The following is a 236,391-nucleotide window of genomic DNA, read 5'->3' as shown; positions in this document are numbered from 1 at the left end:
ACGTTAAACTCACTTTGCCACACACCATGCATGCACATACAGTACCTTCTATTGCTGTTTATTGCGACCGCAGGTCACAGATTACTATGAAAACCTGAAAAACATGTCAGTCGATCCGTCAGTGACTACGTCACGCCACCATATATGACCGACAGTCCGCCACGCCTCGTCAACTCTACATCTGACCTCAAACCCTAGATCTCCATATATGGAGCTGACCTGTTCTCACATTCCATATGTTGATCCCTCCCCACCCGTCCTTCCTCTTCAATGTCTCCCTTTTGACTGATACCTGTCCATTCAAACTCTAGACGGGCCTGCCCCAAATTTATTAGAGCAGTCACGCCCGGCAGCCAGTGAAAACTAGGTCTGAAAATTAAGGCCCGGGCCCCATCTTGGCCCTCATCAAACCCTGTACACTCACGACACTGCCCCCGCTGCCACCCTTAGATCTCCATATATGGAGCTGCTCAGCTGACCTGTTGAAATGAAATGAAATGAAATGAAATGAAATGAAATGAAATCTATATTTACCCAGGGTATCTGGGCTAAGCTCAAGAACTTGTTTCCAGCCAGGCCCTGCTCATAGAACACATTTCATCGTAGTGGTTGATGCCTTGTTCAAGGGCATTTCAGCGGTGGTAATTTTAACGTGTCGGACGGCTGGTTCGAACTGGGAACCTTCCGGTATCTAGACCGCGCCGCTATCCGTTCGGCCACCGCTGCTGTTGACATTCCATTATGTTGATCTGACCTCATCAAACCCTGTACACTCCCAGACACGCACCATGCCCCCATGCCAAAGCGCCAGCGCTCGCCCCACAGTCTGCCGTCACCCAGGCAGATGCGTGCACGCCCTTTAGGGCGAGGTCACTTCTCGCCCTCAGGTCCTCTTACTGGTATACCATAATGCTGGAGTGAACATAATAGATGAAACTTGGAAATTGAGCAGCTTCAGTTTGACAGTAGAACATGTTTAAAGTATTGTCTCTTCCCTAAAGGTAAAAGTATGAAGTATGTTTATTTTGGAACACTATGGATTGAGTAAATCCCACTCGGGTATGGTTGACCTGTAAACACTTACAGTAAAACCCTGTCAACATGTAAAAAACCTTGGGTGTGATTTTAGATGACGAGCTTAAGTTCCAGAAGCACATTATTTCCATCTCTAAGACTGCCTTTTGTCATCTAAGGAACATCTCTAAGGTTAGATGTTTCCTGTCTCAATCAGACTGACACAGTCACACCCGTTTTGAAATGAGGGGCGCTCTAATCATTGTACATCATCATCAAGAATGGTGGCCAAGGGTTCCCAAGGGTTAGCGCGCCTCAAAAATTGGTTCATGCTTTTATTTCTAGCAGATTAGATTAGTGTAACGGACTCTGCTGGATTTACAAAGCAGGTGTTCCATAAACTCCAGCTTGTTCAGAATGCTGCTGCCAGTTTTAACCAGAACCAAGAAATTTGAACATAATATCCTGTTTTATCCTCTCTTCACTGGCTCCCTGTGAAAATTGATTTTAAAGTGCTTCTCATTGTTTTTGAGGGACCTCCTATATTCAGCTATTAGTGTAGATTTTTGTCTTACACAAACATTCAATTCCCATTGACAATGAATGGAGAATCTACATCATATGTGGACGAGCAAATCGGCTATTTTGGTCCCACACAAAGATTAAATTCCCATTGACAATGAATGGAGAATGTCTGAGCAAATCGACATGTTACGTCATGATGATGTACGATGATAAAAGCGCCCCTCACTTCACATGGGTGTGATTTTTGAGGGGCGCTAGCCCCTCCTATATACAGCTTTTGTCCCCACAAAATGTCTGCAAAACACAAACATTAAATGCCATTGACAATGAAGGGAAAATGTATGTCATCTTGACCCCACACGTCTCATATTTGCCATCGACAATGAAAGGAGAAATTAGGTCCGCCAAATATGACGTAAACTTGTGGCAACAGGCATTCTGATTGGCCAGTATGAGATGATGCATGATGATGTACGATAAGAGCGCCCCTCACTTTACACGGGTGTGATTTTTAAATCTATCAATGGCTTAGGTCCTTCTTATGTTTCTCCTCACTATAAAATGGATAAACTCTAAATCAGGTTATGGTGCTTTTAGGGCAGATTCACACTATAGTCCCGGGTGTGCACTCAGGACCAGATATTGTGGTAGTGTGATTCTGTGAATGCTGCGTACCATTCCCGGGACCACATGGAGGTAGTCTCAGGGTTGATTGAAATGTACAAGTAAGCGAATCGCTGCAATATGAAAGCATTGAATACTGTTGAATGAAGTGTACTCAGATGTGGAAGAATCAAGGTCAATGTGAATCATGGCCAGCGGGAACCAGGCAATCGTATTCGGGAAGAGTTTGAATCAAACAGACTCAGTGCCAATCTGCCCTTAGTCATTATGGTCCTACTCTGTGGAATTCTCTACCAATTGATATAAGGTTTGCTACCACATTGTCTTTGTTTAAAAGCAAACTAATATAAAAACCTACCTATTTTCATTAGCTTTCAGCTAGATTCTGAAACATGTAGTTATTTTTATTTTAAATATATATTTTCGTATATTAACATGTAATTAATCATTTTAATTTTTGTATAATCGATTTTTGTATTTTCTTATATACATGTATTGTATTTCATTGAAGCACATTGCGAGTCCTCACTTGTGTGAAATGTGCTATATAAATAAACTTGACTTGGTTGTGCATCATGTGGTAACTGCTACAAGTACAGGAATTTCAATGTGTGTGTAGTGTAGCATATCTGTGCAATCATCTGCATGGTGGCAGTCTGGAAGACTAGGAGGTACACAACTGTACGGTCCATTGTCACTTACTGGTAGGGGATATGTAAACATAATCCATGATGCATACGAACAGCAATGTATATTACCTAGTTAGTACCTACCAATTTTTTGGTGTTAATGATTGTTGAAAAGGTGTCATATCCCATGATAGGTGGGCCACGAGGTGACATGACAGTAAAATAAAATATTTAAAATAGGGCAATATAACTATATTTCACCAAATACCTCTATGGATAGTGACAATATCGTATTGGTGTTTTATGGAATTAAAACTGTAGTGTAGATGACAAAACCCAACCAGGAACATGCAATAATGTGTTACATTGAATTAAATATCTTAACTGAAAAATAAAGCAGGTTTTCTGTCGTTATTTATTTGTGTACAATCTGTACATATATAAAACATATATAAAACAATATAGGATACAACATCAGTGACAACACAGAACTGTGTGTGGGAGGAATTAGGAATAACTCAATTGGAGAGAAAATGGGGTAAAAAAAAGGCTTCTCTTTCTCTCTCCCCCCAATATAATCATAGCATTTCCAGTGGAGGCAGCCTGATGCCTGTGTCCGCTCGGTAGGCAGCTCTAATTTTGTTGACCGCACAAGATGGAATGACGACATTTCTTCCCACGTAACCCCAACACCATGTCACGAAGGACCGGTATGCGGTTTGCCGGTAACGTCTAAACAGAATCAATGACATTAAAATTAAATACAAAAATGCACATAGTGAATAAAAGCAAATAAACAATACAAGACAATAATGGAGATCTTGAATTCGGACAGAACATTGCATTTTGATTACGTCATAAAAGTGAAAGGGTTTGACTATTAAGAGGAAATTGACAACAAAATACTTTTTATACTCACTCCTCGTCTGGTAAATTGTGATTAAAGTGACCGCAGTCAGCGCAGTGCTCCACCATTTCAGCCAACTGTGCCTGCTGAACCCATGGGCTGAGGCACACTCCACCAAAGCCAGGGTGTAGCGTTATGCACGTAGGCTCTGTCTCTGCCTCTGCACATATCTCCATAACCTGCATAGAGAGAGAAATAAATAATCTGCAACGATGCTGAATGTTCAGCACATATCCCATTTTACATCGTTCTGCCTTCTGGGTTGATTGTTTTAGCTTGGCAATAGTATTATTTCCCATCTTTATCTGTATATTCATGGATGGACTGTAGGAGGGGACATTATGGTGTAGTTGTGGGTTTGTTAGGGACACAAACCTAAGTCTAAACAATGAATTGTATCAACAATAATGTATATGTATGCTGTTGACAGACTGACAGTCATCCTGCTGCAATACTACTAACCTTGTCAACGTCCTTACAGCACAGCCTCTGTTTGGGATCATCCATGTCCTGGCAGTGGCCACAGGTACACCTGAATGATAAGCAGAAGCAATCATATTATTTTGTGTGAATGAATACTGTCAATCCCACTAACGGATCTGTAAGAGCCATTTGTTGTATTAATTGATGATGCCGTCACAGTAGGGCATGGGCGTGCCGCGTGGTAATGGTTGCCATGGTTACCCGGGCAGCGGTGGCCGAACGGTTTGCGGAGCGGTCTTGTTATCGGAAGGTCGCCAGTTCGAATCCCCGGACCGGCACGTTAAAATTACCACCGCTGAAGTGCCCTTGAGCAAGGCATTGAACCCCTACCATGAAATGTTCTATGAGCAGGGTCTGGCTGTAAACAAGCATCTCGAGCTTAGTCCATTCACCCTGGGTAAACAAAGAACTTTGCTTTGCTTTGGGTATTTATATTCTACTCAATACAATGCTGAATTGCTGATATACTAGCTAAATAATAAATAATGTTATTATGGAATGTTACAATACCAGCTAGGCCGTGGGTGAAGTGGCGCTGCTGCTGCAGCTTCATCTCCGCCACCGTCGTTGTCTGCAGGGGGCAGTGCCAGAGGCTCGAACATGTACGGCCTGGCGCCGAGGACGTATTCCTGATGTTCTGCTTCTTCTCCGTCTGTCTCTGCGTCTTCCTCCTCCTCGTCAGAGTCCAACTCTGCGCTGGACGATGGTGGCGAGTAGGACGATGGTGGCGAGTAGTCATCCACTGCGCCTGCTGCTGCAGCTTCAGCTTCGCCACCGTCGTTCTGTGCAGCAAGGGGTCGGTGCAGAGGCTCGAACATGTACGGCCTGGAGCCGAGGACGTATTCATGTTCTCCTTCTTCTCCGTCTCCATCCATGTTTGTTTGTTTTGTTTGAAAAGCCTGCCTGACCCGCCTTCTTCTTCTTTTATTTGGGTTTATTGGCGGTTGGTTGTGCATTACCGCCACCTACTGGTTTCTACTAGAATCTAGCAGCTAGATTCTCCCTTAGTTGTCTTCTTTCTAATTCATGTGCCTGTGCCCTACAGTTCACCATAACATACTCGTTTAGTAACTTGTCCACCCAGTGAACCCATCCCTATAGTCCATTCATTCTGAGTCACCATGAATTCCTCCCTCAGCAAACTATCCAAATCTTCCCCAGTGACATCCTCAACATTAAAAAAATATTTTTGCTGCTTCCAGCACCATATTGATTCTCTCTGACTTTTTATTTGATTACCATCACTATGAAAGCTAGGAATCTTGTCTTGTCCATAAAGTTCTCATTTTTGCACACATTCCCCTTTCCCCCTGCTCCCTTCGTTCGGCCCCACTCTCTTTGTGTCCCTCCACTTTCTTTACAGCTTCTGCATATGACATTCCCCCATTCTGTTCTTATCCTGTGTACCTTGGTCTCCTTGATTGTCCTGACCTAGGGCACTGGGCTGAGCCTGCATGATGCTCTCCTCAGACTCCTCCACAATGAATACACTTGGCTTGCTCTACTTCCTTGCAGTCTTCATTACAGTTATCTTTCCCACACACTTTATTTCAGTGTCTCTCTCTCTCTCTAGCACAAGTATTGAAAATAAACATTAGATTTGTGTTTTGGGAGACAGCATACAAACAGCTCCCATAAACAATAGCATGTTTCAAATATACCTAGTAATTGTTCTTAGGGCCCATTTCATACACTTGAAATTCACCCCCAGTATGCCAGAATGAAGGTGTTCTGTAACGTGAAGCAGTCGTTTCTACACTAGACCAGTGTAGAAACCCCCACCCCATCCCATATAATGTGTAGCAATATTAGAGCCTATACCCTGCCATAGAGCGTCGCAGTCCCGCCTCCTACCCTGGACCAGGAACTGAAACCCAATGCATTATTCTCATAGACATTTCTTAAAGTATTTATTTAAAGACGGTTACGCCGCGGACAAAGCCAACTCGAGTCGTGACAACTCATGACAACACAAACAATATTTTGGACCAAACAAATAATTACAAAGAAGAAAAACAACAAAAAAGTGTTGTAACCTGCCGTTTTTTTCTTCCTTCTAATTATTTGTTTGGTCCAAAATATTGTTTGTGTTGTCATGAGTTGTCACGACTCGAGTTGGCTTTGTCCGCGGCGTAACCGTCTTTAAATAAATACTTTAAGAAATGTCTATGAGAATAATGCATTAGATTTCATTTCCTGGTCCAGGGTAGGAGGCGGGACTGCGACGCTCTATAGGCTACATGCACCTAATTCCATTAAAATAGCAATATCTATTTCTGTTTTTTTTTCTTTCTTCAAAGATAGATGAAAATGTACTGTGTAGCTAATATTAGAGGCTATATCCCCCAATGTTACAGCGGAACATGCACAAATGTGCTCTGTGCATTAATTATGAAATTACTATCTGATTTTTCTAAACGAGCGTCGTGTTATTTTCATTCCATTAATTAATATTCTTCTCTGTTACGGTGTGTGTGTGTGTGTTGACTGGGAAGAAGAGCGGGGAGGCGGAGGGGTGCGCTGCCCGGGATAGTGTAGAAACAACTGCTTCGCTTCTGTAACATCATATAATTTAACCATCTGAAAATATGGTTATCCAGTTATAGAAATGCATAGTTCAAGTCACAAAAAAGCCATTGCCATTTTAACGACACTGTCTTACACAAACATTACATTCCCATTGACAATGAATGGAGAATTTACGTCATATGTAGACGAGCAAATCGGCTATTTTTGTCCTACACAAAGTAAAATGAAATTGCCATTGACAATGAATGGATGATGTACAATGATAAGAGCGCCCTTCACACGGGTGTGATTTTTATGATTGTAAAACCTGTAATTCATGATGAGCACAAATTTTGCCTCTCACATCCATGCAGAGCCATTGGAAAATATTGGATTTTGTGGTATATTGTAGACTGAAAATGTCATTTTTGAGCGGTGCCTCCACTCCATTATGGAGCTATGTCCGTCCGTATGTCTGTCTCTGTATGTCCGAGCACAGAAAGCTGCAACACCCAAAGTGGCCAGTACAGTACAGCACGGAGTAAAGTGGCACAGAGTACACTACAGTACGAGCCTTGGGCCGTTCCTGGAGCTCTGGATGTTCCAGGGACCCCCACACGGACCCCCCGGGGACCCCCACATGGTAACTGTCATTCCTCGACCGTTTCGGACACGGGGCGGCTCGCCGGAACGGGCCCGGCACCCTGGGCGCGTTCCTGGGGGTCTGGATGTTCCGGGGACCCCCGCACAGTACACTACAATACAGTAGAATAACAGTAACTATAACAATAAATGTATAGTTGCACTGCTCAGTTCACACAAATGTGATTTTTCATTGATACCCATGTACTTTTAGTCACGGCTCTTGAAAAATGGCTCCTGCTATTTTCAGTCTGTTTCCGAAGCTCTGGAAAGAAGTAGCAAGCAAATAAAGAGGATGTCTCTTTGTCATGATTTTTTTTTGAGTGGTGCAAACCACTCCAACAACTGGCTTTGTACCCGCGTACCCGTGTTTGTTTGTTCGTACCAAAAAAATAAGCATGGTTACTATGGTCGCTGACATTACGTCAGACCACAGCTGATCAGGCTATATAAGACCTTGCACCACTCAGTTCACACAGGTGTGATTTTTGAATACCCATCTGATTTGAAGAGCAGTTGACATCTTCCTGTTCTCAACTTTTATGAGGTGGAATTACAGACTCTGTAGCATTCGAAGATTGTGAAAAAGATTGTCTGGCTTGAGAGACTAAATGCACTTTTGAAATCACATAAAGGCGTTGATATAATTACACACCACTGTGTTTTTTGAGTGGTGCAAACCACTCCAACAACTGGCTTTGTACCCGTGTACCCGTGTTTGTTCGTACCAAAAAAACGAGCATGGTTGCTATGGTTAGTATGTGACGTCACTGACGTAGTTGCACCACTCAGTTCACACGGGTGTGATTTTTAGTGAATAGTAGGTTTAGAACCACTAAAGTCTCGAAAAGCTTTACACATCCTGGTCAAGTAGCGTCATCAGCAGGTGATTGTACATCAGCCATTTTACTCTCTCTATCTTTGAAGAAGCTCCTCTGCCCTTCGATGGCCTTTTGTAGAAGGGCTAGGTTCACACCGTCAACGCAGTTCAGCACACGAGCACGGACCATCACACCACCCCCTGTTGCCAAATGAAGGGAAACAAATTCAGAAGAGGTATTGGGGATGCTAGGTTGGCACAACAACATACTGTATGCCAGAGTAAAATCCATATTTCTGTATGTTAGGTGCCCTAATAATTTAATAAAGTTGAATAGTGCACATCCATCAAAAGGTGCAACCAACAGTGTCATATCTTGCAAAAATTGTTCAGTGTTTAATCTTCGGTTGTCACAGAAATGAAGTAAATAAAGTATTTCAGATTCTGGTACACATGTGTCTTAGTTAACCATGTCATACTACCTCCATCATTTACATCTTAACATCACAAGTTATGAACTGAAACTGGGCATTACCTTCATGATGTTCAATTTCACCCAACACAATGTACTGGGCACCAATTATGGGGACAAAGGGCTCCACAGATGAGGTTTGGATCAGTACTTGGTGATGTATTGAAGAATGCTGGGCTGACAGCGTAGCTGTAGACTCTTCAGGTTGGTAACACTTCAATCTGTAGTGTTGAACAAGAATTTAACATGAGTGATGATCATAGTTCTGAAATGTAATCTATAATAAAATAATGTGTTAATAACAGTGTGATCACAACTTTGTGAAACACTGTACTTCTTTCATCCCACCCTGGAATGTGCAATGTGCAGAAAAACACACATTATAAAGACAAACGTGATCTTAGCAATAACAAGTTGGCCAATATGAATCATATCAGTAGTTAGCATTAATTCACCTGCCAAATGTTCTCACTGACTGGCCTTCCTGTAAATCAGAGTTTATTTCCCAGGGGAAATTAAACAATGCAGCTGCTGGGAGCATCTTAAGGTGTTCAAAGAAGAAACCAAGACAAAAAATAAATGTTAAACAACAGATTAACAGAAGAGAAGTTATTGGATTTTGCTCATGGAGAACAACACCAGTGGAGCGGATTGTGCTACCCGGCTTCGAATCGTCACGTACAAATCACGTGACATGTTACGCCACCACGCCCGCCCCATTCCTGTGTTGTGTGGAGATTTGTTCCCCTGGCGAAATGTGTTCCATTAAGAATATGCGCAGAACCTTTTCATACATTTCAATCATTGTGGTTAATATTGTAATTTGTAGCCGGAGCCTAGGATTACATTACTTTTGTTATGTCCATTACAGACGTAGACAAGGAATATAAATGCAGACAAAACGACAACACTTAATTTAATAATGCTACATAATATATTTTTGCAAATATTATATACAGAAGGAATAATACAAAACGACGACATGCAAATACAAGGGAACATCAATAATGCGTTTGTATTTTATATATATTTATTTTACATTATAGAGCTGAATAATAAGCATGGGGTGGCACATCTCGATGGGGGAACAGAAAATGTCGACACAAACGCACCAAAGGAAGTTGACATAAATATCATCTCCGGTGGGTCACTCACTGCTGCTAAAAGAGGTCACACAACAGTCAATGTTTGTTTAGTGAGGTTTATAATGAATCCTGACATTTTTAGAGAGCGGCAAGGAGCCACGTTTGATGTCGAGAAACTCACACACATTGTGGACGGTTGTCCAGAAAAGACCCGCAGGAGGCGAGAAATCGGTGAGTTTGGGTTGACCATTTACCATCTATCTACGCCTGCCAGTGCCTGTGTAGCCCCTGGTCGCTAACGCTCTGGCTACTGACTGTGGTCCTGACCTGCTGCATTTGTTTCTACAACTAGTGCAAGCTGCTAGGTCGGGGGGTTTCAACGTTTTCATGCTACATATTGTATACAATGTATACAATGTAATTAATGTATTGTATACATTGTATGTATTGTGTACAATTGTATTTTTTTGCAGATTAAACCTTTTCATAGAGTTGATGGATGGCTTAGACTTGTCTGACAGCATCATTCATCATATTAATGTGTATTTAACCACTTAAACTACGATTATACAATGCTGCTGCTAAAGGAGCCCTGAGGGCTTCTATTGTGGTCCTGCAGGCTGTAATGTACACACAGGGGCGGCCTTAGGAATCTGGAGGCCCGTTTCAAGACCAAATATGAGGCCCCCCCATATACAGTATACCTATAACATAATTATTTTGTTGGTACAGGCGTATTGATGATACAAATAGTTTTTACTGTTCAATATCGCACACAGCCATTACTCTCGACAATTACGCAGCAACAACACCTCCTCATCCTGTCGTCCCTTCACAATAGTGGTGATAGGGTAGCTGATAGTCTTAAGACTTTTGGTTAACCCATCCATCCATCCATCCATCTTCAACCGCCTATCCGTAGTCGGGTCGCGGGGGCAACAGCTCCACCAGAGTGCTCCAGACTTCCCTCTTCAGAGCAACATTTGTGACTTCCTCCTGGGGGATTCCGAGACGTTCCAAGGCCAGTGAGTCGATGTGTTTCCTCCAACTGCGCCTTGGTCTGCCCCGGGGTCTCCTCCCAGTGGGACGTGCGTTGAGGACCTCCCTAGGGAGACGCCCGAGAGGCATCCTAACCAGATGCCCGAACCACCGAAGCTGGCTCCTTTCCAGGCGAAGGAGCAGCGGTTCTACTCCGAGTCTCTCTCGTGTGACTGAACTTCTCACCCTATCTCTAAGGGAGATGCCAGCCACCCGTCGAAGAAAACTCATTTCGGCCGCTTGTATTCGCAACCTTATTCTTTCGGTCATGACCCACTCCATGCCTTACAGCTCAGAGCTGCAGTGTATAAAAAGGAGTTTGTTCCCAGAATCCCATACAGCTACCAATTTTAGCAAAGTTGCGAATATGCCTGTGTACCATGAAGAGTTTGCATAATCAAAATTGCATTGGACTAGAGAGCACCTGCGAATATTTCCAGAGCATTTCTATTTAAAAATGTGCACTTTCTTTTTTTTTCAATTTACGTTTTATTGAATTTTAATCAAACATACATGAACGACTGACAATTGACAAGACATACAACCGAAAACAAAACAAGACAAAAATGTGCACTTTCTAATGGATATGATCATGAGCTAAATAATCTAAATATAGATATTTAAATGATATATTAAGAAACGGGTAATACTGCCTGAGCTTCCTTTTTAAGGATTGTCCTGTTTGCAGGGGGTGCATACTTAGTTTAGACTAGTCATTGGTTAGACATGGGTTAAGGTTAGGTTTAGGTGTGCTGCCCTGTGGGAGGTTAGGGTTAGGGTGAGGGTTTGAGATAGGTTGTAGTTGTAGGACTATTGACTGGTCTAACCAATGACTAGTCTAAACCAAATACTGTCTAAACTAAGTACTGCACCTGTTTGCAGGGTTAAAACGTTACAAAAAGTATAATATCAAACCCAACAAGTTTATACAGGCAGAAAAGTTAACCTGTATGGCTTGGCTGCATCAATTAAAACAATCACAGACTCACGTGTTATGCAATAATGGAGGAATGACAGATGAAATGTGTAAGCCGTATGTAATTCATTATGCAAATTAAAAAGTATTGGCTACTAGTCAGTCACTAAAGTTATTCTCCTCAAAGTATGCATTTTGAATTGACTTCACTCTCCCTATAGAGTCCCTGGTGCTCAACGACCCAGATTTCCAGCAGGAGGACCCAAACTTCCTGTCCCGCAGCGAGCGCTATGACAGGGCGGTTAAAAAGAGTGCTCAGATGATCGTGAAGCTCAGGGAGTATGGCATCGCAGATCCCGAAGAGATCTACTTCTACAAGAGGTACATTTCAAAATTCATCAGGGATTAAACGTACAGCCGAAATAAGCAACCTATTTTTAAATATCGAAAATGGGGAGCAGCAAAGTTACAGCATCAGCAGCATTGTTCAGCAATCAGCATGCCTTCCAGAGGGAAAACGTTCCTTTATATCATGTCATTAATATAATCTCCCATTTTGTCATTGATTATTTGTTCTTTCTTTATTATAATAAATGGAAAATGGAAAATTTTGCATAGCATTTATCTAGCATCCTTCTCAAATGCGCTTTAAAGTGTGCATTAAATTCACCCATTCACACCTTCTCTTCGGGAGCAGTTAGGGGTTTTGCGTCTTGCTCAAGGACACTTGGATATTGAACATAATTATAATATGCTGATAATTGACACAAAACTAAAAAGAAAATCCCTTTTAGGCTTATACTAGCTTTGACATTGCTCATCAGGACACTGTTGTAGGCTAACTGCTCCGGTGGTTGGCAACCTTTCACTTCTGAGCTTAAAGATTGCCCTGTTCCTCCTGGACAAAGCGCCTAGTAATTTTCCATGTACTGCTGTGGGAGTTACTCTATTGATTAACTATAGTTTAATTACTGCAGTGCTAAATAATGAGGACATAAGAAGCCTTCACCACTTGGGAGTGAGAGTCATCAGTCAGATTTTTTTTTTTTGGGGAAAGTGAATCATGTAAATAATACCGCAACTGAGTTATCCGTGTTTGTTCATAAATTAAGCTAGGCTTGTGTTGAGGCTCTTCATCATTAATGTGCTTGGCACCCTGCCATATTGTGTAAGTTTATTTTACAGCGGCTTGTTTTTCCCTCTGTAGAGCAAAGATCATGAGATTACAAATGGGTCAGAGGTGATTCAGGGACTGAGCGTTTCTTCGTTCTGTTAACGACTGCATGCTTAGTAAATTATGTCATTATTACAACAATATATCTCTTTCTTACATGTAACTGCTCAAAATGTGACAACTCAATAATTCACTCTGACTGTACTTAATTAATATTTCTGTAACACTCTATACTACAACAGTAGTGGATGGAGTGTTATAAAGTGTTATAGCTTATTACGCTGGTCATTTTTACTGGCTTCATCTTATGTAACTACATCAGGTCCCAGTCATAATGAATGAGCACATAATCACATACATAAGATTCATCAGTAAATTGTGCACCATTAAAGGACAGTTGAAGCACCATGCACTCAAATGATCAAATAGAAACAACTACTGTCAGAAAAGTCTGTGCTCCAGCAACAACGACGAGGAGAGATTCAACCTTAACCACTTAACCCTAGTACCCATACTTTGTTGTATGTCAAAAAGGGAAAATGGCAGATCTGTGTGAGCTTGTACATCTGCTATTTCTGCTGTATTCGCCTAGTTTCAGCCTAGGTTTGCTTATTATTTGCAAAATGCTTGCCTATAATATATTATGACTTACCCACTAGTGATGCTAGATTCATGTGGTTAAATGTCGACACTGCTGTTCATATAAAAATATACTACAATCCTTCATGACATTACGGGCTGACCATCAATGGATATTCCAAATGGAAACAAATCAAAGACGGAGTCCTAAGTTCAGTATCTCATGTTTCCTTCACCCAGTGTGTTTAGGGGCCACCATCAGGAGGCACTGGGTCTTCACTTCGTCATGTTTCTTCCAACGCTGTATAGTCAGTGTGACCCCCAACAGTTCAAGAAATGGGTCCCTCTGGCCGAGTCTTTCCAGGCCCTGGGCACCTATGCCCAAACTGAGCTTGGACATGGTCAGTTCTGGATTTAGCCTTTACAGCGTTAATCACTGCTTTGTTGTCCTGCAGACAACACAATAAAATGCCAAGCTTCGCCAAAATGATGCACAATTTTCAAGCAGAGAAAAGTAGGACTTTATGAAGAAATTATGACCTGGTACAGACAACACATTGTGCCAATTTCTTGTAGGAATTTGACAGATCAATTATTTAAATGAAAATCACAAAGGTTGCTTTGTTTTTAATTACACGTGTAGATTAATGCGAGTTGTTCAGTTGAATTGCTAATATTGTTGCTTTAGTGATTTGCAGTAGCACAGTAGATCATTATAACACTGTATTCAGTCATAATCTGTCTTTTTCCTTCCAAAATGTTATATACATTTTTATTTTCCATCAAAACTCCTGTTTGTTTGTAACTAATAAATCATGAAGCTTGTATGCATCTTGATAGTTGGTCCTATACAATTCATTTGGTTATTAGTGGCATTAGAAAAATTATTAGCTCGATAACCACAGCATTCATTCCAGTTAAGTCATCAATGTGTGTAGGTACGGGGTTGTGCTGTTGACCAAATTGGTGAGGCTCTCGGATGCCTGGATAACGTATTACTTAGTCCTCTTGCACTTCAGGGCACGTAGAGCCAACCAAAGCCACCAGGTCTCTCCATCTGGGTCTGTTGTGGACAAGGTGTTGAGCTTGTGCCAAAGTCACGTTACATGCTCTAAGGTCCTGGGCTATTACATCCAGCCAGCGGGTGCGGGGGGCGCCTCTAGGTCGTCTCCAGCCGGCTTGCTGGGGATTGAAGTCCAGGATGGTGCGTGTTGGATGTTCCCCCGGCAGGCGAATGACGTGGCCATACCAGTGCACTCGCTGCATTGCTGCGAGACGGGATGCTGGTTGGGTTAGCTCTCTTAAAGTTTGGTTTGTAACATGCTGGCTCCACGTGATGCCTTCAATCCTCCTGAGGGCTCTGGAGTCAAAGCCGTCAAGCCTGGCTGCAAGAGTGTTATTCAGCCGTACAGGAGCACAGAGATGACGGAGGCATTGTAGACCCTTAGCTTTGTCTCCCTTGATAACTAGAATGCATCAATTGAAACAAGGCTTTTTACACTGCCGTCACCAAAGTGACAGCATGCAGTATTTTAGCTATATGACGTACCCTAGTGCCTTTGAAGAGATTGAGTTGCAGCTCCTGAATATCCTATTGTTATCTGAGAGGCAGATAAATCTGTGATGTGTAAGAATATATAGACCAAGCAAGCTTTGTTTGCTTTTGTTTCATGCTTTTGACTCATGTGCTCACGCATATCTATTTTTTTGGCCTGTGTCCTTGGCTTGAGATGTTGTTTGGATGCCTATGATCTCACAATGGGGGTTTCTGTATCTGTATGTAAATTCTGGGCTACTGCTGGATCAAGATACCTGGAATTCCCGCAACCAGCTGTCTGATGGATTTTATATTATAACATTCAAAGCTCCAATGTTGTTTTGGAGTAAATGGCTGGTCCAGGGTAGCTGATGCTTTTCAGTAATTTATTTCATAGTTATTTATGAATGAACATATTTTGTTAATTTTCATAAATCAGTCAAAAATGAAAATTTGTGATCAAGTTTATGAATGATCGAATGCAAATATTTTGTGTTTCAAATAGGCACTTTTTAAATCAATTCGCACAATATGCTCACAGGTTTTGTTTTCTCTGTCATTCTTTCTTCCCCCTTCTCTCCCCTTAATTTGTTCCAAATTATTTCCAATTTCATTCTACATAATTAATTTGGGATTCATTGGGTCATATCTTCTCCATTGTGCGCCCTTTTCTTTTGTGGGTCTCCATGAAAAATCCATCTCTTATGTCTTATTACCTCCGATATTTTTTATTCTTATTTCCTCCTCTTTTTGCCATTGCCCCATGATTCCTTGGTTTAGTTGCGTGTGCCGTGATAGACCATCTCCCCTGGAACTCCATTTGGGGATGTTCCTGCCCACACTGCTTAACCAGGCCACCCCAGAGCAGATGGACCATTTCTTCATGTCTGCCTGGAATCTGGAAATCATCGGCACCTACGCACAGACTGAGATGGGCCATGGTAAAATCAACAGACCTAAGACAGACTGCATCTCTGAAATTGTTGGTTTGGACCAGAAATGGGTCATTGTGCTTGGCCTTTACGTGTGATGAGATATTTGTTTGTTTTCATGAGGCTGTCACTAGTTGACCCCATAATCAATTTACCCTCTTACATGAATAACGAATGAATACCTCTTTCAAGCTTGATACAAATGTATTGTACAGTATACCTCCAGTCCAAGGACCCCTTACGAGAGAGAGGTGGAGAGAGAGGGAGCGCCCCCCACTATCTATTGTGTGAAACTGTGCTGCGTAAATGTATTTCAGAAAGCCTCCCATGCAACTCGCGGGGCCGGAGAGCCTTCTTCAAAGCTAGCTGACCATATTTAGCCGATTGTCTCATCAACGTCTGTTGATGGTTGAGATATTTGAGAGCGTTGCAGTATTCCACATTGTTTAGTAAGTAGTACCTATGGGCTGCCTCCAAGTGATGCTGATGCTTTGATGGCTTCATAGATTCCTTTGACAGTACAGCACTACAGTATGTTAAAATCGTCTCACACAATTTGGCGACCGCCCCGTAGTTACTCCAAGGACACCTGACCTTAGTGGTCCTGGACCCCTTGTTGAAGAGCCAGAGCCTGGTGTATACAACTCTAAAATCATGATTTTATTTTCTTCACTGAAGTTAATAAATTCCCATTACAAATTCTACGAAAAAGTGCATGATTCGTGAAACTGCCTTTCATGCCGTCTGTTAGTCCCATTGAAAACAAATCAGCTTACAAGCCTAAGGAATCCTCCTAGTATAGATTTATATTTATTAAAGTTTGCATAGTACAGTTCTTATTGTGTCCGAATCTGCCTCTGGTTGCTGTATCAGTGGGTGCTGTCAGAATAGAAGGAAATCTAGAACTTGTGCCCCCCTTCAGCCCTGTGGTAAAATAAAAGGAATTGTGGAGTTAGGGTGCGTCTGTGTGAAGAAAGTGTTATTATATACACACTATGGTACAGTTTATGTTGGTTTTGTACAGAAAACATAGCTTCTTTTTTTTTTAGCCCTTTTGGCCTAATTTTTGTTTGAGTGCAAATGAGAAATATTGACTCAAATCAAATATTACATTGTGTAATTTAACATTCATTCAAGATGTTTATAGAAATCTGTCAAATTCCTACAAAGGGTTAGTGCTTAGCATCATTTATTTTACTATTGTATTGAGAAAATAAAGTGCTAGAGAATTGTCCATCATTTTTGACATTTTGAAATGAATATACAAAATCACAACTCGCCATTCAACAGTTACAAATTCCTTTGTAGTATGCATAGAATAGTATAATATAGTATTTACTAACCGTATATTCCTATGACCTTGTGATTTGTAGTTTGTGTAATGGGTGCTTTGATCTCAATACAGATTTGTGTTCCTCCATAACAATATTATAACTTCGCCTTCTATGTTGTATATTGTATCTGGCTTTGTATGTGTGCGTGCGTGCGCTTGAATGTGTGTATTTTGTGGGCCTTGTTTGTCCTAGGCACACACCTCAGAGGGTTGGAGACCACTGCCACGTATGACCCTGCCACACAGGAGTTTGTCTTGAACAGCCCCACTGTTACCTCCATCAAATGGTGGCCTGGGGGTCGTAAGTACCTGCATTCTGCAATGTTTCTTAACCCATTATGAGCTGAGGTTGATTGAACAAATGCCTTCTAAATCAGTATAGTATAGAATAATATATTCTCAAACCTTTTTGTGCCAAGGACCCCCAGAAGGATATACATTTGTCCACGTACTCCCCTATCTGTGCCAGGGACCCCCCAGAAAATGATTCAATATTTTTCAAACACTACAGCTACATTTTAAAATATGTATTTATTTGTATTATATATGTTATAGCTTTTTCTTTTTCCCCCTGCAAATGTATAACACTTTATTATTATTATTATTATCATCATCATCATCATAGGCATCCGTCCATCAGTGATGACGATGGATTGTGCCTGAGTGGTCAGGTTTTAATGATCTTGTTACCACCCTACCACCCTTCATTCTCTCTCTCTGTTTCGCTCCAGTTGGAAAGACATCCAACCATGCCATAGTCCTGGCCCAGCTTTACACTCAAGGCAATCACCGTGGTCTACATGCTTTCATTGTACCACTCCGCAGTATGAACACCCACGAACCACTGCCAGGTAACTCGTGCTCTATTTCTCTCGATCTTTGTGTGTTCATGCTTGTTATGTGATTGTTTGTATTTACATTACAGTATACCAACCAACCATACTTATTTATGTAATTGAGAAAATGTTCCCTGACCTTCTAGTCATGTTAAGAAGCTCAGTTACCACAGTCATTAATACTTCACTTGATCAAGCGGATTTCTTTTTTTTTTTTTACGTCCGTATAGCCCGTACAGGACAAGCTTCAGACACGCCTCCTCCTTTATATTTATTATTTATTAATATGAATTCATATTTATTTCTGTCTCTTTGTTTCTCCCTCTCTCTGCCTGTCTATGTCCTTTTGACTCTCGTCTCAGGAATTGTGATTGGCGACATCGGCCCAAAGTTTGGCTTTGATGACGTTGATAATGGCTATCTGAAAATGGAGAATGTGCGAATTCCACGTGATAACATGCTCATGAAATACGCAAAGGTAAACTTCTGCCACTGACTGACTAATAACATAAGGACATGGTTTTACTAAAACCTGTTAACGGTATATCAATTATGATTTGCAGTTAGTAATAAATACAACTTTAAAAGTTGCCACCTCCCCAGCTCAACGACACCAATAGTGAATCACAGTGCCCAAAGCTTGATGCCCAGAAACATCCCGAACAAAGTAAAACTATGCAATACAGAGGGAAGGGTCTCTGCAGACACTGCCACACACTAAGGGATGATTGTTCTTTTTTGTAGAAGTATATGGCCTCTATCTTCCACCTGGTGCAAGACGGCAATTATCATTGCTATTTTCCAACCGACGCAGTTGGAATTTTCATGCCCGATGACCACATTGTCTTAATATATACCATATGATCTTGCACACATCGGTGTGCGAGAGTCTTAAAATTGTGTGTCAATCTTAAAATTAGATCCTACCGGTCATATATTAGTTGTAATGTATTTGATTCATTTGATAAAAGTTGAACTACGATGCACATCTATTGAAATATTGTGTGTGTGTGTGTGTGTGTGTGTGTGTGTGTGTGTGTGTGTGTGTGTGTGTGTGTGTGTGTGTGTGTGTGTGTGTGTGTGTGTGTGTGTGTGTGTGTGTGTGTGTGTGTGTGTGTGTGTGTGTGTGTGTGTGTGTGTGTGTGTGTGTGTGTGTGTGTGTGTGTGTGTGTGTGTGTGTGTGTGTGTGTGTGTCTTCCTTCCTTCCTTCCTCTTGGTTGGAGCAACAGTTCAAAAAGCATTGACTTTTAGTCTGATTTACTGTTTGTTGTTTTTTGTCCACAAGGTGGCACCAGACGGCAGCTATGAAAAGCCTCCCAGTGCCAAGCTGACCTATGGCACCATGGTCTTTATCCGCTCCATGATCGTAGGCGAGTCCTCCCGTGCCCTCTCCAAATCATGCACCATCGCCATCCGCTACAGTTCAGTCCGACATCAGTCTGAGATCCGCCCTGGGTGAGCAATTACACAGAAACACACACACACACACACACTTGGACAGGCAATTATACAGGACCCACATAGCACATTATCTACTCAACCTTGTGCCAGTTGAAACAAGTTGAATACAGTTTCTTTGTCTACACAGAGTTTGCAAGCAAAACATACACAACACAGTGACGAAACGAAGCCAACAGTGGCCAGGCCTCTAACATTACAAGGACTAAATACTGATACAATTATAGCTTCTGCTTCATAATTGAGGTCTTTCGAAGCAGAGTGATTGTGATATAACTAACAGTGCATATATTGTTGTTATATCCATGCCCAATGTTGAACCTACTACTGGTTATTGTGTGTACAGTATTTCACTTGATGTTGCCCAATAAGAGCAGAATGTGGAAAAATCAGCTGGGACACTGCGGTCTGAGCATCGAGGCTTCTGCAGCGGCAGGGCATCATTTTTTGAGGGGCCATAATATCAAACTGAGACTATTTGTCATTTTCAGAATTAATACCATCAATTATGTGAAATAAGGTACAAAGGGTATAATACATCTTTTCAAGTTATTGGAACCCAATCAGACATCTTGAAATTACTTTATACAATTTTATTTGTCATATTTCTTTATCAAGCGAGTTGTTCCATCAATTCTGTTCAAAAAAACAATAGTTGGGAATGTAGTTATTTCCCAATTTCATACTTTTTCAATCTACAAATAATAAACTGAGATAGACTGAACAAACATTACTTTATGAAGTCATTGGAGACAAACCCAAAATGTGGTGAGCTACTTGAAGTCACAAAACTCTGCAGAACCTCCAGAATATGATGCAAGCCAAATTCCAGGATAGAGAGTCTGGGTGAATGTGGTCTGGACTCTGGATAGAGGGTCTGGGTGAATGTGGTCTGGACTCTGTGGAGGAGAGTCATGGTGTAGAACAGCTGCTGTAGAAGGACCGAATACCTGCACTGTACACTCCTACTCTGGAGGATTCAGGCCCTGCTATTCTAGTGTCAATATTTCTGTGTCTGATAACATAACCTTCTTTGGAACACCATAAAGACCAAGATTTGTCCTTGTTCCTTGTACCCTGTTCTGCCTATATCTTTATGTGAGAGTGCTATATGAACAATGTTTCCACTCAACTCCACTCTACCTCCCAGTAATAACAGCCTCCACTCAGGCCCTCTTTACTCAGAACCTGACACCTTTCAGTGATAGTCAGATATTGAATTGCGGTGTTTGGATTCAGTGTGATTATACATGAACATCGTAAGAACTCAGCTCTAGTCTTGGGCTCTGGTGGTGTTGACAGTATAACATCCACTATATTCACTGTCTCTGGAATGTTTGTCCATTCCCCTTTAAGAATGTCCTCCATTTTGTCCTTCACCTGTATTACAACTTTAGTCACGTATTCGAAGTATTACAACTTTAGTCACGTATTTGAAGTAGCGCAGAGGACGGACAATGCTGCTGACTGGGTGTGTAGATACACCCTTGAGAGGGTGGCGTAACTGTAGAAAATGAATGTCATCTTCTGATTGTGTGAGCTGCTCCAACTGAGCATGTCTTCTCCTCAGTTCAGTAAACTCTTGTTCTACACACTTCCTTAGTTCATCAGCCCGACTCACTTCATGTTTCTGCTTGTTTCTGATCAGATCCTTCACCTCAGATTGTCTTCTTTTAATGGAAGTGAAGAGCTCAGTAAACATTCTGTCACTGTCCTCTTCAGCAGAATGATTAACCCTTAGCCCGCCATGAAACGTAGCCTACGTTAATTGTCGGGAAGTGACAAAATACGTAGGCTACGTTAATTCAGTTGTATAAAATGTTTTGATCCGATCTAGTGGAAAGGCTACTCACATTAGCTTCGGATGGCTATCTGTTGTTAGCCATAAGACTGGATCGCGCAAATTTTGGCCACAAGGAGGCGGGCCACGCTCATATATTCTGGACTACTGGCAGGATATCCACTCCACCTTGGAGACCATTCTGTGTTTTAAGATACCTCAGACTTGTTCCTTTTTATTGCTGGGAAATATCCCTGAAGAGTTTCTAATGCATGATAAATATTTAATCAAGATCCTCTTAGCAACAAGTAAGAAAGCGATCACACGGTGGTACCAACAGGACCCACCAACGAAAGAACATTGGATGGACATTACTGAGGAACTGTATGTTATGGAAAAACTAACATTCATACTTAGACTACAAGAGGATAAGTTCTATAAAAAGTGGGAAAAGTGGGATCTCTTCTCTCAGCCTAGCGATAAGAAGATTTCAATGACTGTATCTTGTAATATGAAAAATGCAGCTTTGTCTTTTTTCTTTTTTTTTTTGTCTTTTTTTCGTTTTGTCTTTTTAGTTTTGTTGTCTTTTCATCAATAAAACATAAGTGAAAAAAAAAGGATTGCGTGTGCACACACGCTTTCAGTCGCTTTAGACTCCAAATCCCCCTCCCAGGTGGCATTTCTGGTCAAAACAACGCTTATTGCACAGAGCCTAGTGGTCTCAGTAATGGCACCGCCGCCGGCTTGTACTTCTCATCAGCTAGTGAAACAACCGATCTGACAACACACACCATTCAATCAACATCCGGTTCCGGTCGCGGTGTTTTGGATCACTTTTGTAATAAAGTACCTTGATTGTCTCCACCAGGCCGAAGGCATGGGGAGAGAATATGTTTTGCACTCCGTCCGTGTGTGTGTGTGTGTGTGTGTCCGTCCGTCCGTCCGTCCGTCCGTCCGTCCGTCCTTCCGTCCGTCCGTTACCAGCTAATCTCCGGCACTGTTAACCCGGTCGATGCCAAACTTTGCACATACACTCCCTGGATGCCAACGATGAACCTCTGCCCCGCATTTTCCAGAACGGCCTGTTATAGCGCCACCATGAGGCAGCTTTTCACATTTTTTACCTAAAACTGCACCGATCTGCGTGAAACGTTGCATGCACACTCCCTAGAGGCCAAGGACAAACCTTTGACCTGCATTTTCCGCATCTGCCTTTTATAGCGCCACCAGGAGGCCGACTTTTGTAAAACACATTTTTTGATATTACTCCTCCAGATTCTGTGCCCAGAAGGGCACTTTTTCTAGTTTTATATCTACCCTCTCCTAATTTTTATACTTTTTTGAGTGCTCAGTCAGATCGCCACCTTTTCTTTTCTTCAACATTTGGCACTGGTGGCAGAGGTTATTGTGGCTCATCTTCAGGTGTCTGTCTAGGAAGTCCTGAGATGTGAAGGCGTAGACACACTTGGGACATTTGAACTCCTCACAGTGGTGGCATCTTTGTTGAGTTTTACTGGCTTTCTCTCGCTTGTGCGTCTCCTGGTGGAGTCCTGTGTTCTTCAGTCTATTCACCACTTCTGCTAACATGATGTTTTTCTTCAGAATGGGCCTCGGGCTGAAAGTCTGACGGCACTGTGGACAGCTGTAGAGTCCGTTCTGATCCTCCTCATCCCAGTAGCAGTTGATACAGTCCATACAGTAGCTGTGTCCACAGTTAATAGCCACTGGATCCTTCAGTAGATCCAGGCAGATGGAACAGCAGAACCAATCCTCGTCCAGTTGAACTTCTTGTTGTGCCATTTTTACAGCTAGCTGACACTGTAATGCAGAGATATCTGGGTTGTAAGGTTAAAATATCGATCTACATTTTATATAGGGCTTGGATGGATGCTTGTCACGATGACAATGCCATGCAGTCGGATGGATGCTTGTCACGATGACTATGCCAGTTGACTATATCCATATATGGAGTTCTACATTAGCATAATACCAGCTCTGGTAGAATACAAGCATATGAACAAACACTATTTCTGAATGATTGAGACTCAGACCATTGTAAAATAATCGCTTCTGGAAAATAAAAGAAGCCATATAATTCATTATTGTCTGCTTTTCGATGTGTACACTGTCATTTAATAGAGGTATCTAAAGGGGCCAAGAGAGAAACGGTACGTTTCTTTCTTGAACGTGCCAAGTATTGCAGGACTGTCCATCGTTTCCTTTCTGGCAAATAATGTTTGTTAATGAGCTGGTTCAGCCGGCTCCATTCACTGCCATGTATTCCATCAAACATCGGGTGGGAGGTGAGCGTCATGGCGCATCCCCAGCATCTGCACCCCACTGCAGCATGTACCGTAAAGAACGTAATAAGGGGGAAACACAATAAATCTTAAGATTGCTGAGTTTGGAGAATTAGAGAATTATTCCTTACCGGCAAGGCAAACATTTTGTGTTTTTCTGAGACCAAACTAGATAAATCCATCAGGGACGCTGAGATTGAAATTGAGAACTATTCAGTAGTCAGAAATGATAGAAACCGTAATGGGGGTGGTGTTTGCATGTATATCCACAAAGATACTGAATTCATTACCCGTACTGACTTACAGCATGTTGAAATTGAAACTGTGTGGGTTGAATTAATTTTCAAAAATGCGAAATCACCTCGGACAAATCCAGAATCTCCAAGAAAGGTGTTATTGTATGCGGGCTTAGTGATCATTTCATGATATTCTGTACCCGCAAAAAACAAAAACCAAAGTCTGGCTGCCACAAAGCAGTCATATCAAGGGACCTCAAAACCTACTCTAGTGAGGCCTTTAACCAAGAATTGGAGAGTCTGGATTGGTCCGATGAGCTTAACAGCACACTTGTCGAAGAAGCTTGGCTTGGCTTCAAAACCAAATTTACATCAGTACTGAACTACATGGCTCCTCTGAGAACCATCAGGGTCAAAACCCGCTCGGAGCCATGGATGAATTCGGACATAATGACTGCAACGAATGCCAGAGACAAAAAATGCTCTGAATTTCTAAAATGCAAGTCAAAGCTTGCCAAGCGCTTCAACAGGGGTCTCCAAGCTCAGCTGGACAACCTAAAAACCCAACGAAACAGGCTAAGAAATAATGTTACTGCCATGATCAAATCCGCCAAAAGTAACTTCATTAATAATAAAGCTGAGGAAAACAAAAACAATCCTCGAGAGCTCTGGAAGCTACTCAACAACCAATTAGGCTATAGTCAGAAACTGAAAACCAGGTTTTCAAACATAAACATTAAAGCGAACAACACTCATCACTGACAAGCTTGATGTGGCCAACTACTTGAACATCTTCTTTACAAACATATCAACAACGCTGGTTAACAATCTGCCCTCCCACTCTGGGCTCTTTGGTGTAGAGCACATTAAAACCTTCTACAGAAACCTAGGTGTTTGTAAAGACGATTTTAAATTAGTTATGGTAACAACTGATGAGGTACTTAAGAAACTGAGTGCCCTCCAACCCCACAAGGCCACTGGCCATGACAATATTCCCTCCAAGTTTCTCAGAGACTCAGCCATCTCTATAGCTCCAATCATCACCCACGTAGTAAACCTCTCCATCAAACAGGGACAGGTCCCCCTAGATTTCAAACTGGCCAAAGTAACCCCCCTGCACAAGAAAGGGAGTAAATTAGACCCCGGCAACTACCGCCCTATTTCTATTCTAAGCTCCATCTCGAAAGTGATGGAAAAAATAGTCTATGAACAGGTTGAAAAGTATCTTGCCACTAATAAATTATTGTACGAGTTCCAATCTGGCTTCAGAACATCCCACTCCACTGACACATGCCTTCTCTATTTGAGCGACCACATCAAACAAGAGGTGGACGCTGGCAAATACTGCGGCATGGTCATGCTGGACCTCCAAAAGGCTTTTGACACAGTGAACCACTCCATACTGGTTAACAAGCTAAAAGCAATTGGTTTCGATAGCACATCAGTGAGCTGGATGCAATCCTACCTGGAGGGGAGAGCACAGATGGTGGAAGTGAACGGAACACTGTCCCCCCCCCTCCCAGTGAGCTGTGGCGTTCCACAAGGAAGCATACTAGGGCCTCTACTGTTCCTAATATATGTTAACGACATGACTTCAGCTTGTGACTGCAACTTGTTCCTGTTCGCAGATGACTCGGCACTGCTGGTCTCGGACAGGGACAAACTGCAGGTTGAAAATGCCCTCAGCTCTGAACTCGGTAGAATCTGCACCTGGCTCGCTGATAACAAACTATCTTTACACCTGGGAAAAACTGAATCCATTCTCTTTGGATCTAATAGTAATCTCAGCAAGGCAAATGGCTTCTTGGTTAGAGTGGGTGACAATGTTATCACACGTAAAGATGAAATTACCTACCTAGGTTCCATCCTGGAGGCTAATCTTTCCGGTGATAAAATGGCCACCAACGTAATCAAAAAAGTCAACCAAAGAACAAGATTCCTTTACAGGATCTCCTCACTGGTCGACAAAAACACCTTGAAGACCTTAACAGGAGCCCTTGTACAAGGCTTCTTTGACTATGCATGCACCTCCTGGTACCACAGCACCTCAAAGGCCCTTAAAACTAGGCTCCAGACCTCCCAAAACAAACTGGTCAGGCTCCTACTTGGCCTCACCCCCCGAACCCACCTCACCCCTGCCCACTTTGACAGACTGGCATGGCTTAGGGTCGGCGACAGAGTACAGCATCTTGCAATGGGTCTGGTCCACAAGATTCGATACTCCACCAAGATACCCATGTACCTGTGTAGATACTTCCTTAATGTTAACGAAGTCCACACCCACAACACCAGAGGGAGTGCAACGAATCATGTTCAACCCAGATTCGGCACAAACAAGGGACTAAATTCTTTTCGCTCCTATGCCACCAAAATGTGGAACGCCCTACCAACAGTCATTAAGACATGCGAATCCCTTGACTCCTTCAAAACCGCTCTCAAAGGGCACCTACGGATGGCTGCAATTCGAAACTGGCCCCCGTAAAATCTGAATCCCCCCCCACCGCCCCCCCTTTTTCCCCTCACTGTATATGTTTCTTTTCCCTTTTTACCTCCATTATGATGAATTCCTGTACTGTTCTTTGTCTATATAGAAGTGTCTATTTGTACGTCTCTAAATGTTTTGATGAATTGAACATGGTGGACCCTGTTGTAAACAAGTGTAATGCTTAATTGGGTCGTCCACTCACAGTTAACAGCCTTTGTATTGAGTTTGTGCTTGAAATGTACTGTAATTCTGCAAACTGTTAATACAATTTTCAATCAATCAATCAATGGAACTAACTATAGCTTTGGATCTAACTAGATGGATGAGTTTGGAACTAACTAGATAATGTTTGATGTCAGATGATTGCATTTTATGACAGAAATTAAACCGACACTATTTTGAAATGCTTCAGGGTGTTTTGTTGCCACATTTCCGCCCAAACATTGAAGTTAATACCCTGACTGGATTACAAAATGGAAAGCTGTGACCTTCCTTCCAAGGCTACCCTGGGTCCAAATTTGTTTTCCATTTTCACTTTGTAGCTTTTTAATTTGGTTATTTTATTTTACTTACTCTTGTTTACAAGAGGTAATCCTTTAGTGAATAAACAATTACACTGATTAAGGAGATTGCAATTTTAAAAGATGAACAGTAATTTCAAATGGTTTTCTCCTTCAAACTCACTACATAGAAAATGACAATTTGAATCATCACCGTTACATTTCATGTTCACATGAAGATGAGCAAGTGCAGAAGTCTGGTACCCACAAATCTGCCTGTGTCAATTTAGTAAATTAGTGTTTGTTTTTGGTTTTATTGGAATAATCAGACCTGCCCTTTCTTGTTCTGTAGAGAGCCAGAGCCCCAGATCTTGGATTACCAAACGCAGCAGTACAAACTGTTCCCTCTGCTGGCCATGGCCTATGCCTTCCATTTTGTCGGCCAGTACATGACCCAGACCTACCACCGTATCACTGGAGACATCAGCCAGGGAGACTTCAGTGAACTTCCGGAGGTACTAACGATACAATCACGTACATGCACCTGCACTTCACAAACCAGATGACTAATCGCTTGTTATTTGTACAAATATAATTGTGCAAACCTGCTGATTGCACACACTTTGTCACGTCCTGCTTCTGTGGCACAAGTTCTCTCACAGTAGCCACGAACACATTTAACCTCTTGCCATCTCTTGTTCAGCTCCATGCCCTGTCTGCGGGACTGAAGGCCTTCACCACATGGGCGGCCAACGCAGGAATCGAAGTGTGCCGTATGTCTTGCGGGGGCCACGGCTACTCTTGCAGCAGCGCCCTGCCTGACATCTACGTCAACTTCACCCCCACCTGCACCTACGAGGGGGAGAACACAGTCATGATGCTGCAGACTGCCAGGTAGGTGTGTCCCACATATGTTCATGCATACCTGGGTGTGACGACATTTAACTTGAATCCTATCATTATATTGTGAGGAGCACTTGGGACACTACTTGTCTTCACAGTAGAACAACATTCACATTAAATACGATCGAAGTTCCCCATTTGATTATGTAAAAAAATGTAAAAAAGAAAATAATAAAAAATCAAAAGGTCCTGTGTCTGTCAAGTCTGTAAGCAAGCATACAGACACAACCACAGCCCATGGCCATACACACTTTATGAGAGTATGGTAATTTATATAGAATCTTTATCCAAGGGGCTTTACATAGATGTGCATTACATTCACCCATTCACCGATGGCGGAAGAAACCATGCAAGGCACCAAGTTGCTCATAGGGAGCAATTAAGGGTTCAGCGTCTTGCTCAAGGACAAGGACACTTCGACACTAACTCTGGGCGAGCCCGGAATCGAACTGGGAACCTACTTAACGACAGTATGATATATTCAACTGAAAATCATGTTGATATGTTTTTCAGCTGAAAATATGTCACTTTTTGACACAGTGTGCATAAAGACTCTCCCTGTCTCTCTTTGTGCCTTTTGTGCCCTACCACTGTGTTTCTTTGTACACACAGGTACCTGCTGAAAAGTTACAAACAGGCGCGGGCTGGCCATCAGCTGAGTGGCATCGTGTCCTACCTCAATGATGCAGATTTGCGTATGGTCCAGCCCCAGCCTGTCTCAGCCAGACCCACTGTGGTCAATATCAATGACCTCGCCAGCTTGGTGGAGATCTACAAACTACGCGCTGCCAAGTAAGACAGCAGGCTACTCTGATTCTTGCTATTCTGATCTCATGTCAGCCAATGTGTATCCCTGAATGTGCTGCTAACTGACATGGTTGTTTTTATGTTCATTCAATGTCCTACTCGCGTGTGTGTGTGTGTGTGTGTGTGGTGTGTGTGTAGGCTGGTGGAACTGGCAGCTAAGAACATCCAACAAGACCTGCATCACAGGAAGAGCCAGGCGGATGCCTGGAACAACAGCGCCATTGACCTGGTCAGAGCATCAGATGTAAGTACTGTGTGCGTGTGCGCACACATGTGTGTTTGTGTATTTGCGCAGTGTTTGGCTTGAGATGTCCTTGGCCAATAAATTCGGGCTAAATGTAACTTGAAATATTTAACACAAATTAAATTCTCTCTGCACCTATGTTTTTTGCAAAACAATAGTTAAAAATAGTTATGCACGAACCTGAGGAGGATAACTATGTAGTACACTGAGATCACTGTGAACCTGTGAATCAAGTGCTTTCGTCTGGGGGGCGATTCGGGACTGCCTTATCTTATTTCTCTTCCTCCTCACTAGGCACATTGTCACTATGTGGTGGTGAAGATTTTTTCAGCCAAGCTGACAGAGATCGGAGACACCGCGGTACACTCAGTGCTGTCAACCCTGGCTCTGCTCTATGCGCTCCAGGGCATTGTACAGAACTCTGGAGACTTCTTACTGGTAAGGAAAACAGTCAGCCAAGCCAATACAATACCAATACATACACGTTGAGTATTTAGTGTACTCTACATCATAGTGTACCGGTATGCTAGTATTGTACAAAACTGTGTAGACTGTCTCCATATAAAATCTCTGATTGAATCACTTGTGTCAAGGTGGGATACTTGAAACGGAACCTTTTAGACGGGCTAACAGTACTAGATGTTTCTAAGATATGGCTCCGTTTTAGCCACATTTTGCTACATCAAGGATCGGGGCGAAGATACTGTACAATTGTTTGACTCTGCAAGACACTCCAATGATTTATTTATCTGCATTTTCCTCATACTGTAAATGCTATCATCTTCACAACGGCACAACCACTTATGTAAAAGTAATAAGTGGTCCAGCTGTGTACCAGACTGGGCCTGAATGCCCCTGTTGTATGCCAGCTTGGAAAATGGGGGCTTTGTGTGAGAGATACTATATATTCATGATCATCACATTCATTTGTACAACATTGTGGAGGTCTTCCTGTAAGTCATATGAGATATTCTGCTCTGCAGCAAATTTCAAGAATTCTCTTTTTGTATTCAGGGTTTTAGATTTAATTTTGGTTTGACTTTCAGTAGAAAAGTAAAAAAATAATAATAATTAGTAAGTAATTTGTATCGATCTAAATCTAAATAATGAAGTATAGCAAGACTACAATTGGCACATTTGCTGTGTTTTGTGTCACTTGCCATAAAGAAATGGTTATTGAAACACAAGTACCTGAAGCCTCTGCAGTCCAAATTGTGATGCTAGTTTGTACCTATCCTGGTTATATAACGGTTACGGACACTACTTTTGTGTTTAATTGCATCACTTCAATAATATTGTTGATGTTGATGTTGCTAGCTAGATATCATCTACTGAAGGCTGAACTATTACATCAATTAGGAGACAACATGTCGAAAAACCATATTGGCTGCCATAGTTAACCAAATCGGTGCCCCAGCAATGCTTATAGTTTTCAGCTCTTTCTCTACATCTTTCTTTTTTTCCTACCCCCTAGGCTGATCTTCTGAGTGTGCCACAGATGCTGCAGGTCTCGCTTCGTCTAAAGGAGCTACTGTCACAGTTGAGGCCCAATGCTGTGGCGCTCGTAGATGCCTTCGACTACCGCGACGAGCTGCTTAACTCATCCCTGGGAAGATATGATGGAAATGTCTATGAGCACATGTTCGAGTGGGCCCGTAAATCTCCCCTCAACCGCACAGAGGTCAGTTCTACCTGGGTCACATACTGTCTGCACCCACACTGCATGCAATGCCTCCACTGATATTTTGACAAATTGGTACCACCTAAGGTGACTGTAAAAAAAACATTTTTGTATTCCTACATGTCTCTAGTTTATATTTTGGTATGATACATCCTACCAGCTACCAATTCAGTAGCTTAATGCCAGTTTACTTACTTATCCCCATTACGCTGGCTGGCGCATAGGGCAGCAACAAAGTTTCTCCACTTGCATCTGTCTTTGGCCATCTTCTCTATGGTCCCCCAGCTCTGATGTTGTTGCTGGAGCTCCTTCTCGATCGTTCTACGCCATGTCATTTTAGGCCTGCCTTTCTTTCTCTTTCCTTCTGGGGTCCAGTGTAATGCCAGTTTATCGCCAGTTATATATGACCGTACCATTAACAACCTATATACGGCAAAATGTTCCAAATTTCATTATGCTTTAAGTAGCATGTGACGTGTCAAACTAGGGGGGTTTTCATGATTCTGAATCCATTCCAAGCTTTAGTTTCGCACGAAAAACACTCCTTGGGCTAAAAACGGCCATAGCCGTCATCACAAATGTGATGAGGTCATCACATTTGGGCACATTTGGGCAAGTGGCCGAATTTAGGCCAAAGTGTTTTTCGTGCAAAACTAATGCTTGGAATGGATTCAGAATCATGGCTTTTCAGAGTAAAATCTGCCTCATCTGCTTGGCACTCTAGCGCCTTTATTATGTATACACAAACTCTCAATTAAAACCGGGATGTGCCTCGGACGTGTATACACGTCTTTAGGTCCTTTTTAACACTTTCTCCCCCACTTTTTTCCCCTCTCCAGGTTCACGAGTCCTTCCACAAGTACCTGAAGCCTCTGCAGGCCAAATTGTGAGTTGACCTTTGACCCTGGACCTCTGACTGTAACAGGGTCAAGGTCATTGCTAACAATAACTAATCCAGTGTGGGAACCCTAGGATGGCTGCCACCGGCCATCAGCTGCTGCTTACCAATCAGAAGGGGCTATTCGGTCTTCCATTTTCCTGTCACTTGCCTCTCCAAATGGAAGATACCCCATAGCACTTACAGAGGCTCAGCTTCCTTTCCTTATGCCTCTTTCATAAAACAAACTAAAAGAAAGAAAATACTTTTATTAGAGACAATATGCCAGTTTTTGGTTTGCAGACTTTTGTCAGACAAATGCCTATTCTCCGACAACGTCTGAGAACCAAAACAGTGTGTATTTTTGTATAGAAAGTATAGAAAATGTACAGGAACCTCTTCGTTCATTTTGTCTGCATTCAGGTCTCTCCTATTCACATCATTTATTTTATAGCTGTGTGAAGAACATGGTGTCCTAAAGCTTCTTTCGGAATCGGTATATGGGCATTATGTTGGGAAGTGTAAATTTGAAAGGCACAAATGAATGTGGATAACTTCCTGAGATACAAGCTTTGGCAGGAACTGGAAAGAAAATGTATTTTTTGGGGTTGAAGAATTGATATAAGAAATGCGCTATTTAAGCTGATCTATTCTCACACATGGTAACAGTTAAAGGGGCATGAAACACAAATTACACGTTTTAGTTCATTGATATATATCGCAACATTCCTGGTCATATTTTTACAAATGTCATGGCTACATGTAAGTATGCAACAAACATGCCCAGATGTGCCCCTTTGGGTAAAAATGACTCATCTTTTGTATGAAGAAACATCGTCAGTATCTAAAACGTTCATGTCTGCTATATAGCTCAACAAAGAAGATGTGGCATTATTTGAGTCTAACTTTGCATGGACATTCAGCCCCGCTTATTGTCAATCATTTTGAGAATTGAGACTTGGAATCTATGTTATCAGTTATGCAGGTGTTAATAGTCCTCTCGCCCTCTCCAATGCTGCTCTCTCAGTTCAGTTTCAGTTCATTGCATTTTTAAACCAGTGTGTGGGTAGAGAAGACTGGGGATTTCATCATCCTTAAAACCCTGAAAAGTATTAAGTACAATGAGGCAATCATTGCATCAATGTGCTTCCCAATAAGACCAGCTTTGATTGGCAGTGTCTGTGTCCTAACTACATTTCAACCTGATGGGGACCCATGTTATCTCTGCCTTTCCTCCCTCTCTTCAATATCAGCTCAACTTAATGTGATGGGATTTATTTTTATTTTTATGCAGATGGGATTTATTTTATTTTTATGCAGATGCAATAAGAGATCCTTGGGAGCATTTGCCTATATTTTATAAGAAATTGAGTTGGAGGATGTGATTTCTCCTCATCGTGTATTGTGCTTGTCACTTGTCACATATTCAAGAATATGTACTGTATGTTTACTCTCTTGCATTTGAGTATAACCTACCTGGGTGAAACACAGACCGCTTTTTGAATGTTACAGATAATGGTTGCAAGATGAAGTGAGATGTCAAATGTGTTTATACAAAAATAAACATCTGTGAACCAGTTTAGGATTTCTGGTATGTGGTGGTAAGGCAAGTGCTTAATATATCCACTCGTGTACAGTTTGCACGGAAAACCCTCCCTGCTATGTGGGGCTTAATTATAACAGAGAATAGTCACACACGAGACAACACTTTAAATTATAGCACATTTCTATAAACACCAATACTGTGTAATTCTACTTTTCTCTTTATTTGCATATTTTCCACTTTCCACAAATTGTTTGTAACAATTGGATTATAATAATGAGACAAGTGAGCTGTAATTTAAAGTCCTAGTACTGTGGACTATAAACTTGATTTATGTGCCTGAGGAAGATGTCCTCGATTAATGTGACTAACAGAATGCATTTCACTTTTCTTTGTAGTTTTTTGTTCTGTTGATTTCTGTTTCTGTATGAAATGTATGACTATCATCATCCCATCCAAGTATTTGATGTTTTAGCTTTTTGTGATATTTTTCTTGAATGATAATGTATTGAAACAAATCGGATGTAAAGTATTGATTTTAATGGTTGGAAAATAATTTGTCATGTTGATCTTATTAATAAAGGGTTTGAATTTATCAGTTTTCTGTTCTGTATTTAATATTTAACCACTAGATGGCCAGCTGCAATAAGCAATAGTGTGAACTGTGGGAGTCAGACTAGTCACTAGACAACTGCCTCCAGGCAATACATGTGTATTGAACAAAAATACTATACATTTAAATGATTTGCTATAAATATTGCATTCATATATAATTACAATATTTACTTTGATCATCACGACAGTTTGGTCTGGAAAATAAGTTGTATTTTTAGTCAAAAGTTATGCGTCCAAGGACTGAGTATGCTACATGTGTGATGTGACTCACATCACACATGTAGCATACTCAGTCCTTTCATGTGAGTAGAATTGGATCATAAGAGATCATGTAGTGATCAAGACGTATTTAGAACAACATCACACTTGATTTTCATTGACAGGACCACAAGTATCTCTCCTCGGCCTCGACGGGGCTCGACCCCTCCCTTCTCCCTCTGGCGGTCAGTTCAAAATAGCCGATCTACAAGCTCACCGCGGGTCGCATCCACGACCCTCTGTGAGCTTGCAGATCGACTATTTTCGGCGCGCGACACCGTCGTACGAAGGAGCATAAAACATGGGCTTTATTCTCCGCCCACTTGTCCAGGGAGCTACAATTAAAGATATTGGAGAAGAACGAAAAGGGAAGTACCGTACCGTTCGTCAACAACACGTTGGTGCACAGCTTACATTCATATGAGGAAATAACTGATATTTATCTCGGAGGTGAGTGGAATCACTTTTTCTTTGATTGTATTGTATTTTTGCATTTGAAACTCAGTTATATTGCGGGCAATTGCGCGATCTTTCTTTCGACCAAAAATAAAGTATTCGTGTTTTAAATTGTTAAAAAGAACGTGTGAAAGGGCAAAGGCAACTCATGCTGAAATGCTGTGTAACATTTTAGTGTTGGAGTTTAGTAACTAACTAAACATGCGACAATTCGTCTGGACTGGAGTAGTCTGGACACGTTCCCACTGAAGCCAGCCGTTCAAAGCATGCTTCATCTGTTGTTCTTGTGGGTCGTGGTAGTTCTGTTCGTGGTTGGAAAACAATTGTGTTTCCATGTCCATGATGTTTTAAAAAGGCATACTATTTAATAAAGTTGATCACAATAAAAGCCCTTGGGCCAACAAACGTGTCCAATGGGTTCAACAACCTCCATTTTTCAAAAGAATGTGGGAGGGAAGGGAATTGGCATATTGTCAGGCGGTCTGTTTTGTGTTTCATTGGAATTGAATTGGTTATGGAAATTTACATTAACTGTGAGACTGTTCAGTTAACAGGGCTTTACTGTCTGTCACTGAACTGACAGACACATCATCAAAGGGTGAAGCTCTTGTTTTTTATTTTCTTATTTCTCTTTCACATGTGTACATACAGAAGACTAAGTATGCTGCTTTAGTCATTTACTAGCCAGTCATTTACAGCAGTGAAAGTAAATAATGCAGACGTTCAGTTGAGTGAAAATGTAGGTCAAGAATGTCAACTAGGCCTACTATGAGTCTGACAGATCGAGGCTGTTTCTCCACGTTTTCTCTTGCTGCTTGCACATCATCTGAATTTATTTTGGGCGGCTAAAAAAACTTTTAACAAGTCCCCCGTCTCAGTTAAGTTACCATATTAATGAATAGTCAGAAAGAGTACACATACGTATACATGCATGCATGCATACACATACATACACATGTATCTGTGTATTAGTGAATGAATAAGGGAAATCATTCCTTTTCATTGCATAATCTTAAAAGACAAAATGAAAATAATTAAACCATCATCTAGTCTATCTATTTATTTCACCATCAATATTACATCTCCAGCACTACCTCGAAATCAGTGGCAACTGGCAACAGTACTTTGCTACTTTCAAGAGGAAAATCACAACATATTGTGTCCTCAGTTAATTAAACAAACAACGTGTTAGTGATTAATGGATAAGGAGGAAATACTACAAAGCCCTTTTATGTTATTTATATCCGGCAAGTATACCACACAATTCGAATATGCAATGCAAATAGTATGCATAATTTATGCTATACTGCTTTTTTCCAGTGCTGATCCACACAGCACCTGCATGGCCTCTTTACGGTTGAACAGCCCTGTGTCTGTTGCACGACAAATACACCTGCCACCAAGCTATGTCAACTGCTATTAGGTGCAAATTAGAACATTTACATTCTGCCCTTACAAAAAAAGAAAAACATGAGTTGAGGTGAAGGGTCATAGCATGGGCCATGTTCAGCTGGAATCACACAAGTTAACCGTGTGTCTCTATTTTTGGCATCTGATTATACTGTAGGTAGGTGAACATACAATATAGCCGATCTGCAAGCTCACAGGCTGTGATGCGTCACTTACTTGTAAGCTTATGGATCAGCAATATGTATTTGTTTTTGGTCAATTGTAATTCCCCTACATATACCCTTTTACTGTATACTTGTTGGTTGATGGGAAAAGTGTCACAAGTGAAAATTATGTATTTATTTACAGCTGTATTTTTTCAACCATGAGCTCCAGACATGTTCTACTCACTTTTTAGACTATCCTGTCTGAGTGATGCATCAGTTCTTAGCTGTCTTTGTTTAGCACAGATATTCCCTCTGTGTCATTTGCTACTTGCTCATGAGGAGAAAGCACATTGGTCAACTGTATTGTTTTTAAATGTGCTCTATAAATAAAGTTGGATTGGTGTGGTGTGGGAAGCGAATAATTCTATCCCATCCCTCCTGGGGCTTTACTCCCATGATTTTATCTGTGTTCCTCAGTTGTTTTGCTGGGTGCCTGGGACACACCCAGAAAAAAATGGTGCTTCTCCTCTAGCAAGAAACCCACCTCAATCCCAAGACTATAATGGCAGGCCAGACTATTGTGATTCCTTCCTGCAATGACATGCCAAACCACATTCCAGACTGCCTGATGCATCATCTGAGAGGGACTTAATGGAAATGCAAAGCCTCCTAAAATTTAAAGGGAGTTTTTGTGGTGGATACTACTAAGACTGACTGTACTGAGTACTGACTATTAATACAGTGTGTGGTCTGTGTGGTGATGTCTACTACAATGTTCATTGCTTTATATTAATTTTCAGGGCTTTTAAAGGAAGTGCTTAGCTTGTTGTGTGATGATAGGCGATCACATGTATCTTTGCTCTGGCTACATGTATGTGTAGAGAGTATTGCTATGCTAGTCTATTTTTTTCCGAGTTCAAATCGGGATACACAGTTTGGCAAATTGACAGGGATTGCAGTACCAAACTTTAAGACCCTTGCTAGCTGTGCTGGCTAAATTCTACAGACGCACACACACACACGCACGTGCACGGTGGGCAAACTGAAGTGTATAAATGGCTTATATCTGGGCAGCAGTCTTTAATTTCCTCACTAATTCTGCATAATTATATGCATGCATGTGCATCTATATGTACTGTAAAAACAACTACATTTAGTCATGTCTCAGATAAATTGACAGGGATAGTTTTGCAATGGGAGCTGGCTTGCCTTGTTCTGCGGAGGTATTTGCTGGTATGCGGGTTTGGGCATGCAGGCTCTTGGAAAAGTTTTCAGCTGTCACTGAAATAATTCAATTCACACTTTTGTTTTTGTTTGAAACCAAGGACTCTTGTGCAAACTATCACAAGAGTTAATGTCAGAGTGCTGTCTCTGCACAGGTTGAATAACCGGTTTATAGTGGCCTTCATTTCACATGAGGGGGTGGTGATTGATGACTATTTTCTTTTCTTTTTTTCCCACAATCTGTTACCCCCATAACTCTGATAATGTATGAATGCAACCAAATGGGTCCATTTGGTTCCATTCGTACACTCAGAGTTACAGACCTGTAAAGGTCCATTTGGAACCCCCTCAAGTAACCCTGAGGGTCCCTGGACCCAACTTTGAGAATCAAAGGTGTAGAAATTTAGAAAATGGCTTTGGTATCGTCGTCACAATCACCAAATATCATGAGATATTGTGGTTAGGTGCACTGCTTATAACAAAGAGACGGTTTCAGTTGACAAAGTCACATGGACACACACACACACACACACACACACACACACACACACACACAAAACATGCTTGTGAATGAATCACTCGCTTGTCTACTCATTAGTAGCAGTCGATTGATTCAGTTCCTGCTGACATGTCTACTCACTCATGCACACAGCTTGAACTCTTCTGATCAAATAAGTCATGTCATCTTTCTTTTGAAATTCTGTTTATGTGACACGTCACTGTCAGTGGAAACCATGTACTGTATGTCCAAAACCGTTTCTCACTACTTTTGTGCAACACTGTTGTAACAAGAAGTAGAAGTATGGAGATACAAGGTTTCTGCCCGACGGCAACAATATGTGATCGCCATCGAACGGCCTTGATAGGGGGGGGGGGGGAGCTCTGTGTAGCTACCTAAACCTGACCGATTTCTGTTTTGTTTTTTTTGTCTTTATTAATTTGTTAAAAGGATCTGTCCAGCATGGTAGGAGATCGGAAGAGGAGGTGATGAGGCAATCAGCTGAAAGCCACTTCCCCATTTGGCCACAGAGTTTCAGAACGACGACCGCTAACTAATAGTGGCATCAGGCAGCTCTTTCTACTGTGGATGCATACAGTAAGATGACTCTTCCCCCTTTCTGCCTTCTTTAATCCTCTAAACGTCTAGGTGAAGAGGATTGTGCCCGTGATTAAGTTATTTGCAATCACTGACATCACCCTGAAGAAACTGACTCACTGATGCATTGAGAAGCATGTGTTTTTAATGAACATTTTTGTAAATCACACTTCATCACCCAATGGTGTCTTGCAAAGCTAGTAAATAGAAGCTGGCAACGCAATGCATCGCTGTGAGCTTGTAGATTTGCTATTTTAACTTTTTTTTAATGTTTATTTTATGTCCAAAATAGGCATCCATTATTTCATTTTCTTTATTAAATTATAATATATCTTTTTTAATAATCGGATGAAATCGATTTGTACAATAACTCTTGCACCCCTATGTTGAACCACAAACCTGCTATTTAGATCATTATTGCTTCCATTTTACATCTACCAAGACCTGTGATTAATTGGAACTAAAAAGGTTGATGAAGACCTAGGAAGACCTTAAAACTAAGATTGACCACATTATAAATTTGACACTTGTGTACAGGATAACATTCAGTTGCTCATTCACTGTACCACTTTACAAAGTCAAAGTGTGCTGAAATGAGGCTGAAACTGCTGACTTCAATTGAAGAATCACAGGGAATATTGCAAGGAAGAGTAGAAGATACAGTACATTCCTGCCAAGTAGGTTAAGCTCAGGATTGTATGACATGTGTAGCCATGTAGATATTATGGCCGGGGGAACATTCCATGACAGCTGTAGCTGTGACACCAAAAAGACATGAATGTTACGTCCGGCAGGGAATTGCTGTGTAAAGTAATATGCAAGCTCAGTCTTTCTATCTCTTTATGTGGTATGGACTACACACACACACACACACACACACACACACACACACACACACACACACACACATAATACACATATACATACATATGGACACACACACGGAGAACCAAATGAGCTTTGCGCTGCATTTAGCTTGGCAAGGTGCCAACTAGTTTAGCCATATTTGAGAATGAGAAGTATAGGCAGGGCCCAGGGGAGGTCGACTCCTACAGGTTGGCCTGTTCAGCAGGGAGAAGAACTAGATCAGATCGTCTTTCTTTTCAATGTACTTAATCATTCAGTGCAGTTCACAAACGTCTTCGTTCAAATGATGCGCTCAGTGCCTGCGTTCTGGGTAATTAAAAAAACAGACTTCCCACTGTGCCCAGCTCGCACATTTGTGACAATGAGGCATTCATCATGCAGGACATTAGATTACTGTGAGAACATCATGTCAATGTCTTGAGATGTTCTTGGCTAAAGATACATTAGCGTTGATGCTAAGTCCTTTCGTTGCCAGTTGGTACAATACATAAGTATACTGTAGTGTTAGGGATAGGGAGCGCTCGGCTGTGTTAGCTTGGACCGCGTGTGAGGCGGTGTTGACCTGTCAGGGCTCTCGAAAACAAGCGCTCCCTTACATCCCACCTCCTATGGATGCAATAGTATTGTCCATCATGCACATTCAGAAATGAATACATATACAGTACAAGTAATAGGCTGTAGCAAAATGGCTTCCTTCTCATCTGGATGAGGTAGGTTTTACGGCTGTCTGCTTTCAAATAAGTCACAAACCATTTAGTCCTAAAACACAAACAGTTCTGTGGAATATTTGATGAAAATGTAGGAAGGAAAATGGCTAAACACAGTGCTTATGAAACCTCATGACAGTGAGCAGCTGCTGGGGAAGTACACGGTGGAGTTTCTCAACCATGTACGATAAACCATTTAAAATACACCCAGATCTGCATCACTCTGCAGCATACCAGGGCTAATATCTTGTGGTATATAATGTAGCTAAAAACGACTTTACCATGCCCCTCTTTTTGGATTATGCTGGTGGTCCACCGGCTATTCACTATGAATGTTGCCAGAACTTGTTATCTTATCTGTGTTAATTAACTACCAGAGCATTACACTGCTGACTGAGCATGTCTTTGGGCTCCTTAAATTACCGATTCAGTTCAAACGTGCAAGCTTTACATACACAGCTTTTCCACAGCACCATGAAATGGCAATTGTTAACCGCTAATAACGTTAACTATTGCATTTTCTTTTTCACACCGTTTGATGCAAAAACGGTTTAAAAGGTGCCTGATTTATACTGAAGGCCAGACCGCACCAATGCAACCAGGGGCTGTGTTGACTCCAGTGTGAAGTTTTCACTGTCGGTGATTATTTGGCTGGAACAATGTGTTTTATCAAGTCCAGAGTCAGAACAGCCATCTGTTAGGATATTTTAGAGCACTTTGTGCTTCCATATGTTGACAAGCTTTATGGAGATGCTGATTTTCTTTTCCAGCAGGACTTAAACTACTAGTAATTGGTGTTCTGACCATGGCATTACTGTGTGCTTAACTGACCAGCCAACTGGCCTGACCTGAACCCCACAGAGACTCTAATTGTATTGTCAAGAGGAAGGCGGGTCAAGGCAAGGCACTAGACTAAATTATACAAATTAACTTACGGCTGTTATCAAATAAAACCTGGGCTACCACCTCAACAGTGCCACAGGCTGATCACCTCCATTTGGAACTCTTTTGGCCTAATAAATGAGTTCAAAGCTGCAATACGTATGTGGTCTGCTTTTTCAGACCACTTCATGTATCAGGCAAACAGGGAAGCACACATGGGCACGCACGCACTTGCTTATGGCAGTCCATCGTTGTCGATGATGACTTCATATCTCCTGGGGTGGAAAGGGGTTCAGTGCTTGGTGCGCTCATGCCACCTCATATGGCTGTTTAGACCAATTGCGGATCTGCACACTTTTCCACATGTGGGGCAGGTGTGTGTTGAACCTGGTTGGTCAGTCCTTGCAGCGTGCTCATGCCGCTGCCTGCGCTTCTTTGCGCATCTCAGGGATGTCTTCACCTCCAGGTGGGAGACACCTCCAGGTGTCTCGATCTGCTGCTATCCCTTCCAGGTTGGAGGGTGGAATGTTGCAGTCCTATGGTCCTTATAGCGCTTTCGTGGTCCTGCAGACCTCTGGCCGGATCGAAGTTGGCCGTAGAGGATCTGTCGGGGTAGCTGGACTGCAGGCATACGGACCACATGACCTAGCCAGTGGAGCTGTCTGCGTGCCAGAATCACCTCTATGCTGGAAGAGTTGGTGTGTTTGTAAAACCCTTCATAGGTCATGTGGTGCTCTCATGTGATGCCCAAGATCCTTCACAGACAGTGGATGTAAAAGGCCTCCAGGGATCCTATGTGCCGTCTGTATGGTGTCCAGGCTTCAGAGCCATACAGTAGTGTGGACACACATACTGCCTGGTATACTGCTGCCTTGGTTGAGGCCTTCAGGTTCTTGTTGGTGAAGACCTGTGACCATAGGCGACCAAATGCGGCAGAGGCAAGGTTGATGCGGGCTTGGATGTCTGCATCCACATTACAGCTGTGTGAGAGGATGCTGCCGAGGTACTTGACGTGTGGTACCGTTTCCAGAGAGGTGTTAATGTCAATGTAGAAGACCAGTGTGGGTGTGTGCAGAGCTTGGTTGGTTGACTATTTGTCTTCTTGACACACACACACACACACACACACACACACACACACACACACACACACACACACACAGTATCCTCCTCTCAGGGGAAGAGGAAAAACCAAGGTGACACACTCTCATAGGAACACACCAATAACAAGCGGTGGAGGTAGTTCGTAACAGAAACATGCCAACTCCCACAACCTTGTCTAATACGGTAGTCTCACAGACAAGGTGTGGCGTTGGTGTGGTCTCTATTATTGGAGTAAAGAGAGAAAGACAATCAGCTGCACATAGCAGAAAGCTAGACTGCTTTCCATGTCACATGATGAGATAACAATGAATGATGTCATTCTGGGCACATCTCTTCCATGCTCTGACACACATTTGACTCACTGGCATCATGTGTAACTGCACAAACAGGACTCGGGAGTTAACTTTTGATTGTATCTGTAGTTAACACATTTAGGACTAGCCAGACTCTAAAATTGCCTTCTAAATACTGAACTATGTTTTCTGAAAAATTTCAAATATTAATTCAAAAATTACAAAAATGTTATGCTGCTAATATACTGTACATGGCAACAAGGGGTAAAACACCAAACAGGGTTCCCGGCTTCCCGCCCTGGGTTAACATTACAGCATTCATATCTGGCACAGCTATTTTGGCCATGCCATTATTGGCAAACATTTTCAAAGATTTACCAGAATTTTCAACAACAAAAAGATCTTCAAATGTTAAAAAATAGCTCATGTACAGTACAAGCCGTAGCGCAAGCTTGTAGATCAGCTACTTCTTTGGCTATTCATTTTTCAACGAAGTAAGTAAATTAAGTGCAACTGGTGATTCATTATTTTAATTCGCTCCTAAACGTACAATAAGCATTTCTTTAAATATTTGTATTTACTGTTTCCAGTTAAACAAATCTACGCTTGCCATTGCAGATTGACGGGCACACAGTTCAATTCTATCCTTACTGAGGCTTGTTTTGTTTTTATATCATCTCTACATATTGTAATGGATCCTTCGTTAATTATTAGGACAGGAATGTGTATTTAAGCTAACTAGTAACATGCCCTTAGGTCACCAAAGCACAGACAGATAATGTAAGTAAACCTTTTGAGTGGTGCAACCACTCCCTTACGGAGCTATGTGGGTGGCTGGGTGGTTGCCTGGGTCTGCTCGCCGGAACCGGTGCCGGCACCCTGGCCGTGGGTCTGGAGTCTCCGGGGACCCCCACACAGAGTTGCACCACTCACTTCACACGGGTGTGATTTTTTTTTTTTAGATATCTTTTGGGCTTTTTGGTAAATGGTAAATGGTGCATTTATATAGCGCCTTTATCCAAGGCGCTTTACATAGATTGTGCATTACATTCACCCATTCACACACACATTCATACACCGATGGCGGCGGAAGCCATGCAAGGTACCAACCAGCACATCGGGAGCAATTTTGGGTTCAGTGTCTTGCCCAAGGACACTTCGACATGTAGACAGGAGGAGCCGGGATTCGAACCGCTGACCCACGGATCATTGGACGACCTGCTCTACCTCCTGAGCCACAGTGGCTTTTTCCACCTTTATTGATAGTTGAAAGTATACCGACAGGAAATGGGGAGAGAGATGGGGGGGAAGACACGCGGCAAAGGCCGTCGGGATCGGGAGTCGAACCCGCGGCACGCCGTCCGGCTGCCTCAGCAGCCTAGGTGCCCAGACGGTTGAGCTAACCGTCCGGGCCTAAGTAAACTTTTTTTAACCAGGCAACTAACTCCATTATTAAAATAACCCATTATTAATTATGGCTTCCTCAGAAGCTGGATGCAGTGCCTATAATCTTCAATAGTTTGTTATCCTTGTATGGGGAGGTGGAAAGCACAAGAACTGTGGCTGATACACAGGCTACAGCCACAGTTCCTGAAACAACTCCTCACCCACTCATTGGGTTGGCAATTTGGCATCAACAATGCAGTATGCTTTGTTGTTGCCAGAGAAATCTGAAACTAAAACTAAAATGTAATGTAATATCCTGGCTCCAGGCTGTGACATCTTAATGTAATGGCAAACTCTTAGCCTGATTACTGCCGTAATCAGGCTAAATTGTATACTGATTCAGACTGAGTGGTGTAAGACCTACTTTTTCTAACACACACACACATACACACACGCACAACTGATGAGGATTGTCTATACAAAATGTACCCCCCATCCCCCCTGCACTTTTATTTTTCACTTGGAAAATAAGCTCAAAGAACAGCCCCAGGCAGACAATTTTATGGATATTTCAAAACGATTCTTATGTAGTCTGTCTAAAAGAAACATATTTTCCCCTGCTAACGGCTTCATACAGGCCGCTACAACAGACTGGCTTGTATGTTATGTTCCTCTTGGGAGAATAATCTCCAATCCATTTCTATTGGTTTCCCTGTGTGAAAAACCTCCCGACAGTCTCTCCACATGGATAGAGTGCGGTCAGCAACAATCAACCTGCCCATCGGACACTGTCCATTAGCTGAATTCCTGCCTATTTCATTATCTGAGTGTGTGTGTGTGTGTGTGTGTGTGTGTGTGTGTGTGTGTGTGTGCAGTTGCAGTACTCCCATGGGCCCAAATCAGAGCCTCCACCCCCTTTCTACTATTCCACAGACCCTGCACAACCAAGATTGCCCCTAGCTGCTTTCCTTCAACAGGGCACACTTAACCAGTATGCAAAAGGCTATTGGCTTATTTAAAAGTGTATTTCTGCTAATTCCCTGCTACTGGATACATCCCTGCTACTGGATTGATTGATTGAAAATTGTTTGTGGAATGAGTTCAGTTCAACGAAAGTACAGGTCAATACAAATTCTGCTCAGAGGATAAAACCAGAAAATGCACCAAGTCTTGTTTACATGACGAGGTCCTCCATTTTAAATTCACCAGAACATTTAAAGACCAACAAATATACACTTCCATGCAAAAAATAAATAAATCATATACACAGTTAGAAAAATAGGGAACATGTGTACAGTATGGGCCAGTTTTGAATTGCAGCCGACCCCATAAGTGCTCTTTGAGAGCGGTTTTGAAGGAGTCTAGGGATTCACATTTCTTGTTGGTAGGGCGTTCCACATTTTAGCGGGATGGAATTTAACCCCCTGTAAAGAAATAACTGTTGCTTTGCCATTGGGTGAACACAGTTGAGAGTCATGTGAACCGTGAGTGAGCCCAAGGCTAGCAACCGTTTGGCTCTGTAGTGGAAACTGGGCTATTCTTCGAGCCGGTGTCAGATTTCCCTGTTGCTTCCATTCCTGCCGCTAACACCCAAGGCCTTCCATTGATTTATACAGCCACAATTCCAGAACAACGCCAAGGCTTCAAGATCATTGTGATAATAGGTGTGGTGTGCATGCATGGGACAAAACTGAAACTACACTAGTGGAGCTTTCGGTTTCTGTGGAAACACTGAATATATTTTTGGAAAGTATTGAAGTATTGTTGCTGTTGACTTTGATTGGTAAAGTGGAAGGCAACGTTGCCCTGCTGTTCAACTTCTGTTTGTCCTTAATTAAGAAGACGGGTAATTCATTGAATTTTGTCAATTAGATCAGCTGGCCTGAAAATCTGACTGTGGTTAAGTCTCGATCATTCAGCATTTGTTGTACGCCCCTCACCAATAACGGTGGCAACAGAGAATAGCGCTTTTATCCAAAGCGCTTTACATTGTGCATTACATTCACCCATTCATAGAATTTCACACACGCATTCATACACAGATGGCGGAGGAAACCATACAAGGCACAAACCTGCACATCGGAATCAATTAGGGGTTCAGAGTCTTGCTCAAGTACACTTTGACACTAAGAGCCCGGGATCGAACTGGAAACCTTGCGGTTCCCAACCGGCTGCTCTACTGGAGTGTATGCTTCAGCATTCTGTTGCATGTGGTTCATTTAAGGTGGTTTGCTGTTTGCTGTGTACACAGTCTTTGTTGAGTTGTGACACACGTGCTTGCCACAGGGATCGACCCACGTAGACATACTTGTAATGTGATCCTCCCCTTTGGTTTAGGGATGTTAGTTGATCTGCAATACCACATTGTATTGATTTGATGTAGTTGAAGAACTACAGTATTTTGATATTTTGTCATTTGGTATTGTTTCAGTGAACTGATGTAGTTTACTTGTGTTTATAACGAAGTATGCTGCTGTTTAAAATATTGGCCACTGTTTTGGCCCTGCTTGTATAAATGCTATTGTCATGATGTATAAGAAGACCCCTTGCTTACATGTTTACACAAATAGTGAATTGTTGCCTTTTTTCTTTTTGTCTGAGGCAAAGATCAATGTTGTCTGAGGAAGTCTAGATATCAACATTCAACATGCGTCTAAATTTGTCTATTTCTTAGTTTTCTTTTATTGCTAGTGCCCATTATAGAAATCTGAAAGAGTCACTTAACTAATTAGATTTGCCTGGAAGACAGCCAAAAAGTGCTGCTGTTTATTTTACAGTGCCTGTTTTGTATGGACGGGATGAGCCTTTGCTTGTAGGAAAAAAGGGAGGGTCTGCTCCTGGGAGCTTGCTATTAGCAGGAAATGCACATAAACATTGCCCATGAGCATGGTTGGTGACTTCTGTATGCTTTCCATGTTGCCTCTCACTCTTGTTCCAAAATACCTGTGGGATTTGTTTTTGGTTTAATTGGGGTGGGGCGGTCATTGCAAGGCCTGCACAAAGCTGTTTTTCATTTCATTTTCAGCCTTTTGTTTTTACCTTGATGCTGATGGAGAGAACAAAACTTTATTAAAAAATCTTATCCTTGAGAGAGTGACATCACTCTTTCTCCTTTTATATTTTACTACTCGATTTAAACTACACCTCTTTAGTTTGTTTGTTTTTTAACTCCAAATTGTGCTTGTTATATTTCATACTTTTGTTTTTGCATTTTCAGAACTCTGACAAGATGTCCTCACCGGGAGCCGAGGAGCCTCCGTCCCCCGGCAGCAGTCAGGGAGACACCCGACTGCAAAGCAAGAAGCCTCCCAGCCTGGTCATAGATATCCCTCCTACTGAGGACCAGCGGGACACAGCTGACCATGTCCCTGCTAAACAGGTAGCCTGGCTTGGCCTTGATTTGTCACAGCTCGCTTCCTCTGTACATCAGTGGTTTTCAACCTTTTTCATATCAAGGCCCATTATTTATTATGCATTTGAGCCACGGATCAGCATTTGATGAGATTTTGCGTCTCAGACCCAAAACTAAACAATTTATTTTTGGATAAGATGTTGTCCACAATTCTGTGCTGTATTGATGTGGTACCATAACGGCCAAGCTACACCAGGCTTTTCACGCACAAAACGTGCGCGTTTAACCCTGCTTGTGCGTTTAATTTAGGTCCAGTCCTATTTAAAAAAACGCACGCGCGGGCCGCGCGTTTAGGGTAAACGCGCGAGAAAAGCCTGGTGTAGCTTGGCCGTAAGAGAGTGTGAGCCTCTGCTATATTTTATTCAATGGCCGAGTCCTTTTTGAAGAGTTTACACCCTGCTAATTTTAACGGAGAATACCGGTAATAATCTCCCTTTAAAAAATAGTGTGCAGTTGGGGGATGTCTTGTCATTGCAGGTGTTTAAAATTAGTAATTTAGCACAGCCTGATTACACTATTATGAGTCATTCTGGTTCACCAAAATCAATGAGTGCGTTTGTCATTAGTAAAAAATCACACCCGTGTGAACTGAGTGGTGCAACTCCTCTCTCTCTCTCTCTCTATCTCTCTCTCTCTCTCTCTCTCTCTCTCTCTCTCTCTCTCTCTCTCTGTGTGTAATTAGCAGGCAACAGTGCAACACTATCTCGCTTTCTCTGTTTCTGGCACAACAGCGCCACTTTTGCCCCTACTGCTACTCATAGTCAGAGGACGGACAGACATTGCTGTTCCTTGGAGTGGTTGCACCACTCAAGAAAGAAATTACCACTTGGTATCTGGCTACTACAGACAACCTTGCCTTTCCTGTCTAAACTGATTAATTCAGGTGCTATGACTACAGCCCCATCACTGTGTGAAAAAGATAAGAAAGAAATCTTGCGGTTGAATGAAAATGTGGAAGTTCAATAGTATTTTGAACCCAGACCAAATAGGAAGTCCCTTAGAGAAAAACTGTCTAAAGACGACACTTTTTAAAAGCAAAAGAATAAGGAACTGAAATATAGCTTAAAAAAACGCCTTGTAAATAAATACTGCATAGAAACTACTCATTACAGGAATTACCATGGTGGGTACCTTTACTTGAAACTAAATCTTAAAGTCTTAAACCACTTACTTACTGTTACTTACTAGCTATAATATATTTTTATGTGATTGAGCACTAGTTACTCTGAACAGTTGAAGACTATGAAGAGACTAAGCTCTGTGTCCTGTCCCTAATTATGCAGCGTAGAATTTGGGGCAGCTGCCTAGCGTTTATGGGCACAGGGCCATACGTTTCCCCATTATGAACCCCATGTTTCCAGACTACAAACCATGAGCTGCAAAGTTATGTTTGAAGTCAATATATTTTAACACAAACTGTTAACTGCAGTTAGTTTCTCATATAAATAAATAGTATAGTATGTAGAGTCCTAGTTATGTAGCACTGTCGGAGTAGAAGACAAAAGAACAATGTCCCCAAATTTACTGTTGAGGTTCCTTCACAATGTATGCATGCATGACTCGGCATGCTAAACTCAGCACACAGAAAAATGTTAATTTAACCCCGTGAGACAATGTGAATGGTCCATTTTTAGGCTCTCAATATGCAGTTACCAGGGAGCATGTATACAGGTGTTTACTCAAAGTGCAGTATTCAAATAGAATAGTCTATGCAAAATGTTACTGTAGGTAATGGTATATCTGTTCTTCTACTGAAGTTAACTTGAAGTGCAGGAACTACATTAGCAACAGTTACTTTGATGACAGATGATCTGTTATGGCATCTTGTAACCTCATTTTTATTTCTATAACATGGAGTTCAGTGTACTAACAAAGCAACAATTTTAGTGTCACCTCTTTCTTTTCCATCAAATCTATTATTTTTTTGTTTGTAATCTTTTTTTTGATCAAAGTTTCTTTATTAATTTTTCAAGTCACATATGAGTCAAAAATAGCATACAAAAATTGTTGATTTTATTTACCCCTCCCTCCCCCCAGAGTTCCCGCTCTGAAAGAGCCACAACCCCGGTATCTTGTACCATTAACAATGAAATGAAAGGCACATACAAATGTACATATACATATTCAAAAATAGAAGAAATTAATCAAATATTAGACAAATCTATCATTTTAAAGGAGGTGCAAACATTAATATTGGCACATTATATTTCTATATACTGTAGCCCATGCTGGCCTCTTCATATTATCTTGCATTTCGTCTGGCTCTGCCTGCTATTATGAATGCACATTTTGGCAGCATGAGATCCTTGCTAAAGAACACACAGATCAAACCACACCAAAGCAGGAACCAGAGCTTTTGGGGTGGCTTTCAGTATTGCCACCAGACCAGACGGTCCTCTTTTCTGCCAGAATGCTTGGTATAGTTGGTATAATGCTCCAAGGAATCATAACATATCTTTCACATATACGGTCTTCTAGAATTTGGTCTATGCACAATAGTTTATTTTAAGAGCACGAAAATGTCTTTCTAGCAGTACCTGCTAGTTGTGGTTACTCTTTTGGTCTTTTTATGTGGATGTGTAAGCCACATTTCCTTCCAACATTCCTACTAGTAAAAGCCATCACAATAAATGAAAGGATCGAGTGGGTCTGAACTTATTTGTATCAAATACCCCATACTAGGATTGTAGGTCTTTACAGTTTATGTACAATATCAAAAAGTGGCGACTATATGAATGGAAGCAGGTGGTGCTTTGCAGCAGCTTTACATGTTGATCAGTTTATATATATCTCAACTCATCAACATGTAAAGCTGCTATAAAGTAGGTTAAAAATATAAATATGAGGGTTTAAGCGGTTATAATAAATTCAATCCTATATGAATGCAATATACTGCCCCCCTGTGGGCCAAGTTTAAAAAGGTGAACATACAGTATGCATATGTTGCCTACAATTCACTGTAGGCGGAATGACTTGAGCACAAGACTAGGTGTAATGACGGCTTGGATCTCAGGCTCCATGTGGCTAGTCTATGACATTGGTTATCTATGCTGTATCTACGGAGTATGATCCCATATTTGGATAAGCTTGGATACAGCTGCCTGATCCAGGGGCAATCGCATCCATTATAAAATGAAAGTTAACACAATATATGCCAGGTTTGAGATTTCTCGTATATAGAGCTTAAACCCGCTTTAGAGGCTCAGATTGAGGTGATATGGGGTGAGGGGCGATGTTAGGAGTTCAATAAAAAAATATCGCGACGTCCCCGTTAGCATATTAGTGCTTCTGACGCTAGGAAAGGTTGTTGACTGTGGCACGAAAATGGTGCTTTCTTGGCCTACTGGTAATGTGCACAACACCTTTGGTTCTGATCATTGACACATTTGTAGAGGTCTTGTTTCCTAGAGAGCCATGCTGTAAAAACCTTGGTGTGTTTACAAGTGACCTATTTTGTAACACAGAAGCCAATACTCTTTAGGGTTAGGCTTTATTGAGGGTTTTTCTGTGGGTGGAATGGTTCCCAGATTGCCATTATGGTGCTACTGGCACCAAAAACCTGTGTTTTAGTGCTATGGCATACCAAGTTACGCCTGTAGAGGCATTGGCATAGCAGCCTTTTATGCATGTCTTTCTTTTGTTTGTGTCATGTCTTTTTTTTAATTGGTCTATGAGTCCATAATTAAGTTGATGAATCCAACGCCATGTATTAGCCGTGAGTCATGGTCCTTGTACATAACTCGTGGTTAACCTATTTTGGGCGGGAACCCCTTTTGGTGTTTTAAAGCATTATGTTATACTTTAGCTATTAAAAAATAGCAGATCTACAAGCTCATAGCGCGGCACTCGGTGCCGCGCTACGAGCTTGTAGGTCTGCTATTTTTGAGAATTCGTGAAAATGTGGCGCAAATCTTTGAACATATTCTTTCAGAGTGAACGTTTTTAACTCAAATCTTTGCTTCTGGGGGGGTCCCTGGAACAACATATTTTCAGATGGGAGTCGGCCGCCAATTTCATATATTTTTGGGGGTTCTTGACATGAAAATGTTTGAGAACCACTGACCTAGAAACATGGGGTTTTTCAGAAAACTGTCATGATTTAGAAGACATTTTGTATAATCGGTCTCGGTCGAAATGGGTTAAGTGGCAGCATGGTCACTGGATTGTTTTAGCCATTTGTCCCCCTTTACTGTAGAGTGCAATTCCTTGTAAAGCCCAAACATATGGCTCAGTTATGGTTCCTTTAGTGCTCCAGTGACTCACAAAATGACAAGACAATTATCCCTGCCAACTGGCAGTTACTTCTGGGCAGGATAATGGAGTCATGGCACCTCGCATAACGAAATGAGACAACTCGGTAACAATTCTGTAGCCTGCGGGTTGCACGCAACGTAACTTTGTGAATAAAGCATTCAGCAATAACTGACAGCACAAACTATCAATGGGAGAAGTTTGCAATTAAATAACAATAGTGTGATGTTGGCCGTGGCTCAGCGGTCCAGGCACCTTTGGCTGGTAATCCAGTCTGGCAGTTCGACTCCCGATCCCGACGGCCTTTACTGCATGTCACCCCCCCAACTCTTTCCCCATTAAAAAATAGTGGGATGTTCACTTCAGAAAGTGGATAGAGACAGAATAGGAGAGATGTAATGCGGCACGATTTGATCAGATGTTGATATGTTTTGAGATAGGCTGGGGGTCTTAACCACTGAAGGGTAACCGGTTGCACTCAGAGATAGGCTGGGGGTCTTAACCACTGAATGGTAACCGGTTGCACTCAGAGATAGGCTGGGGGTCTTAACCACTGAAGGGTAACCGGTTGCACTCAGAGATAGGCTGGGGGTCTTAACCACTGAAGGGTAACCGGTTGCACTCAGAGATAGGCTGGGGGTCTTAACCACTGAAGGGTAACCGGTTCCACTCAGAGATAGGCTGGGGGTCTTAACCACTGAAGGGTAACCGGTTCCACTCAGAGATAGGCTGGGGGTCTTAACCACTGAAGGGTAACCGGTTGCACTCAGAGATAGGCTGGGGGTCTTAACCACTGAATGGTAACCGGTTGCACTCAGAGATAGGCTGGGGGTCTTAACCACTGAATGGTAACCGGTTGCACTCAGAGATAGGCTGGGGGTCTTAACCACTGAATGGTAACCGGTTGCACTCAGAGATAGGCTGGGGGTCTTAACCACTGAATGGTAACCGGTTCCACTCAGAGATAGGCTGGGGGTCTTAACCACTGAAGGGTAACCGGTTGCACTCAGAGATAGGCTGGGGGTCTTAACCACTGAAGGGTAACCGGTTGCACTCAGAGATAGGCTGGGGGTCTTAACCACTGAATGGTAACCGGTTGCACAGGCTGGGGGTCTTAACCACTGAATGGTAACCGGTTGCACAGGCTGGGGGTCTTAACCACTGAATGGTAACCGGTTGCACAGGCTGGGGGTCTTAACCACTGAATGGTAACCGGTTGCACAGGCTGGGGGTCTTAACCACTGAATGGTAACCGGTTGCACTCAGAGATAGGCTGGGGGTCTTAACCACTGAATGGTAACCGGTTGCACTCAGAGATAGGCTGGGGGTCTTAACCACTGAATGGTAACCGGTTGCACTCAGAGATAGGCTGGGGGTCTTAACCACTGAATGGTAACCGGTTGCACTCAGAGATAGGCTGGGGGTCTTAACCACTGAATGGTAACCGGTTGCACTCAGAGATAGGCTGGGGGTCTTAACCACTGAATGGTAACCGGTTGCACTCAGAGATAGGCTGGGGGTCTTAACCACTGAATGGTAACCGGTTGCACTCAGAGATAGGCTGGGGGTCTTAACCACTGAATGGTAACCGGTTGCACTCAGAGATAGGCTGGGGGTCTTAACCACTGAAGGGTAACCGGAATGACAAATCAACTCACACTACAGATTGATATCCATGCTTTATAGGGATGTGCCGATGAGACACTTTGGCCGATATCGATAATCCGTTATAATTAATTGCTGTTATGGCTGATAACCGATATTACCGATGTCGATATGATCTCATTCTGTATTGAAAATTTTTAAAAAATCGACGCGTAACTTCTAATAGATTGTTCTATAATCGACAATAGTCGGAGATTAACTACATAAACCCTATTTTATCCGTTATTGTACAACGTTGTGTAACAAGAACAGCAGAGCCGGAAACTTTCATGTTTTTTCAAAATCGTCATTTTTAAAATTAAACTTGATAAACATTTTGTTTCTCTTAATGGATTAAGTCGATTAGTTCAATTAACTGTTGCACCACAACCTGAAATGTTTGTAATTTTACAGTCATTTCTGAAACTCGTCTGCCAACAGTCACTCCGTCCATCTCTGAAGAAGAGTGTGACCCTTCAGGAGGACAGTCCCATGTTGGAGGGTGGCGATGGAGCCGACGGTACAGGCCAGGCAGCCGGGAACAGGAGGGCAGGCTTCAAGAGACAGACTTCACTCTCACAGAGCATCCGCAAGTATGTTCACTGTTGGAGGGTGTAGTAGTAGTGTGTGTACTCTGTACTGTGAGCAGGGTGCTTATGAAGATCTAGAAAAGTATGGAAGTTTTGCTCTTATTATACTTATTAATAGTTGACAATGTGCAAAAGTATCTTAAAAAAATGTATTGATTCTTATCAAAACCAGATTGTCAAGATTGTCCACATGTCAGTCTAGTGTTTGTTATGATAACTGCCTAGATGTCATTTAGAGAAACTGAACTTACATTTAGTAAGATAACATACATTTATTTCAAAATAAAATTATTTGTATGTAAATGGAGAACATGACACAATGTTGAAAGTAATAGCTGAAAACCTCCAAAGGTGGCGCCACCGATCCATTGAACTAAATGGACAGGGACAGGGCAGTCGCTCCTTCTAAATAGCCAATAAATCACAATTGAATGTAATTTCGACACATTTAATTATTATTATTATTATTATTTTTACAAAATATAGCGGAAATAGTTGATCTACAACATCACAAAGTGACGTGTTGTAAGCTTGTATAGCTTGCTATGTTCGAAAATGTATGGAAATGTTTCAACGAACATGGAAACGATTAAATATTGTGATTATCTCAAATAAACTCTGGCTTTCCTTTCGCTACAGGAATACAGCCCAGTGGTTTGGTGTTGGGGAGGACTGTGAGACCAAACAGCAAGTGTGGCAGCGGAAGAGCCTGCGCCACTGTAGCCAGCGCTATGGCAAGCTCAAGGCCCAATACAGAGAGCCTGAGACCAGCATCGACCAGGGCCTGGACTCACCAGCAGCACACAAGATGCCAAAGGTAAACCACACACACACACACACACACACACACACACACACACACACACACACACACACATCAGCAATGTTTATACAGTATGTTCATTCAAGAAATGCTACCCAAACAAGTGGTATTAGATGCATGCGTTTTTCCCAAGACATAACTTTTATCCCAGTGAACTGGTTCCTTGCACAGAGTGACTACTATTAATTATCGGGTAGAACTGGGAACAACTGAGCCAGGTCCGAGTTACAGTGTAACAGTGGGGTTTGATCAAACTCCACACTTGTTTCACAAGCAGCAGTGTAATTCTTGGTTCACAAGTCTGAGGGAGAAACGAAAGGTGTAAATTACTAAGGAGGGTGATAGAATAGAAGGGAGGCTGACACGAGCTCTGCTTGGCATGAACAATGTAGATGTCATAATAGTGCAGGAGCATCTGCGCCACAGCTGAATGTCACTTCCTGTACTCCTCAACACGCATGTCTTCTTATTTTCCAGCTTTCCTTCATCTTCTGCTAACTTAACTCTTTTATTCTGCTCCCTTTCTCTGCATGCTTTTGTCACTGTCAGCTATTGTGTATTCTGGAGGGCTGGTGGTAAGACACAACAGCTAACATGGTATGGCTCCAAAGATCACTCCCTGATATTTTCATTATTTTGTCGTATGATCTTCATCAGACTGAGAAGTGTTGTTATTGATCTACGCTCCCAACACACTTGCTCAAACGTGACGAGGTGTGTGTACCTCATTCTGTCTTAGGCATATCATATACCATACGCACTCACTTATCAGATACACACTCATGCACCCACATAAGTAAGTAGTAGAGTGCATCTCTCTAGATGTGTCTGTCACCTCCTCAGCTGTCATGTATCTATAAGAAGTGTGAAGTTGTGCGTTTTTCTCTTCTCTGTTCTACCCATGTCTTGCCGTGACATTGTAGCGGGGCAACCGTGTTTGGCCACGATCAATGTTTAGCGATTAGGAAAGTTGGTACTTTATAATTGTTAATAATCATATCATCTGAAATGGGTCCTCCTCCTCCTGATCTCCCGTTCTCTTGCAGATTGTGGACCCTCTGGCCCGGGGTCGGGCCTTCCGCTACCCAGATGAGACAGAGGGCGCCCCCCCTCGGACCCCACACGCGACCCAAGGGGGTCCAGTCACCCCGGCTGTCGGCTCAATGTCCTCCTACACCAGCCAGCGTTCTGGTTACAACCGCTTCCCCAAACGCAAGCGGGAGTCCGTCGCTCGCATGAGCATCCGAGCTGCCAACAACCTGCTAAGGGTAGATTTGGGTGTTTGTGGGTGGGGACTATTATGTTTGTATTTGTGTTATTTAGCTATATTTTACTGTTTCTGTGTAATGTATCTATATTTGTAATAGGGATGCAAGATTACCGATTAATTGCATGGTCAACTTCACCAAGTTAACCGTGCGAAAGCCGATATTGCAGCTACTGATATGATGACTGATTCATTGTGCATACCAATTTTTGGACTGACACCGGACAATGTACCATTACTTCTATGTTACGTTTCTGTGCGTTGCAGGGGCGTAACAGCCTAGCGGGCCCCCAGACAGGTCGTAGTCAACCGAGGAGGAGCTTTGTCCGGCCCAGCTGGATGGATGAAGACACTGTGGACTCAGCGGACACCTCAGAGTCAATCTTCTTCAGCAAGGTCAGTCCTCTTTGTATGTCCTCCTATAAGGTTTCAATGTTCTATTTCTGATAGGAGAGGTGTGAAAACCCTTGTCAACAGTTGGCATAGGTAATGATGAGTAAATGCCACTGTCTGTATTCTGGTTTCTCTGAGTCTCTCCCGCTGCACTTTTCATGTGACTTAATCACATTTATCTCAGCCCCCATAACACATAATATAGCCTGCCAGCGTTCTTCTGTTAAAGCTGATTAGAGCATTGTAACATGAGAGGGAAGAAAATGACTTATTGGAAATGATGGGAGAGGAATACGACGAAATGGAGCCGAGTTTAGCGAGTGAATGAGAGTGAAAAGAGAGACTGCAGAGGAAGAATGGCCAGGAAAAAGTGCTACAATATGTGGTATTGTGGCTGACTTTTGGGTGGTGCAAATGGAGGTGTTTGTGTTACGGACAAGGTGACCCCCTCCCCTGCGTTTTGAGGGGCGCCAGCCCCTCCTATACACAGGTTTAGGGTTTGTCTTTAGTTCAATGTTTGTTTTGTAAACGCCATTGACAATGAAGGGAAAATTTACGTCATGTGCCTCATTACGTCATATTGTCTCTTTATTGTTAATGGTGTTTAATCTTTGTGTTGGCACCGTTTGTTTTACATCACCATTACATCACCTAATCAACATGAGTTAGATTTTAATATATTAGCGCCCCTCACTTCACACGGGTGTGATTTTTAAAATTTCTATACCTGTAGATGAAAGGTAAAATAAATCTATTCTCTGTAATAACGTCCTCTCTCTCTTCTCCTCCACCTACATGTACATCTCTATCCCTCCATCTTTCCCAGATGGATGTCCATGAGGAGTACTCTATGGCTGACGATGTGTTCGAGTCTCCTCCCATGTCTGCTTCTTTCGCCCCCAGCGAGCATCCTGACCAAAACTTGAGCTTGTGAGTGAAGAAAAAAACAAAACAATGGGTGAAGTTCAAGAAATTCAACTTCGATTATAATTTTTAATTTTTAAATCGATTAGCTTGATTTACAGGTGCACCCCCACTATGCACATGGTGCTGTTGCAGGGTAAATTGTGAACTCTATAAATCAAAGAGAAATCCACAGCATGCTACTCTATGATTCTTGTCAAAGTGAACAATGTTTTGACCACTATTTCATCATGCACAGTCTTCATCAGGTGTGTTAATTAAATTGACCCATCGTTACATTACCCCTCTACCCCCCACACAATGTAGGGGGGTAGAAAAACGTTTTTCTACCCCCAGTGATCAATAAACATAATGCCGGGGAGGAAATATAGTGCACCAAAAAGAGACATGTTTTGTCTTGATTGTTAATTGCTTTAAAATCACTATTTCAAAAGGTTTTCCGACCGTGTGACAGGTCTCTGTAGCCAGGGATTCCTGCAGACCTGTTTTGGCTAACATCTGGCCTCCCCCTAGGCAAAGCTTTTTTCCTGCAGGAAACACGGTGTAGCTTTAGATCGTGCATTTTTGACCCATGAATTTGACCCTACATTCTCTTGCTGTCTTTTTGTCACATCCGTGCCATTCGCTTTCCTTCATGCCACCTCTCTTCCTCCCTCCACATCACCCACGACCACCACTTCACAACGACCACCAGAAAGGACGTATCTCGAACGCCGAGGACGCCAGCGGTCGTAAGGAGTGCCGTGCTTGAGAAGGGCCACCCTCGTCGAGGCCGTCGCATTGCCTCCCAGGTGAAGCACTTTGCCTTTGACAAGCAAAAACGTCAGTATGGGATGGGCGTGGTGGGCAAGTGGCTGAACCGCAACTATCGACGCAGTCTCAGCAGCAACGTCCAAAAGCAGCTAGATGACTTCCACAGTCACAGGTTGGAAATGTGTATGTGTGTGGGTGCGTGTGTGTTTGTGTGCTAGCTGTATCAAGGGACGTTCACACTGGACATAACTATAAAGATAACTATATCTATCGTTGATCATTGTATTTTTTAATAGTTGGTGTGAACTTTGCCGTCCACTTGGTTTAGAACTATTTTTAAAACTATATTTGTATCAGTGTGAATGGCCCTTAAAGTATAACTTTATACAGTAAGTGACAATATATATTGTATGTTGTTGGCATTAGCTAGAAAAACATCTGTATTTTTACCTTAATATGGCCATAATTGACATGACAAAGATGTAATTGTAAGTGTAGTTGAACCCCACTGTGCTTTAACCCACCAGGCCCTACTTTACCTATTGGATCACCTTTGTCCACGTTGTAATCACCCTGCTGGCGTGCTGTACATATGGCTTTGCCCCAGTTGGGTTTGCACAGCATTCTACTACTGATCTGGTGAGTCATCAATGAGACTCTCAAGGTTCATTTTTACCGTGTTGCTTGGCAAAAACGTCTAGTGGCGCATAACACGCATTGCTGTGGGCAAGGGAATTCAACCGTAGTAGTCCAGTACTAGTCACCCTCTGCTGTTCCACAAACAAGATCTGGAGTGAATATTTTTGTTATTTTATTCTTTATTTGCATACTCATGTAAACTGTTGAGAAACAATGTGTAAAATCAGCCATTATGACAACCATCAAGCTCTGCCAAAATATATTTGATATCTTATGATATTTTGTCAACTTTGAGATTACTAAGATATGACTATAACTAAATTAAATTGTATATAAAAGACTGACTAAACTAAATCAAAACGTGCTGTCAAAATATACACTGTTAGATATTTTGCTAATCATACATATTTGGTTGCCTGTGTCTCTCTGTTGACCTCTAGGTACTGAAGAACAAAGGCATCTATGAAAGTGTCAAATTTATCCAACAGCAAAACTTCTGGATTGGCCCTAGTTCTGTGAGTACTATATCGTTCAGCTTGATTGTATCATTTGCTTGCATTAATCTTCCATGTTTAATTATTTGCCTCTTCACAAATGCAATCTTTCTCAAAAATGCATACAGTTGAGATATCTAATGATAGAGATGACAATCCATTAATTACTGCATAGAGAAGACTCTGGATCCTCTAATTCGGTGGTTCCCAAAGTTTTGAGCTCAAGACCCAACAGAGAAATTAGACATTTGCCCGGGAGTCCGGGACCCAAACTAGTAATCTACAAGATCACAATGCGTCGCTTCGTGCCACGCTGTGAGCTTGTAGATCGGCTAATTTCAGTACTTGTGCTCTAATACAAACATAGCTATTTGAACACTACTAGTGCATGTCTCTATGTCCTACAGCATGATACAAGATCAGATGATGCTTGAAATGTGTGTGCTTCATTATTATGAGAGAAGCAACCTCGTGGTCTTTTGCAGACTTGATTAGTTAACCGACTTGCTCAGCAATTCCAGACACTTTCTTGGCTCCTCCATGTAATTTGCTAACTACATTTTTGTGAGGCTGGCTGTGTTGTTTTTGTGTGTAAACCACTGGGTCCTGCATAATAAGGTGGGAGGGTGGGCCATGCATGGACCACGTGGTTTACGCCCAGCCAATCAAATTGTCTGGGAGCTTATCATAATAATGCTTCTGTGATCACGCCAAAAGGCGCTATCTCCAATAGCGAGTTACTGAAGTCAAGTATTGATTAAAAGAACTACATTTTTGTGTGGCTGGCTGCGTTGTTTTTGTGTGTAGGCACACGGAAAAAACTGTCTAGATTTTCTGGTAAAAGTCTAAAAGAAAGATACACCGTCTGCTCACATAGTAATAGTAATCACATGGTAATACTTTTCTATATATGTCATGCAATAAATATGTATGGGGGAAAAAAGGGAGATCCGGGCAGAGGAAACAGCCTTTATTATACCAACATGGTTCGACCACACATGGTTCTTCATCAGGACTAGAAACTGGATCTCCCAATTTTTATCTGATGACTTATCCTGTTTGATCCAGGGGCACCTTTTACTATTTTTTTTTCACTGACTTGTGCATCTCCGGTGAGCACCTGGTTGTCTCATTCTCTCTAAATATGTATGGGTTTTTGTAGCGTGGCTGTGGCTTTACCTTGAGGATTGCTTATACCCCCCCACCACCCTCTTTCAGGACGACTTGATCCACCTGGGCGCTAAGTTCTCTCCGTGCATCCGCCGAGACCGCCAGGTTGTCGAGCTGATCTCCAGGGCCAAGGACCTGGAGAGAGAGTCGGGCTGCTGTGTTCAGAACGACAACTCTGGTTGTGTGCAGACCCTCAGGTCTGGCTGCTCGGTAGGTTGTTTTTACATCCAGTATTCTGAGTGAAGGCTTATATTTTCAAACTAAACAGATGATTTGTCCAGTGGTTACAGAGAACATTCCTAAGTAGAAACTTCCCAGGTCTAGTCCAACATCAGCTCAATGACGCAATGTAACATTAAGGATTTAAAACTGTGGCACTGTTTTTCTGTATGTAAATAATGGACAACAAATTGCAACAGGGTATTGAAAGTGGAAAATGTTGTGTTCCTTCCACCCGCTACTGTACGTCCTACCGGGGAAACTATCAGGTGGCACTACTCATGCCATTGAAGGAGCATGAGCTCAGTTTGGGGCTCTCCCCAGGTTGGCAGGGGGAGAGTAGCGCCCAGGATTACAGCTTAGGCAATTGGCACCAAGTGAAAAAATGGGTTGCAAAATCGTGGGGTAATAATCCTATTCATAGCCAAACAATCGTGCACTTACGCTCACCCTCAGATTCTAAATAACAGTATTCAACATACACACAGATTTATACACTTGCGTGATTTGTACATAAATCTGCTTAATATTTGCACTCTCAATGTCTGCCATGCATTTAACATTTGTATTAATTGCATTTTTGTCAGAAACTATGTTTTCGTTCCTGTTTGCCCGTCCGTGTGTCTGTGAGCAACAAAACGCAGAGGAAGAACCTCTGCTTCTAATCTTTCAAATCGGCCTCATGGTGGTGCTTCAACAGGGCCCTTCATGTTATGGCTTATAACTCTTGAACCACTGGCTACGTCTTTACTGGCAGCCAGGGTATACTCCTTGTCTAATGATATGTATTGGATATTGCTATGGACATCTTATAGATCTGTATTGGATATTGCTATGGACATCTTATTTCCACTTGGACTGATGAAACGAATAACGATAGAAATATCTTTTGTGTTAAATGCTAAAATAACAGCTTGTGTGCAGGAGTCGCTGGCCACCTTTATGAAGTGGAAGAATGAGACATTGGACATTGTCAGGTCCTCTGGCGCTGTCTGTCATCAGGACCCAAGGTACCGGCTCTAGTTCAGTGCTGTACCATTACATCACCAATGTAAAACCATTACATTCTGTAGTAGTCACTAGATGTTACCACTGCAAATGAATGCCTGTTGAACTGATTGTGTCAGGCAAAAAAGCATGTTAACGTACATCATTGGATGTGGCGTATTTTAGTATGATACTACTTAACCAAAGTACATTGATGTTTTAATGTCAAATACTGACTGAGTCATGAAGCTGCTTAACTTTGCAATGTTTTATACAAACATCGATTTATGATGTCTCTCAATTTTATTCCCTCACAACCCATGCTGGGACCAGAGTGTGTGAAGAGCCCGCCTCGGCACCGCCTCACAGTTGGCCTGATGACATCACCAAGTGGCCGGTGAGAGACCGCTACACTTTGCATAATTGATGTCAGCTGTGCCGTGGTTCATTTAAAAAAAAACTTTTCCTTAATAGTTATCACATTAAGTGAACTCTCTTATGCACAGATAAGTTATGACTGTGTTGGAAGATTAGCACTATGCACAAACATCTAATGCAACTGCAATGCTCTGTATAATGCATGGCTGTACTCAGCCTTTAGACAACAGACCCACACAACAGCAAGAGTTTCAGGTTGAGACCTAAAAGAGAGACTGGAGGCGCGTTCGGAAATACCGCACCGGAGCACACTCGCCTATTAGTTTGCATTGCTCAGTGCGCTATTTCCGAACGCGCCCTAGATGTTTGCCCGTGAACCAAACTAGCCAATCTACAAGCGCACAACGCGTCGCTTCGCTCCATGTTGCGTGTTTGTAGATCAGCTATTTTCACTACTTCTAAATGATGTATTTGTTTGTTTTAAAAATCATGAAATTATTGTTTTATTAAAAAAACCGTTTTAAATATATATATATATATGAGTTTTATCGATCTATGACTATGTGAACTGCAACCTTAAAGATTTTGAACATTGAAAGCTATTGAAACATTGATGGAGTCGAGCTGCTTTCGCTCATGGATGGTATCGCTCTGTCCCCCCAGCTGTGTACGCACCCCGAGAAGGCCAACCATACTGGCTTCAGCCACATGGACTGTAACATCATGGGCAGACCCTGCTGCATAGGAACCAAGGGCAGGTGAGAGACGGGGTGGGGATCAGGGTTGATTTTGACAGCAAAATGTTGATTTTATTTTTAGTCAGTCTTTTGAATAAAACTTAATTTACTTTTGGTCATATTTTTGTCATAAAAAATGTAGTTTGGTGGGCCTCGATGCCACCGTAATGTGACAGATTTTACATGTGGTTGCATGCTGAAAAGCAGATTTTCAGAGTGCAACCAAACATAAAATGACTTGACTTTTAGTCCATTAGGCCTAGAACATTTTAATCTAGTTTGTATTTGTTGAAGAAATTGTCAATATATTTGGTTATAGACATAAATAGTTTTAATTTAGTTTGTGACGAACAGCGTCATAGTTTTAGTAGACGAAATCGACACTGCTGGGGACAGAAAACGGCTGTCAATGCACATGGTTGTGTATCACCTTCAGTGTGTTGTACTGAACTGCTCACCTTCTTGCAGGTGTGAGATCACTACCAGAGAATACTGCACCTTTATGCATGGTTACTTCCACGAGGAGGCCACACTCTGCTCACAGGTGTGTGTGTGTGTGTGTGTGTGTGTGTGTGTGTGTGTGTGTGTGTGTGTGTGTGTGTGTGTGTGTGTGTGTGTGTGTGTGTGTGTGTGTGTGTGTGTGTGTGTGTGTGTGTGTGTGTGTGTGTGTGTGTGTGTGTGCGTGTGCGTGTGCGTGTGCGTGGCATGTGAAATTGGGGACATTTTTATATTTTAAGTTAGGTTAACTTAACACTTTTTTTTTTGCTGGGGAATATTTCCGAATAATAACAACGGCCGCTGTCAAAAAATGGATTTTAGCGCTCACGCTTTTTAAAAAGGACCTAATGATGTGTCCACACGTCCTGGGCCTCCTACGGGTGTAATTATGAAGATGTGTGGACACGTCCTAGGCATCATAAGTGTTAAAGGTGAAGCTTAGGCATATGTGTGAGGGGAGGCCGGGAGGGGTAAGGTAAAAATGGTTTTGGATAGATTGGTTATGGTAAGGGGATATGGAAATGATGTGTATATCAGTCAATGCAATGTCTCCAAAAGTCTGCAAAACCAACATGTGTGTTTGTGTGTTCATGTACAGTATGCGTGTCTCATATGGTCTACTCCAGTGGTTCCCAAACGTTTTAGCCCGTGACCCAAAAGAGAAGTTTGCCTGGAACCCAAACTAGTGAAAATAGCAGATCTACAAGATCACAATGTGCCACGTTGTGAGCTTGTAGATCGCCTATTTTCACTACTCCTTAAGCATTTAGCTTTTTTTAAATAATTATGACAAAATGTAGGAAACCAAAAATACAGGGACCCATAATAATGTGTCTGCGACCCACATATGGGTCCCGACCCACAGTTTGGGAACCAGTGGTGTACTCTACTGTATGTGTGTGTGGTTTTGATCGGGTCATTTGTCCTTGTCCAGATACACTGTCTGGATGACGTGTGTGGCTTGTTACCATTCCTGAACCCGGACGTCCCTGATCAGTTCTATCGCCTATGGCTCTCACTTTTCCTCCACGCAGGGTAAGGAAGGACACAGCGACGTATACAATACTGGGACACAATGGACATCATTTGAGTGTGCATACATAAAATGTTTTCTAATTTCTGTCTGTGCATGTACATACAGTATGGTGCACAGTATGTACAGTATTGTGGAGGTACTGTAGTATTGGTGCACTGCACACAACTACTGTATGCCATCCTCTAGTCTAGATGATGTCTTTAGTTTATCTGTGTACTGTATGAGTGTGTACCTGTCTTCAGCACAGCTAACTTGTCCCTGATTTGATGTCTCTGCATTTGCAGCTGCAGTTTTGTAATATCCCAAAAGTTTGCCAAGTCAATGTGTGCGTGTGTGTGCAGGCTGTTTCACTGCCTGGTGTCAGTGGTGTTCCAGATGACTATACTGAGGGACCTTGAAAAGCTGGCTGGGTGGGCCCGTATCTCCATCATATACGTCCTTAGTGGCATAACTGGGAACCTGGCCTCAGCACTGTTCCTGCCCTATAGAGCTGAGGTACGTGAAGCACGCATAACCACACAGTAAAGTCGATGGAGTCCATTTAACTTTGAGTCACAAATGGATAAATTAAGGATTTTACTGTGCGCTAGATTTCTCAAATTCTGCCAGAACCTGACATTTTCGGGTAGGGCCGAGCCTAAAATGTATGCTGATTGTTCAGCAGAGAACAGGCGCATATAACTGTCTGTCTGTCTGCACCTCAACATTGAAGCCTAACCAATGGACCAAGGATAATCTGTGATGTTACAAAATCGCTTCTGTATGTAACCTACTAGCGGCCTGGTTGTACCGTGAAATACGGTAATTCTGTGTCAGAGCTGCGTTAGCTCTGTGTTGGAGAGGCTTGTGAAAGTTTAGAGCTGCGATGTTAATTTAAAAGACAGCACACCGTTTCACAAATTTGTAATCTATCTATAAATGCACCAAGTCTCTGTATGTACGCATGTGTGTAATCCACGTAACTCGGGTCAGATTCGACACACGCGTTCCACACCCCCACATGGAGTGCAGTGCCCGGTGTCGAGTCGGTCGGACCCACGGTTGTCCAGAACCCGGGTTCTGGGACAGGACCCCTGCCCAGGGTCCATATATGGAGCTGGCCTATTCTGACATCACAACACTCCATATTTGGACATGCCTGACACAGAACTCCATATATAGGAATATAAAGGGACACAGAGAGACAGATCTAGAAATCTCCATATATGGGCATTTCTCACATGACGCAGATGCATGTAGAATAGAATATCATAATTAAGCACTAAATGCTTATTTGTACTGCTTGCATGTGAGCATAAAGTGTGATTCATAAACGGCCACTGTCATCAATGCCATTATTTATGCACTCTCCCTCACAGCTTTTTCTGAAATTGCAGAATTTTCTAATGTTTTCCAACACGCATAACCCCACACACACACCTACTGTACTGTACTGTACTGTACAAAGACACACACTCTTCTGGCCATCGAGCTGCCCTGCGGTGCTTGTTGAGATTGTTAGGAGTGAGAGTTTGGCAGAGAATTACTGTATGAGGCATATGAGATATTGTGCCGTGTTTGTTCACCTTTGTCAAAAACATACATTACATGTATGTAATCGACTAAACATTTTCTGTGTGCAGTATAGAAAGAACAAGGACTGTTCAAGGATGCTAAAAACAAAACAAAATGTCTTCACCAAAACATTTCCTTTCCAAGAATGGAAAGGAAATGTTTTATTTTTTCAAATCCGATGAAGCCACCCACATCCCAATCTGTTTACAGTAAATCCAGTGATTTATATCTAAAATCACTTACTGGATGGAGTTAGCTGATGCTGAGGATTATAGCCCTGACTGGCCCTTACCAGTCTGGAAAGCCCCCCCCCCTCCCACACACACACACACACACTCCTTTTGTATTTATTGTCTCCACCAGGCCGAAGGCATGGGGGGAGAGTACAAGGCCGAAGGCATGGGGGGAGAGTATGTTTTGCACTCCGTCCGTCCGTGTGTCCTTCCGTCCGTCCTTCCGTCCTTCCATCCGTCCGTTATCAGCTAATCTCCGGTACCGTTGGCCCGATCCATGCCAAACTGTGCACACACACTCCATGGATGCCAACGATGAACCTCTGCCCCACATATTCCTCAACGGCCTGTTATAGCGCCACCATGAGGCCGATTTAGGCAAAACACATTTCTGTAGATTACCCGTACACATTTTATCCATACACAATTCGGTATACACTATCTACATAGTCATGTGATCAACAAGGATTTGCACCATTTCCCATCTTCCATCCTGATTGGCTAATATTGGCTTCCAAAGCTCACATGACATGTTTCGAACAAAATGCCACAAATCACAAAAACAGTGTGCAATTTCCGTGAAATTATACACGCACATTTCCACTAGGCCGAGGACGACATGCCACTTATACTTATGGGAGTAAGTATAAGTGGCAGTATAGGGAGTGCGCATACTTATGTATGCGCACTCCCTAGAGGCCATGGAAAAACATTTTCCCTGCATCCCTCCACATCTGCCAGTTATAGCGCCACCATGAGGCCGATTTCTGCTAAACACATTGCTTATGTTAGTCGCACAGATTTCATCCAAATCTCACGCAAATCGGTACACACGATCTCTGTAGTCATGTGATCAAGACGAGTCTGTTGGATTTCTCAGATTCTACACTGATTGGCTAACATTGCCTTCCAAAGTTTTCAGGAGTGGCCTGTTTCGTTCAAAATGCTGCACATGTCCTGCTCATCCAGAATTCTATCCTCAGAGATGCTATGAGTGATCTGGCTCTGCATTTCCTCAACAAAATGAAGAAAATTGTTGCAAAAAACAAACAAACAAAAAAACATGTTTATATTACTCCTAAACATTTTGCCAAACATCACACACAGTCCTATCCTCCTGGTGGAGACCTGTGCCCAGAAGGGCACTTTTTCTAGTTATACTATATATAGGCCTGTTATATATACTATAACAGGCCGTTGAGGAATATTTGGGGCAGAGTTTCGTCGTTGGCATCCAGGGAGTGTGTGTGCACAGTTTGGCATGGATCGGGCCAATGGTGCCAGAGATTAGCTGATAACGGACGGACGGAAGGACGGACGGAAGGACACACACACGGACGGAGTGCAAAACATACTCTCTCCCCATGCCTTCGGCCTGGTGGAGACAATAATGGAGAAAATATATCATAAATGAATACTGAAACCAGATATAATCATTAAGGAAAGTTCTTGCATGTACTGTGTACTATTATATGTAAACTCTTAATTTCCATTTTCCAGCCTGCAGTTGCAAAAAAAAAACATTTATTTTTTTTTTTTAATAATTTGTGGAGCCCCCAAAATAATTTGGCGACCCCCCCCCCAGAAGGGGTCGCGACCCACGGGTTGAGAACCCCTGGTCTAAATGAAACTATACATGTCCGTATTTACTTCTATCTCCTCCATAAGTTGTCCTCAAGAACTCCTGACACTATAATGTAGTGTCAGGAGTTCTTGAGGACCACAATATTATTGTTCTGTGACACATGATGGCTCTACTCTCATCTGTCACTGTGCCAGGTCACGTCTTGTGACACGAGAGCCAGAAATCCTACCCACCTGCCTTAGCACTGACAGGTTCTCACAGTTTCACATATACCAAGATTAACCAGGGGAAATGCAAGCTACTTAAAGAGGCCTTTTAAGTTCATTATCCATTACTGCGGGAGATAAGAAAGCCCCTATGGGTTTGGTAAAGAGCAACAAAAGTCAACTGTATTTGAAATATTTTTAGTGAATCATTAAAGGACAACTTTAGTTTTTTTCGACCAAGGTTCATGTTTTAGGTTGTTATTAGAGAAAGTAAAAGATGAGTGTTATATTATTTTTTTTCATTTGCTGCTTTCTTTCGTTTTAGGGATTTTAGCTGTTTTTGACGGGGGCGGGGGCAATCGAACATGGGGCTAAATATGTATTTTTTTTTACACAGTTTTATAGAGATTTATTTTTTTATTATTTACAATAGTCCTACTAGACCCCAAGAAATTACATCTGGCCACAAGAGATCACGGGATCTACTGAATGTGTCAAACTGACATATTGAGCCTATTACACACAGTGTGGCTTCTCCCCAGTAGGCTTCCTTTATATTTAGTAGATCCTGTGATCTTTTGTGGCCAGATGTAATTTAAGGACTATAGTAAATGATAAAAATAGAAATCGCTTTAACATTTTGTAAAGAAAAATACATATTTAGCCCCATGCTCGAATGCCCCCCTGTCAAAAACGGCTAAAATCCCTAAAACAAAATAAAGCAGCAAATGAAAAAAAATGAACACTCATCTTTTACTTTCTCTAATGACAACCTAAAACACGAACCTTGGTTGAAAAAAACTTGTCCTTTAAAGCAGTAGATTTTAAACGTTGTGGAAATTAATTTAATTTCTCTTCCCAGTGATCTCATGAGAGAAGTTCAGAGTTTGCACTTCAAATACCTTTGTGCTGAGTTCACTTTCATCGAGTCATCTAAAAAGATCCCTGCTCTCTTGACATTCATTTTTTCAGTGTGACTGTACTGTTCGTACAGTGGGCATTTTTGCAGCACTACTTAATGCTTCTCTTTCTTAACCCTGTAAGACCCATCGATGCTTCTCGGTAACATTTTTATTTTAATTAATCACTTAATTCTTTTTTTTTTTTTTTATTCTTTTTTCACCTAAACATCATCATTGATGTTCATTGTTTAGTCTTGCAATGCCATTGGTCATGATATTTGCATATAAATACCCCCCACAGAGGCACAAATTTACACCACTTCAAAATCTCTGGACTCAGTGCAATTTCTAATCAAAATTGACCTATGACCTTTAATCTTTAACCCTGATAAAAGTAACTAAAATGCATGTAATACATATATTTGTGTGATCATTAGAATGTCTAGAACATGTATCATGTATTATTGTGAAAGATATCCACCGAATGTAAATTATTAATTTATTATTATTTTAATAATTATTATAAATTTGCATAAAATGTTCATTAAACTTTTTTTTTTTTTTTTTAAACATATTTTTTTAACATAAGTCCTAGTAGTACAAAGTAGTAGTAAGGTTGAAATCTATTTTTTGCAAGTAGAAATGTATCCGGGTCTTACATTAAACAGATATTTCACTTTCAAATAAACTAAAACATTTAAAAATATATAAAGGCCTGGACGGGACGGCTGGCGTAGACGTCCGGGCACCTAGGATGCTAGGATGCTAATGAAAGTGACCAGGGTACGAATCCAGATCGCGATGACCTGACCTGCATGTCACTCCCCATCTCTCTCTCCCCATTTCCTGCCCCCCAAAAAAAGAAAAAAGAGTAATGGAAAAATGATGGCCCCTCACGCATTAGAGTTTATTTAATTTGAAAGTGAAATATCCCTTTAAGCTTTCCATTCTTTATGTCTTCTTGGGAACAGCGTGTGTGATTATGTGCACGTGAGTAGACAGCAGATAACGTACTGTAACCTGGTAGTTGAAACACCTGGTTTTATGTGGCTGATTCCCACAAGATTATACCCATTACCCACAGCGGTTGGGTATGTCCTTTAAGATGATGCAACATTGGATCATGAAATTAGCAAGGCCGTCAATTGATTCTTATAAGTTAAAGTTTTTTTTTTTTAAGCTTGGGTTCATAATTTCTTGTGACGTGTTTAGCCGGAGAATGCTCATGCTTTATTCCTGGTAATAATAGAAATAGCTTCTTTGGGATAAATCAAGCACCATGCACGGTTAACTGCCCTCTGTGGCTCAGGAGGTAGAGCAGGTCGTCCAATGATCCATGGGTCGGCGGTTCGAATCCCGGCTCCTCCTGTCTACATGTCGAAGTGTCCTTGGGCAAGACACTGAACCCCAAATTGCTCCCGATGTGTTGGTTGGTACCTTGCATGGCTTCCGCCGCAATCGGTGTATGAATGTGTGTGTGAATAGGTGAATGTAATGCACTATGTAAAGCGCCTTGGATAAAGGCGCTATATAAATGTACCATTTACCTCTGCGTTGACATAAGAACCACTAAATTGCGGACTAGAGCTTTAAGTGCAAGCAATGGGAGTCACTTGATCAGAACTAACATTGGTGTCAGTCTGTCATGTCCCCTCTGTGTGGCAGACAGTATAGCATCCTGACAGATTAGCCATCTGCCTCATGCCTCGTAAAGTCTCACAATTGGGCTCTGCTCTGACGTCGGCTAATCTGCACAAATGTGACCCGAGGTTGGTGGTACAAATGGAGAACTTGAGCAAAGAGCAAATGAATAAATTAAAGGGGGGGCATGCTTTATTTCATGTAATTGCTGCAACCTTTGACATCAACTGCCCAAGGAAACAAATGAAAGGTCATTGCACAATTGAAATTGCCATGCCATTGTGAGCATTATCAGACACCACACAGCACATAGAGCAGTATCTTTAGGTGCGCTGTACTGGCTGTAAGTTCCAAATTACCACAGGGCCTTTAAGTTCCACAAACTTGTTGGGATGAGAAGAACTAGATTTATGAGACTTCACATTTGCAGTTTACCTGGATATGCATGAAGTTACCAGCTGCTTCTTTTGTTTTCACCTGACCATGAGGAGTAATACATGTAGAGGAACATGCTAATACGACAGTTCTACTTCTATTGAACAAGTGCTTCTAAAAACTTGTGGTTGTGCTTTTCTCTACTGACCCTCCATAAAAGTGTGTGTGTGTGTATGTATATGTATATGTGTATATATATATATATATATATATATATATATATATATATATATATATATATATATATATATATATGTGTATAATGTATATTATACATATACATATATACGTATAATACATACATGTATTTTTTCCAGCCAGACCATGAACCTAATGTTAATCCGATTTAGTGGGTATAGATGGAGCCATTGCCCCTAGCTCAAATCAATCCAGTTGTTTTGGCTACACATTATTGTGTAGTTAAGCCTGATGTATACCTAATTTGCTCACTTTGTCACACATCGGAAATGGCCAAACTACAAGTTCACAACGTATCTGTGACATGTTGTAGATCTGCTATTTTAGGTGCGCAACTCCAGCATGCCGCCAAGTATAAATCAGAGTATAAATCAGAGCTTTGTTTCTGACTTGTCTCCCTCTTTCCTCCCACATTTGTCTTCTCTTCTCCCTCCAGGTGGGTCCGGCAGGGTCCCAGTTCGGCCTCCTCGCATGCCTGTTTGTAGAGCTTTTCCAAAGTTGGCAGATACTGGCAAGGCCATGGAGGGCTTTTCTGAAGCTAGTGGGCATTGTCCTCTTCCTCTTCCTGTGTGGCCTGCTGCCTTGGATTGACAACATCGCCCACATCTTTGGCTTCCTCAGTGGCCTCCTGCTCTCCTTCTCCTTCCTGCCCTACATCAGCTTCGGGACTTTTGACAAGTACCGGAAACGCATAATCATTGCCATATCTCTGGTCGTCTATCTTGGGTTGTTCGCCTCGCTCATAGTTTGGTTTTACATCCACCCAATCAACTGGCACTGGCTGGAGCACCTTACCTGCCTACCACTAACCAGCACGTTCTGTGAAAAGTATGATATAGACCACAATATTGACCATGTGGATAATTAGCGGTTACCAACACAACTCACCTGGAGCCTAGCTTATGGTAATGCTCCTGTATACTGTAGCTCTCAGTTGGTACGCCAGTCCTGTCTCAATGGGCCCTTAAGAAGGTGGACATGTGGCTAAATAATAAGACAAACTCTGCCCCATTTTTGAACATCAAAGGAACTGGAGAGAATCCATGTGAATATGAATTGTGCTGTCCCTGTGTCGGACCAGGCCACTGATACTTTAACTCAACCCAACCATTTTAATCCTCAGTCTAGGCTGGCACTAACTAGCTCACTAATTTGCTGATGGGCTAGGAAGAGGTGCTCTGGGAAGAAGAAAGTGTCTGCAAGGGTGCAAAGGAACATACATTCAAAGTGTGCACATCTGGACTGTTGTCAACTCCATAGAAGATTCTAATACTATCAAATGCAAGCATCATGGACATGGCTCTGGTGGGTTGGCTCGTGAGGATGATATACCCATTTAAAAATGTGACGAGAGACAGGTCTGACTTGGTTCTTTATTTGTTTTGGCAACACTGGATGTATTTATCGCTACACAAAAAAGAAAAATGTAATTATATTCTGCAACATTTCAATATTTTAATGGTGCATATTTACGTTTGTTTTTATAATCAGTTTTTGTACTTTTTGTTTCATGTCAATATTTTTCAGATGGGAGGAAAATGCTGAAAGTACATGTGTTCAAGTATTAGCTGTGGAATAGGGATGAGGAGATGGCAATAGAGTGAAATATCAACACAAACATATTGGTAATTAGTTTCCAGCACCACTAGTTGCCTTACAATAACTATACCTATGTAGTACATGTAAATAATACACAAGATCAGCTCATATGGAACATACAGTACATATTACTTAAATGAGAAAAAGAGGTTGCGCATCAGCTAAACCCAAAATCCAGTATACATCAAAGAATTGGAATTTAAAGAATTCCAAAAAGGTAGCAAATCCAAAAATTTGAAGTACATATTACTAATTTGTCCAACTGCTTCACAGCCTGCTTATGTGCATGTTGTTATATAACAGACACAATGTTTTAACTGCGCTGCCTCAATAAGACTCGTTCAATCACTACGTTTATATTAATTTGTTACCACTGTTGTGCCTAAACCACTTTGTAGAATTGAAATTACATCATTATTTCAGTAATAGTTGAAGGGGCATTTTATTTTGGTCACTTTAAGTATTTGATCATTTTGTACTGTATGTTTGGGCTTAGTGGAAGTGAATAATGTGTATGTAATAACTGTGCCTTGGTGAATGATTGTGGATTCACAAATCTTACATATTGCCTGAGCCTTAAATCAAAATATACATATATAAGATAAGACTGTCCTTTTATCCATTTACACTTGCTATCTTTGCCAAAATGGGTGCACTAGACTAGAGCATATTAACAACTTCCAACCTGGCATCCCTATTTCGAGCTTTTTTTAATAGATCTAGAAGAAGCTCAAGCTTGTAGATCGAACACTTCATTCTGTAGCCAAATTACTCTGGGCATTCACCATTCTATCCCGCCCACTCTTTCGCTATTGCCTGCATGTTGAAAGTTCAGCGGCAGAAGGGGTCAAAGTTGAATTTGGCTGAACTTTGAGGGGATCGGCAGACGGTGGAAACGTAGCGGAAACCCTATCCACGTCCTGTGTGAAGAGCCTCTGAGTGTTTAAGGAGCGTCAATGCCATCCCACTCATCCCTGAGAAATGTTCAAGATTGAATAACTTGAGGAAAAGCCAGTGACATAAGATTTCATATTACCATAACTTGGTACAGTCCACAACCAAATTAAGATGGAGGTTTGTGAAAATCTTGCTCTTGTCTACACACACACAACTACCATACCTTGTCAACTGTTTGTTGGGTTTGCCTTTAATTTTGCTGCATGTTACTGAGTCGAAACAAGGGTCATTGGCCTTTATTCTGGTGGGTCCTCACTTTGTAGAATATTTCATATTAAGACATAGTCCCAGGATGAGCAATTATAATTTGTCACAGGCTGAACAGGATATTTTGTGTTTTTGTACTGTAGCCTGACACTCGGTCTGAACATATTATTTGTAATGGGCGTGCGTGGCTAGCGATTCAGGGGCTTGTGACAAAGTCTTGCTTGACAAAATCAGTATATATCAGTTGAAAATCTTTTTTTTCTTCCCACTACACTCTGTCACCCAAACATAAATTAAACATTACAGCCCAGGGTTGTACTGATGTAGTAGTCAGTCTTAACAGAGAAAACATGTTTTCAAGTGTCATTGGCCCCCTCCAACACGAGAGTCTCGAGACGTTTTGTGTTTTGGAGGGAGCCACTTCCTCACCAGTGAACTGGTGTAAAAGACTAGAGCAAATCCAATTTGTTAAACATAGTCTAGCGTTTTAAAATGCTGTGTATTTTCATGCTATGAAATCACATCTGTCCAAAGTTTTTAAGAATCCGTCCGTTAAGGTGGAGCAAATGTTAACACTGACCTCTTTAGGAATGTACAGTACAGTGCCTTTTGAAATGTGTGCATTTGAATGATTTGAACCACAATAATATGCCTGTGAGAGTAATACTTATATGTTTGCATTAGGACCAAATACAAATGTATTTTCTATTTATTGGAATAAACAAAAAGAAGGGAATGTTCGATTCATTTCAGGCCATGGGCAAGGCACTGGTCTGTTGCTTTGGTTTTATACAATCTGCCTGAATGTTTATTTGTTAAAGCATGATCTGCTTGAAATGTTTATTTGTTAAAACAATCAAATTAAAAGTGCCAGTCTAATGATAACATGTGGGTCTGTGTGGTGTGTGCATGCACACGTTAAGTCAATTTCACATGGGTCATCTTGCTTGCCAAGTGATGTGAGGAACAGTAGTTGTTCCAGTAGTTCAGCTCTTTATGTACATATTTAACCATGAATTGGATTGATTGTGGTGCTAATGAAACAACTTAGAAGCAGACATAATTTAATGTCATTTGTTAACAAAAAGATTGTCTTGATTCAAGGCTTATTGGGGAAGAGGTTGTATAGAAAATAACTATAAAACCAGACTGGAGTTTGTAGTTGTGTTAAGAATTTCAGAAATGTTATATATATTTTTTAATACAAAACATTGATCAAAGTTAATTTCTACAGTAGGTTATCTGTATTCAGTGTACATTTATTTACATTACTTCGACAGATCATCTGGTTTGCTGATGTTTTCCCCTCACTGCTTTCTGAACATGTTTACAATTCTTTCTCAGGCCTTTGGCAGCAGTAAACAGAGACTTTAGTAAATCCCAAGACGTTTACCGTCAGCCCCTAATGAAAATAGACATGCTGGCTGGCTAAATCCTAATTCTATGCTGTACAACAACAGACATGCAGGTTAACTTTACAAGTAGACTCGTGACACACGTGCGCTGACACACTGCCTAGATTTCCTGTATCGCATGTAATTTAATTCCACAGTCATTGGGTGTTTCACTATGCATGCATACTTGTATTCAAGATGATCTCAGCACTAAATAGCAGTCTCATAAATAATTATCATCATTAATAATAATAAACTTTATTTTATTTAATCAGGCAAGACAATTGAGTGCATGCTCTGGATGCCCTCAGTACAACATGATCACAACGTAAAAAAGAAACAAACACAATTTTACATAAGGTGAAATATAGTGAGCAATAAAAAACAATGCTAATACACAGGGCCTACACAAAACTGGTACAGTAGACAGTACCTATGTGACACATCCTCTTTGTCCAATTTCAGAGTCCTGGATTTTCTTCCATTTGTCTAAGGCATAAAAGATGAAAACTGTCTTTTCCTTGTCCACTGTTCATTCGTGGAGTTTTAAGTGTAATGTTTGTCTGAGTGTGTTAGATATCCTGTGGTTTGTGGATTTAAAAGCGAAGATAAATACAACAGAAGCTTGCCACACAGGGCCTCAAATAACAATGTTCTCTATTGGCGAGCGAAGGCCAGCCGCCCAGCCCAACAAGATATCGTAGGCTATCTTATGAATAATGGGCATATATGAAATCCTGTAGGCCTATAGTTCTAACTTGTATAATATACAGTATATATAGCTTACTCTTGTACATGCTGGAAATGTGCAACACCCACATTGATAAAGAAGACAATATAAATAATATATGACATTCTAGATTTGATTTTTCTTTCCTTTTTATTATAAAAAAATCACACCCGTGTGAACTGAGTGGTGTAAGGTCTGTCTGACGTAATGAAATCATGTCTGACGTAATGAAATCACACCCGGGTGTGATTTCATTACCTGGCTTTGTTTGTGCAGAAAAAATGAGCATGGTTGCTATGTTCACCCTGTTCACCCGGTTGTGATTTCATTACGTCATTACAACAGGGTGAACATAGCAACCATGCTCATTTTTTCTGCACAAAAAAGCCAGTTGTAGGAGTGGTTTACACCACTCAAAAAATGTTGCAAACAAAAAGGAATTGTAACATTCAGCAAACATTGTCACCACATTGTGACTCCTAAAAACGTATGAATAATTATACGTTTTAGTATTTAGAAAAATGTCCAGCATTCATATAAAATAAAATGAAAAAACAAATAAAAACATTGACTGCATAATACAGTAATACTGTTAACAGTTATGATGTAAAAGTATGATAATTGCATTTTATCTGACAAATCTAAAAGTTTGATGTCTATAAGAATCATCTGCAAGCAGCATACAGGTGGAACACACCTTGCTGAATGATATATGATGTTCAGAGTTAAGACAAGCAACAAGCCACATACGTATGTCTCTATTGGGGCCCCACTTGAAAAGCTCCTTGCATGTTCTCACGTCCTCAACAATGCCCCTGATGAGATTAATCCACATTGTGTTCACCAGAATTCAATAACCACTGCTACGGCGCAAGAAGGCGTGACCTCTAACAGGGTAGCACATCTCGATGAAGGTCAGGGGCCCCACTGTAATGTCACTGGGGCCCTGCACTTTGAAGCCCGACTTCTGATAGAAGGGCACCAGGAAGTCTTCACACATGAGCACTGCGCGACGTACATAGGGCAAACAGCGGAGGTACTGGAGATATCGCCACATCAGGATGGAACCTTTTCCCTGCTGACGAAAGGTCTGGTGGACCGCTAATACATGGATGTGAACTGTGGTGCCGTGAGGCTTATGGAGGGTTAGAGCGTCCTGAAAAGAAGGGATATATGGTCACTGTTTGGCTTTAATTGTAAACATTTATGGTTCAACATAAATTGTATACTTTTATTCAACTTTAATTCTTCTATTTTATGTTGTGACATGAAGACAAGTCTTACTTATTTTTTAATTTGCCACTGAATAATGAATGACAAAAATTGTTCAGAAGGGTCCAGATTTCCTGGGACATACTTTTATGTATGATACACCATTCTAAACTGTATTTGAACTAACGAGTAGCCTATATGGTGAAAGAGGTGCAGGGTGCACACACTGCACAGTAAAACTATCATTCTTGTTTAGATGGCAACAATGAGTGAATACTCTGAACCATAGGCTTATTGAACATGTATCCATCTATAATGTCTATCAGCACTTATTGTGATTCCCTAGCATGCCAATGCGGCCAATATGTGGAGGATGATTTCAACTGAAAATGTCACATAAGTTGTGTTTTCCCATTCCTTCTTACCTCAGCAAGTCTCTCCTGGTCCCACAGTGAGCCAATAATGAAAGCCACCAGGCGTCCCTCCTCGAACCAGCCCAGTGACAGCTCTGGGCACAGGGTGAGGAAATGCCGCACCTCGTCCAGGTGGAGGGGACACTCGCCGGACACCGCGATGAAAGCTGTCAGAGAAGAGAACAGATGGCAGGATTAGCCGACTACTAAAGGCAACAATATTAGCGTATGCAAGACAAGTTTGACATGAAAATGTCCAACTACTGACTACATTTGTAATATCAGAATTAATGGAACGGCTAATCAAAACAAAGAATTCAGCCGTGCTTTTCTCCCAGAGCGCACCAGACTCGGTGGTTTTAGTAGGGGAGCCTATCACTTTCCGTGATTTTGGAATGTTAATTTTTGGAGACAGGTATATCTTGATTCTTGGGGTTACCAGAATGCCAAAAAAACATGTCTCCAATTTTTTATGTCAGGTTTAGCATGTTTAATTAGCATAATTAGCTAATAAATTGTCAAAAACGGAAATGGCAATAACTTTGCTTCTAGGTAACTTATAAAGGTGATCTAAGAGTCTAAGTCCATGTTTGTGATGTCCAGAAATGCATCTGTTACCATTGTGAAGTCATACAAGCTTTCCTAATTAGCATAATTCCCATAAATTATGCAAAAACTAGGTGAACATCAGCAAATTGCTGCATGTTTTACTTTTAGTCAACTTTGAAAGCTTCTCACAGACTCCATGTGTATGTTTACAACTCCAGGAATAATTATCATCCTATGAATAAATCATGCAACCTTTTGTCTATGTAATAATTATGTAATAATCACACCAAAACCAGAAATAGCTATATTTCGTTGCTTTAAGTTAATTAATAAATGTGATCTTACAGACAGTAAGTCTGTTTGCATGTCTAGAAAATATTCTCTTTCCATAACTAGGATATGCAACCTTTCCATTATTAGCTTTATATATATATATATATATATATATATATATATATATATATATATATATATATATATATATATATATATATATATATCCCTCATAAAATAAAGAACAATATGAGAAATGGTCACAGAATTATCACATGATTTTTATTCTAATATTTACAGAAAGTTTTGAAAACACATTTAATTGAAGGGTCTTCGTCATCGTCAATCCCCAACAGATGTGCCTTGTTTACATTACCACACACCTCTAATCATCGGCCCTACACATGCACATCTCAGAGCAGTTCAAATTTTGAGATCGACAAGAACAATGTGATATGCACTGTGATTTCTTGCAGACACATTTTATCAGTTGGGTAATGGTGGCTGGGCCGTGGGTATCCCGTGTTGTGACTGGCACCAGTTGATCTCCCTCAGCCTCCCATCCATTTTTAGTTTCTGGTGGCATCTGTGGGTTAGGTACGTGGTCCTGATCCCATACCATTGCCTGATAATATGCATGGGTAATGGCTTGATTTAATGCTGCTTGTGTAGGTGGCAGCTTCTCGGCTTCTAATTGTTTCTTTGTGAATAACCTCCACCTGAGCTCATCAACATGCTTCAATCAAATGCTTCAATCTTTTTTGACAGTTGTACCCTTCCAGCTAAGAGTGTAACTGTCATAGATGGAATGGCATTGGTACAGGCAATGGGAAAGCCACCATGGATCAAGACATGTTCCCAGTAAGCTGACCACTCCATAGCCACACTGGACAGGAAGACCAAAGAACAGTGAGATCCATGTAGTATTTGACCGACGCCAGGGTGGAAAGCCCCGGGCCCCTACCACTTATCATGTGGAAGACAACACACCGATAGGGAAGTGTCAGAAAAACAGTTCTTGTCAGGTATCAGCACCAAAGATGAGCTGACTGTCTTATCTTGCTAAGAAAGCCCTCCAACACTTCCAGGTGAAACCCAATGTTTTTATAATCACGTCAAGGCAGGCTGTCCACTCAAACTCTATCGATGTAAAACATCTCCACAGCGTACAGGAAGAGGCTGACACAAGGATAATCCTGCACAGCCTGGATGCTGTCCGAAGAGGGGCAACACAGCTCTACATTGAGTCCTCTGACACTGATGTCTTTGTTCTTACAATACGACGGTACCATCAGCTGTGCAAGGACATCTATTTCATCACCGGTGTGGGGAACAAAAAACGTATCATCGCTGGAGCCAGTAGTGCAGGCACTGGGTAAAACGAGGACTTCAGCCTTACCAGGGTTCCATGCCGTCTCTGGAGCTGATCAGACAGCTCCAGGGAATTTAACCTGTTGGCCAGGTCTAAACAGGTGTCCTGTGGAGGTGGTATCTGCAGTTGCTACTGTATATACTATGAGCTACAAAAAGGCTCAGTTCTGACGCAGCACGTACCTAACCCACAGATGCCACCAGCAACTGAATATGGATGGGAGGCTGAGGGAGCTCAACTGGTGCCAGTCACAACACGGGATACCCACGGGCCGGCCACCATTACCCAACTGATCAAATGTGTCTGCAAGAAATCACAGTGCATATCACATTGTTCTTGTCGATCTAAAATTTGAACTGCTCTGAGATGTGCATGTGTGGGGCAGATGATTAGAGGTGTGTGGTAAGCAAGGCACATCTGTTTGGGATTGACGATGACGACGAAGATGGAGACCCTTCAATTTTCAAAACTTTCTGTAAATATTAGAATAAACAATCTGATAATTCTGTGACCATTTCCCATATTGTTCTTTCTTGCGACTGCAGGTCGCCTTTAGGAAATTATGGACGGGCCTGCCCCAAAGTTATTAGTTCTCAACAGGCCCGAAAATTAAATTAGATCTCTATATGGAGCTGACCTGTTCTGACATTCCATATGTTGATCTGACCTCATCAAACCCTGTACACTCAAGACACGCTCCATATATGGCCAGTTCAGAATACATTCCATATGTTGATCTGACCCCCCATGCCAAAGCACCAGCACTCGCCCAGCAGTCTGTCATGACCCAGGCAGATATGTTGATCTGACCCCCAATTCCAAAGCACCAGCACTCGCCCAGCCCTTTAGTGCGAGGTCGCTTCTAATATTTTCTAGACATGCAAACAGACTTACACTGTCTGTAAGATCATGTGTATTAATTAACTTAAAGCAAAGAAATACAGCTATTTCTGGTTTTGGTGTGATTATTACATAATTATTACATAGACAAAAGGTTGCATGATTTATTCATAGGATGATAATTATTCCTGGAGTTGTAAACATACACTTGAAGTCTGTGAGAAGCTTTCAAAGTTGACTAAAAGTAAAACATGCAGCAATTTGCTGATGTTCACCTCGTTTTTGCATAATGTATGGCAATTATGCTAATTAGGAAAGGTTGTATGACTTCACAATGGTAACAGATGAATATCTGGACATCACAAACATGGACTCAGACTCTTAGATCACCTTTATAAGTTACCTAGAAGCAAAGTTATTGCCATTTCCGTTTTTGACAATTTATTAGCTAATTATGCTAATTAAACATGCTAAACCTGACATAAAAAATTGGAGACATGTTTTTTTGGCATTCTGGTAACCCCAAGAATCAAGATATACCTGTCTCCAAAAATTAACATTCCAAAATCACGGGCATCAAAATTTGATTGATAGGCTCCCCTACTATTTCTTGGGACGTAGTTTTGTGTGTCGTAGTGGCTGGCTACATCTGTCATTAAAAAAATATTATTTTTCCAGTTATCTTAGTTTTAAGGGTAACTGTTGTATAATTGCAATATTACACTCGACTCGAGGGTGTTCTTTATCGTCATTATTTGAATGCACTTCTGCGAAGAGTCAAGACTGCGATGCCTTTTTGGAACTTTCCCCCCGGCACCGCAGGCGTGCATCAATGAGATAAACCTCCCGTGTAATATTGCTTAATTTCAACATGTGACTTTTAAAATGAGTAGGCCTATGCTAAATGACTGGTTAAACGTTACGTTACGTACCCTCTCTCTCAATCTCAAATACACTGATGGCATCCTCCGGACTGAGACAACGAAATTCGCTGGCCGGGAGCGTGTGGCGTCGCCCCCGGGGAACTGGAAACCGCATCTTGGGAGGTTTGTTGAATGGCACGGCGCTTACCACTGACATGATGTCCCACTCCCTGGCTGGCGCAACTGGCTGCCCTTTCCTTCCCAAAGATTTATAAGTGTGTTTTTATTCAATAAATAGACTATTTCCTCAAAAGCTTTGTGGCTTTCTGGTTTTCTTTCTTGAGGGAATTAAATTGTTTTCTCTTGTCCAAGTCCGTTTCTCTATAGCCTAGGTCCGGTGCGTCATGCGTGCGTAAAAAAGGTTGTGCGTTTGAATGAGCTTGTGCGCCTGGATGGAGTATAGGCCTATTTATATTCTCAGCAACTTCAGACGCACAGCAGACTCGATTTTAGACATCATGCGTTATGAAATAACTTGGGTTATAGCCAGGCCATAGCTCATATACATAGTTAAGGAAAGTAAAAAAAAATCCATCCGTCTGTCAGTATAAATATTCAAATGTTTATAGACATGACTATTTTCTAGGGGTGGGACGATATGGGTTCCTCACGATACGATATTAGGCCCTCGATAACGATAATATCACGATATTCGATATTTGCGATATATCGATATATTGTATGAAATTTCATCAACGATATATCACGATATCTGCAACTACAAAATACTTGGAACTGAAAAAATGCAGCATTTTGTATTCCCACAAAGCTGTTTGGAGACTTTGGACAAATCACCATCCAGTAATTCGGTACTTCTGGTTGCTGTGGAATCTGAGTGGGATTTGCCTTATTTTAGCTGTAATTTCCTCCTTTTCTAAACATGTTGTTCATCACTTCATTATGATTTTTTTTTTCTTTTCGATATCGATATTTTAATAATCAATATCGATTATTTATCGCGGGAGGACATATCGATATATATCGCCATATCGATATTTCAGCACACCCCTACTATTTTCTACCGAAATGTTATCCTATTTCTCACGGTCGGAGACTTAGTTCAGTAATCCAAGATTCGTGATAGCATTCTGACATTTCTTTTCAAGGAAACCTTCCAGTCTTCACCAAAGACCACGTTTCTCCAGGCATTCATTATGCTATTTTTCCGTATCACTAAGAGGATTACATGGGTGACCGCCGGTCACCATGGGCAAGTTTGTTATTGATCAGTTGTTGATTTAACTGTGGTCGCATGCTTTTTAAAATAGTCCTATAGGCCTATACCTACCGGCTATACGTATACCTATGTAGTATGTAACAATCCAGTGATTTAAGAGTTCAGGCAACATGGATTGTTGAAGCTGAAAGATAATATTGCCTATGTTAATTAGTATATGTTAAAGAGAAAGAATTCAAGGAACATCCGCACACTTTTGTTTTAGGGGACCGAGCATAGTAATACTTACTTTAGTTTATTAGCAAAAGCTTAAAATAAAGTAAGTCTACTATGTAGCTCTAAAAACAACTGTGCGGATGAGGATGTTCCTTCTTTCTCTTTGATGTTTGCCTTGATGCCTTGACATCCAGCACCATGGCCTATACAGGCAAAAGATGTGCACACAATCTTCTATGAATAAGTAGTACGGTATATGTTTCAATTCCATTCTCCATATTCAGACCGCAGCCATCTTGCCAGCAAGGTGATACATAGGTGACACTTCCCATAGAGAGCCCATTCATCCAAACAGAAAAGTCCTCTCTAATTATATTAAACAAAATCACCAACATTGCAGCTGTAGGGAAAGCTTGAATTATCCTCTTTCAATCTGTAAAGTTTTTGTTTAATAAAAGTCCACCGTAGACAATTTCTTGACAGGAAGTAGCTCATAAAATCTACTGTGGATTTTTATGAAACAAACACTTTACAGATTGAAAGAGGATAATTCAAGTTTTCCCTACAGCTGCAATGATCACCTTGCTGGCAAGATGGCTGCGGTCTGAATATGGAGAATAGAGGTGTGTCAGCATTTGGAGTATCAATAGTCATTCAACAGCTTTGCTTTATTTGGTGAAAATGTAGCTACGTTTAAAATAATACAGAAACTGAGTGACCGATCTGAAAGACGTGAAAGTGTACATTACATTACAGTCACTCAGTGATATCGCTGTGTTTTGTACACAGCATTCTGTGTATCCACACAATACTCAAACACTGACACCTAGCGGCCGAATAGGGCTACATCTGGTTCTGGTCTGGGGGTTACGCTATGGTTGCGCCATTAAGGGGTCAGAAAACAGCGCCGGTCACGTGGCTCATGTAACTCAAAATAGTGACAATGCGCATAGACTCCAGTGCATTCCGTACACTTCCGGTTCAGGGCTAAAATTGTCACTATTCGCCAATGGGTGTGTGTGTGTGTAGTAGTAGAAGACTTGGCCCGATGAAGTGAACGGAGATGACGCAACTGTCCTTCAGTGGCTCTGGGTGGTTGATGATGCAGCGCGCGCAGCCTCGCACTGCGCTTGTTACGTACCGAGACGACGTAAACACGTGCACTTCCCCTGGTTACAGGTTTCTTTTCTCTGTGTGAGTGTGTGTTTTTTTAAACTCCTAACCATCCCTCTCGCCCTCCCGCATCATTCCCTGACAACAGCAGCGATATGGCGGAGCCCGTAGCAGCGGATGCGACGGCAACAGCATCCACCCCGACCTCAGCCCTTTCTCCCGCGGGTAGCCCGGGGTCCGAACCCCAGTCCATGGCGTTCTCTCCCACGGCGGGCGGCTCTCAGCGGCTCCTTTTCTCCCACGACCTGGTCTCGGGGCGGCATCGCGGGTCCGTCCGGTTCGGCCTTGTGCGAATGATCCACGGCGAGGAAGAATTTAACTCGGACTCGGACGACGATGGCGGAGGGAGAGGAGGTGGAGGTGGTGGTGGCGGAGGAGGTGGCGGCCGCGGAGACTCTCCGTATCCGTTCTCGGACACAGAGAGCGGCGCGGACCAGAGTCAGCCTCTGGGAAGGGGGTTCGTGCGCGTCCAGTGGTACCCTGACGGAGGGAAGCAAGACATCAAAGAGACAAAGGTACCACTACCCCCCCACACCACACAGGATGCACGGTGGTCTTATGTTGTGTTCAGAGCTGCACTGTCAACGTCGGAGCACTGTCAGGTGTATTGTGGAGGGATTAGCTAACTTGCTTAGCTTGTCAGCAGTAAGGTGAACTCATTTATCTCCCTGCAAACACGGCTGGTTTGTTAGCGAGGCGAGCTAACTAGCAAACAAGCAAGCACGCTTACAAGCTAACAGTGTAGCGTTTAGCTCCATCCCTCACACTCAGCTGGAGCAAAGCAGGGCTGTTCCACTTCCACCTGATTGCACCCAGCAGCTAGCTGTCATCAATGACTGCTCTCTGCCATCATGACTTTACGCTGTTCTTTAGAGATTCCAAATATCCATTTACACATGTTTGCAGCTAACATTAAGTAAGTGAGTATTTGCTCAAGGGTGTGACTGTCCAAACATCATCAAGCCCCGGAGATAGTGACAGTCCCCAAGAAGTAGCTAATGTTGACACATGTAAAATTATTTCATTGGCCTTTATTTTCACTAGTTAAAATAATAAATTATCACCTGACTGGTAATTCAGGCCAGAGGTAAGTATGGATGTTGATCTTTGTTGTTGTTTACCAATCTAGAAAACAACAAACTAGTAGTTTCCCAGCTGCATCAAACTCAATCCTATGTCCATGCCATGCATAATGAGAATGTCCAAGTGTTGTGGGTACGTAATTCAAAGTTGTGTTTGTCAGCATGCCATTAGTTTTGGATACACAAAGATTCATATAATATTTCTTCACCCCATTTTGTATTTGTTCTTGTGAAGGTCTCATAACATCGCTAATGCTGAATATGGATGATTGTCCTTGTAAAAGAATAGAATTTTCCCTACAGTATGATGTATGAAGAGTTCTCTAGGTCTAGGACTTCATTGAAAAGCTCACTGGGTTTCATGGAGGATAGGCCTAGAACAATGCCTGGGAAGAAGCTTATGTTGGGACCTTGCTTTGTTCTATTTGATAAATGAGTAAAGTTCTAGCCATGAGTGCCGCTGAGGTCAGAACAATGGCTGAATGACATGTCATTTCAACATTTACAACAATGTTTATACCAGAATAGTGGTTATGCTGTGTCACTACTAGCTCCCAAGCCTGCCATGATGTAGTGTTAAGAATGTAGCTCTAATTTTGTATATACCTGCACAGTGTTTTTCCTGGCTCAGATGAATAGATGAGTGACTAGTACTATACGGCTAGTAATTCATTTTCAACTAGAAAAGAGATTTCCTACTCAGGGCTGTGTCAATCGTGCCTTGCAGCCATCAGAACAAGAGGAAGCTGCAGGAGAAATAGTCACCTGCTTCGAATGTTATCAACTGATAATCCACAGTATGTTCTTATCTGGACCATGCAATGCAGCCAGTATGGACATTTCTACATACTGCAGGCCGACTGTTGGCGACTAGGAAACGCATAAGTGAAATTACTGCCGCCAAAGTGAAAACATTGTGAAACTGACTTACATGGCCGGTTTTAAAGGGAATTATGTGGCCGGTTAAGACTGAGGTTAGAGTTAGGGTTAGATTTAGCCGTTACGGTTAGTATTAGTAATAGTCGGACAATGCGACCAACGCCATGTCGGACTCGGACAATGGCTGACAATGTCAGTATGTAGAAATGTCCATACTGGCTGCATTGAATGGTGTGGATAACGGCTGATGACGGAGATTAAATCATCTGATAACATTGTTTGTACTACAGAGACTGTTCACATTGTGGCCCCTAGGAAGAAGTGAAAGCAATTTTGGAAGGGTGCTGAATAGATGTTTCCACACCTGAGCGAAAAACGGCCGACAGCCGCGGACAGAAGAAGCTGTGTTTTATGTCATTTCCGAGTTTTTAGACGGCTGGTGGATGGAAAAGAAGCTCCACCTCCGCGGCTGACTGCCGTGGGGGTGGAGCTTAATTTCCATCCACCAGAAGCTGCGGACAGCCGAAAACGTCCGCGGCTCATTGGTAGATCTGGCTACAGCTTATAAAGGCCCCAGCCTCAACCCTCAACATGTGATTCCAATTTGGCCCACCCATGAATATGAGTTATGCAGGTATAAGTAGCTTTGCCAAGTCAATAGGGCCCGTTTCTGTAGCGTGAGGCAGCTTGATGTACAAGTACACCCCCTGGATGGACATGATGCTAGTATGTCACAGGGACTTACCCCCAATCCATCCCTTGATGCTTTTTGTATCTTTGGTATGACCTGGCCGGGGATCGAACCCTGAGCTCCCAGACTCCCAGATGGCGGACACTCTTAACAAGGCCACTGAGCTGGTCAATTAGCCCTTCACTAAGTCCCTCCCCAACCCATCCTGGTCCAATAGGCACGTTAGCAATGGTTTCTAAGGCCAAATTCAAATACCCCAAATCTCTGCCACTCGCTCACTCACACTCGGTCACTCCAGCATGGTGGGGTTACGTTGAAATTGGTTACCTGCTGAAATATGTGAAAATCAAGTAGAGAATCATATAATGTCAGTGTCCGAATGTAAATCATTGCAGTTTGTTTATTAGCAGAGTTTAACCTAGCAGTATTTAGTCCATGTATTTAAAGACTGACATATAAGTTGTGTGAAATACCACAAGATGGTCACATATTTCGGCAGGTCACCAATTTCACCATAACACCGCCATGCTGGAGTGACCGAGTGTGAGTGAGCGAGTGGCCGAGATTTGGGGTATTGGAATTTGGCTTAAGAGAGGATACAAGCTTTCCTTTTCACCCATTGAGTTGCATGTTAAATGACAGGATTTCTCCATATAAATAATCGATCATTTCAGTAGCAAGAGCTTCAAAATGTCTTCTAAATCTAGTCAACCAGGCCTGCAGTAGGCTATGCACTAGACTAGACAAATGTGCATGACATTATTTCAATAAACTAGAAATGCCATTCACATACCCTGAAGAAGGCATTTTTTTTGCGAAATGTTGGTAAATCTAATAAAACGTTTTTGCATCGTGACTACGAGCTGTGCGACCTCTCTGGGTGGCTCAGTCGTGTAACTTTCATGACTGACGTTAAGCTGTGTATGTGTTCAACAACACAACCATGCAAAATAATGAGGTGACGAAGGCTTGCCATCCTTAGCAACGGTTGCTAAACTATTTGGATTGGCATTGGACAATCGCTTTTGGGGTGGGGTTTAGCGAAGGGTTAATTGCAGGCATGGAGTTGGTATCAAAACCCTGTTTGATGGTCCTTGTCATTTGTGCCTTATTTTAGGCGGGAAATTTACATTTCGACAACTGACTTTTGTAGTATGGGTTGTGTGTGACACAACTATGGGTGTTGTAGTAGGATATCGCCTTTGGCTCTCTGTTAGAGGCCCCTTGATGTGATAAAAATTTAGGGCAAATCGGACCGGCGTTCTGACACACAGACTCGCATGCACGAAAACATAATCTCCAACTAGTATTCCGGCCTGGCAGAGTTAATGATTATGAAACGTGAGCGACCACTTGCGAGCAAGTATGGAGGTGCGGTCTGGCTGCATGATTAAATGTAATAAAAAATAACTCATCACACTGCTTTCATGTGTTGACAAATTTTATTTACTTACTTACACAATGTATTTATGTGCTGATGCAGCTAAATTAAAAAGTTAAGCGCACCAGTACAACCAATTTGTCTGGAGCCCTCAGCACTGTCCTCTTCTGACTCTTGTTGGGTTAGAAATAACCCAACATCAAAACATTTTAGGAACAACTCACTATCTTTTCTGCTCCCTATAGCTGATAACCCCTTATTTCTACCATCCCAACTGGTTGCGTATTGGGTATACGCACAATTGGTGACTTATATATAGGTGTAACTTTTGCCTCATTTGCTCAACTGCAGGAAAAATATAGACTCCCTAGGAGTAACTTTTTTAGGTTTCTACAAGTTAGGAACTACATCCGTAACTTTTCTCCCACTTTTGAGAGAGCTACACCTTCATCCCTAGATAAGTTCCTTCTTAATAATATAGAACCAGACGTGAGGGTGTCACATCTTTATTAATCATTTTAAGTGGCAAACCTACCTACTACATCAGCTATTAAGTTGGCATGGGAACATTTGCTGGGGACTTCAGTATGGGTGGGAGGGTTTTCTATAAAAGAAAAATGTAATTTATATCACAATGTTTAATCTACAACAATTTATAATCTGTGCTCAATAAAAACAATAAAATAAAAAATTTGACAAAAAATAAATAACCCAACATGTCAATATTAAGACAACCAAGTTCAGTCCTGTTGAACTGTCACTTTCAATGTCTCACAGTCTGGCACTTGGCACGAGACGTTTTCAAATGTACTAGTAGCTAAATCTGGTGATTTGCTTTCTTTTTTTCCCAGTGGATACTGGATAGCTTGGTTGCATCAAGACCAGCCTGCCCTTGGGTAGATTCAAAGGTTGACTCAAGGACAACTTTAGTTTTTTTTCAACCAAGGTTCATGTTTTAGGTTGTTATTTACACAATTGTATAGCGATTTTGTTTTTTATTATTCACTATAGTCCTACTAGACCCCAGGAAATTACATCTAGCCACAAAATATCAGGATCTACTGAATGTGAAGGAGGTGACAAACTGACATGTTGAGCCATACAACACAGTATGGCATCCCCCTAGTACCCCCCTTCACATTCAGTAGATCCTGTGATCTTTTGTGGCTAGATGTAATTTCCTGGGGTCTAGTAGGACTATAGTAAATAATAAAAAACAATCACTATAAAATTGTGTAAAAAAAAAAGGGAAGAAAACACATGGTTAGCCCCATGTTCAAATGCCCCCACCCCCCCTGTCAAAAATAGCTAAAAACGTTGAAACGAAAAAGCAGCAAATGGAAAAAAAATGAACGCTCATATTTTACTTTCTCTAATAACCTAAAACATGAACCTTGGTTGAAAAAAAACTAACGCTGTCCTTACAAATCGGAGTATGTGATAGACAACTCTCTTATTCGGAATGTGTGTGCCCTGCACTCGAGAGGGGTGAAGTGTCTTGCTCAGCGACACTTGGACATATTACTGGTCATGCCAGAAAGTGACCTTCTGATTCCCGGAATACTTTCTTACAGTTTCTATCCACTAACCACCCCTCAAAGAGTGAAGAGTCATGAAGACCTGATACGTTTAGAAAGAAAGTGGATGTTCTTGAAGGGTATAAGGACTCAAGGAGCCAGTGGAACTTGTAGATATGTGGGAAAACAAATTAATAAGGCAGGGCAGCAGTTTGGTGACAGATGGTTATGTTAATGTGTGACTTTTTGTCCTTGATACATTAAACGGTAAGGTGCCTCTTTCTTTCTTTCTTGTTAGAAAACATTAAGGGCCTCTAGTAGTGGTCGGTTCTTTGAAATACTTCTGGCTGCATTTTTGTCCCTTAATTAATAAAATATCGGGATCGGCCCCCCCTGCACACGCAGATTAGACACACGCCAACATGCGCTCCTCCCGTGCTTGCGGTTTAAGGGGTTAGGTTAGGGTTTGAGGTAGGTTGTCGGACCAATAATATGTCTAAACTAAAGTCTGTACCCGTTTTGGCCAAGTGGAGTTTCTTGCAGGTGAAATTAATACTTTCAGCGAAGATCTTTGTCAATTGAAGCCTAATTTTGATACTGACGCTTAACGCCATTGCCGACGGCCTTCGGCAATTGCACTTTTATAGCGCGTTCGATTGCTCGAGCCAAAATGCACGTTAGCCGGTTAGCTAGCTGGGTTGTTAGCACAGCACTGGATCGCCTATCTTAGATCGTCGTCGCCATAATAATCCATTCTATCCATTTCTTTCAATCGCCTGTATCTCCTATTCCTTGTTCCAGATGGCATTTTGGTCAAAACAGCGTTTCTTTGACGGCACAGACCTGACGATCTGGAGCTCTGCAGAGCTCCGGTCTGGATTCACATTGTAAACAAGGCCGGCCCAGCTCCGTGTAAATTCCTAATTTAGGACTACTGCTAGTGAAGCGGAAATGGCGGCTTTTCAAAATAAGAGCTCAAATTAAAAAAATGCTGGCGTGAATTAGATCCTAATTTTTCAATAAATTAGCACTGAAAGGGTTAATATAATGGCCTGCAGTGTCTGTGTAGCCACCTGCCTGTCAATATTCCACCACCACCCCTCCCCCAGTGGTCTCGGTCCTTCCTGGCTTTGTTACTGGTCAAGCCTGTCGTCCACTGGTGATATATGGGACATTGGAAGAATCCATCTCAGGCAGTAGGGGTTTGGTTGAGGGAGAGAGTGATTGTGGTGCTGGGTTGCTCCCCTCCATCAGCTAAGCCGAGCTCATGTCTCATTCATATAACTAAAGTGTGCTAGAGTATCACTGCACTGCTCAAAGGAATGAGGAATGTACTTTCTTCTGAGCAGAGCAATATTGGCAGTGCTTCTCTTAGGATGTACCACCTGGCTGGCCTACAGTATGTGAAACACGGTGAAAGATCTCTATTGGTTTCACTGTAGAGTTTGCATTGGGTTGAGTTTTAGTAGCCTTGCAATTGCAAAGCCAGAAGCACACAATTACACTTGCATTGTGGTCTAGCAAGGCTATGGTTGTGGGCATCATATTGGGCATAGAACGGTGGCAGTTGGATTAATTCTATAGCATCATCTACTGACCACTTCAAATGCTGTCATTTGTTAAAATACAATAATATTGTCTATCCCCTAGTTTTAGGGTTGTATTCTAAAAAAAACTTTTTGAACGTTTTGGAAGACATCTCATGGACAGTTTGGAGGACACCAGCATAATTGTCAAATCACAAGATCAAGCTTGTTGCATTAGCCTATATGATGATAATATGATTGTTCATAATTCTACTATAATGGATAATGTCTTGTCTATTATTTGGTCAGAATGAGCCAACTGAACGAATGTCTCTTTTGTTTAGAAAACTTGGGTACATTTTGCCTATAATGACCTGCCCAAAATAGAGACTCGGTTTAAACTTAAAAGTAATAATCAATGACTTCGGAAGTTTAAAACTGTTGTGAAAACTGAAAACAGGACTGACTGAAGTCAAATCATGTAAACACCTCAAAAAATTTAAACTTAACTTCAGTCGATTATTTCTCTCCTTCAATAATACCAATAGAGGGTATGCACATGCTTAAAGTGAATGGAACATCGAGTGGCAAATCGAGTGGCAAAGCAACATGCAAAGTGAGTTTAACATTGTTTAACGTTGTTTAATGCAATCAGATAGGACTTTTCTCTTTGGATGTCTGGGCTGTCAAGGCCAGAAAGTAGTTATTTGCCACTCAGTAGGCATTCCTGCATAACTTCCGGGTTTGATGATGATGTCACGCGCATACCCTCTATTGGTATTGTACTTTATATCGTTATCGTTGATTAGTCACCTTTACAACAATTTGTGAGGATCGAGAAATCGTGGAATGTGTGGGTAGCGCCCCCCACAATTTGTCAAAATCCCCATATGCCCCTTTTGTTGGTATTCACACTCATTTTGAGTGACCTGAGCATGGGTCCTGCAACTTTAAATTTGTGTATGCTCCAAGCAGCAATACTGCCCCCATCATGGATGGCCACGTTTGTCCCTTCAGGATAAGGCAATAGGGCAAGTGGAAGCTGTTGTTCCGTTAACGCAGAGTGGCAGCATTATTAGGTGTCAGCCCTGGTACCTTTTTCCAAACATTCGGACAAAGTTCTGGGAGACTGGTGAAGTCAAAGACGGACTGCAAAGTGGCCGTCCCAGGAAGACGACACCCCAATGAGTCAATTTTCTCAGTATCCTCATATCTCACCCTTGCTTTGCCGACTGAGGAACCTTAGGCTTTCTTCCAGAGCAAAACGGTAATACAGTTGCAGGACCCATGCTCAGGTGCCAGTCACGTGGCTTGTTTGTAACTGCGAACCATGCGCTCAACCGGGTGTATTTGTCACCATGTGTTCATGTGTTGTGTATCCTGCTGTCCTATGTGCTGCTCAGGGAAGCTAAATGCAGGTGTGCTAAGTAGGCAGGCAGACGGGAGTGTAATCTGGGACAGGAGGTTGTTGCCAAGGCCCGCCCAGCAGCAGTGCTCTGGAACACAGAGCCTGAGTTAGGCAGTTTAGTGGGTGCCAGCCGGTCCAGAGTAGACTCTTAGCCCAGGTACATATGCTGAATACATGATCGTGTATGTGAGTGCAAGGACAATATACAAATGCACACATATACACCCCACCCCCCTGTGTTTTGATGCCCTGTACATTAGGGTAGACTAGACGGACACAGGCGAGCGAGCATTCACACTCTGGTATCATCAACCTATTCAGAACCTTGTCTCGTCTGGCTGAAGAGACATTGTGGCCTCAGAGGTCTGTGAGGTGCTGTGGTGACTCAGCAGGTGAGATGATATAAAGCTAACAGACAAGATGTACGCGCACGCACGCGCACGCGCACATGCACAGTTTTTTGTTGTCATTTAATACCGTGCTGTCAGAGCAAGGGATCAGACGGAACATCCTAAAAGGTGTAAAGTGGAATTAGTTACAGTATGACACTTATGCCCTTTTCCCACTCTTCTCATCCTCCTCCTCACACAACCTTTGCCCCCCCTTTCCTTCTTTCCTTAATCTCACTCCTCACCTCCACTCTACCGTTTCTTCCTCCTGTCTTTGTTTCTTCTTCTCAATTCTCATTCTTATCTTCCCTTTGCCTTTATTGTTTATAATTTATATCTCTATATATTCTCCATTCCATCCCATCCTCCAGCTGTCGTTCTTAACCCTGTCTCTCTCTTTGACACTAGCCTCAGTTTTCCTCTTCAAAACTAATGGTCTCCCCATTTTTTTATCTTCCAAACCCTCCATGCCCTCCTGTCACTCTAAGCCTCCTCTCCTATGAAAATCTCCTCTCCCTCACATCCGTTTTCTCTTTTCTTCCTGCGTGGCTCTCTCTCCCTACTTCACCCCCATCCTCTCTCTCTCTCTCTCTCTCTCTCTCTCTCTCTCTCTCTCTCTCTCTCGCTTAGGCCTGTGATGGAAAATGTTGAGCAGCAGTGATGTAATGTGGTGCTGTTTTGATGGCTGTCCATGCACGCACGTGCACAGACGCGTGCACTGCACCACACCCAGCTCCTGCCCCTCAGATAATGGATCTCATCTGATCCTCTTTCCATCTCCCTATAGAACACACAGAGACATACATTCTGACCCCCCCACTCTCTCACATACACGCATGTGCGTGCGCGCACGCACACAGGAGAGGACAGCCTCCATACTAAACAGCAGTGTGAATGCTTCTCTTCCATACCTTCCCCTCATTGCCCCCATAGTTCTCATATTGTGTCTACCATCTTTTCGCCTCTCTTCCCTTTGCATATTGACCCTGACGCTCAGTAGTGGAGACCGGCGTGCCCCCCCCCCCCCCCCACACCACCCATCCCTGTATCTGCTGTGCTTGCTGCGTTACTGTCTATTTCTGGCACTTGCCATGGCTGTTGCTGTCTCTTCCTCTCTCTCTCTGGTTCTGTTTTGGTCTCCCACTTGTGCTCGCTGTGTCTTCATTTTCCCCCTCTGTCACCTACCCACCCATCTCCCTGTTCTCTGTTCACCAGCTGAACATTGTCTCATCTCCATCCTTTTTCTGTCGCCCCCTCATTGACCCTCCTGTCCTCCTCACCTTTAGGGGTGTAACAATTAATCAAAGAAATCATTTTAATTGATTATGAAAAAATATAAATCTACAAGCTCTGTGAATCTGCAAGCTCAGCCCTCACCTGTCCTTAGACTTTTCATTCTACTTGAGCACCCACTCCCAGGCTGCTTTTGTTCTCCTCTTCCTCATGTTGCCAGGCTTCCCCCATCCCTCTCTCTCACTCTCCCACACGGTAAAATATTTGTATTTTTACTGTGCTGTTCAATCTTCTCTCTCTCTCTCTCTCTGTTATTATTAATAGGGCCTGTGTGATATTAGTGTTATGTTGTCTCTCTCTGGGTAAGAAGCTGTTGCCTCCTTAATAGAGATATGGGTGATGGCTGTGTATCACAATCAATAGCTTTCAGTCAGACGCCACTTTCCTGCAGTAACTACTAGGAGTCTGGCAGTGACGGCATAGTGGTGTGTTGAGGAACATAACATAACATAGTGGTGTGGTGAGGAACAGTGACGGCATAGTGGTGTGGTGAGGAAGGTGTGTGTTAAATCATACAGTAACCTGTCTTGTGACTTCCTCTAGTCGAGTGAGTGTAAGTCAGACATCTCTCGTTGTACTCTTCATGTTGCTAATGGAGCTGGAGCTTCTATTAGAACAGCGCGGGCGTGGTCCTCGCCTGCAGTCCCGCTGTAGCCTCACCCCCTCTTTGTCACTATGTCTGTCTCCCTGTCCCTCTTTCTCTCGCTGTCTTTCACCGCCACCCAGTTGCACGGCACCTGTATAATGGCGTGTGTTAATTAGGCCAGGAAGTAGAAGCAAAATGCTTGTCCGTCGATTCCCGTAACCACTTTGGCAGCTTCAGCCTTATCGGCCTTGATGAAGAGAAAGCCAAGATTGGCTCCTGTCTTGGGCCAAGCCACAACAAGCACACGCAGCCCTCTTTTCTGTCTCCTTCCTCTTTGTCTCTCTCTCCCTAACATTACTGCACAGTGCACACATGAGGTAGAGCTACAGTCGCTTGCATAAAGCCTAGTTGTGTGTGTGTGTGTGTGTGTGTGTGTGTGTGTGTGTGTGTGTGTGTGTGTGTGTGTGTGTGTGTGTGTGTGTGTGTGTGTGTGTGCGTGTGCGTGTGCGCGTGTGTGCGTGCGTGCGCCTACGAGTGGTGGATGGTGTATTGAGCAAGAGAGAAACTCCCAGACAGAAGGATGCATGTTGTTGTGGAAAGAGAGAGAAAAAAAAGATAGCCCAGGAAACATGGAGAAACCCTCCCCCTCTCCATTGTGGCTAGCGAACAAGAGACAGGTCATTTCCACGCTCAATGCTGCTGACTTGCTCTCATTGTGTTATTTTGGTAGCAGCTTGAACTCTGAACAAAACATGGTTTCCACTGAGTTCCTGAGCCCTCTGCCATCATAATGTTGAGTTCCTGAGCCCTCTGCCATCATAATGTTGAGTTCCTGAGCTCTGCCATCATAATGTTGAGTTTCTGAGCTCTGCCATCATAATGTTGAGCTCCTGAGCCCTCTGCCATCATAATGTTGAGTTCCTGAGCCCTCTGCCATCTTAATGTTGAGTTCCTGAGCCCTGTCATCATAATGTTGAGTGCAAAAAACAAACGTGCACACAAACCCCTGCCTATATTTGTGCCACATGTCATGTGTAGGCTAGTTGTTGATGTTTTCCCTAGTTAACCTCCCTAGGTACAGTAAGTTAACCTTATTAAATGATGTCAATTTAATCAGGAATTGTATCATTTTCCACATTGGAGACTATAACACAAATCTGTCATGTTTTCAATGGTCCGTTTTCATGAACATTATTATTCCTCATTTGATGAGGATTTGATTGCTGTGTACCACGCAATGTCGAGTCACACCTGACTTGCGCGCACTACTTGCACCAGCTTGGTGACCTGACAAAAATCCATAATGCTTTAGAGTGCACAAAAACACACCAGGATGTTCATAGATAAGCTTCAGAAACATTAATCACACACGCACAACAAACAAAAAACACGTAGAAATCTCGACCTTACATATAACGTACTATTTGATATTGCACATAACGCATTCTGATAAACACAAGACATTCAAGCATTTCGCTCTAAGCCGGAATTTGCAAGCAGCAAAACGGGCATATAGATTTCTTGTCAAATGAAACCCACTCTGTTTCTTGTGCACATCACCACTTGCATGCATACATTAGTGAGTGCTTCTGGGCAACCGTTCTCCTGGATGATTTGCATTCAGTGTGCATGTTGTGCTGTTGCTTGACTTGTGTTGTGGGGTGAGACAGACCCACACAGATGCACACATAAACACTGCTGCTACCTTGTTCAGGCAACAGATGACTGATCTTTTGGAAATGCTTGCTTCAACAAGAGTCGAGACTAAAGCCCCGCTAGCATCCCCTAGAGGCCATGCTTTTTATTACACCCAACCGCCACCATCCTTTTGAAGGATTAACACATTGTAGACAACACATGGCTTAAGATTCTTGAAGGTGCTGTGTAGTGTGCGCAAACTGCAAAGGTCTTCTAGGTTATAAACATCTTATAAGCATTTATCTGCATGCACAAGCTGTGAAGTGACCCCTGCCAGTGTCCTTGGCATTGTTCATCACACAGACAGGCAGTGTCTGTAAAAGTTCTAAAGTGACCTTGTCTTACTTTATTATTTTGTTCATTTGGGAGGGAGAGAGCATATTTATGAACACGGTAAGAAAACTACTATACACATTACAGTATAGTTGAGAGTGAAAATACATGAAAGTTTGCAAGAATCTGTTGTTGTGTCCCTAGTCTCGCGTTACCAGACTGTTGCCTCCGCAATTTCCAAATGCTTCCATCATACAGTCTGGAGCAACGGAAGAGCTATGAGTAAAATATAAAGCGGAAGTGGAGCCTCCTCCCCATTTCCGTTTCGTTTTTACAGTCGCGCACATCTATCCTAATAATATAAATAGAAATCATCTAAGAATATATAGCTTGCTGCTTAGCAGAAAAGGAAATAAAAAAATAAAATGTAAAGATAATATATATATATATATATTTTTTTTTTTTTCGTGAACGGAAATGGCAGCTTCCTTACTCTGAATTTATATTATTCAACATTCATGCTGCATCTGACCCCAGACAGTTGGTGTGGCAAAGTGTTGGTTGCCATCCTTGGAGTCCCGTTACTATAGTGTGGCTAATCGAATGGGAAAGGATTAATCTACAGTATACTGCTCTGTACAGGTTGTCTCTATGGAACTGTATTACCATCCTGAATTCAGTGTCAGAAGATGATTAGTGGGATACTTTGGCTGCCTAGTTGGCTATATATTTGTAGTATTCAACCTTTATTTATTTAACAGATCATTTAGTAATGGACTAATTATTTGTAGAGTGATGCATTGTATGATGAATGCTACTCATTATGATCAGCTCATGCTGCGGTGCAGTGTAGCTTTTGTCAGAGACCTACTTGGAGACATACAGTACTAATGCAATAACTGCCTTTTACAGTGTGGCAAATTGTTATTGATTCAAAACCTGTGACTCTGAAAATTGTGAGGGCATGGGTTGGGCCTACTACGGGGGGGGTGGGGGGGGGGGTGGGTGTGTGGGTGTGGGGGTGTGTGTGGGTGTGTGTGCTCTGAATAAATGGCTCTATATTAGGACCCTGTGTCGCTGTATGTATCAGGAGGGAACTAGTTGTTCCAGCAGTAGAGACAGCCTGGATTAGACAGGCTACTGTTTAATAGATTACAAGGGAACATGGCGGCCCATCGATTGCCTCCACTCCTCTCCCAAGAATTCATCAGAGTAGGGTTACAGCACCAGACAAAACAGGATCACTTGCCAGACTTGCGTGTGTGTGTGTGTGTGATGCGCTAGACCTCTTGGAGATGGAATGCTGAGGTGGAGCGCAACACCTACCATCAGCTCCCAGTACTTACCGCACGACATCAAGCCCTGCTCCTCATACGCTGAGTTAGCGTTGCCCGTGATCGAACCCATGACCTTGCAGTCGAATGGCGAGTGCTCTACCGACTGAGCTACCCGGACAAGACTGGAGTCCGGTAGACTCATAAATATAGGCTTTGTCCTGTTGTCCATCCGTCCTGTTGTCCATCCGTCCTGTTGTCCATCCGTCTATCAATCTATACATCCATCCATACATCCATGATGCTCCATTTATCCATCCACCCCTTTCTCTAGCGTTACAGTTTTGATAGTTTACTTTGGATTCATTGTTTACAGTGAATCATGTGTTTGGTGGCTAGACAGGATTTGACTCCCTGCGATGTTTACTTTCACACTGCTATATCACCGTGGTCGTTTCTGTTATGTACCTCACGCTGCAGGATTCTCACACTCATGGTCCACGTGCTGGCTCAGCTTGATGTACAAGACACACGCCTGTTGGCTGGTGTAGCCGTCTGGGCACCCAGCCTGACAGTGTGTTGTGGGTTCGAGTCCAGATCACAATGACCTTTGATGCGTGTCACCTCCCCAGCCCCAATTCCTGTCAAACTACTGTAATCTATCAAAGGCAAAAAGCAAAGAAGAAGATACAAGCATATGTCTACAGTATATAGGCAGGCCCAGAACAGAGGGAACTCTTTGATGTTTTGTTATGGTGTCTGATAGGGCTGTCACAATTGCACATTTAAGTTGACTAGTGTTAGGCCATAGCCAAATTAGGCCATAGCCACTTGACCTCATCACATTTGGGAAAGAGGCTATGGCCGTTTTTAGCCCAAGGAGTGTTTTCCGTGCAAAACTAATGGTTGAATGGATTAGAATCATGAATTATTTTGGGTCAAATCTTCTGGCCTATAGCGTGTCCCAGGACCCACCGATGCTCATTTGAATGAATGAGTCCCAGGGAAATGATGCGTCCTAACCCATTGTTGTTTGACTCGCCCCTATTTATTCATGTATGTTGACAAAATAATGACAATGTATCTGGTTAGTCTTTTTGGAATTAACTACATCTCTGAAACAGGACGCAGAACTAAAAACATCACTGCCTTTTGCTGATGCCTGTCATTAGGGTTGGGATTCGTTAGGATTTTAACGGTTCCGGATCCTTCCCGGATCCATCTTAACGGTTCCGGTTCCTAACGGTTCCCTTAACGGATCCTAATATTTTTTCCCCCTTTTTTCTGACATAGATTATGCTTATATTATAACTAACCTAACCAAGTACATAATAAACACAAATACTTCAATTATTGAAAATGCACTTTACAATTATTAGGTGGCACTATTATTTAAACTTCACCACCACCAGCTAGACACCACAACAATATCATTGTTGCAATTTGTACTGTATATTGCAATTTGTACTGTATATTAAATATAGCCTACAGTACACATTGCAATAAAGATATGGTTGTGGTGACAAATGTCTTTAATGTTCAGATTAATTTAATATGAAGGACCCCTTACCCTAATGGAAACAAGCCATAGTGCTTTCTTGGATTATTTAATCCTTTTAGCAGACCTTGTATTGAACTGTAGGCTACGTTAGTAATCAATCTATGGAGGTATATATGCACCTAAACGCTGGGCTCTCAACAGCCACGTGATTAATTTAGAGCCAAACTAGAAAAAGTGCCCTTCTGGGCACAGGTCTCCACCAGGAGGATAGGACTGTGTGAGATGTTTGGCAAAATGTTTAGGATTAATATAAACATGTTTTTGAGGCATTTTGTTCCAAAAATGTGTTTTGCAAAAATCAACCTGTTGGTGGCGCTATAACAGGCCAATGTGAAAAGGGTGGGATATATTCCTCAGCCTAGTAAGAAAATGTGTGAAAGATTTCACGTAAATTGCATGCTGCGTTCATGATTTGAGGCTTTTGTTCAAAACGGGGCAATCTTGCAAACTGTGAAAGCCAATTATAGCCAATTAGGATGGAATATGAAATATCGGACAGATCCGACTTGAGCACATGACCATAGAGATACTGTGTAACGATTTGTGAGATTTTTGGACAGAATCTGGAGGAGTAATATCAAAAAATATGTTTCACAAAAGTCGGCCTCCTGGTGGCGCTATAAAAGGCAGATGCAGAAAATGCAGGTCAAAGGTTTGTCCTTGGCCTCTAGGGAGTGTGCATGCAACGTATCACGCAGATCGGTGCAGTTTTAGGTAAAACATTTGAAAAGCTGCCTCATGGTGGCGCTATAACAGGCCGTTCTGGACAATGTGGGGCAGAGCTTCATCGTTGGCATCCAGGGAGTGTGTGTGCAAAGTTTGGCATTGATCGGGCCAACAGTGCCGGAGATTAGCTGGTAACGGACGGACGGACGGACGGACGGACGGACGGACGGACGGAAGGAAGGACACACACACACACGGACGGAGTGCAAAACATACTCTCTCCCCATGCCTTCGGCCTGGTGGAGACAACAAAAGCAGTTGAGTTGCTTATAAGTGCAGACAAATTGATTTGGCTCTATACTATAGTTAACGTGATTCATAAAATATCAGACAGAAAGACGTCGAGTCATTGGCGTTCTAAATTAACACCATTAACAACAGTTGTACAATACGCCTAATGAAAAGCTCTGTAGACGACAGTAGTTTTTATTTTCTATTACGTTACTAGCCTGGGGAAAGTGAACGAGCCTTATCATCCTCGTCCCCCGCCGGCTGTGGTTGAGCTGCGGGGAGTGCAGGCACGGCTTTCCGCATGGCTCACAAACGCGATGTGTCTAGATTATTCTCGTGAGTTGTGGACTCGTGTAGGCATATTGCTTTTGAGATGTTTCCTCAATGTGGACGTGGTGCAAAACTGCAACTGGTACAAGTTGCAACAACCTTTGCAGCCAGGGAACTATAGCATCGCATTTATTGCACTTGCGTGCTCAGCCTCAGTATTAGTAATTTCCCTCTGTTAACTCTTTGAGAGTTTCAAGGATTTCTATATAGTTTGTAGACTTCTCTATGGCAGAATGGCGTTTTTGAATGATTTATTGAAAATTCTCTGTTGTGAATGTGTGACAACGAAAGACCTTCAGAGAAAGCTTGACTTGTCTGCTTCCAGGAAAGAAATGAACTGAGTTGATAAAATATTTAGTTCTTGTGTTGGAAGCCATTTAAAAGAGCCTGCATTTACACTGTTTTCCGTTTCTAGGACAACCAAAAAAAGTTATGCCCGGTTGAAGTTTTATTTTCTAAATAACTTTTTTTCTGCTGGGCGTACATAGCCATGCAATATCTCATTTTAAAGGGTGAGTTGTCTAGTTCAATTAAAATAAAATAAAAAGTTTCTCACATGTACCACTGTAGATATTTTGCCATCTATAAATAGCATGGTCAGTCATGATCAATCTGACCTATCCAGCTAAAAGTCCCCATAGCTCTGAAATTGGAACATCATATAAACTCAATTCTTTTTTGGGGTAAAATTAGACATTCTAACGCACATTTTGATATATACCATGTTTACATAGTCTTACCAGTACCTTGTCTATTCATGCATGTATCTCAAAAACCTGTTATGAAGAAACACAGTTTTGATAAAAAACACATCCAAGGACATTGTTTTGATATGACTTGGTGCCCATGATATGTATCAAAATATAGACTTGAATGTATACTGTATTATAAAAAAGAAATTGAGTTATTACCATCTACCGTTACAGAGTAAATCACAGTTGAAACTTGCTTAGTCATATACAATAAACCTCACAATAGTGAACAAAATAGTCATGACAGGTCTAACTCATTGTAAAAGCGTCTTTTATTTTTTACGACTACTAACATAATAAAATGATAAATATTACAGAAAATAAATAGGCCTACATACAAAACAGTTACTCCTCCCCTAGCTCTGATCCATAGCTCTAAATGCGCATTTAGAGCTATGGATCAGAGCTACTCCTCCCAAATGTCCCCAAACCCAGTCCTTGACGGTGTGTGTGTGTGTGAGTTAACCTGACTCCGCCAGATGGGGCAGCAGAGAGTACACTGTGTTCCCCCCTCCTGCTCCCATCTGGGAACTCTCAGGCAGACTTGATGCCCGGCCACAAAACGGCCTGGCCAATCAGCAGCAGCTTCTAGCAACTTCTAGCAGCAGCTTCTAGCTTCTAGCTGCTGCTGATTGGCCAGGCCGTTTTGTGGCCGGGCATCAAGTCTGCCTGAGAGTTCCCAGATGGGAGCAGGAGGGGGGAACCCAGTGTACTCTCTGCTGCCCCATCTGGCGGAGTCAGGTTATGTGTGAGTAGGCTAAATAAAAAAAACACCCAAAAACTGCCCCCCCCTGAAATGAATGAATGAATGAATGAATCCGGTTCAGTGTCGGAGAACGCCATCGCAGTCTTGACTCTTCATCCTCCTCCTCCTCCTCATCTGATGCCAGTTCTAAATATATAAAAAGAAATAAACATTTTAGCTGTAGTCAGTGCACGCTACTATTAGATGGCGTTTTACCCGGCTGCTGGCGATCAAATGATTTTATTGTGCAGTGTCTTTGTGGGCCGAGTCGTGGCATGAAAAATACAAATAGATGCTTGTATAAGTAGTATCACGATAAAATAATATGGCGATGTTAGAATGAAACACCAATGAGTGATCGCTGGTAATGTAGCTAGCTGCCCAGGGTATATCCAGCACCATTGCGTCGCAATCATCCAGCAACATTGGTACTGGCTATTGCCCGGGCTTGTGGCCCGGCCAATAGCCAGTACCATTTGTGCAGCGTTTGTTAGCAACTACTACTAGCCAACAGCCAGTGGAATGTGGTGACGCGATGGTGCTGGATATACGCTGGGCAGCTACATTACGCACGATCACTCATTGGTGGTGTCGTTCTAACGTCGCCATATTATTTTATCGTGATACTAATTATACAAACATCTATTTGTATGCCACGATGCCACGATTCGGCCCACAAAGACACAGTACAATACATTCATTTGATCAGATGTTTTTGTTAGCTACGTCGATCACCTATAGTACCGACCCTTGTTATATATTCTCCGACTATGCCTGTCACGATGACTAAACCAGTTAGATCTATCCATATATGGTTCTACCACATCTATCTGATATCAGCACTAGGTCGGCTCGGGCCAAATATAGGGATCGTCTTACTAGACATGTCATATTAGGGCATTTTCGAATACAATAAAATTACCTTTTAGCGAAGGCATCAGCCTTGGTGGTAACTCCGGTGGGGAGAAGAAAAAACATTGCACACGTGTAATCCGCGAGGGTGGATGTTGCAGCCCGGCCAACGGTCTGGGACTGGAGAATGCCACTGGACACGGATGGATAATTTTTCAGATTGTTTTTTTTGCGGCGACTGCAAACCTGGCTGAAAAACTCTTCCTCCAGTTCCCACCTCGGAGGAGTCAACCAACCCCCCTGTTCACTGGGGGCTGGGCGTCAGTTTCCAATAGGAAAGCATACACGTGTGTCACGTGACACGGGAATTCTGGGAAATGTAGTTGATATTTATGCTCGATACTCTATACAGAGGTGCGGACCGAATTAATTTATTGGTATTAATAAAAAAAGAGAACTACGGAAAATCACGTACAAGTCAGACAGACCTAATGCAAAACTCCACGTGTTTTCCAGTAGTAATCTGTCTAAGGGTTAACCACACTGGCTCCGCGGCGGTGACCGCCGACCGGTCACTGAATGCACAGAACAGTGGGCGTATCCTCCCCGACCCCACTCACTCACTCACTCATGTAGGTTGGGTGACGTCACCCCAGTAACTTGGCTCTGCTTGCATGCATGCACAGACACAGCGGAGCTAAATGACGACTGATGAGATCCGTTTGGGGAACCGTTAATAAAAAAACGATGGAACCGGCTCTGGATCCGCAATGTCGGAACCGGGTCTGAAATGGACCCGGTTCCGAATCCCAACCCTACCTGTCATTCATCTCTGGAGTCTTACACATACCTTTCTGTCCAGTTCAAATCTCTCCTGAAGACTTCCCCTGCACCCCTTAACTTTATTCCCTTTCTCCTGTTGATCCCAACAAATTAACAATTGATAAATACTAAACGCTGAATGGAATCTAATCACAAGCATTAACAATGAATAGTCACAAATATGTGATAAGGTTGGTGTTTTAAGAGCCAATATCAACCACCCACAGGTCATTATCACCCACCCACTCAGTAATACCCCACCCCAACCCCACCCCAATGATTGTCTGTATCTGATTTTGCAACTGTTTTTTAACCTTTGTCATTTCTTTTTACAGCTGAATCTAGAAGATCGATCCATAGTCATTAGAGACATTGTGCGACGAATGAATTCCAATGTAAGTGGGTCCTCATTGTCTCTCTCTCCTCTCACTCCTCTTTTATCCCTGTCACATGCTCAGTCTTGCCTCGCTCGGTTTCATCACGCTGTTCTTTTAGTTAGTTTAATTGCGTCAGGCATGACTGGAATATCATTACTGACCGACGCATACAGGCATCAAAGGAGCGTTAGCTGATGAAGACTGGAGTTACAGTGTTAAAATAAAATGTGTGTAATTCACATGGCATGCCGCTAATATTAAAATATTGGTACACCACCGAAAACAAGAGCTGAACATTTGCAATAATAAAGAAGTTGATGCTAGGTTTGAATAGAATGACAGCCGCATGACCCACGTCATAGGTGCTCAAAATAAGTAACTTGGGACATTTGAAGTCAAGTTTCATGTTGTGAGATTTGTCCTCTACATTTAAATTTGACTTACTATTAGGAGTATATCTCTTTGATACAGTGCATCGCTTAGCTTGCCTTCTTGTTGTCTGCTTGGTTTCCAGGACAACCAATGTGGTATTGTGACCAACATCGACATAGAGTGTGCAGTGAAACTGGTGGGGACCAACTGTGTGCTGTACCCAGTCAACAGCAAAGACCTCCAGCACATCTGGGTAAGAATGGATATGTGTGGAATTATGGTAGCCTACGATGAAGATCTGTACAAATTTCGAATGTACACGATTGAATTAATCAGCATGGCATGCTATTCATTTCAACAAACTATAGGTAATTACTAATTTCAAACCTTTTTCTTAAAACGTTTTATTTTTATTTAGTTAAATGTTTGGGAGAATTCGGCCCAAGGAGAGTTCTGGGCAATGGCAATAAAATAACATGCTCTAATATCAATAGAACTATTTGTAGTAGACATAAGAAGATGTGTTATTTAGTTTTTTGTATGTGAATAAAAACTCATCCCACTGTTGTGCTGTGTTCCTCAGTCTTTTATGTATGGCGACTATATAGCCTATGACTTCTGGCTGGGGAAAGTATACGACCTGACTAATCACATCATCCTCAAGCTGTCTAATGGAGCCAGGTAATCAGTGCGAGTATGTGCAAGTGGAGTATGTATGGTGGTGGTGGCATGCGTTATCATGAGCGAACGTCTTTGTTTGCGTCAGCATTGTCTTTCAAGAACAAGCGCATGAGAATGCTGGGTCTGTGGCTGTATATGGATCTGATGCATGGCTTGCGGTGTGCATGGGATGTGCACACAGACACACATGTGCCAGAAGCAGCATGTGTCAACCATACGCTCTCTCTCCTCCCTCCAGGTGCTCCATGAGTGTGGAGGACGGTGCCAAGCTGTACGATGTCTGTCCTCATGTCAGCGACTCGGTGCGTAGCCACAAGCTCTCATCTGTCCTCATGTAGGGCTGGCACGGTTACAAATTTGAGTTGACAATTAATTGTCACACAAATAATTGCAATTCATGATTGAATTGTGTTTTTTTGCATTGAACATTGGAATGTTACAATTTGAATTTCTGTTTGCCTTTTAGTCTTTGTAATCACAAATTGCACAGGGCAGATATGACAAATAACAAATATGCAAAGAAATCACTGACTCATTTAATATTTTTTATGTTTTTCTTTCCAAACAAATATACAAAATAGCAGAAATAGTTGATCTGCAAGCTTGTAGATCTGCTATTTTTGAAAAACGATTGACGATTATGCAAAACGACATAATTGTGATTAGGTGATTATGTAATAATTGTGACAGGCCTATCCTCATGTCAGAGACGTGTGTGCGTAGCCACACACACTCATCTGTCATATCCGCTGCAGGAGCTCGTACATCACCTCACCCCTCCCTCCTTGCTAAACAGCTGAGCTGTGTTCCACGGTCAGCTCAATTTCATAAAGGCTAAAGAACTGACACAAAGAGATGACATGGAATTGCCCAAATACAGTGTTTGTAAGACAGGAAATAGGGTTTCCTTAGTTTGGTTTGTTTTGTACATTCAGTAGTGCAAGAAGATTGCATTAATTTGTAAAAAATATAAAATTCAGTTACTGAACATTGATTCAATGCCTGAGCCTATTGACATGTATTATTGGTTCTTGTGTTGTTACCCAGGGTCTGTTCTTCGACGAGGCCTATGGTTTCTACCCAGGTCAGGTCCTAATTGGTCCTGCAAAAGTCTTCTCCAATGTGCTGTGGCTGTCGGGAGTCAAACCTGTCCTCAGCAAGAAGTGCAAGTTCAGGGTGGTGGTCGAGGAGGTAAAGCTGGTCACTAAATTTGTTCACTTTTCCGTCAGGAAATGAAGTAAACCTTTATCTGCTCAATGCACGACATTCAGTGTTCCTAGATAACTCTGCATCTTTGTTCTTGAATGCTGTGCTCCTCTTGACAGGTCAAGGTGGTTGAGCTGAAGGTGACGTGGATTACCAAAAGCTACTCCCCCAAAGGTTCAGACAGTGTCTATCCCCCTTCCTCCACCATAACACAGGAAAACCTCTCCAGGTTGGACTTAACCATTATTCTATTCATTCACATGCATAAATAATACATTATAGCTAGTAGCCATTATATTCATAGATATACATATGCCTGTTATATTCAGGTTGGGCGATGGGACGAATATATCGGCAAACGCCAAATATCTTTATTAGGCGATTTTCTCAGATTTTTTTAATTTATTTCGCAAATTTGAATACTCAGCCTTATTGAAAATCCAACTCTTAAAATGTAACCCAATTAACCTGTACAGCGGAGTAAAGTGTTGTACAAAATATGAATTAATTTTGTCCAGCAAACTCGCAGCAACAGCTGTGTGTGCATGGTGGGGCGGCTATTATAGGGAGTGGAAACCCCCTCCCTTTGGAATGGTTTGCCCCAGCAGCATTGGGGAAGCATTGGTTATGTTTACGTCAATCCAATGCACACTGCTGTCTCATGTATTATTATACACACAAACATGGTGTCAGAAGACTAGACCCCAACGTAGATTAAGTGGAAGAGTACCGTGCTTCACTGCAGGACCCGTGTACATATTGCTTTTATAGTGTGAATATATCATCAATCTGCGATTTGGGGGCAGACCATGGCTGAAATTTTGGCATATCGCCCAACCTTAATACATGTACATTTTGATATCTCCCACTGGGAGGAGACCCCGGGGCAGACCAAGGACCAGATGCGGGGAGGGAGGGGGGTTTCTATCTCCACACTGGCTTTGGAACGCCTCGGGATTCCCCAGGAGTAAATTGTAATGTTGCTCTGAAAAGGGAAGTCTGGAAGTCTCTGTTGGAACTATAGATTGATGGGTGGATAAATGCTTTATTTTGTACCTTAACTGTTTAATTCCTTAAACGTAGCATTATTTCAATAGTTGTGAATTGAGCTTGAGACACATCTAACCTCAACAAATATGGTTGAACACGATCTCACTAACGTTAAGTGCATGTTGTTGTTGTCTGCAGGGTGAGGAGACTAGGGTACTATGACCATACCCAGAGGCAGCTGGGAGAGAGGGCGCTCTATGTCTTCCCCGCTAAGGGAGATGCCACACGCATCACCTGCGAAGGACCTGAAGGTGCTCCTATCTTGCCTGAAGACCCAGTGGCCAGGAAGGTGTGTGTGTGTTTGTAGCAATAAGCGTGTTTGTGGTAAAGCAGGTTTGATTTATTTGTGTCATTGTGTCAACTCTAATTTGGTAGTGGATGAAATTGTGAAATTAAGGCCCTTGCTACACGAGGACGTCGCGGGCTGTTCCCCGCCTAAGTTTGTGAACGATATAAAACTTTACTGCGTCTACATTGCGGTTATGTTAATTATGTACGATGTCTACACGAGACCGGTAAACTGCTTCGTTTTCAATAGAAAGTTGTAGTACACATGGCCGGCCTGTAGATGGCCACCCAAAAAGTCTGTCTCACTCACACTCTCCAACAGACATCCTCAGCCACGCTCCAAAAGTGCAAAAGTGGCAGCACCTGTCACTCATTAGTAGGCTAATCACTCTGTGAAGAGTGCATATGTTTCTCCACAACGGACGTTTTCGCTTCTAAACCCTTGCTTTTCCCTGTGTGTCACTCGGCAATAAGGTGAAACTAGAACACGCAGCACCCCTCTCTCTCTCTCTCTCCCCCTCTCTCGTGCGCACTGCTGCTGTGACTGTGAGACTGACACAGACGCGGTCAATAATATATAGCATAAATAATAGGCCAAATATAACACTTTCCCTCTATCTGTGATCAGCTCCTCACACACATAACTCTTCTCTCGTGCATGCACGCCTGCTCAATCTCAGCAACTGTTTGCGTAAATATGTATACATTTTTCCCGATCGGGGGTGTTTTCTGTTCTCCAAAAATAGCTCCTCTACAAGCTCATGCATGCGGGCTGCAGATCGGCTATTTTTGGATAAGAGATTTATAGACATTATGTGCAAATATAAAATAGCTGTGATACTTATATGTAAGTGGTTATGGTGAAATAAACCATTAACACTGGTTAGTTTGGAGGGGGTGAGGGGACTATGACATCACCGTTTCAGCAAATTAGGCGGCATTTGCTATACACACGGAGACGTGAAAGTCGCGTCTCCAAACTTTCCCACTCTGGAAGGTAGTTTCAAAATTAGCCGTTTAAGTCCCCCAAAACGCCGTCTCCGTGTGACAAAAAGGGCAGATCGGCTAATTACTTGCCCGAGAAACACCGAAATCGTCCTCATCTGGATGGCCCCTAAATTGTGTGGTTTGTTTTCAACAAGCATTTTTTGCTCCAACCATTCGCCGTGTCTCATGCAGAAGCAAACGGACGATTGCAATGCTACAGGAATATTGGTGGCAGAATCATCGATGGTTGTTTGCATGACGCCTGCTATTTCACAGACTGTAAACACCGGCCTTTTTGAGTTAGTTGATTGTGGGTGCGTCTGTTCCTCCTGCAGTTGAAAAGAATGTTCAAGAAGGATTCAGGGAAAAAGACTGAGAATGCTGACCCACAAAGTGCCAATCAACACTCTGCAGAGAAACCAGAGGGTAGGCACGCACGCGCACGCACACACACACACACACACACACACACACACACACACACACACACACACACACACACACACACACACACACACACACCTACAGTCTACACATTGCCTTAACAGAAGACAATTAGACATTTCGGCCTAAGGGTGGCACCAGTAGCTGAGAACTTGATAGCTCTGTGAAAAGAAGTCTTACTCATAGGATTATTAAAGTTCCGGTGATAAATGAGGCCAAGCTCATTGCAGTGGGAAGTGAGTAATTGGAAATGATGCTGAAGTGCAGCAACATGAGCACTTGAACAACTTTTAATACCTGAGCAAAATAAGGAATTCATTTGTATCTCTCAAGATAAAAAAAGAAATGCTTAAACATTGAGAGCTGGGAGAGAAAGTTAATCTTTATTTATTATTTCCTTGAGGGAGCCTGTAAGCTAAATGCTTATTTATACCCTGTGGCGTGCATGAATGTGTCACGTGTCCAAAATTGCAGATCTACAAGTTCACAATGGGTCACAAGGCTTTATGATTTGTAGATTAGCTATCTTTGGCCAGGCTTAACAGTTCATTCAGCAGTTCCTGTGTACCTTGTGTTTTCTGCTTTGATGTGAAACACTTTATACAGTATATGAGGGAAAAGCTAACTGTTTTTTGTATTATTATTATTTGACCAACCCATTCCCAAAGTAATCTGTTCTATAGAGAATCTACAAGCTCATAGCTTGTAGGTCTGCTATTTTTGAAAAATCGAAGAACGACTGACATAGAAACATATCTTTTTCAGAAAACTGTCAGGATGTAGAAGACATTATTTAGAATCTGATCTCAGGTCAAAATGGGTTAAGCCTAACACACACTCCGCTTCTCTCTCTTTCCTATTGTTACCCCTACCTCCAGCGGCTCACAAATCGGTGCAGACAGAGTCCTCCTATCCCAACAACAACAACGGTCCAGTGGAATCCATCGTTCAAAACCCCAAAGATTCTCAAAACCCTGCTGATGGCTGGACCGAGTCCGGGGAGCAGGATGCCGATGACGAAGCTGCAGAAGACACAGACGACACAAGGTCTCTTTGAAGTTTTATAGGCTTTTCTGTTATGTCATCTGTCAAGGAGATGTTTTTGCCTCTTCTTTCCTGTCTGCTGGCAGACTTTCTAGCAGTTGTGAATGGATTTGGACAAGACCTTGGCGAGGCAAAAAACGATTAACTTTTCATCCAATCAGTGAAGGGGGCCTGTGTCCGTGGGTATGGCCAAGTAATTTTGGTCTCGATTGTGACCTTCCCATCAGAATCCACACATCTGCCTATCCATGTTATTTTGTTCACAGGCTGAATTTGTACGTGATGACATAATTTGATGGCACAGTGTGTCAGAATGGAGAACACCTGATCTAATTTTGCACAAGGAATCAATGTACTGTATCTAAACATGTTTATTTAATTGATTGTAGAGATATGACTGATTATTACATTTTGACTTGACCTTAACCTTTTTAACTTAAAGTTAAAGTTAATATCTCTTCAAGCGAAGCCTACTGATTATTTGCTCCCAAGTTTCATGACAATTTGGCCATTCATTCTCAAGTTATTTCTCTAACAGAAAAACAAACAATGGATTAAAACATAACTCAATTTGGAAGAATTTTGACATGTTGTAACTGTGCTTCTAACCCCACCCTTAGCTCCTTGACCTCCTCGGCCAGCTCCACGGCCTCCTCTCAGAGTGGCGGTCTGGGAACTAACCGTAAGAAGAGCATCCCGCTATCCATCCGCAACCTGAAGAGAAAGCACAAGAAGAAGAGGACTAAATTCTCTCGCGAGTTCAAGCCCGGAGACAGGTTGGTAAAGGTTCATGTGGAATGGTCTGTTTGTGTCAGACTCGTCCTTTTCTATTATTTTCTTTATCTTCTATCTCAGTGGTTCAATCTCAACCTGTGGGTTGAGGAGCAGGGGTTGAGGGGGTGGGAGAAAGCAAAAATATAGAGGTAAGATGGAATCTATCTTACCTCTATCTTTTACTTTCTCTCCATCTTTCACTCTGTCCTTGGTGTATAAAAGGACAGTCTGTGAGGTGTTGATTCTGTACTGCATTCTGAACCTGGTGACCTCCACACACAGACAGCCTTTTAGTGCTGACCTCCTAATGGTGTAACATCCTCAACCTTTGGCTAGAGAGGCACACACACACACACACACACACACACACACACACACACACACACACACACTCTCTCAACACGCCTTCCATTTTTGATTCTTACCCTCTGACCTGTGCACATGCACAGTACACCCAGATCCATCCATCTTTGTCCATTGCTTTCTGTCTGGATTGCAGACACTCCATCCCTTCTCTTCTTAGTCTGTGTAAATAGTCAGACCTTCGCATGAGCACACCGCTCCTTCCAACTGTAATGCATTTCAGCGTTTCCAAAGATTTTACTCGTAAAAAATTGAATAATGGTGATGCAGGCATCATTTTATTTGGCTCAAATATATTTATTTCATTTGATCGGCTTGGTCTCTGACTTGAATCTAAATTTAGGGGGAAATCATGTCACTGTCAACCATGTAAACACTATAATTAACACCCTCTCTGATGTATTTACTCTGAAGATGGTGTTGCTTGCACATAAACATGCCCACAGGGAGCATAATTATAGTTGCCGTTTACGCCATGTGATTTGTGGGAACTGCCCACTCTAGTTGAGAAGATTTCAAAACACAATAATGTTCCCCAAATCATCATATTTCCAATAATATATCCACCCATCATAACTCTATAATTATTTTCATTAACTAGCAAGGGTGTGCATGTGCGTGTTGTGTTCCTTCAGGGTGGCAGTGGAGGTGGTGTCCACCAAGACGTCAGCAGATGTGATGTGGAAGGATGGTCGGGTGGAGAAGGGAATCCGATCAAACACCCTCATCCCCATCCAGCACCTGGACAGTCATGAGTTCTGTCCCGGGGACTTTGTCGTTGACAAGCGACGTAAGATTAAACCCTATTTTCAAAATGTTGAAGAATTTAACTTTTTTGCAAGTGCATAAATAACAGCAAGTTTTACTTTTCTCATTGATTATAAACGTGTTCATTTCAGTCATCGTATTGGGGTATTGTATAAAATAATGTCTAATGAGATTGAATTCATTGTATCATTGTTTACTTAGAATCTTGGTTCATGGATTGTTTGAGTGTACATACAGTAACTGTTTGTGTTGTGCAAGACATCGTATATCCCATGCCAGTCCCTGAGGATTGTGAAGTGATGGCTTATCTAGGCCACCTATCTTCAGCCACCTACTGCCAGTGCCTACAGTATCTAGGCCATTTCCTGAACATATACCAAGTTTATGCATGTGTGAAATGGACAGGAAGTGTGGGGATTTACTTTCAAGCCGTATGTCCTTTAGTAAATGTATGTTGTTTGCCTCTTCATAGATGATATTTAGACATTATTTTCTTTTTTTGTGGCTTTCGTCTTTTTTTTTATATTTGAGCGGTGCCTCCGCTCCATTACGGAGCTATGTCTGTCCGTACACTACAGTACAAGCCCTGGGCCGTTCCTGGGGATCTGGATGTTCCGGGGACCCCCCTGGGACCCCCACATGGTAACTCTGTCATTTCTCGACCGCTTCCTGACGTGCGTCAGCTTGCCGGAAACGGAACGGCCCTCTGGGTGAAATGTCTTAGTCCACCCTGGTACTTTGGAGAAGAGCGTCTGCTAAAGGCCTGCATTCATTACAATTGTAAATTGTGTGTTCCAGCTCAAGCCTCCCAAGACCCAGCAGTGTATGGTGTGATCCAGTCTGGTGATCACAAGGGCAGGACGTGTGCTGTGAAGTGGATCAAACTCAACTCCTCCAGTGACGACGTGGAGGTCAGTCGTGTGTGTTTGTGTGTGTGTGTGTGTTCTGTCCACCTGTCCTAACGGTTGTGTAATGAGAGAGAGAGAGAGAGCCAGCTTGTATGGATGTACCTACGCGCATGTCGGGGAGGTTAGTGAGTGCAAGCAAAAAATTATGGTTACCATAGCAACATGGCTCTTATTTGCCATTAGGGGAAACATTGTCGTTATGCTTCGATACCTGGCTATTGTATGTTGTTCAAGGTTATAGATGTTCTACTGATATTGCATGCACCAGTCATCACACTAGGTAATCTATCCTAAAGGCAAATGTTAAATTCATGGACAAAAAATGTATTATGGGCCTGGGCCATGGCTCAGTGGTCCAGGCACCTTGGCTGGCAATCCAGTCTGGCAGTGTGCCGCGGGTTCGACTCCCGATCCCGACGGCCTTTACTGCATGTCTTCCCCCCCATCTTTCGCCCCATTTCCTGTCAGCCTACTGTCTGTCCCTCCATAAAATATATAAAATAAAGGCGAAAGCCACAAAAAAATATGTCTGTGTGTGGAGGTCACCAGGTTCAGAATGCAGTACAGAATCAACACCTTATTTTCTGACTTTTTCTATTTTTAATCCCAGGTCATAGGCGAGGAGGAGGATGTGAGTGTTTACGACATCGCGGACCACCCAGACTTCCACTTCCGTACCACGGACATTGTCATCAGAATATGGAACTCTGAGAACGGACAGAACGGACAGACCAACGACTGTGAAAATGAGGTGAAATGTCAAATAGGGTCGTCGAATAAATAATCGAACCTTGAACAATCACAGACTTTATTATTATTAGACTTATCAAACACATTCAATGTATTGTTTGGTTTTGTTTGTGCCAGACATCGGTAGGCCAGGTCTCCAGGGTGGACGTGAGCAGCAAAGTGGAGGTCGTGTGGGCTGACAACTCCATGACCATCGTCCTACCACAGGTAACCATGGGATCCATTTCAAATTGATGAAGGAAGATAGTGCACGCACAACCGTGGCCCAGGTGCAAGACAAGCAGAAATATCAACAGAGTCCGCAGTACACTGGTGATGCTGAAAAGGCTCCTCTGAAGTTGTATTGCTCGTCAACGTTTCGATCTTCATCAGAACATACATATCATACATATTCATGAGCTTTTTCGGCATCACCAGTGTGCAGACTCTGTTCTAGTTTTATCTATTTTAAATTTAACTTCACTTACAGACTGTGGACTGTCTGAGCAAATTGCATGTCAAATAATATTAATAAGACCTGAGGCTATAGGGCATAGCAGTGGGTGTGGACTTCTGGTTCCACTGAAAAATCCCACAAATGTGAATGTGTCAATAACATGTTCTGTTCAATATTGGTATGTGTACTATGTTTAAAATCATCATCATTGCCGTCTCCCCCTGTCCATGCACACAGCACCTATACAACGTGGAGTCAGAGATCGAGGAAACAGACTATGACTCAGTGGAGGAGACCAGCAGCGGTCTGTCTACCGAGGAGTGGGAGGACGAAAGTGATAGCTGGGAGACGGACAACGGTCTCACCACGGAAGACGACAGTCGTGTCAACAAAAACATAGACGGCTCCGCTACGGCAACCCCAGCCCCCACACCCACGGGCACTTCAGATTACATCATCCCACCGGAGGAGGGCAGCAAATTGTTTCCCACCACCCCGGGAGAAGAAGGAGAAGGATCCGCGGTTGGTGGTTGCGTCTGCCCGGAGAACACCCCGGCCCTGGGAGGGCCTTCCGATGGGGCCGAGAAGACCGGCAAGGAGGGCATGGCACGTGGCATCAGGGAGCTGAAGGAGGCGTTGAAAATCCTGGAGAGTCTGAAGAATATGACGGTGGAACAACTGTGGACCGGCGGTTCACCCACCTCCCCCACCTCCATCGAACCTGCATCATCCGCCGCCAACGTAGCGAGCCCGGCGACACCCGCCGCGCCTGAGAAACCCACCAAGGAGAAGCGCTTCCTGGACGACATGAAGAAGCTCCAGGAGAACCTGAGGAAGACGCTGGACAACGTGGCCATCGTAGAGGAGGACAAGATGGAGGCCGTGGTGGGGAGTCCAGGCAGTAGTGCGGCAGCAGGAGCAGAGGTTTGTGATTTTCTTGAAGAAAATCACGAAACGTCATCCAATGTGGGTCTTAAGGGAAGGAGAACAGAGTTTTGTCCCCTGGGGATTATGTCTGTCCACCATTGATGTTCTGTCATGTTTAGTTGGAGAAAATCCGGTCGTTTAATATGCAAAATCGATTTGGACCCCGGGCGTTTAAAAGGAACATGGTGGCTATTTGCAGCAGGCTTTTATTTATTTGGTAGACTGATCTATTTAAGGTAGAGCTACTATTTGGAAATATACGGTAAGTAATTAGGGATGGGAATTATCAATTAATGCATTTATTGACTTATTGATAGTTTTGATAAGCTTATCGATCGATTAACCGGTTAGTTTATAAGCTGCGTTTGTTTGTTTTTTAAATCTGAGAATCTTAATTTCCCTCAATGTCTAACATAAAGATCTACACTTTGCTGATATACAGAAAGAATACAAAAGGCATATTATATTCCTTAATTAAATAGTTATTTGACCATTTGCGATACAGGGCCAGGCAATGGCATCTTTGTATGAGAAATTGAATTAAATCAAAAGTGCACTTAAATCAAAAGTGCACTGTCTTGTCTGTCACATCACATGCAAAAGCAGAGACATTTCGATTAATTCGATTAGTTATTAACTGTTATGTTTAATTGACTAATTTCTTAACGCCGATTAATCAATTAGCTATTAACATCCCTAGTAAGTATTGTAAGAATACATGATTTTATCCTAAACGGTTGGTAATGCTCTCCATACTCTTCTGCTATGTACCCTTTTCACAGCACTGAGCAGACATAAACGGTAATAATTTTGACCTTAAGCTGTGATGACTCTTCTGATGCATCAAAATGTCTGCCGTGAAAAGGGTCTGTAGAGAAATGTTGACAGTTGTCGGACCACACGTTTACAGCACTAGTGGCATACATGGCCGTTATTGTGAGCATGCAGAGTTGCGGACATATCGCATTATTTACATTATCGTAGAATCTATCACCATGCTGTTGTAGTGATGTTTAGTAATTCTATAGGTCACGTGAGCTACCGATACAGATGTCACTACGCCGGCTAACAACTGTGGCTCTGACAAAAGTTAAAAGATCGTTACAATTTCCGATTTAAAATGTAATTATTATCTGGATTATCTGAAACTATATATAAACTGCCATAGGAAGTAAGCATATGAATAAATGACCAATAATACCAGATTTGATATCTTCACTACGCCTTTGTAAAGCTTAGATAGCGAACACTACCAAAAGGTAATTTGTTGACCAATTACAGTATAATGTTCTCACTATCGGTCATGCCAACTCTTTTAGGCAGAGCGAGCTGGGGAAGAGCAACCCCAGCCGGACCCCCAGACACCAGTGGGTGGTCCCGAGTGGCCCAGTGAGACACCAGTACTGTGCCAGGGGAGCGGGGGGAAACCTGGAGTCACTTTCACCAGTGCAAGGGGAGAGGTGTTCTCTGTGCTGGACTGGTCACCAGGTAAGAGAATCACACTTGTGTGAAGTGAGGGGTGCCCAGGCATGTTGATGTTGCGAAAAATGTATTACAAGATGTTTATTTATTATATCGGCGAGATGATGTCTTATGTTGTCATTTACTGCCCTAAAACATTAAAGTCTACAGACTTGGCTGTCAACAAATTGCATCATAACAACCCTAAACAAACATTAAAGTCCATAGACTTGGCTGCAACATGACGCAATTTCTTAAAGATATTGGAAATTGGAAATGCTCCGGTAAAGTAAAATGACCTCAAAATTGTACGGAGTACAGTACGTACTACGTACCTAAGTAAATGTACTTAGTTATTTTCCACCACTGCTTTTTATTCAAGTCCTTGCATCATGACCTCTTACTGACCACTGCTGTGACTAAATGTGACTGGTCACAACAACACGGGCTGATCTGATCTACGCCAGCCTCCTGCAAAGTGAAACGGAAAGCCTTGGTTATGCTGACGAGAGCCACAGAAGTGGTTGGCACATCACAACAATGACATCAATCTGCCATTACTGCTTCAACAGAAATCTCATCTGCGTCTGTTTTCATTCGTTTATTTGTAATTAGAGATTCTGTCTGGCAATTTGTCTCCGTTTAAAGTGACCCTGTGATGGCATCTGTCTCTGAAGGCACATTTCTGTTCTTTTGGAAGCAGCTCCCAATATGTTTCCTCATATCTTATGAATCATCACATCAACACATTCCTATTCCATAACTGTATCTCTCAGACTGTCTTCCAGCCTTAAGCCTAATTTACAGTATGCTTCAGCGACAAAGTCGTGCGATGTGGCTTCTGAACTGAACCATACCACTAGACATGAATGCATTGCATTGCATAAACCGCTAATAAATGTCAACTTTGACGAGTGTCCTCACAAACGTATTGTCAACTGACACTTATTTTCAGAACTATAGCAAAGCATAAATCAGGCTTGCGCGCACAAACACACACACACACACACTCTCTCTCTCTCTCTCTCACACGCACAAACAGTATATGTAAATTACCATATATTTCTATTGCTGTTCCATAAACATGATCTCTTGTATTGTTTTTCCACAGACACGCACACTTTTAAGAAGATGGAGTTCCAGCCAGCGGAGGCTAAGAAGTTCTTCAGCACAGTGAGGAAAGAGATGGCTCTGTTGGCTACCTCTCTGCCTGACGGCATCATGGTCAAAACCTTTGAAGATCGCATGGTATGATGGCCATCAACAAATGAACACACGAGCAAAAAGTATTGTCGGCATAAGAGTTTCCCAAAAGCACATTTCTCTACAATACTAAATACAAATACAAAGCCTCTCTCCTCCCATCTGTCGCTCCTGGTTCTATTCTTCGATCCTTGAACCTCAATTTAAATAAATCATTCTCCTACAATAACTTAGAACTTCTACGTCTATATATTATATTATGTTTTTGTGATCATACATAATGTCCATACAATAAAGAACTTCTATGTCTAACAAGCTCATAAAAATACTAACATTTAATTCCCCGTCTTCTCTGTACAGGATATATTCTCTGCTCTGATCAAAGGTCCAACCCGCACACCATACGAGGACGGCTTGTTCCTGTTTGACATCCAGCTGCCCAACATCTACCCTGCTGTACCGCCTCTCTTCCGCTACCTGTCCCAGTGCAGCGGGCGCCTCAACCCCAACCTCTACGACAACGGCAAGGTCTGCGTCAGTCTCCTGGGCACCTGGATTGGCAAGGTGAGTTTGGTTTTGCCTGTTGTTGCAACTCACTTAAAGCCTCACTCACTTGTGCATTTTGAGAACAAAGTGCAATTCTTTTCTCCTCCTGAAATTGCATTTGGCTAAATGTGACATACCATTATCCACCACTATCCTACAGTATACTGTATGACAATTAGCCCTTCGCTAAGTCCCTCCCCAATCTGTCCTTGTCCAATAGGCACGTTAGCAGCGAAGAGACGGTCAAGCTGTCCTTTGAGATGCATGTTAAATGACGGGATTTCTCCATATAAATAATCATTTCAGAAGCAAAACCTTCAAAATGTCTTCTAAATCTATTCAACCAGGCCTGCAGTAGGCTATGCATTGGGCAAATGTGCATGACATTATTTAAATAAACTAGAAATATGAGGAAATCAACTTTTAACAACCGCCGGAGTTTTCATGTTGCATCAGTTGGGTGTGTCAGTTGTGTACCTTTCCTGACGTTAAGCCGTGTAAATGTTCAACAACACAGCCATGCAAAATAACATTGACAGTTGACACTATGAGGCGGCGAAAGCTTGACCTGCATAGCAACAGTTGCTAAACTATTTGGATTGACATTGGACAATAGTTTTTTTGGGGTGGGATTTAGCAAAGGGCTAATTGTCCTGGAGATTCAAGCTGTTTCGCTAGAATCACCAGGACAACCTATTTACCTATTTATATGGTGATGTGATCCACAGGGTAATGAAAGATGGACCAGCAAGTCTAGCCTTCTGCAGGTTCTTATCTCCATACAAGGTGAGTCAAAAAGGTCAAAGATCATAACTAAAACAAAGTCAACATTTCTTTTCCCATGTTATTTTTGACCTGGAGGAAATTCTGCTTTGTCGTTTGTTTTGTTTTTTCATCATTATTGTACAAATTAATGTAGATCAACTAAACTTTCGATGGTACCATGCTTTATAGAAATTGTAGTAATTCTAATATATAATTTTCCCACAGGCCTGATCCTCGTCAACGAGCCCTACTACAACGAGGCGGGCTTCGACAGCGACCGAGGGCTGCAGGAAGGCTACGAGAACAGCCGCTGCTATAACGAGATGGCCCTGATCAAGATGGTCCAGTCCATGACCCAACTCCTGCAGTCCCCCATCGAGGTCTTCAGCCAGGAGATCCAGGAGCACTTCTCCACAAGTGGCTGGCGGCTCGTCCACCGCCTAGACGCCTGGTTGGAGCTTCACGAGGCTTCAGAGAGGGGATCTGCGCCCCTGCCCTCCTCTAAGTCTCAGTCCTCCAGAGACAGACCCCCATCGGTGGAATCCCTGGATGAACAGGTGACCCTTGGCTCCGAGTCATCGGTGCAGGCCATAGCTGAAAGCAGCCCTAATAAACCCCGGGTTAATGATGTGATTGGAAGCTGTATTTTGGAGGAGGAGCTGGAGGACTCGGGTTTGAGCCCTTCCACCACTGCGGTCTCTGGTCAAGAGCTGAGCCAGAACTCTGACTGCGATGGGGCGGCGGCCAACACCTCCTCCGGAGCCGAGACCGGCAGCGTCTCTACAGCTGGCCCGGCGGCACGCGGTGTGGTGGTGTCGGACCCTGGTTCGGCGGGAGCAGGAAGCCAGCAGCCGGCGGTGCGACCAAAGAAGCGGAGAAAGAGTTACCGGAGTTTCCTTCCCGAGCGCAGTGGCTACCCGGACATTGGTTTCCCCCTCTTCCCGCTCTCCAAGGGCTTCATGAAGAGCGTCCAAAGTGTGCTGACACAGTACCGCGCCGCACTGGTCGCTGCCGGCATCACTGAGCACACAGAGGACAAGTAAGTGCCTCCCCCTCCCCCCCACAGCAACGGTTTACCCACTTCACCCTTTGTAACCTTTCTGCTCTTTTCATCTGACTTCCTACTCTTAAACGCATTATCCTCCTCAATCCACTGAGGTCTTGATACTCTACTCTACTGGGTCCTGCCATCTCTCTCTGGTCCATTGCACCGCTCATCAGAGATGTACTGTGTGCCCAGTACTGCCTGAGCCTCTGCTAATTTCTCCGCCCCATATCTATGCTCAGATCCTTTTTACCCTCCCCATTTCGTTCCCCTAGTGCTTTTTTAGCTACTACCCAACCTCGGATCCCCCTTTTTACCTGCCTCGGCACAAATCAACACCACGGGGCAGGAGAACAGCATAGCACTTTACATCAGAAGAACAGTGAACAGTGTTTTGCTGTGGATATGTGACCTGGTTACGTGTCTCTCCTTCAATGTTGCTACAGAAGCCAGATGTACTTGTGGGAATAGTGGATTGGATATTGGACACGTATCGAGAGCCGACACATTAGAGGGCATGGATGCGTTAAGCATGTGGACACTTGCCCCTGGAAGTGGAACTGGAGTCTTGTTTGGAAGTTGTGTTTTGACTTTGGGGTGTAGAGAAAAACGCAGAACACAACAGACCATTTAAACTAAACGGTGCCATTGACTCCTCAATCCCTTATCTTGCCTCCAGCGGTCGACCACAAGATGGGTGTTGATGGCAACACATATCTGTCTGCTTTGTCAATCAGACCGCAAAAAAGAAATCCAACGCAGACTTTGTTATGACTTTGCGTGGTACGCACACAGATGCACACGTAGACATGCACACGCAAATGGGCATCCTACACACACTGCTGTTCTGATGGCTGTATCGCCCTGCACTACAGTATACTAATGGACAATCTGGTCTGGCAGAGGCCATAGAAACTGTAGGTCGGGAAGATTTGTTTTCCTCTTTCCTTTTCCTTTTTTCAAGTAGATGTTACTAGTTGTACGATCTCCACTCTTTTCTCTCTCGCTCTATTTCTCTCTCCCTTTCTCTTTTTACACACGCACGCACGCATACGCACACACATGCGCACGCCACATACTCATACAAATATCTGAATGTTTAAAACTGCCTCCCATGACTGCTACATCACTTTGTGGTCCACACCCCGTGCCCCTAACCCATATACACCCCCCCCTCCTCCTCCATCCACTTGGCCGGTTGCACGCACTGAACCACGCAGCGATCATTGAGTGACAAAGTTTACATAATCATCACCTCTGGAGGTCAGGGTGGGTCGTGATGAAGCTCTTAATCAAACAAGACTAGAACAGGAGCAGAGGGCTCCACTGTCGGCCCCTCTCCTCGTGTCCACAGTACTCCTTGTAGACCCGTTTAGAACCTCTCCCTCTGCTGTATAGCTCCGAGATGAGGTCCTACGTAGGGTGCCGGGCAGAACGGCGACCGGTGGCCAATATTGTTGATTCTTTACCAAAAAAAAGAATCAACAGTATTGGCCACCGTTCGCCGGAGTCGCATTCTGCCGGCACCCTACACAGTGAAACCTCATCTTGGAGCTCTGCAGCGGAGGGAGAGGTCCGATTGGAGCTATGGCTCCATGCTGCTTAAGGTCGGCTCTAGAAACCTACACAAGGCTGCACCGCTTCTGTAGGCTAACATTTCCTCTTGACTCAATTAAGATCACGATACGCGATGCGGGCAAGTTCACGTTTGTGCAAGTTTAGGATAGGATGGCCACTAGGTTTCACCAGTGATCCTCCAGAGCTGTCCCCCTATCCTCCACTAGGTTGTCCCCCATTCTTGAGTTCCGCCATCGTTAACGGAAGTGGACCCACATCACTGCAAATGACACGATTTCAAAAACTAAAAAAAACAAAAAAAAAACAGATACAGCATCCATTCCGTAATCTCATCTTGACATGTTGCCTTACTTGAATTGTTCTTGTTAACTGATCTCAGACCATCATATAAAGAGCTGCTTGCGCCATGCTTTAGACATTTCTTACACATACACACATACAGTACACACACGCTACGCTCGGCTATACTACACCCTATTCCAGTGTTTTCTCCAAGCAGAGTTCTTTTTTTTTTAGTACAGAACTTTGATCTGTTTTTACTTCCCATGACGATTCTTGAGTCTGTCTGTAAAGAGACTCTGATAATGTAACTGAACCCAGATCTGTATTGAAGATAAACCTCTGTCCCACACCCCTCCAAGATAACTGGAAAAGTCTTACAGTACACTTAAGTCATATTGTATTCAGCCCTTCCATGCACGTGCAGTTAATTAAATAATTCACTATAGAAGTTTGATGCTGAAGTTGTTTTGATGTGTTTCCAGGTGTTCCGTTTATTACGGCTGCATTTTGTTTGCCCTGACTGAAGCACACTAATAACTGTCTAGCCCCCCCGAATGGGAACTGCTAAAGCCACAGAATAAGTTTAGTTACCCATTTTGAACCCTAATTCCCTTGTTGGGGGACCAGTGTGAATTTGTTTTGAATTCATTTTCCAGCTATAACAAAATTTGCCTTTGCAGAAACGCCTCTAAAAAGACAACCTTTTTTTAGAATCAACAAGTTAAAAGATGTTACACAGCACTCATGTTCAGATGTTCCTAGCCTATAACCTTTTATTACTTACGCCATAAAGTAGTGTTTTTGGTTGCATTTTCTCGTGAAAGGCTACTTTTTCCAAGTTGGCGAGCTGTTCTCTGCTTGCGTGTTGCGCGATGTTTCTGTCCTGCAAAGTACTGTGAATCAACTTGCTGCGACCTAATTTAAAACTTATGGATTTGATAGTGCTTCCTGGGTAATCATAATAATATGTTAACATCCATAAGTAACAGCCTAGCCAGAACATAATACTGCTGTTTTGCCACTTATTGTGATTATAATATGAAATACAGGTCAGTCAGACCCCCTTGTGCTTGCTTTATCTGTGAAATAAAAGGAGAGTTGTCTCTCTAGCATTTTACTTGAACAAAGATCCTTAAGAGTGTTTTGAATGAGATAGTACATTGTGCCATTGTGAGGGAGTGAGAGCCAAAACTAAAGTTGTGATGTGAAGAAAGAACATATTAATGAGGGTGCATTGATTTTGTCTGTTACATTGTTCCGCTCACCCTCCCAACTATGTCTATTTTTTAAACTTCCATTGCAATACCATTCATTGCAGTCAGTCTTCCATGACTGCCCCTCTTCCTGATTTTCTTTTGTTGTGTGCTCGTCATGGGCTGCTCTAACTACTGCATGTAGCCTTATTTTGTTGCGTCCTTGTCACTTCCTGATGTTTGTCACTCACCCAGTGCTCGATCCATGAAGGAGGAGTGTATTCTCTCTTGAGCCCAAATTTGTACTTTACAGTATGAATGTGCTGCTTGACGGTTTTATTTTCAGCAAGCGACACAGCCGTACAAAGTATAATTTAGCCATTACAGTCAGGGGCCTAAAACATGGTCACTGCTTGGTCTAATCGATTAGAGTTGGTGACCACCGCAACATGATTGCCATGTGCCACACATAAATCTTTAAACCCTCTTTCTTAACAAAGACAGAAAATGTAAACCTGATTAGCTCTCGGAAACAACATGCAGAGGGAGATCAAGCACATGAAGCTATGTACAATTTTCTGTGTGTGTATATTATTCAGATCTAACCATTATTATTGTTATTGCAAGATTTATTTTATAGCCAAAGCATGTAACATGTTGCTTTAAGACAAGACACAAGACTTGACTGTATGATGTCTACATTTCCACAGTGGCCTGTTATTGATATATTAAAAAAAGTAACTGATGAAGTTGATTTGTAGCCTGATTCCCTCTGTACAGAAGTCATGACTATATAAATATATAAATACATATATATTTAACTGAAACCTGAGTCATAAGTAGTCATGTGAATGCTTGGGGCATAAATGTATAAAAATGAGTGTGTGTAATATTGTACCCTTTCTTTTCCTTTTCTTTTTTTACAGTTTACTTTTGTTGCATTCAGACTGTATAAATTGATGCATTAAACTTTGCAAGCAGTATGATAATACCACTGTGGCTTTTATTTGTCCATTTAGATGATTGCTATGAGCTGTGTAGATAACTACACGTTGCAGACAATACAGTAGATGGATGGATGCCTCCACATTACTAATGTCACAAATAATAAGTGAAGTAAAAGTGGAAATACATTGTAAAAAAAAAAAAAAAAAGTATTAATATTCAGAATCAGAACGTTATTGTCACATCACAGGTATACAGGTGTAAAACTGTTTTACTTAAGTAGAAATGCCACAATGTATGCTAGTTAAAATTGGAGATACTCAAAATTGCACTTAAGTACAGTTACTTTCCACCACAGTACTTGAGTAAACGTTCTTAAGTTTCCACCACTGCAAATATCCAAGCACTGAGGCGAGTCTGGTGTCATTGTATTCACATTGTGGAAGTCAAGGAACCACAATTGAAAGCGGACAGACTCACAATACGTTTTCTGAAAAACGTATGTTTCTGCATCAGCAGTGCTCAAACTCTTTCCATGTCAATGACCCCCAAAATTAAATGTATGCACCCCCGCCCCTACTTCCAATATTTTGTTCCAGGGCCCCAGAGAAGCAAAGATTGAGTCATTTCCATACATTTTCACGATTTATCAAAAATAGATCTACAAGCTTGCAGTGTGACAGTGATGCGCTGTAGCCAAAGTATAAAATAATGGTTAGTGGTTACAATCTAAAATGGTTAGATGCTTTGTGAGTGGGTTCTATGGTACTGCAGCTAATTCGATATACTGTATACAGTATGTGCAAATGGACAGGATTATTAATTTGACATTTTCTCATGTCTGTGTTGAGCAAGTAAATTGGCGTTGGGCTCACTGTACGTGTATAAATAATGTACCATTAGTTTGACCAAAAGAAGACGAAGACTGTCACATTATCCATTTTCATTTTATTGGTCAATAGAAAACACTCCAGTAGATTGCTTAATTTGATTACTTTTTCCCCCATCATAAAAATGTCATTTGTAAAGTGGAAAAAAATAGAAATCTATATAATTTTCAAGTACATAAAATCAGTCTTTCAGTCAAGATAACCCCACACACCCACACAAACATTTAGACACGTGATATTTCAGAAGCAGCAGTAAAAGACATCAATATCAAGTATATCTTTGGGGGCTGAGTGTGTGACTGGAATTGACATTCTTGTAATGTACCGTCACGTACTAACAGCACGGTTTATAGCGTAATTGACACTGTAGTACAATGTTTCCAAGCTAACTGCATCTCATTAGCAAGCGACACTGTTGTGCCAAAGGAGTAGACCTATACATTAAAGCCCCATTCATACTTTGACATAATGACGAAGCATAAATTGAAGTCATCTAAAATGATGTTGGGCTGAATAATAACTGGGACACTCTTGCTTGTCCTTATTCTATTTTCAATCTCAGAGGCTTCTAGGTGGAAATTAGATTCAGGCCTGAAGGGGTCGATGTCCTTCACCAAGTAGACAGCAGAGTTCTACCCAACCTTTGGTTAACAAGTTAATGACAATGTGGTGAAGTGACACTTGAAGCATAAGTTAGGCCTTTGGGAGAGAAAAAAAAAGTATAGGGAATAGCTGTGGTGGCCATCATTCCGAACCACATAATGTACATCGATGGGAAACATTAATGGGGTCTGGAACGATGGAAACAGAAAATGACCACCACTGCTATGCCCCATTGAATCTCTATTAAGAATTTTAGTATTTCTCATTCCTCACATTGTGCCAGTTTAATTATATTGAATCAAAGCAGCATTATGAAATGAAACAACCCACTTCTACTCTCACAGGCATCAACAAGTTAACATTTTAAAATTCAGCTAAAGAGAGCTGCCTTTCTAGCCTGAATTTTCATTTTGTTTCGCTCCATATTGTTAATGGGCGTGGCTAACGATTCAGTGGCTGGAGCCAGGCTACTTTCTTTCAGGCCCATGGAAAGTGAATATATCTATTCCTATTTTAAACACTGGGAGGCAGCACAATCAAGGCACAGCAAATAGTATAGAGGAACACTACATACATCACCAACCAACAACAAGCAAAATAGAAGCTGTATACAGTTCATGGCCATGGGATCAGTCCCAGTGAAATCCTGTGCTTGATTTCAAAAGTATAATCCATCTGAGTTATGTTTCAAACGATTTTCAGTCAAAATGTCATCCCACATCTGATGGAAACTGAAATGCCTTAACGTCAGTATCAAATACGTGTTCAGTTAAAGAGGCCAAGTTAATACAATGCTTGTTATACGTATCCATCTGTCAGCCAATTAGAAAATTACACATATGAATTTCCTAAATTGTATTGGCAAGAAATCAACATATTAATAGTTATTTTATATTAAATGTCATTAACGTACATGGTGCATACACACATGGCCTACACACTACACGTCATTCTTTCTTCGTGAACACCCAGCATCAACTATCACTGAAGGATTCGTTCATACTGTATTTCATCTATTCTGCTAGCAAGGACATCACGTCATCACCCCTAGTTACACCCTTAGTGTCAGCCTTCAGGTGGAATAAATGTCACACACACAGCTGTTTTCGCAGGACCACATGGTTAATGAAATGGTGCAACCAAACAATCACTCACAGTCCGAGGTGAAGCAAGGAGGGCACCTGGTTAAGGAACACAATGCCACCTACCTCATGTAACATTTAACAAGTCAATACCACAACCTAGAATCTATGCTACTCGTCATCCCTTCCTTCTCTCCACTCTCCCATCCCTATTGTCAATAAGATCTTTCTACTACTCTAGCCTCCATCTGTGTCTACTGCCCGCCTCCCCTTTTCCAGCAATACCCCTGAATCAATGTGTTGTTTAATCAACAGTGTGAATCAAACCCAAACTTCTGTATTTTAAGGCAGAATAATCATCCTTCAAAAGCGTTCACTTGGGCCTGGTCATATCTGGACGTACAGTACAACGGAACAGAAGAGCAGAGTGGTTCGTCAAGTGGATGAGACAAATAACGTCAGGGTTCGAACAGGAAATGAGAATGTTTTGTGCAAGTGAACGCAAGCCTATGTCCAAGAGGCAGACAAAGTCTGGCACAGTGAGGGCTAGTCATCACTTTGTCTGTGTGACTTCATGCTCACGGTGGTAAGAACACCTAGGTGATGATCGTCAATAAATCTCCCATGGGGAATGGCTATGCTTGTATGCGTGTGTGTAGAGCGAGAGACAGAAAAAGAGAGAGGTGACTGTTTGTATAAACAGTATGAAAGAGTCTCGCAGTGCTCTCCAGCGCATTGCAGCACTTAAAGAGGAAGACACATGTATGAAAAGGGGGGGGGGGGGGGGGGTCGAAGGAGGAAGGGTATGGGGCTGTATGGAGGAAGGTTGGGAGGGATATGGCTTATCGAGGCACCATGAGACATCAATCATCCAACCTGAACAGCACAAGCAGCTTTTCCTTTGGAGGACAAAGCAGACCGGGCCACACTGATGTATGGAACCACTGTTAAATCGTATTTGTTTTGGTTGGTTTTACACATTAGCGACATTACTGCTGCTGCTCCACCCCTGACTCCCCAGAGGAAATGCTTGGAAAGGCCTACTCTACATCATCAATCCAGATCGAGTATGGGTGGATAGTAGGAGGCTGTTCCAAACTAAAGCACTTAGTTAAGTAATTAATTTACCTGTGCCTGATAAATAAAAGTTAAGTAAATAGTTTACTTATGCCCGATAATAAAAAACATAATAATGTACTTTTTCGATCTATAAAATTGGTTGATGAAGTAATATTGTCATCCAAGCCTTATTGTTGAAGACCACCTGCATTCACTCCATTGCATAACAAGGTGCATCAGTCCATTACTCTACGGTTGAGCTTTTGAACTACAGTATTGACACATGGCTGTAAGCCACACTTGGGGCTTGATTTCACAATGAACGCTCACGAAGCCTATTAAGTTCTGTTCAAACGAGGGCAAAGAGAATGTCATGATAATGTCGCTGCTAGCTCCTGGCTATTGTATTGTGCTTGCGTGACACTGTAGTGCAGAGTCATCATCAAGGCATGAATCTGAAAATGGTCGCTAGTGCATAACAGCACCTATTGTACTGTATTTCAATATTCGTAAACAATAGCTACTTGCAGCAATTCTGGGATAGTGGAGATGACGCTCTATTCGTCGCTCCATTCATTATTGACTTATGTTTAAAGGAGAACTGTGGACATCAAACCAGTTTAAAGGTTAGACTTTACTGCATTTGCATATGGTTAGGGATACATGAGGATATGGAATGAATGTCAATGCAATATCCCCAACCATTTGCAAAACCAACATGTGTGCCAGTGTAAAACGAGCCCAAAGTAAACAGAGTGGCAATTCTCACCGTGTTGCAGCATGAACAACTAAAACAATATACAGGTATACGTCCATTGCTGGAAATGTAAGCTTCTTAATTTGGAATTTACATTTTAATATACCTTTACAAAGGAGTAGATTATCATATCTGATAAACGTGTGCCTCATCATAAGAGAAGAGCAGAGATGGAACCACAAATAAAATAGGTCTTGAATAACCTTGTTGAACCCTTAGTGGTAATTTAATTTCCATTCAGGGCCATCCAGTGATCAATCTCGCCATGCCCCTGTGTACCTGCGCTTGCACTGGCCCGTATTCCACCACCTCCCCATCCACCGTTATAACCCCTTTGGTTGAGTGCGGCTCCAGCCGTAGTGCCCGCACTCTGACATAAGTCAGATGCTGGCAGTTATTTGTCAAATGATTGCCCTTCTCCATGGCCAGGAACAGTCTCAGCAGCGCCGTGCGAGATATTCCCGCTCTGACATAGAAGAGGTGGATGACGCCTTCGTCCGGCGTGGAGCCGGGCGCCGCCATCAGGTCCTCTGCCAGGTGGGACTGGGACATGGCCAGCATGAGGACGAAGTTCTCCTCCTGCACCACCACCCAGTCGCTGGGCACTGGCTGGTCTAGGGGCGACAGCAGGGAGTCGGGAGGACCGGTGAGGGCCTTGTTGGCGTTGCGAGACGGCGTGCCATCTGTCCTCCTCACTTTGAGGGAGTTGTTGGAGTTGCACGAGTTGTGGAACGTGTGGAGGGGAGAGTCCTGGGAGGGCTGGCAACCGAGGGAGGCCGGGCAGAAAGATGAAGGCTTATTTGGTATTGTGTGCTTGCCCAAAAGTCCCCCTTCCTTGTCCTCCTCCTTGTGGGCAGCAGGTAGGTATGCTAGCCTGCCCTGGTAGACGCGGAGCGAGGCCAACCTCACCAGGGTGCCGACGGTGAAGCGGGCGGATCCGACGTGACGGTACTTCTCGCTCTCCACGTCCACGTCTGCCACAAAGCCCCAGGCCAGCGACAGGAAGGAGAAGACGCGCAGGCTGGAAGACAGGTGGACGGACGCCAGGTCCATGGGGGACACCAGGCCCTTGCAGAGGAGGAAGCCGCAGCTCACCAACAGCTCCTCGCCGAACACCTGCACAGCTCTGGAGAACCGGGGGAGGGAAGGGAGAGCATTAGTGGGACGAGAAGAGTCCGAAAACACCATAGAGTGGGATAGAGGGCGGACTGCCCCGCCCCCTGCTATTCATTTCAATGGAAGTTGCTCAGTGGCGTTTTGAAGCACCCGGAAGAACGCTCTACTTACGCATTTTTTCTATTTGGACACCAAAATTTGGTGTCCAAAATGGGGAAGTGCTCAATGTTAAACGCCAGCTCCTCGTGCTAAATGCACGGGCCCGCCTGCAGTCCCAGCTCTGGCCCTGGGACCCTGGCTCAGCGCTTCAACGCGTCGTGTACACACAAACCCTAACCGCAAGCGCGGTGCAACGCATGTCGGACCAACGCATTGTCGGAAGCGACGGGTGATCTCCGCATGTCGGACCTTTGGTGTGTCGGATCTGCGTGTGCCTCCCCTTTTATACTGTAGAGCAAGATCAAACTGATCAGTAGCTCCTCTGCAGGGGAGTGCATGGGGAGGGAAGAGTAGACATCTGAGGTATTACCATCATCATTGGCTGGAGTGCGTGCGTGCGTGCCAATTACTGGGAGTAGTATTGTCAGATATGGGATCTGGGAATTGAGCCGACATTGAGGAATGGGGGAGACCAACTAACGTTGACCAGTAAAGGGTCTCAAATGAACTGGGAGGTGATAGCAGGGAATCATGAGGGACAGATAAGCTCAAGGGCCAACAGACAACAAAGACAGCATCAGCTGTAAGACTGGGAGGCAGGGGTAAAAGGTCTCTCTCTCTCACACACACACACACACACACACACACACACACACACACACACACACACACACACACACACACACACACACACACACACACACACACACACACACACACACACACACACACACACACACACACACACACACACACACACACACACACACACACACACACACACACACACACAAACACACAAAGCTGGGTGCCTCAATGGAATTGACTGCCTCTCATGGCTAGAATCCCATCCATATTCATCAGCCTGATCATATTCACTGGTCTAGCTGTTCAAATAATACAATTATTCTTCTCATGTTTCTTTCTGATCGGTGTGTGAAAGTGAAGCAGGGCGCTGCTGAAAAAGAGCTCTCATGCTCAACCGGGTATAAAATGAAAGATAATTGAAAACTATTTTGTGGTAAAACACATAATCGTCATAAATTACATTAATAATTCCACAAATTGAATCATTAATGACATAAAGAGTCATTCGATTTATTGCGAAATCCTGCGTCTCAGTCTGCCGTCACCCAGGCCAATGCGTGTACGAGACCTCGCCCTTTAGGTCGAGGTCGCTTTCCGCCCTCAGGGCGTCTTACTGGTACTGTATATTGAAATGCAATTGAATGAAACATCCTACCTGGTCCATTTGTTCAAGAAAGAAATAATGGTTGGTCAAAAGAATTCTACTCGTATTCAGTCAAATATAACACCTTCAAAGTTCAAAATTATCTCTCTTACAACCCTGTGTAGCCTTTTATCAAGCACATGGTTTTGTAATGGCCAGTGCTCATCTCTGATTAAGATTGCTTTACCCATCTTCAATACTCGAGTGTTGTTCATGTACTGCATCAGGATAGTGATCATCATTATAGCAGCGACTATAAATCACCAGGAGAGGGAGACTCTCAGGGGAGGCATATTTCCAACCTGTCCAGCTCACATAGCCTGTGACATCTAAATCAGCTCATACTGTACTAGCGACCACTGGACCCATCATTCAGCCATGCATAATACTAAGGACACGTTCCATGCAGCCGTGTCCAGGAACTCACTGAGTCTTTATTCTTCTGCAGTACATAACAATACCACCAGACACACTTCTTCTAGCTGCCACTCATTGGATCCACATGCGGCTCTCACAGCCTCGGTGAACCCCTACATTCAGCTGAGGTATGATAACAGATACATTGTAGCTGCACCAACCACTGCGTGTAGTAGATATTCTGGATACTGCTGGCTGCTCCGTGGGAGGGTGTGACACATAGGGGGTGTGGGAGGGTGAGACACATGGGGGGTGAAATAGGTAGAGAGACAGATAGAGGGGGAGAAAGACAAAGATGGGGTGAGAGGAGAGACAGAATGAGAGAGAGAGAGAGAAGGGGGGGGGGGGGGAGAGAGAGAGAGGAGTGGAGGGGAGAGAGAGGGGGGGAGAACAATGTAGAGTCTGGTCTCTTCTTGTCATTGTTGCTGTTAGACGAACATTAGACAATGTGTGGCTGATGGGTCATTTCTGTTCCAGCATTGAATGATGTTCTGTGGAAACCACCAGCAGTGGGGGGTGAATTCTTTAATAATAATAATAATAAATCACACCCAGTGTGAAGTGAGCAGTGCCTTTGAGTTAATTTCAATAATGTCTGTAGTTCATTAGGGTTTGAAGTTGGTCGGTCCCATATGCACATGCCACATGGCCATATATGGGCAATTCCCGTGCTGAGATGGTCAAATGTTGGACCAGCTAGCACTGCTCAAAATCATGCATCTATATCGTCTGTCGGGCAGAAACCTCTGCTCTCCATATTTTACACTTTGTGTTTTGTTGCAGATGAATGCCCTAATTGATCAGTCGCAGTACAGCGTCACAGAAAAGCATCAAAAGTAGCATATCTGCAAGCTCGAAATGCGAAATTATTCATGTAAGTTCGATAATATTTGAATGACCAAAAAAAAGCCATTAATGGAAAAATCTATGAACAATCTAAATCTGAGAATAGACAATGACATGTATGGATGCCTGTATGGTCCTTTAAACGTAAAGGTTAAGCGCAAGGGCAAATGTATATGTTTGACAGGTATGTCAGGGCTGCACCCATAGACAGATACAACAACACAGCTGCTACACAAAATTCACTGTGTGAGGCGTATTTAGTACATAGCAAATCAGCAGTCATAATATAAATAACAGAAACCACAGTATTGTACTGTATGACAGCCAACGAATTGTATATTAATTATACCAGAGAAGGCACTCCTGTGATTTGGGGACAGTTTTGTGGCTACGTATATTTTTATTTGCATCAGAATGGGTATCGCTGAACTACACATACCCTAGGCTAGGCAGGGTATGGTGGTGCTTTGTATACAACAGCAGCCTAACATAGTGTGTATTGTCTGAAACGTATTCTTCAAAGTAAGTGTACATAACAATACGTAATGAGAATAAATACATGACCTTTTCTGTACCGTAATGGTTTATTTAAATTAAGTTTTTCCACATCACAAAAGCCTCAAGCATTTCCCTGAAGCATGCAGGTTATTTTGCTTCTAGTATGCCAATCTATTTGGCTCATTCACCTACGCAGTAATAGGTGATCACAGTTTTAACTTAATCTTAATGGCGTACTCCATTTGTGCGTGTGTGCAATGTGTGTAACCCACCCAGAGTAGTGATGTATGGAGGCAGCCAAGGCATTGCCTGAGCCCCCAGGCAGGATGCCCAGTGGAGTGCGAATGGCTTCTTCCCAGTCTGCTCTCTCCAGTAGGCCATTTATTACCTGCCAGACACAGACGAGACAGCTTGAATCAAGTAGATTCTAATGGAGAAGGACCATTAGGTCATTACCTGCACTGCAGCCTGTCAGTCAATCTGATCTAATAACCAAACATGTAGGTACAGAACATCACAAGCCATTCATGTCTATATTACACTAGACCAGGTACCTATACTCTATATGTACAGTATATTTCTATGTCTTTGTATGTCATCACTGTCCGGCAGAAACGTACTTGTTCCATAATTTACATTCTGTTCTCATAACTTATATCAAATAAATGTTTTAGCAATGGAATAATCGGTTTAGAGATGTATCATGCAAATAAAGTAAATATTTTACGCGTGCGTGCGTGCGTGCGTGCGTGCGTGCGTGCGTGCGTGCGTTTACCTCAAACAGTAGTCCATCTCCAGACATGATGACCAGGGCGTCCCACTGTGACAGGTCTGCCTCCCTGGCCAGCTCTCTGGCATGATTTTGCCGCTCTGTAAAACAACAGATTCCACCTTTAGAGGCACCGTCACTGTGTGTGTGTGTGTGTGTGTGTGTGTGTGTGTGTGTGTGTGTGTGTGTGTGTGTGTGTGTGTGTGTGTGTGTGTGTGTGTGTGTGTGTGTGTGTGTGTGTGTGTGTGTGTGTGTGTCACTTGACTATACTATAAAAGCACATTTGTTTACTAGGGGAAATACATTGTTCCGTTTTCATACACTTTGTATGAAAACGGAACAATACATTTCCCCTAGTAAACAAATATCAGTGTAAATAAGAAAACAAGTTAATGAATGAAAATCAATCCGAGAGAGAAACATTGTGCACGCACGGGTCCACACATCCACTACACCGTTTGTATCCCAGTAAGCCAAACTCAAAACTATCATTTCCCAAAGCCTCCTCATCGTTGAGTCCCTGTATCAGTTATCAAGTGGCTGAGAAAGCTGATATTGGGTCTTAAATTAAGTGTCTATCACAGTGCCAATTAGATCAGGAGCGCTGAATTACCCAGGAGCACTCCATCAAATTAAACTAGGGCCGTCTAATCTGATGAGGTGTCACCTTCATGACAGGGCCAGACATCTCTTAGTGGGGATGCTACATGGCAGTATTTCCGAGCCAGTAAAAAGTAGAATGTACAAATAGTTAAGAAATTGAATTCATAGTATTAGTAGTTCATAGTTAAAATAATTATTATTCTTTTTTCTTTCTTTTTGTTCACTGTTTCTTCATTCTATAAATAGATGGCACCCATTCTTACAGAATAAAACTACCCAACTTATCACTTGTTACAACTTGAGGTATAGGTTCCTAAGACTTCCATCATACATTAACTCGTCCACTGTCTAAATGTATCATCAATGATGCATTGTGTTCCAACATCGTTGGAACATTCAGTTTACATTCTGCCACAGCCTTCATTCTCAACTGTGGATTACAGCTGGTCTTTTAGTGAAAAGAACCCATCTAACCAGTGAAGTGATGCCCCCACAGTGAGCAGTGTGCTGTCCCATTTCCAACAGGCAGTATGCAGCCAAATCCTCACTGTCCATAATTCATTCTCCTGTCACTGTATGAGTTCTGTGTGGTTTACAAGGCTTGAGCTGCGCCTTAGAAGACTGTCCTTTGTCTTATTCTGCGATAGTCAGGGAAAAGGTTACGTGCAGTCATGCACCAATGGAGGATTCACACACAGGGGACAAAAAAAAGGAGTTCAGACTGGAGTGTGGTTTTAAATGCTTCTATTTTCTACATTACAAAGCTATACAGACAAAAGTGCACAGAGTGTAAAAGTGCACTCTTGTTCTGTGTGTCTGTCTTGCTGTCTGTTGTGTTCTGGAACGCTTAATAAGTCCCCGGTGCCAGGATATCCATCCATCCATGCACCTCTGAGACATTTGTCTCACTGTTTCTCATACAGTATATTCTTCAAGGTGAAAGGTCATGAGCAGTCTTGTGAACAGTAAAAGAAAAATGAGCCAGTCGAGTGCAGTGGACCATAAACCACAATGTGCCATTGCTTCTTTTCCACACTGAATAGCAATCACATCTCTCTCTCTCGCTCCCCGTCTCTCAGCTAATGCTACCACGTACTCTCCTTTCAAAACAATAGAACTGAAAGGGAGCGGCACAAAATATAGAGAAGGGTGGAGTACTGATCGATTCATATGACATTGCCTGGGGCAGCTATAGCTTGAGCAGAGAGGCAGTCTGGAAATCAGAAGGTCACCGGTTCGCCTCCTGGAACAGAACTTCCCCCATGGGATTAACAAAGGTCTACCCCCCCACACCTGTGGGTTGGTCCACTGAGCCACTACCTGTGCAGTGCAGCCTCTCATGTAGACACCACGCTCAGTCCCAGCAATTTAAACATACCGTGCCTTGTTTTCCCATTGACTTCCATATCGCATCTCTAAGTAGACTGACAAGCTGCCGCGCCAAAACCATTACACAACTGTCCACAAACGGTAGCAGCAATACCTCTTTTGATTAGACGCAGAGAAACACAGAGATGTTCCTGCTGCGCACAGGCAAATACAGTTCAAATACAGCACGCACGCATGCACAAACGCACAGTATCTGATTACCAGGCTTTCTCTTCTTACATTACATTTCATTCCCTTCTCTTCCTTGCGCAGGCAAGAGAGAAATCAATTCCTCCTTATCAGTGCAGTCACATCACATCCCCCCACACAGTATCCATGCAGGAGTTGTAAACTAGATGGACTGAAGGCCTGCAATCAGCAAGCAAAGAGGGGGAAGCAGGGCTGTCACCATCACAAATTTAAGTTGACGATTAATTGTCACACAAATAATTGCGATTAATGATATAATTGTATTTTCCTATGAACATTGGAACATTACAATTTGCTTTTTTGCATCTCACAAATTGCACAGGACAGATATGACAAATAACTGAGACATTTCATATTTTTTTGTTTTCTTTCCAAAGAATGTACAAAATAGCGAAAATAGTTGATCTACAAGCTTACAACAAAAACATAACTGTTATTTTTTAAAATGTTTGGCCCTTTTTTCAACATGAAAACGATTATGCAAAAATAATTGCGATTAGGCGTTTATGTAATTATTGTGACAGGCCTGCTGGGAGGGGGACAGCACTAAACACACATTGATTATTATTGTGTTCTCTCATGGCGTCTACTGTTGATGGGACACAGCACAGGTGGTGGGATCACAGTGGGGGTCAACAGGAAAGGACACACACACACACACACACACACACACACACACACACACACACACACACACCCCCTTGACCAACATCCCGTTGAGTTTATGCCTGTTCCATCTTGCATACGTAATGACTTGCATATCTTCTGCATGCAAGTAATGTGGCTAATGCAAATGTGTGTGCAACATACCGGTACATTTACAAATAGAACATATAAACCTTGGAACATATCGTTGTGTGGTGCTGCCTTGGTGTCATCTTGTCCTCAAGTTCAAAGTTCATGCTTGCTTCATACAGATGACTAATTCAAATGAATTAAAAATGTGCTGTAACGTTCACAACTTAGTAATGGCATTGATTATGACACCTCAACCAAATGTGCTCCTATACTGCTGCTGATTCACTATACCTCTTAGTGAAAGAAAGAAAGACAGACGGACGGACGGACAGACAGAAAAAAGAAAGAAACCCAATTTAGAGAATGTGTAAGTAAGTAGTAAGAATCCGTCTTTTTACAGTCAATGGAACTGTCAACAGTCAAGGAAAGAGCCTTCAGGTACTTTATGTATTACATGGGCAACAATTAATGTATACGTTTCAGCACACAGCCTTCGCTGTAACTACACATTGTAGTTACATTATATATTGCTTTTGAAAGAAATGGTGCGTTCTTGGAACTCATGTAACTGATTATAGAATATACAGTATATACAGAAGACATTAAAAAAGGCTACAATACATTGATGTTACTGCCACACAGGAGAAACAGCTCTCCGAAATGTAGAGGCAATTAAATGGTAAATGGTGCATTTATATAGTGCCATTATTCACGGTGCAAATTTTATTTAATTGTGCATACATTCACCCATTCACACACCAATGGCAGAGGAAATCATTCAAGGCACCAACCTGCTCATCAGGAGCAATTAGAGCCAAATTCCAATACCCAAAATCTCGGCCGCTCGTTCACTCACACTCGGTCACTCCAGCATGGCGGTGTTAGTGAACATGGCGGTGGAGTGATCGAGTGTGAGTGAACGAGTGGCCAAGATTTTGGGTATTGGAATTTGGATTAGGGAGTCTTGCTAAAGGACACAAAATCAGGGGGAGCCGGGATCAAACTGTGAACCTTCCGGTTCCCAAGAGGCCCGCTCTACCTCCAGAGCCACTGCCGCCCAATAATGAATGCGAGTGGAAGTTCATGTATTCCATGCATGTTGTGTTATGTTGGTAAAACCACAAGAGAGATTTATATCACAACATCTCAATATAAAGTAATAGTAATCCCTTGCGAATATCTGTCTTTTTTCATAAGTAATTCTAATTTGTACAAAGCAGATTAGGCACCGGGGGACATGCAGATGCCAAGCATGTAGCAGTCATTTAATACTGTCTGACAAGCATCTTCTAGGCTGGAGAGGAGAGGAAGACACATCTGATCAAATCTCGCATGCACGCGCACGCACACGCACACACACACAGAAGGATTAATGTTATATTGGATTTTGAGAGAGTGTTGTGAAGTTTGTGAACCCTAGTTATCTCTTGAAGAATGTATGTATTAAAGCATATCAGTAGTGTCAAAAGATTCAAGGCCCTGTGCATTATTGCTTTAACAATAAAGCAGCACAAAGAAATGGCAAACCGCACAGATGATCAGGTGACCACATTTTGCTGATGACAGTGATCGGCTTTGTCTCAAAAGGTTTTCCGTTTACAGTACCGTTTACTGTACTAATATTGTGAATGGGTGATTCACTTCAGGGCACATAAACATAAACTTGTGTTATACCTCTCTCCTATACCGCTGTTCCCCTTACCTTCCCTGCATTGAGTGGTTGTTTATTTCAACCAGTAACATCAATATGAACCATCCTAAAAAAGGTTTTTAAGTTTAATGGGTTCAGATTGTACTAATAAGCTGGGAGGGGCCAAGTACAGTAAATCTAACAGCATCTCTTTTAACTCAATATATGAACCTTTATTGAGAAAAGGATATCCCCTTGAGATGTATCATCTCGTTTTCGAGGGGGTCCAGCAACATACAGCAAATACATAGCAATACAGTAGACAAAAACATTACAACAAATACATCCATGCATTACAAAACAAAACAGAAAGCTCTCCCCACCCCACCTAATCACCCAGAGAATAAGGCACTCAATGGCGAGACAAATGAATGTTCCAGTCTAACGGAAGCAGCAAGCCATTGGTCTGATTTAAGACTCTAGTCTAGCCAAACTACTGAGGCAATAACTTGATTTGAAAGTGCTGGCAGATTCTACTAATGGCACTCGGTTTCTTTTTTTCTCCTCAAGAGAAAAAGTGCATATAAAAAGGTTCAGCAGATGATCCCGGAGAGACAAGTGAAGATTCAGGAGGTAAAACACCAAGCAGAGTTCAGAAAGAAAGGTGGCAGACACTGTAGGTATTCTCACAGCTCTAATGAGCAGAGAAGCCTGGCTAAGCACACCGGGCTGATTCAGGAAAAGCAGATGGAGAAGCTGTGTGATACTGAGCTGAGGAGCGTTCAGCAATATGCACAGGATGTAACTCCTGATGCCGGTACAGAAAGTCCTTCTCTCATCCTCCAAGGATAGAAAACGAGTGAGCTAAGGAGACAATGCAGAGATATTCTCTCCAGTTACAGACAGTACAGTATGTGTCTGTGGAAAGTGAAATGTTGCGATTAGCTGTTTTTGGCAACTTTTGAAAATGTTTTTTTCATATAGGCCTAATGACATGCCTACAATAGGGCACATCAGATTGAAGGTAGTAACTTGTTACATGGCAGAGAGTCCATCAGGAAAGGGGAAATCAGCCCCAAAAATGATTAATGGACTATATTACCGAATGATATAAATACATGAGCTGGCAGCTGCCAACACTGTAGTCCTCCTTCTTGTAAGAGAAAGGCTCCAGAAATTGAGAGTCTGAGTGTTTGTGGATTAAAAGGAGGCTTTAGTCTCCTTTTATAATAGAGACCAGAGTTGAAATCTATTATTTCTCTGAGAAACTCTATACATACTGTACTTCTAGTCCCGATCAAAACAAAGGCAGTAAAAACTCCAGCCAGTCACACTGATTAGACCTTAAATCCCCAGCGTTATATGAACAGGTCGTGTGGCTGTGGCTGTGGACAGCTGCAGGGAACGACAAACTGCTCCCCACCACTGCCACGGGGTAATTTTCATTTCAAGACAACAACTGTATCAGGGCCTTGCGGTCTAATTTAAAGTTGTTGTTTTCAACTGTCAAAGCCATTTACCATTTACTTACTTGTTTGAAGTACAGCCAAAGAATATGCTTTACAAATTGAGTAAAGTAAAATCTGTTGAATTTTAGTTGAAAACAGCTTTTAGCTGTGTGTGTGCATGCATGTATGTGTGCGTGCTTGCAAAACGAGCTCAAACTTTCTGAAATCTTTTCTCCATTTATTAATTTATTTTATTGGCAAATGACTTATGACTGATTTTATGGTGTTCAAGTTGAACCCATTGAACCCAACTTTGTTAAATTTAAAATACTGTAATATGCGGGAAACATAATTGTGAGAATAAACATAAGGGACTTAGGGACTTGTCAGAGTCTTATGTTAATGAGTAGTTAACTGAAAAATAGAAATAATTCTGATGTTAATGATTGACTATTTTAAGTTGCTGCCCATTATCATTTATAGAAGAGGGGAAACTGTATTATAGAAAAGAAAATCAGCAATTGTAATTATATTTGCAGAAACCTGTTCACTCCTTTTACTCACTTTCTGTGGCTAGAAAAGTATTCCAGCCTCTCAGAACATCGGTTCAAAGCACTTTGATCAGCACAGCCTCTAGGGGTTGCTAGCGGGGAATTTTATACTCCAAGTCTTGGTTTTATGTAATGCAAGTATAAAAATAAAAACAAACATTTTCTTTCATCTGGCTAAATTGTCTCAGTGGGAAATATTTGTTTCTGCACTGTGTTGTGCTGCACAAGCAGACCCGGACTAACCCGGATTAGCTGTCGTTTCATAAATCTGTGTATTTGATTGAATTTGTACTCATTTAAAGATAGTGTGATGAATCATGACCCTTAAAGCCCTGAAACAGTTATTTCTTAATGAAAATGTATTTGTTTGACTGGCACAAAATTGGGAATGAAAAACGAAATGAAATAAATCGGCTAAAATCGGCCAATATTCAATATCTGTTTCGGCCGAGAATTTTGCAATGAGTGCATTCCTACCTGTAAGGTTTTGTTTGCTAATGGATACCTTAAGGAAGGTTTTATTGTAAATTGTTGTCCTTTCGTTCGGTCTCTGTCCATCTCCTTGTTTGTTTATGTCTCATATTCTGTCTCGACACAGCAAAATTCCGAATCTGTTTAACTCTTAGGTTTTTCCATCTCTTGGCCACTGCCACCCTCTAACTTTGTACTTTGTGTAATGCATGGTAGACGGAGAGCTTCGTTGCCACCAACGCATCATGGCACAATAGGTCTCTGTCCTGCATACTTTCCAATTCAAATTGCTTTCCTTTATGGAAGCATGCCACGGTCTTTGCATGAGTTTACATGCAAACAAGGCCTCTGTATTGTTTATTTTAGAGAGGAGTTTTGTCAGATTGTGACATGAACAGATTACCACTATGTGTGGTCACCATTTGTTTTTAATGTTCTTGCACTAAGGAATCGCACAGTATGGCATTGACGTGAAGGGTTTTTGTCGGAAGCCTACAAATTGTTCATTACTGGGTTCCAATTTTTTGCCGAATTGGGCATGCTCTTTGCCACATGCACTGTACATTAGGGTTTTAAATATGCCCTTATGTATAGAACCCTGGATTACATTTCTGAAAAGCACATAATTATCTGAAGTCATGAGCAATTTTGAGATTCATCTCTGTCATACACACAAGAGAATTTCAAGTGCATCCTTCTCTCCCTCCCCCCTCCTTCTCTCCCTCCCCCCTCCTCTCCTTCTGTGGTGAAAGTCTGCATGTCTGACACTGTGGTGATTTATGAACACGAGGGAAAAGGTTCAAAGTGACAGACACATTAGGCCTCCACCAAATAATTTAAATGCTCCAGCTCTCCAGGTTCATGACACATTCCAATGACTTTTCTGCTATATCCCCAGTCATGAACCGATTTAGCTGCTCCAATATGGAAAGGCACGATTATGATCATTAGTTTAGATTACGATGATGATGATTATGCCTCCATCAATATGAGCCCCCTGTGAGATTACATCAAATCAAATCATGGATAAAGGATTTATTTATGTGTATGTGTGCACGCACACGTGCATATCTGTGTGTGTTATGATGCACTTGTGTGTACTTTTTGTGTATCACAAGTGTGTCTTTCTAATATATTGCATAAGAGCTCTGCATGCATGTGGGTCAACTGCAATTGATGGGTGTATAACGGCGACAGCAGCAAACACCATGTTGAGGATTTAAATGGGGAGGGAGGGAGAAAATGGGCTGATAAAGAAGCAGAGAAAGGAACTGTTCAGCAGAAGATCTGGTGTTATGTTAGCCAAATGCTATGGTGTGTGTGTGTGTGTGTGTGTGTGTGTGTGTGTGTGTGTGTGTGTGTGTGTGTGTGTGTGTGTGTGTGTGTGTGTGTGTGTACAGTATACTGTAATGTCTCCGTTTAGCCTGTGTGCCTGGCGTGCATCTATGTGCTTGTTTTGTTGTAGGGCTGGAACTATTGATTATATTTGTACCAATCATTCTATCGATTACTTTTTCAATTAATCAAAAAAGTTGAGAAGCCTACTTTTAATATAAGTTTTATTTGTATTTATCAACAAATCGATTAACCACCTACATTACATTTTGTACTGCATTCACCCAATAATTGTCTCCACCAGGCCGAAGGCATGGGGAGAGAGTATGTTTTGCACTCCGTCCGTCCGTCCGTGTGTCCGTGTGTCCGTCCGTCCGTCTGTGACCAGCTAATCTCCGGCACCGTTAACCCGGTCGATGCCAAATTTTGCACACACACTCCCTGGATGCCAACGATGAACCTCTGCCCCAAAATGTCCAGAACGGCCTGTTTGGACAGTACACCTACAGATTTTGTCCAAACATCACGCAAATTGGTACACAGTCTCTCTAGAGCAAGGGTTTTCAACTGATTATGAACCAGGGACCACCACCCTGACTGAGAATTAACCTGGGGACCATTGTTGTGTTGGGAGGGGGGATATGGGCGTGGTGTGGGGGAAAGAAATTAACCTTCCATATTAAACTCATGTTGCTGTTCATTGTAACTTACTCTATGAGTAAGCAGACACTTGCGATTGATTATGGGCACATTTCCTTATAATGGTGACTCAACCAGGCAAACCGGTACGGTTTCCCTTGAGATTCTAACTCACCTTTCTGTGGAAGTTCTTGACATCCGACTTCCCAGTAACTGATAACATCGACGCGTCATCGTTTGTCACCAGATCATTTACTGCATTGTTTCTTAACTTGTGGTCAATGCAATACATCTTCACTTTCCTACATTACTAAATGCATGGTCAGGGACCACATGCAACACCTTCACGGACCACCTGTTGAAAACCCATGCTCTAGAGCCATTCAACGAAACGGGTCTTTCAGATTTCTCGGACTCCATCCTGATTGGCTAAGATTGGCTTCCAAAGTTCGCAGGAGTGCTCAGTTTCAAACAAAATGCTGCAAATCATGAACACATTGTGTGATTTCCGTGAAATTGTGCACGCACATTCCCACTAGGCAGAGGAAGAAATGCCACATGAACATTTTCAACTCAGCCTCATGGTGGCGCTATAACTGGCTGAAAAGTGTTTTTACCTCTAACTGCACGGCTCTGTGGATAACTTTGTATGCCAACTCCCTAGAGGCCAAGGAAAAACCTTTTCCTGGAATTTTTCACATCTGCTCTTTATAGCGCCACCAGGAGGCCGACATAATGTCAAACACATTTTCTAATATTACTCCTTCAGATTTTATCCAAATTTCACGCAAATCGGTACACATGCTCTCCATAGTCATGTGATCAAGACGGGTTTGTTTGATTTCTCATAATCCACCCTCATTGGCTACGATTGGCTTCTAAACCTTTCAGGAGTAGCCCGCTTTGTACAAATCGCCACAACTACTCAACACAGCGTCCGATTGTAGTGAAACTGTGCATGCATATTCCCACTAGGCTTTGGAAGAAATGCCACTTGACCGTTTTCAAATCAGCCTCATGGTGGCGCTACAACAGGCCAAGCCGCGACACACACACACACACACACACACACACACACACACACACACACACACACACACACACACACACACACACACACACACACACACACACACACACACACACACACACACACACACACACACACACACACACACACACACACACACACACACACACACACACACACACACACACACACACACACACAAAACCTGGTGGAGACCTGTGCCCAGAAGGGCACTTTTTCTAGTTTTGATATGTTTTGACATTTCTGGAAACCTTTCGCCTATGAAGACATGACCTAATTTCATATTTTATTAAATTATTGATTTGTTCAATCGATAGCTGCACACATACAGTATGGACATACAGTATCACCCCTCAACTATGTCTGCCAGACATAAACAGCCCAACCCCTTGCATCCAGCAGTCCAACCCAGTATAGTCGCTTTGAGTGGCACTGCAGTGGAAGCCACGGGTGAGTCTTAACCAGTCACGTACGTCTGTCGGACACTGTCGCATTATAAAACTTTACTTTATCGCAAAAAACAAAACAAAAAAACAAATCCCCTCCCCATATTTCTGGCAGTAGCCCTTGACAGGTGATTTCTCCATTCTGCTATTTGCACGTGCTACTCACCAGTGATGACCAGTGTGTGAGGGACCCCCGCCTCATGCAGCATGCGCTGCACATGGCTGTTGTAGAGCGTCAGTGCCTGTCCGTTCCCACTCTGTGGGTTGACCAGCAGCATCACCCTGCAGGGCCGCTGCAGCTCACTGAACATCAGCCCTGCAAAAGAAACAAGAGCCACACTGAGATAAGACACAAGGAGAAAGAAAAAAAAGCAGGGATTGAAGAGATATTCCTCCGTGCCTCAAGCCGAAATCAGGCATGATACGGTGAGTCTCAGGAGCGGGATACGACGATTGGAGCCTTTTTATTTTGATAACAGGGTGCAAAGCACAGACAAAAAAAGAAAGAAAAGGACAACGTTTCAATGGCAGATTACATCTTCGTCAGGTCATGGAAAAAAGGGATATAAAATGAGACAATGGAACATATTCCCATGTCTCACTTCATAGTCAGGAGGTGGAAAACCTACAGTAGTATTAATGAGCAACATGGCTGATGGTGCGAATATGTCAATGGCTGCATTAATTGACTGGTCATATCACTGGAAGTGACAGTAAGGTAGTAGCTGCAGCCAGAGAAACCCAGGTTGAAGCACAAAGAAGTCCACTCAACTACTGGGATAGTTAGATTAACAACAAATAAATTGCAATCTACCTTAAAATATTTATAAACTACCAAATAAATTGTGAGTGTGGAGGGTAAGACCAAAACAAGCCTGAAGATTGACCAAAAACATTTGGCACAGCTACTGTTGATGACATGGTAGAACCAGAAGAACCACTATTTCCACGGTTAAACAGTGCTTAAGAGGATAATTCATAATGGAAGTTTGGGTCCCGGGAAGAGATTTATCTTTTGGGTCTCAGCTGAAAAAGTTTTGGAGCAAATGATGTGTAGACAGATGAAGATCCTCCTTGTGCATCCATGGACTAGATTCTAACTCTCCAAGGAGATAATGACACAGCTCCAGACGGAACTAGGATGCTAACGACGTGTCCTCATTAATCAACAGTTCAAAACAGTTTACTTGACATTAGAGGATGTGACCTTGCCATTCTGGGAGCCCTCAGCCCAGTGAGCCCACACAGGCCTACTTGTTTAATTCCAATGCATGCCGCTACCTCCTCCCCTTCTCAAAACATCCCACAGCTATATCAATGTGTGCGTCTATTCTAGGTTTGGGTTTTCCCCTCTATCATTAGTTTGCTTGCTGTTACGTCACAGCACAAAGCTCAGGAATGACAGCATCAAATCAACACAAACCATTTTGTGATGAACGTGTAGATTATGTGTACTGTTCATTAATATCATCCAATATGCTGGACAGTAAGGAATACATGTGTGATGGCTTGAGGTTAACTTGGGAGGTTGTTATTAGTCAATACATATTGGATGGCTTGAGGTTAACTTGGGTTATTAGTCAAGACATTTTTCAATTGCTTGTTTTAGTTGTTTGGATAATGTCGAGTGAAGCCATTTGGGGTTCAAGTGATGACATAGTGCTGCTCTTGCCCATAAACTGTAAATGCATGGACAGTCTGTCATTTGATGTCATACGTTAGCCATATATGCTCTTACATCATACTTCCTGGTTATGATGTAATGGCCTCCCCTAATAACATTTACTTGTTTTTGCAAGGGTGAAATAATAATGTACTTGTTTTTGCAAGGGTGAAATACACAGAATGTATTTGGAATCCACTCAGTCTATGAATATGACAACATATCAGTCTACTCCATATTTTGGCAATGTTTCAGCCCAATCCGACCTCCAATTGACTTCCAGTATGAAATCAAAGTTTCCAAAGTTAAATATTAAAGTATTTAACCAATTAAAAAAGGTTACCCAAAGCCCATGACCTTCCTCGGATCATAACACACCTCATCTGACCTGAGGTGTGGGCATGCATGAAACAAACACAAACTGTATGATATGATGTACCATATAGTAAGGATGGTCAACTACGGTATAAAAGGTGAACACTGTTAAACACTTGATTCTGAAGAATAAAAGAGTCATCGCAAATCATAGTCACTCACCATCATCATAGTTGAGCAGGATTGATGTTAAATTAATAGTAGCGCCTACTGCAAAGACACTATACACAGTATTGCTCTTCTCCCAAGTAGTGCTTACAAAGTATGTCTGATCTGCAGGCTTTAAACCACAGCGTGGGAATTGTTCCAGAGCATAATTGGATAATCACTACTGAGGTTTTCACCAAAGGAAAACGGAAGTTAAAATGTAAGGGAAAACCCAAAGTGCCTCCTTTTACAGCCCAGAATCTTAGAATGACACTGCAGGTGCACGATATCTGAGAAAGGCCGACTACAGTATAGCCTACTGTGTGACAAAACTCAGCAAAGTCTCAGCTACAATTTCACAGCATAAAGGAAGAACGGTGGTGTTCCAGTTCAGTGCCACAAAATAGCCCATCAGAAACATTCTGATGTATTCAGCCGTTTCTTTAATTGGACATGGGTTGCTTGTTAATATTATCTATTGTCTACTGAGCTGTCATGGCCACAGGAATGATATACCTGTATGATCTTATGTTATCTTTCTTTCATACGTGCCTTTGCCATCACGACCCCTACATGTTGGAACAACATTACAGTAGATTATTGATTATTGTCAGTTTGTACTTTTAAGACTCTTTTTTTTTCCTGTCAGTTTTACTAATTTATTATGCTACTTAATTTTGAAATGTTGCTTTATTTTACCAAATAACAAATATTCGCTGTTATTAGAGTATCCAGGGCAGTACCAATAACATTAGACATTACAACCAATGGGTTGTAATATCAACAAGTTGTGCACACGACACCTTCGGGTCATTGCCGGCACACACTCGTGTTTGAGGTCAATCAGTTGGACGGCACCCGAGTAATGACATGCAAGTTTAGTCAATTTATAGATAGATTAGTAGTATGCCAATTTATTATTTACACTCGCCATAAAAATATCACATATTTCCTGTATCAGTCGGTCATACCGATTGTCTCGACTCTGCAGACATTCCACGACTGCAGGGAAGCATGACACAGCGTAATTACTGTTGGTGAGTAAGACTGAAGACTGCTAGCTCTATGGGGTTGAGCAAGAGGTCCGTTTCTGTCACACATGGTTAGCTTCAGCTAGAGTAGCCTGATTGACTGAGTCATAGGCTCATCCAAATATCTGTCTAGATAAGATATGGGGTCCTTGGGGAGTGTAAGGAGGGGTGGAGGGCCTGAAGTGTGTGTGCACGAGCGTGTAAGCTGTGTTGTTATAAGATGTAAGAAGAAAGTCCTCATCTGGCCCTTCTCTGCCCCTTCTTATTTTTTACAGACTCAAAGTAAACTTTAATTTCATTTCAAGGCTGTACAATTCAAAATAATTAATACATGTTAATAATAACCTGTACATGATCCACACTATCCATACATTTCAACTCTTCTAGTAGTTAATGTTTATCGAATACTCCTATATGGTTCCATGGATGTTGACCATCCATGAGTCATGTTCACATTCTTATCATTGTTTCGACCACATGGAAGGTGAAGCTGTGAACTGATGTTATCAATGGGTAGGCGCAGTTTTGTTGACATTCTTTCAGGGGTGGAAAAAGTACTCATATTTGTTACTTAATCAATTCTGCAATGTAGAAATACTAAGTAAAAGTAAGTAATTGTAAGTAAAAGACCAGAATTCAAAAGGTACTCGAGTAAAGCTGCAAAAGTATTGGCATCAAAATGTACATAAAGTACCAAAAGTAAATGGTAAATGGTGCATTTATATAGCGCCTTTATCCAAGGCGCTTTACATAGATTGTGCATTACATTCACCCATTCACACACACATTCATACACCGATGGCGGCGGAAACCATGCAAGTCACCAACCAGCACATCAGGAGCAATTAGGGGTTCAGAGTCTTGCTCAAGGACACTTCGACACTAACTCTGGGGGAGCCCGGGTTCAAACTGGCAACCTTGCGGTTACCATCCAGCCACTCTATCCCTGAGCCACCGCCGCTCATCCACCGCCGCTCAGAGGTAACAAAGTAGAAAGTACTTATGCAGAATGTCCCATTTCCGTAGCTTTGCAACGCATTGTGAGCTTGTAGATCGGCTATTTTCAAATGGCCAAAATGTATATAGGGCTGAAGTATTCAATGCATGTATTGTAATAATAATAATCAAACTCTACAAAGTAACTAAAGTTTTCAAATAATTGTAGTGGAGTAAAAGTGCAATATTTGGATCTGAGATGTAGTGGAGTAGAAGTAAAAGGAAACTGGAAATACTCAAGTAAAGTACAAAATAAATCTCAAAGTACTTAAGTAAATGTACAGTACTTTGTTACTTTCCACCACTGCATTCTACCTAGGCTACTGCAATGTTAAAAAAAAAAATCATTCAGATCTTTTTCTGAAAGTAAGTGTGTTGAGTCCTAAAACATTACAAGAATACATACATATTGAGAAGATACTCCAAACTCTAATGTACAGTCTACAGATAATATTTATCTCTTAGCATGGCTACTGTAGCTAGCATTCAGATACATGTCAAAGCCTATATGGCTTTCAGTCACTGATGGGAGTTCTAATCTTAGCAAAACATGCATACATTAAGGGAATAATGGATGAACCCCACTTTGGTTTTCAAAGTGAGGTCCAGGAAACCTCTGGGTTCCTTGAAGGGGGTTCCAAATGGACCCTTACAGGTCTGTAACTTGAGTGTACAAATGGTCCCATGATAGTCTCAACTCTCAGAGAAAGGTGTCATGAACTATAGTTCAAACCTACACATAACATAGTAGCTTATATGCAATACTGTAGATCTGTATACATTTTATGCATTAATTACTAATTATTACATGACTTGGTTGAATGCTCAATTCTGCTTGGTCAATCACAGTATTCTGCAGTCTGTTATTTCTTGATAGCAGACCAATCAAGATGGCTACAATAGGCTACCCGTATAATCTAAATTTCTAATTATTTTAATCAATAAGAAATCTCTTGTTATGCTTTGTGTAAAAACTAAATAATTAAGCCACCATGTAATAAGCGGGATAGTGAACAGCGAGGGTGTCATTGAGAAATAAATCCACTGTCTGGGTATATTTCTCAAAAATGACCAGCTCTCACTGTTCACTATATCTCTTAGCTAAGTAAGTAATCTCTAGTAAGTTGCATTAATACTGTGCCTATAAAACCTATTGAACAAATAAAAACAAATCAATAATGCATTTGTTGTGAAGTCTGTAACTTGGTTTCTGAAAATGTGCCCTTTGGGATATGAGATTTGTATCGGCTTAAGAGTTTTCCGTCATTAACTGCATACCAAGTGAAGATAGCAAGTCATGACAGCTGTTTCAGTTAGGCGTTTCTGTGTGCCAGCATTTACTGTACAGGAGCTGTCAATGCTGGCACACACAGTAAGACCTTAATGAAAGATGCCCACAATTAATGCCATTACCTTCAGCTGTGTTTAACTGTCAAATGGCAATAATATCTTAAGATGAAGTCCTCCTGGGACAAGTTATACTAAATATATCCTCCCTCGTAAAATTCATGTACTGTAAATCTCATAATGTACTGTATAATAATGTGAGGTGAGGATTGTTGTTCACAGTGCTGTCTGTACAGCGACATGGAATATCATTTGAAGCAAGTAAGCAGATCTTGGCTGAGCCAGACCACAAAGGGTGTGGAGGGAGGTGGTGGTGTACGTTCTGTAAGTCTATATTGAGACATAAGAGGAGAGAGAATGAGACAGAGAAATGAAGAACGAGATATAGACTGGACTTAAGCACTTCAGAAAACATACATGATTGTCACATTGTTATAATGAATAAATAAGTATATTTCACTTGCACCTACTTCTGACATACTGTAACTATTTTGGCATGTCATAAGGCTATAGGCGAAACATTTTAAATCTTTAAAGAAAGAACAAAAAGAACAGTTCTACAAGCGTATGGCGGTTTGCATCGCAACACATTGAGTGTGTAGACCTGCTATTTGGAATCAGTATAGAGTAGACTAACACAAGTAGTTAAAGTTAGGCACAATGTATGTGTTTTTATTTATTGCAGTGAGCCATTTGACAATGCACTGATTCACCAGCATCTTCCGTATTCGTTGTGGGGGTTCATAACTCTTTCTGGAATGGTATGAGTCCCATATGGATATTTTAGACCTCCAGTTCAAATTAGGGAGGAGGTGTTGGAAAGTCAAACTCAAAAGCTTAAGATTTCTCAACTAGCGGAACATTTGCTGCCACTAACAGTGTTCAGAGTGGTGTACTGTAGACTAGGAAAGTGGTGTCATTGAGGGGGCAGAAAACATTGCTCGAGTGCTGTTCATGCAGCCCTGGAGTGTGACAAGCTGGAGTTTAAAATACATTGTTTTCAACGAGAGTGGCGCAAATATCAGCAATTTTAGGCATGTGTGCAACATGCCAACTGAGTAACAACAAAAGTCTATGTAATGTTTATGTTGTAATATTACTAAAAAAACATTTTAAAATAAAGGGATTTAAGATCATTAAAGCTGGGCTGTTGCCTGACTCCAGTGCATTCTGTCAACTTCCGATCCGGTCCAGGACTTTGTCACACTTTGCCATGCACTTCGCCAATAGAAGTCTATGTAGAAAGAGCCGCCATTTGACTGGTCCCATGAAGTGAACGGTCGTAATTCTCCTTCAATGGCTCCGACAGTGTTCAGAATGAGTTTGTCGTTTAGTGAAAGTGTAATTTATAGTGGAATTTGTTTCCCCTGTTTGTTATTTAATACAGGCAGTATATATTTTACTTCCTTATCTAACAGGACCTCCTCTCAATTTCATAATTTAGGCGTGTGAGACTTTATATTTAAAAAATAAGTATATATATTTTTTGTGAAACAAATGAAGGCATAAGCACTGCAGCAAAGCCATTTAAAAAAAGCATAGCCTGCCTGCATGTGGAGGAAATGGACTTCCCATCATAAAAAAGCCACAACCACATGTTCTGTTACTAGAGAAATCCTGACTTTTTCGGAGAGAAACTAGCATCTTTGTAGACTGAATAGACAATTTGCGGTTGTTGTCTGCATATCAGTGAGTGACTTGAGAGGCAATTTCTGAAATAGCTGCCCGAATGAACATTGTTTACTTGAATTACATCTTTGTGCTTGTCCTGTTGTAGATAGTATTTCATGGCAAACTCATAATTAAAGTTGTTGGACTAGATGTTGTGAAATTCCAGGGGCATCCCTCCATTTGGATTTAAATAAAAATGTACCTTATCATGCTCAAAAGAATGGCATGATGTTGACAGCTCTGACATAGCTGTACAAATCCCCAGGATAGTCCGATGGATGAGACTTGGTTCTGAGGTTTTGTCAGGCTCTTTTTCACATTTTGGTGAATGTCCAAAAGTGAGGGATCATCAGGGAACACAGTGTCCCACTCACACACACACTCCCAAAATATTTAGAAGCTTTCAGTGTTTTAGACACATCAATTTACATAAACGGGACTACATTGATAGACGTTTACAGTATAGTTATCTCATAATATCTCTGTATCTTTGGGAACAGAGGAGATCACTGCTGCAATGTCTCTGCTTACGGTAATTGGCCTTTAATCCTACACCACAAGAGACTCAGGAAGTTTCATCATTCGTGCTTTATTTAAGATTGGATTGGTCACTCGATATGGTCACACCCTCAGGAAAAGTCAGTGTCAAGTGTTACACCCAGGAAAGACAAGGCTGGAATGGTTAACTGTGCCGACAACACAAGTAAAAAAAAATAAATAATGAAAGGCAAGCAATATACTGTAGTTAACTAATATTACATATTTGAATCCAAACTGTATGCATGCCAGATGAAAGATTTGCTTCCTGTATTGCAGACAAATTTCTTGTGCCTAAAGATGAATCCTTTGTAAAATATGTTATGATGGCACAGTATGTCTGAAGATTGAAGTGACTTCTCCGTCACAACTGTATCACCATGAACCGCTGATCAAAGGTTTCTTTTTCAATTGTTACATCTCTAAATACTGGTAGGCATACGGTTTAATTTGGGGAGGAAATTAAGAAAATAAAATATTATGAAAATAAATATTCAAGTTGAGGGTGAATATTTAAAGCCTGGCTCCAGTCAAAAAATATGTTCTGGGTGTAAAACGAAATGAAAATTCAGGCTGGGTGTCAGGCTAGAATATTTATGTTCTTCACTCTTCAGTAATCACAAAACAAGCAGATCAAAGCATTCATTCTTGGTTTTTGATGCGCTAATATTTCTCTGAACTTTTGGCCATCGATACTGGCTAATAATTTATCTCTACTGAAAAGCAACACAAATTTAAGAATAGTGGTGTGTTCTATCCCATTTTATAATTTTTTTAAAAGATATTTCATGAGGTAATAGTGAACTCTCCCCATTGCTCAATACATAATAGATCAAAAACCAAACCATTATACTGGCTGGGTCCAGAGGTAATCTATTAGTAATGGCATTGACTGGTTGAGTGCGGCCTGCTTTCTGCTGCTAAAAGGAAGTCCCTTGAGAATGTGGAACAAATTGTGTCTCTTCTTACTTTCCTTGAACTCATGCTGTAAAGGTGACATCATCCTATCACATTTGCAGTAAATGGAGTAAAAGAAGAACTGGACTACATGAGTCAAAATTTGTCATAAACTCGGTCAGATCAGGTCAGATTGTAAACATACAGCGAGTAGAACCTGGTAAGTGTCTGACATACCCTGTTTGGACAGTTTCTTAGCAGGCTAGTAGAAACACAATACTACAGATATGTCAGAGAAATAAACATGTATACTGTAGGTCTAAAATCACTATGTATCCATTAATACAGAAAGCTTGATCTTGATATTGAGCTTCTATAACTGCATAATCAAAGACAAAACAAGAATTGATGACAGCTGCGTTATTATCTGCAGAATTGTGGGTGAAAAACTAGTGGGTTGTTGTTGCAACTTGCTGGCTGCAATGCAATGCTATCCCATTGGCTGGTTGGCTAGAGACGAGGCAGCCAATCAGAAAGATAGGTGACTACAGCAGCAGGGACGTGGTGGGCCCATAATTCAGCCCGGGAAGTGGAGTAGGCACACGGCCGGCCCAGACCGGCCGTTCGGGAGTTGTCCCAAATTTCCCAATGGCCAGCATGTCCCTGTACAGCAGCCAATTAAATGATAAGTTGCCACTAGGTACGGCAGCCAATGAAATGATAAGTTGCCACTACCAACCTGATACAAAGTAGACCAGCCTGCTTTGCAGCTGGTAAAAAGTGCAGTTAAGACAAGTGGTATGGCATATGACAAATCTGATCCATCTTGATCACATACATGACTCCGGAGATAATGTTTACAGATTTGTGTGAGTTTTGAATAAAGTTGTAGGCATTGTATCAAAACGTGTCTGTGTTTTGAAGAAAACACGAAATGGCGGAAAATGTAGTCTGGCACAGAATAATGGCTGGGGGCCTGTATGTGGAGTTGCATCATGATCTCCAGGGGGAAATAATTCTGATTGTATGACCTGGTTTAACAGTTGTATAGGCTAAAACGTTAAGTGGGCTGTCTGTTATAGCACCACCATGAAGCTGATTTTGAAAAATGTGGGGCCGAAATTCTTCCTTGGCCTACAGACAGACAGACAGACAGACAGACAGATAGACGGCCTTCAGTTGTCCCGCCTTACGGAGACAATAGTAGGTGACAAAATTTTATTAAGAAATTAACGATTCTGCACCTCAAAAGACTCCCCATTAATAATGGTTGCCATGGTTACACTCCACAGTTCCTCCCCATGCACCTGCTGACTCCCAGTCTCTATGTTTCTTATTTGTAATGGAGAGGTGTTTAAAACCAATAGGAGTAAATTGGGGCACTAGTGAGTGAACACTGATGTAGATCACTCTTATATCCTTCTTGTCCCCATCAATGCAGTGACGTTAAAATAATCATCAATCCAGTAAACAATCAAGGCCTGGGCCGGTATAGCGGTCCAGGCACCTTGGCTGGTGATCCAGTCTGGCAGTGTTCCGCGGGTTCGACTCCTGATCCCGACGGCCTTTACTGCATGTCACCCCCCCCATCTCTCTCCCCATTTTGAGTCAGATTCTATCACTCTACAAAAAAACTAAAATCACACCCCTGTGAACTAATATATTAAAAGTCTAACTCATGTTGATTAGGTGATGTAATGGTGATGTAAAACAAACGCTGCCAACACAAACATTAAATGCCATTAACAATAAAGAGACAATATGACGTAATGAGGGAAAATATGACGTAATGAGGGACAATATGACGTAAATTTTCCCTTCATTGTCAATGGAGTTTTTAAAACAAACATTGAACTAAAAACAAACATTAAACCTGTATATAGGAGGGCACCCCTCAAAAAATAAAGGCGAAAGCCACAAAAGAATATCTCAAAAAAATATATAAAGGCAAAAAGCCCCTCCCCCCAACATTTTGGAATAAGGAAACCTTAGAATTTGGGAGGTTGGAAAGAGAGTGTCAATGGAATTGTTATGAGCCACAAAACAGCTTTTACCCAAGTCAAATTTTCTATTCAAATTAGTTGCAGTCTAGGAGGTACAGAGTGTGATGCTATGCCGATTTGCTGAGGTTGATGCAGAGGTTCAGCATGCAAGTGTCAGAAGGAGGCCTGCTGGGAAAAGCTTAGCATGCATAAGGTGTAGCCTGATTAAACAAATAATTGGTCTGTGTATGTACATTAGACAAAGCAATTATTCAGCAGTGAACACAATACATTAATGGAAGGATCAAGAGGACAGAGCTGATGCAAAACCCATTGCTATAAATAGCAAATAAATGGACCATAGTGTGTACTAGAATCTAGTACATGCCATATACGTCAAAGATCTTCTTTGATCTGTAGTTAGAAATGTATAGTATAGGAGGAGGACAGAAGAATTAAGATTGTCCAAATATATCGAATAATACTCTGTGTATACTGGAAGTCCATCTATATTGATGGAACAGTCAAGATTTTGCTGACATCACTAGACTAATAGCTAAGATTCCAAAGTGATCCTCATTACTCAACATGATTTAGTAGTCTTTGGCACATAGAGCCTCTGGCAGTATCAGTATAGATCAGTTGTTCCAAAACAATGGGTCGGGACTCAGAACCCATTTTTGGCTCGCAAACCAGTAAATATCGCTTTTTTATCTTCCTTTATAAAAAGAATAAAAAGAATAATAATATATATATATATATATATATATATATATATATATATATATTTGTGTTTCAAAATATGTTCAAAAATGTAAACATTAAACACTACAACACTCACAATGTGTCACATTGAAGCTTGTAGATCGACTATTTTTGGAATAGGACTCGAGTGGTTAATTCAGAATGTATTTTGTGAGCTAGTTTTGGCCCTGGGGTAACACCAATTGCATCTTTTGGGTCTTGAGCTGAAAACGTTTGGGAGGTCCACTGATATGCATTGCTGAGAGGAGATCACAATCCTAATATTGTCAAACTTCTGAAACGTGAACTGGGCTTACTTGAAATGTATTTTTCCCAACAACACCCCCCAACATGCTGATAAAATTCTGTATTTTGCTGGGTGATCTGCATGTCAATTCACCTGGACCTGCTGGCTGCCCACTTTAATTTAAAACATGAATATTTTAGAATCGGGTCCATTTTCACCAGAGCTATTTGGCTTCCCCATGGGTTAGACTAAATTGGTTTGGGTTTGACTCCCAGCAAAACAATCACACTGCAAAATGGCCATGAGCTGTGTTGTATTGCGAGATAAGATAAGGGGTTTTGGGGTGAGAATACTAAGTGGAGACAGTGTTATTCTTAGTATCTTGGCTTTCTGCTGAACACAATCATTTTCTTTCCCATATTGGGACGAAACTGTGTTTTAGGTCAACGTGGATCAGATTAAAATTAACGTTCTAAAAAGATAACCATGCCATATTTAGTTTTTAACCGCCCGTTTCTTCTCTGCCCCATGTATTGAGAAACAGAAAATGTTGCCTCTGAAAAACATATGTGCAAACTATCTGGGTCACAGTGTACCAGATATGAGTTTGCGTACAGCAGTTTGTGTAAAGCCTTTTTACAGCCAGTGCAACTTGTTGAAGGGGATAATATGGTGACAACCTCCCCCCAAAACATTGTGTTCACTGTGGTATACTGGTAATTAAGCCTGATTTAAATGTCTTGGTGCTGATGCTGTGAGCTTGTGCATGCACACAAAAATCAATTAGTAGCAGAAATGAGAAACTGTTTAGTTGTCGTTCTTCCCATTGTCATTTACATGACAATACTTATATGCATTCCAGTATATGTAACCAAGTGCATGTGTTTAAAAGCAGGATAACCAGAAATATAGGTGCGGTGGCCTACCAGACAAGAAACCAGTTTCACAGGCTATTAAGTGACTAATTTAATGGACACAGAATAGCTCTATCTTTATATTGTTTCATTATTTATTGGACTGTGGCTAGTGGCAACAGGAGACTTATTTATTTATTTATTAAATACATAAATACGTAGCCTAGACCACTGCAAAGTTCACAACCATTCGTTTTCTCCTTGTCATTAGTAGGCTACCGACTATCTGAATTCTCATTCTCATCATCAGTAGGCCTACTTGTATCCTAGACCTATATAGACCCAGTCCAACTGTCCAGGTAGACTGGTAGAACAGAACAAACAGAATGCTATGCAGTGGGACTGGGACACCACCAGCGCATCAACTGGATTTCTCCCTGGAAATAAAAACATCTGGGTTTCCGAGGCTAACTGAATTATAGCCTAGGGCAATTTACAACCAATAAGGAAGTTTGCCATAATTAACCTTTTCCTCACCTTTTCTCAGGAGTTGCTGGCGGATCGCGCGCTCTCGGATCACACGAGCCCATTTTTCTGCCTCCGCAAGATTGGCGCACTGGTCCTGCACCCCCGAGACCCGGTAGCACAGCTCCACTCTCTGTCGCGACCCCCCGGAGCTCATCCATCGCTTCTTCAGTGGGTAAAAGTAGGCTGTGAACAAGTACTCTGCGGTGTCTTCCCCGATGTGCGCCCGGCAACCCACACAGTCCTTTAAGCTGAAGACCACCTTGTTCTGGGATGGGATCTTCTGAACCGTGAGGTCCGTCTCGGTCAAGCTTAAGGCATATCTGACTTTTCGGGTGCCCGTGAATTCCCCGTATAACACCTGACTGGAGCCGTTGTTAAGGCAGGACGAGTCCAGGTCTGCTTTCTCTGGATCCATCCTGATGATCCTGAAAGCAGACGGGGATCCGCAGACCGGCGGGCGAGGGTCCGGGATACCGCGCACACAGTCCGCACGCACTCATGCACTCGCGGGTGGGGATGCGAGCAAACTCTCCGCAGGATGCCAGACTGCGACTGTGTACCGGCTGATAGTTGTCACTGAGATGATACGGTTGAGCCCGATGGACGCTGGTGAGCGAGTTTAACCAGTTGGGAGAACCGAAAGCGGTCGCACGTCTCCACCTAGCGACGGAATGAGAGAATTACCAACACCAATTACCAAACAGCACATCCAGGACATGTCAACAACAAGAGAGACTGATGAAGGCATCAGGCATATAGCTAAGCTATGGCAAAACATTTTCAACAAATAGCTATAGGCTTTAGCTAAATGGTTATTGGTTAACTATGGTTGGCTAAACCTCCCTGTTCCAGCTCTCTGAGCTCTGTCATACTAGCCTATAGAACTCTATTGAAAAAGTGTAGATGAAGGGTATACTTAGCCTATTAGGTGAAATGGCTTACGTTTGAGAGTTGATACAACGGAAACGTGGATTGTGTAACAATCTGTTACAAAATAAACAGTTAATGCTTTTAGAATTCTCTGTGTGATTGATTTGACTAATGAGCAGAATTTCAGACAAGGATTTTTATATCTAGTTTCTATCAAAATTATGAGGTTGTTTCTATCTAGTCCCCCCCCCCCCCCCCCCCCCCCTCTGTGAGAGTAGACGACCATCAGATACAGTTACTGTCTAAGGTTGTGTCTGACATGAGATGTTGCTTACTTGTCATTCAAATCTAGTATAATAACTGGATGGGCAGTGTGAATGCATAAAGCTGCGCAAATAACAATGCAGTGTTCAGTGGAATTTGTGGAAAAGCTGCACTAATCAGACATGATGCCGTTTTATGTGAGCACATTATATGGAGTTGGAACATCGTATTTTCAGGAGGAAAGACAGGAGGAACAATCAAATGGAATAACATCCATGCTACCGCCTCACTAGTCTATTCCCTTATACTCACTTGATAGCAACAACTTGGCATGACTAACCTCCTTTCTCCTCTCTTTCAATCTCACCTGATGACAACCATCCCACTACCTGTCATTGATGATAACTCCTCCCATGATCACCTGATTTGAATCACTTTGTGATAACAACTCCTACCTTCTCACCAAACAACATGATACACCTCCTGCCAACGAGTACCATCTGCATATGTCCATATACCCCCCCCTTTCTTTCCAGATCTCTCCTCTATCATTTAGCCTACTTTCAGATTCCAGAATTTTCTTTTCTTTTTCCTTTTTTTTTTTTTTAAAGAGAATGAGTCTATCGCCGCCTGAAAGGACTCATTTGCTATCATAGAACGCAGGCCAAAGACTCTCTTGCCCTCTCATCTGGCAGCGGTGGCCGAACGGATAGCGGCGCGGTCTAGATACCGGAAGGTTCCCAGTTCGAATCAGCCGTCCGACACGTTAAAATTACCACCGCTGAAATGCCCTTGAACAAGGCATCAACCACTACGATGAAATGTGTTCTATGAGCAGGGCCTGGCTGGAAACAAGTTCTTGAGCTTAGCCCAGATACCCTGGGTAAATATAGATTTCATTTCATTTCTGAATTACAGTTCTACAGTTTCACAGTTTCACAGTGTGTGTGTGTGTGTGTGTGTGTGTGTGTGTGTGTGTGTGTGTGTACAGCTTCTTTTGGCCGCGCATGGAAGTTCAGGTGTGCTTACACTGTCAGACATACATACAGACAGACAGACACACACACTCGGTCAATGACGGTCACTCATGGGAGCGGTGGGCACCGCTCAAAAATATAGAGCGGTGCTCTGTAGGCTACTTGGTACTTGAACTGTACCAAATTGCCTACAGGTCAATACAAAATCTGACTGCTACGAGTAAAATATAAGACTTGTTTACATGATTGATTGATTGATTGAAGAATTTATTAACAGTTTGCAGAATTACAGTACATTTCAAGCACAAACTCAATACAAAGGCTGTTAACTGTGAGTGGACGACCCAATTAAGCATTACACTTGTTTCCAATAGGGTCCACCATGTTCAAATCATCAAAACATTTAGAGACGTACAAATAGACACTTCTATAGACAGAACAGGAATTCATCAAAAAGGAGGTAAAAAGGGAAAATAAATATATACAGTGAGGGGAAAAAAGGGGGGGGGCGGGGGGGGGGATTCAGATTTTACGGGGGCCAGTTTCGAATTGCAGCCATCCGTAGGTGCCCTTTGAGAGCGGTTTTGAAGGAGTCAAGGGATTCGCATGTCTTAATGACAGTTGGTAGGGCGTTCCACATTTTGGTGGCATAGGAGCGAAAAGAATTTAGTCCCTTGTTTGTGCCGAATCTGGGTTGTACATGGTTCGTTGCACTCCCTCTGGTGTTGTGGGTGTGGACTTCGTTAACATTAAGGAAGTATCTAGACAGGTACATGGGTATCTTGGTGGTGTATCGAATCTTGTGGACCAGACCCATTGCAAGATGCTGTACTCTGTCGTCGACCCTAAGCCATTCCATTCCAGCGTCCTCTACTCCATTTTCAATTCATTAAAACATAAAGACTTACAAAAACGCATAACAACCGCTATTCATTTTCACATGTATATTTGCTAAAGCAACGGGGAGCCAAAGGGGCCAAAGAGCTGCATGTGGCTCTAGAGCCACAGGTTGCCTACATATGCCTACCGCTCTCAAAGGGCACCTACGGACGGCTGCAATTCGAAACTGGCCCCTGTAAAATCGGAATCCCTCAAACACGACAACAAGGACAACACAAGAGACGGTCGCGGCCACACAGCCAACTCAAGGTATGGCCACTGAGCCAACTTGGGGACCCAACGCAAGGACAACACAAGAGACGGTCACGGCCACACAGCCAACTCAAGGAACGGCCACGGAGCCGACTTGGGGACCCAACGCAGCTCCTCCAAGGAAAACAAACAAATTAACGGAGCTGAACGTGAATCCCCCCCACCGCCCACCCCTTTTTTCCCCCTCACTGTATATGTTTCTTTTCCCTTTTTACCGTTTTTACCTCCTTTATGATGAATTCCTGTTCTGTCTATAGAAGTGTCTATTTGTACGTCTCTAAATGTTTTGATGATTTGAACATGGTGGACCCTATTGGAAACAAGTGTAATGCTTAATTGGGTCGTCCACTCACAGTTAACAGCCTTTGTATTGAGTTTGTGCTTGAAATGTACTGTAATTCTGCAAACTGTTAATAAATTCTTCAATCAATCAATCAATCACAGCAGGGCCTATACTTATATTAAATATGCCTACTCCATGTTCTCACAGCAGGGCCTATACTTATATTAAATATGCCTACCCCATGTTCTCACAGCAGGGCCTATACTTATATTAAATATGCCTACTCCATGTTCTCACAGCAGGGCCTATACTTATATTAAATATGCCTACCCCATGTTCTCACAGCAGGGCCTATACTTATATTAGGGCCACCATAGGCTATCCTATTGTTTGGAATGGACATAGTATAGAATTAGCTGATGTTTTCAAATCATTTTGTGGGATATGACACTTCTTGTACTGGACATCTATTGTATGTGTTATGTTTACAGTGGTTCATTAATTTATTCTCCTGAGCTATATGTCAGGGTCTGAAATGATAAATAATGAATTTATTTTATCAGCTAATTAAATATCAACAGTATCCGACCACATCTCAATGCACTTAATCACATGATTTCTGTGGATGAAATGTTATTATAGCTACATACATCTAACCATGTCAGAAAAAGAAAAATGTTAGTAAAAATTGGTTAAGATGTCATTTGTCTTTGGATTTTGCCCATTGTTGTGGATGACTAGCCTGGCTTGGCCAGCCTCATAGCGGGGATTCACTGAAGATTCTTGCCCGGGAGGAAACATCAGTGAACCCTCGCTATGAGTCTGGCCCTTTTTACAGTCTATGGTCTGGCGGCGCCAGGCTAGTGGATGACATCCCAAAATTACATTTATGCAGCTAATGCAGCCATGTACCGAAGCACTGCACCTGTTGCTGGCTCCAGTTCTATTTATTATTGAAATGAACATTAATCTGATCTTAATTACCATGTTGTATTTCTATTACTGTATGATTATGCAAACAATTTAACAATTGTATGAACACATTCTGCCAACAGATGGCAGTATAGGATCCTATAGGAAGAAAGCAGCTCCATGCTACAGGATTGAGTCAAGTTAAATTATCCATAACATAGGCTACTGCAATTTACTCTTACTCTTCGTTGTTCTATAAATTAACTTGACCTCACTTGTTATGTATTAACATCAATTCAATTTTGATGTGAGGGCTGAAGGGTAATTAAAGTAATTGCTCTATGTTCATTATTTGCCACAGACTAATCAATCATTTAAGAGAAACATGATTTGTTTGAGCAAACCTGAAACTGGTCATGTATGACTTCTCCTTGCTCAAATCAAAGTCACTTCAGTGTTTTGTTACCCTGAATGTGATAATGCTCCAACCTCCAGGCATGCAGTGGCACACAGAGATGAAAAGAGGAGGTGGAGGGGGAGGTTTTCCTTTATGCAGATGGAAAATATGGGTACCAGTAAACACCTGGGCCCTGGGGGTACATTAGATGATCTTATTCACATGCAAGTCTTGTGCAACAAAATGTAGGCCTTAAATGCTTCGAAAAGGCAATGGGTTTCATGTGCTCCAATCTGAAAGATGGGTAGTTTAGTTATATCATATGGTTTGGGTTGTGAAAAGTGGAGGCTTTCAAGCTTTACCTAGAAATGGCTTTGAAAATATAGCCTTTTATTTAACTGCATGCATATCATTGCATAAAGGCATGACAACCAAAATATATTTTTCATGTGAAACTGGTAGAAGAATGACAATTTCCTAAAAGCTGTTGATTGAAATTGGGATGGCACAAGAGGCTTTGCAATTGGCAGCAGTTCTCCAGCTGTGTGTAGGAGAACAGTCTTTGCATAAGGTCCTTTTCATGAGGCCAGAGACTCTCCTATCACTCCAATATGAACTTGCAGTACTTGTAGCTTGGAGAGGCCATATTGGCTCCCAAGATTCTGAAAGCAACCATTTTCATCGCATAATTTCAACACTTGTGCACCAATTATCACCAATTACAAGCCACATACATTGTGTGACATTCACAAGTGACATTCACAACCATCTGGCTTCATCTCCTGAAAAATGTGCTGTCAGATGCATGTGACCCTATAGCATGCTGCATATTCATGTTTCATTTTGCCTGTATAAATGATATAAGGCTCGCCTTGCAGGACTTCATCAGGTCATTGACAAAGTGCGCACAAATGTATCGATAGCTACATTCTGGACAGGGATGCCACATCGCTATTCTTGTTTATTTTCACCACAATTTGTCAATAATATCTATAGAGGAAATCATATACACGGAGGGAACCTAAATCTCCATGCCATTTCCATATAGGACATGGGGCCCAGGCCTTACTGTTGTAGGCTATATATGTTATGGGGAATCACTCGTGCAGGGTGTGTGGCGGCATGATTTTTGGAACATTGTGTTGGAGTGTGCACTGTCATAGAAGGAGAAAAGCAGCTTTGTGCAATGAATAAATCAACCTGCCTGTTTTGATTAGGGGGAGCCCATTTCACTCTTTGAACACAGCTCAGATTGTACACACATTAAATATCACGGCCAGTGGGCATTAGAAATTTATGAAATGTCTCAAGGGTGAATTTACTAGGGATGTGGTGATTGGTGCACAAGACTGGAAATTGTTGCTTATATGCTTTATCCATTACCAGGCAACGGTTATTCGCCTACAGGCTATTGTTTCAGATGTTGAACCTTCATGTGTCGGTTGTGACACTTTCTTTTTCTCAGTGTTGGAAAAAGTAGGCCTATTCACTATACGTAAAATATCAATACTGCAATGTAGAAATACACTGTTCTAAGTAAAAGTCTGGAATTCTAAATGAACTTGAGTAAAAGTACAAAAGTATTGATATGAAAATGTACTTAAAGTAGCAAAAGTATAGAAAGTATTCATTTTGCAGAATGTCAGATTTCAAGTTTTCAAATGTATAACAATCATTTTGAAAATAGCAGATCAACTAGCTCACAATGTGTCGACGCACTGCCTATTTTCAAATGGCTGAAATGTACTGTATATAGGGTTGAAGTGGTTAATGTATGTTTTGTAATAATAATCAAAATCTACAAAGTAACTATAGTAACTAAAGGTTTCAAATAAATGTAGTGGAGTAAAAGTACAATATGGGCAGAGATGTAGTGGAGTAGAAGTCAAAGTATTGGAAATTGGAAATACTCAAGTAAAGTACAAATACCTCAACTACTTTAAGTAGGCCTACAGTAGCCTACTTAAGTAAATGTACTTGTACATGCTATGCTTTTTACATAATGAACACCTGACTGACTGATAATAAATACACCTTTTCATCAGACACATTTTGACCTGTTCTTTTCCCCATGGTCCTTCCTGCGTCTAGGTGCGGCTCCTCTTTGTCTCCTGCTGGTAGATGAAGTGGCACCTTGGCAGTAATGAGAGCAGGAGATGTCATGCTGCTTTGAAAGGACACTTCACCATTCTGACACCCTCTCCGAGCCACTGAACGCTATCTCACCAACGCAGCCTTCAAACCAGATGATCTCCACTCCCTGTGCGTGCGTGTGTGTGTGTGTGTGTGTGTGTGTGTGTGTGTGTGTGTGTGTGTGTGTGTGTGTGTGTGTGTGTGTGTGTGTGTGTGTGTGTGTGTGTGCGTGCGTGCGTGCGTGCGTGCATGCATGCGTGTGCCTTTGCATGTGTGTGGGCGTATTTTTATGCTTGAATGCACACACATACAACAGTAGCCTATGTCTTCATCAGTAAAAAAAAAAAAGATATCTCCCGTCCCCAGCAAAAATATTGCTGCTAGCTAGACCAAATAAAAGAAATGCAACTATATTACATCCATCCTTATTTCTCCACACTGCTTGTGCATATTGTACTGTTGACTTTTAAAGCTTTACAAAGGCCAGGCTGCTATTGCGGCTGACGTCCTCGACCTCGGTAGGGAACCTGCTGCTTGTTCTTTGAGGCCAAAGAAGACAAAGGGTAGACTCTGCTGTCAGGGCTCCTCAGGTTAAATCAGTGTCTTCTTATAAAATAACTTCTTACATACTTTTATCAAAAAGCCTTCCATAATTTAAAATGTTGAATTGTTTGATTCTCTTCAAGGTAGGGCAGATATGGGACAACTTCAGATACAGTATACAGTCTGATACGAATATCTGTTGCTGTCTTTAGTGATTTATTTCTCACTGGACTTTACAATGTATACCATGTTATACATATACACAGTGTTATACTTTTTATTATTTTATTTAAGATTTATTCCTTTGGGGCTTTTCACCTTTATTTCGATAAAGACAGTGAAGAGAGACAAAAAACAGGGGAGAGAGCTGGGGATGCACCGATGCAGCAAATCTGCTGCTGGGCTTTGGAATCGAACCCAGGACACGCTGTCGGGCATCAAAGCCTATGTGAGTTTCTAAAACCCACATCAATATAGGGAGCAATGGGGCATCAAAGTCCGGAGGGTCTCAAAGCTGTCAGGCAGTCAGTAACGTGTTTTAAATCAGTACTGATAACAGATTCACTTCATTTATCCTTGCATACCGGTATTTCCTTTTCATGATATTTGTATTTGTTTTATTTCATATTTCTTATAAAGGCATTAGTTGCCAGTTGGTGAGACAGATGTGTGCCTGCACGACCTAGAAAGAAGGAAGCAGAGCAATTTCATGTTCAAAATAGTCCATAATGACACTTGACTTGTACCATAAATTAATACATTTCTATTGTCCAGGCATGCCACATTAATGCCTGAGCCTTCTACCGACTTTTCATGGAAAGTCTTACCTCATATACTAATATGGAAAACTTGCTGGCTGTGGTACTGGTAAATATTTTTGTTGATGATGGATAACATCAAAGACGCCAAAATATTGATGTCTGAATGCACTCCTTGCAGTCTCATAATAGCTTTTCATTCAATATGTATTCTATTTATTTACCTGTGTCAGAGATGATCCATATTGAATGTCAGGTGTAGTGATAATTTAACCCATAACAGCAAGCGTGATGCTGGCTGAAGTGATAATGTGATATTTTGGGGGGAGTTGATGAAGGGTGGAGAAATCTGCTATGCAGACATCATTACTCCCTCCCTATATCCATACCGTGGCTTCTCTGACTCATTAGGAGCCATAGATTTCTTCTCTCTCCCCTATCATTAGATTACCTCCCCCTGCCAGAACATTTAGGAAAGCTACAGTAGACAAGCTGTCCTGCCTTGCTTGTCGCACAGGAGGCACACTTTCACCTTGTAATTTGAGACCCAACCAGCTCATCAGGACAGGAAGGAGTATTGAGATATGGATGTGTCACCGCCTCTATCGGGAGATCTTTATGTCCTGCACACCCCTCGATTACACAGGCAAATTTAGAGTGCACAGTTGGCAAAGGCGCTGTTCTCTGGGACATATTAACCCACATTATATTCCTGGTTTCTGCCAGAAGCACATCATGACTAGGAGTTGGTACACAGTGATGACAACAAAAGAGATATTCATGATAATAGACTTCATATATAGACTTAATAGAGTATATGGAATGACTGTCGGAATATTCTTGTCACACTAATGGTTTTCGGTCCCTTTTCAGGGATAGCTTTGTGGCCTGTTTTCACAGACGGTAAACAATTACAACATGGCGTCCCCAGGACTACAAGAACAGAAAAAAACAATTATGACAACAACAAGCACTCACTAGTTTATCTAATTAGCCAGGAAAAGACAGGATATCATTTGGCATGAAGGAAATTAACCAGTTCATAAAAAGGGACAAAATAAAAGTGGTTCATGTCATTTACACGAGGTAATTAAACACAAACTCAACTTCATATCACAAGAAGACCGGTGTTAAAGAGTGGGGGAAATTATTTACTATGCAAGCTATCCAAAATTGCAGTACATTTGAAAAAACTAAAAATCCAAATGAGTCTTGCAGGAGAGGAGTGAGGGATAGAATAAAGTCACTCCAGAGAATGGCTTTGCCATGAGGAAGAGGAGGACACCCAGTAGGCAGCAGGAGTATAGGTTCCATCCCAGTGAGGAAATCTTTGAAATGCCCCCATAATGCAAGCTCAACGTCTCTGTTTGTAGAGTCTGTTTGAGTTCGTTCCCCATGATCCACATTGAGTCCCTTCAGTGGGAGGATGAGCATCTATACTAGAGCTGCCTGTATGGATAAATTGGTTTGATGGAAGAAAGCTTGCCATCTGTAATAAAGGAAGAGGGATATCGGTGTTGGCTGTTCCCGTTTATATGGCGAAGATAATTCTCCAGGGAGGCGGTACTCTAAGAAAGATGAAATGTTAAGTCAATTTTGAGAGATCAATATACCTACAAGGAGCATTCAAAAGCAATTATGTTTTTATTTTGTAAAGACAGTCATCTTGCATTTTGAATGCCAACGTTTCTGGACCGTTGCCCAATACTGTATATAGCAATACTGCCAACAGTCTTTATCAGTTGGCACAACAAAGTAAATATTTGATCACAGGAAATAGCCATGCTATATTTCAAAGGCCTACATCCTAGAATCAACACTATCACAAACACCAACAAGGTAATTTCCTGGGACAGTCTTAAAAAAAAGGCCGAAGCTCAAAGCTTATTAATGCCTATCCTTTGTACATGTCATTGTTTTTCTCTAACATATTTTAAACTCACAAAATAAAAGACCCCCCTATATAATTATACAATTTTTCGAAAATTCATTCTTATACCTCCAATCACAGTATTATTTACATACATATATCACACATACCTGCATGCATGCATGCATATATACATACACCATACACATACGTATACACACATAAATCCATCATATCTGTATTTCTCCAAAAGCCACATCTTATACCATTGGTCCGATATCTCAAACCCTAACCCTAACCTCCCACGGGGCAGCACACCTAAAACTAACCTTAACCCTCTCCCAACCCTTAACGCACCCCTCACCAACCTTAATCCGGTCGTCTTAACGCACCCCTCACCAACCTTAATTTGGTCGTTTTAACGCACCCCTCACCAACCTTAATTTGGTCGTTTTAACACACCCCTCACCAACCTTAATTCGGTCGTTTTAACGCACCCCTCACCAACCTTAATCCAAGTCGGACCAATGCTTAACCAATGCTATGTCTAACCAAAGTATGCCTCCGACATCTTGTAACTTTTCTTAAATAGAATTAAATTATTGCACTGCTGGACATTCTCTGGTAAAGCTGTTTAACATTTTGCTCCCTTCTTTAAAGATGGAGTGCCAAAATGTTTGTATTTTTCCAGTTTTTCATGTGTCTATGAGGTGACAGTACTTCATTAGACACCCTGGGGTCGTTTTTATGTGCAATGATGTATTCCCTTTGTATTTAGGGTTTCTTCCTGGAGGCTGAACCCTTGAGAGTCAAACGTGCCAATGAAAAAAACAGTAATATAGTGACATCACATTATCAGCCCCTCCCCTAACCCCTCCCCCTTTATCATACAACTACAGCTGGCATACTTAATGAACTGGTGGGGGTGCCCACATAAAAATGACATTTTAACAAATACTGTACACTTTTATGAAAAAATTATTCCTCCTTATATAAAAATAAGACCTGATGATCATGTTTTAGGGTGGAAAAAAATCATGGCACTCCATCTTTAAAGTTCATATCTCCCCTCCCTTTCCATGAACAATTTCTGAATATTTCTTGGTAGTAATTTATGCCTTGCCTTGTTGAGACATCTTGTATATCTTGAATCCACAGCTGTATATATATATATGTGTGTGCGTGCGTGCGTGCGTACGTCATGCGTACGTTTCCTTGACCTTCCCCTGTGCAGCACACCTTACTTTAGTTGTTGTGTACACGGAGGCAATTATTTTCTTTATTATATACCTCAGTCACAACTAAACTAGCCACCCTTTTGATTTGTACACCCATACAGTAATAAATAACAGACCATATAAATGACTTAGAATTGTTGTGTTGCTTGGGTTGCCTGGGAGAGAAAACATCACACTTCACACACAGCAGCAGAGGGTTCATTAAATTCAGTTCACATGTAATTGACGGAGAGCTAAGAAACCCAATAATGCTTGAAGAAAACACCAGAACACATATCAGCAGAATATGAAATGTTAATGCTGTGTACAATAAGAGATGGAGAACGAGACAGCCTCAAAAGCCGGCCTGTCCTTGTACGCATTGAGTGCCAAAAACAGCCTCTCTACAGTACAAGCTCACACAGCATCCTGAGGTGATGTCCTGTGAGCTTGTTGATCTACGATTTTCACAAAAGACTGTAACAAGTTCTTACCCTGTGACTTTGTCTTTTCTCTATTCTCCATTCCCTCACATCCCTCCAGTGCGCTGGTAGACAGGCGTCAGCTGTCCATCTGTCACCTGCCCCTGCCATGATGAAGCACACCACTCAGGACCAGTGTTGGGTCATTGCTCTCAATACGGCGCATCCTTCCTCACACAGGTGACTGACACACTTTCCACAATGGAATTTGATACCAGAAACTGATACTCCCTCATAGAGTGTCAATGTTTGAGTGGGGTGGTAAACAAACAAACAAACAAACAAACAAACATGAAACCTCTGTGCAGACAATAAAATGTGTCCAGTGTTAACTCTTTATACTAAATGTAGAAATAGGCCACTCTCAGTTAATGGTGCAACCTATGTCTCCTGCATGAAATAGTAGCTTTTGTGCTCCCTTCTTTGGCTCCCGGTTGCTGCCTGCACCATTGATGTTGGACTACAAGGCAACCAAAGGCATGCACACCCCATCACACCTTCACGTCCTGATTACAACCCTTCCCACTCACTTAGATCAGCTAACACAGGATTTATATAAGTGTCTATCCCTACACAGTACACACCACCCTGGACAGTGCTCAACGCAGGTCCCAAACTGTGGAATAAACTCAACAGTGCAGTCAGAACTGCAGAGTCCAAATTTTCCAGATTCCTCATCATCACCCTCAGCACATCTCTCTCCCTGTACCCCTTCTTGACACGTTTTTCTTGTTGTGTCTTTGTTTCTTAGATTAGTTTTTCTTGACAACCTGTTATTTCATTTCATATTATTTAGAGACTTATGCTAGGTTCGTTATTTACCTGGTAGTTTTGTACAGATCATTGTTTTTCTGGTTTCCTTGTAATACACGGTTCTCTCTGCACTGTTTTATTGCCTTGTTATTGTTTATTGAGTGACTAGTAGGCTTACCTTACCAGGGTTTACAAATGAAGAGCAAGATGACTTCGGACTTTCTATACCACCATGCTTTTCCTCACTGATTACATTTTTGTATATTTTATATTCTGATTTCTGTCTGTATTATTATTATCCTCGCACAAAAATACATCTCTTTGTTCCTGTTCGGGGGGAAACATGGTCACATGACAGGCTAATGAAAATGAAGGGTTTAGGCCAGGGTTCCAATCCTCCCACCCCTTAAAACAGGACACGATGTAGTCAGGCATATTCAATTCCAGGAACTACATAATACAAATGATTTTCTGTTTTAACAGAAGAAACCATATTTGAAGAGATGGGACTGCACTCTAACCTATCAATCTTGAATAAACAGCATTGTTACTAATACAAATCATAGCAGAGCATGCTGTCATTCCCCTATCATCACAAAAACCTAAATAAAAAAGACCTGTTTCCGGGAGTCACAAAGCCTTTCTGCAGTGATGTGGAACATTGCATTACCTGAAGAGGTGCAGTATGCTTGAAGCACTGGGGATCCTCACTTTGTTGAGATGGAGGGGCTGCTCTGAATCTTGCTCCCGTTTTTCTCCCCTGGTTCGACATCTTCATCTGTGTAGCTGAAAGCAATGAGGCAGAGAGGGTACAAGATTATCTAAGTAGTAGTATAGTATAAATAGGCCTACTGGCTAAATAACTCATTTTTAGGGGTTAGGGCATTGTAAAAAAACGCAAAAATAATAAAATAAAGGTCAAAATGAATCGTGTCCTCCTTCCAGACGTTTCGATGCAGGGGCTTCTCGTTTACATTTGAGCATTTCAAGCACAAAGCCTGTTAATATGAAGAGTGCAAAATGCGAAGTGGTCCATCCCTATAGCTGTTCTAAGGTACTTCAGTTTGCAGAGGATATGGCTAGTTACGCAGAGATGTGAAAATTGGATTGCCTAATGTCTTTGAACTTGATGCAACATTGTAAAATGCCTGTTTATTTGTGCCTAACATTGCCCTATAGGCCCTTAGAGCAGGGGTGGGCAACTTTGATGATGCAGAGGACCACTATATTTCCCCACTCACCCCAGAGGGCCACAATGCATACTGTCGGGCAGAAACCTCTTATCTCCGTATTTTAACTTATTTCGTAAATGTATGCCCTCTTTATCATTCTGTCACACAAAAGTAGAAAACATAACTGATCTAAAAAATGTGTCGCACTGTGACACGTTTTGAGCTTGTAGCTGTTTTTGCTAGATATGAATTGTAATCCTGATATTTTCTGCTATTGAATTGGAATCCTGAAAGGTAACATTTTTGTTTAATTTCAAATGCATTATTAAATACAAATACATTGGACATAAAATGGAATAAACCGCTGGAATAAACTGCAGTTACTCAATGTTAATAGTTTGTAGTAGTCGATAACAGTAGCACAATTTGAAATTTGCACCCTATGGCCAGAAAAATAATGAAGTCTTTCATTGTTTCGTGTTTGACTAGGATGGTTTGACTGGATTGCTGAATTCCTACAATGCCCATAATGCTTAGTTTAGTGCACTTCCCCTCCTTGTGGAGAGGGGGAGGCTGCATGCATAGACATAAAGGTAGACGCCCCTATCGGCTCTGGAGCGTATGTGCTCAAGGCAGGGCAAAAAAATCCCGAGATTCCTTGCGAAGCACCGCGGAAGCATGAGTGTGCGTCACAGAGCGCATGTTCGGGTCTGATAAGTCCCGGAAAAGATGCGCTGTGATTGGCCAGTAGCACTGTGTATGCCTTGATCCCGCCTCTAGCTGCCGCTGATTGGCCAGGCCGTTTGGTGGCCGGAGCATCTAGTCTGCCTGAGAGTTCCCAGATGGGAGCAGGAGGGGGGAACCCAGTGTACTCTCTGCTGCCCCATCTGGCGGAGTCAGGTTAGCGTACTTCCTCCCCCAGTGTAAATTCTTCCGCCCTCCCATCGACACACATGGCTCCAACGAACTGCAGCGGCCAATGAGGCATCTATTTTTAAAATATCTATGGCTGCATGGAGGTGTGATTTGTAGTCCAGGAAGGAAGTGAGACCACATTGTTGACAGGATTTTGTTCATGAACATGGCGTCATGACTAAAATGTATTAAAAAAAACATATTACACACTTAAAAATCCCAGGAAAGTTTTTCTTGTGTCCTAAACATCAGCAAAAGGGGTGGCCTTTTAATAGGCTACTATAGTCATTAAGCTACTAATATAAACATAATTTATATACAAGTAATTACTGTGAAGTGGGTCATGTTTGCATTTTTGGAATTGTAACAACTGAAATCAATAATATATCAGTATTCGGATATCACCTTTAGTCAGGTTAGTGCACACATGCTGCATTAAGGTGGCCCCTGGGGAGCCAGTTGTCCATATATGCCCTAGTCTAGAGCCATACAGTATGTCCATATATGCCCTAGTCTAGAGCCATACAGTATGCCCATATATGCCCTAGTCTAGAGCCATACAGTATATGTCCATATATGCCCTAGTCTAGAGCCATACAGTATGTCCATATACAACTAGCACTGATTTGACTCACTCCAGTCAACTTTTAAAGCCCTCCAATTAAGGTCAACTATAGGATTTATTGAGCGGTGAAACTGCATTTTATAACAGTGTACCTGATGAATGACTGAAAACAGAGCAATCAGAGGGCTATGTTGTGTTTTTCAAATACACCTTTTAATAACATACAAAAACATTTAAAGAGATATTGATTTATGTTCTCCTTTGAGATGAAATGTTAGCCCTGGCTCAGATTAAATATTGACATCATAAATTGGTCCAACCCTATCGCCAAGCTGTTGGTCTGCTAAATGCCTAAACTGTAAATTGTAAGATTTGTTGTTGAAATGAATAATAGTTGTTGAAATAGATTGATTAAGACGTTCTAAGATTCTGATGTACCATCTCCTAGGACCATGTAAAATAGCTCGAACCAGTGCTGATTATTTCGTTAGGACCCGCTACAGTGGTGTTCGATACGAACTTAACCGGGATGTGGAAACCTCTACTTCAATGTTCTACGAGTTGCTTAGCCATTAGCCAGTTATTCTGTCTCATCTAGAAGACTCGTACCCAAGGTAATACAAGCCATTCAAGGTATATGGGTTGTAAAGCCAGATACCTTGATTCGTATATGTTGACCTGTTGGAGATACCGCGTGCGTTGCCTGGAATCAGGTTTAGAAGCCATGGGAGCCGCCTTTTATGCTGTGCAAGTCTAGTGTTACGATGATGTCACCACAGTGTATATCCATCTTTTCTACATTAATCTGATGTCAGCGCTGGATATCGCTGTTGTCTCCATATATGGGACTATGGGTTATCCCATATATGGAACTCTAAGTGAAAGCCTTCGCAACAAAGGAAGATAAATGATGTCTGTGCCGTCTGGCTATGTGCTGGCCCATAAAATGCCATTAGTCTGTGTCTTAACAGTACTGTGAATCAAAGAACACTAGTTATACTTTGTGACCAGGACCAGGAAGGGCGGAGGTGAGCGGGTGGCATATGCCCTTACTGGGCTGAGTTCACACATTCAAGACACCCGTCTTGTGTCTTGAATGCAGCTCAGTAAGGGCATATGTCGACCCCGCCCGCTCACCTCCGCCCCACCCCCTCCCTTATTAAATCAATTAGTCCGATAAACTGTTAGACCTTAATCACAACTGAGGAATTGTGAGCACTGAGAGATATAAAAAAAAACTATTCTGATCTGCTATTTAAAATGTTATTGTCATACTAGTACTTGAGTGAATCTACTTAGTTACTTTACACAACTGTGATTTACACTAAATACAAAAAGCACAGGCTAGAATTGAATGGCATAGTACAGCGCCATCTTATGTTACTATGGAAACACTGGACATATTGCTCTTTTCGGTCTGTAGCCTACTCTTCAACTCTGGAGTCGCCACAAAACATATCCATCCTCTCCTCCCGAACACAGTCACCACACACACATTGGCTAAATACTGACAATCTGATCGACCTATACAGTACAGGCGTACACACAGTATTTTAACTCAAGTAAAAACTTGACAGAGCAACTTTCACTTGTAGTTAAGTAATATTTAACCAGGAGCATCAATAGTACTGGGGTTGAGTACTTAATTTGTCCACCACTGACAGACACAGAAGAACGATCCACCTGTTGCTGGTGTGAGTGAGTTGCTGCATCTCACTCTTTTTGTTTTTCGATGACAAAAGTAAAGCTGTCCATACTGTAATCAGCTAATTAATGTAAAGCTTAACACAATTATAGTTTGAAACGAGAACTCTCAAAATTATTTTAATATATTGTAGGAAGTAGGATAGACTGGACACTGGAAACTGCTACTGCACACACATACAGTATACACACGGAAACACACACACAGTCACACACACGTGCACGCACGTCACGTCACACGCACACATTGTAATGGAATAGTATTTCTGAACACATTTTTAGGCAGTGAACATCTTCATCCATTTTGTCCTCTCATCATCAATGTCAACCTTTAATCTCTTAATCAATCTATCTTTTGAATCCATAACTTAAATTCAGATATATCACCTAAACATTTGAATGTACGGCTTGTTTCTTTTTTGCGGTGGACAGTTAACATCTAACATTAACCTGGTTAAACACACATTTGTAGCACATAAATATACGTTTTTTTATCCATCCATCCATCCATCTTCAACCGCTTATCCGTAGTCGGGTCACAAGGGCAACAGCTCCACCAGAGAGCTCCAGACTTCCCTCTCCAGAGCAACATTAGTGACTTCCTCCTGGGGGATCCCGAGACGTTCCAAGGCCAGTGAGTCGATATAATCCCTCCATCTGCGCCTTGGTCTGCCCCGTGGTCTCCTCCCAGTGGGACGTGCATGGAGGACCTCCCTAGGGAGACGCTCGAGAGGCATCCTAACCAGATGCCCGAACCACCTAAGCTGGCTCCTTTCCAGGCGAAGAAGCTTTTATAAGCTTTTTATGTTTATGAAAACTAAATGACACTAGCACACACAGTCACACACAATATTATGTTTGTGTGCATCAGACCATTGCAGTGATAGCAAGGGTATGACACATTTATTTCTCACTGAAAGATCACACAATTAAAAAACACATTTTATTTTTGTACCAATATCCTTCACACACACTAAGTTGCATAAATTCACACAGTTTACTTCCATTCTTGACCATTTGTCACGACCAGTGTAGCAAAAACTTCAGTTAAGAAGGACAATTTATCAATAATTATAATATATTATAATTCATTATAATTCACTTTCTCCGTTTCCCAGCTAGTCTGAGGATTCAGACTATTTCCATAAACTATCCAAAGCAGCAGCATCTCACAAATTGGTTTGACCTTTAGCGATGGCCGATGGGAGGTAAGGTAGAAAAAAAGACAAAGGATTACAATTAGACCTGTCACTGTTTCCTTTTAGCTTTCGTGACAGTAGTGAAGGTGGACTTGTGACCGGCCACAAGTCTTTTTTTCTTCTTCTGCAGGTGAAATGCAGGTTAATATGATTATGAATGCAGGCGGATTACTAGCTTATTGCACATAATCATTGGAATCTAAATTGCTGATTTTACATTGGTGACGTCACTATAGTTAGGAAATATATCGGTTTAGTAATTTATCAACAAACAACAAAATAACCTGTTTTAACATTTTGTCTGCTACTATTTTCAAATCAGCCATGTCTAAAAAAAATCAACCTTTTATTGTTATTGTGGCAGTCAATGTAATCACCTTGGCATTTACAATCAGATAGTGAGCATAACATGGCTACCTCTTCCTGGAGGTGCGCTTCAATGACCAAACATTCACCAAGGAGGTTAATAGACTGAGAAACATCATAACATTTCACTGTTAACTATCTTTGTTTCCCAGAACATATTTCCTTTTAATCAATTCAACAGCATGAGCCTGGGTGGTCCACACCATTGAATTGCTTTGTTCCTCTTTAGACCCCGCTGAGCAATGCATATAATAAGCTAAGTATCCATGGACACACAGCCACACACTGCCTGGGGGTGTTGAAGCTTTGAGGGAGGAAAAGTCTCCAGGAAAAGGGCTCAATTTGGATCCCATTACGTCTATTAACATCATTAGAGTGTTTAAACCTCACTATTTTATTAGTGTGAAGAGGACGATATCTGACAAACTGTAAATAATGACAGAAACAATACTCTGAAGGCCATGATTGTGGAAATTATCCTTTAAATGATCAAGGGCCATTTCTAAAATGTAATGTATCTTTTCCAAAACAAGATACATAAATTAGTTTGATTATGCACTGTATCTCTCGCTTCTTTCTTTCTTTCTTTCTTTCTTTCTTTCTTTCTTTCTTTCTTTCTTTCTTTCTTTCATTTATAATCCTGTATACTATGAATGGAAACTGAAAGCTGAAAGCCTTTGTGTCAAAAGGCCCAATCGAAATACACCATGTTAGTGACATCATAATATCATCATTAGGGCATTCCATCTTCAATTGATTGATTTGAGCCATTAATCGCAGTACCAACTGAGAATCTGGTTGTAAATAATCTGCTTAGATGAACTATCATCAAGGTATGTAACAAGTGTGCACCAGCAAAAACTGTGGTTATGGGCATACCAGGATCCTCTCAGGTGCTGATGTTAAATAATGATGGTATTGAAGAAGTGATTGCATGACAGGAAAAACCCATTCGGAAAAAAATAAAAGATAAAATAAACTTACGGACTGACACGGACGTTGAAATGCCGTCGCAGAAGGAGAGCCAGGGTTGAAAGCACCATGATCGTTGTGCACATCCCCCCAGTGGTTTGACGAGGCTTAACAGGATCCGTCCATTGCTGCTATACGTACCTACCGATCTCTGCTGCTAAATGCCTACTACCCACCCATAGGTTCAAAAGAAGTGAAGCATAAACATGTAGCTTTAGTGCCACAGTGTTAATACGTATGCTGTTTGTCTTGTCTTGTCTTCCCCTCACCCAACTGCCGTGTGAACCAGAACCAGCCTGGATTAGTGGATTAGATGAGATGACACAGTGTGTTATTGAGGCCAGGCAGGGGCACTATAATACAAACATAAGCTACACTGTGATGTGTGGGCACTTTATACAGTACGTAACACCCATACCGTAGGTGCTGTATGCTCAGGCTCTTGCATCAAAAGTAAAATGAATTGTCCACTGGTGTTAGGCAACAGTTGTTAGGTAAATTGGCAACAAGAATGAGCTTTCCGTTGATCATGAAATGATTAAAGTAGATCCTGCTTGTATAAAGTTATGACATTAGGATCAGTAATTCCCATCATGGAATAATGCCCATCTGACAATGGGAGATGAGATTCATTTAGCGAATGCAAAGTCCTTAAGCCAAGCAGTTGCCTCCTGATCTGCTGTATGGAGGTCCCTGCTGTATGGAGATCCTTCCAGTCTTTGGAAAGGACAAACTTCTATGATGTGCTCCATAGTTCCTCACCACACACACACAGTGGGCTTGGGCTACTGCCCATTTGTGAAGGCTGGCCAATCATGTCCATGCAGTCCTGATCCTATTGAGCATAGACCACTGTCTCCCTGGGAGGTTGGTGCCAGGGACCTGTTGGTTGCGGTCTGAGTCGTCTGACCCAGGTGTTTGTTTGGTACCTCCTTGGACTCCCATTCCTTTTGTCATTTTTCAAGCTGATTGGATGGTGAAGTCAGCTGGTGGGGGGTTCTTCCAAATGGTCGTCTAAATGGAAGTCGTTTTTTCGTTTTTGAAAGTCTGCGCCTCTACACGACAATGTAGCTAAAGTGGCAGAGCCGCAGCCAAAAACTCTCCTTCCACACGAAAACATAGCTAAAGTGGCAAAACCATGCAGCCAGTTTATCTTGTTCACATGGGGACGAATTAACAGACTTTTAAAAATCTACACTTAGCCGGAATTTTCATGCCCCCCTGCCCCCCCCCCCCCCCCCCCCCCCCCCCCTCAAAAAAGCTACGTTCATAAAAAATCACACCCGTGTGAACTGAGTGGTGCAACTCCGTGTGGGGGTCCGAGTTAAGGTCCCTGCACACTGGACACATTTTCGGATTTTTAGTTGCGTTTTTCCGTCGGTTTTCCTAAAAACGCGCCCAGTGTGCAACCACCTTTACTGTGTGGGGGATTAGCAGACACTCCCTCCCCCCCCCCCCCCCCCCCCCTCTCTCTCTCTATCATGCACGCTCCACATTGTAATTAGCAGGCAACAGTGCAACACTATCTCTCTCTGTTTCTAACACAACAGCACCACTTTTGCCCCTACTGGTACTCTAAACATACACTGTAGGGACATACAGGTATGGATGGACATAGGGATGGACATATGGACATAGGGACATTGCTGTTCCTTGGAGTGGCTGCACCACTCAATAACCAGCTTGTGGTCTGTGGACGGGGCCTCAGAGTTATGGGGGTCATTGAAATTAGAAAGTTTGAGAGCCGCTGTTATTCAGTGGGAGCATGACTCTGCTAGCTGTCATTGGCCTGTCATGAAGCCTCTGGAGCTTGAACACCGCCTTGATCTGAGGTGCACCGCAGTCACTGTCATTCAGGAGCTTCAAGTTTCGCAGTACGTGTTGTGGCGATGCATTCAATCTAGAGCTTTGGGATGTGTTTATACCACCTAAAATAAATGGAACATTCTTCAAGCATTCAGGTTTCCTCTTTGAATTAATGGTTAGCTGCATAGATACTTACAATCAGGGGATAAGTCTTAGACATGCAGCTACTATTTCTGTTGTGCATGGCTGTTTTTTCGAGAGCATTTCTGAAAGGGAATTCACACAATAGTTGTATAGAAATGTAGTTTATATTGTAAATGATTTCAGCTGTACAGTGAAAAGATAGAAATGGATCGGTGAAATAGTTGAGCACTCAACTGGGTCTGCAAGTTTTATTAAATTGCAGGGCTGACTGACATTTCAACTTGCCTCTTCTTCTGAGTCAAGTGTGTTTGTGCTGCTGTTCTATACACTGCTGGGTGCAGTGTATAGATATGGGTATACCTACCTCAAGATACGATATCTGTGCCGATATTAGGCCCTCGATAATGATAATATGATCAAAATAACCATAAAATGCAAACATCTTGAATTATGTATTTATTACAAAATCTTACAAGATATTTTGTGTCTCAAACTGGCCAATAAGCACATGAATCTTGCCTCCTCCAAACAGTAACACACTGACTGCAACTTGTCCACAACTTTGTCTGTCCACAACAATGGACTACTACTATAGTACTAATAAATCAATCACGATATTGGGAGGATGATACAATATATGTATTGCGGGAGGAAGTATCACGATATATCGCGATATCGATATTAGCACATCCCTAATCTGTTCATGTTCATGACTCTTTATTTGTACTTGTCAGGCCTTACCTGTGTGCCGGGTGTGCGTGCACATGAACACATTGAGATTTAGTGCATTATTGTGTCCAGGGCTCACCACGGGAAACTGTCCAAACGGCTCCCTGTTGTAATTAGCGCTGCCTAGAATGACACTCCTGGTGGCAGGGAAATGTGTCACCATGGTGACAAGTCGGTGTCCTGCCAGCCACATGAGGCAGGGAGAAGGACTCTGTTTACTGACCGTTACATACAGTGTTTGTTACCTGCAGGACACTAGTTGAAAGGGGAGGAGGATGTGTGTACTAGTAGCCTACTGTGGAGGTCGATTCTAAAAATGTCTTCTAAATCCTAACAGTTTTCTGAAAAACGTATAGTTGCTATCAATGCCAGTGGTGCTCAAACTTTTTCATTATAAACATATATAAACATTATATGTATTTGGCCGCGGACCCCCATCTCAAAATATCTTGTTCACAGAAGCAAAGATTTGAGTAAAAAAAGGTTTGCTTTAAAGATGCATAAATTAAAAGATTGGCACAAATGTTCATTAGTAAAAAAGAGACCCGTTATGAGTTTGTATGACTGCTATTTTTGAATAACCAAAGTATAATGGTTCAATGTTATATTGACTTAAACTTTCCCGGTTTGAATGGGCTAGATGTAAAATGGAAATGCTTTCATTAGGGTACTTATTTATTTCATTTGACGAACACAAAGTTCCGGAGACAAGCTGCGACTTATATGATTCATAGTAATATTGAAAACAAACCATGGAGTTCTAACTTACACTATAATGTCAAATTGCCAATGATGAGTTCAATATATTAGTGCTTATTCTGGCTGGAAGTTGTACCAATACAATTAGTATTACTAATGAAACAAATGATTCCAAATCATCACGATACAAAAACACATAATGTCACATAATGACTAGATACTGTATGGGATAATTTATAAAACAGAAGCTTCTTTTAGCCATCTGATGAAAGGATGAAAATGTCTTCCTTCCTCCTTGTACTGTACCTCCCAGTGGGGCCTCAGATAAAGAGCCTTTGTGGTGAGCTTCAGGCAGCAAACAGGCGGAATGCATTAATCATTGATTAAGAACATTTACATCTCATTTGATTTAATCATCTCCTGTTCCTGAAACAGTGACTGTCAAACACAGCACTGTCAAACACTGCAGTGAACACCTGTGGGCCGGGGTTGCTCCAGGTTATTTGTGTCGAGTTCACCAGGGGCAGAACAGATAAAAAAAGAAACGTCAAGACTTCGCTAATAGGTTTGTGGCTGTGATTTGCTCTCCAGGAACAGTCAGTCCCAATATGAAAATGCACATATATTTGACAGGTTTATAGGAAAGGACCAACTAGAGAGAGAGAGAGAGAAAGAGAGAGAGAGAGAGAGAGAGAGAGAGAGAGAGAGAGAGAGAGAGAGAATGACTGTCGCCAAAAGGCTGTAGCTTATGTTATTATCTGAAGACATGTACAGTATCTAATCAGTCTATTAGAAATACAGTATCAAATTACACATACATTTATTGATATAATCATGATTTGTTTTCACCAGATCTGCAAATGTACAAGTCTGTGGTAGGCTGTGCAAATATGCTCAAAACACAAACCCACTTCTCCCTCCAATAAACTACGTACGCAATATTCAATGACATAATCATATACAGTACAGTATTCAAAACATACACATAATCGTTATAGATTTGTAATATATAAAAATATAAGGTATTGACTTTCAAACGTAACAAAAAACATTTCAAAACAAAAGCACGTTGTTCCACTTCCACGTATACCGGTACACTATGATGCCCTTATTTGTTGAATGTGATCATAAGCACACAAAGAGAGTCTCTAAAAGGTTCAGTTTAAAATTAAAACAATTATATGGGGTAAATGCTGCTGTGGCACACTTGTTATGCAAGAGCATGGCCTTCTCCCAAGCCAAATTAATGGAAGATAGTGAGTGAGTGAGTGAGTGAGTGAGTGAGTGAGTGAGTGAGTGTGTGTGTGTGTGTGTGTGTGTGTGTGTGTGTGTGTGTGTGTGTGTGTGTGTGTGTGTGTGTGTGTGTGTGCGCGCGTGCGTGCATGCATGCATGCGTCTGTGCGTGCATGCGTGCGTGAGATAGACTAATTGACAGAAATTGCGACTTTGATTAGGTGTCTGCACATAGTTATGCATGTGTGCGTTTGTGTGTGTGTGTGCATTTATATTGTGTATTTTTGTGTCCGCAGGTCCTGTTAGAGGACACATCTTTCAATTGTGCTGGCAGACATACGCTGACCTCACAACTGAGCAGATGCAGGACTTTGCGACTTAGGGGACAAAAAGGCCTATGATGTTTGTCAAAGCATTTGTTTTCCAAAAGAGTGACTGATGAGTTGAGTCGACCAACAATAATATTGTTTGAGGTACTTCCTTGCCCTGCCTCCACAGCCACCTACAGTATTTGGAGTTTGTTTCAAGGTTTGACTTTTTCAGTATAGCCTTATTGTTGGGCTCATCACTATAGGGACATGGTATTAGAACTCCATCTTATTTAGCCTCGAATTGAACTGAAACCTGGAGTGGACACCAATGAACTCCTATAATGTAATTAACACAACCTTTTTAGACCAGATATACCTGCGGTTGTCCTTACTGAAAAAGAATGATACAATTGTTTACCACTAATCTTTTACATAATATTTTGCAAAACCTATTCCTTCAACTCATTGAAATACTGTAGTGCAACATTATTTAATTTTTTTTATCTAAGGTGACATATTTTACAGACAGCATCCGTCTGTTCCGCCATAATTGTTCTGGCTTTCAATGAAGCATTCTTATAAGAGACATTCTGGATGCTATGGGCTTATGGCTTATTTATAATTTGTTTGATACAATGGGTCATCTGCTATTTTCTGTGACCGGTGAAGTATAAATATAATATACTGTATGAATAACTAGAATAGATGAAGAGGAGATTTATACTGCCTCATTAGTGCCAGATGCCGTCGCTGAGGGGGACCAGAAGGGAGGTCCTGGACATCATCAGAGCAGACACACAGAGCACATTTGACTTAATGTCCATCCTAAACAGATTTGTGGTCTATCTTTGGGAGTTGAATGGAGAGTGACTTGGATCTGAGGACCTTACACAACAGCACACTCTGTCCCAAGTGACTATCAATAGCGGAATTTGTGGGAAGTCGGTAAGATAATTTTATAGCCAGCATGTGCAGGGGGGCAATTTCAAGAGGGATGAATGGCAACGGAAATTTGCATCTCCCTTGTAAACAATTAGAATAATATAATAATAAATAGGGCAGTAATAAAGGAGTAAAGGAAAATAATATATAATTATTCAGCTGTCCACAAAGACATTTTCCCTTCTTACATCCTAACATATTAACTACCCTAACTGTCTCAGAGCTGAGAGCTCACATGCCAGATTGTGTATTTCATATTACTTGGGGCAAATTCCTTGTCTTAAGATTCCAAAGTCTGAAGGACATACTGAAAGAAGTTCAAAAGCTGCCATGTTTTTCCAGAGGCCTCTAGAGTGAGTTTCATAAACCCTTAATAGAGTGTTTAATGCATCATGTCTCTCTGATGGGGCTTTGGAATTGTAAACCAACTGGCAGTCCTGTAAATATTAACATAGGGGAGGTCTTAAGGCATGTGTATGTGTGTATTGTATTCCAGGTACAGTATGTGCTCTCTCCAATTGCTGCATCCTATCACATTTGCACAATACATGTCATGATTGTTTATGGAGGGTTAGCAGTTGGCAAGAAAATGTACAAGCATCTCCTTTTGTGAGTTCGAGACCAGTGGGACTTTGGCCAAAGTGTGGTTTTGTAAGTGTTTCAACTGACCCTCTTCAACACATCAATGAGTCAAGTTGTAAACAACGGTAGACGAGTATGCACACTTGCTCAATGTACATCTATACAAACAACAGCTCAGTAAGGATAAACAGGACTGCAAGAGCACAATGCATCAATAGAGAAAGAAGGGGTGAATAGAAGCTACAGAACACAAATATAATCTATTAACAGTCAACAGTCCCATATGGTCCTGTTATAGCTGAGGCTGTCGAATATTATTACCCACTGCCACTTCTTAATCTACAACATCAACCAGAAGACACCTCACCTCCTGGGACCATATGTATCAAGTGTGTACATATAAAAATGAAAATGATCTCAAATCTGCAGAAAGATCTGTATGTATGAGAAGGAAACGATGTGCAAAGGTGCATGGGTACCTCTCCACATAATCTATTATATTCTGGTGGAAGGTGTCATGATGTGAGATTATGCAGTTGTTAGACTTAGTTGTTAGAACACAGACTTGTCAGTGCTGACAAGTCTGTGTTCCAAGTCCAGTAAAGCTTCAGAGCAACTTTAACGTTTGTGTATTTTAAACTGGTGCCTTCTGCCCACGATCAGATAAGAATGCTTTATTGCCCATTCCGTATGTTTAGGCTACGGGAAATATATCTTCGGTTTAATGCACTTTCCCTCCCTCCGGAATGAATGGGATAATACATTTCTCAAAATAACAACAAAACAACATTTGGGCATCGCTGCCTGTCTCTCTAGGGCAGGCCCTATAGATCAGGGGTGGGCAACTTTGACGATGGAGAGGGCCACTATATTTCCACACTCACTCCCGAGGGCCACATATTACTCGTAGCAAAGATCAGCTATTTTTGAATGGGAATCCTGAAAAGTTACATTTTTATTTAATTTCAAATGCATTTAGTTATAGTTATGTTAACTTTATGAACTAAATACATTGGACATAAGAATATAAATGTATATAGTCATTAAGCTAAATATAGTTGAAGTAATTAAAGCGGGTCATGTTTGCATGTTTGGAATTTTAACAGCTGAAATAAAAAATATATCAGTATTCTGATATTAACCTGTGGGCTGCATTAAGTGATGGTGGGGTCTGTCTGTCTGTCTGTCTGTCTGTCTGTCTGTCTGTCTGTCTGTCTGTCTGTCTGTCTGTCTGTCTGTCTGTCTGTCTGTCTGTCTGTCTGTCTGTCTGTCTGTCTGTCTGTCTGTCTGTCTGTCTGTCTGTCTGTCTGTGTGTGTGTGTGTGTGTGTGTGTGTGTGTGTGTGTGTGTGTGTGTGTGTGTGTGTGTGTGGGGGGGGGGGGGGGTATGAACAGCTGCAATACCGCTGGGTGACCTAAAGTGGCACTGTTCAGCAGCTGCGCAAACCTTCATGCATATGGCCCCGGGTTACATTTCTTTTCCTCTATACAAATCTCAATGCTTTGGCATTTAGTTTAGTCTTAAAACTAAGCACTTGCCTTCTTTCACTGTTTTTTCTTTTCTTTTTTTCTTTTTTATACAGAATTGTTAACACTTCTCAATTTCAGTCCTCGTACAAATCTTTTTGACGTCTCTATTCTTTCGCACACATCATTCAGGAAAACCCATTTGCGCATCGTTTTTTCCTTTTACTCGATCTATTCCCAATTCAGAAAGTCCTCTAAAGCCACACCTTTCCTTCTCTCACACAGCTGAACTGTGGACCTGGGCCCAGCCTGCCTCAGTGTAAGCCCCTGTCACATGACAGTAGATTGCACCCATCAGTTTGCTCCAGATGATTTGGACGTCTGTTGTGAAGCATTCTGGGAAATCCTCCGCAAACACTTCCAGCATCACCCCGCTCAGGATCTGGGAGAGGGAGAAGGGAATCGTTAAGATGGGGAAGGTGGTAGGTACAATTTACAGGATGGGTAGCTAGTTGAAAGACCACAAACATATAAATATACTGTATAATGTCAACCAGTACTGCACGTTATACTCATGTCAACACATACAGAAAGAAGCTTAAAGTGATAGGCTGAGTAGCAGAGAGAAATAAATACAATCATGGGAGCAAGTAAGATAGAAAACAAATTTCATGTTATAGCTACGACCCACTGCGGCTACGGCACATCAAGCACTGGAGAAGTCGCCTTGCCTCGGCCTCTGAGAATAATTTAGTTTTATATAATTGAAATCACATAAAATATGAAAATTAAAAACAATGCAAAAGTAATTTTTAGTTTTAAGCTGGTTAACTCATATGTCACATCATATCAACTTGACTATCACATTTCAATACAACACAAAGACAGCAATATAGCCGGGTAATAATTCCCAATGCCCAACAGTATGGGACATTTTTACATCAAAGTCTTTTATTGTTTATAATTTATAATTTGTCAGGATTCCTTGTTCCTTCTTGGCTCATTCTGAAGGGGTCAAATAAAGACTAATTATTTCATTTTTTACGTTGAATGTCTGGCTATGAGTTATTTGTGTTTTGTTCACAGCACACACCTGACCATATAAAATATTGATTAGTTGATTGATTCATGAACTAATTCAATTACATAAGTGACGTTTGCAAGGTAAATGCATAATTATGACAACACGAAGGTTTCCCCACTATGCAAGTAAATAGAAATACAGAATGTTGTGGGTTAATAAATAGGCAGCTTACATTAATGAGGTTATTTCAATTAGTGATCGCTCACGAGCGAGTGCATGTGCACGTGCACTTGCGCAACATAGCCCCACTAGTTAAAAAATCCACAGCACATCCCTGCTTACAGGCCTGCAACTCTGCATGAGATTATACAAAAGTTATGAAGGCAAAATTTGCATTAAGCTCTCTGTTATCTCTTAATTACCTTCAACAGTCGTGGAAAAAGTACTCATATTTTGTACTTAAATAGAAGTATATGCGTTTCCCACCAAGAAGTATGCGTCACGTTGTGAGCTTGTAGATCGGCTATTTTCAAATGGCCGAAATGTTTATAGGGTGCTTAATGTATATTTTGTAATAATAATCGAAATCTATAACTTCTAAAGTTTTCAAATAATGTAGTGAAGTAAAAAGTACAATATTTGGATCGGAGATGTAGTGGAGTAGAAGTAAAAGTATTGGAAATTGGAAATACTCAAGTACAAATCCCTCAAAATTGCACTTTGGTACTTGAGTACATGATTACTTAGTTACTTTACACCACTGACCTTGAAGTATATGGGCTCCACCTTGTGCTTGAGAGCATGGACATTTCCCACCAAGGCCAACACAGAGGACACTTTCTCTTGGTCGTGGATGTTCTCCACCACGGTGTTGATGGCGCTCATCACCCTGCGGGCATGGTATCTCAGTTGGCTGTTCCGCTCCATCTCCTCTGGGTCCTCCATCTCCTGGAACTGGCTGAAGTACTGCTTGGCCGATGGAAAGTTCACAAAAAACCTGGGTGGTAAAGGAAGGGAATACAACATTTATGATGAATTGGATGATACAGCTTTACCATCAGGATGCGCCTCTTAGCAAACCTCTGGGCGACTGGACTGACTCTCTGAGGCGACTGGGCCGGGCTTTTAGGGCTACCGTTCGGGTGGGCTTTTCAAACATTCCATATGGCGACTGTGATTTGTGGCGACCGTACCTGTCAACGTCTCTTACAGCATGGAGGGAAGATGAGGAACGAAGGAGATATGATATATTTTAAGATATATTTGGGGATTTTTATGCCTTTATTATGGATATAGGACAGTAGGCTGCAGGAAATGGGGAGAGAGAGAGAGAGAGAGAGATGGGGAGTGACATGCAGCAAAGGCCGTCGTCAGGCTACATTGTATAGTTGCTACAATGCTCGCCAGCGGTCCGAGCCAGATATGATCTGTTAAGATATATGATGTTCTACTGATCTACTGAGAATAGCTAGATTAAAAAAATTATGCAAATGTGAATATAGTTAGGCTACTTTATTATGCTCATGCAACAATAGCAGATAACAGTTATGTGCAGGCAAAAACTTATTTTAGGGACATCTAATAAATCAATAAAGAAGAATCTTGGGAACTAAATGTGAACAAGGAACTCAGACATGAGAAAATAATAAATGGACTTATACCTCACAGCCACCAAGTCATTTGCCATTCTGTTTCACATTCCATGGTTCCCTTGCTGCTCATTACAATGTGTGACCTGCAGCATATTTACAAAACACAACCAACGGAATGGAATGTCTTTAGATGCACAACTATGCCCTGAGCAGTGAGCACTAGTCTCTTATTCTCTGAATCTGAGTTTTCCACTGAAGTGTTTACATTCTTTGTGAAAAACATGGGTTTAGGAGGTGAAACTTTGAGACTACCAAAAACAAAATCCATGCTGAGAAGACAGACTAATTACTAATGGTTAGAGTTGCGCTTGAGGCAACAATATTTAAGATTTAAGTCTTAAATATAAGTCTTAAACCTGCACATCCTGCAGTACGGTTCCATTTGACTGGATAACAACTTGTACATACATAGAAACCACTGTGTGTTGTGTCTGCCAGTATTAATGGGGATATTGCTTCCTCGCATGTTGACAAGGATGTGATGATTCATGATTCTCTGCCAATTGGTATGGATACAGGAACGCTTGCCTCAAAACACAGTCACCCCGGGCATACAGATGGCGGAACCACTCAGCCTGGTATTCGTAAAGTAAACTGCTTAAATGGTTAAAACCTAAGCTTATTCCTAACCTTAACCACAGTAAAACGGTGCCACAACCTAACCCTATTCCTAAACTTAACCCCAGAAAAACTATGCCTAACCCTAAACTTATTATATTCTCAGTAAAACAAATACAAGAATACAAGAACCGCCCCAACGAGCGTTCAGCGTCAGGTCAGTGAAAATAAATGAGGGCGAGTGTGTTTTAAAGCGAGCATTCTGGTTACCATTGGTATCCGACTATCCGTTTCCACAGCGAGCAGCCAAAGTGCCACTTTGTGCCCTCCTGTGAGCTTGTGGATCTGCTATTATAAAACATGTTTTACTCAAAACTTTTCTTCTCAATATAACCCATGGTAACCCATCTCAATATTTTGAGATGGGTTATCACCTTACCACGGTCAAATAATGTTTTGGGAGTCCTTGACATTATTAGTATCAACAAGTTTGAACAACATTAGTATTTAGAAGACATTTTTGAGCGGTGCCTAATCACTCCATTACGTAGCAATGTGTGTATGTGTATGTATATGTATAGTATGTCTGTCCCTGGGTCTGGATGTTCCGGGGACCCCCCGGGGACCCCCACACTGTAACTCTGTCATTTCTCGACGGTTTCAGACGCGGGCGGCTCGCTAGCCTGGAAATGGGCCGCACCCCCTGGGCGCATTCCTGGGGGTCTGGATGTTGCGGGGACCCCCACACGGTACAGTTGCACCTCTCACTTCACACAGGTGTGATTTTAGAATGGGCCTCAGGTAGGTTAATGAAGGCAATGACGGATAGTCGAATACCCGTGTTTCCGGACCCTGAGTGAACTCAAAGCTGTTTTTGAGCCCCTCCAACGTCTGGCTTTCACTTGTGACGTCATGTGGCAGCCAAGTCCATGGACTTTTAAGGTTTGTTTTAAGTAGCGTGTCAAGGCCACAACAATGTTTCAACATGCTCAACAAGGCTCACAGAGCTCACCAAAGAAGAAATGGATGCCATGCATGGCAAGCATTTGTTCTATAAATTCTAGGTATGTACAGGTAGCCTACTGTATGTCCTTCACATAGGCCTACTGTATGTCGAGAACAGGTCATCCAATCAACATCAAACTTAGAAGGTGTATTGCTGAGGTAGCGCTGGTGTTGGTGTTGAGTGAGAAAGATGATAGGATTCTCGAAAAAGAAAGCTGAGGCCCGAAACGGGCACAGCACTAGTCTTCTCAATGATGATACAATATCTATTTACAAAAGACATATTTAGGCATGATCCCAAACATACAGAGCGTGTGTGTCCACGTGCACCAACATTCACCTAATTTTCTTGACCCAAATTCACTCGTTAGTCCTCTTGCCCTAGTGCACCCAGCTGACTGGCTATGCCAGTCTAGTTCCTCCCCTGTGCGAGTTTGCCCTGGGCAGGCCCACACGACACGTCCCCAGATCCTGCTGTGACAGGCAGCCTAACAGAAGCCCTATTTCGCCTGCAGTGCTCTTTGCTCAGCATTCCCAGCTGTCGTTATTCAGTCATTTCTTTTGTGACAGGAATTATAAACCAGATAATAGTTGTCCCATGCAGATAAGACACTTAATGGTAAAACCACAGAAGCTCACAGCGTAGCTCTGCTTGTGCTATAGTTATAGTTCCCAAGGATCGTTTGTAAAATAATTGATTATATAATAATTATATAACAAAGATAACTGGAGCAAAAGCAATATTAAGTGCATCTTTGTTTTGCAATGTTTGGCACGCGACTCTAGCCTGGAAACCAGACGAATCTGCCACAGGGGGGGAAACAATTGAAATTGAATTACATTTCGTGGGTGACCAATCCCACTATTCAAAGTGAGACTTTTTTGCTCTGATGTTGGTAACCGCTCCTCGGAAATAAATCTTCCAGACCAAAGTTCCAGACTAATATCTATACAGTGATATTAGTCTGGCCATGCCAGTCTACGTCAACTCGCTCACCTGATGGCTCGCTCGGTGGTGCCTCTCGTGGCTCAAGTCCGCTTCAGACGCCACGTGTTATTTTATTTATTTGCCTAACTAGTTCCTAACTTAATATTAGGGGCTGTAGTCGGTTCTCACCAAGCAGGCCTAGTGTTCCTCCCTTGAATTTTCATCAATGCAGACGTGCCATGATTTATACATTATGGATAATTAGTAGAACTTAGATGGTTCGTCTCAACTGCTCTTTTGTCTAAGACATTTTTACTTTTCTGGTAACTTACAATATAAGTACGTGATAAATATAGATGACACTCAGAGGTGATGGAAACAGTTGGGAAGACGCCCGGCATTGTCTACTCTAGGGGTACGGGCTGCTATTCGCATATAGGAAGGGGGAAAACAATGTTTTGGTTATAAAGTGGCAGTTTGTTCTACATACTACATGTTAACTGCCATGAACCGACATGCTGGGAGACATTTGGTTCCTGTGCGAGATGTGACCACGTTTGGCATCTCAGACTTTGCTGAGCACACTTCTGCACCTGTCTTTGCATTTAAATTGACTCATCAAAGCCAGAGCAGTGCTGTTTAGTGGTGCTTATTAATCAGATTTTAATTAGACTTGAAGGACCTTTTATAGGGAGGTGGATTCTACTCCACTGAATTCTGAAGGTTACATTTTTCCATTAGGCACAGGGATATGAGCAAGTATGCCTGAACATGGCTCATCTCTTTTCAGGACTCTTGAATGCACACTTTAAATAAATACCCACCACATGTCACCAAAGATGGTGTCTTCTTTCAAAAATGTCTTTTAATCCTACCCTAATTCTATTACGATGATTGCTCAAACAAAGTTGACAGTGTCACTGTACTGTTAAATGCCGGGGCCAGAGGGACAGGGGGGTGGCGTGGGGGTGCAATTGCATTAGTATGCATTGGGGAGAACGTCAGAGCTTTGAGGCTTTTGTCACTGTATATTCTCTCCATGTATCCATGCAGACGGACAGAGACATGCAAATCTGTACGCACAAGAACCCCAGTCATGGAAGGATTATCATCTTCTGGTTGAGTTACAATAGGTCATTTAGTTATAGTTTTAATAGCGGCAATTACCTGCAACTTTGTTCCATCACACTGTATCATGTATCATCTTTCCGTATGTAGTAATTACAATTACATGATTGTTGACATTTAATGACACAACTGGTCGTATGTTGTGCATGACAGGTAATTGTTCAAGAAGTACATAATCCACGATAAACTGTATGCACTTGAAATATTTGGACAGACAGGCGGCAGATCGGGCAGACCATGTTGCTTTTCATTGAGGGAGACGAGAGAAGAAATCAGAGCGGGGGGCGGGAGAGATGTGCAATAAACCAAAAAGAGAAGAAGGGCCAGCCAGTGGGGGAGAGAGAGACACACTGAACTGCCAAAGCTTGTTGTTGTCATTCACGCATGCACACAAGAACACAAACTTGTGTACGCACGCACGCATGCATGCACACATGCATGCACACATGCATGCACACAAACACAAAGAGAAGAATGCTCTTTGCACCTTATATATCATCCCTTACTCATTTTCATCACCCTGAAATGTTAGTCACGTAGTTTCAGTCACTTCAGTCGCCATGGCTACAAAAACTGTCAATTTTAAACAGGCCCTTCAGGGCATTTTCTTGTGGAATAGAGTGAATTTTTATGTGGACAGTCAAGAGATCAGAGGTTTTACACTCTCTCCTCTCTGATCTAGGTATTTAAGAACATGAAATGAAAAAGCCAAAAGTGTCATCTGTAATTGGGCTGCAACAGACCAAGGCTTCATGCATGGAGGCTGTCTCTCTGATTGAGGACATAGTTTACAGTGAGATGAGAGATATGGGCAAAAGTGAAAGCGCTTTTGGAGGTGCACTCTAGATGCCGGTGAATATTCAATTACAATCTGGGGGTAATTTGGAGGCTCTACTTGTATTTTTTGTAAGAAATCGGCCCTGCCCACAAATGACTTAATCGCAGGAAAACAGTACAGTATGAAAACCCAGTATGAAAACCCTGTTTAAGGTCATTGTCACATGATGGAAAAAACAACGCATTTCTGGTGCACTCCTTTTGTGAAAGTGAAATTGCTTTTGGCTCTGCTTTAGAAGCCCCTCAATGTGTTATTAAAATGAGTGCACGTAGGTTCATGATTTGTGGCATTAATAGGAAAATGGGACTCCCGGAAACTTTGGAAGCCATCCATTGTATAGCCAATCAGAGTGGAATATGAGAATATTATATTTGTGTGAGTTTTGGATAAATCGAGAAGTAGTAGCAGTTTTGAAGAAAACACAAAATGGTGGAAATTCTTGTTTGGCAGAAATGGATGTGGCCTATATGGGAAGTTAATAATGCAGTTTAAAAGTTATAGGCCAAAACGTGAATCGGGCCGGGTCACCATAAGGCCGATTTGAAAGATTTAGGGAAGAGTTTGTTCCTTGGCTTACTGGGGGTGTGCATGCAAAAGTTTCACATTGAGCTGTGCAGCCTGTGCTGCGATGCCAGTGATTAGCTGCACACACAAAGATGGACAAACACAGTCAGGCCGTTATAGCCTGGTGGAGATAACTAAAAAACCAAACTCAGCTGATTTTGTATCTTCAATATATCCTAAATAACTGAGGGGAAAGTGTTGAAAATGGCCTGTACAGTATGGCCACCATAGACATCCTATATAGAGTGTACCAAAATCTCCTTGAGGGGGCGTCAACATATGTGTCATGTGGTAGCGGCCGCCAGCGGATACAGACTATCCGGTGTGCTTGTATACGTTCTTTTTTTAAACTGACCTCACAATGGTGCAGACTTGCTCAGTAAGTGCCACAGCAGGTCACGTCGAGGGAATGAGCCAGAACACGGAATTAGCTTTTCAGCTTTCCAGCATGGAGACAGCATCAAGGAACCCACTGATTGACGAGTTTACAAAAAGACTATAAGTATCTAAGCACAGCCGTGTTTGTTCACGACATTTTCCTTGTCCTTGTAAGGTATTTGGGCCCGACGTTCTTTCTATCCATCCTGGTGTTGGTTCACTATGTTGTCGCCAAGAACGAGCTCAATATTTACAAAAACATACCACCGTCACTCTATTCTGAGTGATGTGGGCTAGAGTTTAAAGCCCACAAGAATGGTGCCGCTAGCTTTTCAGACGCCGCCCCCCTCTTGGTGACGTACACGTTTTTACACCCTATAAGGCAAATATTTTCTAGATTTCCTTTTGCTTTAAGTAGCATGTGACATATCAAACTAGAGGGTTTTCATGATTCTGTTTTGCATAAAAACACTAATTGGGCTAAAAACGGCCATATCCGTCATCACAAATGTGATGAGGTCACCACAAGTGGCTATGGCCAAATTTATCCCAATGAGTGTTTTTATGCATGATTCAGAATCATGAAAACCCTATAGTTTGATATGTCACATGCTACTTAAAGCAAAAGGAAATCTAGAAAATATTTGCCTTATATAGGATGTCTATGGTGGCCATACTGTACAGGCCATTTTCTAAACTTTCCCCCAGACAATTCCAGGCAACTTTCTTTTTCTGTTATTCAGGATATATTGAAGATACAAAATCAGCTGAGTTTGGGTTTTTTGCAATTAGTTTGAGGTCAAATGACATTATTACTGGACTAAACATATAAACCCATAAACTGACAAACTGACTGATACATTTTTGTCTTCAGCACAATAGATTTCTGTTGTTGTTTCTTGTCCTATATAAAGTACAATTTGTTTCTGGTTATACTTTCTGTTCCTCTAACCATTTCAAATTTGGGATCTTTAGTATCTTTATAAAGGTGCCCACTGCTTTTATATTGTGAATTAGTATTTAATACCAAAGATGAAAATGTATGAGAGCATATAAATGTCTTCTATGGATAAAAGAAAATGAAGAATAAAAAATGTATGAAGCGAATAAATAATATGACAATCTGGGCATTGTGACACTTTCCACAGTCCAGGTAGAGATGGACCTTGAAATGTTCCAGCATCTTAATGATGTTGAATGTTCCTTGCTTGGTGTGTGTGTGCGTGCGTGCGTGCGTGCGTGCGTGCGTGCGTGCGTGCGTGCGTGCGTGCGTGCGTGCGTGCGAGAGAGACAGAGAGACAGAGAGACAGAGAGACTGTCCACTTGCCAACCAAGAACCTGAAAAATGAAATGATCACAAAATTGCATCCATTGTTTGATGTCATATTATTAAAGAGAATGTTACCCAGACACCCTCCATTACAATACACAACAGGCAGAAACCCTACGGGACTAAACCAAATGATAAGACAACAAAAATAAAGTCTAAATCTGACACACTGACACACTGTCACTGTGTCAGATTTGTATAAACCCAAAGGTATAAACCCAAAAGCTGAGCGAACTACAAAAGTGTGTTCCTCGGAGCACAAGTCTCCGCCAGGCCGGGTTGCCTGCACAGGGCCAGCAAATTTGGAAGTCAGTCATAGGCACTTGAAATAGATCTGAGAAACAAACTCATACATCTTGATCACATGACCCCTCACCCCAGAGATAATGTGCACCGATTTGTGTGAGTTTTGGACAAACTCTGTAGGAGTTGTAGCAAAAAAGTGTGTTTTGAAGAAAATGCTAAATGACGTAATATGGCATGGATATATGGATGTAATATGGCAGAGTGAGGATTTAACAATCCAGGGGGGAAATATTTTGATTGGTCGACCTACGGTTGAAGACTTATTGGCCAAAACATGAAGAGGGTTGTTCTGCTAGAGAGAGAGAGAGAGAGAGAGAGAGAGGGAGAGAGAGAGAGAGAGAGAGAGAGAGAGAGAGAGAGAGAGAGAGAGAGACTAATAACTTGATGGGGATGCCTATTTCACCCATGCAATAGCCCAGTCAATGCTGGGGCCCTGAACACACTTTGTCAGTACAGTAACACCAGTCAAACTGATAACGTGTCACATGCTCATGTGTATATTCACACATACACACTCGCGCACGTGCATATACAGTATATTGCACTGAATATGCACTGCTGTAAAGCACTTTGCAACCCTGTTTGAAATAAATGAATTGTGAAATTCATTATAATTAATATTACTAGTATATATAGGCCACATGGCATCAATAATAGTAGCAACCAGACTATAGTCGCTTCTCGCCCTCAGGCATCTTACTGGTAATAGTCTGACTTTATTTAGAGGAACCACAAATTAAGGTTTGTTATTCATCATTCCGCCCCCTGTGACGTCATGTATGGGTCAATACATCATCATCATACTGTACTTACCGACTCAAGCTACTTGAGCCCACACTGTTTCTTCTTCAGGTGCAACCACACTTGAAATTTCCCCAAATAGTGAATGTTAGAATCATGGGCGTCAATCATGGGGGACGGGGAGACGATGTGACCCCCCCCCCCCCAAAGTTATTCAGGAGTAACGAACACCGTATCCCGTTCCCACTAGGCCAGATCTGGCTATTTCTGTATCCGGAGATTTTGATCTACATCCGGATCAATCAATGTTGACGTCCACGAAAGGAGAATGCAGTTGATTATTGCGGTCACTTTGTTTTTCGATAAAAAATTATGATGACGTCAGCTTTATAAAACCGTAAAAAAGACGCCCGTATCCGAAAGAAAAAAGGGGGGGACATGACATTAAACGTGCACGCGTGCTTGTCCCCTGCCAGCCTTTAGCTGGATTTACGCGCCAGGTTCGAGTTGATTGTGCGACTCACCTTATGAGCACGGTCACGCCCACACCTTCGCCCTCGCAGTTCTCGTAGACACGCCCCCATGTGTCCTGGATGATGTAGCGCTCACTGTCTGACAGAGGCTCGGCGAACACCGGCTGCTCGTCCGCAACATCCTCGCAGTTCTCGCAGATGTGCCCCCAGGTGTCCTGGAGGACGTCCTGCTCACCGTCCGACAGTTGCTCCCCCTGCTCCGGCCGCTCTTCCCCCATCTCCCCGCACACTCCTTGCACTTCCATTGGCGGTGAAGGAGACTCCCTGCGAGACATCCTCCGTCGCCGCAGCAGCTCGGAGGCTCCCAGCAGGGTGCGAGGGAGGTAGGGAGTGAGGGAGGGGGGGAGCGAGACGGAGAGTTGAGACCCCACGGCGAGAGCTGGAGAGCAGGGGATGGTGAGAAGAAGAAGTGGAAGAAGAGAGAGGACAGGAGCGGACCACAGTGCTGACGGCCAGTGCGATTGACCGTGACAGTGACTCCCCTTGAAAAAAGTCCCCAGTCCCCCCAAACCCGTCACACGGCAACCCCTGTCTGTCTCCCCCTCTCACTCTCTCAAACTCCCTCTCTCTCTCTTACATGCTCTTTTGTTCCCCTGCTCAGACTATCTTTGTCCATCCAAAACTTGTTCTCTGTTGTTCTTTTCCGTCTCTCTCTACCTCTTGCGCTCTCTCACCCTCTGGTTCTCTGGAGGATGTGATGCTCAGTGGTCGCAGTTTTATTTTCTCACTACTTCCATCACTTCTGCTGTCGCTCTGTTCCTCTCTGGTGTAGAAGATGCTCTGTGGCTCTGTCATATAAGGACCTAATGGAATGAAAAGGAGAGAGGGGTGGGGAGAAAAAGAGAGAGGGGTGGAGAAATATACATAGGGAGAGGGGGGAGAGAGAGAATCAGGGAACGAAGGGTCTCTACTCTCTACCCTACCTCCCCCACTAATAGTCTCTCTTCAGTGTGCATGTGCCCATAACTACGTAAACCTCTCTCTCTCATTCTCTCTCTCTCTCCATTGTATTGAGCGGATACAGCTGTCACAGTCAGAGGGCATGGGCATAGACAGAGAGTGGAGAGGTGGTGCTGATTGTGTGTGTGTGTGTGTGTGTGTGTGTGTGTGTGTGTGCGTGCGTGCGTGCGTGCGTGCGTGCGTGCGTGGGTGCGTGCGTGCGTGTGCGTGTGGGTTGGCCATCTTTCATTGTGTTTGTATGTGTGCAAGGCACCTGCTCTGTATTTTGTCTCAGAAGAGAGGCTGCATGCAACGTGACAGAAAACCAAGAAACATTTTCAAAGGAAAGTTAGTCTGTTACTAATAATATCCAGGGAACTAAACAGTCGACGTCATTTCCCCATGTGTCCTCTTAAATACCGGCACTCAGAAAGAGTCACCAGGAAGTCAACTCACTATGGAAACAAAACAGAGTAATGCCTAAATTTTGTTGCACGTTGTCATGCTCATTGAAAATAAAAAGCTAAAAACAAAACACAATGGTCAAAGAATAACTTAGGCTTTACTCACAAAGAAGCTTTCTAAAAAACAAAATACAAAAATGTAATCCAAGCAAATGTCAAGAGAACACTTCAAACAAAGCCTCAACAGATATAGGTCAAACAGGCATAATCTGTTCAATCGAGCATGGCGATATTCTAAAAGCCACATTTGACATTCCCTGTCTGTATGCGCATAAAGACTGGAGATGTGTGATAAACTACCGTAATGGCAAATTTATGCTCAAGGTATGAATTGGGCTTTATAGAGAAAGTGCTGGTGGATGATGCTGATGACAGCTCTATTATACCACAGAAGCAATTAAGGGAGACAACAATTGAGAGGCATAGGGCTGTCACAGCAGTTTGTAAAATGGCAGACTTCAGCACAACACCAAGGGCTGTCGCTCTGTCACTTGTCGTCAAGACAAAATGAAATGAAATGAACTGGCCCCGGCATTTTGCAGCTGTCACTCAAGCAAATGCCCGTCCTAAGTAGGCTATAATGCATGTCATGAAAAATAAAATATATTTTATCTTTTAGTTTGTGAATGACATACTGTGTAGCGTATCCTATCTGTCAGTGGTTGAAATGTAGGCCCAAGAACATATTCAGGCAAATGTGTATATTGAGACAAAACTTAACAGGCTACTCTACAAATTTTGGGTCTGCATTTAAAGGACAATACAATTTTAAACTTAACATCTCTCACAAATGAGATGAATGTCTGTGTGTAGTGTGTACATTATAAAGTTGAACGACACAGTGGACACAGTTACACAAGGCAGGATAGCATGAAGCTTTATATTTTTGGCATGTGCTTGTGCTTACTCCACTGTCTCTCAGCTGACCAAACAGGATTATTTTACTGCAGCTCTGTAGTGGACACAACATATTGTTATGTGTTACTGCATGTCAAGACAGATTTAGTGTGCATTAGTTAAAGTAGGTTAGACATTTCTTTTTTCCATCTGATTTCACTCATCATTTCAACTAATTGTGTTGGAAAAAACTAAAAGGTCAGGTGATGGGTATTTTCTTACATTATGATTTATGGTTTCATATTTTATGTTCACATCTTATTACTATGTTAAAAAAGACCTTGTAAATCTTCTTGTATCTGGTGCACAGGACTGCCCTGTCACCCAATGATGTCATAACAATATTTGCGTGTGTATTAATTCCACTATCAGCTGTCACCCACTCCAGATTGTCAATTGTACCGAAGGGAAATAAGTAATTAAATGGAAATCAACATGACAACAACTTTGCCCTTAAAGATGAGGATAAACATACACTCTCACCCTATGAGATAAAGAGTCATCAACAAGAATCCTAATCACGGAACGTGATTAAAGTCGAAAACAGGATTCAGACGATCGGACGCCCATGACAGCTTGATGACACCTTATTCTGATGGGACCTTTCAACCTATTGAAATGTGACAGCTGAATGTTTGTGCAAAATGATGTGATGACATTCAGAGCACTTAGGAGAATTCTCTCTCCTCTATTCTTTACATTTGTACACGCTCTGGATCTGAAGAAAAAACTAAAGATAACTTAGAAATACTTAAAGAGCTTGTGTCTTGTGTCAAAATCCTTTCAGGTTTTTTGCATTACTCTACATTTCTCTAATGTTCATCTTTTGGGTTTTCGATACTTTGGGTTCTCACTTTTCCAGTGAAGTTTTATAAGGTTGAGGTATCTGGTCTCTTGGTTATTTTTATAGCCTATATAAATCCATCATCAGGAATGACTATAACAAAGTTTAACATCTCTGTTACCACTCTATTCCTTTACTCTCTCAACAACATAACTTCCTTTCTCATCAACTCACCTGATAACAATTCCTCCCCTTACTATGGTAACTATTCTCGATTGCTCATCAACTTACTTGTTTTAACAACTCCTCCCCTTGCTTAACTTAACTGTCTGATGGCAACTTCTCCCTTGCTCACCTGTTCACTTCTAATAACAACTCCTTTCTAATCTCTTCAGTGATGTGTATTTATACCTATATGTCTACATGTCATTCGTGCATTGTAATTCGTATCGCTTCTTCCTCCACCTCATTCTTCCCCTTTCTTTACTGTCATTTACTGATCAGATTCCAGAATATTCATGGTTCTCTGCCCCCCTGTTGGAACGGTCTCACGGTTATCTCCGCCCATCGCCATCATCTCCACTTCCCCTTACCCCCTTCGCTAACAATCTTCAGCCTTCACCCCTCCTCCCTACTCCTAGCCCCTCCTCCCTACTCCTAGCCCCTCCTCCCTACTCCTAGCCCCTCCAATCTCATCCCTCCGTCTCTACACTTCCTTCATCCCGCTTCTTCCCCTCTCCTCTTACCACCTCTTCATCCGTCATTCCTTTTATTCCCTAAAGGTTCATGTTCTCACTGTCACTATTCTAACACTGCCATTTTGGAATAACAACATACAATTCCCTTAATTCTAATGCATGCAGTTCTTGGCTATAATTAAAGTCCACACAGCAAAACAACATGGTAACGGTATGCATTTGTTCGCTAACATGTCCAACTTCAACATCCACTTCAACAGACTGGTCAAATAGGCCAGACAGTTAATGGAGCACATCTCTGGTTATGCGATGAGAGCAGAACATGAATGATGGCTATCTCATTATTATTATTACTAGAACTCGACTGGTCGAACTCTAGTGCCACACCGCGCCATCCAGGTGGCCAGTTGTCCTGGTGGCCACTCATCCAGTTGTCCGGGTGGCCACTCATCCAGGTGGCCAGTTGTCTGGGTGGCCACTCATCCAGGTGGCCAGTTGTCCTGGTGGCCACTCATCCAGGTGGCCAGTTGTCCGGATGCCCACTCATCCAGGTGGCCAGTTGTCCGGGTGCCCACTCATCCAGGTGGCCAGTTGTCCGGGTGCCCACTCATCCAGGTGGCCAGTTGTCTGGATGCCCACTCATCCAGGTGGCCAGTTGTCCGGGTGCCCACTCATCCAGGTGGCCAGTTGTCCGGGTGGCCACAGGTGGCCAGTTGTCCGGGTGGCCACTCATCCAGGTGGCCAGTTGTTCGGGTGGCCACTCATCCAGGTGGCCAGTTGTCCGGGTGCCCACTCATCCAGGTGGCCAGTTGTCCGGGTGGCCACTCATCCAGGTGGCCAGTTGTCCGGGTGCCCACTCATCCAGGTGGCCAGTTGTCCGGGTGCCCACTCATCCAGGTGGCCAGTTGTCTGGATGCCCACTCATCCAGGTGGCCAGTTGTCCGGGTGCCCACTCATCCAGGTGGCCAGTTGTCTGGATGCCCACTCATCCAGGTGGCCAGTTGTCCGGGTGCCCACTCATCCAGGTGGCCAGTTGGCCCGGGTGGCCACTCATCCAGGTGGCCAGTTGTCCGGTTGCCCACTCATCCAGGTGGCCAGTTGTCCGGGTGCCCACTCATCCAGGTGGCCAGTTGTCCGGGTGCCCACTCATCCAGGTGGCCAGTTGTCCGGGTGCCCACTCATCCAGGTGGCCAGTTGTCCGGGTGGCCACTCATCCAGGTGGCCAGTTGTCTGGATGCCCACTCATTCGGGTGGCATGCAGGATTTTGAGTGCATGGAGAGATATGTGTGCTAACGGAGTGGTTTGGTAGGAGAAGGCGGACGGATAAACGGCCATGTGCTTGTGTACCCCCTTTCCATTAGGGTAGAAGGATTATTATATGGTGTGTGTGTGTGTGTGTGTGTGTGTGTGTGTGTGTGTGTGTGTGTGTGTGTGTGTGTGTGTGTGTGTGTGTGTGTGTGTGAGTGAATGAATGAATGAATGAATGAATTAATGAATTAATGAATGAATGAAATATATTATAAAATATATTATTAAGGTTTGCCCATGAAAGACATTGGGCAGGAAATGTATTCTTTTCTTTCCGTAAAATCCTATAAGTGTTATCCACAGCAGGCAGGTCTGAATACTCATTAAGGAACTGGAATAATTCCTTTAGACTTAAACATGTTGTGGACAACCCTTCCCTAAAAATGCTTTATGGAAGATATTATTAAAAGTTGTTGCAAATAATGAAAAGTATAGAGTACTGAATGTGAAACTCTGAATGTGGTCTTTTTGACTAGCCAATGGCAGGGGCGGAATCTGGAGGTCCGTTTCAACACCAAATATGAGGCCCTCATATACCTATGACATAATTATTCTGTTGATAGAAGCGTATTAATACAAATAGTTTTGACTGTTCGATATTGCGCGCAGCCATTACTCTCGACAATTACGCAGCAACAACACCTCTTCTGATCCTGTCATCCCTTTACCTCCAAATGCCGCGCATTTTACCCAGGTTATTAACAGGAAATAGGTGTAGCTTAACATTGTGGGAGAGAGCAAGGCAGCGAGTGAGCGAGAGAGAGAGAGGGCCAAGGGGGGCGGGGGGTTGACTTGGAGCTCGGAGGCCCTACTGAGGGTGAGGGCCCATTTCAATTGAAACTGGTGAAACACAGCAAAGGCCAATGGGCAATGGCCAATGGGAATGTTTAAATAAAATGGGGCATTATAGTGCCTTTATCCAAAGGACAAAACTGTTTATTTATTTTTTTATGTATTATGCAAGAACAATGCATGGCTTCTATTTCAGCATGCTAATTGCTTTCCAGGAAGACAAGTTTTATTTATTTTTAATTAACATCTTTATAACAGTCATGACATAATTCCAGGAAGACAAGTATATTAACTTACTTGGAAAAGTGAGAGACAGACATTGTGCCATCTTATGAGTAGGCTGACGATAAGGTTGAAAATGTGTGAACTGTGAAGTTTTGATTGATTGATTTATCAAGCAAACAGTTTGCAGAATTACAGTACATTTCAAGTACAACTCAATACAACAACTGTTAACTGTGAGTGGACGACACCATAAAGCATTACACTTGTTTACAATAAGGCCCACCATTTTCAATTCATCAAGTGCCCCTTTAAGAGGTTGAAATGCCTAGTTGTGGCCAATGTCTTTTATTTGGACAATTATCCTTTAAAGTGCCCTGACATCACATCCCTAGTTATGTATTATGTTCAATTCAACACGTTTCAATAGCTCCATCTTGTGGACATATATAGTAACTGTTGTGAAAAATCAGTGACTCCATTTTTCCCCGTCGGATTTCCCGACAAGTTGAGTTACACGTCAGAAGAATACATGTACTGGTGAGTGGACGTGTACAGTGACCTCAACCTTTTTTCGTCAGAAGCTGATCCTAGATGTACACAGAAACATGGAACGTCAAGTAGTGGTGGTCAAGATGCCGATGAACGGTGGTGAGAGCTTCTCAACTGCTACTTCTGACATGCCTTCTGGCTTACAAAAAAATCCCACACCCCATATTTATTTGAGCTTCTGTTGTGTTCTGGCATCTCCGCATGTTTAGAAATCACCCTGCGATGTGGTGCGATGTTTTGACGCGTTTCCAATTCAACATTTCATGTTAGTTAAAATGTGTAACTTGTGTAGTCAGGCAAACAGGGAGGTATAGAGGTAGACGTAGACTACAGCTACAGACAGTACAGTGCTTGCACTTGTGTGTGCTTGCTTGGCAGTTGGCTTGCAGAATGTGGCAAAGCGCACGACAGTACGTGTGTGTGTTCCTTCCTTGTCGACAAGAACAGATTTTTAAGACTTGTTGTTGTTTGTCGGCAAGCATAGTACAATCGCATCTTGCTGGCTTGTGAGCTTAATGTTGATCGCCTATATTTTCGGTGCAGAAGGCTAGGCAGTAGGCACTGTTGTTGTATGACGATGGGCTGCTACGTCATCTGGCGACTATGAGCTGCTGTGTTGCTCTGGTGATGCAGCCGTGGCCGCGAATATTGTGCTCTGCAAGGCCAGGCTCCTCTTCTACACTTCAAATAAATACATGCCAGTGTGTACTGTCTGTCTAATAATAAGGTTATAGCCTATTAGTCATATATTAAATCTGAACTGTATTGGTAAAATAAATACATCCCCTGGCCTCACCCTCCCAGCTCATCTCCAAAATATTTGAGCTCAGCCCCTAAAAGGTCCCCCACATCCTATCCTCATCCAGCCCAGGATGGACCTAAAGCAGACCCGTGGGAAACACTGTATTTATTTTAAAAAGAAAATAATAATAATAAAAATAACAACAATACAGTATATAAGGGGGATCAGAGTGGATATCTTAAAATGTAAAATGTATGATTATTAAAGGGATATTTCACTTTCAAAAAAACTTTTGGTCATGTTATCATCTACTCAGGCTTATGTGAACACCCCAGACAGTTTATAAGTTGCTCGATTCAATATTTAGATATTTGATATTCATTTTAGCAGCCCCCACCCCCCTTCCTATAAAAACCTTCAAACTTCAACTTCAAACTCCATTTTAACCATGGTGACTGATATTTGTCCTTCTAATACGTGAGGGGCCGTGTTTTTTCATTTACTGTTTTCATTTATTTTTAACAATTCTTTTTGGAAAAGAATAAGGAGAGGGAGAATCCAGCAGAGACTTGAAAAACAAAAATAATTATTAAAATAAATAAAAACAGTAAATGAAAAAGCACTGCCCCCTCGCGTATTAGGAAGACAATATCTGGCCAGGGAGAGGCAGTTTAGAGACCAGAGTCTGGTTTTGCCTCTGAGGAAGATGCATTAGTGTTGAAGTGTCAGTCACGCTATTTGTACCAGGACCTTAATAAGGTTCTCCAGTGTTAATTCTCTCCTACAACTTCTGTTGTCCTGCTCCTGTGATGCACGCAGGCTTGCCTTGTTTGGCTGAGGCGCACTAGTAGACTACTAGACTCCCTTTCTTCTCTCAGGCTCAACTTGTGGAGTTGGCATAATATTATCTGGCCTTCATTTCCATTCTATTCTATTCTATATTGTTCCTAAATGTCTTATATTCTGTTCTTCCTACACTCACTGTTCTCTTACTGTCGCTCAGGGTTCTCCTTGGGTGGGTCTCCTACCCCGCGGAAGAAACAGGTGCGTTTCTCAGCCCGGCATGACATCCTCCTCCTCAAAGAGGTTATCGCCCAGAACCCTTTTGCCTCCAAGGAGTCAGGTTGAAAGTGTATTTTTGACTAAATCTGCCATAAATAGGCCATAGAGTGAAAATAAATAATCCCTAATTTAACGCAATGCATGTTTTTATGTGTAACAATCACTGTAACAATCACTGTAACATCTTAAGGACGGATTTGGGCCCGTGTGGGAGAGATCATTACAGCAGCTCTTGAGCATGAAAACTTTGAAGTGGATGGCAGACGATGTAGGGAGAGAACCATGTTGCTGTTGGACTATTACAAGAAACAAGACTATGCCAGCTTGCGCAGGTTAGTCAGTAGGCCAATCGGATAATTATGTCTGGAAACAAAAAAGGCAAATCTGCTTTACAAAGTATGCTACTTCACATTCAGCCACACACACACACACACACACACACACACACACACACACACACACACACACACACACACACACACACACACACACACACACACACACACACTATATACACTATATATATATATATATATATATATATATATATAGTCTCTGTGTGTGTACGTCTGTATATCTGTAATCCAGGTATCTCGAGGCATGCATTTCCAACTTGCATTGTTCCAAGTAGGCCAGTGCCCAACGGGCACCGCTCTAGTTCTATAAATAATAGTAATGGCATCCTTTTGTGCATGCCTGTTTGAGCTTGTTTGATGTTTGCCTTTGACCCTACGAGTGTGTTGGTGGATTTCTGTATGTGTTCAGGTTTGGAACAGAGAGGTTGTATGCACAGAAGGAGGACCTGCTACATGATGTGTTGGAATTGGAGGTCGAGAAAGGTGTCCTGGCGGGCAACAAGCAACATGTGAGCATCAGTGGCGTCAGAGTGGATGAGGTAATTCCGACGGTGCATTGGTCTGACAAAGTGACTTTGAGTGCTGTTAGGGTAACAGTTGGGGACAGGATTAGTAATGGGGCGAGTTGGACCAACGAGCCGTCAATTACTATTATAATTATATTATCACCAGGATGAGGAACTGAGGAAACGAGCAATGGAAGAACTGCATTTACCTGAGGAGGACAAGCCCATCATCACTGTGACACACTGTGAAACAACAGATTCCACAGGTAGAGAGAGTACATTACTTAATTACTTAATTAAGATGCCAAAAGTCATAAAAGTATATAAAAAAGAAAGAAGGACATTTCTAAAATCTATCCACAGATCGCTCCTCTAATAATTGACACCTTACCTTCCTCACATTAACGTCCTCACCTTAGATCACCATATGGTCCCCACTCCTTCAGAGGTAGAGGAGGAGCACAGAGGGTGTGGTGAGCTGTCCACTTCGCCTATGGCCAAGCGGCCGTGCCAGTGCTGCTGCCAGACCTACTCGGAGATCCTCAGTTTCCTGGAGAAACGCTCCGAGGCAGAGCAGAGGCTGCGGGAGGAGGAGCTCGCTCTTAGGAGAGAGGAGTTGGAGATCGAGAGGAGTACGATTTTCATAGTGTTTCATTTGTCCAGTTCAAATACATGGTGTAATACTACTACTACTACTACTACACTACTAAAATAATGATGATAATGATCATCAACATTATGTTATTTGTAACTTGCTTTCCACAGAAAGGTAAAATAGTTTGGCATTTTCATTGTAGGTTGATATTGTCTTTCACCTGGTATTCGTCACACTGCTGGGAAACAACACAAAATGTGTAATTGTATGATTAGCCTTCCTCCAAATCAGATGTCTTGAACACCAATAGCAGCAAACAAATGTGTGCACTGGTAGTCAGTAGTAGTAGTAGTAATAGTGGGATATTATATTTTTGTTTATTTATACTTTTTTACATTTTACATTTTTTATCATTGCATGTTTTGTCCATCACATTGAAAGCACTATCCCACAAAGCAATGCAGAGTAATGAAAATTAGGGGTGCAGTCACACTGAATTTAGATTCTGACAATACTTTTCAATGGGAACGGAGCAGTTTGTTGCCATTAGTGGATTTTCGCAAAAACTAAAAAAAGGCATTGAAAGGCATTGGCAGAATCTGCCACATAGGCAGAATCAAAGTACGGTGTGACTGCACCCTTGCAAGACTTTCCATTTGCACCAGATTCTTTTTTTCTTTTCTTTTTAATGATATGGTGTCATTATTCTTGAACTACAGGTTTGTTTTGGATTCTTTTAATCTTAGGTAAGATTGCCATGGAGAGGGAGCGTCTTGGAGCTGAGAGACACGAGAGAGCGAGAAGATTTGAGTTGGAGAGCCAGGAGAGGCAGGTCATCCTGGATCTGCTGAAGGAGAAGGTGTTGAAAAGCTGAGAAATGAGTTGCTGGGGAGATAATTTAAAAAGGTCAGGGGCGCTGGGTGGCAAACGGGTAAAGTTCCTGCCCACCATGAGAGACTAGAGGTTTGAATCCTCACTGGTGCCTCCAGCTTGGCCGGGCGACAGTGTCCATAGGAACACAACTGGCTATGTTTATCTGTCACTGCACTAGCGACTGGTACAGATTGGTGTGACCAATCTTCAAGCCTGTTCAGTGTGGTGTGGAGGCGCTATAGTAGTAATAGCCGGTGAAACTTATCTCTCAGGAGAAAAGAATCAGTCTTGATGTCATATTTCTGAGAAGACATGACTGTTCTGTGCTCTCCCTATAGGGCTGATGCATTTGGTAATTGGCATTTACTTTTTTAATTGTATTATTATGTTTATGTTACCATAATTCTGCTGAACAAGTTCCACTAATATTTTGCTGCTAACTGACAAATCTCCTTGATTCTCGCCATAACGACTAAATTGGGAATAAAATAAACTGCAGGAATTTGTCAAAAAGTGAAATGTGTACAACAAACAAGGTCATGGCATGGGTCACATGATCCAATTGTCATTGTGTCATACATCAGTGGGAGAAACACTGTCCGCTAGTACCCACTATACCAGTATACCCACACTAGAACATCAGACAGTGTGTCAACTGTCAAACACAAGTGGCCAAAACCGTTCTGTGGACAAGACCAATGTGTGAGGTGTGCTTGTGTCTCCGCACAGGAATCGCACTTTAAGTCTGCCTCAGGATACATTTCAGCCACCCAGCTCTATGTACTACTTTCAGTTGAATTAGACTGAGACTGAGATGAGGTGGTTGAGTTCACTATATAAAGTGTCTGCCCAGTGCCCACCACTCATCTGTCAACTCCGCCCTCAATCCTCTTTCCAATTTATGTTTTACTCGCTGCGTATAACTATTAACATCAGTAAGAGATGAGATAAATGTATAACTGTCTGAAACAAACCCATTCTCAGTTGGTAACACTGTACACATTGGCACAATAATCATACTAATATGGGGGGAGACACAACGGAGACAGCTCTTCTTTCACCTGACCATTATATCACTATGTTATTCATTCTTGTTTTGTTTTTTTCCCTTTTAAAGAATCAGTACTTTTCTGTCAGTATGTATAGACTATAGAGAAGGTTATACAATGTATACAGAAACCTTTGGAGAAAATGTTAAATTGTATTTTAATAAAAATTAAAAACATAATCTTGTGCACGTTATTATTATTTTGCAACGGTACATTCACTTTGAAAGCTAAAATTATCAATATTGACCACTGGCACTGAGTCAAGTAACCTCCTAACCTTTAGTCCACTTCCATCATAGGGAGTGGGGACTTCCATCCATACATCAAAACCACTAAAGGGTTTTAGTAGTTGTCCAATGAGCACCCAGTATCCTCCTGATGTCATACGCTAAAAGCTTATGACATGGGGCGGATGCTGCGTGCTCATTGGACGATAACCCCACCATTGCTGTATTGACAACGCCACTGATTGGCTCACCCAAACGTCACTCCCACTTCTCCACCGGCGTCCAATGTGCTCGTGGCGTCTTTTCCTGGTGCGAGATGTGACCACTGACCGCATTGCTGCTGCAAACAAAGTTATCATCGCAGGAGACACATTTGAGGAGAACACGCGGAGTTTTGCTAATGTGTTTCGCCTGAGCCGACGTTCCGTGACACTAGATGTCGTCTTGTTGAATTTTGAAGTAATTATATTATATTTGTGTGTTTCGGAGATATGCAACAACACTGAAAGCTTCCCTGTGTCCAGTCAGAATGGAGACAGAGAGCTGAGCTTCATAACTGCTTCTCCCCCAGGTTTTTTTGTGTGGAGTCAGTGGAGCTCTCATCGACACAGAGGTGGTTGTTTAGACAAACAGTGTGTGTGTGTAACGTTAACATCACGATTCACAAAATATTCGCTTAGCTCAGTTTGACACTCAGTATTATAAAGCCGTTGTTTCGCCGAGAGTGAGTGCTATGTTTGTTTAGTTTTCATGTTTACCAAGAATACACACGACATATTCGATAATACATGTCGGATGCAACCGAGTTAAGCTAAATCGATCCACCATTCTGTTTAGTTAGGGATTGTTATAGTATATAGTGTTGTATATTTTGACAGTGGGTTAAAATAAATAACCCAAAACCACAAGTTGATTAAAGCTAATATGCCCATTAGGCGTTTTGGGGCTCACGGGTCTATTGTCTCTCGCTCTCAAACTCCAAAGCTGTCGTTTGGTTACGCCAACATGAATGTTTCAAAAAGTGGATACCGTGTCTTCTCTGCCAATTCCACCACCTCCTGCATCGAACTGGCGAAGAAGATTACTGAGTAAGTGATGTTTTAATTGTCATGGTATATTTTGTAGTTTTGAGCTTCGCTTTTATTTGAAACTTCAGGCATATTTGGAAGACAGTCTTCCAAATCTGATATCCAATCCAAGGCTATTAACTTCCCTTACGGTGTGTGTGCAGTTAGCCAGTTGACCCGAAGTGATCGGCTGTGTACTCCCATGCATGCGTTTGCTGATCGTGTGACAGCCACGGGGCCGAGTAGTCTATAGTACTACCCTACCCAAGTCTGGTGACGCGAGGTTAACCCTGAATAGTCTGGATAGACTGTTGTTTACACACACACACACACACACACAATGCACATCAATGCACTAATTTATATTAAAGATGTCTATGCAAGCATGCATTGCATTGTTCAAACGATCACGTAGCTCTTATTCCTGCAAATTATTTTAGAAATGCAAGTAGGGTTCATTTTCCACATCTTCCTAATAATCAGAAATGGGAGAAACTGCCCCTATGTTACCAACTGAGAATGGGTTTGTTTCAGACAGTTATACGTAACATTTATCTCATCTCTTACTGATGTTAATAGTTCTTCACAGCGATTAAAACATAAATTGGAAAGAGGATTGAGGACTGAGTTGACAGATGAGGGGTGGGCACTGGGCAGACACTTTATATAGAGTGAACTCAACCACCTCATGTGCATGTCTCAACTGGAAGTATAGCCCCTCTCGGAACCCTCTGTAAAGTTTGTTTACATTACACTTTACATAGGGTCCCTTCCCATCTGTCCCAAGCTAAATGGTATACAGACGGACTTACACTCGGAAACGGCCGTGCTGCGCTGTTTGAGTAGTGGTGATATGTTTCAAAAGAAGCATACGTCTGCTATAGGAGACAACGGAAACCTCAACGAATTTTCCTTTGGCGCAGAAGCCGTTAAGTATTTTTAATATTTACTATTTGTTTGACCGGTCTGAAATTCTCTCTCTCTTCCTTCCTTCCTTGACTTCCTGGCTAGCTGCGACAGAGCAGATCAGGAACGTAGGGACGCGCAGCTAGCCAGCCTCGGTGCTGGAGGCGGTACAGTGGGATGTCAATAAGGAAGGAAGGAAGAGAGAATTTCAAACCAGCCAAAACGGTCAAACAAATATGAAATATTAAAAATACTTAACGGCTTCTGCGCCAAAGGAAAATTCGTTGAGGTTTCCGTTGTCTCCTATAGCAGACGTATGCTTCTTTTGAAACACCACTACTAAAACAGCGCAGCACGGCCGTTTCCGAGTGTAAGTCCGTCTGTATACCATTTAGCTTGGGACAGATGGGAAGGGACCCTATGTAAAGTGTAGTGTAAACAAACTTTACAGAGGGTCCCAAGACGGGCTACTGGAAGTAGTACATAGAGCTCATCTTGAAATGTATCCTGAGGCAGACTTCAAGTGCGATTGCTGTGCCCAGACACAAGCACACCTCACACATGTATTGGTCTTGGCCACTTGTGTTTGGCAGTTGACACACTGATGTTCTAGTGTGTGTACTAGCGGTTATGTTGTTTCTGTTTTGTATGTTGTGCTGTTTACTCGTCGTTTCTTTGGAGGAGGAGGAGGAGGGCGGGCGAGGTGTGTGTGTGTGTGTGTGTGTGTGTGTGTGTGTGTGTGTGTGTGTGTGTGTGTGTGTGTGTGTGTGTGTGTGTGTGTGTGTGTGTGTGTGTGTGTGTGTGTGTGTGTGTGTGTGTGTGTGTGTGTGTGTGTGTGTGTGTGTGTGTGTGTGTGTGTGTGTGTGTGTGTGTGTGTGTGTGTGTGTGTGTGTGTGTGTGTGTGTGTGTGTGTGTGTTACCGCTTACAGGAGATGGATTCACCCCTTTATAAATCTGAAAGTAATAACTTTATTTAAAAGTAGCAACTTCCATGCCATGAGTGCTATCGCATTTATTAAGTGCCAATACCCTTCATTGACAGCCTTTTGTAAATACATCAAAATATGCGATTAATCAATTTCTAATGGATGAAGCCTTGGCCTGGACCATCAGGTGGTCTCCATCCTTCTTAGAGTGTGTCAATCCTCAACCACTACACTCTCCAGTTGGCGGCTCGAGCAGTGATTGGCCAAATCACTGCCTCTCTCATCCAGGCTTCCAGTTATAGACTGTGGCCGTTGTGCGCGCTATTTTAGAGCACCTGTGGGTGGAATGGAAAGATATTGGGTGATTCTACAACGGTTAGTGAAAAACCAGAGATTAAGGCTAAGTAATTGTAGGTGTATTTGGTTTAGGTGTTTCTGTGTGCCAGCATCTAGTTAACTAAACATACACAAACTAGAGTAGACTTAAAATGTCTTTGGTGTTGAATTAGTCTCTCAAAATTGGCTATGACTGTTCAGCATCAGTCATGCGAGGAGGGAGGAAGCAAGATGAACAATGCGTCAACCCAAAATATATAGTTCTTCCACGCATCTGTAGTGTAGAGGAGCGCTACATTTCAATGTTTGCAAAAGCATATTGCGAATGCGATCATTTACATTCGGCCATTGGACAGTGCAGTGAGAAGGCCTAATAAATAAATAAAAGTGTTTTTTTTTTTTTAAGTATCTGTACCAACACTACCCACCAACGCTTTGGCTCAAATCAAGGGCATCCTTTCTAGACCGCCTTCTCAAATGCCACAAACTGATACCCTTAAAGAGTATACCTCAATGAAGAGAATGATTTGAGGACTTGTAACATTTGGCCATTAACAGACCACTTTGGCTTGAATGTTATTCTACCGTTTATGGACGGTGGTCTTCTTTGTGTTATTACTCTTGTTGACCACACCCAGTGACTCTTTGGAAAGCCGTGTTAGTGGGAGACCCATACATTGAGTGCTTGCACAACAGCCGATAAGAAGTTGCCATGTGATAAATGGCTGCTAGACATGACATAGGCTAGACTAATTGTTTGTTGACAACCCCAGTGTCTCCAGGAAAGAATGTCTGAAATGGACTGGTTAATATTTTACAGCGAGTTATGAGTTTTTAATTTGAGCCAGCAGTGTGTACATGTGCTTTTTCTGTTGACACGCACTCTTTTTTTCCCCTCGTTTTTCAGACGGTTGGGTGTGGAATTGGGAAAGTCAGTCGTTTTTCAAGAGTCAAATAGAGGTACAGTATGGTTAGGCATTATGGTGAAAGCCCCCCCCCCTCCCATTTCAGATTGAATATCTATTTCAATTTAGGAATTATGCTTGCATGCAATTCATAATTCTTATAACCTCAATCATTATTTGCATTTGCTCCTAATTTATCTGTCTTTTGCCCTTACCAGAGACGAGAGTGGATGTGAAAGAATCTGTACGTGGTCAAGACATCTTTATCATTCAGACCATTCCAAGGTTGTTATCCATATCTATTCTTTTCTATCACTTTACAGATTTGTGTAACCAAAATGTGCCTGTATAACAACATTTCTGTATCAATGAGAATTGTGTCAAAATTGCTTTTGGGTTAGTGTTGAAATTCCAGGCAGGAGTTTAACTTACTTAATCTGTTTCAGTTGGCAGGCATACAAATCACAAGTTGCTTCTTTGTAAATCATTGATAAAACAATATTTTGTGGTAAAAATCATGTTGAGTTGTCAGACTAACCCATACTGAGTGCTATCGACTGGCAGTACCATGTAAAGTGAGATAGAGTATGATCCTGCTGGCCAGTGACCCCTGGTTCACTAACCACTCAAGTGCAAAAGGGATGCATGTGCTAATAAATGCCCCAGCCTCAAAATAACAATAATTCTGTGTATAAGTAAACAGTCAAGATTATATTTGATCATAACCTATGCTATGATCTATTGATTGATTTAAGTATTTATTAACAGTTTGCAGAATTACAGTACATTTCAAGCACAACTCAATACAAAAACTGTTAACTGTGGATGACACCATAAAGCATTACACTTGTTTACAATAGTGTCCACCATTTTCAATTCATCAGAACATTTAGAGATGTACAAATATACATTGAAAACATTGAAACCTACTGTTTAACTATAAAGTATCACAGATTGCAATTGCTACTAGCAGCAGTTTTCTTATTTCTCATTAATTATTATGTGATATCAATTATTAAGGAATGCCCCCATAGCTGTCGAGGTTAAATTTACCAAGTTCAGGTAAAGACACCCGTATGGGGTAAGGGCAGTGCCTACACTGCCTAGTGATTGGTTTAATTATGGATCCCTCTTTGGTGATAAGTTTAGGATTGGGATTCTCAGCAAGTTAGTCTTCTTAGGCAATTGACCTCATAGAACCACATGGATCACATGATCCATACACGAAGCCCAATAATTTGTCACATAACAGCTAGCCCACAATTACAATTATTAAGTAGAAAAACCTAATTGTATTGGAACATGTTTTCTTTTGAGGGGACCAGCAGTGTAGATCCGTCATTTCACATGATGTACCATGCAGTGTGTGTTTTTATTTCTCTTTCAGAGATGTGAACACGGCCATCATGGAGCTGCTTGTTATGGCGTATGCCCTCAAGACCAACTGTGCAAAGAACATCATTGGGGTCATCCCATACTTCCCCTACAGCAAGCAGTGCAAGATGAGAAAGAGGGGCTCTGTTGTTTGCAAGCTGCTAGCATCAATGTTAGCCAAAGCTGGTACTATTAATCTTCTATTGAATATATTGTATGTTCTAAGTGCATTGTTACTCCAAGCAGAATGGCCATGCTATGAGCGAAATCATGTGTAAAGTCAAATACTCCAGTTTTTCAGCTTTTATTTCTTGGCATACAATTTACAATTTAGTAATTTAGCAGACGCTCTTAATCCAGAGCGAAGGGTAACATGGTAATACATCAAATTCATAGAAATATTCATCAAGGATTATAATCAAACATCCGTCTAATAGTAGAATATCTGTACAAATAAACTGAGTATACACTATAGAGTGCTATGTTTACATAATATGCTATCTAAAATAGCCTTTGCAATACGCCTGTAAGGTCGTCAAGACTAGTGCAAGTGCTGCGGGCTAAAATAAGTATGTGGAAGATTGGGAGTGAGTGCAGTTCTGATTGCAATGGGCATACAAAACAAAACACAGATTGACTAAGCAACATTCCCTGAACCCAGTTGTTAGAATTCCTAATATGTATGTGATTTGCCATGTGTAATTGTGTATACTTGGACTCGGGTGTCCGGTTTACTAGTACATTTCTGTCATGATTTATAACAGTAATTTGGAATGTTGTTTGGGAGGGTACTGGTCATACAGTTAAGGCATTAATTTTTGGTTGACCACCCGAGTGGTCCCTCGTGACCTAACCAAGGGGTGGTGGGTGAGAATTCAGCTGAGACACACGCGTAGAGAACATGACAACACCAGGCAGCATTGCACATTATTACAGACAACAGAGGAATATACAGTATATACAGTAAATGGACAATGGATGGATACATGACGTGCCTACAAGATATGTTCAGAAATGAACAGGAACAGGGCATACATCTCATATCTTTGTGCACAGACATTCAGTCTGATAAATAAGTTGATGGTCATTGTATCATGTATATCAATATGTTTTTGTAGAGGATTGTTTCACACTGGGTCAAGCAGATACGGTCTTAAATCATGACAACTTCTACCAGTGTACATGGAATGCTGTGTTTTCTGTATTGTTAACAATCTTTTTCTTATCGCTGTCTGAACCCTCTGTATTCCTTGTACCAGGGTTAACTCACCTCATCACCATGGATCTCCACCAAAAAGAGATCCAGGGTTTTTTCAGCTTCCCTGTGGACAATTTGAGGGCCTCCCCCTTCCTCATTCAGTACATCCAAGAAGAGGTAAGACTCTAGATTGTATTATACACAGCTGTTTCATAAATACTTCCATGAACCATTGAAAAGGTACAGAAATGGGTTAATACCTTTTTTCTTATGCAGCCACAGAAAACATCAGTGTGGTATGTTGTGTATATATCACACAGATACTTAATATGTTTACTTTGACGGGACATCACATATTAATGAAGACTACACATAATGCAATGTAAATATGTCAGATTTAGCAAGGATGCTAATTTCCATATGTAGTCCCCGGCAAACGGGCAACAAAACAAAACGAGCAGAAACATTACCAAGAGGGTACAAACCAGAGAGAAGAAACGACGGTAAAAAGACAAAGTAATGACCTCAAATACAATATAGAAAATGCAAGAAAACCTATATTTTAGCCTAGCTACAAAGGATAGCAATAATAACACAATCGGCGCCGGGAAGACATGGCCGCTTTTACTCTGTAAAGCCCCCCTCCCCTTCTGTTCCAGAAAAAAACAGATATTTTTTTTGCTTGCTTACCTTGCTCTCGTTTCCATAATATCACTAAATAATCCATCGCGTTCATATTTTGAACGAGAGGCAGGTGAGAAGTCAGAAATGAAGAGCTTATCCAGAGTATATCCATCAAATCAAAACCACGGAGAGCGCCCTAGATTAGGAGATACGAGGCATTCTTTCTGCAGCGGTAAGCGGGGAAGTGACCGGACCTCACATGAATGAAAAGCGAAGCGTATGTTGGCCTTGGAGTCCAACTCAAAAATAAAAAAAGGAAAAAATTCAGAATATTATTCTCTCGTTTGATATCATTGAAGATGCGCTAGGACGTGTACACACGTCATAGCACCTCGTCGGTTGGATTGCTTATGACGTGTGGGCACGTCGGGTGGACTGAACCAGTTAACAGGTTGTTGTAATGATTATATATGTAGTAAAACTACACATAACCAAAAAAAAGAAAAGTCTGGCTCAAAGTAAAAAAATGATTTCAAATGATTTTCTTTTCCCTCATCTCCCAGATCCCAGACTACAGGAATGCCATAATTGTTGCAAAATCCCCGGCAGCTGCCAAGAGGTAACATCAAAACTGGGACATGCAGGACCTGCAAGTATTGACATCCTCAAGTTTTCTAGTCCTACATTATGTTGCACAGTAATGGAACTCGTACTGTATGTCAGGGATGGGCAACTTTGAAGATGGAGCGGGCCACTATAGTTCCACACTCACTCCAGAGGGCCACATTGCATATACGTATACTGTGGTGGAAAAAATAGCAGATCTACAAGCTCAAAACGTGTATGTAGCATTGCGACGTGTTTGAGCTTGTAGATCTGCAATTTTTGATATTTGAATTGAAATCCAGAATTATAATTATTTTGCTATTTTTGAATTTGAATCCTGAAAAGTAACATTTTTATTTAATATCGGATGCATTTAGTTATACCGGTACTTATGTTAACTTTATGAACGTAAATGCAAATACATTGGACATAAACAAGACACTAACATTTTAATACTAGTCATTAAGGTACTAATATAGACTGTAATTCAAGAGGGTCACGTTTGCATGTTTAGAATTGTTACAGCTGAAATCAATAATATATCGGTATTCCGATATTAACCTGCGGGCCGCATTAAGTGAAGGTGAGGCCGCATGTAGCCCCTGGGGGTGCCAGTTGCCCATGCATGCCCATGTATGTTAATGTGACCATGAAGGACATTATGTGTCTGAATTGTGGTCATTGTCATGTTTGTTATGTGTGTACTATGCAAGTACTACCCTTAATTGGCAGATATTCTGCATAAATATGATATTGGGAATGCTGAATGGTTATAATAATTGTTGCTGATTGCAAAAAAGAAGATGCAAACGATGGATGAACTACCATGCTGATATACTGTCATTTTTATCAATTAAAAAAATAGGTGTCTCACTAAATCATGTTGTGCTATCTAGAGTGCAGTAGTGCACACACAGAATGGTTGTTGATCCGGTTGATGATTTGGTGATCCATATCAGTGGAAAATAAACAAACATTATCAGGGTGTCCCTACTAGTAATTACTCATGTACTGTATGCATTTAAGTTTGTGTTACAGCAAACTGTTATCAGTTTTTACAACTAAGCTTTGCTTGTGTGTTTTTTGTGCTCAATGTGTCAGCATAATATATTATGTATATTGTATTTTAATATGGTATTTATCTGTTGGATTATTTGGCCACTTGTGTGTTTGCGTGCCTGTGTGTTTCAGAGCCCAGTCTTTTGCTGAGAGGCTGAGACTAGGGCTGGCTGTGATGCATGGTGAAGCCCAGTGTTCCGAGTCAGACATGGCAGACGGTAGACATTCACCCCCTGCAGCTCGGACCAGCTCCTCAGGACACCCTGGCCTAGAGCTGCCATGTAAGATAAGCTCTCACTCACACACACACACACACACACACACACACACACACACACACACACACAGGCAGTATGTTGCTTACTTCTCCATTTTCACAATATTCTCTTTTCCATTTTCCATTTTTCTTGTATACAGGAATGCCCTGCTTTGGTGTTTTTATTTTCATGACCCATGGGTGTTGCTATATCCTAACCCAGTGGTTCCCAAACCTTTTAGATCATGCACCCCCTGTTACTTCCCGACCTAGCTGATGCACCCCCCCCCCCACATGGAAATTCAGTATTAATTGCATAAGCTATAATAAATGGTAAATGGTGCATTTATATAGCGCCTTTATCCAAGGCGCTTTACATAGATTGCGCATTACATTCACACACACATTCATACACCGATTGTGGCGGAAGCCATGCAAGGTTAACCTGGAGTCAGGTTAATGCAAGGTACCAACCAGCACATCGGGAGCAATTTGGGGTTCAGTGTCTTGCCCAAGGACACTTCGACATGTAGACAGGAGGAGCCGGGATTCGAACCGCCGACCCATGGATCATTGGACGACCTGCTCTACCTCTTGAGCCACATTCGCCCCCTGAGAGACATACAGGGGGCGACATACATACATACAGTATGAGAGACATACTGTATATTTCCTATTTATCCACATATATGAATCTGAATATGGCATATATATGCAGCATAGGCTATATTCTGCATATACTTGTCATATATTGGCATAATATATTTAAAATGACATAGCACCACCATTAGCCTTTTCATGTTGCGCACCCCCTAGAAGGCGCTCGCGCACCACAAGGGGTGCACGCACCACAGTTTGGGAACCACTGTGGTGGTTAGGACCTAACCCATTTTAGTTTTCCCCCCACCAAACCTGTTCTTCCATACTGTCTTTGTTCTGTCTTAAAGCTGCTATAAGCAATAATATGTCAAATATTAATGACCTTTTTATTTTTTATTTTGTAGGTATTCAGACAGCCAGCAATGGGTAGAACGCTCCCAAAAATAATTTAATCTCTGTGACACATCTAGGGGCCGCAATCTGCATTCAGAGATGTTCCTAGAAGCTTTGTCATTGGTCAAAAAAAACCGGTCGCAGTGACTAACCAATCAGGAAGCAGACAGGCAAATCGACCAATGACAAAGCTTCTAGGAAAATCTTTGAAGGCAGATTGCGGCCCCTAGATGTGTCACAGAGTCTAGTTTTCTTTTGGAGCGTTCTACCCATTGCTGGCTGTCTGAATACCAAAAAATAAAAAGGTCATTAAAATTGACATATTATTGCTTTCTTTGAGAAAGAAGAACTTTGTGTTCTTACTGTCTTACTGTACTAAGACTAAGTGCTCTTATCCTGCCTCTAAATATGATCAGTTATGATTTCCCTGCTTGTGATGACTCATATTGTCATTGTGCTAATGAATCGAAGACCATGTTTTTGTTATTTCATTTTAAATGTCAAATGTTACAAATTACCTTCGGTTTCTTAGCGCAAGTTCACATAACGGCCTCAGCCCGTTGACCTTTTCCTGATGGTCAGCCAGCAAATTACCCATTCAGTAAAGATTAGTTTGACCGAATGGGTACTTTTTTGCACATACACAAACATGCATGCATCATTTCTGTATCCGCTCTAGACCCAGATTGGATCAGAAACCTCCAAAGTGATTTAATCCCACTAGAATAAATTAATTAAGATTTTTTATTTTTATTTTTGTATTGTAATTATAAATTGGATTCCTGTTCTCTCCATCTCCAAGCTGAATATCCACATTCTTCTACTTGCTACTGCTTCCCCGTACTGAGTTGGGAGGTTGTTTGTTGATCTCTGAACGTACCGCTTCTCTAAAATGAAACCTGAATTATAACCTCATCCTCCCTGCATCCGTCTGCCTTGACAAATTCATAACTTGCATGTGCTTTATTTAAATCCCCTGTGACCTTTTAGATGTGGCTCTAGCTGTCTAAAAGAGGGTCTGTGTGTATGGAACTAATCTCGCAAACCGATCAGTGTCAAATGTTTGTGCACATTAACAGTAGGCCACAGAAGAACCTCCACTAACCTTTTTCCACACTGCTTTATACCTTTTGAATATATTTTATTATGGAATTCATTAGGGCTCTGATCGGGCTGAAACCTTGCCCAATCTTTTCTGACGTCACAGACTGGCCACATGAAGTCCGAGTTCCACATTGGAGCCACACATTTCCCATGTGGAATTTGTTTTATTATTGCATTTGTTTTGCAATGTTTCCTCAGTATCTCTACATACTGTATGGTGTTAGTTTAATTTTACTAACACTGGTCCATAAAAATTGACCCATAGTTGAGTTATATTTTATGCTGTAATTATTATTCAGATTATTATCTGTTAAAAGTAAAACCCAGTGATCCTGCTTTGTGTGATTCTTTCCTGGATAATTATCTAACCGCTCTACTAATTAATTCTATCTACTGTTAATGCAGGCAGCAGGCATCAGGTTGCCTTCCCTGGCATAGAACTCCCAAGTATGACCGTAACGCTGCCTCTTTTCTTCCCTTTTTGTGTGATATATTATGATTAATTGCATGGAATGATGGTTACATTCAGCCTCTGAGGGCTTCTAGGTCATTTCAACTATGAACACAGAGGAAGGAAAGTTCTTAAACCAAACTAATCATAATGAAAATGCTATGATTTGGATTATTTATTATTTCAGGTCATGTTAATGTAGACTTCTGTGATGTGTATATATTTGAAGACAACATACCGGTAGACAAAGTACATGGCAGGTTTGGCTAGTGACACAGGAAATGCATATTTATTTGCTCAAGAAATTAAGCTTGGCTGTGTGATTGGGTGATTTAATGTATACGCACCGTACCCCCCAGAATGTCTGCAAAATCTGGATGTTCTGCAAGTGACATGGAAATGGTTTCCTTTTTTTATTTGTGTTGCATTGAAATGAATATGAGCTGATCTGCGTGACACGGTTTTACCTTTGTTCTGTCATTTGCACCCTGTTGCTTGATCGTTTACCTTGAGTTCTGGGCTGAAAGCTCTGGCTCGGCACCAATATGATTCTTGTTAATTTTTAATATCTGTTGGCTTATGCGAGTTCCCACATCTCTTTGAGTCCTGACCCCTGCTGCTTTTTGCAACCAGAGACCGGAATTCACCCCACCAATGGCCTTAAAAGAGTTACATGTGCAGGGCTGTGATTTGTGTGTGTGTGTATTGCACTTGGGAACAGATCCTGAAACTGACTTGGAAGAGGGTTTTACAGCACGACAGGTGTGTGATGTGATGTGTTGCGGTCTCTGCAATTGAAATACGGTGGTTTGTAGATAAGTTCTGGGTTTGCAGTGCACGTGCTACAGCAGATCTTAAACGGTGCTGGGTTGAAAAAAAGTAAGTAACTGGGAAACTACACACTTTATGGTTCAGAGCAGGCCACATCACAGAAGACCTGACTAATGCCCCACTGGCACAAAACATAATTATTACTATGTTACCATGTAATTAAGTGTGTGGGTTCCCTGCTTCTTACTTTGAATGGATTTTAAACCATATCCTCTTCAGTAGCCTCACATCTTTCTTTTTAAACCTGAAAAGTGTGTGGTTTAATTGGATGCCTGTTGACTTGAAGTGGTACTGTTTTTGCATGATTATGGTAGGCTTTTAATACCAATCCCTTCTCAACTAATCTACTTCCTCCTTTTCGTTTAGTCTGCATATATTTTATACCCCATCAAATGGAACTGTTGGTTGAAAGTAATGGTCCTTTGTCTTGCAGTGATGATGGCCAAAGAGAAACCACCTATTACTGTGGTGGGGGATGTAGGAGGAAGGATTGCCATCATTGTTGTAAGACCTCTTCTACACATTTTTGAGGGGCGCTAGTCCATCCTATATTTAGCTACTGTATAGTGTAGATTTCTGTCCTAAGACAAACATTAAATGCCATTGACATTGAATGGAGAATTTACGTCATGTGTCTGAGCAAATCAGTATTTTGGTCCTACACAAAGATTACATTTTTTGTTGATTTATTTGTTGATTGACAATTTACAAAAAGTACTTGGGTACAGAGGATAACGCAAAAAGCCCTGAGAGCTTGTTTACATTGTGGTCCTGTGTATTCAATTTATCAAGACATAAAGACGATATGACATACAATAAGTTATGGCTTTGATTATTGGGACATCCTTAAAGTCACCCTTGTCTTTGTTTCTGCTCTTTTAGGATGACATCATTGACGACGTGGAGGACTTTGTTGCAACAGCAGAGATCCTGAAGGAGAGAGGAGCCTATAAGATCTACGTCATGGCCACACATGGCCTGCTGTCTGGAGAGGCGCCACGACTTATAGAGGAGTCTGCTATTGATGAGGTAAACCATTCAAATCAGGGCTCAGGGCAGAGGTGCTGTCAGGAGGAAAAAAGTGCTCGTACATTTTTTTTTGGGGGGGGGGGGGGGTCATGACATTAACTGTTTATCGTGTAGCTCCGAACAAAATGGATGAGTTCTCCTCAGAATTTAATTGACTATCGATAAGCACTAAGTAGCTCTGGTAGACCAGATTGTAAAAAATGTAAGTAATTTTCAGACTTTCTATTTAAGGGAGCTTAGGCCTACTCGTGAAGGATAGAAGAACTACATGAAACATTGGATTGCATAAACATCTAGTAATAATGTAGCCTGAGAGGCATACCATTTCGGTAAAGCCTGATGACGCGAGGTTAGTAATAAGGAAGTCAGAATAAATAAGGAACATATTAGATAATATACTTTATATACACATAGAGCTCTTCACAGGTTCAAAATGACGGACCCAAACCCTAATGGACCCCAGAAATTGGCTATGAAATCTGAGTGGAGCCGACATTAAAACACAGATCAACCTTGGCACCCATTATTTAATGGACTGGCATTAGATCGTTCATCTCGATGACGAAGTAATCCATGATCACCATTGATTCCACCGAGGTTTGATGCGCTTTGTGCGTGCTCTCTCAGCTGTCACTTTAACTGACGGGAAATAACTTTGTTCCCCATATATTGCACTGCAGTAATCTGGTCATGATTTGTCGTGTATTAGTTTGTCTGACACCTTGATCGAGTTGAGAGGGAAACTGCACATAGTCTATAGCCTGAATGGACTTTGCGGCAGCCAATACACTACAACAATTTACTTTATTTGTTTATTTTGACAGGACAGAGCATATTCATGAACATTACAAATATGCATGTAAATACACCGGAATTAGCAAAGATGCAAAATTTCATCCGCAGTCCCCACACAACAAAACGAAAATGCTCAAAAAATGGGAACGTTGCTTGATCAGAGCCAGTCGGGGGAAAATAAATAAATAAATAAATAGACCAGTCATCCCCAATAGTGCGGGGACATTCATACTCTTCTGACCGCTATGCTCAGGGTATGAAAACGATAAAGAGTATTTAGAACCAAATGTCAGCATAAAGGATTCTTTGCGGTGTGGCACCGAAGGGGTATGTTAAGAACAGTGTTTGTCTCCATGCACTAAGTCCCCAACCCCTCTTCCCCCTCCCAAAAAAGGGCATTAGACCCCATCTTGTTTTCAGTGTTATGGTTTTCGATTTGCTTCAAACGATGCACAGAATAGGAGAATAGGAGACACAGCATGACATTGTATTATTATTTTTTTTAAATACCCACCATGATTTAACTCAACAACAATTTGTATCTATAGCGTATTAATCGATTTAATTAATAGCTCATAAAAGTCGTAATTGGGAAAGACATTTTAGGGGAAACTAAACAAATCTGGTTACAAATCAGTCACCAGTCCTATTGCGCCCCCAGGTGGTGGTGACCAACACTGTTCCTCATGAGGTGCAGAAATTGCAGTGTCCAAAGATCAAGACTGTGGACGTCAGTATGATCCTGGCAGAGGCAATCCGTCGCATCCACAATGGAGAATCTATGGCCTACCTGTTCCGCAACATCACCACAGATGACTGATACTCACACATTCCTGTATACACTAAACGTAAAAAGCACATCCTAAAGGACCAAGAATCCACAGCATACCAGTTATTTCTTCTTCATGTTGTTTTAGTACGTTTCATTGTACAACACAGTGACAGAAATAGCATTTACTTTCTGCTAACACGTTAGAGTTGTCAGTGGGAATGTTGCGTTCTTATGCTATGAAGGAAGATGATAACATAAGGACAATAATGTTATAATAATAATTATTGGTCATGATGACAGTACGAACTCTCCCACTTCATTGATATGTCCATCTCATCTGCCACGTGATGTATTGTCAGAATGAATCAATCCACCTAATAAAACTGCATCTTGGATGAATAAGGTTCTGTCTTACTTTGAACATTATGCATTTTAACTATGGCACTCTGACCTGCAAATTTAGTTTGTAGATGCAGTGCAAGTGTGAAGTCTAAGCTTAACCTGTAGTGTGGGTGGATTAACCCATTTTGGGTGGAAACTCCTTTTGGTGTTAGCATTATGTTATGCTTTAGCTATTGAAAAATAGCAGATACGAGCTTGTAGGTCTGCTATTTTAAAAAAATCAAAGAACGACCTACATAAACAGCTTTTTCAGAAAACTGTCAGGATGTAGAAGACATTTTTAGAATCTGATCTCAGGTCAAAATGTGTTAATAGCACAAGTTTGAAGTCCAAGCTTAACCTGTAGTGTGGGTGGATTAATAGCACAGTCCTGAAACTGAAACAACTTTCAGTACCAGTTTCAGTAACCCATTAGGCCTCTTGTTTGAAAGGCATGGGAGAGCATGCCATCTCTAAACTGTTACCGTACTTGCATAGCAGCTGCGTTGTGCAGGTCCATTCTGTATAGTGACCATTATGGCTGTGCCAGGTTATAACATCTCAGCTTCAATCAATGTAAGCCATACATCTGATTTATAAGCATTGGAAAAGGTTGTAAAACCCCTGCAAATGTCATATATTGTATATATATAAATGTAAACTTGATTTAGAAAAGGCCTAGGTGGTCATTGTCGGGAGATAATTCAGAGGTTTTTCAGGAGCGCAGAGGTGGTTAATCACCTGAAGGTGAATTATATCCAGACAATGACCACCTAGGCAGACATCCCGCTTATTACATGGCTACTTAATACATACATTAATAAATTGACCCACATCATAACAAGATATTTCCTTGCTTGCGGTAATGAAAGTATTCCATAAGTGTTGTTGGGAAAACAAGGGAGTTGATCAAATAGAATCCTGTTCTCATGTGTTGTGTATTATCACTTTAGCCTGTGCTCTGCTGTTTCATAAAGGAGGAACAAGACCATGTGTGGTTCGTAATATCACGCTTGTCTCAGCATTGTTCTGGCTTTTAGTTAAGTTCATTGAATAATTCTCCCACAACAAATCTATTTGAACACAACCGGCCGTTCCACTGCAGTGAATAATAGAGCAGGACTGTCTGTGTCCAGAACCGTGAACTTGTTCTAAACGCCTCAGGATTCAATTCGTCTGCTGAGGAGCTTTGACCAAGTCCAGGGGCAAAGACGTTTGGACATTTTGGACATCACTCGTTTGGACATCACTCATTAAGTGAATTAATTGGCACACTGATAAAACACGGCAAAGCCTTTTAAAAACAATGGTTAAATGATGTAAACTGCTGAGTGTAAACAAGGAAAATGTGGACAAGACATCTCTTAACCTTTTAAAGAAACACAAAGTTGACTGTTCTGACTGCAGCCTCTAATAAAGAATTGAATGATAATAACTGATCAATAGGCTACTCATGGAAAATAACAGTGAGATGTAAAATGTATACCTGTCAATATATCATACATTGCAGCATTAGTAATAAGATGAGTCCACACACCTGCATGGCTGTGGCCGAAGCTGTTAGGCCTTCTCCATTGTAGCGTGTGAATGAACACAGGCAGTGTGCAAAAAGCTGTTAAAACTGGACCGAAAGAGGAACTAGAGACCCAACGCTTACTAGGCCACTTCCTCAAAATGAAACAGGAAATTTAGTTCAGTCCTTCCTATCTGATGGAGAGAGGGGGATGTGCATGGACCTCTGTGCAGCACACACATGTCTGTGCTTTGCACATTTATGGACCAACTTGTCATCTGTTTGAAAGATGCATATCTGACATTTAGTATGAAAACCTTTAATTTTATTTTGTATACAGCTGTGTCATGGTGTTTGTATCACTAGAGGTGTAGCATGAAATATTTGTTATGCTAAAACTCACTAAGGCCGGCCGGGTATTATTGAATGAACTGTGTTTTCAGTATGGAGGAAGCACACCCTGAGATCAGATTCTAAAAATGTCTTGTACATCCTGACAGTTTTCTGAAAAAGCTATGTTTCTATGTCATTGTCGTTCTTTGATTTTTCAAAAATAGCAGACCTACAAGCTCGTAGCGCGCCACTCGGTGGCGCGCTATGAGCTTGTAGATCTGCTATTTTTCAATAGCCAAAGCATAACATAATGCTAACACCAAAAGGGGTTCCCGCCCAGAATGGGTTAAGAGAAAATGTAGTATTTCTTCTAGCCAGCAGAGGGTGATATACACCTACAAGAACCATACTTCCTAACATCAATGATTGATTGATTGATTGAAAATTGTATTAACAGTTTGCAGAATTACAGTACATTTCAAGCACAAACTCAATACAAAGGCTGTTAACTGTGAGTGGACGACCCAATTAAGCATTACACTTGTTTACAACAGGGTCCACCATGTTCAATTCATCAAATCAAAATCAAATCAAATCAAATGCAAAACACAGATTTATTTCAGGTCACTTTAAAACCACAAATGTGATTTATTCAGTAACAACCTTTTTTCGAATTTAAAGTGAGCATGAAAACTCAAATCAATGGAACGGAGATGCATTGTTGAATAGTGACTATGTCATAGACATAGCGGATTAGGTGTGTTTTGTGTACCAAGTGGATGTAGGCCAGTATGACGAGCACAGTAGATTTGCATTAGTTATTTCTAATTATACTGCGCCGTGTGCACCAGAAAATATATGTTAAATGTTCATGAGATTTCAGATTTTTCCACAACCTTTGCATACAATTGAAGCGTGAATGAACTTGTGAGACTTTCATAGATTTACAATTTGTCTTTATTTCATTTATTAAGCCTTTATATCCATTTGTAAAATTCACAGCAAAACCATTTAAGAAATAAAGAATATATAAAAGTTATTTTAAAAAGAAAAGTGCATTGACATGAACTATCTGCATTTCACCACATATTTTTTTATTTTAATTTTATTTTGACAAACACAATATCATACCTGATGACAAATTAATTGCAGATATTGGATTAAAAAATGTAAACAATAATATGCTACGTTTTCTTCTTTACATTAAACCGCAGGACATTAAATATCTTTTTCCACATTTTGTTTGCAACAGTCCAAATGCATATATACAAAAGTCCAACATTTTGTTGTACATTCCAAATCCCTTGTTATAGATCAACATGAAATGCAAATAGAAAAGCTATACATTGATCTAAACACCAGCAGCATGTCACCAAATAAGCAGCAACATTGTATACTTTAAGTAAACATGAGTGGTATAAATGCCTTTCTCATTTTTTTCCCCTCTTCACTCCCTTGTACCGTGTCAAAGTCAGAGTTAATTTTTACTATCTGCCTCGGTTTCAGATTGTATTGCAAAGCAACACATTGCACCTGCATATGTAGGAAACAAACTACAGCATTTGCAGCATTATTTCACAATATATTTTCAGCCTCCTCACAGTCACACCCACTACGATCAAGCATCTCTGCTCAGTCCTCACTTCTGTCCAGCACTTCTTTTTGGCTGATACACACAACACATCTTTGTTTAGGTCTCATGATCTCTCGTCTTCCGTTCCGAATCTGTCCATCACATCTCGTCTTACAGTGTCTCAGTTTATGATAAAATACAGCTGTTGGTCTTGTTCATGGGCGGCCGGAAGCTTCTTTCTTTGGGGAAGGTCTCCCTACGTCTGCGCAGCGCAGGGCTTAGGCGGCTGGGCAGGTTGACCTGCTGAAGGAGCTCCTTGAACACCTCCACCACGTTGGAGTTCTCTTTGGCCGAGGCCTCCAAGTAACTGTTGTTCCATTCCAGCTCTACGGTCGACAACGTGTCCTCGCTGGACACCTGGCGCTCCACTTCCCGGTCCGCCTTGTTCCCCACCACTACAATTGGCGCAAACTTGTCTTCCTTGACCTCCAGGATCTCATCTCGGAGGCTCTTGACCGTCTCCAGTGACGCTGGGTCATCCACGGCGTACACCAAAGCGAAGGCGTCGCTGTTTTGGATTGAGAGTTTACGCATGGCCGGGAATGAGTAGCTGCCACTCGTGTCCAGGATCTCGACCGTCACCTTGACCCCGCCAATGTCGTACACCTTGCTATGCAGCTCCTCCACCGTGCGGCGGTGTTTAGTTTCAAAGGTGTCCTGGAGGAACCTCCGGATCAGGGCAGTCTTGCCCACTCCTGCTGCACCCAGAAACACCACTCGAACCTGGGTCTTCTCTTTCACTGCCAGAGACATGCTGATGATGCTTTCTTTCTACTGTTGATGCTCCTTGCTTAGATGAGCCTGAATTAAATTCACGTTAAAGATGTTCTAACTCCTACAAAATGTATGCATATAATTATTTTGGTTAAAAGTGAAAAATTTGGCCTGGAATTCTTTCCTCAGCAAAGTATTTTAAATTAGTTTTCTTTTTAAAGCCTTTCTTTCTTCATATGCCAGTGTTGTATTCACTGGCAGTAGTAACTGAAAGCAGGGTTTTGATAAAGCCTTGCAAACATGACTAGTGTGCAGCCTCCGTGCACACGCTGCCTTTTATGCTTGTTGTTGGTGGGGGATTCCATGCCCTCTTCTGGTTTGAACCAATGGGCTCCTGGCAACCTGATGAAGTCTAATATCCAGGCAGCCAATAACAGGGCAGCATGCAAATTCGGTTAGGGGACCATGCAGTTCAGGAGGAGGAATAAGGAAGTGAATATGACAAAAGGAGTGTAGAGATGCTGCCTGTGATTATAATTTCAGTGGGGGAAATGTTTCTATTCATTTTCATGTCATTAAAGCTTGATTCTACAGCATTGAGGGAAATTACTTTCCATGATGAGGATAGTTTTGACCAGTGGTTTTCAAACTGGACACCCAGGGGTCCTTGGGTTCCCCCAACAAAAGCGTAACCCTATCAGCCTTTAGATAATAATCGTGACATCTTGCATTTATTTTTAATGTTTGAATATTTCTGAAACATTTTAAGCACAACTCTTGTATCATGTGGGGCTCTGGCACAATACATTTCCCACTGAGCAATAGTCGGCTTTTAGACGGCTAATTTGCTGTCTAAAAGATTTGTCTAAAAATGAAAGTTTTTTTTTAGCAGTCTAGGCTTAGATTAAGAGACGGTCTAAAAATAGACTGGCTAATCAAGATCTAAATATAGACCGTCTATAAATAGACGTTGAAACTACTTTGTTTGAACGTCTAATCTATGCCTAGACGGCCATTTAGGCGTCTAATAGACTAAAACAATGCTCAGTGGGTTTAATTTGTGTGTCCTTGACTTGACATTGTCTTTCTTGACTGTATAGTCTACTGTTTTGATTTAGTCTCAGCTCATTATTAAATAGTACTTTGACCATCTGTTACATGTCATGCTCTGACACTACTACTGTATGAATAATGTAAATTAAGCAGCCAAGAGTGAAAGGAATGCTAATACGCTTATCAGAGACATGATAAATCATTTACCTCAGTGGATAATTCAATCTTGGACTTGTGAGGTAGCGTGCAGAACAAATATCGCCTTCAAAGCAAGATTATTGGACATTTCCATATTGTAATATTGTTCATGTTGGTAGAAATGAAAGAAGGGGTTTCTATTAAATTTAATATAGATCAAGTGCTGAAATGACTCTTAATTTATTAAGGCTTTATAATAATATGGCTTTGTAGGTTTTGTATTAATGAAGTGACCAACAAGTAAATGCATACATTGACAGCTGCAGAAGCAGAGCGGAAAATCTTTGGATTGTTTCTTAACAAGTCTCAGGACTGATGCGGCGCTGTAGGCCTACTAGAGGATTCTTACTTGCAGTGCATGATGTAATTTAGTCTAGTCCATTAGTCTGCGTGACTCACCTTCATTATAAGCCATCCGTCTTCAGCATCCAATTAGAGGTGATGCATTGCCTCTAAACGTTTCGGACCAAATTGTCCCTGTCCTTCCCTATTATATCACAGTTTATGTATAGGGGAAATGCATTTCTCCTGAGACCACAGTTGTCTCACTGACTATGACCATCTCGTCCATTTATGCACCAGGGAACGAACCTTAGTGGGCCCCAGGGAACACTGTGCAGCTCCCTATATCATGCACCATACAGACGAAGATGTACAGTACACATGCCTTGCGAGAGTACCGTTTTTGACAGGCAGCCGACCGCTCTGGGATACAATACAGCATAGGAGGTGATTTAGTCCACTCGTCCTCCCTCTGACCCACAGTGGGGGGAAGGATGTATCACCACTGTGGAATTTCAATCAGAGCTCCAGAATGCCCTGACCGGCACTAATAAACTCATTGTCATGAAGAACCAAACATCTATCTACATTTATAAATGCACCAAGTGTGTGTGTGGTGGTGTACGTAAGTTTGCTTTGCCCAGTGTTGAGTCGGTCGCACCCACGGTTGTCCAGAACTGCCACAAAAGGCCTCTGCCCATGCTCCATATATGTTCTGACATCACAACACAGTAACACTCCATATTTGGGCATGCCTGACACAGTACTCCATATATAGGAATAAAGGGACAGAGCGACAGATACAGAAATCTCCATTGGGCATAAAAGGGACACAGACAGATGGGTGGAACGGGTACTCTGACACGGGTACAACGGGTATTGCATTGGGTGGGGCATGGATCTCCAACTTCCATCGTTACCAACTCTGTGCTCTACAGCCGGGCACTGGTCTAGTATTTTTATTATTGTGTGGTTGCTGTAGGAAACACACTATTGTTCTAAGTCACCTAAAGTAAACGTGTTTTTGTTACCCTTTTTTGAGGGGTGCTAGTCCCTCCTATGCCTGTCTTTGTATGAATCATAGCGATGATTTGATTGGCTGAGCAAAGTACATATTAAGGATAATGAAATCACACCCGTGTGAACTGAGTGGTGCGAAGGTCTTATATAGTCTGATCAGCTATGTCAGTGACGTAATGTCAGTGACCATGGCACAGGCACTAAAATTAAAGCAAATCCTGTTAAACCTGATTTCTAACCTCAACGAATGAGGATATTTTAATTATCAAATGTTAAATCTTACTTGCATGCCATTGCAGTTCTCTGGAGGTAAACATCCTTGTAATTGTATCCTTTGACACTGCACATATTTCCCCATACTTCAAAATACAAGTGTATGTAGCAATCAACAGATTAATAGATAAGCATGCAAGCATGAACTACATGAACTCTCTGAACAAGGATAATGATTTCAGGACACTGTACGGTGTTGCCCTTTCACACATTATAATAAACTATTTGTATAGCACATTCATGACATCCAATTAAATAAACTTTAAAAACGATCAAAATCATGACCAAAAACAAATTAAAATGAGGCGGGTCAAAATTAACACAATAAAAGAAAAACATGAATGAATGAATGAATGAGTTTATTTCGAACATTATTTGAAATCAAATACATTAAAACAAAACTGAAACAAGAAAAAAAATACACCAATGTCCGAAAAGGAGTAGGGTGAAGTATAAAACTTATTAAACCCCTACCCCCCTTTTGCTTTTACCCATATAACTTAAACAAATATATACATGTATACACACATATGTACACAAACATACAGACAAAACTGGTTGTTGGAGTGGTTTGCACCACTCAAAAAGTGAGGAGTCTGAGGATAGAAATGTGAAGACGGAAAAGTGAGGACGCAAATTGCGATTGGCCAGAATGTGATGATGTATGATGACAAGAGTGCCCCTCACTTCACACGGGTGGGATTTTTTTTGTTCATTGAGTTCAATGGACTTTCTTTATAACCTTTTCTGTAATCCCAAAAGTCCCTTTTCTGATTGGACAACATATTGTCCAATCAGACGGGAGTGCATAAGTAATGCAAATATTCCCACATGAAGAACTACATATATATTTTACTATAGGCTATTGTTTAGAGCAACTTTAACAGAGTACGATGTTTGTATAAAGATGTGAGGCGCCACTCACTTCATATGAGTTTGATTCTTTATGAATGCCTTATGCGTGACAGTAACTTGTAACTTTTATTTTTGTAGGAGAGGCAAACTAATATTGTTTATGCCGCTTGCGTTGATTGAATGATAATAATAATAATAATAAACTTTATTTATAAAGCACTTTTTAAAACAATGTTACAAAGTGCTTTCCAATACAGGTTAAAATACAGTAGTAGAATAAAACAACAACAATAAGCAATATTAATACAAACAGGTGAACACAAAATAAAACAATCAATAATTTAAGTAAAAGCCATCGTGAACAAGTGGGTTTTTAGCTGTGATTTAAAAGAGCTCAATAGGGTGATTTGTCTTAGGGCCTCTGGTAGGGCATTCCACAGTTTAGGTGCACGGGCCGAGAAAGCCCGGTCACCCATGGTGACACGCTGGGTAGCTGGAACTACCAGGAGCGCCTTGCTTGCCGATCTAAGGCTACGTGTTGGCCTATGGGGCTCCAGCAAATCTTGTATATAGATGGGGGCCAAGCCATTTAGTGCCTTAAAAGTGGTAATTAAAATTTTAAAATCAATCCTAAAATGAACAGGCAGCCAGTGGAGGGAGGCGAGGACAGGGGTAATGTGGTCACGCCTTCTGGAATTGGTTAGTAATCTGGCTGCTGAGTTCTGGACCATTTGAAGACGGGAGTTTTTTTATTGAGTCCGGAATATAGTGAGTTGCAATAATCTAAGCGTGTTGTGATGAAAGCATGGATTACCTTCTCAAGGTCAGGGAATGAGATGAATGATTTTATTTTTGCTATATTACGGAGTTGGAAGAAACAGGATTGGACAACCTTAGTGACTTGCTGATTAAATGAGAGACTGGAGTCGAACATCACGCCTAGATTACGGGCTGCATTTGTTATGTTATTGGACAGATTGCCAAGCTGTGACTGGAAAGCGGGGATGGAATGTGGGGGGCCAAAGAAGAGGATTTCTGATTTAGAGTCATTTAGCTGGAGGAAGTTCTGGGACATCCAACACTTGATGTCTGATAAACAAGCTAGGATTGAACACGTATTTGTATGATTTGATTTGGGTGTGTTCTAAATGAAAGTGTTTGTTGATTATCGTGTATTAATCTAATTATAGTAAACTAATACTATTATACTGATAAAGATCAAGGGAAAAGAGAATTTTTTACAGTACAATAATGTTTCAAGTTTACACTGTACACATGTAAAATAAACGGCATAAACAATATATTAATTTTCAGGTATTTTGTAGTGTTATGTAACAGCTGAACGTCTGTGGTAACCTACATAGGAACATACTCCTTCCTGCCAATGCCCTTGACCAAGACTTTATATAATCGGAGCTGGAGCCCCAGGTGCTCATGTGGGAGGATGAACTTCCCCACAGGATCAATAAAGTTAGACAGAGATGTTTGCTGATAATTGTATTTTGCATTTTACTGTGCAGTGGTGAAAGGTACCGGTACCTACATTTACTCAAGTACTGTACTGTACAGTACAATTTTTCTTTTTTCTTTTTTTTACCTTACTGGAGTATGTCCATGTTTCTTATATTCATCATCCACTACTTCTCTGAGGCAATATTGTAGTTTTTACTCCACTACAATTATTTGAAAACCTTATCAGTTTAAGTGAAAAATCAACCCAAAGGCACACTTTTTTTTTCACTTCCAGAGATACATGAACATTGGGATTTACTGTGTGTACTACTGAGAGCCAGTGTGTTCCTTTTGCTGTCGGGGGGGGAAAGGATGCCCCTTCACTGACCTGCCAGCTGATATTAGCTGCTGTAGCCGAAGGCCAGAGCATTGGTGTGACTGTATAGTCACTGCATGATACCACAGTACAGTATCAGCTTTTGCAATATTGCTTTTGACATGCATCTTTCATATTTATTTATTTCATTTCAGTTATGGTTTTACATGATTATATTCATTTTTACTTTGTACTTACTTTTTTACATATTCCATACCAGAAAAGGAGCAGGAAGAAGATACATCTTATTTAGACCTGCCCCCTTTCTGCACACCCGCACGCATACTTGGAATGTAGCGATTCATTTCCTCATCAACATGCATGAATGGATCTGTTATTAATTTCCTTTCTGTTTGTGTTTCCCCATGTTTTAGTATCTTACAATTATTTAGTTTTGTTTTGCTGATCATCTTCTATGATGCAGAATAAACATGTTAAGTCCCACTCGGGCATTGTTCTGTGTTTAATGATCATTTTTGATCAAGACAGTTCTGCCATATGCAGCCCTCCTGTATTTCTAATTTAAGTTAGGCCTACTCCTCTTGCTATTTCCTCATCTTCATCATCAGTTAGGCCTACTCCTCTTGCTATTTCCTCATCTTCATCATCATAAGCTTTATTTAAACTCTGAGACTGAGTACATTTTAGGGCCAGGCCCTCATTTTCAATGTAGCAGAGATACAGAAAACAATACTCAACATGTAGAGTCAATTATACATTCATATACAGCAATAAAATACAGAAGACAAACTACTCAAAGTAAAATAATCCAAAGAAATAAAACAGATGTCCCCTATTTTGTAAATTTGATCTTTTATTTTGGTTTAAAGATAATGCTGTGCAAACACAATTATTCCAAGCCATGCAGGTCGTTAGCAGCATTAAGAGTTGAACGTTTCAAAAGCCTATATAGGCCTTTGGCGCAGCACAGGCACTAAAACTAAAGAAAATCCTGTTAAACCTGATTTCTAACCTCAACGAATGAGGATATTTTAATTATCAAATGTTAAATCTTACTTGCATGCCATTGCAGTTCTCTGGAGGTAAACATCCTTGTAATTGTATCCTTTGACATATTTCCCCATACTTCAAAATACAAGTGTATGTAGCAATCAACAGATTAATAGATAAGCATGCAAGCATGAACTACATGAACTCTCTGAACAAGGATAATGATTTCAGGACACTGTACGGTGTTGCCCTTTCACACATTATAATAAACTATTTGTATAGCACATTCATGACATCAAATTAAATAAACATTAACAACGATAAGATCAAAATCATGACCAAAAACAAATTAAAATGAGGCGGGGTCAAAATTAAAACAATACAAGAAAAAAGCAAGAACAAAAGATCATTACATCACTTTACGGATTACAAACTCTAGACCTATTCAAATTTGTGTTGGGCCTATCTACATTTACAGGAAATCACAAAGACTACCTGTCACCTATTTAGGGACACAATTCGACAAGGAACCACACAGACTCTACCTATTGAAATATATACGAAATCTACATTTACATGTAGCACACAACAGGAGTTTGTCTGTTCTTACATGTAGATCAATCAATCAATCAATCAACCTTTATTTATATAGCACATTTACACAACCGAAATTGACCAAAGTGCTTCACAGTAGACAAAGTATAAAAAACATAGTATACATAATCATTAGAATCAAGAACAAGTAAGTAACTATCTAGGTCAGTTTGGTCTGTTTGATTAGGTTGCGTTTTGGATTAATTTCCTTGACATGGCCCCAACAATATATATGAGTGAAAGAGGCTTAACCCATTGATGCCTGATGCAACGTATACGTTGTTCTACCCTTGATGCCGGCGCGCTCCCTGCGTCTCATCAGCTATTGCTATACATGTAGCAACATAACTATTTAAAAAATTATTAATCCGAATTTGAAGGTTTTTAGAAACCTTAGGTCAGGCCCTAGAAGGCGTTTCCAGATTCGGCCTCAGGCATCAATGGGTTAAAGGGATAGTTCAGAATTTGGATTAATTTACTTTAAATGTGTGGCCCCAGTGCACCCCCCCCCCCTCCCCCCCACAAAATGAGAGGAACATTTTGGTGGCTCCTATGCCACCAAAATGTGGAACGCCCTACCAACAGTCATTAAGACATGCGAATCCCTTGACTCCTTCAAAACTGCTCTCAAAGGGCACCTACGGACGGCTGCAATTCGAAACTGGCCCCCGTAAAAATCTGAATCCCTCCCCCCACCCACCCCTTTTTCCCCTTACTGTATATGTTTCTTTTCCCTTTTTACCTCCTTTATGATGAATTCCTGTTCTGTTCTTTGACTATATAGAAGTGTCTATTTGTACGTCTCTAAATGTTTTGATGAATTGAACAAGGTGGACCCTCTTGTAAACAAGTGTAATGCTTAATTGGGTCGTCCACTCACAGTTAACAGTCTTTGTATTGAGTTTGTGCTTGAAATGTACTGTAATTCTGCAAACTGTTAATAAATATTTCAATCAAACAACCAAAACCAGAGCAGAACTCCCACCACGGGGCACCACGGGTAATCAAATAATACAGTTGCAACTTGCAACCACTATATTAATGGCAAGTATTTCATACAATTTAAGTAAAAAAAATGGTGAACTGTCCCTTAAGTGTAAATAATTCCCCATTCCCATACATCTGTAAACAAATAAAATAATAAATAAAAACATATATAAAACACACAACTCTCTGAGTCCTCAATCATTTCGGGTTCATGATCCGGTCATGATCCGGTCGGGAGTGGATGGTAACTTTCTGTTGTCAATGCAGAAAGTTACAGTGTAGTTTATTTGCAGTGTAGTTGTACATTCCAGAGACTATTTATTTGTATTTTATTGGGTAAGCCCTAAAATTATGATCGTAGGGACTTATTTTGTGTATTTCTGATACCACCTTGTGGTTTCCTGCCAGATGACTACAAATCATTGACTACAACATGACGTATTTTACCATCCGCACCAGACCGGTTCACACGGCGATTTTGGAACACAGGCCAGGCTTTCCTCCGAGGTGGAAAGCCTGGTGACGCGAGGTTAATTCTATAATAGATATTGCGGCTGTAGGCTGTTCAACAGCCGTGAGCCGAGGAGCTAAGCATGAGAGTAGTAGACACTTGTATGACGCGCACGTAAAATAATTCAGGTCCACTCCAAGCCGTCAGTTTGACCTTTTATTCTTCTCAGCGCAGGTAAAGTACAACAGTTACACCCAACTATTATACCGTGGATGTTAAAAGGCGTTGTTGCGGTCAACAGAAAATGTCGGCTCCCAGCTCACCCCCTCTCCGTCCAACTTCCTCAACTCTAGTTCCAGCCAGGTAGACGCCTGTAGTTATTAGCGTGGCAGCGCCCAGCCCCAGTGACCACACCCACCACCTAGTACCAGTGCAGTGCCCAATAAAGTGACATACTCAAAACCCTAGACTTTGCATGTAGAATAGATCACACTATGGCTCCTACAATAGAGTTAGGAAATATGAATGACGACCTTTAAATAAAATAATATGCAATTCATGAATTTTACCCTTAAAGGGATAGTTCAGATTTTTTTAACTTAAGTTATATGAAATACTTGCCATTAATATAGTGGTTGCAACTGTATTAATTGATTGCCCGAGTCCCATGGTGGGATTTCTGCTCTGGTTTTGGTCAATATTAAGTAGTTCCGGTCATTTTGTGGGGGGCACTGGGGCCACGCAGTAAAAGTAAATTAATCCACAAAACGAACGTAATTTGTATTGTTGACCTATTTCTAAAATATTAGCGCGACTTTCGTTCAACTTTGACCCCTCTATCACATGGAACTATTTTTTGGGCGTAGTGATATGGACACAAAAAACATAGTTCTGTGTGATAGAGGGGTAAACAAAGAACGGAAGTTGCACTAATATTTTAGAAATAGGTCAACAATACAAATTAC

At 41.8% G+C, this 236,391-nt stretch overlaps 12 protein-coding genes and 1 long non-coding RNA gene across 25 annotated transcripts; 5 read left to right on the top strand and 8 right to left on the bottom strand.

The window, feature by feature from the left end:
• Positions 1 to 3,189: 3,189 nt before the first annotated feature.
• LOC306921815 (uncharacterized protein) lies at positions 3,190 to 5,086 on the bottom strand. Its single transcript, XM_079499117.1, has 4 exons — positions 4,693 to 5,086; positions 4,162 to 4,231; positions 3,712 to 3,878; positions 3,190 to 3,524 (listed from the first exon to the last, which is right to left on the bottom strand). The coding sequence occupies exons 1-4, from the start codon at positions 5,055 to 5,057 to the stop codon at positions 3,371 to 3,373; spliced, it is 756 nt and encodes a 251-aa protein (XP_079355243.1). The 5' UTR covers positions 5,058 to 5,086; the 3' UTR covers positions 3,190 to 3,370.
• A 2,912-nt stretch (positions 5,087 to 7,998) lies between these two features.
• ten1 (TEN1 subunit of CST complex) lies at positions 7,999 to 9,303 on the bottom strand. The gene is made up of 3 exons (XM_079500253.1): positions 9,080 to 9,303; positions 8,688 to 8,845; positions 7,999 to 8,353 (listed from the first exon to the last, which is right to left on the bottom strand). Exons 1-3 carry the CDS (start codon positions 9,163 to 9,165, stop codon positions 8,199 to 8,201), a joined length of 399 nt encoding a protein of 132 aa, XP_079356379.1. The 5' UTR covers positions 9,166 to 9,303; the 3' UTR covers positions 7,999 to 8,198.
• A 432-nt stretch (positions 9,304 to 9,735) lies between these two features.
• Positions 9,736 to 33,463, top strand: acox1 (acyl-CoA oxidase 1, palmitoyl). 3 transcript variants are annotated; one of them, XM_079499927.1, is made up of 14 exons: positions 9,736 to 9,940; positions 11,885 to 12,044; positions 15,734 to 15,894; positions 17,412 to 17,519; positions 17,950 to 18,069; positions 18,417 to 18,532; positions 19,340 to 19,509; positions 27,166 to 27,328; positions 27,517 to 27,707; positions 28,329 to 28,508; positions 28,662 to 28,767; positions 29,062 to 29,205; positions 30,242 to 30,448; positions 31,288 to 33,463. In XM_079499927.1, exons 1-14 carry the CDS (start codon positions 9,832 to 9,834, stop codon positions 31,336 to 31,338), a joined length of 1,986 nt encoding a protein of 661 aa, XP_079356053.1. In that variant the 5' UTR covers positions 9,736 to 9,831; the 3' UTR covers positions 31,339 to 33,463. The 3 variants fall into 3 exon arrangements, with proteins under 3 accessions (XP_079356053.1, XP_079356054.1, XP_079356055.1); XM_079499928.1 differs by lacking the exon at positions 15,734 to 15,894 and adding an exon at positions 13,657 to 13,817 and having other exon boundaries at positions 9,737 to 9,940; XM_079499929.1 differs by lacking the exon at positions 15,734 to 15,894 and having other exon boundaries at positions 9,800 to 9,940.
• On the bottom strand, positions 20,641 to 23,217 carry LOC306922086 (E3 ubiquitin-protein ligase TRIM21-like; the record flags this gene model as incomplete). The annotated part of the gene is made up of 2 exons (XM_079499479.1): positions 22,683 to 23,217; positions 20,641 to 20,707 (listed from the first exon to the last, which is right to left on the bottom strand). The coding sequence occupies exons 1-2, from the start codon at positions 23,090 to 23,092 to the stop codon at positions 20,641 to 20,643; spliced, it is 477 nt and encodes a 158-aa protein (XP_079355605.1). The 5' UTR covers positions 23,093 to 23,217.
• A 613-nt stretch (positions 33,464 to 34,076) lies between the features above and the next one.
• Positions 34,077 to 74,248, top strand: LOC306922413 (inactive rhomboid protein 2-like). Of its 4 annotated transcripts, none has more exons than XM_079500000.1 (19): positions 34,085 to 34,191; positions 37,927 to 38,073; positions 46,530 to 46,691; positions 53,061 to 53,212; positions 53,849 to 54,026; positions 55,079 to 55,300; positions 55,567 to 55,695; positions 56,519 to 56,622; positions 57,311 to 57,541; positions 57,897 to 58,008; positions 58,449 to 58,523; positions 59,721 to 59,882; positions 60,816 to 60,901; positions 61,212 to 61,275; positions 61,920 to 62,014; positions 62,462 to 62,537; positions 63,426 to 63,526; positions 63,869 to 64,022; positions 70,718 to 74,248. In XM_079500000.1, exons 2-19 carry the CDS (start codon positions 38,065 to 38,067, stop codon positions 71,147 to 71,149), a joined length of 2,544 nt encoding a protein of 847 aa, XP_079356126.1. In that variant the 5' UTR covers positions 34,085 to 34,191; positions 37,927 to 38,064; the 3' UTR covers positions 71,150 to 74,248. The 4 variants fall into 4 exon arrangements, with proteins under 4 accessions (XP_079356125.1, XP_079356126.1, XP_079356123.1 ...); XM_079499997.1 differs by having other exon boundaries at positions 53,034 to 53,212; XM_079499998.1 differs by having other exon boundaries at positions 34,094 to 34,218; positions 37,938 to 38,073; positions 53,034 to 53,212.
• Positions 74,249 to 75,647: 1,399 nt separating this feature from the next.
• On the bottom strand, positions 75,648 to 80,911 carry aanat1 (arylalkylamine N-acetyltransferase 1). The gene is made up of 3 exons (XM_079498529.1): positions 80,760 to 80,911; positions 76,806 to 76,960; positions 75,648 to 76,324 (listed from the first exon to the last, which is right to left on the bottom strand). Exons 1-3 carry the CDS (start codon positions 80,905 to 80,907, stop codon positions 76,019 to 76,021), a joined length of 609 nt encoding a protein of 202 aa, XP_079354655.1. The 5' UTR covers positions 80,908 to 80,911; the 3' UTR covers positions 75,648 to 76,018.
• A 2,364-nt stretch (positions 80,912 to 83,275) lies between these two features.
• ube2o (ubiquitin-conjugating enzyme E2O) lies at positions 83,276 to 123,771 on the top strand. Of its 2 annotated transcripts, none has more exons than XM_079498600.1 (21): positions 83,276 to 83,831; positions 103,668 to 103,727; positions 104,224 to 104,334; positions 104,665 to 104,762; positions 105,001 to 105,064; positions 105,810 to 105,953; positions 106,088 to 106,197; positions 107,157 to 107,307; positions 108,629 to 108,719; positions 109,616 to 109,784; positions 110,402 to 110,557; positions 111,554 to 111,708; positions 112,485 to 112,597; positions 113,205 to 113,345; positions 113,462 to 113,551; positions 114,018 to 114,704; positions 116,027 to 116,195; positions 117,280 to 117,416; positions 117,732 to 117,935; positions 118,646 to 118,703; positions 118,908 to 123,771. In XM_079498600.1, exons 1-21 carry the CDS (start codon positions 83,412 to 83,414, stop codon positions 119,723 to 119,725), a joined length of 4,146 nt encoding a protein of 1,381 aa, XP_079354726.1. In that variant the 5' UTR covers positions 83,276 to 83,411; the 3' UTR covers positions 119,726 to 123,771. The 2 variants fall into 2 exon arrangements, with proteins under 2 accessions (XP_079354726.1, XP_079354725.1); XM_079498599.1 differs by having other exon boundaries at positions 114,018 to 114,746.
• An 882-nt stretch (positions 123,772 to 124,653) lies between these two features.
• On the bottom strand, positions 124,654 to 158,200 carry LOC306921079 (sphingosine kinase 1-like). 4 transcript variants are annotated; one of them, XM_079498180.1, is made up of 6 exons: positions 158,108 to 158,200; positions 156,671 to 157,321; positions 143,809 to 143,958; positions 133,159 to 133,253; positions 132,656 to 132,771; positions 124,654 to 129,242 (listed from the first exon to the last, which is right to left on the bottom strand). In XM_079498180.1, the coding sequence occupies exons 2-6, from the start codon at positions 157,074 to 157,076 to the stop codon at positions 128,354 to 128,356; spliced, it is 1,656 nt and encodes a 551-aa protein (XP_079354306.1). In that variant the 5' UTR covers positions 157,077 to 157,321; positions 158,108 to 158,200; the 3' UTR covers positions 124,654 to 128,353. The 4 variants fall into 4 exon arrangements, with proteins under 4 accessions (XP_079354306.1, XP_079354307.1, XP_079354308.1 ...); XM_079498181.1 differs by having other exon boundaries at positions 158,136 to 158,200; XM_079498182.1 differs by lacking the exon at positions 158,108 to 158,200 and adding an exon at positions 157,867 to 157,967.
• Positions 158,201 to 166,306: 8,106 nt separating this feature from the next.
• On the bottom strand, positions 166,307 to 176,456 carry LOC306921948. The gene is made up of 4 exons (XR_013789867.1): positions 176,178 to 176,456; positions 169,943 to 170,058; positions 168,532 to 168,623; positions 166,307 to 166,518 (listed from the first exon to the last, which is right to left on the bottom strand). It is a non-coding gene; the product is annotated as an uncharacterized lncRNA (long non-coding RNA).
• Positions 176,457 to 184,021: 7,565 nt separating this feature from the next.
• Positions 184,022 to 195,523, bottom strand: cygb2 (cytoglobin 2). The gene is made up of 3 exons (XM_079498730.1): positions 195,053 to 195,523; positions 185,866 to 186,097; positions 184,022 to 184,518 (listed from the first exon to the last, which is right to left on the bottom strand). Exons 1-3 carry the CDS (start codon positions 195,334 to 195,336, stop codon positions 184,354 to 184,356), a joined length of 681 nt encoding a protein of 226 aa, XP_079354856.1. The 5' UTR covers positions 195,337 to 195,523; the 3' UTR covers positions 184,022 to 184,353.
• A 6,149-nt stretch (positions 195,524 to 201,672) lies between these two features.
• Positions 201,673 to 207,018, top strand: LOC306921627 (uncharacterized protein). 2 transcript variants are annotated; one of them, XM_079498848.1, is made up of 7 exons: positions 201,673 to 201,817; positions 203,464 to 203,583; positions 203,713 to 203,854; positions 204,288 to 204,408; positions 204,551 to 204,650; positions 204,804 to 205,016; positions 205,726 to 207,018. In XM_079498848.1, the coding sequence occupies exons 1-7, from the start codon at positions 201,775 to 201,777 to the stop codon at positions 205,851 to 205,853; spliced, it is 867 nt and encodes a 288-aa protein (XP_079354974.1). In that variant the 5' UTR covers positions 201,673 to 201,774; the 3' UTR covers positions 205,854 to 207,018. The 2 variants fall into 2 exon arrangements, with proteins under 2 accessions (XP_079354974.1, XP_079354973.1); XM_079498847.1 differs by having other exon boundaries at positions 204,288 to 204,417.
• Positions 207,019 to 207,397: 379 nt separating this feature from the next.
• On the top strand, positions 207,398 to 222,762 carry LOC306921473 (phosphoribosyl pyrophosphate synthase-associated protein 1-like). 3 transcript variants are annotated; one of them, XM_079498608.1, is made up of 11 exons: positions 207,398 to 207,587; positions 208,113 to 208,216; positions 211,271 to 211,323; positions 211,487 to 211,553; positions 212,656 to 212,828; positions 213,902 to 214,017; positions 215,028 to 215,083; positions 216,262 to 216,410; positions 220,198 to 220,268; positions 220,647 to 220,793; positions 222,250 to 222,762. In XM_079498608.1, the coding sequence occupies exons 1-11, from the start codon at positions 207,414 to 207,416 to the stop codon at positions 222,406 to 222,408; spliced, it is 1,269 nt and encodes a 422-aa protein (XP_079354734.1). In that variant the 5' UTR covers positions 207,398 to 207,413; the 3' UTR covers positions 222,409 to 222,762. The 3 variants fall into 3 exon arrangements, with proteins under 3 accessions (XP_079354734.1, XP_079354735.1, XP_079354736.1); XM_079498609.1 differs by having other exon boundaries at positions 207,448 to 207,587; positions 208,064 to 208,216; XM_079498610.1 differs by lacking the exon at positions 207,398 to 207,587 and adding an exon at positions 207,595 to 207,741.
• A 2,763-nt stretch (positions 222,763 to 225,525) lies between these two features.
• On the bottom strand, positions 225,526 to 227,229 carry LOC306921641 (GTP-binding protein Rhes-like). Its single transcript, XM_079498868.1, has one exon. The coding sequence runs from the start codon at positions 226,971 to 226,973 to the stop codon at positions 226,347 to 226,349; it is 627 nt and encodes a 208-aa protein (XP_079354994.1). The 5' UTR covers positions 226,974 to 227,229; the 3' UTR covers positions 225,526 to 226,346.
• Between the last annotated feature and the right edge of the window lie 9,162 nt (positions 227,230 to 236,391).

Source organism: Electrona antarctica (assembly GCF_951216825.1).
Source record: "Electrona antarctica genome assembly, chromosome: 4".
In the NCBI taxonomy this organism is placed as follows: domain Eukaryota; kingdom Metazoa; phylum Chordata; class Actinopteri; order Myctophiformes; family Myctophidae; genus Electrona; species Electrona antarctica.
This window is presented reverse-complemented; position numbering and strand designations above follow the sequence as displayed.

What these genes read in the sequence shown, in the direction of transcription:
- ube2o (XM_079498599.1), top strand. Translation starts at nt 83,412, where the DNA reads ATGGCGGAGCCCGTAGCAGCGGATGCGACGGCAACAGCATCCACCCCG. An exon ending in AAGACATCAAAGAGACAAAG is followed by an intron (nt 83,832 to 103,667) that starts GTACCACTACCC and finishes TTCTTTTTACAG; the next exon opens with CTGAATCTAGAAGATCGATC. An exon ending in CTTTGTCGTTGACAAGCGAC is followed by an intron (nt 111,709 to 112,484) that starts GTAAGATTAAAC and finishes TGTGTGTTCCAG; the next exon opens with CTCAAGCCTCCCAAGACCCA.
- LOC306921473 (XM_079498608.1), top strand. Translation starts at nt 207,414, where the DNA reads ATGTGCTCGTGGCGTCTTTTCCTGGTGCGAGATGTGACCACTGACCGC. An exon ending in TTCAGTACATCCAAGAAGAG is followed by an intron (nt 214,018 to 215,027) that starts GTAAGACTCTAG and finishes CTCATCTCCCAG; the next exon opens with ATCCCAGACTACAGGAATGC. An exon ending in AGGAGTCTGCTATTGATGAG is followed by an intron (nt 220,794 to 222,249) that starts GTAAACCATTCA and finishes TTGCGCCCCCAG; the next exon opens with GTGGTGGTGACCAACACTGT.
- LOC306921815 (XM_079499117.1), bottom strand. Translation starts at nt 5,057, where the DNA reads ATGGATGGAGACGGAGAAGAAGGAGAACATGAATACGTCCTCGGCTCC. An exon ending in GCTGTAAGGACGTTGACAAG is followed by an intron (nt 3,879 to 4,161) that starts GTTAGTAGTATT and finishes CTCTCTATGCAG; the next exon opens with GTTATGGAGATATGTGCAGA. An exon ending in CACAATTTACCAGACGAGGA is followed by an intron (nt 3,525 to 3,711) that starts GTGAGTATAAAA and finishes GATTCTGTTTAG; the next exon opens with ACGTTACCGGCAAACCGCAT.
- LOC306921079 (XM_079498180.1), bottom strand. Translation starts at nt 157,076, where the DNA reads ATGGATCCAGAGAAAGCAGACCTGGACTCGTCCTGCCTTAACAACGGC. An exon ending in CCAGCAACTCCTGAGAAAAG is followed by an intron (nt 143,959 to 156,670) that starts GTGAGGAAAAGG and finishes TTTCTTTTGCAG; the next exon opens with GGCTGATGTTCAGTGAGCTG. An exon ending in TCCATACATCACTACTCTGG is followed by an intron (nt 129,243 to 132,655) that starts GTGGGTTACACA and finishes CCGGTTCTCCAG; the next exon opens with AGCTGTGCAGGTGTTCGGCG.
- LOC306921641 (XM_079498868.1), bottom strand. Translation starts at nt 226,973, where the DNA reads ATGTCTCTGGCAGTGAAAGAGAAGACCCAGGTTCGAGTGGTGTTTCTG.
- acox1 (XM_079499927.1), top strand. Translation starts at nt 9,832, where the DNA reads ATGAATCCTGACATTTTTAGAGAGCGGCAAGGAGCCACGTTTGATGTC. An exon ending in ATGATGCTGCAGACTGCCAG is followed by an intron (nt 27,708 to 28,328) that starts GTAGGTGTGTCC and finishes TTGTACACACAG; the next exon opens with GTACCTGCTGAAAAGTTACA. An exon ending in CTCCCCTCAACCGCACAGAG is followed by an intron (nt 30,449 to 31,287) that starts GTCAGTTCTACC and finishes TCCCCTCTCCAG; the next exon opens with GTTCACGAGTCCTTCCACAA.
- ten1 (XM_079500253.1), bottom strand. Translation starts at nt 9,165, where the DNA reads ATGCTCCCAGCAGCTGCATTGTTTAATTTCCCCTGGGAAATAAACTCT. An exon ending in TCAGTGAGAACATTTGGCAG is followed by an intron (nt 8,846 to 9,079) that starts GTGAATTAATGC and finishes TCAACACTACAG; the next exon opens with ATTGAAGTGTTACCAACCTG. An exon ending in TGAAATTGAACATCATGAAG is followed by an intron (nt 8,354 to 8,687) that starts GTAATGCCCAGT and finishes ATTTGGCAACAG; the next exon opens with GGGGTGGTGTGATGGTCCGT.
- LOC306921627 (XM_079498847.1), top strand. Translation starts at nt 201,775, where the DNA reads ATGGAACGTCAAGTAGTGGTGGTCAAGATGCCGATGAACGGTG. An exon ending in GTGGCGTCAGAGTGGATGAG is followed by an intron (nt 204,418 to 204,550) that starts GTAATTCCGACG and finishes TATTATCACCAG; the next exon opens with GATGAGGAACTGAGGAAACG. An exon ending in TGAAACAACAGATTCCACAG is followed by an intron (nt 204,651 to 204,803) that starts GTAGAGAGAGTA and finishes TCCTCACCTTAG; the next exon opens with ATCACCATATGGTCCCCACT.
- aanat1 (XM_079498529.1), bottom strand. Translation starts at nt 80,907, where the DNA reads ATGTCAGTGGTAAGCGCCGTGCCATTCAACAAACCTCCCAAGATGCGG. An exon ending in ATTTGAGATTGAGAGAGAGG is followed by an intron (nt 76,961 to 80,759) that starts GTACGTAACGTA and finishes CTTCTCTGACAG; the next exon opens with CTTTCATCGCGGTGTCCGGC. An exon ending in ACCAGGAGAGACTTGCTGAG is followed by an intron (nt 76,325 to 76,805) that starts GTAAGAAGGAAT and finishes CCTTCTTTTCAG; the next exon opens with GACGCTCTAACCCTCCATAA.
- LOC306922413 (XM_079499997.1), top strand. An exon ending in AGTCAATCTTCTTCAGCAAG is followed by an intron (nt 55,696 to 56,518) that starts GTCAGTCCTCTT and finishes CATCTTTCCCAG; the next exon opens with ATGGATGTCCATGAGGAGTA. An exon ending in CCCTCAGGTCTGGCTGCTCG is followed by an intron (nt 59,883 to 60,815) that starts GTAGGTTGTTTT and finishes GCTTGTGTGCAG; the next exon opens with GAGTCGCTGGCCACCTTTAT.
- cygb2 (XM_079498730.1), bottom strand. Translation starts at nt 195,336, where the DNA reads ATGTCTCGCAGGGAGTCTCCTTCACCGCCAATGGAAGTGCAAGGAGTG. An exon ending in GGCGTGACCGTGCTCATAAG is followed by an intron (nt 186,098 to 195,052) that starts GTGAGTCGCACA and finishes TTTACCACCCAG; the next exon opens with GTTTTTTGTGAACTTTCCAT. An exon ending in TGGAGCCCATATACTTCAAG is followed by an intron (nt 184,519 to 185,865) that starts GTCAGTGGTGTA and finishes TCCCTCTCCCAG; the next exon opens with ATCCTGAGCGGGGTGATGCT.